Below are 288,358 nucleotides of genomic sequence, written 5' to 3'. Positions count from 1 at the left end.
GGACCATATGGGACACCGGGATTCGAACCAACCACCTTTGGTCCTGGATCGGCTGCTTGCAAGGCAAACACCGCTGTGCTATCTCTCCGGGCCCAGGATGCTTTTCTTCTATGTAACCAACTCCCTTTCAAATCTCCAGCATCACCCCTAGGATTCCCTGAGCACTGACAGGAGTCACTCTTGAGCAGTCTGAATAGCCCCTGAGTGCCACCATGTGTGTTCCTAAAGCCACTTCCACTCAGTTTGAATTTGGGTCCACTGTAGGGTGAGGACTCCACACACTGGGTGATATGAGAATGTAATTCCTTAGAGCTCTCATTATCTCCTCTAGTCCTCAGGTCTAGCTGTCCTGTGGAATGGGCTGCTATTCTGGAATGTGCTCCCAGAGAACAGTTCTTGGACAGGGGGTAGCATTGGACTGGGCTCCCTCTTTGCCATCAGAGTCACTTTCCCAGGGACCCTGGACTCTAGAAGGCTGCCTGCCAGGATCGTCCACTCCACCCGGACGGAACTGAGATGCTTAATGGGATGTGGAATTGGAGTTGTGACTGAGGGAGACCAACCAGGACTGCTTGCCTCAGACGGAACACTTGAGATGGCTCTGGAGCAACCATTGGGGCTGTCACCTCTCTTCTGAGGTGCTGTCTGACAAGGATGCAGCTTCAATCTGTGCAGGGCCTAACCCAAGTCTTCTCAGGATCACCGTCTGTTGGGATCTTTCCCTGACTCTCAGTGATGGCAGCTTTGATATCTGTCTAGGCCACCAAGGCAGGGGAGACAGTTCTTACTGGTGAGGGAAATGAGTAAAAATAGGGTTCTTCTGCAGACAGACGCCCTGTAGGTCAAGTCTCCTCAATGCTTTGGAAGTTGGCAATGTTAGCTTCTTTTTGGAAGGGCTCTGCTGGGCACCAAATGGTGCATAGCTTTGGGAGGGTTGGAAAGTTAGCAGGAGGTGCAGCTAGTGTGTGTTTTGGCTTTTTTTTTTCCTTTTAAATCGCATTGGTGATGGCAGAGTCTGCTCTAAAAACCAAATGTAGGCTCTGGCCTTGGTCCCAGAGAAGTATTGGAGATACATCTAAGCTGATACTGCACTGGGGTTCATTAGAGAGAGGAAAGGGGAGCAGCTCATAAATTATCTGCACTCCAGAGGATGACTAGAAAGCCACATGATAGTCTTCTTTCTTTCTCTCTCTCTTTCTTTCTTTCTTTCTTTCTTTCTTTCTTTCTTTCTTTCTTTCTTTCTTTCTTTCTTTCTTTCTTTCTTTCTTTCTTTCTTTCTTTCTTTCTTTCTTTCTTTCTTTCTTTCTTTCTTTCTTTCTTTCTTTCTTTCTTTCTTCTTTCTTTCTTTTTCTTTTTCTTTTCTTTCTCTTCTATTTCTTTTTCTCTTCTTTTTCTTTCTTTTTTTCTTCTTTCTTTCTTTCTTTCTCTTTTCTCTTCTCTTCTCTTCTCTTCTCTTCTCTTCTCTTCTCTTCTCTTCTCTTCTCTTCTCTTCTCTTCCCTTCCCTTCCCTTCTCTTCCCTTCTCTTCCCTTCCCTTCCCTCCTTCCTTCCTTCCTTCCTTCCTTCCTTCCTTCCTTCCTTCCTTCCTTCCTTCCTTCCTTCCTTCCTTCCTTCCTTCCTCCCTCCCTTCCTTCCTCCTTCCCTCCCTCCCGCCCTCCCTCCCTCCTTCCCTTCCTTCCTTCCTTCTTCCTTCCCTCCATCCCTCCTTCCCTCCTTTCTTTCTTTCTTCTCTATTATCCTTGGGGTTATTTCTACTGCTGCTTGGGGAACCATGTGGTGCTCAAGAGATTTGTTTGGTTTTTGGGATTACTCCTACCTTTACACTCAGGCATACACTCAGGGGACCTTATAGGTTGATAGGGGTCAAACCCAGGTTGATTGTGGCAAGGCAAGCACCCACCTCTGTTGTCATATCACTCTTTACCCAGAAATCTTTTTAAAGCAAATGCTCCTCCCCTCTTAATATCTTTGCGCTGTTTGGGAAGATTGAGCTAATAAAGCGAACCCACATCAAACATCTTTAAGCCACAACCTATAAAATAGAGAAATTAATTTAATGGCATCAACTACGGGATAGTTTGGCTGATAATCATAGAAGCACAGAAACCCCTCCCAGCACCCACACCTTACCCTGTAGGGCCAGGTACCAGGTGTGTGGTTGGGGTATATGCTTTAAGCACACAAAGGCATGACTTCATGTGACTCAAAAAAAAAAAAAAGAAAAAAGAAAATTGCATCATAGTATTTGGAATCCCTGATCTACTCAGACAAGAATACCAGGCAACTTCCAGATAAGTCCAAACCCACTTTGGGGACCAAGAGGGTGGAGTTTCTGCCAGCTGAGCATGGTCCTCAACTCCAAGTTTGCTTTCATGCTTTTCTCTGCTCCTTTCCCAGTTACTCTCCTACCCTGTACCTGAGCTGCTTCTCATGGTTGTTGGGGGCACTCGGGTTTGTGCTTCTGAAGGAGGATGTGCCTTTGACCCCTGAGAACCAATGATCAGACCCCTCTTTTGCTAATTAATGTGTGAGATATTTCATCCAGTCCCCATCCTGCTGTTTGCTTGGTGAGATTTTTGGTTGTACTTGTTTTTGTTCAGGGGCCATTTCTGGCATTGCTCATGAGTTACTCCTGGCTCTGCTCTCAGGAATCACTCCTGGTGGTGCTTGGAACACATGGAATGCCAGGGATCAAACCCAGGTTGTCTGTGTGTAAGGCAAATACCCTACTCACTGTATGATTGCTCCCTGTGCTTGGCATGTTGTCTCCTTTTGCCTGTGAGCTTTGTCTTCCAGACAGAGTGGGTGAGGCCATAAAGGCGAGGGAAGAAGACTGGAGCCTGACACCTTCCATTCTCCTTCTCCTTGCTCTGGCTGCTTCCTCTTTCTGATGGGTATTTGGGGCTCCACATGAAGCTATAACTGCAACCTGGCAGTTCTTTCAGCTCCCTCTTACCCTCCCCCTACTGCTTTCCAGAAGGGGGGTGGGTGTGGAGCCCACCACCTGCTCAGCCAGATGGGCCTGGGAAGACGCGCTCAGCTCCCACAGCCCCAGTCAAGAGCCCCGGCCTTGCTAGTGTGTCATGTGGCTGATGGGTTGGTGACAGTTTTGCCATCAGAAGAGGCTGGATCCAGGGCCACAGGGCAAGGTACTGCATCTCTCCAAAGTGCTAAGCAAGTGTGATAGAATTTTGGCTTCTGCTGAAACTTGCTGGTAAGGAAGCATCTGAATGGAGAAGGCATCTTAGCAGGGGCAGACCCTTCTCCTGTTTGCTCTGCTTGGGAAAAATTGGGACAGGGATTGGGGAACTAGTCATTTAGCCCCAGGCTTGAGGCATGCAACCCAGCTCTGATCCCTGGTACCATGTGGCTTTCTAGTCATCACAGGTGAATACTTGGGGCCCCCATCTCATAGTGATGCTAGATTTGACTCTGGATCCCCTGGTACTGTTGGGGACAGCCCTCTGAACATTGCTAGGGTGGCCCTGGGGGTCCTCACTTTATATCTTTGAGCCCTAGCATGGAACTATGAGCCTGGCTGGCCAAGTGTCACCAGGAATGGTCCCCAAACTCCCCTGATCGTGACTTGGGAGCCCCACCACCCAAAAAGCAATAAAACAAAACGTGGATTTGGACTCACTTCAGGTTCTTCATATTCCTGTTCCCTTTTGTTTTGACTTTGGCCTTGAGCCTGTTCTTCATTGCTAATAGCTCTTTCCATACATGTATATTTCATCTGTCTTGGTTTGTTTTTTAAATTTTACTGTTTGTGCCGACTGACCTTGAGGCTTACATCTTTGCTATCTTTCTCCTCAGCTGTTTATATAGAAGTTGCTCTCATGGCTTCTTTTCCAAATCTCAGTGTAGAGATGAATTATTAGGCCAAATACTATTTTTTTCTTGTGGATGGGTCACCACTGGTGGTACTTGAGGTTTACTTCTGGCTTTGCACTCAGGAATCACTCCTGGCAGTTCTCTGGAGACCATATGGGATGCTGAGGATGAAACCTGAGTTGGCCACATGCAAAGCACAAGTACCTTACCTACTGGACTATCTGAGGCCTGATGCTAATACTTAAAATAAAATGTATTGATAGGGGACTGGAGTGATAGCACGGTGACAGGGCATTTGCCTTGCATGCAGACTGGGTTCTTCCCGGGTCCTATTTTCAGCATCCCATATGGTTCCCTGAGCCTGCCAGGAGCGATTTCTGAGCAGAGAGCCAGGAGTAACCCCATGAACACTGCCGGGTGTGACCCAAAAACCAAAAAAAAAAAAAAAAAATGTATTGATGGGCTAGAGAGATACTACAGGGTTTAAGGCCTTGCACAGAACCAGCCCAGGTTTGATCTCTGATATCTCATATGGTTCCCCTTAACATCACCAAGAGTGATCCCTTACATGCAGAACCAGGAGTTATTCCTGAGCACTATTCCCAAAACAAACAAACAAACAAACTAGCATTATTTATTTTATGCTTGGGACATGGCATCTTCCCCCTTCCTTTCTCTGGTGCTTTTGGTTGCTGCAGAAATCAGGGGTCACTCTCTGCATCGTGCTTGTTTGTTGGTTAATTCCTGGGCAACAGGCACCCTCGGACAGTGCCTAGCTGTGGTGTGCCAGGTAGTGTCTTGAGTTGTCATTAGGGAGTTTGGTGTGGGTCACCCATTCCAGGGGTCCTCAAACTTTTTAAACAGGGGGCCAGTTCACTGTCCCTCAGACCACTGGAGGGTCTGACTATAGTAAAAACAAAACTTATGAACGAATTCTTAGGCACACTGCATATATCTTATTTTGCAATGAAGAAACAAAACAGATACAAATATAATATGTGGCCCACGGGCCATAGTTTGAGGACCACTGCATTAGACTCTTGCTGAGTTTTCACGTCAATTGTGTGTGAGCATCTGATTCCCAGAGCAAGGCTGTTGGCCAGAGACTCTCTACTAGCTGCATACATGTGGCAATTCTTAGTGGCAGGGCCGGCCTTCCTGTGTGGCTGCGTCACTGGCTGCCCATTGGCAGCACCACTTCTACCTGATGTACTTTCTGCTCACTTGCAGAGTCTGCACTCTTGGCTTGCTTACTCAGGTCCTTTCTGTCAGTCCTTTTCCCTCTTGGAAGCCAAGAGACAGAGATGTTTCTTTGGCAGGCCGAGCAGAGGGAATTCCAGCAGCATCTGTTCTGCAGCCCTCTTCCTTCTTCACCATTGCCTCTCCTGGCAACCTGAGTCACCAGCCCCTGCATGGAGCAGGTGGAACAGGAGGACAGTTCTAATGTGAAGGCTGGAAAGGGGGGAGATTGGTATTTCTTGGTTGGTTGGTTTGATTTTAGGAGCTCGAGGACCACACCTGATGATGTTCAGAGTTTTTTTTCTCAATGATGCACTCAGAGATTGCTCCTGGGCTTCAGAGGCCATAGGAGATGCTGAGGATCAAACCTAGGTTGGCTGTGTGCAAGAAAAGCATTTTCCTGGCTAGATTGCTGCTAGATTGTTGCTCCAGCTCTATAGGGTAGGAAATTGGACATTTGAGGGTGGGCAGGTAGGGGGTGGTGAAGCTGCTCAGGTTCAAGTTGGTCTGCCTCAGGGGGAGCAGGCAGAATCTTGGGTGGATGTTTGCAGCTGGGGGTACCACTAGGCAGGATGAGCTTGGTGATCTGTGAGGAGGGTTGTGGGTGGGTGGTTAGAATAAAGAGATCTTCCCAGCAGTGAATAGAAGGTGTAAGTGGGATACAGAGAAGGTGATCAACCTCCAGTTGGGGTGCCTTCAGCTGGGGTAGAGGCAGCCCTACCAAGAACAATACAGGATCAAATCCAGAGGCTTTGAGCTTTCACCTACTGAATGGGGGTGGTGGTGAGAGCCATACCTGGCTGGGGTCTGGGCTTACTCTTGGCTCTGTGATTAGAAATCACTCGTGGCAGGGCTCAGTGTACCAAATGGGATGACAGGAATTGAGTCTAGGTTGGCTGCTTGGAAGGGAAGTGCGTAACCCCCTGTACTGTCTCTCCAGCCCCCTGCACCTACTGATTTTTGTGTTCTCAGCAGATCATGGTACAGGTCTTTTATATTTTACAATCTACAGTTCTTGTCTGTAGTTGAATATTTATAAACATTAACATTTTAGACTGAATGATTTATTTTGCAGCATTTATGTTAAAAATTTAATTTTTATAAGGGTCATCTCTCAACCCACAAACTCCTCCTTGGGATGCTTCTTGTTAGTTTTGAAAAATATTCTAAGATGTCAGAAGTGGAATGTAGGGTTGTAAAGATGTGTTCAAAAAACTTTTTGCTTGTTTTCCTTTGTGGGGAGGAGCAGTTTGTAAAATCTACTATTTTGTTTTATTGTTTTGGTGCCCTGCCCAACAATGCTCAGGGGTTACTTTGCACTTAGGAATTACTTCTGGTAGGCTCGGAGGACTATATGAGTTGCTGTGAATCAAACCTGGGTTGACTGCATGTGAGGCAAATGCCCTATCCACTGCTCTGATCTCTGAATTCTACTTTTTCTTTATTTAGCAAAATAAAACCTCGAAAAGATGTGCAAATATTGAAAACAAAAACAGACAATGCTTGTTGAAAATCATAGGTTCATTTGTTAGAGTATAACCCATCCTTTCCAGTATGTGTTTTAGGTGGCATCATCAAAGCAATAGGTGAATAAAATATTGCCAATAAATTTATACACCAGTGAAGAATCTCATGCCATACTTGCATGAATGCATTTATAATAAATGTTTTATAATATTTATAATAAATTTATTATAAATGCATTTGATATCACAATAAACATTTTTTGTCTTTTAAAAAATATTCTGAGGACTGACTGGTTCTTAATGGGACTCACAAAACATGCTGGGCTGCACATAGATCACAATGTGTGCTTCTGTGTGTGTGTTTGTGTGTGTGTGTGCGCGTGCACGCTTGTGTGTATGTGTGTGTACTGCCTGCTTTGCCTCTTGCCACAGCTACAGGAAAAAAATTAATTAATAAAATGACAATATTTTAAGGTAGTGATCTTTTTTGTTATTTAAACTTTGTGAGTACAAGATTGTTCATAATACAGCATTTTTCACTCTCATTGTCACAGTGCTCTCTTCTCTGCCCTAACTACATTCCCCTGCAATTTATGGGAAGCTTTGTACTCATAGTCTGGTCTTCCCAGTCCTTATCTCTATTGTTTCTAATATTTTTACCACAAAAGGAATTTTAAACAGGCTGTTCTACTTGGGTGCCTGGGACCCTAGCTTGTGCTTCCTGCCACTGCAGTGGCCCCTGGGCCACCTTCATTGAAGCCCTGAGCGTAGATGTTTGAGCACTGCTAGGGGCCTCTCAAACAGAAGAAATATAGAAGTGAAAATTTAAATAAAAACAAGTGGGCAGCTGTGGAGAATAGTTCTGAGCCCCCCAGAGGCCCTCCATCCACTCAGCTCCCTCAGATAGCCTCTAATGGGGGACCAGGCCAGCAGCAAGGGGGGTGGCACTGAGATCTACTTCTAGGGAACAGACTGAGCTATCTCCAGTACAGTAAGGGTGGGAGCTTGAGGTGGGTCCTGGCCTCACCTTGGGAATCAAGTATGTCCACAGACAGAGGCCAGGGGTCCAGGGGTCCATTTGGGGATAGGAGCAAGGTCCTCCAAGAAGCTGGAATGAATGGGAGCTGCTTTTGCTGAGTGCAGATGGGGGGCAAGTTCTCGCAGCCACAGGGCCTGCAGACCCTGAAGTGGTGCCCTACCTACTTCCTGCTTTGGCCCAGCTTTGAGAGAAGGAGACATTCCAAGACCACAAGTCAGGTCGCTACCTTTCAAACACCCACAGCTCCTAACCCAGCCCTTCTCAGCTGTCTGCCTCCTCCAGCCCAGGCTGACCCCATGGCTGCCCAGCTCTGGAAGTGTGACCAGTAGCACTGAGGTGTGTGAGAGCAAGACACGTAGCAACAGGAATCAAGCAGAAAGTGTGCATGGGTCTTTTTCTTTTTCCTTCTCTCTCTCTCTCTCTCTCTTTCTTTTTCTTTCTTTCTTTCTTTCTCCCTCCCTCCCTCCTTCCTTTCTTTCTCCCTCCCTCCCTCCTTCCTTTCTTCCTCCCTCCCTCCCTCCTTCCTTCCTTCTTCCCTTCCTGCTTCCTTCCTTCCTTCTTCCCTTCCTCCTTCCTTCCTTCCTTCTTCCCTTCCTCCTTCCTTCCTTCTTCCCTTTCTCCTTCCTTCCTTCTTCCCTTCCTCCTTCCTTCCTTCTTCCCTCCCTCCTTCCTTCCTTCTTCCCTCCCTCCTTCCTTCCTTCTTCCCTCACACCTTCCTTCCTTCCTTCCTTCTTCCCTCCCTCCTTCCTTCCTTCTTCCCTTCCTCCCTTTCTCTTTTTCTTTCTTTCTTTCTTTCTCTCTTTCTTTCTTTCTTTCTTTCTCTCTCTCTCTCTCTTTCTTTCTTTCTTTCTTTCTTTCTTTCTTTCTTTCTTTCTTTCTTTCTTTCTTTCTTTCTTTCTTCTTTCTTTCTTTCTTTCTTTCTTTCTTTCTTTCTTTCTTTCTTTCTTTCTCTCTCTCTCTCTCTCTCTCTCTCTCTCTCTCTCTCTTTCTTTCTTTTTTTCTTTTTTTTTTTTTTTGGTTTTTGGGTCACACCCGGCGGTGCTCAGGGGTTACTCCTGGCTGTCTGCTCAGAAAATGGCTCCTGGCAGGCACGGGGGATCATATGGGACACCGGGATTTGAACCAACCACCTTTGGTCCTGGATCGGCTGTTTGCAAGGCAAACGCCGCTGTGCTATCTCTCCGGGCCCTCTTTCTTTCTTTTTTTTTTTTTTTTTTTTTTTGGTTTTTGGGCCACACCCGGTAACGCTCAGGGGTTACTCCTGGCTATGCGCTCAGAAGTTGCTCCTGGCTTGGGGGACCATATGGGACGCCAGGGGATCGAACCGCGGTCCGTCCAAGGCCAGTGCAGGCAAGGCAGGCACCTTACCTCTTGCTCACCGCCCGGCCCCCGGGCCCTCTTTCTTTCTTTCTTTCTTTCTTTCTTTCTTTCTTTCTTTCTTTCTTTCTTTCTTTCTTTCTTTCTTTCTTTCTTTCTTTCTTTCTTTCTTTCTTTCTTTCTTTCTCTTTCTTTCTTTCTTTCTTTCTTTCTTTCTTCTTTCTTTCTTTCTTCTTTCTTTCTTTCTTTCTTTCTTCTTTCTTTCTTTCTTTCTTTCTTTCTTTCTTTCTTTCTTTCTTTCTTTTCTTTCTCTTTCTTTCTTTCTTTCTTTCTTTCTTTCTTTCTTTCTTTCTTTCTTTCTTTCTTTCTTTCTTTCTTTCTTTCTTTCTTTCTTTCTTTCTTTCTTTCTTTCTTTCTTTCTTTCTTTCTTTCTTTCTTGTTTTTGTTTTTGGGCCACACCCGGCGGTGCTCAGGGGTTACTCCTGGCTGTCTGCTCAGAAATAGCTCCTGGCAGGCATGGGGGACCATATGGGACACCAGGATTTGAACCAACCACCTTTGGTCCTGGATCGGCTGCTTGCAAGGCAAACGCCGCTGTGCTATCTCTCCGGGCCCTCTTTCTTTCTTTCTTTCTTTCTTTCTTCTTTCTTTCTTTCTTTCTTTCTTTCTTTCTTTCTTTCTTTCTTTCTTTCTTTCTTTTCTTTCTTTCTTTCTTTCTTTCTTTCTTTCTTTCTTTCTTTCTTTCTTTCTTTCTTTCTTTCTTTCTTTTCTTTCTCTTTCTTTCTCTTTCTTTCCTTTCTTTCTTTCTTTCTTTCTTTCTTTCTGTCTTTCTTTCTTGCTGTCTTTCTTTCTTTCTTTCTTTCTCTCTTTCTTCTTCTTTCTTTTTCCTTCCTCTCCCTCTCCCTTCCTCCCTCCTTCCCTTTCTTGCCACATTCAGAGATGTTCAAGGATTTTTACTAGTTATGTGCTTAGGAATCACTCCTGGCAGGTGGCATATGGGATGCCAGGGATCAAACCCAGGTTGGCCAACTGCCAGGCAAATGTCCTACCTGCTGTGCTGTCACTCTGGTCCCCAACAGGTCATTTTCTTAATGTTATTTGCATTTTGACATGAGTATATTGGCTGGAGATATGTCAAAATGATCTCTGCCTTTGATTTTTTTCAGGTGCTGGAGACTTCCAGTTTGTCTGTGGCTATGTTTTCCTGATTTAGGAGAAGATCGTGGTCCCAAACCACAAGGAGCTTCTCTCTGCCCTCTCCTCCTGTTTCTCCCTTCTCACTGGGTCTCAGTGCCCACTGTTGTTCTTGTGTCTCATCTATCACACTTGTTGTCGAGCCTCTTATCACTTATTCTCAGCTTATGTTGCAAATGAACACAGGCTGGCTGTTATGAATGAATATTGGACATCTGTTTTTTGGCATTTCTTATCTAATAAAGGCATTGCTATTGCTAAGAAGGACCTAGTAAAAATGTATATGTGTGTGAGTATATCTGAAAGTGTGTGTGTGGGGGACAATTTTGTGTGTGTGTGTGTGTGTGTGTGTGTGTTTTGGGCCACAGTGTGCTCAGGGTTTACTCCTGATTCTGTGCTCAGGAATTACTCCTGCGGTATTCAGGGACCACAATGCAATGCTGAAAATCATCAAGTACCTTAATACCTGTACGATACCTTTGGCCTGGAACTACTTAATCTGGGCATTTTTTTGTGACTTTAGGCCCATTTCTCTATTCCCACTTTTGGTTCTAGAGAGAAGCTCAGATATTGGTTTACTTTAGAAAACAAACAGGGCTGGAGAGATTGTGTGGAGGTAAGGCATTTGCCTTTCATGCAGGAGGTTGGTGGTTCTAATCCCAGCATCCCATATGGTCCCCTGAGCCTGCTAGGAGTGATTTCTAAGCATAGACCCAGGAGTAACCCCTAAGCACTGCCGGGTGTGACCCAAAAACCAAAAGAAAGAAAGAAAGAAAGAACGAATGAAAGAAAGAAAGAAAGAAAGAAGGAAGGAAGGAAGGAAGGAAGGAAGGAAGGAAGGAAGGAAGGAAGGAAGGAAGGAAGGAAGGAAGGAAGGAAGGAAGGAAGGAAGGAAGGAAGGAAGGAAGGAAGGAAGAAAGAAAGAAAGAAAGAAAGAAAGAAAGAAAGAAAGAAAGAAAGAAAGAAAGAAAGAAAGAAAGAAAACATGTTTACACTTGCATTGGTCTTTACAAAATGCATTTTAACTCCTGAAGTTTGTTTTTTTTAGTTTTGTTTGTTTGTTTGTTTGTTTGTTTTTTGTTTTTGGGCCACACCCGTTTGACACTCAGGGGTTACTCCTGGCAATGCACTCAGAAATCGCCCCTGGCTTGGGGGACCATATGGAATGCCGGGGGATCGAACCACACTGTGCTATTGCTCCAGCCCATAACTTCTGAAGTATTAATAGAAGGCTACCTGTATGCTTTCTCCTTAGGCATCGCTGTACCACAGTGCTGGGAAATTGGCTGTCCTGACCTTGAGCTCAGAAAAATCCCTTTTTGTCCTTCTTCGACCCTGGGTAAGTTCCTTCATTCTTGACTAAACCTTGACAACGCTCAACGCTCCACTTGTAATTGAGTTCCTGATGGTTCTTCCTCGGGGCGCTGGGCTCATGGAATGTTCTCTCAATGCCAGATCTCATTACCACTGGCTCTGATTGTTCAGAGTGTTGAAACTGTGAGGGAAGGAGAGCCAAGGGTGAAACTCTCTCACTTCTGGGAAACTTTTATTTGAAATTCAGGTGACTGTTGGTGTATGTCCAGTCTAGGCTTAGTTAGGGGCAGCTTCACACCGTTTCAGCTGTGCATCACCCACCACCCCTCCACCAGTTGCGCTATCCATTCACCAAGGAGGCTTGCTGGACTTTGGCCCTGGTTCTCTTCGGTGCTTCTCTTACACCAGTTTCATGGCAGTTTGTGCTGTGTTGAGAATGTGCTAGTTTTGCTGGAAGAAGCCCAGAGGAAGCACATACAGCCAGATTAGATAGCTCAGAATGAGGATCTCCTTGCTTAACAACGAACAGGCAACTGTAAGGAAGAATGTTCCCAGAGGGAAATCTTAGAAAGAAAAATTAAGAGTTTATGAGTATGTGAAAATGTGAGTATGAGGTATGAGGTAGAGTGAGTGAGTACAAAATGTGAGTATGTGGGGCTAGAGAGATAGCATGGAGGTAAAGCATTTGCCTTGCATGCAGAAGGTCACTGGTTCAAATCCTGGCATCCCATATGGTCCTCTGAGCCTGCCAGGAGTGATTTCTGAGCATAGAGCCAGGAATAACCCCTGAGCACTGCCGGATGTGACCCAACCCCCCCACCCCCCAAATTGTGAGTATGAGGTGAACTTAATCATTTAAGCGTGCTGGGTTGGAGCAATAGTACAGCAGGGAGGACTTTTGCCTGCCATGCGGCTGACCTGTGTTCCATCCCTGGCATCCCATATGGATCCCCCGGCAATGCCAGGAATGATACCTGAGTGCAGAGCTTGGAGTAAGTCCTGAGCATGGCTGGGTGTGACTCAAAATCAACAAAAGCAAAGAACAAAAAAATCTTTTTTTTTTTTTTTTGGTTTTTGTGTCTCACCCACCCAAAGTGCTCAGGAATTACTTTTGGCTCTACTCTCAGAAATCGCTCCTGGCAGGCACAGGGGACCATATGGGATGCCGGGATTCGATCCACTGTCCTTCTGCATGCAAGGCAAATGCCTTACCTCCATGCTATCTCTTCGGTCTCAGAACAAAAATCTTAAGTACGTGAAGTCAAATTTAGTGAATGAATGGAGGCAAGTCGTTCATGAGAGAAGACGGAAAAAGGTGTGTGTGGGGCTACCTGGGAAATAAAGTGGAACGTTCTCCCCAAATACAGTTCTCGGGGTGCACTGGCAGGAACAGCAGCTGGACTGGTCACTCGATTGCTCACATCGGTTTATAAGCTTGCCGGCTGCTTATGTAAGTCTAGACCATTCCTCATCTTTCTGAGTCACCTTTCCCTTTTTCAGAGTGAGGGGGCAACCATTTGCAGCCTTCCCTAAGTTCCTTCTCCTCTTTGAGACTTTTCAAAGTGGATTGACAGGTAAAGTGTGTTTGTTCAACGCCAGAGGGCCCCTGAAGACGCCTGAGATCAACTAACCATCAGCGGATGGGTGGGTTATCAGGATTGGGTTATTAAAGAAAGAAGCTAACTCTCCAGGAAACTTTGGAAAATCTTGTAATCTCCAAATTGGAGGTGTAGAGAGATCATTTACATGCTATAAATATTATCCTTCTAAAAAATAACAGAGGAACAAAGAGATAGTACAGATGGGAGGGCTTTTGTCTTGCATGTTGCCTACCCCAAATGGTCCACTGAACATTTCCAGGAGTGAGTGATTCCTGAGCACAGAGTCAGGAAGAAACCTTGATGTTTCTGTTTTTGTTTTATTTTCTGTTCATAGAATTTCCCGAGCCTCTCTAGGTGTGGCTCCAAAGCCAAACAAACCAAATAAAAAAGTCAACTAACCAACCAACCAAACAAAAAGCCCTCAAACAAACACAAGCCAAAAGACCAAACACCAGATTCTGGTGTTGTAAGTATTATTCTGTGTGCAGCTCCAGGGTGCTTAGCACACCCACACTGCTGGGCGACCAGCCAGCTCCAGAACTCATTCCAGCTTTGCAACAGAAACTCTGCCCCATTAAACACTAGTCCCCCTCTGCTCAGCCCTCTGGCAGTCCCTTTTTCTTCCCGACTGACTTCTCAGGACTCTCCTCTAAGCCCGCTTGCTCAGTATTTGGCCCTTTGTGACTGGTTCATTTCACTGAGTAGAATGTTTTCCAGGCCCACCAGGTTTTCAAAGCAGAATAGCAGTCCCTGCCCATAGGCATGTACCTTGCACCACTCCCTTCATCTCTTCTGGAACCTGTCTGCTTCCACATTGGGTCCTGTGAATGGTTTTATGAATAGTGAGGCTATGGGTGAATGCTTCTCTTCCAAGCCCTGCTGTGGTTCTTTGTTAGATCACAGTCCAGGGGCTGGAGAGATAGCATGGAGGTAGGGCGTTTGCCTTTCATGCAGAAGGTCATTGGTTTGAATCCCGGCATCCCATATGGTCCACTGAGCATGCCAGGAGCGATTTCTGAGCATGGAGCCAGGAGTAACCCCTGAGCACTGCCAGGTGTGACCCAAAAACCAAAAAAAAAAAAAAAAAAAAAAAAAAGATCACAGTCCAATTGCCACAGGTAGATTGATCAGGAAGCTAAGGCCTGTCAGATTAAGTGACCTGAGCCTCTTTCTCACATCTAACTTGTCACAGTCAAAGATAGGAAAACAATTCAAATCTACTCTCTCATTTTTGGCATATATCATGCTTTCTGATCTTATTTTTCTTATTTTTGTGTATGTTTGAGGGTGCCCACCTGTCATGCTTATGCTTAGGGGTGATTGCAATGCTTGGAAACTACGTGGTGATAGGGACACAATCTAGGTCTCCTGAGTGCAAAATATGAGCTCAGCCAGTTGAGTGATTCTTTTTCCTTTAAAAGAAATTTTAGAGATGTCATTTACAAAGTTATTGATAAATGATTCATAGGCATGCAATTATCCAATGTCAACCACACCATCAGTGTCAGCTTCCCTCCAATAGTGTTGTAAGCCTTTCTTTTTCTTCCTTTCTCCCTTCTTCCCTCCCTCCCTCCGTCCCTCCCTTCCTTCATCCCTCTCTCCCTCCCTCCCTCTCTCCCTCCCTCCCTCCCTTCCTCCCTCCCTCCCTCCCTTCCTCCTTCCCTCCCTTCCTTCCTCCTTCCTCCTACCTTCCTTCCTTCCTTCCTTCCTTCCTTCCTTCCTTCCTTCCTTCCTTCCTTCCTCTCCTTCCTTCCTTTCCTTCCTTCCCTTCCTCCTTCCTTCCTTCCTTCCTTCCTTCCTTCCTTCCCTCCCTTCCTCCTTCCGTCTCTCCCTCCATCTCTCCCTCCTTCCTTCCTTCCTTTCTTTTTTTCTTTCTTTTGGTCAAAAGGTTTTTGGAAAATGTAAATAGAAACCTTGATGTTTATTTATTTTATATCTTCATTTCTGGGCCAGAGCTGGCAGTGCTCAGGAGTTCCTTCTGGCTCTGCATTCAGGAATCACTCCTGGTGGTGCTTGGGAAATGATATGGGATGCCAGGGATAAACTTGGGTCATTTGTGTGGACCATCTCTCAAGCTTGAAACCTTGATGTTTCTTTTTTGTTGCTATAATTTCACTTCTATTCTGGTGGAATTGGGGACAATTCAGCAGCCTCGTTTTCTTTTGGAGCTTGATAGAGGAGCTGAAGCTGTTTTTCAGGAAAATAGTGGATGTGTGTTTTCTGGTGGTGGTGATGATGGTGATGGTGGGGTGTTGTCAGGGAACTCACACTGTCATTACTCCAGAGTTTTCAGCTTGTAGTTTGATCCCACTTGAGAAGGTCCTACTGCTCATATTATTATTATTATTATTATTATTATTATTATTATTGATTTTGGGTCACACCCAGCAACATTCAGGGGTTATTCCCTCCTTGCAGGCTTGGGGGATCATATGGGATGCCAGGATTCGAACCACTGTCCTTCTGCATGCAAGGAAATGCCTTACCTCTATGCTATCTCTCCGGCCCCTGCTCATATTATTTTGAGTTCAGTCCTAAAGCTGAATTGTTTATGTTAGAGGGTGTCTCTTGTGGTGCTGGGCTGTTGTCCTTCCCACCCCCCATTTTGAGAAGGGCCCAGAGTTATCTTTATCAACCCCAATCATTAGTGTACTTCCTATTCAATTCGCCATGTACCCCTTAGAACTGTGAAGGGGCAGGAGTTGAGGACGTGGTTCCCACTTAGCACTTGCCCTGACCTCACAGTTCTTGCTAGTCCATTTCTAGTGACACCTAATGCCCTTCCAGTTCTCTCTCCAGTAAGCAGCTGCTGGATACTTCAGCCTTGCCCTTGTTGGCTCCTGCTTTCCTCTCCTATTTGTATTATTGATCAAGAGCAGCTTACGAACATGGACTCATGAGTTGGGATAGCGGTTCTGCAAATGAGATCAAAGAATGAAAAGCTTCCTTGAGTTTGAGCTTTGGGCCAGCAGTTATGGAAAGTATCTCAGGGGACTGAGGCATGCTGGGTACCACAGTGCTCAGACCAGCAATGTTCATGCAAGAGAATCCAAACCAACAGGACATCTGGGTCCTATTATCAGGGCTTAGAGGGAAGATGCCAGCAGCCCTGTATAATGCCCAAGCTCTGAGTAGCATTAGAGGTGGAGTCCTTGCATGGTTCCTCCTGGTGCTGATGCTGAATCCTGCACTTCTGTGCTTCCTGGGTCCCTGTGTAGATGTACCTTTGGCTTGGCTGCTGTGTGAAGTGGATGATCAGGCGTAGGTTTCCCCCTCTGCCTTCTGCTTAGAAGTGGTTTTTTGGATGTGGACATTGGGAAAAAAAGTAGGGTCCAGTTTCTGTCTCAGTCTCTTTTCTTCTCTGTTCCTCTTAATGTATCTCTGTCTCACTTTGCTTCTGGGAAGCAAATTCTGTGAATTCCCTCTGATTTGAAATCTGCCTTTCTCCTCTCTTTTTCAATATGTCTAAAAAGGGAGCTGGATTTCTGCCCACTCACTCCAGGAAACAATTATTGGAAGGTGATGGGAAATGGGTGGACATCTGAGCTGCAGAGGCTGCCTTACCTGGCACCCAGCCCTCATCAGGCTGGTGTCTGCCTGCAGGGTCCTTTTGCAGGATGGTGCAGGGGTCCTGAAATCACTACCCTCTACCAGGCCAGCATTTGTCTTTTCATCTCCAATCCTTCCAGCTTCTTCTGCCCAAGTCTGTGAGTCCTGTGTGCCAGGAGCTGGGTTGAGATCACTGTGTCACATATGCTCTGCTACTTGCATGTCATGGCCCAAAGCCAGCTTGACTGGTGCCAAAGTGCACCATCTCATGACCAGGTATAAGATCCTATGACCAGGCATAGTCTTGGAGGTCAGGCAAGGTTCCAAAGGTCCAGTGCATAGTCCAGTTGCCAGGTGTGTGGTTTCAGTGACAGGTGCATGATATAGTGGCCAGGTGCATGATTTGGTGTCTAGGTGCATAATCTCAGTGGCCACATGTGTGGCCTACTGACCAGGTGTGTGGTCTAATGGTCAGGTACATGGCCTAGTGGCCAGGTATTGGTCTCAGTGGCAAGTGCATGGTTTCAGTGTCCAGGTGCATGGTTTCAGTGTCCAGGTGCATGGTTTGGGGGCAAGGCAATAAATAGTCTTGTTCAGTTAATTAGGTGTGTGGTCTTAGTAGCCAAACCATATAGATATTTGATGTTGGGGAAGACACTCAGTACTCATCCACTGAGAAGAGATCAAGTTCCACTTTCTTTCTGGACCCAAGTGCTTATTTTTATTTCTGCTCAGCAAGGAGGAAATTTCACCAGCACACGAGTACCCCACCACCAGCCCCACCCGGCCCCAATCTTGGTACCACAACTGGGGTACATCTGTTAGGAAAAATGAAGTCATAAGTAGTGCTTATACGTGATTTACATGGAGAGTATTATGTTGAGTGAAATGAGTCAGAGGGAGAGGGATAGACATAGAAAGATTTGACTCATTTCGGAGTGTGACCCAAAAACCAAGGAAAAAAATAATAATACATATAGTAATAATTACCCAAAGACTAATAAAAGACAGATGAACCTGGAGGAGCAATCCTATGGTAGGAAGTTTGCCACAAAGGTGAAAATTGTGGAGAGAGAGAGAGAGAGAGAGAGAGAAGAAAAATTAAGAAAAATGTCTTCCATAGAGGCAAGCAGGGAGGGAGGCCAGAAGGGAGGGCAGGCAGAGGGAAACTGGGGACACTGGGGATGGGAAATGAGCTCTGGAGTAGGGTGTTGGACATTGATATAACTGAGATTCAATCATGAACAACTTTGTCACTAATCTTATGGTGATTCAACAAATTTTAATAATTATCTCTCACCCTCCAACAAAGAACTTTGGGAGAATGGAGTGATTGTACAATGTATAAGGTGCTTCGCCTTGCATGCAGGCAATCAAAGTTTGATCTCTGGCATCACCAAGCCCACCAGGAGTAATTCTTGAGCACAGAGCTAGGGAGTAAGTCCTGAGCATTACCCAAGTGTGGGTCAAAACCCAAACATAAACAAAACAAAAAAACTCTTTGGGGAGGGGGCTCCAGGGAAATTGGTAGTATAGTATGTGACCTCAACGCTCTATGGTTTTGACCTGGGTAAAATCCTGAGCCTCATTACAGCCTCAGGGTCCCCTACCACCTCTCAACGTGGTCATAACAAGTAGAATAAACACTCATTTCTGAGTGGCAGGACAGATGCATGGTCTTTGATTTTTAGCAGCTAGGATGTCTGAAAAAGCAGCTTCTGTGTCTAAATTGTCCGTTGAGAGGCTTCAGGGGGCGGGATTGCATGTATTTGCTGCCAATGTAGGCGAGGCCTCTCTATAGGCCACGCCAATGAAGTGTGGTGTAAATCCAGCCTTAAAAAGGGAAAGCAATTGCTATGTTTGAAAGCCCAGGCTATAAAACAAGTAAGTAAAAATCATAGGAGAGCTGAGACAGGGTTTGTCTTACTCAGCCAGCCAGGGTGCTGACTTGCTTTCCCCACTTTCATGACCTGCCGTGGCTGGGTGGCAATATTGCTATGAATCAAGATGGGTCATCAACATTGACTGGTGGGGGAACCTGAGAAATTGCTCTCAACCTGGAAAACTGCCCTGCTTGGCTTGTGGAGCAGGAAACAGAGGTGGGCAGCGAAAACTCACCTCCAACTCTCAGCGTTTGCCTTTGTCTGTGTGTTGCTGAGTTATCTAGCATCCCAGAGAACCTCTTGGTATCTTTAAAGCCACCCTTTGACCACATCTTCCTGGCTCAATGCCCTGGGCTAACTCTTGACTCTGTGTTTACTTCTTGCTCTGTGCTCATGATCACCCCTGGTGGGGCTCAAGGGACTGTACATAGTACCTACCTGCTGTACTATCTCTCTAGCTTAATTCTTGGTTACTTTTAAAGTAGGTCAGTTATTTTTAATGTGATGAATGTTCATATACATTGTCTTCTGTTGTTTTGTTTTGTCTTGAGGCCATGCTCCATCATGCTTGGATTATTTCTGGCTTTGCACCCAGAAATTACTCTTGGAAAGTTTTTGGGAAACATATGAGGTGCCAGGGATTGAATCATGGTCAACCATGTGCAAGGCAAAAGTAACCTATTTATCCAGCCCCTGTCATCTTATTTAGCGATATGTTTATTTATTAGTTTGTTTGGGGGTCACACCCAGTGATGTTCAGGGGTTACTCCTGACTCTGAACTCAGGAATCCCTCCTTATGGTGCTTGGGGGATCACATAGAAAGTTGGAGACAGAATCCGGATCAGCTGTGTACAAGGCAAATGCCCTACCTACTGTGCTATCATTCTGTCTCCATTCATCATCTTTTTAAAATTGTCTTGAAAATAGATCAGCCAGCCTTTGACCACTGGAACTATAGTAGTACTTGCCATATTTCTTTTTTTTTTCTTTTGTTGGTTTTTGGGCCACACCCAGTGACACTCAGGGATTACTCCTGGCTATGCACTCAAAAATTGCTTCTGGCTTGGGGGACCATATGCGATGCCAGGGAATCTAATCGTGGTCCATCTTAGGTCAGTGCATGCAAGGCATATGTTCTACTGCTTGCGCCACTGCTCCGGCCCCAAAGTACTTCCCATATTTCTTAAACTTCTTGTTTTGGGGCCACACTCAGTGGCACTCAGGAGTTACTACTCCTGGCTCTACACTTAGAAATCACTCATGGCAGGTTCGGGAAACTTATGGAATGCTGGGATTAAACTTGGGTTGGTGGCATGAAAGGCAAACACCCTACCTGTTGAACTATTGCTCTGGCCTCAGATTTCTTAAATTTATTTTATTTTATTTTTTGTTTTTTTTTGGGCCACACCTGGTGATGCTCAGGGGTTACTCCTGGCTATGCACTCATAAATTGCTCCTGGCTTGGGGGACCATATGGGACACCGGGTAATCGAACCATAGTTCATCCTAGGTTAGCACGGGCAAGGCAGGTGCCTACCACTTGCACCCCCCGCTCCGGCCCCAGATTTCTTTTTTTTTTTTTTTTTTTTTTGTGGTTTTTGGGTCACACCCGGCAGTGCTCAGGGGTTACTCCTGGCTCCAGGCTCAGAAATTGCTCCTGGCAAGCACGGGGGACCATATGGGACGCCGGGATTCCAACCGATGACCTTCTGCATGAAAGGCAAATGCTTTACCTCCATGCTACCTCTCTGGCCCCGGCCCCAGATTTCTTAATTAAAAAAAATTATTCAACTGAATCACTGTGAAATACCCAGTTACCAAGTTGTCATAATTGTCAGTCATACAATGTCCCACACCCATCCTCCACCAGTGCACATTTCTTGCCACTAATGTCCCCTGTTTTCTTCCTGCCCTCCCCCTGCCCACTCCCCTGCCTACCCCTATAGTAGACATTTTCTTCTTCTTCTTCTTCTTCTTCTTCTTCTTCTTCTTCTTCTTCTTCTTCTTCTTCTTCTTCTTCTTCTTCTTCTTCTTCTTCTTCTTCTTTTCTCTCTCTCTCTTTCTCTCTCTCTCTCTGTCCCCCTTTTTCCTTTTAGACATCATTTTCCAAATCTCTTAATCATATTTTATTTTCTTATTTTGGGGGTCAAGTCAGCTTTGCTTACTCCTAGCTCTTTGCTCACAGGTTATACCTGGGCAGTACTTTACCAGACTATATATCGTATTGGAAACAGAACCTCCATCAGTTGTGTGCAAGGCAAATGCCTTAACCCCTGGACTAACTCCCTGGCCCTGACAGTCATAATCTCTCCCTGGCTCTGACAATCATAATTTAAAATCTCTTTTCAGAGTCAGAGAATTAGTATGGCATGTAAGGTGCTTGCTCTGCACACAACCCAGGGTTGGCTTAATCCCCAGCACCACATATTGTCTCCCAGCATTGTTAGGAGTGAGCCTGAAGCACAGAGCCAGGAGTAAGCCCTGACCACTGCCAGGTGTAAGCCTAAAACATAAAGAAATAAGGAAATAGAGAGATAAAATCTTTTTTCAGTATACTCTGCCTGAGACTCCCCCTCCCTCCTGCCATCCACCAGTCCACCAAAAAGAAGAAAGAGAAGAAAAAGGTATTTGGAACCTACCAGAAATTCCCTGGGGTCTTTAGCAAGTTATTGGGCTCTCAGGGATGTTCTGGCACTCCGAATCTAGGGGGCCTGGACATCCACTCAGATTCTTCTTGCACATGGAGATGCCTTAACCCTTCTACCACCCTGTTGATGGCCAGTTGGATTTCCCTGTGGAGACACCAAGCACCTCACATCCAGACTGTGTGTTCTGAACATGTTAGTTACTTGGCTTGACCCAGTGCTACTGGCAACAAAGAACTTACAAAAAAAGAAATATTCAGACTCATGCTCACACACTGTCTTCCCCTGAGGGGCAGACTTGGCATTTCAGATGGTAGCACCGGTTATTTATTCCAGTGAGCCTGGCTGCCTTTCTGACCTGCACTGCCAGGTTCCTCCCAGCATGCCATTAAAGGGTTCCCTTTTATTGAGAATAGGCATTGAGAATAGAGTTTCTGACTTTAAGAGGCCAAATCTCACAGGGTGATTGATGAGGGGAGTGTAGCTTTGCAGTGTCCACTGTAGCCAGTCCTTGTGCTCTGATGGGCAGATCAGCCAGATCACTGGTGTTTGTAGCCCAGAGGCCAAGGCTGCATGTAGCAGAGGTGGCTGCAGCCCACATGCAGGGGCTTCAGGCCTGGACACTCTGATGCAGTGCTGACTCAGAGGCAGCCTGCATGTCCTGCAGCCTGGGTCCCAGGCCTGGCCCTAGACAGTCTTGTAAGCTCTCCCGGGAGTACAGGAATAGGGTAGATGGTGGGATTCCAGCGTCAACTTCCACATACCTTCCATGGTGCCCTGACATTACACAGGTTTGGCACAGAGCTTGGCAGAGGCTGGTGTGGGGCTAATTTGGTGTTCCAAGGGCTTCAGTCATTCAGTATTTATTTTGACTCACTTCCTGTAGCTCCTGGCAGAGTGAGACAAGAGGACTAGCCCCACCAGCACAAGGCTAAGGTACTTGCCTTGCATTCAGCCAGCCTGAGTTTGGTCCCTGGTCTGACAGATGATTCCCCTGAACCTGTCAGGTTTTCTGTGTGCAGAGTCAGAAGTAACCCCTAGCATCACTGGGTATGACCCACAAAGTACAAAATTGAAAACATGACATTTCTTTTTGTTGTTGTTGTTGTTCTTTTATGGGGGGCACATCCGGCAGCACTTAGGAGTTATTCCTGGTGCTGCATTCAAAAATTGTTCCTGGCTCTGGGGACCATATGGGATGCTAGGGATAGAACCCGCTCCCATCCTGGATGAGCTGCATGCAAGGCAAATGTCCTACCACTGTGCTACCACTCCGGCCCAGAAAAAAATGACATTTCATGCATTTTATGTTTAATTCTGGGATTAGCATATTTTCTATTGGTTAGCACTCTCTTAAAATGGCCATTTTTCAAAAATAGATTTTGGTATTTGAGAGGACAATGTACTCTTAGGTTACTTTCTTTTTTCTTTGCTCAAAATTTTGTGTTTTGGTTTTGGGACTATATCTGGCAGTGCTCTGGGATTACTCCTGACTCTGTGTTTAAGGGTTATTCCTGGCTGTGCTCAGGTGACCATATAGGATGCTGTGGATCGAACCTTGGTTGGCTGTGTGTATGGTTGGCTACGTGCAAGGCAAACACCCTACCCGCTGTGCTATCACTCTGGCTGCTCAAATTATTTTGGGGAGGGGATTCTTGACAAAGTTAGTTTTCAAGAAGAACTTGTGAATGGTGTTGATATATTGCCTTAAAAAAAATAAATCTATTTGGGCCTGCGCTGAATGTCTAGTTCTATTGGTGGGGAAGGTTGCTTAATTTTTTATTTTTACTTTTTGGTCACATCTGACATTGCTCAGGGGTTGCTCCTGAGTCTACATTCATCCACTGGCAGTGCTTGGGGAACCATATGCAGTGCCAGGAATTGAACCTGGGTCAATTGGGTCAGGTGTGTGCACGGCAAGGGCCCTACCTGCTGTAGTCTCCAGCTCCTTGAAATGGGTTTTTCTATTCCTTTATGATCACTTTCTAGCACTACAGAGTTGGAAAAAGCAGAGAGAGTAAGAGGATGGCAGCTGGAAAGGGGATTGAGGTCAAGATGGGGAAGGGAAGTCAGGTCCTGATTAAGGGAAGAAAAGGCTCATTTAGGAAGTGGCAGATAATCTAATGCTTCTCAGATGCCTTTGGGAGCTGGGCTGTCTGTAACCCATGGGGAAAGCAATTGGTCAGTAGAAATCAGAGTTGCATGAAACTTGGTGTCTTATTTTGGTGGTGGTAGTGGAGAAGGTCACATCTGGTGCTTTTTAGGGATCACATGCAGATGCTCTGGGCATCAGGAGGTGCTGGGTATGGAACCTGTGTCTCCCACAGGAAAAATTCGCTCTCTTTTCCCTTTGATCCTTCTCCCCGGCCCTTCCTAGGTCCTTGTTCCTAGCAGATACAGACATGAGAGCCAGAGCGATAGCACTGCAGTAAGGCACTTGCCTTGCACTCAGCCAAGACAGGACGGACAGTGGTTCGATTCCGGTATCCCACATAGTCCCAGGAGCCTACCAGGAGTGATTTCTGAGAGCAGAGCCAGGAGTAACACCTGAATATTGCTGGATGTGACCCAAAAACAGAACAACAAAAAACAAAAATGACTTAGTGTGTGCAAGTAAAAACTGCATATTGGGGCTGGAACAATAATAAAGCAAGTAGGGCACTTGCCTTGCTAACCCAGGTTTGATCCCTGGCATCCCACATGATCTTCTGAGTACAATCAGGAATGATTACTGAGTACAGAATCAGGTGCTCCCCCAAAACAAAGCAAAACCCTCCAAAGCTATACTTCCTTTACTTTCTCAGCACCTGATTTAAGCAGATAGTGGTTATGCAATTCATCTTAAAGATACACGTTAATGCTGGCATGTACCATGGTGGCTCACAGTTGACTGGGTTTTAAAGGGCATCAATGGCAGAGAGTGGACTCATCTGAGTGTGAGCCATTGGTGTATGGTCTGACACTACCTGCCCCTGCTAAGTTGTACCCTGAAGAGGTTGGGATGAGATCTGACCATGCGCAGGGAGCACTGGACTCTATTCTGAGTTGCCTTCTGCTTCACAACTCCCGGTCTCTCTGGTCCCCCATGATTGCATTGACAATCATTGGAAGCTGAGGCCAGAGTCATAGTACAATGGGGAGGGTGTTTGTCTTGCATGCAGCCCACCAGGGTTTAATCTCCAGCATCCCATAAGGTCCTCCCGAGCCAAACTTGCCAGGAATAACCCCTGAGCACAGAGCTAGGAGTAACTTCTGAGCACCACTGGCTGTGGCTAAAAAAACCAAAACCAAAACCAAAAACAAACAAACAACCTGGGAGTTAAATTTTCTCCCCAAGTGCACCTATACTTGTCCTTCTGGCAGGAGGAAGGGGAGACTTCAGATTTGGCCCCAGGTCTCCAGGATTGTAGGAGTTGAAATTAAACTTAGCCTTTGAGACTCTCAGCAAGTGCTTGGTGGGTGCTCAGGGCCTGAAGCTTGGCGCTACCTGATATCTCTTGGTGAACGTTCCATTCAGTTTCGGGGATGCATTTGAGTTTCATGAAAGGGCCCTTGTCTTTGCGTCTGTCTGCATCTCTCCTTGTCACAGGCAGGTGGGAGATTTTATGCAAAATCACAGAATTTTAGGGAGGTTTTAGCACTATGGAAGTGCTAGTCTCTGAACTTTCTAACATATGCCAGCCCTTGGGCAGCGTGCTGAGAGTGGTGCACATGCACATTTATAAATACTTCTCGTTAATGAAGTTAATGTCGGAAAGGCGATGCTTGGGGAGGGCGATGTGCGCTTTGTATGTACAGAGGGTGTGACTCCAGGCCCCAGCCTGGAAGACACAGATTCCCAGCATCTGGCTATGAGAAAGTGTGTGCGTGGCCCCTAAACAACAAAAATAAAGAAACAAAGGTGGCACATGGCTGTCCTCGTCCATTGCTCGGAGGCTAAAACACCAGATGCACAGCTGCTTCCTGCCTCTCTGTGTCAGATTCCTCAGCCAGCCCCATGTCACTCCCCGAAGGATTCAGGCCCCATTGCTGAATCTTGACGAATTTTTTCAGCCTTAGAGTGTATCTCTTTCTCTTTTAGTTTTCTTCTTTTCTGGAGGGGTGAGGTTGGGTCATACCTGCCGATGCTCAGGGGCTATTCCTGACTTTGCACTCAGGAATCACTTCTGGTGGTGCTGGGGGACCCAGATGGGCTGAGTACAAGGCAAGCACCTTCCCCCCTCAGTATTATCTCTTCTGTCTGCATGTTATTTGGAAAGAACAAAAAGTGCACAAGATTTTTCTGGTTTGTTAGGAACATGAAGAGAAGGTTCGTCTGGAAGATGCATGTTTCTGGTCTTTTTTTAAACCAAGTAAACCACAGAGCCATTATTTAGATTAAAGGAGTACACTGTGGTGTGGACTCCCCCACCTCCCCAAACACTGCCCCAGTTTGTTCTGGTAAGGTCATGTGTTTAGTTTACAATGGTTTGGGCATTTATGGTTTTGTGTATACAGTTTGTCCCCCATAACCACCACACTGCCCCCCAGGCCTCACCCAGACCCCTCTGTCACCTCCAACATCCCAACCCCCTAATCTGTACCCCTTGCTTTGTACGCCAGCATTCGCATTATTGATCCCCTCAATTCCCTCGAGTTGTGTCCCAGATGAGGGACATCATATTTTTCTCAGTAAGGATGTAGGGATGGAAACGTGATTCTGGGGTTTGAAATGTCTCACCCAGTGATCTTGGGGTGGGCTCGAGTGGAAGGAAGGGCAGTTCTCAGGAGCAGGTATTTCCATTCTCTAGTCCAGTTTGAGGGGTCTATGGAAGTCATTGTACTTCCTCTTTATTTGTTTGTTTGTTTTAGTTTTGATTTTGGGTCACTCACACGCGGCGCTCAGGACTTACTCCTCTCTGAGTGAGATCATTCTGTATCTCTCTCTTTCCTTCTGACTGACCTCACTCTGTCGTGAAAACCTCTAGTTCTAAGCCAGGTCACAGAAAATTGCATAGACTTTGTCCTTTCATTAGAGCTGCATATTCTTTCAGTATGCATAGATAACCATCACTTTTGGAGCCATTCTTCTGGAGGTGAAGCATTTGGGTTGCTTCCATCTCTTGGCTGTTTTACTAAGTGCTGCTGTGAATATAGATATACAAAGATCCCTTTCGGATTAATATTTCTGTATTTTGGTGGTGGATGCCAAGAAACTGGATCCTATGGGAGTTTGATTCTTAGCTTTATTTGTTTGTTTGTTTTTTGGGCCACACTTGGTGATGCATAAGGGTTACTCCTGGCTATGTTCTCAGAAATTACACCTGGCTTGGGGGACCATATGGGACACTGGGGATCAAACTGAGGTCCCTCGTGGGTCAGCTGCATGCAAGGAAAATGCCCTACTGCAGTGCTATCACTCCGGCCCCTAATTCCTGGCTTTTCTTGAGAGATCTCCAGAGAGACTGAACCAGGCAACATTCCCTTCAGCATTGAGGGTTTCTATGTCACCATAATAGTGCCCAAACTGGCTCGTTAGAAGAAACTCAATTTGTTTTCTTTTTGGAACACACCCAGTATAACTCAAGGGTTACTTCTGATTCCGCATTTAGAACCTGGCAGGTTCTGTGTATCATATCGAACACTGAATATCAAACCCATTTGCGTGCAAAGCAAATGCCCTACCCACTGTGCCATCACTCTGGCCCCTAGAGGAAGCTCTCTAGCAGTGACTCCCTCAGTGCATTGTGGGTTTTGTCTCTGGACATGCATCTAGAATTTTGGGAAGCTACTGGTAAAAACAAGTTTGGTGTTGCTGGTGCTGGGAACCGAACCCACAGTCTCATCACTTCATGGTTTGAGATCCGTGGTTGGCCCCTGTGAACTGGGAGTGAAGTTTGGAAAGGTTACACCAGGTTCCCAGTGGACCAGTAGGTCTGTGTGCCTTGATGAGCAGTGGATGCGGCCAGTCCCCTGAGTTCCTGTGACATCAGTCATTCATTTTCTTTCTGTTCACAAGAGAAAATTAGGTGGTGACTGAGGCAACTACTAAAATAACTCGGGCAAAAGAACCCTCTGAGCACAGTTAAGATTTGATTTCTGGGGCCGGGCGGTGGCGCTAGAGGTAAGGTGCCTGCCTTGCCTGCGCTAGCCTAGGACGGACCGCGGTTCGATCCCCCGGCGTCCCATATGGTCCCCCAAGCCAGGAGCAACTTCTGAGCGCATAGCCAGGAGTAACCCCTGAGTGTCACCGGGTGTGGCCCAAAAAAAAAAAAAAGATTTGATTTCTGAGTCTCTACTCTTTGCAGAAATGTTCCCCTCCTCCCCAAATATTTATATTATATCTAGACTTTATTTGAGACACATGAAAGACGTATATTATTTCTTTAGATTGAGAGAAGTCTTTGATTTTGGAATATCTTCTACAGAATATGTATAACCTTCTGTAATATAATATAATCTTCTATAATATATGCTATGTCCTATTGATCCATACTTAGACCTTTATCAAACAGTTGCTGGTCCATACCCTCTCTGCTTTCCTGATCAATCCCCCAATATGAGAAGGTCCCCCTGAGCACCTCCAGCTGGGTCCTGTTGGGCCCCTTCACCATCCATCTGATGGACTGGGTTTTGGACCATTTGGTCCCATTGCTTGCCCAGTACCACCAGGAAGGGGTCCCAGGCTACTTGGGAACTTTCTTTTTTTTTCTTAATAAATGTTTTAATTGAATTAGTTACAAAGTTGTTCTTGAGTTTTAGGCATACAATGTCCAACATCCATGTCTTCACCAGTGCGTATATCCTGCCACCAATGGTCCCAGTCCTCCCCTCCTGCCTTTATGGCAGACTTTTTTCCTCTCCTTTTCCTCTCTCTCTTTTTCTTTTTTCCCTTTAAACACTGTGGTTTACAATATTGTTACTGAAAGGGTATTACATATGTCACTTTCCCTTCTTTGAGCACCCAGTTCTTGTATAGAGTGATCATTTTCATCTATTATTGCACAGTAGTTCCTTCTCTGCCCTAACTACACTCCCACGCTCATTGTGACAAGCTTCCTACCATGAACTGGTCTTCCTGTCCCTTGTCTCTGTTGTCTTTGGGTATTATTACTATGCTATCATATGTATAATATATATTCTTATTACTGTACTATCATATATATCTCATAAATGAGCACAGTCATTCAATGTCTGTCCCTCTCCCTCTGACTCATTTCACTCAGCAGAATTCTTTCTATATCCATTCATGTATAAGCAAATATCATGACTTCATTTTTCCTACCAGTTACATAGTGTTTCAATGTATAGATATACCACAGTTTCTTTATCCACTCATCTGTTCCTGAGCACTTGGGTTGTTTCCAGATTCTGGCTATTGTGAATAGTGCTACAATGAACTGGGAACTTCTTGGGGACCTCATGACTTCCAATTGAGCTCCTGTGGGCTCCATGAGAGTTTCAATCACCAAAATTGCATCTTTAACTCCTCGTTAGCCTATCTAGGCCTCATAGGAAGGGCTCCTGGCTTGGTACCTGCACAGCCTCTGGGGTACAGGATCTACCCCTCTTCCCCAGAATCTGCCTCCCATGTGGAGGCTGGGAATCTTGCAGGGGAGAGAGCTGGAGACTCCAGGTTTGCAAGGGCCTCAAGCTCATTTCTCTTGGGAGTCTTTCTAAGACAGTGGATGTGAAAAGGTCATCTGGGGTTAGGTTTGGGACCCACAGAGGAGCCCAGTTACTGAATTTTGACAGTTCTTGTAGCTAGTTTCAGAGAGTAACTCAGTTTCCTGCTTTGTTTCTTCCCAGAAGTGGGATACAGTGAAACATGTTGGCCCAGACCGCACTGGGGGACAGAATAGTGGGGCCCAGGGCCAGAGAGATAGTATGGAGGTAAGGCGTTTGCCTTGCATGTAGAAGGATGGTGGTTTGAATCCCGGCATCTCATATGGTCCCCTGAGCCTGCCAGGAGCGATTTCTGAGCATAGAGCCAGGAGTAACTCCTGAGCACTGCCAGGTGTGACCCCCCCCCCAAAAAAAAATAAAGAATAGTGGGGCCCATTCAGACCCTGTCAGCATGCTGGATTGAATCGTTCCCCAGACTCCAACTGGGCAGTGCATGATTTAAGTGTTTTAAAGTCTCCTTTTTTTTTCCTTTTTTTGGGGGGTGGTGGAGGCCACACCGGGTGATGCTCAGGGGTTACTCCCTCTCCTAGGTTAGCATGTGCGAGGCAAATTCCCTACTGCTTGCACCACTGTTCTGGCCCCTTAAAATCACCTTTGACCCACACCAATTCATTCTGAATTTCGCTCCCAGATGTTTTCTTATAAGTGTCCCTAAATTGTTTTAAAATTTCCTTTTAACTGAGAAATTGTGGAATCATGAACATTGTGACCTTGAGGTTGAGGAAGGGGGTGCCCCTGCTTTGGCAAATGTCTCTCTCCCTTCACCCTCTGCCCTCACTCCTCTTCCGCTTTGTTACTCAGAGAAGCACTTCATCAATCAGAGATTAGAATAATCTCATTAGGGCTTGTAATGGAGCTTTGTCACTGCAAGCACAGTTTAAAGACCAGATGGGCTCTGGGGAGGCCACCTAAGGGCCGAAAAGTTTAGAATGTGAGTTCCATGAAGTGGAGCCTGCTGGAATTCTGCTGATCTGTTCAGCTCGGAGAGCTTTCTTTCATCAGTACATTCTTTTATTTTGGGGGTTGGGGTCAGAAAAGTTGAGGATTCAAAAGCAAAATATTAAGTGTTGACTTGGTGGCATGGAAGAGGAGAATGAATGAAAAACTAATGCTCTTTGCAGGCTTTTAAAAAATGTATTGAATGGGACCGGAAAGATAGCATGGAGGTAGGGCGTTTGCCTTTCATGCATAAGGTCATTGGTTCAAATCCTGGCATCCCATATGGTCCTCGTGCCTGCCAGGAGCGGGTGTGGAGCCAGAGTAACCCCTGATCGCTGCCAGGTGTGACCCCCCCCCCACAAGAAAAGTAAAATAAATAAAAATTAAAAAGAAGTATTGAATCACTTTGAAAATGAGCAGATACAAAATTATACATGGAAGAGTGTCAGGTACAATGCTCAGACACCCCCCACCCCCATCTCTTCAGCATTGTCCATGTTCCTTCACCTCAGGCCATGTACTATATAGGGAATTAAACTGGGATCAGTCATGTGCCAGGCAGAGCTTTGATTAATTACAGGTACTCTGAAATTCTTGAACTTTTGAAAGAAAGAGGACATAATGTCCCCAGTTTCTGTTTCACATCCCCTAACCTCCCCAGTTTGCCTCTATGGCAGACCCCCCACTTTTTTTTTCTTTTAGATACTGATTTGCAAAACAGCTACTGAAAGGGTATTCTGCAAGTCACTTCACCTCCTTTTAGTGTTCAGTTCCTGTCCGGAGTGAAACTTGCCCCCTTCATTGTCCTAGTGGTCCTCATCCCATCCCCCAAACAACAGCAACAAAATCCTGCATTCAGTCTTGTCAGGCGGGAGTGGGGTGGGGGAAACGGGGAAACACTCTGAGGAGCCTGCCAGCTGCCTCCCTCATGCCCTTTTGGGCAAAGTCCTTCTTTCTCTGACCCTGAGTTCAGTATCCAGATTGTCCCTTTTGTTCAGATGCCAATGGGGCACTGGGATCTCTATGCCAAAGTTCTTTTCACTTCTTAGCCAGACTTTGAATCCTAAATTCAAGGGGAAACACAAAGTTTCTCAACCAGATAATCTCCATTATTATTCAAGTGGCTTTTTTTTTTTTTTTTTTTTTTTTTTTTGTGGTTTTTGGGTCACACCCGGCAGTGCTCAGGGGTTATTCCTGGCTCCAGGCTCAGAAATTGCTCCTGGCAGGCACAGGGGACCATATGGGACGCTGGGATTCCAACCGATGACCTCCTGCATGAAAGGCAAACGCCTTACCTCCATGCTATCTCTCCGGCCCCTCAAGTGGCTTTTCTAAATGGTGAGGGGAAAGCCAAAACTTTTAAGGGGATCTGGGTAGAGCTTCATAAAATGTATTCATGTTGGACCAGAGCAATAGCACAGCGGTAAGGCATTTGCCTTGCACATGGCCAACACGGGATGGATCTCTGTTTGAAGCCCTGTATCCCATATGGTCGGTCCCCCAAGCCTGCCAGGAGGAGTGTCTTCTGAGTGTAAAGCCAGGAGTAACTCTGACCCCAAAACAAACAAAAAAGTGTTCATGTTGATGGAGAAAGAACCTCACCTTTTCAGATTTAAAAATTGTGTTTATATTTTAGGTAACATGGTCAAAACGGTGTTAATGTTTAGGCTTTTGGTGCACAATATTACAGTACTTAGACCACCACCACCAATAAGCCTAACAAATTCAGCTCATTTTAAACTTTGGAAAGTGGTATATCAAAATAGTTGAGGAGCTGGAATGGAGAGGGCAGTTGCCTTGCATGAGACCCATCCAGGTTCGATCCCCAGCATCCCTTGAACCCCTCATCAAGAGTAATCCCTGAGTGTAGGAGTAACCCCTGAGCATCAACAAGTGGCCCCAAAACACACAAAAAGTAGCAAAAGGAAATTAAAAGTAACTCTTTTATGTGTGGTAGATTAAGTGTAATGGGTGTAGATTTCCATAGTCTGCATTTAGCCAGATTTTGGAGGTGGGTGGGTGGGTGGGTGCGGACCTAGGTCACTCCAGCATAAAAATGGAAGGGTGTGGAGTGGAAAAAACTGATAGTGAGAATGAGTGCAGTCAGGAGGAATTTTGTACTGTTCTGCATTTCCTAGTGGAAAGGTGGCAGAATTGAAGGCCAGATAAATAGCGGTATGTGTGTGTGTGTGTGTGCGCGCGCGCGCGCGCGTGTGTGTGTGTGTGTGTGTGTGTGTGTGTGTGTGTGTGTGTGATTTCATCACTTGGATCTGATCGCATTGCTTTCCAGCAAGTGTCTGCAAATTGATCGTTTAGCAATGAGGTGGTGGTGGATCACGAACATCCGCAGACGCTCTGGACTCTAAATCTCAGTCCACTCAGCTCTACTGCTCAGTCCATGCCCTCTGTTCCGTGGGGACATCTAGACAGGCGAGGTGGAAACTTATTTTCAGCTGCAGACGGAAGTCAGGGCGCTGGCACCAAGCTGCATTGAATGAATGACCCTATGGTCTGGGTCCCGGCAGCTTCATTCTGGAATCGCTTCCCTTCCCCGGGATCCCCGGGAGGCTTGGCTGAGCACCAGGCTTTCCCTTGGATCTGGCCCCTCTAGACATTTTATCCGTGTTTGTTCCCTTGGGAGGGGAAAAGGCCTTTTCCTGCTCCTCCCCACGGGTGTGCGCTTTGTCTGCTCTAGGAAATGCACCCCTGCCCCCTGCCCCGTAGCTTTGGTGACTCCCAACTTCTCTCTCAGTGAATAACTTTCTGTGTTTATGTTGCATTCAGGATCTCCTGTGGTTTTTGGGCCATGCATTTTTCAATCCATACAGTGTTCTCCTGGCTCTGAGCTCAGAAATTACTCTTGACAGGTTCAGGGGACCATATGGGATTCCGGGGATTGAATGCTGATCAAATGTATGCAACACTTTACCCATTGTGCTATCACTCTGGCCAGGTAATATTTTATTTTTACTTGTTTTGAATCTTTTTTGTTTGTTTGGTTGTTTGGTTAGTTTTGGGCCACACCTGGTGATGCTCAGGGGTTACTATGCGCTCAGAAATCACTCCTGGCTTGGGGGACTATATGGGACACTGGAGGATCGAACTGTAATCTGTCCTAGGTCAGCTGCGTGCAAGGCAAACGCCTTACCACTGCACCACCATCCACCCCATATTCTGAATCTTTATTTATTTATTTATTTATTTATTTATTTGGTTTTTGGGTCACACCTGTTGGCATTCAAGTGTTACTCCTGGCTCCACACTCAGAAGTCACTCCTGGCAGGTTTGGGGACCATATGGGATGCTGGGAATCAAACCACCATCCTGGATCTGCTGTGTGCAAGGCAAATGCCCTACTACTGTGCTATCTCTCCAGTCCCTTGAATCATTTTCTTTCTTTCTTTCTTTCTTTCTTTCTTTCTTTCTTTCTTTCTTTCTTCTTTCTTTCTTTCTTTCTTTCTTTCTTTCTTTCTTTCTTTCTTTCTTTCTTTCTTCTTTTCTTTCTTTCTTCTTTCTTCTCTTTCTCTCTTTCTCTCTCTTTCTCTCTCTCTCTCTCTCTTTCTCTCTTTCTCCCTTCCTCCCTTCCTCCCTTCCTCCCTTCCTCCCTTCCTCCCTTCCTCCCTTCCTCCCTTCCTCCCTTCCTCCCTTCCTCCCTTCCTCCCTTCCTCCCTTCCTCCCTTCCTCCCTTCCTTCCTTCCTTCCTTCCTTCCTTCCTTCCTTCCTTCCTTCCTTCCTTCCTTCCTTCCTTCCTTCCTTCCTTTCTTTTCTTTTTTTTTGGTGTCACACCCAGCAGCACTCAGGGGTTACTCCTGGCTCTACGCTCAGAAATTGCTCCTGGCAGTCTCGGAGACCATATGGGATGCTGGGATTCGAACCACAGTCCTTCTGCATGCAAGGCAAATGCCCCCCCCCCTTGAATCTTTTTTAAATGTTGTGCTTTATGGTACTGTTGATGGTTTTGTGGATACTTGATTCCAACACAGCATCCTTCACCGGGCACCCACCTCCCGCCCCCAAGAACGTTCTCTTTCACTCCACTTTCTCCCATTTTTCTTCGGTTCTGTTGCCTTTGGTCCTGTGTTTCGCCCTTGCTGGGGTACTTGTGGGCAAGCACACTCTGTGCCTGCCCCTTTTCTTTTGACTGATGCCACTCACGAGACCCTTTAGTTTTAAGAATGCACACATTGCATGGTGTTGTCCTTTCTTACAGATGTATAGTATTCCACGGTGCATATGTACCACTACTGTTTTTGACAAAGGTCACACCTGGTGGTCTTTAGGGGTTATTCCTGCTTCTATGCTCAGGGATCACTCCTGGAGGTTCCTTGGGATACTGGGGATAGAACCCACGTCAAGCACATCCAAGACAAGCGACCTCACACACCACAGCTTCTTGATCCGTTCATGTGTTCATCTTGGCTGTTGTACTAAGTAGGTGATGAACAGAAGTCCTCACAAATCCTTTTAAATTATGTTTCTGTTTTGGGAATTAATTGCCAAGAAGTGGTACAGCTGGGTCCTATAGCACCCCATCATTTTAGCTGCTGCTCTGCTTCCCAGAATTGTAATGACTCTGTTTTGTTTTTTGTTTTGTTTTGTTTTTGTTTTTGTTTTGAGGCCACTCCCAGTGATGCTAAGGGCTTACCTCTGACTCTGGCTCTGCACTCTGGAATCATTGGGTGGGTAGGGGGCTCAGGGGACCATATGGGATGCTGCCTACAAGGCAAGTGCCCACCTGCTGTTCTATAACTCAGGCCACCCAGTGGTGCTACATTTTCTGTCATTGTCTAAGTACTGGTTGTTGTACCCAGGGTTGTTTGGTGTCATTTTTACTTCTCCCTGTAACACTGTAAAGGTGACATTGTTATTTCCATGATTCTAGTGAGATTCTGAAAGGGTAAAGGGACTTCCACTGGGGTAGGTAGGGGCAGAAAGTGGATTTCAGGATGGGCTGCGCTGACCCTCCTGCTGCATCCCAGAGAGCCAGGGAGATGGGACCTTGGAGATGACCCTGGCTCTGGTACCAGCTCCATTGCCACAGCATTCATTCTGGGTGCTCAGAACCCAGATTCTCTTGGTGTTGCTGAGCCAGTTAGAGCCTCTGGCAAGGCGACTGAGATGAGACGGGTGCTCTGGGGGTGTAGCCCAGCAGCTGCGGAAATAGCAGTTTCTCTCTAGAGAGCTCAGCTCATTCATTTCTAACTGACTCACAACCTCACACTCTCAGAGTCCCTCAGTCCCCTAATCCCTAATTCCAGTCAGGGAGATTGGGATTCCCTAGGAGTTTGGGAATCCTACTGTGTCCTTTTAACCATAATGACAGAAGATCTTGTGCTGGCATAGGATCTCCGGCATTGCTGCTTAGATTCAACTATGTCCCCACAGGGACTGGAGCAGCAGAGAGGGTGTTGGCCTTGCATGTGGCCGACCAGGGTTTGATCCTCAACATTCTATAGGGTCCCCAAGTATTGAGGGCCAACTGTGTGCAAGGCCATTCATATCTTTTGGAGGCCAGAAGGCCAAGATCACCTTGCCAGCAGGTTGGGGGTCTCATGAGCTCTGCCATGTCCTGGTTTATCTTTTGGGGGAGCAAACCTGTTGGTGTTTGGTGATTACTCCTCACTCTGCACTCAGGAGTCACTCCTAATGGTGCTTGGAGGACCATAATGGGATGCTGGGGATTGAACCTGGGTCATCTGCTGTAAAATCACCCACCATAGGCCAAGCCCAGGTGAATGAGTATAAAGCAAAGTAGCTGCACAAAATAATCCAGACCAGGCTGAGGGTGAAACATGTGTAATCTGGCAATCTTCTATCTCATATGGAGCATTAGCTGCTTGCCAGAACTATGGTTTTTATTGAGCACAGAGACCACCCCCAGATGGGGCAATAAGGACCGATAGCTCAGGCTATCCTAAGCCATTCCCACCCAGATTTACAAGTAAAATAATCTCTGTTTTGGGGTAAATCCAAGTTGTAAACAAACACACAAAGGAACCAGGATGATCTTTCTTTTAGGTAAAATAAAGTGTAATTTAACAATCTGCCTACAGGACAAATGCCCTAACTGCTGTACTATTGCTCCGGCCCTGTTTTTTGTTTTTTTTGTTTTTCTTTTCCAATCTATTTACTACAAATAAATCACCAAGTCCCTCCCACAGTCAAATGTAAAAGATTTAGCTCCACTTTCTGGAGGGAGAAATAGCAATTAATTTGAGGCCATCTCTGAAAGCAGTATTTGTTAAGCAAATGCTGGTGCTTGAACTGGACTGAACATTGAATATATGTTTCTCCTTCAAGTTTACCTCCTGACTTTTCACTGAGCATTTTTCAGGGCTGCAGTGAAGAGGACCCTGCTAAAAGTAGTTTCCATATCCTTCATTTTTTTTCCCTTTTTTTCTTTTTGGTTTTTGAGTCACACTCGGTGATGCTCAGAGGTTACTCCTGGCTCTGTGCTCAGAAATCGCTCCTGCAGGGGTCTGGGATGCCAGGATACAAACCACTGCTTGTCCTGGGCAGCCATGTGCCCGGCAAATGCTATTGCTCTGGCCCCATCCTTCATGTTTTCTACACTGACTCCTTGCAGTTCTTTCATCTGGAGGATTATTTTTCCTTCTACGTTTCATTCAGTTGTTTTAGTTCTTTGTTTCCAGTGATATGGATATACATGATGGCTTTGTCTTTGGTCTGTAACCTTTGTTGTATTTCCTGGGTTTTCATTATGTGTTGTTCCACCTTGGTGGCTGAAAGTGCGGAGGTTGGCCCCTTTCTGCCCAGGGTCCTGGCTTAGAAATACCCTGGCTCGGGGCCGGAGAGATAGCATGGAGGTAAAGCGTTTGCCTTTCATGCAGGAGGTCATCGGTTCGAATCCCGGCGACCCATATGGTCCCCCGTGCCTGCCAGGAGCAATTTCTGAGCCTGGAGCCAGGAATAACCCCTGAGCACTGCCGGGTGTGACCCAAAAACCAAAAAAAAAAAAAAAAAAAGAAATACCCTGGCTCATCCCCAGACCTTAACTGCCCAACTCTCGTCAGTGGTTCCTCCCCAGAGCCTTCAGACTTTTTTGAGCTTCTGATAGTGCTCATTGCTGCATGGATATGGCTCCTTCTTCTGGTCTTCTCTGTTGTGCACGAGGCTGGGGAATATTGTTACATTCACACATTCATGTTTGCAAACATCTGTGTTTCTGTCTGATATAGTTTAAAAAATTTTTATTTTGGGGGCTGGAGCGATAGCACAGTGGTAAGGGTTTGCCTTGCATGGATGGCAGCATCAGGACGACCTGGGTTTTAAAATCCTGCATCCCATATGGTCCCCCCGAGACTGCCAGGAGCAATTTCTGAGTGCAGAGCTTGGAGTAGCCCCTGAGTGCTGCCGTGTGTGACGCCCCCCTCCAATTTTTTTTTTTTTTGAATTTTGGATCCTGCCCTACAGTGCTCAGGACTTACTCAAGGATTACTTTAAGCACTCAAGGATTAATTCTGGCATTGCTCGGGATAGGGGGCCCCGGGTTGTCAGGTTGGCCACGCACAAGGCAAGCACCCCACCCACTATACTATCTCTCACCCTTTGAATCTTTCAAGATAGACCTGAGCTCCTGTTGATTTCTCAGAATCTATGCACACACCAATATATTTCTTCTGCTTACCTGGTTATATGTTATCTGGAATCTCAGGGGCCAGTCTAGCTGTTCTCCTTTTCATTATATTCAATTTTTTTTTGTGTGTGTGTGTGGATTGTTTTCAAGCCTGGTATAAATGCAAAGTGATAGCAGATCAATTTGGTAATCTGAGAGCAACACGTTTAACTAACCCGAGATAACGTTAGCTACATTTGTGTTTGGCAGGAGCTCATCAGATACAGGCAAAGCGCTGGGGTCCAGTGTTTTTAGGTGCCCCACATATATCTGCATGTGGTGCTGTTAGCCTTGTATATGTAGTTCCTCTATCCTTGCCTGTGTTCCATTCCCAGATGCTCCCATAGCTTCTGGGTTACCATGTGGAACCTGGTCCAACTCAGATTCATTTCGGTTAATTCTCTGTGCTGTGCAGTTCTGTGAGCTTTGGCAAATGCAGGGACAGTTCTCTGTCTGCCACCCTACTTGTTTTGCAGCCCCGTCATTCCCGAGCCCTTCCTTTGCCCCCTCAGAGGAAGCCCCGAATCCCTCCTGAGAATTTTGCCTTTTTCCCATTGTCCTGTTAGGTGTGTTATAAATAAGTAACCTTTTTCCTTTGGTTTCATTCATTTCATTTAAGCAAAATGCCTTGGGAGGTTTCATTCAGTCTGTCGAAGGGAATCAGTAGGTTCCTCCTTTTTCTTGCTTGCGGTAGAATTCTGATGGATGAAACATTGCACTGGTTGCTAGTTGATTACAGAAGGGGTATTTTAGTGGTTTCTAATTTTTTGGCAATTTGAATAAATATTCACATACAAATTTGGGGTGAGGCATACCGTTTGAGGTTTTTGTTTGTTTAGGGGCCATAGTCAGTGGTGCTCCGGATTTATTCAGGTGGGTCTTTGCTCAGGAGTTACTCCTAGAGTTGCTCAGTGGAGCATCATAGTTCTGGGGATCAAATTTGGGTCAGCTGTATGCAAGGCAAGTGCTTTACCTGTGTTCTCTCTCTCTCTCTCTCTCTCTCTCACACACACACACACACACACACACACACACAAATACACACATACAACACACACACACACACACCCTTCCCAGAACCTTAGTTTTATGTTATTTTACTAGATAACCAGAAATGTGTTTGCTTGTATGATAGATGCATATTTAAGTTTGTAGGAAACAAAACTTTTCTCAAGTGACCTTGTCATATCATTGACCCATATCCACAAAAGGTCTTGGTTTTATTAGTTTTTCTTCTCTGTTAAAAATCTAGCTATTTTGGGGCTGGAGAGATAGCATGGAGGTAGGGTGTTTGTCTTGCATGTAGAAGGATGGTGGTTCAAATCCCGGCATCCCATATGGTCCCCTGAGTCTGCCAGGAGCAATTTCTGAGCCTAGAGCCAGGAGTAAGCCCTGAGTACTGCCGGTTGTGGACGCCCCCCCCCCCCCAAATCAAGCAATTCTCAGTGCTGAGAGATAGTACAGAGGGTAAGACCTTGTATGCAGCTGGCCGTGGTTTAGTCACTTATTACCATTAGGAATGATCACAGAGCACAGAGCCAGGCTTGGCCCCAGCACCCACCCCCACCCCCACCCCCAAATGAGACCTTATAGTAAAGAGTAATATTTCGAAAATGGCAGAAGGTCTTTGCAAAAGTAGCCACTGTCAGGTTTCTTCTGGGTCTATTCAAGAAAGTGTTAAAGACAGAGTGATTGATTCAAGATTGCAATTATTTATCACCAAACCAGGATTATACACATGTATAGCTACAAATAATCATGGAGAAAAATTTACTACAGCAAAGGCAGCAGCCACCATCAGTATAGTAGATATCTGAGAGTTTGGATATAAAAACTTTTTCTCGGACGGCTTGCCTCGGCTGAGGCGTGTCTCCTGAGGCGTGTGTTTTCTGTTAGAGTTGTGGATTGTGGACATTTGGGGACTTCTCCTGGCATCCCCTGACGGCTTGCCTCGGCTGAGCATTAATCTCTTCAAGGCGTGTCTCCTGAGGCGTGTGTTTTCTGTTGGAGTTGTGGATTGTGGACATTTGGGGACTTCTCCTGGCATCCCCTGACGGCTTGCCTCGGCTGAGCATTAATCTCTTCAAGGCGTGTCTCCTGAGGCGTGTGTTTTCTGTTGGAGTTGTGGATTGTGGACATTTGGGGACTTCTCCTGGCATCCCCTGACGGCTTGCCTCGGCTGAGCATTAATCTATTCAAGGCGTGTCTCCTGAGGCGTGTGTTTTCTGTTGGAGTTGTGGATTGTGGACATTTGGGGACTTCTCCTGGCATCCCCTGACGGCTTGCCTCGGCTGAGGTGAGTGTTTGGGGGCCGGAGCGCGGCCGCGCACTCCACCTAGCCAATGAGTACCACCACAACACGTAGAAAAACCCACAGCGTAAGCGTGACAATGGGGAGACTACGCAGACCAACTTCAACCATAGAGAATGAAGATGGAAACTCTGATGACCCAACAACGACCAACTACCTAAGCAGTCTTTCAGAAATGGAGTTTAGAGACGAAATATGGAGGTTGCTAACAGATATCAAAGAAAGTATAAATCAGAACACTAATAAAAATCAAGAGAATATGAAGATAGAAATCAGAAAACTCCAAACTGAAATATCAGATCAGATAACAGGTCTGAAAACTCAGTAGACGAATTGAAGAACATAATGGATGAGCTTTCCAACAGGTTAATAGCAGCTGAGGATAGAATTAGTGCTTTAGAAGACGAGATGCATAACAACTTTACACAGCAGAAGAGATTGGAAAAAAGCCTCAAATCAAATGATCAGACAATGGAAAATTTACTCAAAGAATATGAGAAGATGAAAATAGAAGTCTTTGATAAGCTCAACAGAAACAACTTTAGAATCATTGGAGTTCCAGAGACCCAAGAAGAAAATCTTCAGGAAGAATCAATGGTTAAGAACATCATCACAGAGAAACTACCAGAGTTAAAGAAAACATGTGACCAAATCCTGCATGCCCGAAGAGTACCAGCTAAAAAAGACCCCAGTAGAAACACCCCAAGACACATCATAGTCACCATGATGAAACCCACCGATAGAGATAGAATACTGCAAGCAGCAAGATCGAAAAGGGAAATTACATTCCAGGGAGCATCCTTGAAATTTACAGCAGACCTGTCACCAGAAACACTCAAGGCCAGAAGGCAGTGGTGGGACGTAGTGGCAAAACTCAATGAAATAAATGCTTCGCCAAGAATATTGCACCCAGCAAAACTAAGTTTCAGGTTTGATGGATGTATACACGGCTTCACAGATAAACAACAGCTCAAAATCTTTGCAGACTCAAAACCAGCCTTAAAAGAAAAACTGAAAGATCTACTCTAAAAACAAGACAGAACAAAAAACACACCAAACTTCTACACAAAGATGGCAATAAATCCCATGACAATTATTTCTCTCAATGTCAATGGACTAAATGCACCAGTTAAGAGGCACAGAGTGGCGAAATGGATCAAAAAACTGAAGCCAACCTTCTGCTGTCTACAAGAAACACACCTGAATAGTCAGAATAAACATAGACTCAAAATCAAAGGCTGGAGAAAAATCATTCAAGCAAACAACACCCTTAAAAAAGCGGGGGTGGCCATACTAATATCAGATGACACAAACTTTATACTCAGAAAAGTTGTAAGGGACAAAGATGGATATTATGTACTAATCAAGGGATTTGTACAGCAAGAAGGAATCACTCTCCTAAACATATACGCACCGAATGAGGGTCCAGCAAAGTATTTAATACAATTGTTGACAAATCTGAAGAAGGATATCAATAATAACACAATAATTGTGGGAGACCTCAACACAGGCTTGTCAACACTTGATAGGTCAACCAAATGGAAACCCAACAAAAATATACTAGACCTGCAAAGAGAAATGGATGAAAGAGGCCTAGTAGATATATATAGGGCACTCTATCCTCAGAAACCTGGATACACATTCTTTTCCAAGGTACATGGATCATTCTCCAGGATAGATCACGTGCTGGCACATAAAACATACCTCCATAAAATAAAAAAGATAGACATTTTGCAGGCTGCCTTTGCTGACCACAAGGCTCTGAAGTTAGATGTGAACTGCAAAGGGACACAGAAGAAAAAATTTAACACCTGGAAGTTAAACAGCCTCATACTCAATAACCAGTGGGTCCGAGATGAAATCAAGGAGGAAATCAAAAGGTTCCTGGAAACAAATGACAATAAAGACACAAACTATCAGAACTTATGGGACACAGCAAAAGCAGTACTGAGAGGAAAATTTATAGCTTTGCAAGCACACATCAGGAAGGAAGAAGGAGCTTACCTGAGTAGCTTAATGACACAGCTAATAGAACTAGAAAGTGCTCAACAAAAGGACCCAAAAATAGGGAGACAGAAGGAAATAACAAAGCTGAGAGCAGAAATCAACGAAGTGGAAACCCAAAAAACAATCCGAAAGATCAACGAAAGCAGAAGTTGGTTCTTTGAAAAAATAAACAAGATTGATAGACCATTGGCAAAACTCACAAAGCAAAAGAAAGAGAGAAACTTGATAACGTGTATTAGAAATGAAAAGGGGGAGATCACTACAGATACTGCAGAGATTCAAAGGGTATTCAGAGAATACTTTGAGAAACTCTATGCCACTAAATATGAGAACCTGGAAGAAATGGATAAATTTCTGAACTCATATAACCTTCCACGGTTGAATAAAGAAGAGGTAGCATATCTAAACACCCCCCATCACTATTGAGGAAATTAAAACTGTAATCAAAAATTTACCCAAAAACAAAAGCCCAGGCCCTGATGGATTCACGAATGAATTCTTTCAGACCTTTCAAGAGGAACTACTACCAATTCTGGCCAGGCTCTTTTATGAAATCGAAAAAACAGGAATACTTCCAAATAGCTTTTATGAAGCCAACATCACCTTAATACCAAAACCTGATAGAGATGCTGCCAAAAAAGAAAATTACAGACCAATATCCCTATGAACACAGATGCAAAGATCCTCAACAAAATCCTGGCGAACAGGATCCAGTGCCTCATCAAGAAGATCATTCACTTTGATCAAGTAGGTTTCATCCCAGGAATGCAAGGATGGTTTAACATCCGTAAATCTATCAATATAATACACAACATAAACAACAAAAAAAATAAAAATCACATGGTCATATCAATAGATGCAGAAAAAGCATTTGATAAGGTCCAACACCCATTCTTGATGAAAACTCTCAGCAAGATAGGAATAAAAGGAACCTTTCTCAATATAGTCAAAGCCATCTACCAGAAGCCAGTGGCAAATATTATCCTCAATGGAGAAAAACTAAAATCCTTTCCTCTAAATTCTGGTACAAGACAAGGCTGTCCTCTCTCACCTATTCAACATAGCACTGGAAGTACTTGCTATAGCGATTAGGCAAGAAAAAGATATCAAGGGAATCCAGATAGGAAAGGAAGAAGTCAAGCTCTCACTGTTTGCAGATGACATGATACTCTACTTAGAAAACCCTAAAGACTCTACCAAAAAGCTTCTAGAAATAATAGATTTGTATAGCAAAGTGGCAGGATACAAAATTAACACACAAAAATCAATGGCCTTTTTATACACTAATAATGATAGGGAAGAAATGGACATTAAGAGAACAATCCCATTCACATTAGTTCCACACAAACTCAAATATCTTGGAGTCAACCTGACTAAAGATGTGAAGGATCTATACAAAGAAAACTACAAAACACTGCTCCAAGAAATAAGAGAGGACACGCGGAAATGGAAACACATACCATGCTCATGGATTGGCAGGATCAACATCATTAAAATGGCAATACTTCCAAAAGCATTGTACAGATTTAACTCGATTCCTCTAAAGATACCCATGACATTTTTCAAAGAAGTGGATCAAATACTTCTGAAATTCATCTGGAACAACAAACAACCTCGAATAGCTAAAGCACTCCTTGGGAAAAGGAATATGGGAGGCATTACTTTCCCCAATTTTAAGTTGTATTACAAAGCAACAGTTATAAAAACAGCATGGTATTGGAATAAAAACAGACCCTCAGATCAGTGGAATAGGCTTGAGTACTCAGAGAAGGTTCCTCAGACATATAACCACCTTGTTTTTGATAAAGGAGCAAGAAATCCTAAATGGAGCAGGGAAAGCCTATTCAACAAGTGGTGTTGGCACAACTGGTTAGCCACTTGCAAAAAAGCGAACTCAGACCCACAGCTAACACCATGTACAAAGGTAAAATCCAAATGGATTAAAGACCTTGATATCAGAACTGAAACTATAAGGTATATAGAACAACACGTAGGTGAAACACTCCAGGACATTGAGACTAAAGGCATCTTTAAGGAGGAGACGGCACTTTCCAAGCAAGTGGAAGCAGAGATAAACAGATGGGACTATATTAAGCTGAAAAGCTTCTGCATCTCAAAGGAAATAGTGCCCAGAATACAAAGGCCACCCACTGAGTGGGAGAAATTATTCACCCAATACACATCAGATAAAGGGCTAATATCCCAAATTTACAAGGTACTGACAGAACTATACAAGAAAAAAACAACTAACCCCATCAAAAAATGGGGAGAAGAAATGAACAGACACTTTGAAAAAGAAGAAAGGCAAATGGCCAAAAGGCACATGAAAAGATGTTCAACATCACTAATCGTCAGGGAGATGCAAATCAAAACTACTATGAGGTACCACCTCACGCCACTGAGATTGGCACACATCACAAAAAAGGAAAACAAGCAGTGCTGGCGGGGATGTGGAGAGAAAGGAACTCTTTTTCACTGCTGGTGGGAATGCCGTCTAGTACAACCTTTATGGAAAGTGATATGGAGATTCCTTCACAAACTGGAAATTGAGCTTCCATACGATCCAGCTATACCACTCCTAGGAATATACCCAAGAAACACAAAAATACAATACAAAAATCCCTTCCTTACTCCTATATTCATTGCAGCGCTATTTACAATAGCCAGACTCTGGAAACAACCAAGATGCCCTTCAACAGATGAGTGGCTGAAGAAACTGTGGTACATATACACAATGGAATACTATGCAGCCATCAGGAGAGATGAAGTCATGAAATTTTCCAATACATGGATGTACATGGAATCTATTATGCTGAGTGAAGTAAGTCAGAGGGAGAGAGAAAGACGCAGAATGGTTTCACTCATCTATGGGCTTTAAGAAAAATGAAGGACATTTTTAACAGTATCTCAGAGACAAGAGAGATGAGGGCTGGTAGGTGCAGCTCAGGACATGCAGCTCATCACATAGAGTGATGAGTGCAGTTGCAGAGATGACTACACTGAAAACTATCATAAAATGTGAATGAATGAGGGAAGTAGAAAGCCTGTCTCGAGTACAGGTGTAGGGGGGTAGGGAGGAGGGAGATCTGGGAAATTGGTGGTGGGAATGTTGCACCGGTGAAGGGGGGTGCTCTTTACATGACTGTAATCATACAACTATAATCATGTTTGTAATCACGGTGTTTAAATAAAGATAAAAAAAAAGAGTAATATTTCACTGTGATTTTAATTGACATGCCTCCAGTGACATTTTTTTTTTGAGTCACACCAGCAGAGCTCAGGGGTTACTCCTGGCTCTATGCTCAAAAATCGCTCCTGGCAGGCTCAGGGGATCATATAGGATGCCGGGATTCGAACCACCGCCCTTCTGCATGCAAGGCAAACGCCCTACTTCCATGTTATTTCTCTGGCCCTGCCTTCAGTGACTTTCTTTTCTTTCTTTCTTTCTTTCTTTCTTTCTTTCTTTCTTTCTTTCTTTCTTTCTTTCTTTCTTTCTTTCTTTCTTTCTTTCTTTCTTTCTTTCTTTCTTTCTTTCTTTCTTTCTTTCTTCCTTCTTTCTTTCTTTCTTTCTTTCTTTCTTTCTTTCTTTCTTTCTTTCTTTCTTTCTTTCTTTCTTTCTTTCTTTCTTTCTTTCTTTCTTTCTTTCTTTCTTTCTTTTTTCTTTTTCTTTTTTTTTTTTTTTGGTTTTTGGGCCACACCCGGCAGTGCTCAGGGGTTACTCCTGGCTGTCTGCTCAGAAATAGCTCCTGGCAGGCACGGGGGACCATATGGGATACCGGGATTCGAACCAACCACCTTAGGTCCTGGATCGGCTGCTTGCAAGGCAAACGCGGCTGTGCTGTGCTGTCTCTCTGGCCCCAGTGACTTTTGAATTTGCAATTCCCATATATTTTGTAGCTTCCCTGTATTTTCAAAGTATCTGTTCAATTTCTTTTGTTCATTTGAGAAAAAGTAGTTTGTTTTCTTTTTGAGCCTTGACAAGTTTAAGTACATATTTCTAACACAGACCCTTTATTGGAGGGGTGATTTGCCAATATTTTCTTCCTGTTACTTGTAACAATGTTTTTATAAAAGGAAAATAGCAGGTTCAGATTTAGTGGTAAAGCAGCATAATGAAGTGAAAGGGACAGTGGTTCAAAACAGAGGCACACAGTAACAAGAGCTCTGACTCCTGGGGAAATGATACTTTAAATGTTGTGTTTCCACCATCCACTGAAAGGAAAAGCAATGTTTGAGCAATTGATAGTATTGTGGTTGATCTCCTTTCTTTTGTTGATGCAAATCAAGTCCCTTTAACGGAGGGATGAGGGAGGAAGAGCCAGAGAAGGGGGGTGAGGGAGAACATTTTCTGCCATTTGTTTGTTTGGATCTGAGCAATACATATAGAGGTAAAATATTAAAAGAGAAAACAGAGAGAGAAAGAAAATATATATAGAGAAAGAAAATATATATAGAGAAAGAAAATGAAAGAAAGAAAGAAAGAAAGAAAGAAAGAAAGAAAGAAAGAAAGAAAGAAAGAAAGAAAGATAGATAATTAAGGAAGGAATGAAGGAAGGAAGGAAGGAAGGAAGGAAGGAAGGAAGGAAGGAAGGAAGGAAGGAAGGAAGGAAAAAAGGAAAGAAGGAAGGCAAACAAATATATTTCCTGTCATTAGTTTAAACATTTGAATCTAAGCAATACATTACAGAGGTCAAAAGTTATGCAATAGTGCCATTGCGATTTCTGCGTGTTGTAACTGAAGGAAAAGATAACAATGGCTGGTGGCCCCAAGGTGGTGAAACCTTGGATCAAAGGAATCAGTAGAAGAAAGAATGGGTGACTGTGGGCAGACTGTGGAATCGCATGGAGAGCTGCTTTGAGGCTGCCCCCTAGCGTCTGTGGCCTGGCAGTGCTTCTCACTACTCGGAGCTTGGACTTCTCTGGCCACCTCAGTGAAGAGCCTGGTGTCCTGCTTGTAGGTTCGGAGAACAGTTTTCACTCACCAGTACATATTTTTAAAACTTCTCTCGCTCCTCTGCTTTGGAAATTGTTCCCCAAAGCCTTGCCCCGTTGATGTAGGAATGTGGATGGTTGGTGAGTGGTGTATTGAGAGGACAATTCTCTTTTTCAGGGCTGCAGCATCTTCCTTTTCAGAACTAAGCTGGAAGTGTGGGAGCTTAACTTTCAGGACTCTTGGGCAGGAATGTTGTGTGACCCCTCCAAAAAAGGCAGATGGTCCCACAATATGCTGCAAGCAGAAGCAGAAAGCCCTGCTGAGGCTCTCTCTTGGGCTGGTCCAGGCCTGCCTTGCAGATTGGGACTCTACTTGGTGCTGGAATTTGGATGTTTGACCTCTTAGCAGAATTCTCTCGGAATTCTGGCCTGGAACTAAACAAATGAATTAAAAAGAGCTGGTGGTGGGGCGGGGAGGGGCAGGGAGTGTCTTGCTCCCAGTTTATTTCCGAGGAGAGTCTCCGTGGTTCATTTTCTCAATGAAGCCTTCAGAAAGGCTTGGAGTACTGCAGGCAGAAGGGTTGCCTAATGGTGTTCGCAGGCATCACCAATGAATGAGCTTTGCTGAGACAAACAGGCTCTCTTCTTGTAGGCTGCTTGCTTATTAGTCTGGGACTGCCCCAGTGAAGACAGGTCTGTTTCTTCCTCCTTCTCCCTCCTCCCTCAGCTCCTCCCCTTCTCTTCCCTCCACTTTTTCTCTTCTCCTCTCCCCTTCCCTCTGCCTTCCTCCCTTCTTTCTTTTCTACTCTCCCATCTCCTTCTCCTTTTTCCTCCCTCCTCTCTTTTCTTCTCCCCTCCTTTTCTCGCTCCTCATTTTCTCTCTCTTCTTCTCCCTCTCTTCCTCCCTCCCTTCCTCTCCTCCCCTTCCTTCCCCCCCTCCGCCTTCCTCTGCCTCCTTGGACATTCCTTTCTCCATTTCCTCCTTCTCTTCAGAGCAGAAATAAATAAAGAAACGTTCATATATACACACTATGAAACCATTTCTTTTTACTTTTGCAGGGATTCACAGAGCGGACATCCTCCATCAAAATAAGCCCGTGGGAATAATTGTGTGTTCCCTTTCTTCTTGTCCCTTGGGCCTTTTTTTTTTTTTAAATTAAAGTGACCCTGTTTTCTTGAGACATAAAAGCATTGCTTTCTTTGTGTATTCAGTGCAGCTCCTATTTGAACAGAAGGAAGTAGCAGTGTGTCGTGGAAGACCAGCTCCTTCTCGTGCTGTGATCCTGCTGTCAGTATAGACAGTCGCTTTTGTGTAAATCAGGATTCTAGCCCCACAGTTTTGGGGGGGCATTAATACTCACATTCAGTGCAATCAGAATTTTCTGTAAGGGGAGAGTTCTGCACTTGGGGATTCCCAGCTGCCCTCTGAAGCTGTCACCATGCCACCAAGGGATACCATTCTGCTTGCTGCTCTTTCTTTTGCTCCCAACTATCATTCAACACCCCCAAAGCTGCTTCTGCCTGGCCAGTTCAGTAGCTTTTCCTCTACCCAGGCATTTTTGAGTTTTGGGTTTAGAGTTTTGGCTTTCTGGATTACTGCACCACTTTTCCCCAGGAAGTGTTGGGGCTCAACTCTGCAGGTCTGGGTCTGATACATGTCCCCACCAGCCCTCAACCCTTCCTTTGACTTTCTTCCTGTCACTGCTGGTGGTCCCTGCACTGAAATGATCATCATTAGTGGCTGCCTCAACTTTCAGAGAAGAGGCAGCAAACCAAAGTTTGTTGGTTTATTTGTTTTTTATTGCTATTATAATCATTTACTTAACTTTTACACACATTTCATGATCGAGTTTTAGTCATACAGTGTCCATCACCTTTACCATTAAACATTACCCACCACCATTGTTTCAGTTTGTTTTCCACCCTCCCTCCTGCCCTTTTTCTTGCCTGTCTCTGGGGAAGACATTTTCTTCCTCTCTCAATTTCTTTCTTTTTTTTTTTTTTTGGGGGGGGGGGAGCACATCCAGTGGCTCTCAGAGATTACTTCTTACTCTGTGCTCAGAAATTATACCTGGGCAGGCTCAGGGGACCCAGTGTGATGCCAGGGGTCGAACTCTGGTTGGCTGCATGCAACGCTCTACCTGCTGTGCTATCTCTCTGGCTCGACTTTTTTTTTTTTTTGGCTCCACTTATCTTTTAGACACCATGGCTTGCAATATTGTTAAGGGGAATCATGTATATCAGAACAATCCTTTCTAATTTTCATTGTCATAGTCCCTCCTCTGCCCTAATTATCCTCCCTGTGAAACCCAGGTTTTAGTGACCACTGAAAATAGCACTTTAGTGGAATTCCTTTCTGCCTGCCTTTCAGCTCCTCCTTTGACATAAGGCATTTTAATTCACTTTTCACACATTCTTTTGCTTCTGACTGGCTTTGCAGGCTGCTAGGAAAGGCCTTGCCAAGTGTCCCAGAGGCAATCCCAGTGATGGGGCTGAAAAACCCCAGGGGCATGTTGGGACTTTGAAAGAGCCTGTATTGGATTGGTGCAGGGCATAACAGTATCTGCCCACTTTTTCTGTGCCACACAGCTGGGGCCATATCCCACCTAGAGGCTCTGGCCAGCCCTGTGGCCAGCCCTCTCCCTCTGACTCATTTACTCAGCATAATACTCTCCATGTCTGTTCATGTCTAAGCCAATTTCACGGCTTCTATTTTTCCTAACAGCCACGTAGTAATCCATTGTGTAGCTGTACCACCATGTCTTTATCCACTCCTCTGTTTTCGAGCACTTGGGTTGTTTTCAGATTCTGGCTATTGTGAACAGTGCTGCAGTGAACATAGGAGTGCACATGCCTTTTCTGTATTGTATCTTTGGGCCCCTACCTTGGGCCTATCTTGAGATGAAGCATTCTTTCCTGGCCTCTTGAATGCTTCCATGGGTAGAGAAAAGCCTTCGTGCTCACACTTAGGGACTTGTCATTGATTTTAGAGGGGGGTGGAGACACAGTACAGACATTCAGGGGGTTGCCTTGCATGTGGCCGACTCTGATGCAAGCTCTGGCACTGCACGTTTACCTGACTGATGCCATGGGTCATCCCTGAGCACTGAATCAGGAGTAAGCACTGAGCATCACTGGGCATGGCCCAGAAACAATAATACCTATTGATTTTTATATGAAATGGAAAATATGTGGGGATATTGTTGTCTATAGGGAACTGATTTCCATGTCTAACTGCAGGTTTTTTCCGTGGTCATTTCCACGCTCATTTCCCCAAGCCCTGAGTCCCTAGAGAAGTATTGTTTGAAAGCGGTTTGACTGTATTTGTTAGTAACAGACACTCACAGCAGCCTTGGTGCCAGTGACTCATCTTACTTGCCACACGCTTGTTAAAAATAATTCAAAGATTTTATTTTTTTTTAAAGCACAACTCTGAGTTGTCATTGGCGTTGCTGTGGAAGAAGCTGCATTTCTGATGTTTGGGGAGCCAGGATATGTGTGAACTGGCGAGAAGTTTGTGGTTTAAACTTTAATGTTTTGCACTGATCCCTGTGTCAGGTCCTTGAAAGTTCTTTACTCTGGAGGGATGGCACAGTGGGGAGGGTAGTTGCCTTGCACACTGCTGACAGAGGTTCGATTCCTGGCATACCATATTGTCCCAGGAGTGATTCCTCCATACTGCCAGGGGCAATGTCTGGTGTCCCCCTCCCCATCCCAATTTTCTCCAGGCTTTGAAAGTAGACTAAGGACCCCAAGTATGGGAGAGCCATGGGCAGCCAGAGGTGGGGGCTATGCTTAGCTTCTCCCCACAAGCTTTGGCTTTCTTAAGAATGACTCCACTGGGGCTGGAGCGCTAGCACAGTGGAAGGGCGTTTGCCTTGCACACAGCCAACCCAGGACGGACCTCAGTTCAATTCCTGGCATCTCATATGTCCCCCCAAGCCAGGAGCAATTTCTGAGCACATAGCTATGAGTAACCCTAGAGCGTCACTGGTTATAGCCCCCCAAAACAAAACAAAACAACGAAAAAGAATGACTCCACTTTTGTAGGCACCTTAGGAGTGCCTTGTTTTCAGCACTGCAGAGTGGGTCAGAGTTAAAAGACTTTCCTACTAACGGGTCCTGGGGAGGAGTGTGACTGTTTCCCACTGCTCTGCCATCTTCTTCAGTCATGGTCTGCTGGGGTTCACCAATAGCTTTAGCTTTTTGGAAATAAATCCTCTTCATCCTCTCTTCCCATACATGTGATATATATAGAATATATGTGTTCCCTTTCAATGTCTATATGTCTATCCCCCTATCTACCTATCTCTCTATCTCTCTACTGATCTGTCATTCTACTCATCTCTCTATCTATCATCTATCTCTTTCTATCTATCCCTTTATCTATCTGAACAATGTGTTTGATTTTTCCTCTTTGACGCTGGCATGCAAATTTTTCTAAATCCTATTTTGTTTGATGGTCTTAGTGGTGGTGGCTTCTAAAATACTCCTTGCTTTTGCTTGTTGGTGGCCTTGCCTCATATCTTTTCCCTTCCCTTCCCTTCCTTTCCCTTCCCTTCCCTTCCCTTCCCTTCCCTTCCCTTCCCTTCCCTTCCCTTCCCTTCCCTTCCCTTCCCTTCCCTTCCCTTCCCTTCCCTTCCCTTCCCTCTCCTCCCCTTTCCCTTGCCCTCTCCCCTTCTCTTCCTTCACCTCATTCCATCTCCCTTCTCCAACCCCTGTCCTCCACTCCCCTTCCTTTCTTACCTCTCTCCCTCCACCCTCCCTCTTTTCCTCTTCCCTGCCCAGCTGTGCTCCAATGCCCAACAGCTGTGCCCAGCGACCCTCTTTGCACAAAGCAAGCTTAAAGGCTTCTGTGCCTAGCCCCATCTGTAAAAGGCTGGTTGGGTTCCAGCTGCGGTTGATGAGGAATACCAGAACTATAGCCAGCCTGGACTCAGGACCTTGGCCACTCAGGTCTGCTCTGCAGCCCTCTAAGCTCTGTCTCTGCCCCTCTCTTTCTTTTTGAAATCAGGGAAAGTGATGACATTGGTCACTGCACATCTTGTTCTCACCCCACAAGACCTCCTTATCTTTCCTCTTGACACCTACTGGAAAGTCTTTTTTTCTCTGTTGATCCTGGTCCATTGGTCTGCGGCACTGGGCCTGACTTCCTCTGTCCCAGCCTTTCATGGGGCTCCACAGAGCATCTGGCTGATGGTTAATTGGGACTCCAAAGGGTTTCAGGTCACCCGCAATGACAGCTGGTCATGCAGATAGCAGGAAAAAGAGGCTGAATTTTTGTGTTCCAGCATTAGGCTGATGGAAAAAAAAACTCCTACTTGGGTTTGTCTCTTAGTCTTGGAAATGCACCTGAGGACAGTAGAATAAAACAGCAGTGGCAGCTTCAGCTCTGGGGACTCTCTGCTCTCTTCATCCTACAAAAGGGAGGAGCCAGACAGGCCCCCTGCCTCTCAGCATGCAGCATGGTCCTCATCCGGCTCCTGTGAGTTGTATCCACCCCAAGTCCCTGGGCCTTCCCTATGAGCTGCCCCCTCATGCTCTCACAGGCCACTTCCCTCTGCTGGTGGGAGACAATAGCACATTCTCGAAAGCTGTCAGAAAAAGAATTCACCGCAAAACCCATGAACTGCCCATTTCTAAAAGTAGTCACGACTTTCATGGGCAAGTGTTCCCTTTACCTCATTTGAGCAGAAGTTGAAGTGAAAAGGTTTATAGTGTCAATGATTTGTAGAGCTCACGCTGGGGCACAGTAGTAAGAACCAGCAAGGCTGCATCTTGTGTTCAGTGCAGCAGCTTGTTATTTTCAGCTCACACAAGATCAGCAGTGGCCCTTTGTTTGGGACAGTCACTCAGCGACTCTTTCTATAGCTTCTTCTGCACCTTCTCTCCACGTCTGCTGGAGTTTCCTCCTCTTCTGGGACCATTTCAGCAGCTCATGCCTTGTGCTTGTGTGTCGTCATTTATCCCTTCTCCTCTTGCCTAATATATAGATATTTGGTCTTTGGGTCACATCCGCTGATGCTCAGGGCTGAATTCAGGCTCTGCACTCAAGGGTTCCTCCTGGCTGTGCTTAGTGATGCTGAGGATCGAACCTGGGCCAGCCATATGTAAGCAAGCGCCCTGTGCTCTTATTGCTCTGGCAACAATTTTCTCAGCTCAGAACAGGACTGTGAAATCATTGCTTCCTGGAGGACGAAGAGGGAAAGTCCCACCCCTGGGAAATGTTTCTTTGTTCAACACCTGGAAAGGAAAGTATGATGGCTAGAAAAGTTCAGGGGATGAGGTCTGTAAGTTACTTGCAGACATAGCCGTGGTGACCACGTGAGCATATGCGTGTGTGTGTGTGTGTGTGTGTGTGTGTGTGTGTGTGAAGATGTGAATGTGAAGACTGGGAATAGACGTAATCATAGTGACCATTCACCCTGGAGTGAGAAACAGCATTTTTTTGCTGGACAATGCAGGTGACCTAGCCCCTCTGAGACCATCTCCCCAGCCTGTGCACTGTGACCTCTTCTGGGGCTCCTTCTTCTGCCTCCACAAATGCTGAGTGATTAGTCCTAGTTACTGTGGATGGTGTGGAACTGATGAGAAATTCTCTTGGTGTAGGAAGTGGAGCCTTACATGCTGTGCCTGGGGCGGGTATGTGGCTCTCTCCTGTGCTTCCATGGCCCATTGGCTGGTGATTCAGTGCCAGAGCCTGAGGGTGCAAAACAGCTTGGTTGTACAGTGTTAGGGACCCCCAGGGCCACCGCAGCAGTTCTTGGGAAAACTCCAGCATTGCTCTAGCAGTGCTCAGGGGATCTTGTGATGCTAAGGTGGCATCCTCACCCCTCTACTGTCCCTCTGGTCCCACTGTGAAGAAGTCCCACCCTTGCACTTTATCTCCTGAAGCCAGTCACCATTTTGTTTGTTCAGCTCTTGTTCTGGAGCCTGAGACTCGGTGCCGGCAGATGGAATTTGCTTCTCTTGCCAAAAGATGAGACAGACACATGGAGAGGTTGCTCATGCCAGGCCCATTGGGGGTTCAGGAATCAAACACAGCCCTAGACATAGATGTGAGCAATTGGGGGGAAGGAGGCAGCATCCTGCGAGTGCCAGAGGTGAGATGTGGGTGGCCTTTCCTGGCTGCTGTGCAAACTTTTAGGCTCCCACAAAGGCACTTTGACAGGCTGAAGCGGAATGGAAAGTGGGCTTGGGCCACCCATCCTCTGAGGAGCCATGTCCCCCACAAAGATGGACTCACTTGGATTTGTTCATCAGTTTATCTTATTTTGGAACGCTCAGGGGTGAATCCTGGTTCTGTGCTCAGGGACACCATGCCATACTGGGCATACAACTTGGGCATCTTTCATGCAGATCATGCACTTTGCCATTTGAGAACCGAGCAGACTTGATTTGAAACCTTTCTTAGACTCTCCCTGGAGGAGTCTGCCTCACTGCTCATGTGGCTCACAGGAGATGAGGAATTGGCTTAGGGAATGTTGCACACTCAGCCTTTGGTTGTCCTGTGTGATGTTTACATCCTGTAGCACTGTTCCTGGAAGCCTGAACTCTGTGAGAACCTTTGGGGAGACTCAGATTCCAAACAGAAGCCAAAGTAGCTGACTGGACACCGGCTCCGAGATGCATTGGCCCACCTTCTTGCTCCTGACCCATGACAGCTGTGCACTGGCCTTGTAGGCCTGTTTATTTTGTCTGATGGGGCCTTACTGCAGGAGGTGAGAATTGTGTGATAGAAAATGGCTTTGAGGGGTCGGAGAGATAGCATGGAGGTAAGGTGTTTGCCTCGCATGCAGAAGGATGGTGAGTTGCATCCCATATGGTCCCCCGAGCCTGCCAGGAGCGATTTCTGAGCATAGAGCCAGGAGTAACCCCTGAGCATTGCTGGGTGTGACCCAAAAACCAAAAACTAAGAAGAAAAATAAAAAGAAAATGGCCATGAGGGAGGAGAAATGGAACCTTCTCCCCTGTCGTGGGAACCACAGAGCTAGACTATGGAGTCAGGAACAGGCATCTTTGGCTGGGGGCAGCATCTGAGATCTTTGGTTTACTTATTTGTTTGGGGGCCTTAGCTGGCCATACTCAGCTTACTCCTGGGTTATCCTCTTCTGCGGTGCCAGATAGAAACTGGTGGGGTGCAGGGCTAACACCTGCCCAGCTATGCTCTTTTCAGTCCTCCCTGTCTTCTTTCTCCAGGAGAGCAAAGTCTCTGAGGCAACACAGGGAACCCTCAGCTGACCTTCTCCAGGCCTTGGCAGAAGAGCTGCTGCATTAGCATCTCTGAGTTGGCATATGTAGCCCAAGAGCCTGGGATGGCCATAGATTGGCTGTGCTAGGCACAGAGATGAACCTGTGGGGGGCTAACAGGCAAAGTGGGTGGGAAACTTCCCTTCACTATAGCTTTGCTCCTGACTTTGAGTCTACTCAATGATGACTGGCCCAGCTGATAGCTTAGTTGCAGAATTCCCAAAACTTTTCCTTTTTGATCTAGAGAACTGAGGGCTCCATACAGGCACACCCCCACCCCAAATACTTGGCAGTACTTACAAAGTTTTTCAGAGGAGGATTTTCCTTTGATGTGCTGTCTTGGTTGAAGGGTCTGGGCTCAGTGGTACCTTATCTTCTGGCCCAGCACTTTCTTCTCGTCCTGGACTACAGGAGAGATGGAGAAACAGGGCACTGAGTATCCAGCACAACATTTCCTCCTCTTCCTCCTCCTCCTCCTCCTCCTCCACCTTCTTGTTCTTGTTCTTCTTCTTCTTGTTCTTCTTCTTGTTCTTCTTGTTCTTGTTCTTGTTCTTCTTCTTGTTCTTCTTTTTCTTGTTCTTGTTTTTTTTTTTAATATGGAACACTTCACGAATTTGCATGTCATCCTTGCACAGGGGCCATGCTAATCTTCTCTGTATCGTTCCAATTTTAGTGTATGTGCTGCCGAAGCGAGCACTTGTTCTTGTTCTTTTTGTTCTTCTTGTTGTTGTTGTTCTTCTTCTTCTTGTTGTTGTTCTTGTTGTTGTTCTTGTTCTTCTTCTTCTTCTTCTTCTTCTTGTCCTTCTTCTTGTTCTTCTTGTTCTTGTTCTTCTTGTTCTTCTTGTTCTTGTTCTTCTTCTTCTTCTTGTTCTTCTTGTTCTTGTTCTTGTTCTTCTTCTTCTTGTTGTTCTTCTTGTTGTTGTTGTTGTTCTTCTTGTTGTTGTTCTTGTTGTTGTTCTTGTTCTTGTTCTTGTTCTTCTTCTTCTTCTTCTTCTTCTTCTTCTTGTCCTTCTTCTTGTTCTTCTTGTTCTTGTTCTTCTTCTTCTTGTTGTTCTTCTTGTTCTTGTTCTTGTTCTTGTTCTTGTTCTTGTTCTTCTTCTTCTTCTTCTTCTTCTTCTTCTTCTTCTTCTTCTTCTTGTTCTTGTTCTTCTTGTTCTTCTTGTTCTTCTTGTTCTTCTTGTTCTTGTTCTTGTTCTTGTTCTTCTTGTTCTTCTTGTTCTTGTTCTTGTTCTTCTTCTTGTTCTTCTTCTTCTTCTTCTTCTTGTTCTTCTTCTTCTTCTTCTTCTTCTTCTTCTTCTTCTTCTTCTTCTTCTTCTTCTTCTTCTTCTTCTTCTTCTTCTTCTTCTTCTTCTTCTTCTTCTTCTTCTTCTTCTTCTTCATGGTACTTGGGCCACACCCAGAAATGCTCAGGGCTTTCTCCTAGCTCTGCACTCAGGGATCACTCCTGGCAGTGCTTAGGGGACCATATGGGATGCCAGGGATTGAACCCAAGTTGGACACATGCAAGGCAAATGCCCTACTTGGTAGACTGTCATCCAACCCCTTTATTTTCTTTTCTTATTGTTTTCTTTGGGGGCAACTCCTGGCAGTGCATGAGGCGTCCATATGAAATGCTGGGAATCAAACCCTTGTTGGCCACGAGCAAAACAGACTTCTTACCAACTGTATGATAGCTCTGGCTCCTGCATTTTTTTTCTTATACACCCACAATTTGATGGCACAAATTAAAGCTGGGGCTGAAATGATAGTATGGTGGTAGGACATTTGCCTTGCATGTGGCTGATCTAGGTTCCATCCCCAACATCCCATATAGTTCCCTGATGACTGCCAGGAGTAATTCCTGAGTGCAGAGCCTTGAGCACTGACAGGTGTGGCTCCCAAACAAAAACTAAAAAAAAAGTTAAAACTTACAACAGCTTTCTTTTCTATTTTTAAAAAATATAACTAGACACTGTGTCATGTCGAGGATTCAGAAACTCCTGCCTGAAATGCATCTTTCAGGACTTAGACACAGAAGGTAGAAGGAAAGTGGACAGAATGGGACTGATCTGGGGGAAGCGAGCTGGGGTGGGGATGTAGGAAAGAGGGGTGTTTGTCAGATTGCACCTTATTTTACTTAAAACAAAGACCATCCTTGGTTCCTTTGTATGTTTGTTTACAATTTGGGTTTACCCCAAAACAGAGATTGTCTTACTTGTAGACCTGGGTGAGACTGGCTCAGAATAGCCTGAACTATCTGTCTTTACTCTGTCCTTGCTGCCCCATCTGGGGATGGTCTCTGGACTCAATAAAAACCAGACATCCGGTTGGAGATACAAGGTAGAAGACTGCCAGACTATACATGTTTCACCCTCAGCCTGGTTTGGATTATTTTATGTGTGACCCTGCTTTAGACTCATTCATCTGGGTTTGAAGGTATGGCACATGAGGTGATTCTATAGGGGAATGATCAGGGAAAAGCATAGGGTAGAGTGCATGAGGAGCCATGAAATGGGATGGTGCGTGGCTTCTCTTGAGATTTCTTTCTTACAGTGTCTTGGGAATTGGGGCCTTCAACATTCCCCAGGAGGCCAATGGGAGCTGTGTTTCTTCTTTTCCTTTTGTGTGGTTGCTCATTTTTAAAGATGCAGCAGAATTTGGGAGAGGGTGTGGATCTCCGAAGGACTGCTTAAGGTTTGGGGTTCTGCTGTCCTGTACTCAGATCCAGCATTGTCAGGCATTACCAGCATGAGCCCAGTGCTGCAGGGAGGCTGTGTGGTGCTGGATTGTATATACCCATGCCTGGCCTGTGTGTCCACCCTTCCAGCTCTCTCAAATTTCAGAACTCAGTTCCCATGAGTGTGGGTCCCAGCTATTCTGAACTTCACGAAGTAGGAGGCAGACATGATTTCCAGAGGGGGAGCACAAGTCAGGCTTCTCATGGCCCACTGGGGACAAAGTTTTGAAAAAGGAGCCCGAGGAAGTTCAGGCCAGCACTCTGGCCCTCAGCTGGTTGGGTGAAGCTTGAGGAGCTGATAATATTAAAGTTCATAGTCACTGCAGCATTTAATGGAGCAAAGCATGATGCTCCAGCCCTGCCTCTGGCCTGTGGCTTCCATCTTTCTTTCCTTCCTTCCTTCCTTCCTTCCTTCCTTCCTTCCTTCCTTCCTTCCTTCCTTCCTTCCTTCCTTCCTTCCTATCTCCCCTCCTTCCTTTTTTTCCGTCCTTCCTTCCTTCTCTTCCTCCCTTTTCTTTCTTTCTTTCTTTCTTTCTTTCTTTCTTTCTTTCTTTCTTTCTTTCTTTCTTTCTTTCTTTCTTTCTTTCTTTCTTTCTTTCTTTCTTTCTTTCTTTCTTTCTTTCTTTCTTTCTTTCTTTCTTTCTTTCTTCCTTCCTTCCTTCCTTCCTTCCTTCCTTCCTTCCTTCCTTCCTTCCTTCCTTCCTTCCTTCCTTCCTTCCTTCCTTCCTTCCTTCCTTCCTTCCTTCCTTCCTTCCTTCCTTCCTTCCTTCCTTCCTTCCTTCCTCCTTTCTTATGATGCTAATTGTGGGCCTGAGAAGAAAACTCAGTCACTTCTTGCCTTGCCTTAAGTGAGTCTCAGAATGATGCCTCAGTTCTGCAAATCTATTCTTAATGCTCTACTTGCATTGTGCACCCAATTGCATTGTTTCTAAAGTCCAGGAATGCAGAGGTCAGTAAGATGAGCCCTTTGGCTTTCAAAAGAGACAGATGGGAAGCAAAGAAATGGTTGATAGAGTAGGAGGGGGAAAGGGGGACTCACATTCCTTTCTGCTCATTTCTGCTGGGGGGAACAAGGATTAGAAAATGCCTTAAGGATAAGGTTTTATCATGGAAGCTGGCTCTTTGATTTATTTATTCTGGCTTGCTGGGTCATACTCAGCCCTGCTCAGTATCTGCATCCTGGGATCACTCTTGGAGGAGTTCAGGGAATCATATAGGGTGCCAGAAATCAAATCAGGTTGGCCACATGCAAGACAGGCTATCTCCCTGCCTTACAGTCACTCTGGTCCTGAAAGCTGGTCATTGAGGGATAACTTGGACTTTCTGAGGTAGCATTTCTCACAGGGAACAGTATTGGCAGAGGCATGGGCAGAAAACTCCCACTCATGAGCAAGATATTCTAAAGGATCATGTGGAGAATGTCTATCTTCCAGCAGGTGCTTGAGATTCAGTCAGTACCTAAAGCATGATCTTTGGAAAAAGTGAACATGTGTGGATTTTTATCCAATTTTTTGTGTTTTGTAAATAATCATACAATAGATTATTAGTAAAAACAAGTCACACTTTCAACATATTTTTTAAAAATGTAACATTGTAAAATCACGAAGTTACTTATGATTAGGTCCCAGGCATACAGTGTTCCAACACTAATCCCTTCACCAGTGCCCACTTTCCTCCACCAATGTCCCTTTCACCTCATTTGTCTCCCATCCACCAGGCTGCTTCTATAAGAGGTGCTTTAGAGGACCTGAGAGATAGCCTAGAGATAGGACGTTTGCCTTGCATGTAGAAGGATGGTGGTTCGAATCCCAGCATCCCATATGGTCCTTTGAGCCTGCCAGGAGCAATTTCTGAGCGTAGAGACAGGAATAACCCCTGAGCACTGCTGGGTGCGACCCAAAAACCAAAACAAACAAAAAAAGAGGTGCTTTAATATCTTTTTTTGGGGGGGTTGGCCACACATGGTAGTGTTCAGGGGTAACTCCTGACTCTGTGCTCAGAAATCTCTCCTGGCAGGCTCAGGGAACCATATGGGATGCTGGGAATTGAACCTGGATCTGTTCTAGGTTGGTCACTTGCAAGACAAATGCCCTACCACTGTGCTATCACTCTGGCCCTATTTCTATGTTTTTGCACTGTGGTATCAAGTATTGTTGCTGACAGGGTTTTATACGAGACATTTTCCCACCTTTCACTACCAATATCTCCTCCTCCAACACTTCCCTCTACCATAGAGGTTGGCCCCATTAAGTGGCATGGTTCCTACTGAATACCAGTTCTCACATTCTTTGTTTCCATTGTCTTTGGGTGTTTGTTATTCCACTATTATGTTTCTTCATATCCCACATATTAGAGAGAGATTCTGTGTGAGTCTTTGTCCCTCTAACCAACTTCACTCAGCGTGATACTCTTCAGGTTCCTCCATGAAACCACAAATAACCTGATTTTATCTTTCCTGTTTATTCATCCATCTGTCTATGACTCGATTTCATATTAACTTATATTAACTTGATCTTCCATTCCTCTGTCCCTCCATTTTTATAAGTGTTTAACTTCCATCTATCCATGCTTCCATACATCTGTCATCCCAGCTGTCCTTCTGTCTTCTTCCCTTTCTCCCTCCCATCCATGCATTCCCTCCCTTTCTCTTCCTAGATCTGTCTATAAAATGATTAGCCATTTAAAGTTACCAGATAATCTGGTTATCTGCATTGATAACGAGGACAATGAAAGTTCTGAGCCCTTTTCCTACATTAACCTAATATTTAGCCTGCCAACCTTTGGTTTTTTTCTATAGATCACTCATCGCATCTTGAGCTAAAGCTACCCATGCATTAGGTACAGAATTTCTGGTTTACAACACCATGTCTCATTCCGTTGGTGCTGTGTTCCCTTTCTCCACAGGTATAGGCTTGGATGACAGACAGTTGAGTCACCAGTGGCTTATTGATGAGTGAGCGAGCACTCCACAGGCTCCCGCTCTTCTCTGAGGGTGAGTAAGCAGCATCCACATATCATAGAAACTTGGGTGCATGTGAGTGTTTCTCAGATGTGTTCCAATGCCATTCTGCCCTTTGCTGCTGAGTAAATGAGTCAGCCACAGGTGCTGCTGGCTCCTATGGTTGCATAGAGGTCGGGCCCTGGCTCAAAGCAGCTTGAATCATGAGACACTTTGATTCTACGAGGAGGTGGACCCTTGCCATGCAAAAGGTTTCCCTGACATCTTCTTGGGGGGGGCAATGGGGAATGTATCACCTGGGAAGTGTCGTTTCTACATTATCAAGAACACTGAGCTCACTCGCGACTCCAGAACTGCTATGAGGAAAAAATTGAGTCTATCTTGAATATGAAAATGTGTTTGTCCTTGGGGAGGTTGGGGCTGGGCATCCTCATGTATGTGGAGCTTGTCTTGTCCATTTTTGGTGATGAGGTACACTTGGAGATTGTTAGCAGTTACTCCTGGCTCTACATTCAGGAATCACATCCCAGTGGGATGCCAATGATGGATCCTGCATATGTTGTCCACATGCAAGGCAAGTGCCCTCCCTTCTGTGCTAAAACTATGGCCCAGTGTGGAGATTTATTTTTATCTGTGAACTCTGTATTCATGGATTCATTCATGATCACCCTCCTCCCCAATCCATTCCCCATACTTGAAGTGGCTGCTTTGCTACTTGTGGCCCCATCACTATTTTAATTCTTTTCAAATTGCTTGTCCTCCTGGATCTTTCTCCTTTGTTTTTATTGCTCAACCTGAGGTCTGCTAGGGTCTGGGGTATATGGGCTGTGCTGAGAGCAAAACTAGGAGGATTCTATGGTTCCAAGATGCTCACAGTATAAGATGCAATCCAGGTCTTGCACAGTGAGAAATCTGGGTGCTCATTTTAAATGTTCATTTTGTCACTTTCACTTTTTTCAGGGACTTCTCTGATAAGTCTCAGAGGCTCAGGGTTGCTCTTTTTGGTGTTAGGAAGTAACCAGGGCTCATCTTAGTGGTGCTCAGAAGCAACCAGGGCTATGCCAGGCAATGTTTGGAGACTATTGGTGGAAGGGATAGAATCCGGAGCCACACACCTGTTGATTTGTCCCTAATCCCTTCGGACTATCTCTACAGCCCCTATTTTATAGTCACTTGAAATGTGAAATGCTCCTTCATGGAATTACCAAGTTCTGCAGAGCTGTCCATGTAGGAAAGATTTTCTGCCATTTCTGTCAGCTTGATTTGTGAGTAGAACCACTGCTATGTCATCTGCTTTCAGATATTAAGATGCTTACTATGGATCTGAACCTTTAGTAAGGTTGCAGAAAACCCATAGTCACTGCTGACATAAACAGGCAGATTTGAAAAGCTCAGAGTTCTTGGGACCCGGAGAGATAGCACAGCGGCGTTTGCCTTGCAAGCAGCCAATCCAGGACCAAAGGTGGTTGGTTCGAATCCCGGTGTCCCATATGGTCCCCCGTGCCTGCCAGGAGCTATTTCTGAGTAGACAGCCAGGAGTAACCCCTGAGCACTGCCGGGTGTGGCCCCTCCCAAAAAAAGAAAAACTCAGAGTTCTGAAGATTCTGTACTCAGCGTGAGGGTTGGGAATATTTAGCTCTGCTGTCTAAGGGACCCTGCGCAGGCTGGAAACTTGGGTACCTCTCTTAGTTCTTTTGGAAACCAGAGTAGGAAAAACATCTCATGGACAGATTGCAGTGAAAAGTGTGACCATACATGTGGTATAGGTGCCTCCATTTCCATGAGTGATGATCTTACAGACATTGGGTGGTGATGGGGTTGAATGATAATATGTCTGGCACTGTTTAGAGATGGGACTTGGGGTTGTGTTTGAGCATTATTGGGAGGAAATAACAGTCCATTCCTTGATATGGCGGGAAACAAAAAGTGGCTGGGGCCAGAGCAAGAGTACAGTGGGTAGGGCACTTGTTTGCTGTTGTGTATGTAAATATTTTAGGGGATTATTATGTTACTGACCCTACCCTGATCGGTGATTGTGCCCTATCCTAGGGTGTGACCTGGCATTCTGCCCCCATCCTAGGGTAGTACCTGATTCTGCTTCCACATTGGGTGGTATCTGCTTCCACCGTTGGGTGGTACCTGATTCTGGGGGATAAAAACAAGGGTCTGTGGAAGGCGAGAGGCTTTTGGTAGGAACTGATGCTGAGGCTTTGGACTTCAGTCTTGTCCACTGAATAAAGCTAATATTTCCACAAGCCTGACTGTCTGTGAGCTGTTTACCCGCCGTTTCACCTCAGAACTGTCGGCTAGACAGGGTGGCAGATGCGTGCTTCAAGCTGAAGGGGAAAGACCTCATCCTCCATCCCTCCATCAGTCAACCTCTTCAGGGGCTGACTTGCAATACTTGCCTTGCACATGACCTACTTGGGTTTGATATTTGGCATCTTATATGGTTCCTGAACACCACCAGAATTAATTCCTGAGTGCAGAGTCAGGAGTAACCTTTGAGCACCATCAGGTGTGGCCCATAAAGCAAAAAACAAAACATCCAAAGAATAAAACTGGCATATCTCTGGCATCCCATATGGTCCCCTGAGCACCACCAGGAGTGATTACTGAGTGCAGAGTCAGGAGTAAGTCCTGAGCATCACCCAGTGTGGCCCCCAAGCCCAAAACAAATGAATGAATAAATCAAATAAAAACAAACACCCCTCTCCAAACACACAGCCATAATGCTTGTGTAGAGACATGTCCCCCCTAGAGACCCAAGCCTTTGACCTCTGCCTTCTGGGAAGTAGGGTGGGTGGGTGGTGGTTTTTTTTCTCCTTTCACCAGTTTATTGCAGGTTCCACGATTTGCATTTGGCTCCATATTGTTTTCTCCTTGCTGAGTTTCTTCATCCTCTTCATTGCTAGGTGGGGGCAGTGACCCTCCACCGACATCCTAATAATGACCCTCCACCAACATTATCCCTTCTCATCCCTGAAGAAGTACAGCCTCTGTCAACTGTTCCCTGGCAGAATCTCATAGTTGGTTTCCACTGGGGACTGTCCCCAGGCCCTACTTTGTTTTATTTTTTTTTAAACTTTTGGTTTTTATTTACTTATTTTCTTTATTTAAACACCTTGGTTACAAGGTTGGTCATGCTACTGTTCTTTATGTTGTAGTTACAAAGTTGTTCAAAATTGATTTTCAGTCATACAGTGTCCAACACCCTTTACCAGTGCACGTTTCCTGCTGCCAATATCCCCAGTGTTCCTTCTGCCCTCCTCCCTGCCCTCCTTCCTCCTGCCTCCAGAACAGATGAGTGAAGAAAGAAATTGAGGCACATCGACACAATGGAATACTACACAGCTGTTAGGAAAAGCGAAGGCCTGAAATTTGCTTAGATGTGAAGAGTATTATGCTGAGTGGCATGAGTCAGAGGGAGAGGGATAGACAGGATGAACGTAGTCATTGGCGGGATATCAAATGAAAGATAGTATGGCATTAATAGCTGGAGACAATAGAGATGAGGGCCAGAAGGACCAGCACATGGTGAGAAGCTGGCTTTGTTTCTTTATACTCCACATAGGATCAAGGGTTCTTCAGGATGCTCTTTTCTCTGGTGTGTCTCTTTGCTTAGCTTCAGGGTTTTCTTCGGATATTCCCAGGATGCACCTTCTTCCATCTACATCTTATCACTTGCATCAGAACAAGTGATTGGGGGTTTCTGGGTAGCGGGTGTCTGGGCCAGGGTGGCACAAATAGATTTTGTTTTTGTTTTGTTTTTGTTTTTGATTTTTTTTGGGGGGGGGGGTTTTGGACCACATCCGATGACACTCAGGGGTTACTCCTAGCTCTGAGCTTAGAAATCATTCCTGGTAGGCTCAGGGGACCATATGGGATGCCAGGGATCAAACCAGAGTTCATCCAGGGTTTGCTGCATGCAAGGCAAATGCCCTACCGCTGTGCTATCTCTCTGGCCCTGGCCCTGGTGAGAATAGTTAAATCCACTGTTAAATAGTTAAATCTACTTAAAGTTGGTGAAATGTTCCATAAAATCAGCCTTTCAATTTCTCCAAAAATATAGTTCATTGGGGGAATTGAGGAGATAGTCTAGTGATCTAGGGAGCCTGCTGCACACACAGACCTTGATTTGATCCTCAGCACTTCAAGTCTCCTCCCAATTCCCATGGACAGAGGGTCACCATCTCCTCAAAACCATCTGCCAGTTTGCAGTTTTTATTTATTTATTTATTTATTTATTTATTTATTTATTTATTTATTTATTTGGTTTTAGAGTCACACCTGGCAGTGCTCAGGGGTTACTTATAGTACCGAGCTCAGATATTACTTCAGGCAAGCTCAAGGAACTATATGGAATGGCGAGGATAGAGTCCAGTAAGCCTCATGCAAGGCAACCACCCTCCCCACTGTGCTATTGCTCCTGCCCAGTTTTCATTTACTTTGAAGTGATTTTAAAAGTAGATTTAAGCATAGATTGAGAGAGAGGGGAGGGAGAGAGAGAGAGAGAGAGAGAGAGAGAGAGAGAGAGAGAGAGAGAGAGAGAGAGAGAGAGAGAGGAGAGAGAGAGAGAGGAGAGAGAACTGGAAAAGCATTATCTGCTGTATTAGTGACGGAAAAATGCTGCAGGGTTTCCTGTTCCAAGAACAAGTGGTCAGAACAGTTTTATCTGTGTGCTGACAAATACTTGCTTGGGCTGTTTGCAAACAAGGGGCTTCTATTCCCATTGGCCTGCTTTGTTAAAATTTGTCGAACAGCCCTGAAGGTATGAGAAAGATGTGCCTGATCTGGACTGGAAAGCTTGCCCTCAGCTCAGACAGAGCTCATAGGCTGCAAGGGGGAGGGGATTCTAGGGAAAGAGAGGGGATGCTGGGGGTTAGGGGAGATACTCAGGAAAGGTGAGGATGGGGGTCTGAGCGATGGCAGAGTAGTAGGACATTTGCCTTGTACACTGCTGACCAGGGACCAGACCAATCTGGGTTCCATATCCGGCATCCCACATGGTACCCGAGCCTGCCAAGAGCAATTTCTGAGTGCAGAGCCCATAGTAACCCCTGAGCGCCCACCACCAGGTGTGACCCCAAAACAAAGAAACAAAACAAAAAAGCCAGGCATGATTTCTGAGAGCAGGGAAGGTGAGGATGGCAGCTCGCCCTGGGGGATGGACAGAGCTCTTTAGTGGGATCTTGAAGTGACTAATGAAATGTCCCTGCAGGCTTCTCATGTTTCAGTCCACACCTGCTCCCCTACAGAGCTAGGTTCCCTGGGGTCCCAGGGTCAGTGCTAGGCACCAGAGGTATCTTGTAAATGAAGTAACACAGTGGAGTTGGATGGACAGCCTTGACATGCTCTTGGGAAAATTCAGATTCAATTACCCTCTGGATTAAGTGGATTAGGACCCTTTCCGTTTACAGTCACCCTGTCACTTCAAATCTTAACCAGGTAATATTCTGAGAGGCTGGTTAGGACCTGGGATGCTATTTCATCTTTGCCTTTGCTTTAGGGCTTCGATCTGGCCTCTTGAGATGAAGTTGATCAATCTACTAGCGGCTCCTTACCTGCCTGAATTTTACAAGCACACTTCCTGAATGATTTTTCCCCCACCAAAATTGCACTTGGCTAAAATTCACTTCGTTGTCTTATTTCTCGCCACCACCATGATTTTAAGTACAGACTTTATTTAAAATCAGGTTTATTGACAGATTAATTAACACAGATTTACCTTAAAGTATTTTCTGTTGCTTATTATGAAGTGATCTATTTGATTTTAAAATTTAGGGTTTTTGCATTAGCAATAGGTGTCCAAGTATAATTAGTTTAGATATAGTGACCTGTGGAAGAATTGTCCTATCTCTAGTGGGGTCATTATATCCTTGTCTGCTAAGCTGTATGTTGCTAGTTGAGCTTAAAGTTTGGGGTGGGGAGGCATTGCAGTCTATGACTTTGAAGAGCTGTGGAATTTGTTTGATGAGCTCAGATGAAGACAGAGGTGGCTCGTGGTGTGGCTGCCAAGATGTCTGGAAGTAAAGAGGCATGGTAGGAAAGGGTATTATTTTTTTTGTGGGGGGGGGGTTGCCCAGTCTGACTCCAAATCTTCCCTGGAGATGTGAGCCACAAAACAGTGTTTGGTGTCTAGGGGTTCTGCAGAGATTAGTGGAGAGGTGGTGATGCTGGGCTGTTAGCGTGGGTGCTGTGGTGGGGGCGGGGTGTCTGTGTGTGCAGCATCCAGGGTTTCAGCAGGGCTGGGGATTAGTCCTGCCTTTCAGTGCGATCAGCTGCAAGGCTGGTATGTCTATGAATTTTTCCTGCTCATTGAGTCTCTTTTTTTAGAATTACAACAGTCTATAGTGTTGCTAACTTGTGCAGACATGGCAGAAGGCTCTGGATCATGGGCATAGCTGTTGAGACTTCTGGAAGCTCATGAGAAGTGGCCTGATATGGCTTTAAACCATCCCTGGAGATGTATGTCAGCCATAGAACCAGGACCTGATCCAAACCATCCTGGAGATATATGTTAACCACAAAACCAGCATCCTGGGTGTGTTTTGTTTTGTTTTGTTTTGGCAGCTAGAGGGTCTCTCTCTCTCTCTTTTTTTTTTTTTTTTTTAAGATTTTTGGTTACTCCTAACTATGCTCTGAGCTCATTCCTGGCTTTGTACTGAGGAATCACTCCTGGCAGTGTTCAGGAGACCATCTGGGATGCGGGGATTGAACCCAGGTCAGCTGCATGCAAGACATGCAAGCGCCTTATCTGCTGTACCTTGTCCCTTCCTGCCTACCGACCCAAGACTTCTCTCCTCCACCTCCTGACCTAGTATTGCTGAACTCTTAATGCCCCGAGTCATTGGGGTATATTGGTTCACATTCTTCATTATTCCCAGGTCAGTACCACTTTCAGTGTTATGAAGGTCAGATGATGCTGATTGCAAGAGACCTAATGTGAACCTCAAGGAGCACCTCAATGCAATGTGGAAGAAGTGCCTAGGCTAGCAAGCCAAGACTGCTCACCTCTCATGTTCATTTTTTTCTTTCTTTCTCTATAAAAACAATTACATTCTCACCTTATTAGACTTCAGTTACTAGGCCAATGCATTTGGATTGTGTCCCCAAGTACCCATCATGGTTTATCCAGATCATGTTCCTCTTGCAGTGAACATTTATACCCATTGGCCAACCTCTTCCTACCCCAACCCCAGTCTCTGGCCACCACTTTCTTATTCATTGTGTCTATGACTTTGGTTGTGTGTATGTGTTCAGATGTCATTTCCTCCAACATTTTATTAAGGAAAAAGGAAAACATATTGATAACTCAAAAGAATTACATGTTGAACGTTAAACCCACCACTTGCATGTGGTGATTGTTACCATTTTCCTGTATTTGCCTTTTACGTGTGTTATTCTACATCATGTGCTGTAGGACCGGATCTGTCTTAAGTAGTAATTTACATAATTCTCAGAGATCACTGCCAAGGGATTTAATTTTAGAATGCTGCTCACACATATGTCCTGTTATTATCTCAGAATTAGTCATTGGGGAAGGAGAAGTCTAGTTTTATGATTTGAAAATATGCTGGGTTTGTAGTTTCAGAACAGACTACTCAATTTAGAGTATTTTTACTGTAGTTATACACACCGGAAGGACTTGGAAAAAAATCATACATACTTTGAAACCCCGAATGACTTTATAAATTCATAGACCTGAAGCTGTTTGGGTGATCTCAGTGATAAAAAATGGAGCCAGGCAATGCAGACCCACTGGGAATGTCTGAGGAATGTTAGCAATAAATCAATCTTACAGGCAGTTTTGGCCCTGAGAGATATATGTGGAAACATGTTTGGGGAGGTCAGAATTGTCTTTAGAAAACCTAGCAGCCAAAAAAAAAATGGGGAGAAGAAAGAAAGAGACAATTTCTCAAAGAAGAACTACAAATGGCCAAAAGGCACATGAAAAAATGCTCCACGTCACTAATCATTAGGGAGATGCAAATCAAAACAACAATGAGGTACCATCTCATGCCAGAGAGAAGGGCACACATCAACAGAACAAGAACAATCAGTGTTAGCAGGGATGTGGGGAGAAAGGAACTCTCATTTACTGCTGGTGGGAATGCCGTCTAGTTCAGCCTTTATGGAAAACAATATGAACTTTCCTCAAAAAACTGGAACTTGAGCTCTCATATGATCCATCTATACCACTCCTAGGGATATACCCTAGAAACACAAAAACACACTACAAAATATACCTTCTGCACACCTATATTCGTTGCAGTACTATTTACAATACCAGAATCTGGAAACAACCCAGATGCAAAACAACAGATGAGTGGCTAAAGAAACTGTGGTACATATACACAATGGAATACTGTGCAGCCATCAGGAAAAATGAAGTCATGAAATTTTCCTACGCATAAATGGACATAGAAACTATTATGCTGAGTGAAATAAGTCAGAGGAAGAGAGATAGGCACAGAACAATCTCACTCACCTATGTGATTTAAGAAAAATAAAAGACATCATTGTAATGATACTCAGAGATAATAGAGATGAGGGCTAGAAGATTTGGCCCATGATATGAAGCTTACCACAAAGAATGGTGAGTTCAGTTAGAGAACTAACTACACTGACACTATCATCACAATGGTAGTGAGTGAGAGAAATAATGTCTGTCTTTAATACAGGCAAGGGGTAAGGGAGGAGGGATATGGGAGCATTGGTGGTGGGAAGGTTGCACTGGTGAAGAAGGGGTGTCCTTTTTTATAACTAAAACTCAACTACAAACATGTTTGTAATCATGGTGCTTAAATAAAGATATTAATTATTAAAAAAAGAAAACAGCAACTGAAAGAGGATGGTACATGTGTATATTTCCATACAATCAGCAGGTTTAATGATTCTTCTTTTTGCTTGATTGTTTTTGGGTCACACCCAGCAGCACTCAAGAGTTACTTCTGGTGCTGGGGATTTACTTCATCCAGGTCCACCATATGCAAGGCAAACACCCTACCTACTGTACCATCTTTTCGGCCACCAGTTCTGGTATTTATCTTTGCCTTTCTCCTTCCCTTCTATTTGCAATGCTGGCATATTTCCTTGTGGAACTCATGGTAGAGCCTGCACATTTTTTTTTGACATTGAACATTTTTTAAAATTTATTTAAAAAATATATCACATAATTGACACAATTGAACATAATACATTTGTTTCAGGAAGAACAAAGGCAAAATTATTCAAAAATATAGAGAAACTAACGAGATGGAAGAGAAAGAAAAGCTTCAGTAGCAAGTATATTTTTGAAAATCATTGAATCACCAATTAACTCATTAAAGGCCTAGCAGAAGGTTTAATAAGCTTTTCTTCTTCTTCTTCTTCTTCTTCTTCTTCTTCTTCTTCTTCTTCTTCTTCTTCTTCTTCTTCTTCTTCTTCTTCTTCTTTTTAAGGATAAGAGTTAAAGAAGTACAGCAAAAACAGTGTTAGAGTGGCAACTGTTGCTTGCATAGGCACAGCAAAATATGGGGGACATGGAAAGGAAAAGCCTTGGCCTAAATAAAAGGAGACCTTACCCCTGAAGTTTTCTGACATAAGACCATTTCTAGGCTCCAGGCATTCTAGGTTGTCCAATACAAGGCATTGTCTGTAGTGCCAATAAACCCCCCCCCCCACAGTCGATGTTGTTGGTGTCAAGTTTCTGTAGTTAAAGATCCTGGAATCGAAGTCAGGATGATGTAGAGCATACTCTAGTTTCACCTCACAATTAGAGGGCAGAGCATGCACATTTTTTTATTAAATATATTTTTTATTTAAGTAACATGATCATATTTGGGTTACAGTCATAACCAGAACACCTCCCTTCACCAGTGCAACATTACCCCCTCCCCACTTCCCATCCCCTGCCTGTATTCAAGACAGGCATTCTACTACAGTAATTTGTTTGTTTTTTTTTTTGTTTGTTTTGTTTTTTGGCGCCCGAACAGGGACATGAACCAGTAATTTGTTTTTAAGTTCAGTAAGTTGTATTTTTTTTCCTTAAAGAATAAGAGTAAAAAATTTAGTAAAAAAATATAGTATGATAGTGGCAATCGCCAATGTTTGCATAGGTCCAGAAAAATGGGGAAAATGGAAAAAAAATCCTTGACCTGATTACAAAAAGGCCTCACCCCAGAAGTTTATTGGCATAAGACAGACTCTGGGTTTCAGGCATACCAGTCTATCCAACTCCAGTCATTTTCAAGGTCCCGGTGAAACTTTTTCACACTTTAGCTATAGTTGGTATCAGACTTTTATATTTAAAGACTCTGGATTCTGTGCATATCTTTCGTTGATGTCAGGGTGATGTGGAGCCTTCTCTAATTTCAGCATATCATTAAATGCAGAGCAATCTGCCCTGCATGCAGACTGTTGTTGAGTCGCCTGGGTGTTGGGAGTACTCTTTGGAGTAAGTCAATGCCAAAGCAGTGGTAGGTCTTCTCTGGTAGAGGCTTGGATCCTGGGAATGTTAAAGAAAATTGTGGTTGTTTCCATAGTTCAGGTGTGTGTGGGTGATGCCCATTCTTCTGAGGCCTGAGCCAAATCATTATGCCGATGTTCAGGGTAAAAGGCCTAATTACTTTACCAAATTTGTGTTTCCATATCTATTAGATAAGAACTTGTTTGCATATGTATTATTTTCCCATTTTAATGTGCCTATGCAAAAGAGAAGCAATGCCACAAGATAATGTTGGTGTATCTGGGGACCGATGAATAAAGTCCAACATTTCCTGTAACTTGGTATAAACTTGAAATCTATACAGAATTACTCTTCTACCAGTATTGCTTATAAAACAGATCTCACAGGGGGAAAATCAAACAATCAAATAACTAATCTAGTGGGCAAAATTGTCACTATATGAGGATATTTGAAAAGAGTTATAGATGTTAAGGGAATACATTTGAGATATACAAAAGAGATACATGTGACCCTTTTATGTTTTAAAAAGAAAAAAAAGAAAGAAAACAAGGGTATTTGAAGACAACAGGTGATAGTTGAGTTTGAGACATGTTTTGCGGCATTAGGAACCCTATATTGTCCTTGAACTAGGGTTTATGCTGAAGCTGATTCCGGTATCATGCAACAGTCCATAGTTTGATGGGGGCGTGAGGGGCCACCAAGCATGGGTCAACAGGCGTGTTGGTTGTAGTTGTTTGTAGAGGCATGAACTGGGGACCGAGAGGGTGTCATTCAATGAGGAGCTGGATGGTGGTGTTGGGGCAGAAGGTCAGTCTTGGTGTCTACCCAATTAGGAACTGAGGATAAGGAGGGTTGAATAAGGGGAAGATAATGGTTCAGGGTTTGGGTATCAGGAGGTGGGAGAGACAAAGGGGTGAGGGGAGAGGCAATACATAAAAAACTAGACAATAAAGGTCAATTTGAGTGTTTTATCAGAATCTTGGGCATCCTGATTCTATTCCTAGGAACAGTCTAGCATCAGGAACGTTTTTGGCATGTTTGCTCTGCTGGGTCCAACTGCGAGCTCCCTCTCCAGTTTGAAAATTGAAAGGGAGGGGTTTCCCTCCTCCGCCCGCCCCCCAGGGCCCGAGTTGCCAAGGCCGGCCATGAAGACCCGCCTGGCGTGGGGGGTCCCAGTCTCCTGGACCAAGTGTTCAGTCCAGGAGATCTGTGGCCTGCTGTCCGACCAGCGACCCTAACATACCAGAAAAAAAGAGGGACAGCTTTCCTGGTATGGCATGCACATTTTTTAATGGTGGTGCTTGCCCATGAGTCTATGCCAGGGGTCTCAAACTCGCAGCTCGCGGGCCGTTTGCGGCCCTCCATACAACATTTTGTGGTCCGAGGCCAGCCTTCAAATATTGCAGTATTTGCGATTATTCGCTTACCAAATAATCGCAATAAAAATCGCATTAGTAAGAAAAAAATTGCATTAAACATTCGCATACCCCGAGCAGTTTCGTTCGGGGTAGGCAAATGTTTAATGCGATTTTTTGCGATTTTTTTTCTTACTAATGCAATTTTTTATTGCGAATATTCGGTAAGCGAAATCCCTTATGCGGCCCTGCCTCACCCCGACTTTGCCTCCTGCGGCCCCCAGGTAAATTGAGTTTGAGACCCTTAGTCTATGCTGATCCTCATTTAGTTCCGGTGCAGATCACCAGAGGGAGCTATGTCACATATGTGCTGGTTATGTCTTGGGGCTTCCTGCCTACTGAGTTCACACACACACACACACACACACACACACACACACACACACACACACACACACACACACACACACGATACACGACACACACCTTTGAGTTGTGGTGCTCATACACACCTGAGTGTGCCCTGGATATTGCACACTAGGACTGTGCCCAGGTTCCCCATCAACAAGACCACTAGTCCTAGGCTCAATGGATTTGGGTGGTACTAGGGATGCAACTCAGGTCCTAGCTTGCGAGGCAGGTACTTTTAATCACTGAACTGATCCCTGGGCCTCCTCAGTGCTGTTGGGGGTCACCAGGCCTATATCCTACAGTTCTCAGAAGGTCCTGCTGTGCTCAGGATTGACTTGGGGGTCCTGAGTGTGCAGGTTTGCTCTTAGCTCTTTGAGTTCTCTTCCAGCATCTTCTGACAGAGTTTATTTTATTTTACTTTTATTTTTGTTTTTTGGGCCACACCCGGCAGCTCTCAGACATTACTCCTTGCTCTACACTCAGAAATCATTCCTGGAAGGCTTGGGGGACCATATGGGATGCTGGGGATTGAACCCAGGTCAGCCACATGCAAAGCAAATACCCTCCCTGCTGTTCTGTCACTCTGGCCTCTGACAGAGTTCTTTATTCTCAAAATGTCCTTCCTTCTCTGTCATCCTGGTCCTCAGATTAGGCCCTTCTGAGTAGAGGTTATATGGAAGAAATAAGCTTTTTCATGCTGAAATTATATTTTATTAACAAAATTATATTAACCCCACCCTCTTTTGTGGGGAGGGAGGAAAGTTGCTCCTGGTGGTACTTGGGGGGACCATGTAGTGACCCTATATTTTTTACTTTCTTTTAGAAACAGAAGTGCTAAAAAAAAAAAAAGAAACAGAAGTGCTGGTTTTAGATTTGTTTTTGTTGTTGTTGTTATCATTACTATTTATTTTGCTTTTTATTTATCTTGTTTTATTTTGAAGCACTGACCAGTCCTTAGCCCTGGCCCTGCACTCAGGGCTTAGTGCTGGCAGGCATCGGGGACCCTCTGGAACACTGAAATGAGCCTGGATTGGCTGTGTTCAAAGCAAGTACTATTCCCACTGTCTAGTTTCTCCTGCTTCTGATGGTTTTAGATTTAAACAAATGACACCATGTGACTTCTCGCACATATACCTCCCAAAAACACACCTTTTGAATCAGGTGCGTGTTGGGGGAATCCCTGTGTTTTGTTTATGTGACTCAGCTTTCATGGCAACCTTCGGACTCTGCCCTGGGACTGTGATTCCCCAGCCCAGGTGCCCACTGCTGAGCAGCTGTGTGACCCTAAGGGGTTCTGGGGTCCTGTGTCCTGGGGTCCCTGCAGTACCCTTGGCTGTTCTGCGTTCACTGATGGGAACTTAGCTAGACAGTGGGACTTGCTTCTGCAAGACTATGGGCCATGCCATGTATTTGCCAAATAAAATTAGAAAGCATACTTGAAACATGTTTTAACTACATGGGACTAGTAGGATGTGCATATATGTGTGTCTGCCTGAAAGCAGACTTTTTTTTTTTTTTTTTTTTTTTTTTGGTTTTTGGGCCACAGATTCCTGGCTGGCTCAGGAAACCATGTGGAATGCCAGGAATTGAACCCAGGTGAGCTGTGTGCAAGGCAAACACCCTAACCGTTGTACTATCACTCTGGCCCTTAAATGCAGGTATTTAGAGATTCTTTTCTTTCTTTTTTTTTAGTTTTTGGTCCACACCCAGCAGTGCTCAGGGGTTATACCAGGCTCTGTGCTCAGAAATCACTCCTAGCAGGCTCAAGGGAACATATGGGATGCTGAGAATCAAACCCGTGTTGGCCAAGTACAAGACAAATCCCCTACCTGCTTGCTGTGTTATTATCCCAGCCTCTAAGATTGATTTTTTTTAAAAAGCAGAATAAGGAGTTAGAAACATCTTTGCTTGGAGCAGTATTTCCCTGCATGGGGGATAACCTGTATACCAACCCCAGTTGACAGTGGAAGCATCAGGGGGTGATTGAAGCATTGGGTGCAATTGCGGGAAACTTTGTGTTGAGTTAAGGTAGTTGTTATAAGGGGGTAGGTATGCCCAGCAGTAACTCCAGAACTGTTGGTGGCTCAACATTCAGGGGTTGCTTCTGGTGGTTCTTGGGGGACCAAGAAGTGCTGGGAATTGAACCTGGACCTCCTGCATGCAGAGCGTCTGTTCCAGCCCAGTAAATCTTCCTCTCTCTGGCCCTTAAGCAGGTGATGTACAGGGGAATACCGAGTGAATTTTTGCCCTTTTTTCTTTTTCTTTTTGGGCCACACCCAGCAGCGCTCAGGGTTACTCCTGGCTTTGTGCTCAGAATCACTCCTGGCAGATTTGGGGAACTATATGGGATGCTGGGATCAAACCTGAGTTGGCAGAGTGACTATAGTGTAACTGGTATGGTGACTGCCTTGAATGAAGCTGACCCAAGACAGACTGGTTCGAATCTCGACCTCCCACATGGTCCCCTGGGCCTGTCAGGAGTGATTTTGGCTGCAGAACAAGGAGGAACCCCTGAGTGCTGCCCGGTGTAACACTGTTCCTTTTGAGACTGGAGAGATAGCATGAAGGTAAGGCATTTGCCTTGCATCCAGAAGGTCATGGTTTGAATCCCAGCATCCCATATAGTCCCCTGAGCCTGCTAGGAGCAATTTCTGAGCCTGGAGCCAGGAGTGATCCCTAAGTGCTGCTGAGTGTGACCCAAAAACAAACAAAACAAAACAAAGCAAAAAACCAAAAACAAAAACCTAAGTTGGCTGTGTGCAAGGCAGACATCCTACCCGCTATGCTATCACTTCAGCCCTGAATTTTTAAATATTCTGAATGAAGTTTGGAGGTCTTGATGTCTGACTGAGAATCTTGTCAGCTGGATATAAAAACTCGTTCACTTAAAAAAAATGAAAATACTGTCTTCAAAACCTATTGTCACATGTTTATCTATAATAACCCATAAAACGGCTGGAGGAACAAAGAAGGTGCTTGCCTTGCATGCTGATCACTTGGAGTTTGATTCCTGGCACTCCTTCTAGTCCCCTGAGCCCTACCAGCAGTAAACCTGGAGTACAGAGCCAGGAGTAAATCTTGAATATTTCTAGGTGTTACCAAATGCGGGGGGGGGGGGGGGGGGGGGGAGGAAAGAAAAAGAAAATATGCAAAGACATGCACTCAAGACTGATTTCTTCTATAAAATACAATTTCTGAAACTTGAGCATTATTACATAGTAAAATTCTACTCTCGCACTTAACACTCCCTGCTCAAACACAGCAATAAAATAATCTGTGGGCCTCTCTCTCTCTCTCTCTCTCTCTCTCTCTCTCTCTCTCTCTCACCTGGGAGGGTCTCTCATCAAAAAGATATCACCAAGGCCAGATAAATCATGCAGGGGATTAGGCACTTACATTGTGTGTAGCTGATCCCAAGTCAATCCCCAACACTACATAGAAGTGATCCCTGAGCATCACTGAGTTCAGGAGTGAGTCCAGAGCACAGTCAGGAGTAAGCCCTATGCACAGAGCCAATTGTGAGCCCTGAGCACTATTGGGTATGGCTGACTCCAAAACCAAAAGAAAAACCAAAGTGATTGAAAACACTGTGCATCTCTGATCTGTCTCTTTTACTGGGGGCATTCAGTGCACACATTTGCTTCAACAAATGCTGGCACTTGCAAACTAGGGCTTCCGCCAATACAGAACCATGCAGTTCATCATCCTCAAATATGTGGTCTCCCAGGAGTCAGGTATGCGGGTTCAGTGTACACCTGATATTTTCTTTGCTGATCTCAAAGTGATTTTTGAAGCACTGCTCTGGAGGCTGCTAGGCATGGCCTAAAACATTCCTACTGTGGTTCGGGGTGCTTGTCCCCCCTTCCAACACAGGCTGGAGGGCATAGATACTTCTGCTCGAAACCTTTCCAGAGAAGCCATTCATGCAAGATGTCTGTAAACAGCCAACTTTGGAGCTGTGGTCCAGTGGAACTTGGTGGTCGGTTGTCTTGGAATCTGGGCTGAGCTGTCTCGTGGCGACAGGCTCTCCTCCCAGCAACCCGTGGAAAACCACGGTCCAGTAAAGGCTGCATCAGAGCCTTCCCCCAATGGAAAAAAATGAACATGATGAGGGTGTGTAGCTTGCAGACAAAAATACACGCAGCATTGCACAGGAGCTGTTTTTAGCTCCCGGCCGCTGAGCATTGAAAGCGCTGGGCTGTTTCCCTGCTCGCCATGGGCTGGGAGAAGAGTGATGTAGATGGGCACGGGGAGCCTGGCAAAGTGGTGAGACTTTGGCCCCTCATAAAAGGACCCTGAGAAAAAGGGCTCCCTCCAAAAGGTAAAGTGATTGATCTTTGCTTCTCCCTTCCAGAGCTGAGACCAGCCCATGGGGTAGAGAAATGGATGTTTCTAGAAACATCTGGGTAGATTTTTTGTGAGGTACTTGAGCTTTGCTTGATGTTCTTCTGAGCTCAGGCAGCATGTGCTGGTGAGAGTGTGCAAGAAAAAAGTTCTCTCTCTCTCTCTCTCTCTCTCTCTCTCTCTCTCTCTCTCTCTTTATCTCTTGTCTCAGGCTGTCTGGGCTTCCAATCCCCTGGTGGGTTATTGTTTTGTTTTTGGTTTTTGGGCCCCACCTGGTGATGCTCAGGAGTTCCTCCTGGCTCTGAGCTTAGAAATCACTCCTGGCTTGGGGGACCATATGAGATGCCGGGGGATCAAACCATGGTCCATCCTAGGCAGCCACATCTAAAGCAAACGCCCTACTGCTGAGTCACTGCTCCAGCCCCTGTCCTTCTCATTTTTAATTTACGTATTCTCCAAACACTAATGGACTTTTAAGAAAAGTACTGTTTCTTCCTATCCTAAGGAAGCTGAATAACTTTTCTTTCTTCCTCCCCAGTTCATTTGTTCAAGGCACAAAAGGAAATGGAAATGTGGCAGGCAGGGCTGGGTCATTTCTGGTCCTTAAATCAGTTCCTCAGACCCTGGCTTTGCACACTGCATGTCTTGGATCAAATCTCTTTTCAGCCTTACAGTTGAATGTTCATTGCGTATAACAGTTAGAACTTGGCATTTATCTCTGACTTCCTGAGTGGAAATGGTGCCCTGTTCTCTATACCCCAGCTACCTAGTTTTGGTATAATGACTGGCATGGACCATCAACCCTTCTTTCTGCTCATGCAGACATGGGATCTCTCAGCTGCATGTGGGGGTGTCTCTGGCTGGCTATAGTTTTTCCTCGGCTTTACTGTACTGTGGCCAAACTTGTAATTCTCCAAAAATTGGTAGGTGGAGTGACGGAAATAGGAAGCTGTATTGAAGCCACTCTAAGTGGGAAGATTATTTATAGAGTTTCTGGAAAGTGATAGGACAGCTGAGCAGTGAGTAGGGGGTATTTCTGAACATGTTTGGGCTCTTCTGTGGTGCTTGGGCAAGGTGAAGTGAGGTGCTGTTTTGGGGCAGGTGGGTATTGTATCGGGGCTGTTGTTTCTGTGGGTGTTGCATTGCATCTCGCCTGTTTGTGACCTTGCATCCCCAAAATGTCATTTGGGGCCTGAAGGAGAGCTGGCAGGAGGCGGTATCAGAATGCATAGATGGTGTTTTCCCTGGCTGTTTTTCATTGGGATTTATTGAGTCCTGCTCCATCCAACACAGTGGGGGGCCCAGAGCAGGAGGGGGTCCCTGCCCACCTTCTTTTTTTTTTTGGTTTTTGGTTTTTGGGGCACATCCGGCAGTGCTCAGGGGTTACTCCTGGCTGTCTGCTCAGAAATAGCTCCTGGCAGGCACGGGGGACTATATGGGACACCGGGATTCGAACCAACCACCTTTGGTTCTGGATAGGCTACTTGCAAGGCAAATGCCATTGTGCTATCTCTCCGGGGCCCCTGCCCACCTTCTAAAGAGACTAACTCTTGCCCTTGACTTTGATTTTGGAAGGGTTGAGGCCATGGCCAGAGGTGCTCAGGGGTCATTTCTGGCGGGTGCCAGGAATTGAACCAGGGTTGACTGCATGCCAGGCAAGCACTTTCCCTGCTGTCCTGTCTCTGCAGCCCCAGATGACTTAGATTCTGACTAGGAGTCTCTTTGTGCCCCAGGGACTCCCTGCCCCATCTTCTGGCTTCCAGGTAGAGCTGAAAGTTCACAGTGAAAAATGACATCCCTGGGCCCCACTGAAGTGCCAAGGGGCAGTTTGCAGTCTCTATCATTGGAGACAGTGACAGAGGGTAGGTTGGTAGCCAGGGCAGGTCCTGCTCCTTCCCTCCCTGCTGAGCCCTTCTCTGGATGAGTGTATGAGAGACCTTCTGTGCAGTCCACTCACGTGGGCAGCTGAGTGAGTTTTTTTAAGCTTTCTCATTGTGGGGTTCCCCACTGGTACGTGGGACCTAAGGGCCACTTTTGGGGATACACAGCCTATGGGTGGTCCTTGATGTTTCAGTGCTTTAGCCCAGGGGTGCTGGGGACCCTCTGGGCCACCTTGGCAGTGGTCAAGGGTCATGGGGACCTGGGATTGGACTCCAGACCTTGAGCATGTAAAGTGGGTGCACCAGTCCTTTGAGATGTTTCCTGCAGCTCAAAATTCACTTCCCTCCTCCCCTTCCTCTCTTTCTTCCCTCCCTCTTCCTTTTTCTCCCTCCTTTTCTCCTTTTCCTTCCTTCCTTCCCTCCCTCCCACCTCCCTCCCTCCCTCCCTTTCTTCCTTCCTTCCTCCTCTCCTTCCCTCTTTCCTTCCTTTCATCTTTCCCTCCCTCCCTTCCTCCCTCCCTCCCTCCCTTCCTTCTTCCTTCCTTCCTTCCTTCCTTCCTCCCTCCCTCCCTCCCTCCCTCCCTCCCTCCCTCCCTCCCTTCCTTCCTTCCTTCCTTCCTTCCTTCCTTCCTTCCTTCCTTCCTTCCTTCCTTCCTTTTTTTCTTTCTCTTTTTTTGTTTTTGGGCCTCACCCACCATTGCTCAGAGGTAACTCCTGGTTCTGAGTCGGGGGTCATTCATTCCTGGCAATGCTCAGGGGACCACATGTGGGATTGAATCTGCCTGGCCCATGCTAGACAAGCACCCTCCCCACTATACTATCTCTCTGGCCCTCATACAGTCATTTCTTTTCCAGTATATCCAACATTATAAATGTCATTGCAACCACCGCCAATACTGTCACTCCCCCATTGCCACAACTACCTTTGTTCTCTTCAACCCTGCAGCCCCCATTTGACCCTGCGCTCTGCACAGTCACACTCTCTGTGCCTGTCTCTAGTTTGTGTTTGGGATACTCTGGTTTCTCCTCAGATCACACAAATCTTTCGCCTTTTATTAGTTTGTGTTTGGGTCCCGGGGCCTCATCTGCTACCTCCCCAACTTGTTCCCCTTGTGCCTTGCAGGCTCTGGGTCAGACTCCATCCCTGATAACCACTGCGACTTGGCCCGTTGTGCTATTCTTGGTCCTTGTCAGTGGAACTTCAGGAGCCCTTGGGACTTGCTCCCCTCATCCTCCTGAACTCTGGCTCTGTCTGTTGTCTTGAAGGGAAAGCCTCAGAGGCCCTTCACTGGACCCAAGGCTTCTCCCAGCCTTTCTCTTGTCTCCATGGCCTCTGCTGTCCCAGGAGAGCCCACGGGAAAGAGGTTCCCGTCCTCCTTCCTAGATGGATGAGTGGATGAGCAGCACGTCTGCACCCGAGGCTCTCCCCTCTGCTCTGCTCCATACCAGCGCTTGACTCAGTTTTGCTTCTAGAATTTTCTACTACAGCTCAGCTCATACTACCTAAACCAGCCCCCAGGCTTCCACCTCTGCCTGCCGGCCCTCAGTGAGACCTTTCACCACCCTCTGCACAGGGGTTTTGAGGCTCTCTTCAGCTCTGACAGACAGAGGATGCTCCCCAGTTACTCCAGAGCCCTGCAGACCCTTAGCTTCCACATAGATGCCTTCGGTTCAGCCAGCACCCTTGACTCAGGACTTGATCCCAATGTGAACCCCTGAGTTCCTGAAAAGCCAGGCCCAGCCTGAGTGATAGCACAGTAGTGTAGGGTGTTTGCCTTGCTTTCGGCCAGCCTGGGTTCCATCCCATCCTATATGTTTCCCTGAGCCCTGCCACTAGTGATCCCAGGGTGCAGAGCCAGCAGTAAGCCTGGAGCATCTCTCAAAACAAAAACAAACCACACCCCAGGGCCATGCTCTCTTTCTGCCTGCCCACCTTTCTCTATGTCATGTGCCCGCCACTGTCATCCTGCAGTGCCATCTGGCATGTTTGCACCCTCACTGCTCTGTTTGCAGTGCTCCCTCCTAGTTCATGCCTGCACCTTTCCTGAAATGTCACTGTGTGGTGACAACTATGCTGCATCCCCCTTTCTAAAGGACACCCCTAGCCCCTCTTACCCATGTTCTTTCTTTAGTATTATTATTTCATTTGTTTCTGATTTTTTGTTTTGCTTTTTGCTGTGCTCAGGGGACCCTATGGGATGCTGGGGTTCAAACCTGGGTTGGCTGCTTATGAGGCAAGTGACTTACCCACTGTACTACCGCTCTGGTCCCGTTTTATGATTATTTTATTTTTATTCAGCTTTTCTTATGTATGGCTCATATTTTTTCAGTTTTTTTTTTTTTTTTTTTGGTTTTTGGGCCACACCCGGTGACGCTCAGGGGTTACTCCTGGCTATGCGCTCAGAAGTCACTCCTGGCTTGGGGGACCATATGGGACGCCGGGGGATCGAACCGCGGTCCGTCTCCTAGGCTAGCTCAGGTAAGGCAGGCACCTTACCTCGAGCGCCACCGCCCGGCCCCATATTTTTTCAGTTTTAACATTGACCTGTGGCAGCAGGAATTGGGGACAATTGATTTACTGCACCATCCATGGAACTGGTCACACAGTTGGGCACAGGATAGTTGTTCTGTGAGTTTTGCGTTACTTGTTCAGTGTGTTCTATCTAGGGATTAGGGAGGAAGCAACCTATCATAAACATATAACACCCCTTTCTTTTTCTTTTTTAATTTTTTTGTTTTGTTTTGTTTTTGGGCCACACCAACCATGCTCAGGGGTTACTTCTGGCTCTGTCCTCAGAAATCACTCCTGGTAGGCTCAGAGGACCATATGAAATGCCAGGAATGTAACTGAGGACCGTCCTGGATCAGTTGTGTGCAAGGCAAATGCCCTACCACTGTGCTATCTCTCTGGCCCCTGCTTTCACTTTATTTTTTTTAAGATTTTTTTGGGGGGTCGCACCCGGCAGCGCTCAGGGGTTACTCCTGGCTCTGTGCTCAGAAATCGTTCCTGGCCATCTCGGAGGACCATATGGGATGCTGGGATTTGAACCACCATCTTTCTGCATGCAAGGTAAATACCCCACCTCCATGCTATCTCTCCGGCCCCTAAGATATTTTCTGATACTTCTGAGCTCAAAGCTAAGATTAGCCCCTGAACACCACTAGGTGTGGTCCAAATCCTGCCCCATACTTTGTTGTTTTGAGGTGACATGGTGACGGCAGTAGCATTGAGTTAGTGCTTTGTTCTGTGTCACTTCCTGTCTGTCACACTCATCCTTTGCCCCATCTCCCTGGCACCCCTCCCCCACTGTGTTGTCAAGAGTCCAAGGGTTGTTTTCACTGGGCACTGTCCATTCCCTTGCTTCTTCTCTTTATATACTATATCCAAGTGAGACTTTCGGAATCACTCTACTTAACAAAACATTTTCTAATTCCATCCAGGTTGTGCAGAAGGCCTGGCCTTATCCTTTCTCATAGCTTAGTCATTCTCCCACTTGTATATGTGCCACTACTTCCCTTTTTTTAAAATATACTTTTTGAATTTTATTATAAAATTGTAAAATTTTAAGTTATAAAATATAAAACCATAATTAAATTGATATTATTTAATCCATATTAAATGTATATAAATTTCATATAAATTATATAATATACAGTATGTAATAAATATAAACATATAATATGTTTGATGTTAGTATATATTTTTAATATAAATTAAATTATAAAATTGTAAAATAATTAAAAATTAATATAAATACTACAAAAAGTGACTTACTAAGTTGTTCATAATACAGTCATTTTAGGCATTCAGTGTTTCAACACCAAACCTACACCGGTGTGACCTCCCCATCACCAGTGTCCCCAGTCTCCCACCCACCACCGTAGCCTACCTCCATGCAGGCACAACCAAATTTATTTCATATTGCTTGTTACAAGACAAAGGCAAATGGAATGATTAGAACTTAGATCAATATGGGTCAATTTGGAATGATTATTCTGTTTCTCCATGTTACTGGTTAATCTTGCTGAGTTTGGGAGATTTCTCTATAACTTTCCTATCAGATTTTCTGGGATACTATTGGACTGATGCAACTATGAAATTTTGGAATTCTGTGGCAGCTTGCAGTCCAGGATTTATAGATCTGAAACAAATATGGTGGCATGGCAGTTAGATAAAGTTAAGTCTCAGAGCTCGGCCGTTTTTGTGGGAAGCTGTAGGGTGTGGTGTTGGGTTGCTCTGGTGCATGCAGAAAGGGGCATCTGGCTCCCCACCTTTTTGAGAAGGCCACAGAGGGATGAGGAGGGACTGAGCTACCTAGGAAGTATCAGTGGCAATTATTTCCTTTTGGAAGTTGGTGGAGGAGCTGGATTATTTTTCTGCTGAGAAGATGATGAGTGTGACTACTTGATTTTCTGGTGGTGGGGAGGTACCAGGGGAGCTTGGCTCAATCTGAACAAACCCCGAAGTTTTAACCCTGTAGTTCATGTCATTTTAGATCAGTTGTGGATCTGGGCCATTTCTGCCAGAGGTGTAGAGGGTGGTGCTAGGCCACTGTACTACCACTTCAGTATCCATTTTTCTATCATGGGACACTTGGGTAATTTCCAGAACTTGCTGTTGTAAAAGGTGCTGTGATGAATGTGGGTGTGCCTCTGTCCTTTCATAGTAAAGTTTTTGTGTACTTGGGTTAGATTCCAAGGAGTGGAATCACTGAGTGCTATGGAAGTGAATTTTGTCGTTGTTGTTGGGCCACACGCAGCAGTGCTCAGGACTTATTTGTGGCTCTGCACTCCTGGCAGTGCTCAAGGGACCAGATGAGGTACTGGGATTGAACCTATATCAACAACATGCAAATTTTGGGCAAGTGTCTTCCTATACTGTCTCTTGCCAAATTGTTAAGTTTTTGATAGTCTCTATACTTTTCTGTTGGGCCTGAACCACCATTCTGCACCCCACTGGCAGTGACTGAGGGATCCTCTCACCAGTCCTTGCCAGCATTGACTATTTCCAGTCCCCTGGAGAGTGCCACTTGCACTGGTGAGAGCTCATCGTGGCTTGGGTTTACCTTCCCAGGAATCAGTGATGATGGGGACTTTGTTATGTGCCTGTTAAGTGTGTCTTTGTTGAGAAGGTTCCTCTTCATTCCTCTCCCCATTTTTTAAGTGTGTGCGGGGTTACCATTTGGGTTTTGACCCTTGTGGGCTACCATCATCCCTTTATGGCTTGCAAATCTTTCCTCAGCTGTTTCAGTAGGGGATCTTTTGAGTTTAGCCATAGTTTTTCTTTTCTTTTCCTTTCTTTTTTTTTTTTTTATTTCTGTTATTTACTTTAACAGAGTAGTGGAATAGAGGAATGTGGTGGTCACCCTAAGCTTCTGCAGTTAGCTTCAAATGCCATTTTTAATTTCCATCAGCATCTACCCCTCCCCAACTGTAGAATCCTTTGCTGCCAAGAAAATGGATTTAGCAAAGGGGAAGGGATCATAAGAAATTGGGAGTTTGGGAATTAGCTTGCACTTGTTAAAAAAAAATTCATGGAGGTGGGAGGCGGAGTGGTGATGAAAACCATTAAGGTGAAAATCACAGTTTAATCCCCCAGCGTCCCATATGACCCCCCAAGCCAGGAGCGATTTCTGAGCACATAGCCAAGAGTAACCCCTGAGCATCACCGGGTGTGGCTGAAAATCAAACAAACAAACAAAATTCATGGGGGGACCAAAGCAAAAACTCATTGGTTCAATCCCCAGCACCCTATATGGTTCTCTGAACCTGCCAGGAGTAATTTCTGAATGCAGAGCCAGGAAGTAACCCCTGAGGGCTGCTGGGTGTGGCCCCCCCAAAAAAATTCATGGAATAACATCAGGTTAAAAAGTATAGACAGTGTTTTGGAGTTTAAAAATATCTTAAAATTATTCTGCTGTCTTTCATATGTAAAAAACACTTTCCAAATTCCTTGATTCCTATCTGTGCCTTATAATGATCAAAAATTGGTCCAGTTGATCTGGAGATTGAAACCCCCCAACTTGTAAATAAACATGCTTTTGTAGGGTTTGGGGAATGTTGTCCCATAATGTCTGGTCAGGACTTAAGACAATTTTTCTCCTAGTTTAGGAATGAGCATGATAATTTTTCTGTTAATGATGGCATTTGAACTACAGATCTTGTTCACCCCCGACACACACACCCCAGAAAATGTCTCTAAATTGTCATCTGAAATCTCATGTTTAGAGCATGGTTCACAGTTTGGCAGTGATTGGTGCCATGTTAGCTGTCAGTACAGCTTTTGTGGTGCCCCGAAGCCAGTATGGCCCTATGAAAATGGCCACATGGTCTGGTTATCTGTCCAGTTGAAGCACATCATTAACTATTGACAAGAATAAATAAAGTGTGTCTTCCCCTTTAAGTGGGGAAAATGTATAGTCAAGCTTTTTTTTTTTTTTTTTTTTTTTTTTTGGCCATGCTTGCAGTGCTCAGGGATCTGTACTCAGGAATTATTCCTAGCAGTGCTTGGGGAAAACGAATGGGATGCCGGGGATCAAACTCAGTTTGGCTGCATGCAAAGCAAACACTCTACGCACTATGCTATTGCTCTGGTCCCTGGTATATTCATTTTTTAATATGATGGAAGAGTATTTTGCCAAGAATAACTGGTACAGTTGCCATGGTATATTTGGCATTTTTGTTTTTGTATGGAGGTCATATCCAACAATGCTCAAGGTTTATTCTTGCCTCTGCACTTAGGGATAATTCCTGACAGTGCTCAAGGGGGTCTATGGGATGCCAGGGATCGAAGCTGGGTCAGCTGTGTGCAAGGCAAAAACCTAGCCTGTGGTACTGTTGCTCTGACCGCTTCATGGTATATTTTTGGTCCAAAAATGCTATGAGGTCAAGGGATCTGCTTTGTGCTTCTGCTTCTCTGATGTCATGGCCCTCCCTGAGGGTCTTCAAAATACATGGAAGCCATATGGTCCCAGTACATTATCTTATGTTTTCATTTAAGTGAAAAACCAGGGCAGGACCTCCCTTTGCTTCAGCTTGATTTCTGTGGAATGATCTGTGTTCATATAAGTTAAAAAAAAAAAAAAGTACTACAAGAGATATTCTGAGTAAGGCCTTGTAAGAGTCTCACCTGGGATCAATCAATAAGCTCCGAGTCAGCCCTGTGCAGAGCTGGGTGCAGCCCCAAACAAATGACAAAACAAAGCAAAAATAAACTAAATAGGAGAGGAAGGTTACTTTAAAAACCACCTTATGGGGCCAGAGAGATAGCATGGAGGTAAGGCGTTTGCCTTGCAGGCAGAAGTTCAGTGGTTCAAATCCTGACATCCCATATGGTCCCCCGAACCTACCAGGGGTGATTTCTGAGCGTAGAGCCAGCAGTAACCCCTGAGCACTGCCAGGTATGACCCAAAAACCAAAAATAAATAAATAAATTAATAAAATAATAATAAAAATATATAAAAAAAAACCTTACCATGCTGACTGTTGTGTTGAAAATTTCCAAAGGGGGCTCTGTAAAAGCCATGTCCGCCACTGTGGATCATGAAGTTATTCAGGCTACGAGGTTGGCTAAATTCTGGGGGAGATGAACAGCCACTTTTAGGGAGAGGCAGAGTGGGATTGAACATATGAGGTGTTAAAAAACCGCTATCTGGGGCCGGAGAGATGCCACAGCTGTAAGGCGTTTGCCTTAGATGCAAAAGGACGGTGGTTTGAACCCCAACATCCCATATGGTCCCCTGAGCCTGCCAGGAGCGATTTCTGAGTGTAGAGCCAGGAATAACCCCTGAGCACTGCTGGGTGTGACCCAAAAACCAAAACCAAAACAAAACAAAAAATACCCGCTATCTAAAAGACTAGATGAAAACTGGGGAAATGTATTTTGATGATTTCTAAACAAAATAAAATAAAGTTTCATTACCAGAAATGACTTCCTTTTTGGTTTTGTTTGCTTATTTGTTTGGGGGTCACATCCAGTGATGCTTAGAGGTTATTCTTGGCTCTGTACTCAGGAATTATTCCTGCTCTTGGGACTATATGGGATGCCAGAGCTCAAATTTAGGTTGGCCGTGTGCAAGGCTTTACTACTATTCTGGCTCCCAGAATGATTTCCTTTTTGATTTATATTAAATCTGTAATTTTGCTTGAAAAATATTTTTTAAATTTTTTATTATTTATTTATCTAGTTTGGTTTTGGGGTCATACCCGGCAGCAACCATGTGGGTTGCTCCTGGCTCTTCACTCAGAAATTGCCCCTGGCAGACTCTGGGGACCATTTGGGATGCTGGGATTCGAATCACTGTCTGTCCTGGGTTGGCTTCGTGTGAGGCAAATGCTCTACCACTGTGCTATCTCTGGCCCTGAAAAGTTGTTTTTAAAAACAATGTCTAAAAATCTTTTTTTTTTTTTTTGGTTTTTGGGCCACACCCGGTGACGCTCAGGGGTTACTCCTGGCTATGCACTCAGAAGTCGCTCCTGGCTTGGGGGACCATATGGGACGCCGGGGGATCGAACCGCGGTCCGTCCTAGGCTAGCGCAGGCAAGGCAGGCACCTTACCTCCAGCGCCACCGCCCGGCCCCTAAAAATCTTTTTAAAAGAGGGAGAGTGATAATAGAGTGGGCAGAGCTCTTGCTTTGCATAAGATCAGCCCAGTTTTATTCCCTGGCAGTCCTATATGGTTCCCTGAGCACTGCCAGGACTGATCCCCTAAGTCCTGAGCACTGTTGGATGTGGCTCAAAGCAGCAGCAAGTCCCTGAAGTATTTTCAATTTCTTTGAAAGCTCACATCACTTGACCTTCCAACTTCCGGCATTCCAGAAACATACCAGTCGTGTTTGTGGGCTTTCCACATTGTCATAGACTCTCCTCTCTGCAGGTTTCCGGTGGAGAAATGGGTCCCTCCTGCATTAGATAGTGGTGCTGTTTTGAGTGGGGTGGAGGGATCAGATCCTTTTCCACTGCCCCCCACCTGCCTACCTAGGACTTCATCTGTGTCCTAGATAAGCACTAGAATGTTGTTTTGCAGCCGCAATTCCTTTCATTTGGATCCCTGCACATTCTGGCAACATGAGCTCATCCCCTTGTTTTGCCAGTTCTGCGTCTCACATATTGGTGGGGCCATCATGGACTTCTCCCTCCTTTCCCTTGCAGTCCTGCAGTGTCCTGAGGAGGTGATTCATCCTTCCTTGCTCTTGGGGACAGGCATGAGGGATGACTGACAAAATATTCCCAGGTTCCCCTTCCTATGCCCTCTTCCCTTTCCTCCTCTCTTGACTTTGTTCTCCACCTTAATCACTGCTGCTGATAGCTCTGCATTTCCTGCCTCAGGGGCACAGGTATCTGTGGGTTAGCTGGGCTACCTGTGTGCTTCTTTAAACATCTGCCCTGTCCACCTTTCTTCCATGGGTCTACCCACACATCCTCAAACACTCTGCTCTTTGGTTGAATTGATTACTATTTTTAGAAATCAAGGTACAATTTCTTTGGGGGGAGGCATACCTGGCAGCACTCAGGGCTTGCCCCTCGTTTTATGCTCAGAATTACTTCTGGTAGACTTGGGGACCATGTGGGATGCTGGGGATTGAACCCAGGTTGGCTACATGCCAAGGCAAATGCCCTACCCACTGCTATCACTCCAGCCCCCAGTACTTACTTTGTTTGTTTGTTTGTTTGTTTTTGTTTATTTGGGCCACACCTGACAGTGCTCAGGGCTTACTCCTGGCTATCTGCTCAGAAATAGCTTCTGGCAGGCACGGGGACCATGTGGAAAATCAGGATTCAAACCAACCATCTTAGGTCCTGGATTGGCTGCTTGCAAGGCAAACACCACTGTGCTATCTCTCCGGGCCCACTTACTTTTTTTTTTAACCACACCTGGTAGTGCTTATGTTAGGGCTTACTCCTTACTCTGTGCTTAGGAATCACGCCTAGTGGGATTCAGGGACACATGGATTCTGGAGATTGAACCCAGGTTGGCTGGTCAGCTGCATGCAAGGCTTTGAGCCCTGTTTGTGTGCAATTGCTCTGCTCCTTTGGAAGGATTCTTTTTGGGCTTGTTAGTTTTACCGGGAAAAATATGAATGTACAGCGAGTCTCACTGAAGTTGCTGATTGGAGTAGGATGAAAGTCAGAGTCCTAACTTGGAGTGTGGGGTGCTGGGAAGAATGCAAAATGAAGGCATCTCTTCATCTTCCAAGCTCTTGGCTGAAGTAATCCAGGTGTTTGCCTGGGATGGTGTATTCCTCGTGTTTGGAGATACCTAGACTCTGATTGTCCTTCAGTTTTATGTGAACAGATGTGCTATGCTTGTAAAATCACCACTTGGGTTTGGTTTTTTTGTTTTTGTTTTTGTTTTTTCGGGCCACACCTGTTTGATGCTCAGGGGTTACTCCTGGCTAAGTGCTCAGAAATTGTCCCTGGCTTGGGGGGAACCATATGGGACGCTGGGGGATCGAACCGCGGTCCTTCCTTGGCTAGCACTTGCAAGGCAGACACCTTACCTCTAGCGCCACCTCGCCAGCCCCACCATTGAGGTTTTATAAGTGATTTTTTTCTACAGTTTTTTTTTTCTGTTGCCATTACTAATGAAGATATACTTTATCTTTCTAACCCAATAGACAGGCAGTCATGAAGTTGTGCAGAAGAAATTGATTTCATAAACTTTTTTTTTAATCTTTATAGAAATGCTCTCCTCTGTTTGCTGTTTTATTAATATTTCTACTCTGTTTTTATTTGACTATATCCTTTCTCTCTTCTTTTCTCTTGTCCTTTTTTTCCCTATCAATTTCATTAAGTGAATTCTATGATCCACCATTGTTCAAATAAACTGAGAAGTCTGCAGACATGCTAATGTCTTATCAAAACAGGCGTGAATGAGAAGAGCTTCTGGTGATAAACTGACTCACCAGGAACTGGTCTGCTGTCCCTGTGGAATGGATCCCTTCCCTTCCACCCAAGCTAGACATGTTCCTCCACTAAGATCCTGTTTCTGGGCCTTCCTCACTGAGGTCACCCCTCTAGATTGGGGGACTGACAAGGAACAGTGGGGGGTCCCAAATCACTGCTCAGATTTGAGACTCTGGATTGCAATTTGCCTTCTTGCCTACTCTCTCTCTCTCTCTCTCTCTCTCTCTCTCTCTGCCCCTCTTCTTTCTGTTTTTAGGCCACAGATGGCAGTGCTCAGGGGTTACTCCTGGCTCTGTGTTCAGAAATCATTCCTGGCAGGCTCAAGGGACCTGGGATGCTGGGGGTTGAACCTGAGTCCATCTCGGGTTGCCATTTGCAAGGCAAATGCCCTATTGTTCTGACCCCATTCCACTTTATTTCTTATTTATTTGTTTTTTTTTTTAGATGAACTAGAGAATGTTTATTTTAACAATATATTAAAAAAAATTGGGCCGGGCGGTGGCGCTAAAGGTAAGGTGCCTGCCTTGCCTGCGCTGGCCTTGGACGGACCGCGGTTCGATCCCCCGGTGTCCCATATGGTCCCCCAAGCCAGGAGCAACTCTGAGCACATAGCCAGGAGTAACCCCTGAGTGTTACCGGGTGTGGCCCAAAAACCAAAAAAAAAAAAAAAAAAATTTTATTACAACACAGTGATCTACCAAGTCATTCATTATACAGTTGCTTTAATTGTGTTCCAACACCAATCCCACCACCAGTGTGACCTTCCCTTCACCAGTGTCCCCAATCTCCCATCCACCATGGAAGGTCTCACTGGTGGTGGGATTGGTGTTGGAACACAATTAAAACAACTGTATAATGAATGACTTGGTAGATCACTGTGTTGTAATAAAATTTTTTTAATATATTGATAAAATAAACTGCCTCCATGCAGTCACAACCAAATTGACTTTATATTGCTTGTTACAAGGCAAAGGCAAATGGAATTATCAGAACCTAGATCAATATGAGTCAATATGAAATAGTTGTTATATCTGTCCATGGTGTTACTGTAAAATCAGTGTCTGTGGATTGATTGGGCTGTTAATAGTACTAGTTGAATTTTCTGTGTTACAGTTTTGGGTCACTGAGCTTGGTAGATTCCTGTGTAACCTTCAGATTTCCTGCGATACTAATGTGCTGACATTACTATGAAACTTTGAGGTCCAGGATATATAGATCTAAAACAAATTTGGTGACTTGGCTGTTTGATATGGTTAAGTCACGAAGTTGGGCCATTTCTCTTGAAGGGTGCAGGGTGCAGTAGTAGGTTGCTGTGGATCATGCAGAAAGGAGAACCTGCCCTCAACTTTCTGAGAAGGCCACCGAAGGATCAACCCAGATCAACCCAAAGAAGTGTTGATAGCATTATTTTCTTTTGGAGCTTATTAGAAGAGCTGGGCCATTTTTCTGCCATTTTTGCCCATTTTATTTGGGAAAATTTATTATTTATGATCCCTATTTCTCAAAAGACCAGATGTCTTGGCCCACTCTTTTTTTTTTTTTTTTTTTTTTTTTTTTTAATACGTTTGACTTTGTGCTATACCCAACAATGCTGAGGGGTTACTCCTGAGTCTGTACTCAGGAATCACTCCTGGTGGTGCTTGGGGACCCTATGGGATACCAGAGAGTAAACCTGGGTTGGCTGTGTATAAGGCAAGCTTCTTACTCACCACACTATTGTTCTGGCCCCACAGCAAATGTTTTTCTCTTCCAGTGGCCAATGGGACAAATGAAAGTGTCAGTAATTTGTTCTAAAACTCTCAGGCTTTTCAAGAGATGAAAGCAAGCCTCAGACTCCACTTTTGTGGCAGACGCTAACCAGAACAGAATCCTGAGGACTTTCTCCTTCTTGCCTGCTGCTCTCCCACATCCTGCCTTTAAATAAAGGGAAGCAGGACTCTAAGAGCAGTGCTTGCAGTTGGTGAAGGGGACGACTTTCCTTATCGCCTTAGCTCTTATCACCAGATGAACTGCCTGTCTGGATTGCTGCTGCTACTCTTGAATTTGTGTCAGGTTTTCCATGGAATGATATGGGGAGCCCAAGTTGGGATCCCCCATGGGACTGCCTGAACTGCTTCTCATCCAGGCCTTAATCTGCAGGGTGCAGGGTCCCAGCTCCCAGCCTGGACTCTGCTCAGTGGCTCTGCCCAGTCCGAAGGCCCCATCTGCCCCCTGGGGGCGGGCCCCACTGCCCTGCCAGGCCTCTCCTTCCCCTTCTTGCTTCATTGGGACCAACAGTTGGCACGGGACTTGAGACCAAACAGAGCTATGTTCTTTGCTCTGAACTCAGCGTTGCTTGGGAGTCGCCGTTCAGGGCTCAGGCAAGGTAAAGGCAGGGCTTGGTTTTCCTCCTGAAAGGGGCTCTGGCAGGTTGTACGCCTGTCTTTGAAATTCCTCTGCTTTCCAGATGTGCAGGGTAGAAGGTGTGGGGTGCAGGAGCTGATAAGTGGGTGCCTGTTTTAACCAAGAAATTTCCTTTCTCAGGAAATTTGAATTTCACAGGCAACATAACCCATGTGAATGGGAGGGAATGAATACCTAGCGTGGAGGAGAGAAATGATTTATTGTAGCTTTAGAAGAGGGTCCCTTTATTTAAAAAAAAAAATCTAACTATGTCATAATTATCTGGTATATAAATAATGACAAAAGTGTGTTCGGCATTTGCTGTTTGCTCAGGAGATGGTCTTTGACCCTCGTTTCAATTCTGTATTTTTGGTTATTTGCCAGGGAGACACTTTCTAGATGACCTGGGGGCAGGGACTGCTGGGCCTGGCACACTTTGGGTCCTGCACAGTATTAGAGCTGGTGGACCTGAGACTTAATTTTAAGACAATTTAAACCATGACTTGTTTTCTTTCAAGACAAAAAAAAAGTCACACAGCAGGAAATGCTGTGTTTGAAAACAAGCAGCTAAAGTTTTTGTTTTTGTTTTTGTTTTGTTTGGGCCACACCTGGTCACAATCAAGCTTTACTACTGTTTGTCTGCTCAGGGAATGACTCCTGGCGGTGCTTGGGGGATCATGTGCATCTGGGGATTAAACCTGGGTCGACCACATGCCAGGAAAATGGCTTAACTCTTGTGCTATCTCTGCTATCTAAACCCAGGAGAAGAAAAAAAAATTGGGGGAGGGGTTTAAGTCACACCTGGCGGTGCTCAGGGGTAGGTTCTGTGCCCAGAAATCGCTTCTGGCAGGCTTGGGGGACTATAGGGTTTTGTTTGTTTGTTTGTTTGTTTGGCCACACCCAGTGATGCTTAGGGATTACTCCTGGCTATGTGCTCAGAAATCGCTCCTGGCTTGGGGAACTATATGGGATGCCGGGGATCAAACCAGGGTCTGTCCTAGGCTAGTGCCGACACCTTACTGCTCTGTGCCACCACTCCGGCCCCTTGGGGGACCATTGGGAATGCTATGGAATTTCATAGGAAATTGAACTAGGGTCCATCTTGGGTTGGCCAAGTGAAGTCAAACACCCTACCACTATGCTATCGCTCCGGCCCAAGCAGAATTTTTTAACTTAAAATACCAGAGGATTCCCTGCAGAAAAGAGTATTTTTGTGGTATGTGTATGTATGTTGGAAAACAGGATCAGTTTCTCTCTCTCTTTCTCTCTGGTTTTTGGGCCACATCCAGTGGTGTTCAGGGCCAACTCCTGGCTCTATCCTTAGGGATCATTTCGGGTGGACTCAGGGGCAATAGTGGATGCCTGGAATGGAACCTGGGTTGCAATGCAAGTACACTACCCATTGTACTATTCTGTCAGGTCCCGTTTCTCTTCTTTTTTAATTTTGCTTTCCTTGGGTTCACACCTGGGGCAGCACATGTTGCAATGCAAGTGTTCTGCCATGGAACAACCACCTTCATTCGCCCTCTTCTCACCCTTTTCCCCTCCTTTTGTACTCCCTTCCTTTCTCCTCTCCTTTTTCTCCCCTTTTGTCCCCTCTTTTCCTCCCTCTCTCCCTGCTCCTTTCCCCTCCCCCTGCAGATCAGAGCTTCTCAAAAGCAGGCCCTTCAGGTCTACTGGATGCTCCACAGTCCTCAGGGACAGTTTCTTGGTCCCTGTCCAAGTCTCCCCCTTATCTGATGAGTCCCTCTCTAGACTCTCTGCTCTGTATGTCAGAGAGGGACAAACAGAGAGTCAGAGACAGAGAGAGAATGTGGTTAGAGGTAAGATGGGATGGTAAATGTGAAAACCAGCTACAGATGAAAGAGATTGGGTCATGTGGAACTTCAGCTGCAGCTCTGCCAGTCGCTGTCACCCTCTGACCCCCTTCCCACAGCCAGGCCTCACTCATCCTGTGCTGGGAGAAAAGGCCGAATCTCACTTCTGGGGGGCCCGGCCACTGTGGCCTTGGCTGGGATTTTGCATTGGGCAATTCACTGCAGACCCAGAGCATGGCCGGAGAGCGTTCTTGGGCACTTGGTGGCAGATGTGCGGAATGTGGCCCTCACCTCTCCTGTTATGCTGAAAGAGCAGAGTCAGTGGTGGTGATGACCCAGGCGGATGCTCCTGCTTCCTCTGCAGCTGTGTGGAGTGCAGGACTGAGCTCACACGCACATCTCATATGTATGTGACTCACGGGTTCCGGGCCCCAATTCTGTCTTCAGTACCTTCACATTGGGGCTGGGTGGTGATTTGGGGAGAAAGGCTCGTGATGGCTGGTTTGACAGTGCCCGGCACCCCTGTTTTTCAGGACCGGTTTCAGGGCTCCCCACCCCATTGTCTTAGCCATGCTGCCTCGCTCCCGTGACCCAGGAAGCTGATGCCCACCACCTGCCCCAGAGCCCAGCCTGAACCGGAAGACCTCAGGTAATGCTCCTCTTGTGGTGGTATGGGGGGCGGGGGTGAGGAGGTGCCAGTTGGCAGACTGTGATTAGGTCATGAGTGCAGGTTTAATCATTTTGTTCATATCTGGAGAGATAGCTAGCACAGGGGTAAAGTGCTTGCTTTGTAAGTGACTTACTTGGGTTTAGTCCCTGGCACCCCATATGGTGCCCCAAGTTCCTCCAGGAATAATTCCTGAGCACAGCCAAAAAAAAGTCCTGAGCACTACCCGGTGTAGGAAAACAAAACAAAACAAATCTCCCAAAATTAATTCAATTATTTATTATTTTAAGTTACTAATTTTAATAGTTTTAGTTTTGAGGTCACGCCTCGTGGTGCTCAGGGATCAATCACTCCTAGTGATCTAGGAACCATATGGGATGTCAAAGATTGAACCGGGTCAGTGAGGGAAGATTTCAACCTACTACTGTCTTTTCAGCCTCATTATTATTTTTGTTTTGTTTTGTTTTGTTTTGTTTTTTCGGGCCACACCCATTTGATGCTCAGGGGTTACTCCTGGCTAAGCGCTCAGAAATTGCCCCTGGCTTCAGGGGACCATATGGGACGCCGGAGGATCAAACCGTGGTCCTTCCTTGGCTAGCGCTTGCAAGGCAGACACCTTACCTCTAGTGCCACCTCGCCGGCCCCTCATTATTATTTTTTAAACTAAATAACTTATATTTATTTTGGGGGCTACACAGTGGTAGTAAGGACATCTGGGACCCCTCCTGGTAATCTTAGCCAACTGGTCTGGTGGCTCAGTGCGGTGGCCCAAGAATGCGATACTACTGGCAAATCAGTAGGGCCACACACAGAAATGTTTCTTGGGGGTGGTGGGTGCATATGGTCCTGTTAATGAAGCCAACATTGACATATACAAGACATGCATCTCCTCCCCAATTGTATTTTTATTATTTAAATTTTTTTGTTTTGTTTTTGGGCGTACTTGGTGGTACTCAGGAACTATTCCTGGCCCTCCTCTCAGAAATTACTCCTGGCAGGCTTGAGGAACCATATGGGATGCTGGGGATCAAATCTGGGTTGGCCACATGCAAGATATGCCCTGCCCACTGTCCAATTTTCTGACCCTGCATATCCTTTATTTGAGGGTATGTCTGATAATGGGGTGCTTGCAGTCACAACATTCCAAGTGTTCAGTAATTGCTTCTCTCAAGATCTGTTGTTTCTCCGATCTATATGTACTGAAATGAGCCCTTGAAACATCTGCAATCAGGATTAGTAGAAGAGATTCTTTGACATTTTTGTGTCTCAGCTTTGCAGCTGTGTGTTTCACAGTGATTCAACTAAAATTTTTTATTTAAGGGGCTGGAGAGATGGCATGGAAGTAGGGTGTTTGCCTTTCATGCAGAAGGATGGTGGTTCAAATCCTGGCATCCCATGTGGTCCCCCGAGCCTGCCAGGAGCGATTTCTGAGCACAGAGCCAGGAATAACCCCTGAGCACTGCTGGGTGTGACCCAAAAAAAAATTTTTTTTTTATTTAAAAAAAAAATGAATCATTGTGTCAGAGCTGGGATATGACCCCAAAATATACGTACATAGGTGAGATCTTATGCTCAATCTCTGGCACCAAGTGCCCACCTAGTGGGTCCTTGTACCGAGAGGCTCCATCAGGCTTTTATCACTGACCAGACATGGCCAGGAGTGGCTCGATGTATTTCAGGAGTCATTGGCTCAGATCTGTGATCAAGAACGAGAAATCAGTTGGGCCACATCATGGATTCGATGTTATAATGTTGGTTTCATCCTTAAGTCACTATTCTGCTTCTATTCTGCTTTTGAATGAACCCACAGTGATTGTATTGTTAAGAGACGAACATGCAGCATTTGCAGCTGATGCCTGAGGGTATGGTGGTGTTTATAGAGCCCAAGGTCTGTTCACACAGCTAGAGAACTGAATCTGTCGGAATCTTGCCTTTGCTTCTCTGAGCTGTGCCAAGCTTGGAAAGCTTCTCTTCCTGCCCCAGTAATGGGTGGAACTTTTTATTTTTTATTTTTAGGAAAGTTCTGTTATGGATTGGAGAGGTTGTACACAGGTAGAGCGCTAGTCTTTCTTTTTTTTTTTGGAGGGGGGTCATACCCGGCAGCGCTCAGGAGCTACTCCTGGCTCTACATTCAGAAATTGCTCCCGGCAGGCTTGGGGGACCATGTGGGATGCCAGGATTCAAACCACTGTCCTTCTGCATGCAAGGCAAACGCCCCACCTCCATGCTATCTTTCCGGCCCCAAGAGTGCAAGCTTTACATGTGGTAGACTCAAGTTTGATCCTCAGAACCCCAGATGACCTCTTGAGCTCTACCAAGTATGATCCAAGTATGGACAGAGAGCCAGGAGTAGTCCTAAGTACAGCGGGGTATGATGCCCAAAACCAAAAGGGAAAAGAAAAAAGAGAAAGTTTTGTCAGAGTGAACGAAGGTACGCAGCATGGCTCTAGTGGGCTTCTCACTCATGTAACACTCACAGGGCTCCCAGGTGGCTCCTATGTGGCTTTCACTCATGTGGCTCTCACTCCTGTGGTGCTCACATGATTTTCGCTCACTTGGTTTTCACTCCTTCGTTTAGGTGAAGATGGGGAACTCGGAGAGTCAGTATACCCTCCAGGGGTCAAAATCTCACAGCAATTCCCTCGTTGGTGCTAAGCCAAAGCCTTGCTCGCTGAAGATCCGCAGCCTTCATGCCAAAGAGGAGAAGTCCCCGCACGGATGGGGCCACGGTGCGGGCTACAAGTCCAGGGCACTGGCCCGTGGCTGCCTGTCTCACCTCAAGACCACCCAGCCCTACTCGGCCAGGCTTGACAAAAGCAGTGGCCCCGCCAAGCACAGGACCAGCGGCCTCCCTGCTGCTCTGCCCCCCAAGAACGGCTTCCTGGAGCCGGTGGCCAGCCTGAGAGATGTCACGGCTCACCTGCACCCCTACTCTGGGCACCCTGAGAGCTTGGCGTCCACGCCACCTGAGGAGGACCGAAGCAGCCCCCGGGTGCGCATCAAGACACTGGGCAAGGTGGACGGGTGCCTCCGGGTGGAGTTCCACAGTGGAGGCTCCCAGGACCCCCCCGGCCACTCAGATGGGCCGGTGCAGCTGTTGCGCTACTCACCAGCCCTGGTACCTGGTGCCCCCTCGCCACCTGGTGTCTGCGCCCAAGTCCTCACGTCCCGGCCACGCTCCAGCAAGGGCAGCAGTGACCTGAGCTCTGAGTCGTCCTGGTATGACTCGCCCTGGGGGCCTAGCGGCAGCGGTGGTGGGGAGGTGAGCGAGATCAGTGAGTTTGAAGGCTCCTTCCCGGCCCCTGGCCTGCTGGGCACCAGCCGGCACGCCAGTCTGCATAGCAACTTCCCCTCCCGGGACACCCCGAAACCTTTCAACCAAAGCTCTTCGCTCTCCTCCCTACGGGATCTGTACTCCGATGTGCCCCTGGGCCCACAGCTGTCTGAGGACTACATGGGTCCACAGCATGGGCTCAGCACCCGAGTGTCCTTTGCATTCGACATGGACATGCCCTCGCGGGTGGGACGCGGGGATTCCCTTGGCCATTATGGACCCTTCACCTCCTTCACCCTCCCGTGCCGCAAGTCTAAAGCCCTGACCGAGGACGTGTCTAAGAACTCGCTAAAGGCTCGAATGCGTCGCATCAGTGACTGGACTGGAAGCCTATCCAGGAAGAAAAGGAAACTGCAGGTAAGTGATCTGGGAGAAAAGTGGGGGACTCTGCACCCTCACACCCCCACTCTGGGCTCTGGGAGGTGAAGCGTTGGACAGACTCGTGTGGTTGTGTTTTCCCTTTGGAATATTTTCCCATTCTTTTAACTTATTTATTTTTCTCCATTTTTCCTTGGTGTGGACAATATGATGGTTTTTTTTTTTTTTTTTTTGGCGGGGGGGGGGAGTTCCTGGGCCACCCCTGGTGGTGCTCAGGAATCACTCTTAGCTCTGTGCTCAGCAATCATTCTTTTTTGTTTTGTTTTGTTTTGTTTTGGTTTGGTTTGGTTTTGGATCACACCCGGCAGAGCTCAGGAGTTACTCCTGGCTCTGCACTCAGTAATCATTCCTGGCAGGCTTGGGGGATCATATGAGGTTCCGGGATTCGAACCACCATCTGTCCTGGATTGGCTGCTTGCAAAGCAAATGCCCTTCTGCTGTGCTATATCTCTGGCCCCAGCAGTGATCATTGTTGATGGAGCTCAGGAGACCCTACTGGGGAGGAATTTGGGTTGGGCACATCTCTCAGGCCCATAGTTTGGGTTTTAGGAACCCAGAACCATATCTCAGACCCCTCTGCTCACCTCTCCCTTCATGACCCCCTTCCCCTCTGCTTCGCTGAGCCTAGGGTTAAGCATTGTTGGGGGGTTGTCTGGCTGTGTCACTTTATTTCCAGTCCATGTGAGTGAGACCATCTGGCAATCGCCTCTCACTTCCTGTTTTATTTCACTTAGCATCAGCACCTCAAGTTCCACTCATCCACATTTTGTTTTAAAGAACGTGAGCTCATCTTTTTTTTTCTTTTCATTTTTGCTGATGGGAGGGAAGCTGTTTTCAAGATGGTGCTCAGGAGGCCTAGTGGGGGTTGAAGGGGTGGGGTGGGGGTGGTCTCCTGGTGAGATTGGTCTAGTGGCCTGGCAGGCAGTTCAGTGAGAACACCTGAGGATGCTGTGAAACTTGAGGCCGATGGAACTGGGGTACAGATGGTCACTTGGGCCATCCTGGAGGTGCTTAGGGGTCCCTGTGATGTGGAAGATCAAACCAATGCCAGTCACATGTAAGGCCAGTGCCCTCCCCATTGTACCATCTCTCATCCCTGAGGTCATCTGTGCTAACAGCACATCTGGTCCCATTGGGGTTCTGGACACATCTTACATTTTAATGTCCTGGTTCTGCTCATGACTGGGATCACAGGCTCTTTCCTGTTCTTCACTCTGGTAAATACACAGACATACTTTTTTATTATTATTACTATTATTATTATTAATTTATTTAATCACCATGGTTACAAAATTATTCATTCTTGGTTTTTAGTCATAGAATATACACCATCCTTCACCAGGGTACCTTCCCTGCAACCAATGTCTCCTGTTCCTCCAAAATCCCATTCCCCCACCCTCTAGGGCAGGCAATTTGCTTCTCTCTCTCACTCTTCTCTCTCTTTCCTTTATGACACTGTGGTTTGCAGTATTGTTAATGGAGGGTTGCCTTGCATGTCACTTTCTCCATTTCAGCACCGCGTTCTTGTTCAGAGTGATAAACTATCATTGTCATAGTAAACCCTTCTCTGCTCTAACTGCACCCACTGCCCATTGTGGCAAGCTTCCTACCCTGGGCTGGACCTTATCTCCTGACCCTTATCTCTATTGTTTCTGGATATTATTATCATACTGTCTCTGTTTTATTTTTAATTTTTATATTCAACAAATGAGTAGAATTATTCTATTTATCTTTTTCCTTCTCATTTCTCTCAGCATAAAATTACCATATCCATCATGTGTAATAAAATTTCATGACTTTATCTCTCCTGATAGCTGCATTAGTATTCCATTGTGTACATATACCAGTTTCTTTAACTACTCATGCTGTTTCCAGATTCTGGTTATTGTAAATAGTGCTGCAATGAACATAGGAGGGCAGAGGGCATTTTTGTATTGTGGTTTTGTTTCTGGGTTATATCCCTAGGTGTGGTATTGCTGGATCATATGGGAACTCAATTTCTAGGCCTTTTATTTTTTCGAGGAATCTCCATATTGTTTTCCAGAAAGGTTGGACTAGATGGCATTCCCACCAGCAGTGAATGAGAGTCCCTTTCTTCCTGCATCCACACCAGTACTGGTTGTTCTTTTTCTTTTCTTTCTTTCTTTCTTTCTTTCTTTCTTTCTTTCTTTCTTTCTTTCTTTCTTTCTTTCTTTCTTTCTTTCTTTCTTTCTTTCTTTCTTTCTTTCTTTCTTTCTTTCTTTCTTTCTTTCTTTCTTTCTTTCTTTCTTTCTTTCTTTCTTTCTTTTTTTTTTTTTGTGGTTTTTGGGTCACACCCAGCAGCGTTCAGGGGTTATTCCTGGCTCCAGGCTCAGAAATTGCTCCTGGCAGGCACGGGGGACCATATGGGGCACCAGGATTCGAACCTATAACCTCCTGCATGAAAGGCAAACACCTTACCTCCATGCTATCTCTCCGGTCCCTGGTTGTTCTTTTTCTTTATGATGTGTACTAGTCTCTGTGGTGTGAAGTTATACCTCATTGTTGTTTTTATTTGATCTCCCTGATGATTAGTGACGTGGAACATACTTTCTTGTGTCTTTTGGCCATCTGTTTTTCTTCTTTGAGGAAATATCTGTTCATTTCTTCTCCCTATTTTTTGATGGGCTTCAATTTGTTCTTATTGCAAAGTTCCATCAGTGTCTTGTATATCTTAGATATTAACCCCTTCTCAGATGGATATCGGGTGAACAGTTTCTCCAATTCTGCAGTAGTCTTTGTATCCTAGTCATTATTTCCTTTGAAGTGCAGAAGCATCTCAATTTAACATAGTCCTGTTTGTTTATCTTTGCTTCCACTTGCTTGGCCAGTGGTGTTTCCTCCTTAAAGATGTCTTTAGCTTTGATGTCATGGAGTGTTCTCCTTAAGTTTTCCTCTATGTACCTTATGGTTTCAGGTCTGATATCAAGGTCTTTAATCCATTTTGATTTGACCTCACACACATTTTTACCTTGATGTTTTTCTTCCTCTTCTATCTGAAGTGTTTTGGTTGGTGGTTTGTATTGCTGGGGATTGAATGCATGCATGAACGTACTCACATATGCCAGGCTCACACCATCCCAGTCAGCCATAGCTTGGCTCTATATTTTCACTTCACCCACCAGGGTTGTCACTTCTACCTAGTGTAGTCTTCCTTTCTACACTCTTCTGAAAGCCATGGGCCTTATCCATGATCTGGTCACCCTGGAGGGAAAATTTTGCAGAGACTTAGTTATCTTATTATCTTGTTTTATCTGATTATATTGGTTCTCTGAGAATTTTGCTTTACCTTCTCTGTTATTGTTTTTGTTGTTGTTACTGTTTTATTTTCTCCTCCTATCTCTGTGCTTAGGGATCACACCAAGTGGTGTTCAACAGACCTTATTTGGTACCAGGGATAGAATTGAATCAATCTTGTGCAAGATCAGACTTTACCTACCTATTGTGCTATCTCTTCAGTCCTGGAAAGTTGATTTTATTTTGTGTATGTAGGGGGTTGCCATACCTGTGATTTACTTTAGATACTGTGCACAGGGATCACTCCTGATGGTGCTCAGGGAGTCATATAAAAGACGAAATTAATGGGGCCGGGGCAGTGGTGCAAGTGGTAGGGCATATGCCTTGCACGTGCTAACCTAGGATGGTCCAATCCCCTGGTATCCCATATGGTCCCCGAAACAAGGAGCAATTTATGAGTGCATAGCTAGCCAGAAGCAAACCCTGAGTGTCACTGGGTGTGGCCCCCAAACAAAAAAAAAAGCCTGGAATTGAATCTGGTTGATTGTGTACAAAGCAAGTGCCTTACTTGCCCCACTATCTTCTGGCCTGGCATGGGGGTCTGTTCCCCTCAGCTCCCATAGAGGGATAGGGGCTCTTCTCTCCTCTTTGCTACAGTGCTCTGGCATCCAGTCATACCTGAGTAGGAAGATTCATTTCTGCATAGAAGAATATCTATCTGCTGAAATACATTTCACAGGGCAGTAAGGTTATCTGGCATGGTTGTCATTGTCTAACTTTTGTTAGAACTACAGCTTGAGTTCTTCCTCTTAGGGAAGACCATGGCTAGATTGCTTCTTTTTTACATTTAACACTGATGCTTGGTTAACTTTTTTTCTGGCAGGATTCTGCTGGTGTGAAAATAGCTCGTTAGAGCACATGCTGGGTATCTGAGGTAGCCTCACAATTTGGGGGGTCATGAGTCAGAGAATCTGACTCATTGTTGGAATAACGTTAATAGTTGAAGTAATCCTTCAACTCCTAAGCTTTTTTTTTGAAGAGCAAGAGAGTGACAATTAAAAAATCAACTATTTCACAAGTTTCCTGTCAAAGTGAGTCATTCAGCTGGGGGTTTTGCCCTGTTCTTGCTTAAACATCAGTGTATAAATAAAGATGACTGTGGAACACCATGTAAACACGAGTGGAAAATAATATTTTCATCTGATGTAGCTCTGTGTGGGGCTGAGTTGTTTATAACTTTGGGTCTTTGGAAGTACTCTTCACTTGACGATTTTCCTACAGAGGAGAGAAAAATCACTGATTCTTGATAATTTTTTTTGGTAATGTACTTGGTTGAGATATATTTGAATTACAGAAACGATTATCATCTTTCTACAGAGTTACAATACTTAATTTTTTTTTAAATTTTTGAGCCACACCCAGTGACGCTCAGGGGTTACTCCTGGCTGTGCACTTAGAAATCGCTCCTGGCTTGAGAGACCATATGGGACGCTGGGGGATCAAATTGTGGTCCCTTCTAGGCTAGCACATGCAAGGCAGACGCCTTACATCTTGTACCACTGTTCTGGCCCGATATTTGATAATTTTTACTTGTTTTTGTTTTGGGGCCACACATGGTGATGCTTGGCACTGTATTCAGGGACCACTCCGGTGGTGTTCAGGCAACTGTATGGGATGCCTGTGATCAAACGTGCATCTGCTATGTGCAAGGCAAATGCCCACCCTGCTGTACTGTCTTTCCAACCCCTGATACTTGATTTCAAGTATTTCAACGAACAGGAAAGAACCAATGGTTTTTCACCAGTGTTCCCTGGTGTAGTTACTTTGACTCAATGAGTCAACAAATGGAACTGAAAGGGTGTGAGAACGTGGGATACTTGACTTCTCTCTGCAGTTCCCTTAAATTGAGTGGTCAGTTTGCAAAGTCAGAATTCCTGTAGCAATCCCAGAAAGCTCTCTCTGCCTCAGGAATTCAGTTCCTGAAGGTAGAAGCCTGCTCTATGGAAGCCCTTGTTTGGGAACGACTAGACTCCTAACCTAGCTCTTAGAGGAAACCTTGTTTTCAGCTCTGCACTTGGCTAGTTCAGTACCCAAGGCATGCAGTAACTAACTGTTAAGGGAAGTAGTCATCCCTTTAGTGTCAATTTTATTTAGAGCTGTCTGTGTCTAATGCTGTGTTGGAATAAATAGAGGAGATTCATGTCTTGGGTGTTCCAGTACTTAGAATAAAAAAGGCATTCAGGGCCAGGAGAGACAGCACAGTAGGGAAGGTGTTTGCCTGGTATGTGGCTGTCCAGGTTCAATCCCCAACATCCTGAATGTTTCCCAAGCCCTGCTGGGTGTGCCCCACTCCCCCCCCTCCAAAAAAAGGGCCTTCCCATAAACATAGTGTGAATAAATATAAAGTGAATTCTCCTTTGAAAGATACTTCTGATTTGTAGTGGTATCTGTGGGTTATGCAGACAAGTTACCTTTCTTGTCACCCCTTTTATGCATAAGGAACCCCCTAGTGCATGGTCCTTGCCCCAGGGGAAAGGTAAAAGCCTCTGCATTCCTGGATGGACTGGGGTAGGATGGTGCTGAGAGCTGGGGGTGGGGTTAGGAGGAGGAGTCTGTGAACTTCAGTAGTAGTGACTTTTGCTACCCTCACCCACCTGACCAAAACTTAGCTTTAAAGTGGTCCATGAAGAAAAGATAAGTAGATTAATTCATTTTTTTGCTAGGGGGACACAAGGAGGTGTTGTGACTATACCTGGGGGTTACTTAGGGGCTTCTCCCAACTCTGCTTGTGGATGGGTCCCCATGATGCTCTGGGGATCAAGTGGGGCCTGAGATTGAACTGGGTTCAGCCATGTGCAAGGCAAGTGCTGTATCCCACACAGTCTTTATCCAGTCCAAGAGAGCTAGTTCTTTTTCAGAGGATGCTGTCACTGGCTCTTAGTTAACCAGGAAGTATTTGCCTAAACTTGCCTAAATATACTTGCCTAAATTTGGTGCATTTTAAATATACTAAGTAAGGGGCCAGAGAGATAGCATGGAGGTAAAGCATTTGCCTTACATGCAGAAGGACGATGGTTTGAATCCTGGTGGTTTGAATCCTGGCATCCCATATGGTCCCCCAAGCCTGCCAGGAGCGATTTCTGAGTGTAGAGCCAGGAGGAACCCCTGAGCGCTGCCGGGCATGACCCAAAAACCAATAAATAAATAAGTAAATATACTAAGTAAATTTTCGATGGCTAAGATTAGGGTTAGATGGAGGCTAGGCAGTGTTATTTTGTTTGCACTGGGGGGGGGGTTACTTGTCTTTTTTTTTTTTTTTTTTGGTTTTTGGGCCACACCCCTTTGACGCTCAGGGGTTACTCCTGGCTATGTGCTCAGAAATCGCCCCTGGCTTGGGGGGACCATATGGGATGCCGGGGGATCGAACCGAGGTCCTTCCTTGGCTAGCGCTTGCAAGGCAGACACCTTACCTCCAGCGCCACCTACCCGGGCCCAACTTGTCTTTTTGTTTCATTTATTTATTCATCTGTTTCTTGGGGCTCTTATTTATTTTTAGGCTTTGCTTAGGGGTTACTCCTGGCTTTGCTTTCAGGAATTATTCCTGGCAGTTCTGGGGGACCATATGGGATGCCAGGGATCAGATTCTATAAGCGCTTTACCATTGTATTATCTCTCCAGTCCCATGAATTCATCTTTTGGACCATGCTTCTGTAGCTCACTTTAGTCATAACCTCAGTCTTGAGTATCACTCCTGTCGTGCTCAGGGGACCATGCAGCGCTGGAGATTATGTTTGGGCCTGCCAGCTCAGTCCATTGAGCAATCTCTCTGGCCCCTCCATGTTTTGGTTTGTTTGGGGCCACACCCTGCTGTGCTAACCAAGTGCTTACTCCTGGCTACACATTCAGGAATTCCTCCTAGTGAGGCTCTGGTGACCAGCTGGGGTGCTGGGGATCAAAAAAGGGTCTAACACATGCAAGGCAAGTGCTCCACCCACTTTTTCTCTAGCCCTTTGCTCTACTTTATTTATTATTTTTAAGTATCGGCTGCTATCGACTATCAGTAGGTTGTGCAACATGATTTCAACATTCTTCCTGCTCCAGAGGAGACAGTGATTATATGGGTATTTCTGTGTTAACAAGCCTCAGGTTCGGCAGTGAGCAGAGTTTTAGCAGGGGGGTTGGCCCGAGGAAAACTCTCATGGGTTTTGATCTGTCTTGCTCACAGGAGCCAAGATCCAAGGAGGGCAGCGAGTACTTTGACAGCCACTCCGATGGCCTAAACCTGGACCCACAGGGGCCCTCGCAGTCCTGTCTGTGGTCGGCGGACTCCATGGTTGGTCTGTCCCAGAGAAGCCAGTCAACCCAGGCCATGGGTAGTGGCCCCCTGCGGCAGAACATTTATGAGAACTTTATGCGGGAGCTGGAGATGAGCCGGACGCACACGGAGACCGCCGACTCGTCATCAGAGACGGCCGAGACGAGCAGTGAGTCCCTGAGCTCTTGGGAGCAGCTGGACCTGCTGTTTGAGAAGGAGCAGGGGGTGGTGCGCAAGGCCGGCTGGCTCTTCTTCAAGCCCCTCGTCACCTTGCAAAAGGAGCGGAAGCTGGAGCTAGTGGCACGCAGGAAGTGGAAGCAGTATTGGGTGACGCTGAAAGGTGAGTGCTCCCCTACCGACACCCCCATTTACCCCACCTTGATGGGGAACCTCTGCCTCTGCTACCCTCTTGGGCTAGCCAGTCTCTCCAGCACCAGATCAGAGTCCCTATGGCAGGATCGAACCTGAGATCTGTAGCTTGCTTTACTACATGGAACTTTCTTCAGCTTGTCTAATGAAGCTCAGTTTCATCCATTGCTGCTTTTCATTTTGGTAAGAAAGGGTTGGAGGGACTGGAGAGATAGCATAGTGGGTAGGGTGCTTGCCTTGCACATAGCTGACTCTGGTTTGATCCCCAGCATCCCATAAGGTCCCCTGCACCCCACCAGGAGTGATTCCTGTGAGCCAGGAATTACTCAGAGCCAGAAGTAAGTTCTGTGCACAGCCAGATGTGGCCCCAAAATATTCAGACCAAAGAAATGGTTGGATGTGGAGAGGATTGTGTTGATCTCAAACTTGGAATAATCTCTTACACGTGGGAGTTAAAGAAGGTGTCTGCCTTGCAAGCAATAACTTAGGATGGACTGCAGTTCGATCCCATGGCATTCCATATGGTCCCCCAAGCCAGGGGCGATTTAACCTCTGAGCGTCAAAGGGGTGTGGCCCCAAAAACCAAAACCAAGGAAAAAAAAAAGACAAAAATGATCAAATTGAATCATGGCTGCTCAGTCTCCTCGAGGGACTTCTTTTTTTGTTTTTGTTTTTGTTTTTGGGCCACACCTGGTGACTCTCAGAATTACTCCTGGCTATATGCTCAGAAATCGCTCCTGGCCTGAGGGACCATATAGGATGCTGGGGGATCTAACTGTGGTCTGTCCTAGGCTAGCTCTCGCAAGGCAGATGCTTTATGCCTTGTGCCACCTCTTCGGCACCTCTTAGAGGGGCTTCTTGACTGCAGGGGGTTTCTTCACCCAGACCCCAAAGCAGCCCAATGAGTTATTTGCAGAATGGGCAGAGCCACATTTCCTGTTGTGAACATGTGCCTGCTTGTGTGACCGAGATATGCCTCTGCTTGGTTCTTGCCATTCTACCTTTGTGACCTAAGAGAGCCGATTGCTATCAGCATCCACAGTTAATTTTTTCCCCCTGAATGTAAAGGAAATAGTAAAAACGTGTGTGTTACAAGTATAAGCGTTTCTCAGCCAGTTTGGCAGTGAAGGATGGTGCCAGTTTTTCTGCGAGTGGGTGGTGCTAACTCCAGTTTTCTGAGTCCAGTTTGCAGACCTGTTTATGGAACACCGAGATCTGCAATTGGGATTTTTACAGGATGTGCACCCGGACCTTGGGAGTGTCTGCCGTGTTGTCCTATGATGCTGTGATTAGAGGCTCTACTATGTATTTCAAGACAGGCAGGCAGAGTCATGTGGGTACAAACTTTCTGCACTCCCCGCCAGCAGTCATTCCTCCTCCCTTAAGAAGCATGAAGGAGGGCCGGGAAGGTGGTGCTAGAGGTAAGGTGTCTGCCTTGCAAGCACTAGCGTAGGACAGACCGCGGTTCGATCCCCCGGTGTCCCATATGGTCCCCCAAGCCAGGAGCGATTTCTGAGCGCATAGCCAGGAGTAACCCCTGAGCTTCAAACGGGTGTGGCCCAAAAAAAAACAAAAAAAAAAAAAAAAAAAAAAAAAGAAGCATGAAGGAGAATTGATGAGAGAGTGTGTTTACAGCACCCCAATTTCTCCAGACCCCTCTTTTGGAGATGGGCCAGAATATGGCCCCAGCCTAGCACACTGAAGGTTGTAGGGGGTCAAAATGTCCTTAGTTCACTCCTGGATCACCTTCTCCTTTCTGGTTCTGAAGTTCAACCCTGACTCATTGTAACTGAAGAAAAGAATGAGGACCCTTTGGACGTTTGTGGGGTTTGTTGGGGTGGAGTATGGGGTAGGGAATCTGGGCACTGCTATGGGGGTCATGGGTTTATATATGGGTTAATGGATGAGATTGGGGAAGGATTTTGCCAGATGAAGTCCTGGGGAGATACTACAGTGGATAAGACACTTATTTGCTTTGCACGTAGCTGACCTGGGTTTGATCTCCAGCATCCCATATGGTCTCCCAAGCACAGCCAGGAGTGATTCCTGAGTGCAGAGCCAGAAAGTAACTCCTGAACATCTCTGGGTATGGCCCCAAGCCAAAACCAAACCAAAATAAAATTCCTTCTTTAGGACTGATGTTTTGGGCACATATCTGTAGGTGAGAGCTCTGGGCTTGATTTCCTAAACAAGATGTAAGGGAAGTGGCAGAGGGCTTGTTGCAAGCAGTGACAGGCAATAAAACTGCTCACTTTGGGCCCAGAGAGATAGCACAGCAGCGTTTGCCTTGCAAGCAGCCGATCCAGGACCAAAGGTGGTTGGTTCGAATCCCGGTGTCCCATATGGTCCCCCGTGCCTGCCAGGAGCTATTTCTGAGCAGACAGCCAGGAGTAACCCCTGAGCAATGCTGGCTGTGGCCCAAAAACTAAAAACAAACAAACAAACAAAAAAAAAAAAAAACAAAAAAACCTGCTCACTTTGCTGTATGGGACACACTGGAGAGCTGTAGGCAACCCTTGGGGTGCTGAGAGTGTAATGTCTTTCACAAAGGGCTTCTGCTCTGCACCTGGCTTGTCCCTGTGACTGGCTATGGAGTGCAGTTCCCATGGGGCTCATTGGATTTAAGACTCTTAGGGTCACAGAGTGCCTAGATTTAGTAAGGAGAAGGATAGAAATTGAGTAGAAGATGAGAAATACAAATATAAAAGGATGGGGGACAGGGGCCAAGGAGTCTTAGGTGAATTGGTGGTAAGAAAGGACAGAACTAAATATTCGAACTATGGGGTCAACAACAATGAAATCATGAGACCCAAACTTAACCAAACTTGAAAATGGACTATATATGCTGTCAGGTTGGGGCAGTGGAGGTTGTGGCTTGAGATGGACTCTGGGAACATTGGTGGAGGGAGATTGACACTGGTGGTGGGATTGGTCCTAAAACATTGTCTGTCTAAAACCCAACGGTGAAGAACTTTGTAAATCCCAATGGTTTAAAACAAACAAAACAAAACAAAACAAAAAGACTCTGAGGGTTGCAGAATCCAGTGGAGACCCTGACAGCTGAGAATTCCCGAAGCACTTTGGGGGTTTTGGGGATTCTGCCAGAGGAGAATGGATTTGGAGGCATGAGTGTGGGTTGAGAACGTTTCTTCGAGAGAAATGCCAGACCCATCACTTCTCAGTGGCATGGTCCCTGCTCTGTCTCTGTCTTTCACAGCTCTGGAGCTGATGTCTCTCAGCTCCTGCCCTGCTGGCCAGCACAGCTCCAGGACTAGATGTCACAGCTCTGGGGACTCTAGGCAGCCCCTTTCCACCAGCCGCTGCACCTCAGAGTTTGGGATGTGGCCCAAGTTTCCCTGGAGGAAGAGGCTTCCAGTTCATTGCCCCACTGTTCTGTCAGTGGGAGCTGTGATCAGACACTAGTGTCTAACCTCCCAGACTGCGTGTTCACTAATGGGTCCACTGAGCAGGGCCTTGTCAGTGCAGACACGGTGTGAGGGTTTCCCAAAGTGTGGTCCTTGCCTGAGTATGCACACACATCTGCACACCAGTAGCCGGCTGCCAGGAGGATATGGTCAGGGAAACAGGGAGGTAAACACATACTCATGGAAAGAACTGGAGCTGGGTAGAGTTGGTCATCTTCGCCCAGTACCCCTGATTCACCCCAGTCCCCCGGCATCTGGCATCTGGAGCCATGGGACGAGCTATTCCCCAGCAGGGGATATTTACTAGCTGGGGAGGGAACAGCTGCACCCTGCTGAGGGGCCTTCTGATCACAGCCTCTGGTTTCCTTCTTGTGCATGGCTCTCTCCATGGGAGAAGGGACTTTCCATGGGCTTCCTGGGACCAGGGAACACCACGTGGCCAGGATGCTGTGACACTGGTGCAATCTGAGCTCTCTGGGCTTCATCACATTCACTTCTCTGTACCTCAGAGGGTTTTTGTCCAAACAACAGGAGCAGGAAGGAGTGATGTTACTTTTTTGGGGAAGTGGAGGAGGACCATACCTGGTGGTGCTCAGGGGTTAGTCCTGGCTCTGTGCTCAGAAATCACTCCTGGCAGCCTCGGGAGACCCTCTGGGATGGTGGGGATCAAACCTCTGTCCGTCCAGGTCAGCTGCATGCAAGGCAAACGCCCTATGGCTCCACCCTGATGTTGCTTTTTCACACTTGCCAATTCTAGTGGCTCTAGGGTACCTTGGCTGTGTGAGAGGCAGATGCAGAGCCCAGGAAGAGCTTTGTGCCTTGGGTGAGAAACACTATGTTAACAAAGGTATATTTGCTATTCTCCTGCCTCCTACGTAGCATGTTCGTAAGTAATGCAGAGTTGGAACTAAGGCGGGTGCTGTTCCTCCTCCGTCCTCCAGGGGTGCTACATGGGGGGTATTTTCAGGCTTCTCGTCTGTCCTCTGGATCCCTCCCCAGCCCTACCTCTGGGCTGTGTGGTGTGTGGGATTACATGGAGTTGGACGCAGCGACTGTCTCTGTCCCTCTGCATCTGACATGGGGCAGGTGGGCTACTTCAGAATCTGATGGTTCCGGGCCGGGCGGTGGCGCTAAAGGTAAGGTGCCTGCCTTGCCTGCGCTAGCCTTGGACGGACCGCGGTTCGATCCCCCGGTGTCCCATATGGTCCCCCAAGCCAGGAGCAACTTCTGAGCACATAGCCAGGAGTAACCCCTGAGCGTTACTGGGTGTGGCCCAAAAACCAAAAAAAAAAAAAAAAAAAAAAAAAAAAACAGAATCTGATGGTTCCCTTGGTGCTATGTTCTGTCCCCACAAACATGCACTTCTTCCCATGAGGGTCCTGGAGTGGTGTCTGAGACATGCACATAGAATTTAACCACTTGAGGAAGGTGGCTTGGCTCCCCTGCTAGACTCTGGACTCAACCTGACTACTTGCTCCTTCCTTCCTGTCATGCTGGTTTCTTGTTGGTTCTGTGTGTGGCCTGGGCCCCTCTGTTCTCTCAGTGTCCTTAATTCTCTGTTCTTACCCCGTAATAGGTACTAGTGTAGTAGCAGTGAGTGAGTGAGGCAGGGGGAGGGAGAGATAGAGACAGAGACAAAGACAGCCTTGTTGGGAATTTCCTGTCATTTTTATCTCTCAGCCTCAACCATTCCTTTGTTTCCATTGCATCCATGTGAACTTAATTTGATTGGTTTATTTTTGATATGGGGACACTCCCAAAAGTGCTCAGGGCTTACTCCTGACTGTGTTCAGGGATCACTCTTGGCAGGGCTCTGGGGACTCTGGGATTTTGAAAATAGAATGTCTGTGGCATGCAAGAACAATGCCTTCCTACCCACAATACTATCTCTCTGGCCCTAATTTGTATGAGCTTCTGTGATAGCAATCACAATCATATCCTTTACTTTTGGGGTATAGGGAATTCTTCCAAGCAGGGTTCCGAGGGCCGGAGGGCCCCTCCGTGCAATTCTCAGTCAATTGAGCCAGTAGCTCCCAGTGAGGCCTGAGGATGTGATGCTGGTTAGGCCTGTGCTCCCGATGAGCTTTTTACTTTATTTTAACTTAATTTATTTAATTATTTTGTGTTTTGAGACCATACAAACATCTGGCTGCCCTCAGGGTTTCCTCCTGGTTCTGTGCTCAGAAATTACTCTGGGCAGGCTCAGGGGCGACCATATGGGATGCCGGGTCAAACTAGGTTGGTCAGTGCCAGGCAAACATCTTACCCACTGTGCTATGTCTCCAGCCCCTTCATTTTACTTTTTTTGGTGTTTGGGTCCCACTCAGCAATACTCAGGGGTCACTCCTAGGTCTGCACTCAGGAATCATTCCTGTCAGTGCTCAGAGAACCCTGTGGGATGCCAGTGACTGAACTCAGGTCAGCTGTGTGCAAGGCAAGCATCCTCCCCACTGCCTGTCTCTCCAGCCCTCTGGCCATGCGTTTTAAGGTCCAGTTCAAAGAATTCACCTCTCTCCTCCCCTGTCTCTGCGACTCGCCTCCTCCCTCATCCAGGCTTTCTCCTGCTGTTCTCGGCTACCCCCCGAGTGGGGAGACCCAACGAACTCTGCTTCTTCCCTCAGGCTGCGCGCTGCTCTTCTACGAGACCTATGGAAAGAACTGCTCGGACCAGGCCAGCGCTCCGAGGTGTGCTCTTCTCGCTGAGGACAGCATCGTGCAGGCAGTGCCTGAGCACCCCAAGAAAGAGAACGTCTTCTGCCTCAGCAACGCTTTCGGCGATGTCTACCTTTTCCAGGTCTTGTGCTCTCTGGGCCTTGTGGGGCTGCCCCAGGACCCTAAGGACAAGTGCACAGCAGTAGGGGTTGTGGCCAGCTCTCTGTGGCTGCCAGATGATCTTCCTCTTGGCCCTCAACGACAACTGTGGCCCATGGGTGCTCCTGAGAACATGAAAGGAAACATAATGAATTTTACTGAGGAGGGGCTGGAGGGGTAGCACAACTGGGGAAGGCTCTTGTCTTGCACGTGGCCAATCTGGGTTCTATTCCCTGCATCCTTTAGGGTCCCCTGAGCACAGCCAAAAGTGATTCCTGAGTGCAGAGCTCATAATAACTTCTGAGCTTTGCCAGGAGTGATTCCTGAGCAAAAAGCCAGAGGTAAGCCCTGAGCATCACTGGATGTGGTCCCCCCCAAACTAAACTAAACAAACCCAACAATCAAGAAAAGGAATTCTTGTTAGAAGTAGGTCATGAGCTCATGCTGAAGTTGGAGATTCTTGGAGAGAAGTCTTTTTGTTTGAAATGTGTGTGTGTGTGTGTGTGTGTGTGTGTGTGTGTGTGTGTGTGTGTGTGTGTAGTGGGTACGGGCCAAACCCACAAGTGTTCAGTGGGTGTTCTTGACTTTGTGCTCAGGGATCACTCCTTGCAGTACTTAGGAGCCCTTCTGCAGTGCTGGGGATATGGAGTCAGCAGCAGGCAGGAAGGTTCCTTCTCTTTAGTACTATCTCAATGGCCTGGAATTTTTAAATGAAACTTGTAGAATTAGGTCAGGAGAGCTGTTCCCCCACCCCTATGGTCTATGGGCCACTCCCAGATGTGCTCAGGGATCACCCCTGATGGGGCTCAGGGAACCATATGGGATGCCAGGGATCAAACTCGTGTCAGACATATGCAAAGCTAGTGCCATCCCCACAGTGCTATTTTTGCCCATCCTGTCAGGAGAGTTTTAAGCTCTGCCTGAAAATTCCAGTTCCAGTGGTTCCTGAGCCCTTCCCAGGGGTGAATCTTTGGTGCAGAGTCAAGAGACAACCCTGAGCACTGAGCACAGATGTGACCTAAAACAAAACATCAAAATCAGATATCCCTCTTTAGGAAAATCTTCTTGCCTGGAATTTTCCAAACTTCTGCCCTCTAACTCCCCTTCCTTTCCTGGAAACCTGTCTTTTTTAAGCAGGCAGAAAGCACTCCCAATTGCACCTGAGGCTGCTGTTCACCCCAAAGTCTGGTGTTTATCTCAGCAGGCCCTCTAGGGTTGTCCATAGAAGGTGTGAAGTGCCATTTCTCTGCAGAATTAATCCTGGGGGGTAATTCTATCTGCTTTTGTGATAAGGAGCATCTTTTGAGCAGATAAAAAGGTGCAGATTGTAGCCTGAGCCCTGGAGCCAGTGTGAGGAGGAATGTCCATGGTGGCACTTTCTGAGCTTCCTGACTTCATCCCTTGGACCACAATGTAGACTTGACTGATGGTCTCCAGGATGACTTCCAGGGCTCATGGCCCAGTGCTCTAGTTTCAGTGAGCACAGCATTGCTGGCTTTAGTTACTCTGAGATGAATGAAGGCAGAGGAGGGAGAGGCAGGAATGGATTCCAGTTCCACAGTGTACACTCCAATTGCAGTGGGATTTGGCTTCAACTGTTTCAATTCTGTGTGGCTGAAGGGTTGGGGGACCCTTTAGATGTTAGAATTGATAGTGCATGGAGCTGGCCCTGCATCAGTCTGTCTCCCGTAAGCAGTGGAGCCTTTCCTGTGGTCATGTCCCCCTGTCTCATTCCAGTTGCAGTCTTAGCCTTTTCTGGTCTTTCCAGAAAGTTTGCTCAAACCTCCTCTGAAGCTTTAGAGCAGCATCTTGGTTCAACGTTCTTTGATCAGATTGGGAGGATTTGGCACAGTAGGAAATGGACTCCCTTATTTTCTGAGTCAGACAACCCTACATATTGTTCAGGACATCTCCACATGTTCCTGCTGTGTAGCCCTAGAGGTGCCTAGGGGACCCCAGACTGAGAATTTTGGAAGAATTCTAGAAATCAGGGAGCATAAGAAGTCTCAGCATCATCTCTCTGGATTTTGCTCTATTGGTTATTCCTTATTATAGTTGTTATTTTTATTAGTTTGGGGCCATACCCAGTTGTGCTCAGGGCTTACTCCTGGCTCTGCACTCAGGGATCACTCCTGGCAGGCTTGGGAAACCATGTGGGGTGCCTGGAATTGAACCCTGGTTAGTCACTTGCAAGGCAAGTACCATATCCTCTGTACTTTTTCTTCAGCTCTTCCTTATTATTTTTGTTTTATTTTGTTTTTAAGTCACACCGAGTGGTGCTCAGGGCTCAGGGGTTCCTCCTGGCTTTGTGCTCAAGAATTAGTCTTGGCAATTTGGGGGGACCATATGGGATGCCATGGGATGAACCTCGGTCAACTGCATGCAAGGCTCTCCCTGCTGTGCTATCATCACTCCAGTCCCCTTTCTTATTTTTTTTTGGGGGGGGAGCACACCTGGAGACACTCAGGGGTTACCCCTGGCTATGCACTCAGAAATCACTCCTGGTTTGGGGGGCCATATGGGACGCAGGGGGATCAAACCGTGGTCCGTCGTAGGTCAGCCACATACAAGGCAAACACCCTACCACTGCACCACCACTCCAGACCCCCACCCCTGTCTTATTTTAAAGAGAGAACACCTCTTTTTTCTTTTCTTTTCTTTTTTTTTTTTTTTTTTTTTTTTGGTTTTTGGGTCACACCCAGCAGCGCTCAGGGGCTACTCCTGGCTCTATGCTCAGAAATTGTCCCAAGCAGGCTTGGGGGACCATATGGGATGCCGGGATTTGAACCACCGTCCTTCTGCAAACGCCTTACCTACATGCTATCTCTCCGGCCCCAAGAACACCTCTTTTGGAGAAACACAGTGTTTGAATCTTTATGCCCAAGGTGCAAAAAAAAAAAAAAAAAATGGGGAGGAGACAGAGCCTCTGTTTACACTCACAATTTTTGGGCTGTTCTGTGCATCTCCAACTCTTCTGCCTACATTTCACCCTAGTTGCATTCTTACCTTTGATGGCATTTATGTTCTGGTATCAACCTTTTTATTTTTTAAAATGTATTTATTTTTGTTTGCATACTACACCTCACCTGTGATCAGTGCTTATTATCCCTAGTACTGCTGGAGTGATTCAGGAATCACTCCATTACTCCTGGTGGTGGTTGGGGAACTGTATAGGATGCTGGCGATCAAACTCGGGTTGTCTGCATGCAAGGCAAGCGCCCTACCCACTGTGCTGTCACTCCAGCCTTATCTGGTTTCAGATTTTTGGCCTGATATGTTCTCATCTTCCGAGAAGTCTGAGTGGCCTCATGTGACACAGTGGGGAGGCCTTATTTTTTAGAATTTTCCTGGAATTATTGGGGTTGCACAGTTATTTTGTCTTGCACAGTCCCTCTCCTGAGTGGAGTGTTTGGGATTGGTTTCAGCATCAAATGGACTTTACAAAACGTGGGTTCTGAGTGGGCTTGGCTCATCCAAGATGGTGGCTTGGGAGGGAACCTCCACTTCACAGAGTTTCTCTCCTTCACTTAGGCCAGCAGCCAGACGGACCTGGAGAACTGGGTCACGGCCCTGCATTCGGCCTGTGCATCTCTGTTCGCCAAGAGGCAGGGGAAGGAGGATACGGTCCGGCTGCTAAAGAGCCAGACCCGGAGCCTGGCCCAGAAGATCGACATGGACAGCAAGATGAAGAAGATGGCTGAGCTGCAGCTGGCTGTGGTGACGGACCCCAAGAACAGGAAAGCCATCGAGAACCAGGTGCAGGGACACCCCCTCCCAGCCCACACCCTCATTGTAGTAACTCTGATGGCATTCCCCATTTCATTCTTTATTAAATTTTTTTTTAATTTAGTTTTGGGGCCATACCCAGTAATGCTTAGGACTTCCTCCTGGCTCTGCTCAGGAATCACTCCCAGTGTGCTCAGGGGACCAGATGAGATGCCAGGGATTGAACCTGGGTTAGCTGTATACAAGACGAACACCCTGCCCACTGTGCTATGTATGCTCTGGCTTCTTTTTATTCCTTTTTTTTGTTTTTGTTTTTCAACCACACCTGGTGATGCTTAGGAGTTACTCCTGGCTATGCATCCAGAAATTACTCCTGGCTTGGGGGACCAAATGGGATGCCAGGGGATCAAACCACGGTTTGTTCTAGGCTAGTGCGCACAGGCCTTACACCTGTGTCACCGCTCCGGCCCCTTCTTTTTGTTCTTTTGAAGTAGTTTAAAATATTATATTTGGCTTTGGGATCAAACCTGTGATGTTCAGGGGGTTACTTCTGACTCTGCACTCAGGAATCACTCCTGATAGAGCTCGGGGAATCATATGGGGTACTGGGAATTGAAACCAGGCTGGCCTTATGTAAGGCAAGCTGCTGTGCCATCCCTCTAGCCCCCTTTCATTCTTTCTGGCTGGCTATAGGGTTGCTCTCAAGCAGTACTCAGAGGGCCCACACACCATTCCTGCTGCAACAGGGACAGGTCCTTGTTATGTTTTTTAAAACATTGTTATTGTTAATATTATTTTTAGTCGTATGTGGTGATGCTCAGGGCTTACTTCTGGCTCTATGCTCAGGGATCACTTCACTCCTGGCAGGCTCAGGGGACCATCTGGGAAGCTGGTTCAAGCCCAGCTAAACTGTTCACTAGTCAAGCACTCTCCCTACTATGCTGGCACTGTGTGCTTTGGGTCTGGATTACATTCTCGAGGTGATGTCTGAGCTCACATGTTAGGGAGCTGGAAGCCCGAGGCATGTGGAGAGCAGAGGAGAGCATAACCCTCTCCCCGAGCCTACAGGGGTTTCCTTTCCTCTCTGTGCTCCCATGTGAACTTGTTTCCAAGGACTGCACCTGCTCTGGTAACCATGGGGACAGCACCACTACCTTTGGCTTGATTTTACATCGGGAGGGTTTTCTTTCTCACTTTCCATAGCAATCCCCACCTTCACCCCTCACCCCGAGACCCCAGAAATAGGCCCAGCATTCCCTGAGATGAGGGGACTGCAACCTGGTGAACACATATGTGCAAAAGCGCCGCAGCAAAAGCAGTGAATAACTGGAGAGCGCCACCCCCTGGAAGGCCACTGTGATTGCTCAGGGGCTCCTTATGGCTGGATCAAACCTGTGGGACTTTTCAAGGGAGAAAGTAGGTTTTGTCGGGGATGATATCTCAGAGGTCTTTCCTCAGGGCATTGCTCTCCAAGTGAACATGACTGATTGACTTATGTTGCAGGACAGACCTAGGCTTGGACTTACGAGCATCATTGATCACATGACTACGTGACAGAAAATAGTTTCCTAGGCGTGTCGGGTGTGGCCACATGGGACTTGTCACTTTGTGTCCCTTATTCATTTGCTGCATTTAGCTCTGGTCTTTATCCCCATGTGCTTATGAGTCCGTGGCTTTCTGAGCTCACTCTGCAGGTTCTGTTTGCAGGGCAAAGGAAGCTTCGCACTGCAGTTATATAAGTCAGCACTTAGAGATGGCAAATCTCTCTCGTTTTTTTTTTTGTTTTTTTTTTTTTTTTTGTTCGTTTGTTTGTTTTTTGGTTTTGGGGCTACACTTGGTGGTGCTCAGGGGTTACTCCTGGTTCTGTGCTCAGAAATCGCTCCTGGCAGGCACAGGGGATCATATGGGATGCCGGGATTTGAACTACAGTTCATCCTGGGTTGGCTGCTTGCAAGACAAACACCCTACCACTGTGTTATCTCTCTAACCCCAGTGAATCTGTTTTTAACTTGGTTATTCATCATGTTTTCATCTTCTTTTTCTCTTTGGGTCACATCTGGCAGTGCTCAGGGGTTACTCCTGTCTCTGCACTCTGGAATTACTCCTGGCAGTGCTCAGGGAACCATATTGGATGCCGAGGATAGAACTCAGACTGGCTGTGTGCAAGCATCCTCCCTACCATACTAACACTCTTAGCCCTTGCTTCCTTTTATCTGAGCAATAATTAAAGACTCCTCAAACTGAGGTGGGTTCCCCCCATTCACCCCTATATCCTTTTTACATTTTATGCCTGAAGGGCATTGAGAGAAATGGAAGCATCGGGGTGGAGAGGTATATGTTTTTGGAACTGTTTGTGCAGGAAACTCCATCATCAATAGTGTGATTTTGTTGCCTCAAATTAAAATTAAAATAGTTCTGGGGCTGGTGCAAAGCACAGTGGTAGGGCATTTGCCTTTTATGTGACTGACCAGGATCAACCCAAGTTTGGTCCCCAGAATCCCATATGGTCCCCTGAGCCTGCCAGGAGTGATATATGACCAAAGAACCAGGAGTAACCCCTGAGTGCTGCCAGGTGTGACCCCCAAACCAAACCAAACAAAAATTAAAATAGTTCAGTTGCGACAAAAAATAGTGAAAGGAATGCAAGATTCAGCAACATAGGAGTTGAGTTTTAATGATTCTATACTAATTTTTATCTCAAAACTATATGATACAAGACCAATGAGTCATACATAAGGAATTCAGAAAAAATAAAGGAGGAGAAGGAAGATAGTAATGATTTAAAGAAATAGAATTGGGGTGCTTCAGTTTTAAGTTAACATAAAAATAAAGAAATTCCCCAATAAATGTGACATCAGATAATTTAGACAATTTTAATTGTTATTCCTGTTATTATATTCCAACTCAAGTGGCATTTATAATAGTTGAGTAAATGGTCTGGTGGGTTTTTTTCTCATTTAAAAAATGTGTGTTGTGGGGTTCAAAATAAGCACAGCAGGTAGCCTTGCATGTGGCTGACCTGGATTTGATCTTCACCATCCCTTTAGCCCACCTTGGTCCCCTTGGCCCACCAGGATTGATTCTTGAGCATAGGGCCAGTAGTTACTTCTGAGCATCACTGGGTGTGGCCCCAAAACAAAACAAAAGTATGTTGGATCTGAGTGACAGGACAGCAGGTTGGCCTTGCTCATGGTCAACATGACTTCAGTCTTCAGTATTCCATATAGTCCTCTGAGCTTGCCAGTAGTGATCCTTGAGCTCAGAACCAGGAACAAGCCCTGAGCATTGCTAGGTGTGGCTCCCAAACTAAAAACATAAAAAATAAAATAATAAAAGAGAGGTCTCTCTGTCTCTTCTGTCATCTTCTCTCTTAGGCATGGTTTTCAGGCTCTTCCCTTTAGGTCACCCAGTAACTTGCCCATGAAGGCTGGTAGGACACTGCAGTACAGAGTTAATTAGGTGGACAGTCATTGATGTGACTCTCACCTCTAGTTCACTGGGATGAATGGAGGAGCCAGCAGGTGTCTTGACTCTGCTCCTGCCCCCGCAGATCCAGCAGTGGGAGCAGAACCTGGAGAAGTTCCACATGGATCTCTTCCGGATGCGCTGCTATCTGGCCAGCTTGCAGGGTGGGGAGTTGCCAAACCCCAAGAGCCTCCTGGCTGCTGCCAGCCGCCCCTCCAAGCTGGCCCTCGGCCGCTTAGGCATCTTGTCTGTCTCCTCCTTCCACGCACTGGTAAGTGACTGCGCCATTGGGTTTGGGTGTATGTGTTCAACTCCCCCTTTTCTTCAGCTAACTTTCTTTAGAGTGGTTAGTGTCTTTGCCCAGGAAAGGATCACCGAGGACCTGGACTGGGGGCCAGAGAGGGGGACAGCGGCCATGGTGGGCTCCATTAGGGGAATGAAATGGCTCCTAAAGGTGTTTGGATTAGTTTGCGCTGCCAGATATCACTGGGCTTTGCTGGGGATGTGGGGGGGTTAATTGTCCTTGGTGGGAGGTGCCAGCTGAGCCCAGTGTAGCCCACTGCTAACCTTTTATAACCTGCATGTTTCTATGAAGTAAAAGTATGAGGGTGCCCAAAGTTAAGTGAGCCCCTTTTCAGGAAAAAAATAATTTGATGCTCCCTTGGAAATTGCTGTTGTCTGTGTGTACCACCAGTGATCACACTTGAACATGTGAACACACTTAACACAAAGGGTAGCACCTGTGTCAAATGTTCCACAAGCAAGCGGGAGCTTCTGGCACTGATCCGGAATGTACGGGGTGAGAAGGGCCATTGTCTTCTCAGTCACTCGATACAAGGTGCTCTGAGACTTTTAGGGACTAGAAAGACAGGATGGTGGGTCGAGTATTAATTGACTTGCACAAAGCCAAACTGAGTTTGATCTCCAGCACCCTAAGCCCTACTAGGAATGATCCTTGAGTACTAAGTCAGGAGGGAGTCCTGAGCCCCCCTGGGGGTGGCCACCCCCAAAACAAAGAATGTTGAAAACTTCATGTCCGATTAGGTGTGCTCCAGAGACGAGTCGGCGCTGCGAAAAAGGACGGTCTCCCTGACACAGCGGGCACGTGCCAAGAAGGGGATCTTCTCCTCCCTCAAAGGCCTCGACACCCTGGCCAGGAAGGGCAGGGAGAAGAGACCCTCCGTCGCCCAGGTGAGGGGTGAGGCTTAGTGGCCCCACATCCGTCCTGCCCCTCCTCGCCTCCTTCTACAGTCTTGGCACATTACAAATGCCATGACTACAGAGATTAAAGGTGCAGCTCTACCAGGAACACTGTTCTATCTCCTCTCCAGGGGAGAGGGTGTTGGCCTTGTACGTGTCTGATCCTGACCCTGGTTCGAACCCCTGCATCCCATTTGGTCCCTTGAGCCCTGCTGGGAGTGTGGAGAGGGTGTAAGCCCTGAGTGCTGAGTGTGGCCCCCAAACAGTCCCACCAAAACAATTGAGAGAGGATACTAAAAACAATCACCCTTTTATTGCTTCTTGTGGTACTAATATTTATTTGTCCATAACTTTAGACACATAACTTTAAAAAGTCACATGTGTAAAATGATCATGCCAATGCATAATCCTTGAGTACTAGTTGCTTTTTTCCTTTTTTCATAAGCCCCTAACAATATACATACATACATATACATATATATATACATATATATGTATATATACGTATATATATTTAAAGTCTTGGGACCGGAGCGACAGCACAACAGTAAGGTGTTTGCTTTGCACACGGCTGAGCTGGGACAGGCCCGGGTTCGATTCCCAGCATCCCTTATGGTCCCCCGAGCCTGCTAGGGGTGAATTCTGAGTTCAGAGCCAGGAGTAACCCCTGAGTGCAGCCAGGTATGGCCCAAAAACCAAAAAATAAATAAATAAAAAAGTCTTAAAGTACTGGTTAGACTCCAGTTTTATGCAATAAAACATTGTCATGAGATCTGTAATGATTCTGCAATGGCATCAGCTCTATAGGGACGTGGTAGGACTTTTGCCCTCACAGCTTCCAAAGAGAACCTGAAAGGGGAGGGGTTCACCCTCGGGGCAGTGTCGGCCCTTATCCCAGACATGACTTCTCTGCTTCTCTAGCCCTTGATTGAATATTTTGATTTTAAAAAGACAGGGGCCAGAGGGAAAGCACTATGGTAGTGCATTTGCCTTGATTGTGGCCAACACAGGACTGACCCTGGTTCAATCCCTGGGAGCCCATATAGTTCCCCAAGCCTGCCAGGTATGGTTTTTGAGTGCACAGCCAGGAGTAACTCCTGAGTGGCACCAGGTGTGAACCAAAAACAAAACAAAAAGAGACATGAAACTATTGTGTGGGTATTTCTATAACTGACTTGATGTAGTAGGTGTCCAGAAATGTTTGTGTACTATGGCCTGGAGCAATCGCACAGCAGGTAGGGGGTTTGCCTTGTACACAGCTGACTCAGGTTCAATTCCTAGCATCCCATATAGTCCCAGGAGCTATATCTGTGCTCAGAGCCAAGAGTAACCCTGAGTGCCACTGGGTTTGAACCCCCTCCACCCCCAAAAGGCAGTCCTTTTAAAATAAATGAAAACAAAAGTTTATGTACTATTCTTTACTGCTTATTATTCTACAATAATATCTCAAATATAAAAAAATAAAAAAGTAAATTATTGTAATTTTTTCTATCTAAAAACAGTCATATAATGTTTAATTATATGTCTTCCCAATATTTAGCCCAGCACAAGTTAAAAATAATTTTAAGTTTGAATTTGGCCATTTTGGCCAATTAACTTTGAACTCTGTTCCACGGATGACATGATTTATTTGTTTTGTTTTGTTTTGTTTTGTTTTGTTTTTGGGGGGTCACACTCAGCAGCACTCAGGGGTTTCTCCTGGCTCTATACTCAGACATCGCTCTTGGCAGGCTCGGGGGACCTTATGGGATACAGGGATTCAAACCACTGTCCTTCTGCATTCTAGGCAAACACCTTACCTCCATGCTATCTCTTCGGACCCCGGATGACATGATTTATATATGGATGATGGGGTAGAAAATTAACTATATGACCTAGCAGGAAGAAAAGGTGTAGCTTTTTTTCTTTAAAGTGAAACTTAACATGTAGTTAATAAAGTAGTTAATAAAGTTAATAAAGTAGTTAATAGCACAGGTCATGAAACAAAAATTCTAAGGAGTTATAGAACTTGGATTTTCAAATACTAGAGCAGGGTCATTGCCAGATGAATATTGTAAATCCAGCTCATTGATCTTTCTCTTCCTCCTTGCCTACCAGATATTCGATTCAAGTGGCAGCCAGGGATTTTCTGGAACTCAGCTACCTCAGAACTTCAGTCATTCCTGTGAGGTAAACCTTGCTACCATATTTGATATGAATGACACAGAAGCTGAATTAGGTTGGGAGGTACTAATCAGGCTCTGGCTAAAGCTGTTGAAGCCATGTTGAATTCAGATGGTCCCTAGGAAGTGACTAAGATAGTCTCAGAATATTGAATATCACCTGACAAACATCAGAATAGAAGCTTTCACTTTATTCTTATATGTGGGCTCCTTTGTGAGTTAAGGGGTCTGAAAGTTGCTTTTCCTCAGGTGACAGGGCTGTCCACAGAGACATATTTATAACAGGAAGCTGACAGACTGCTTCCCTGCACCCACAACACAGCTGAGAATGGGTTCTCCAGTAGTGTCCAGAATCACATTTGCCTGAGTATTTGCCTGGGCCCTTCCTGAGAAGATTTGGAGATTGAAGAGTTGTCAGACTTTATCCCTCAGACCCTCCCCTTCCCTTTGAAGCTGTTTGATGTGCTACCCTCAGTTTTCTGTCTTCTTAACCTTGTTTCTTGTATCTTATGGCTTTTAGAGGAGGTTGTAACCAGTTTTTAAGTGGATTTTATGGTCAGATGTCATAGACTTTTGCAGAAGCCATCAGTATTATTTGAGAACATGCAAGGGAGTGACTCCCAGTGAATGAGAAATTTAGCTCAAAGAATTGAGGATGGGTGGAAGGTTGGCATGGCTCTGGGCTGGGTTCCAGAGAAGTGAGAGTAAAATTTTCTAGTGATTCTAGAGTATGGGCCAGACAGCTATTTTTTCCTATCAGCCACCACGGGGGTCTGGAAAGAAGGTTCTGGAATGGGGGTGGGCATCTCATTCTGAAATTGGATAGAAAATCTGTGCTCTACTCTTGTTCCCCTTTGCCTACCAACTTCAGAGGCCATGAACTGTGAGAGGATAGGAATGGACCAGGCTCTCTTTCTCACATCTGGCCTCTATTTTGTCTACACCCCACTATCCCAGTGAGTGTCAGGAACTGGGGAGCCAAATCCTGGCCCCATGACCTTCCTTTTTTTTTTTTTTTTAATTCACTTAACTAATCAGTAGACCCAAGCACTTCCACTTCCTGCCATTTCATTTCTTGACTCGGGCATGAATGAAAATATAGCTCAGAGTCCCGTACCCCTCAGTCCTGGTGGAAAATCATCATGTCTGTCCACACAGGGATGGACCTTGGGGAGACCTTTCTGTTGCTATGCTAGAGTGAGTCCTATGCAGTGAAAGCTGACCTAACTGTTGTCTGGCTCATGTGCTGTGGGCTGGGATGGTACCAGCACAGCCCTTCAAGCTCTGGTGTGGACAGAGACAGGATGGGAGCACTTCTGCAAAAAATGGCCTGTGGGTCTGATAGTGATGACAGGATTTTTGCTGCCTGTGCCCTAGTTGGGTGGCAGTACCTAAAAACAGGGTTTGTGTGTCTGTGTTTGTATTCCTGTCATTGTGGATCTCCCCCTCTGGCTGCTGGGGAGGTCCATGTGCCTGCAGGTTATTGCCATGTGGAGCTGCTGGCTAGACTCATGCTCATGTACAACCTCACACCAACCATATCAGAGACTTTCGGTACCTTTCCTTCTTCTTTGATTATAGTACACAGAGGCCCTTTGGTTAGTGTCAGTGCAGTAAAAATCTATTATTTTCAGGTTGTCTCTCTTTCAGGAGGAAATAACTGTAAAGTTCTTAGAAATTAAAAATTGGGGTTATGGAAGAACTTTTGTGTTAAAAGAACTGCCATTGGTTGTGGGAAATAAAGGTAGCTAGAATGACTTTGCATGGTCAGAGTATAGCAAGAGCTTATTTTAATTGGCTTCATGGTATCCAATGACCCACTTTTCATTTGTTGACAAGCCCCATCTTTTTGGTTGGTATCTTTGTTATAAGGCCACTCCTGGAAGTGCTTGGGACTTACTGCTGGCTTTGTGCTCAGGGGTCAGTCCTGGTGGGATTTGGGGAACCGTATGGGGTGTTGGGGTTTCACACCCAGATTGGCTGCATCCACAACAGGTGCCCTACTCATTGTACCATCTCCTTGGCTATTGACCAGCCTATTTTGCTGTAAGAAGTGAGAGAGTGTATTGCTACATTTGTGTGTTTATGTGTGTATGTGTAATAGGGGACCACAACCAATGGGGTTCAAGACTCTACCAGTGATGCTAGAGGGGCATTAGGCTACCCCCAGTAGTACTGAGGGACCATGTGGTAGCAAGGATTGAGCCAGCACCTCACACATGCTAAGCTTGGGTATCACCACTTAAGCCATCTTCCTGACCTCCATGCAGATGTTCCCTATTCCTGGAAATTAAGCATTGCTTCTGGTAGAGGGACAATCTAAGAACCTCCCTGTCATTTGCACAGCTGTTTCAGTCGTGTTTCAGGCTGCTGTCCACTCTGCTGTATGGTGGTGTATTCTGAAAACTAGAATAAAATAGAACCACAGATTGAAGAGCTCTATGTATATTCCTGGGGCTTCAACTTCCTCCTGGAACTGTTGGATCCTGGCTGTTACATTTCATGAGCTCCCCTCTGCCAGCCTTTTCTCAGAGAATGCCAGCCACATACCAGCCTAGCTGGATGCAGTCAGTGTATTGTGTGCCTTAGTGTGACCCTACAGGTGGCCATAGGCCTTGGGGGTGTGTGGTAGAGGGGGGCCCTGTCCTTCTTTCTTGTGCATCATGTCCCAGTCCTGGGTGCATCTTCTTGATCTGAAATCTGTTTAGGTGGGAACATTTTGGTGAAGATTCTGGCTAGCCAGAATCCAAAGCTTTGTGTCTTGCGTCCAGAAGTCACTGACTTTTGGAAGTCAGTCTAGAAGAGGTTGGTCTTCTAGAGCGTTTGCAGGGAGTGGTTTGGAATGTCGAGTCACTACAGGCTCCCCACTAAGGCCCAGCCGTGTGGCTGACACAGCCCCAGATACTTAACTGCAGGAACTGGCAGCCCCTGGCTTTGGCTCTCACCCCTGGAAAATGGGACTGGGCTGGGCTGGAGGAGAGGGGGTCGTCTCAGCACTGTGTGGCACCGAATGAATGAAGTATTGTCCTGTTAGTCATTAATTCCAAACTGGGGGAAAAAAAAGATGCAAACTTATTTTTCTCCTTTGGAAACTTTGAATGAAAAGACTCACTTTGGATCAGAATGTCGCCAACTATGTAAAGAGCATGATTTGTCTGGATGGGTGTATGCTTAGCGAGATCCTGGGGGGATGATGGGCTTGTAGTAGATGGAGAGACAGGCAGGCAGGCAGACGCACGCGTGCGCACACACACACTCTCTCTCTGTCTCTCTCTGTCTCTTTGTCTCTCTGTCTCTGTGTCTGTCTGTCTGTCTGTCTCTCTCTGTCTCTCTGTCTCTGTCTCTGTCTCTGTCTCTCTCTCTCTCTCTCTCTCTCTCTCTCTCTCTCTCTCTCTCTCTCTCTCTCACACACACACACACACACACACACACACACACAGCCATAGGCCTGGCTTCCTTTCATATCAACTGACATTTGGGCGTCTGCCCAGGAAGGAAACCCGCCCTTTCTCCTCGGGCATTCTATGGTAAAGAAAAGCCACAACACGATGGGCGCTGATTTCTAGTTTGTGTCTTCTGTGCTCCAAGTGATGATCGCAGGCCCTCAGGTCCAGCAGAATCTGCCATTTGGATGCCCCACATGTCCCCTTTCTCTCCCAGAGCTGGACTGTGGCATCCCTTGCTCTGCCTTGTGCCGTTTCCTTGACCCTCGAAGCAGCAGCATCAGAAGGGTAATCTGAGAGCGCCTTCTAGAGGTGTGCTTGGCAACTGCATCCCGTTAGAGGAGGCTGCGGTGCTCGAGGTTGGTTGGTCGGGGGTGTGGACCAGTACAAGGGAGCCCATGGGTGTTGCTCTCACTCCCCCAGGCCTTGGTCCCAGCAAAGTTCTCACGCTGTGGCCGGAAGTAGACCAGCTGCTGGACAGAGTGTCTAGAATGTTCTCTTTTCTCTTGCAAGGGACTGTGCAGTATCTGTGACCCACCCGCTTCCCTTGGGCTCTCTTTGACCTTGGGGGCCGGTGGGCGTGATTTCCAACAGACTGTAGAAGACAGGAGTAAAACAAATGGTCGGACAAAGCCACTCTGTGTCCCAACAAGGGCTGTAGAGCAGAGGAAAGAGGGGCGGGTGGAGGAGGGAGGGAGGATGAGCAACCCCAGCATGAAGCAACAGCACAAACTAGAATAAAATATGACACCCCCGAGGCCTCAGAAGATTTAAGTAATGCCTCTGCATAGGTAAAAAAAAATGTTTTTGGTTTATCTTTTGTATGAGGCTTCCCCAGTGGTGCTTGGGAGGTGCATGGTGCCAGGAATTGAGACCTGGGCCCCGTGCACATAAGGCTTGAATTCTCCAACCCTTTGCATCATTTCCTCGACTCTACAACTTTCTGAGCAACATTCTTATCCCTCATCATGCTGAGGGCAAGGATGACTCTCCCTGGGAGGGATGGAAGAATGGTTGGAGTCATCCTGTCATAGCGTCTTCCAGTGGCCTCTGGAACTCAGCAGCCTCTCTGGATAGCCAGTGAAAGGGAGGGGGGTGGGAAACACAGGGCACAGTGAGTCAAATTGAGGCTGGTCTGTGCTTCTCTTGCTTTTAAAGTGCAGTTAAGGGCCAGAGAGAGAGAGCCACAGCGGTAGGGCGTTTGCTTTGCATGCATGGAAGGACCCGTTATCCCATATGGTCCCCCAGCCTGCGGGGGGGGGGTGAGTTCTGAGTGCAGAGCCAGGAGTAACCCCTGAGCGCTGCTAGGTGTGGCCCAGAAACCAATCAATCAATCAATCAATCAATCAAGTTAATTTAAAAAAATAAAGTGTAGTTAAACTTTCCTCTGCAACTTGCCCTGCTGTGAATTTTCTGACCCCACGGCGGCCTCTGCTGGTCGTTCAGCAGAATGCAGCAGGGCCAGCTGTGCCCTCGCTGGTCTCTGCTCGCTAAAGCATCACCTGAGGCTAAGGGACTGGGACCTGGGAGAGAAGGGGGCCATCCCCAAAACTTGGCCCTTGCTGGGAAAGGGCTCTCCCTGCTGCCGCCTTGCATCATTGTCCCCTGGGTGCCAGCCTCCCCTTTCCTTTCCCCTTGACACTTAGGATTCACAGCCTTGCTGTCTTTCCAAGAAAGTGGCAGATCTAGAGGCGCCACCTCAGAGAGGAGGCCCAGGTGCAGTAAAAGACAGCCCGGGAAAATGGAGACTTCTCTTCTATCCCCCAACCGGCTCATTTCTACTTTGTGCTAAGGTATCTTCTAAGTAAGCACCGCCAATGCTTTGTGGATTGTCTGGGCGTGGTGCAACACTTACACCCACACTTGGTGGTGCTCAGGGGTCATTCCTGGTGGTGCTCGGAGGACCATAAGCAGTGCCAGGCATTTGAACTGGGGTTGGCCATGCACAAGGCAAATGCCTTTGAGGCCTTGTACTAACAATGCCTTTGAGGCCTTGTACTAACTCTCCAGACTATTTTAGTTGGTTTTATTTAAGTTTGGGGGCGCCACGCCCAGCTGTGCACAGGTTCAGTCAGCCACGTGCAAGGCAAGCACTCGCCATGCAATACTTCAATCTGTTTCCTATTTTAGTCTTTTAAAAATAATAATAAATGTTGGGGGGGCGGCGGAGAGATAGCACAGCGGCGTTTGCCTTGCAAGCAGCTGTCCCAGGACGAAAGGTGGTTGATTCAAATTCTGGCATCCCATATGGTCCCCCGTGCCTGCCAGGAGCTATTCCTGAGCAGATAGCCAGGAGTAACCCCTGAGCACCACTGGGTGTGGCCCAAAAACAAACAAAAAAAAATGTTGGGGATTGCAGGTAAAATCACCAGTCAGTGGTGACCATGGTGTGATGTGGGATATAATCATGTGATTTTCTAGCATCCTCTGATCCATCCGAGTAGCTCAAGGATACTTGGACTGCTCTATGGCTTTGCAGACCAGACACAGGCCTGATCCTGGGCCTGTCACTCCTCCCTTGTCCCTCCTGCTGGTGACTTTGTGATTTGGGCAGTTTAACCACTTGATCTCTGATCCATGTTCTTAGCCTCAGGCTAGCACCAGGGGGAAAACATACTCCTTGTGTCCTTGAGCTCAATATTAGCTGTCAAGAAGGTTCATGTGTGGGCATATTTTGGGCATTGTAGGGAAGATGGCCTGCAGGGGAAACTGGCTTCCATGTTTGGGGAGAGCATGATCCTAAATGGTCCTCACTGTGAAACAGCTGCAAGATAGAGAAGATAGAGGTGGGCAGAGGCATTGGGACAGAGCTAGGTGATGGGGTAGGGCAGCATTCTGGCTGACTGAGCATTCTTGAGAGTCTATGGAACTCTATTTGTGTGGCTGTCACAGGACCCTGAATCCCAGCACTGAGCGTTGGGAACCCCTGAGCATCACTATCACCCTCTGCCATGGCCTTTGGTCTTATGGGCTCTGACACCCAAGGGCAGTCTGACTGGGTCACCGGGCTAGAGTTCTGCTGGTGCTGCTGAATTTTATTCAGTGCCACATGGGCGAAGAGATGAGAGCAGAGCCCAGCTGTGACCTCACATGGTGAGACCTCCCCCCCACATCTCCATGTGCAGGAAAAGGGGCATCTGTTGAGGCAGGACCGATAGAAGGAGCGGGATTTCCGGAGAGCCCATGCCTCTGCTTCCTATTTATTGGTTTCTATTCTCTGCATTTTAACTTAAGGTGAATGAACTCCTGCATCTCCCTGGGCCAATGGGTGATGGCGTGGCACGAGACAGCTCGTGGGAAATCCAGACTGAAGTTCGCTTTCAGGACAATCAAGAAGTGACCTTAGTGATCAAGCCAGAGCACCGAGTGGAAGATATTTTGACTCTCGCATGCAAGGTAGTGAACAGTGGAGCTGCACACACAAGCATCATGTGTCTGCATAGACATTGCCATGCCTGTTGGATTCTGGACCTCTGAATCCTCACACTCTTGCAGGAAGATCTGCCCTTCAGTCATGGGTTTATTCACAGACATCCTCATTAGCAGTTTTTCCTTTATCTTTTAGAGACTTCCATCTTTTTTGTTTTTGCTTTTTTGCCTTAGGCCACAACCAGTGATGCTTACACATCACATACCAGTGATGCTCAGGACTTACTCCTTGGCTCTGCACTCAGGGGTCACATCCCCTGTGGGGCTCAGGGGACATTATGCGGTGCCCAGATCTACTGCTCACTGTACTCTTGTTCTAGTCCTGATGCCTGTTGGAGAAACCACTACAGGGTGCTGGCCTTTGGCTCCTTGAGGAACCTGAGCACTTTTTTTTGTTTGTTTTGTTTTTGGGTCACACCCGGCAGCGCTCAGGGGTCACTCCTGGCTCCATGCTCAGAAATCACTCCTGGCAGGCTTGGGGGACCATATGGGATGCCAGGATTCAAACCACCGTCCTTCTGCATGAAAGGCAAATGCCTTACCTCTATGCTATCTCTCCGGCCCCCTGAGCACTTTGATGGAAATTATTTATATCTGCTTTTATATCAAGAATGTTTTCAGGGGGCCAGAGAAATAGCACAGTGCACATGGCTGACCTATGACAGACCCGGGTTTGATTCCCGGCATCTCAGATGATCTGCTGAGCAATTTCTGAGTGCAGAGCCAGGAGTAACCCCTGAGAGCCTCCAGGTGTGGCCCTAAAACAAAACAAACAAACAAACAAACAAACAAAAAGAATGGTTTCAAAGTCTGCTCTTATTTATTTGCATAATGAGAATGGCTAGATTATTTTTTGCTTATTATGCAAATGAGGTTTTCCTTGTGTGTGTGTGTGTGTGTGTGTGTGTGTGTGTGTGTGTGTGTAGTGTAGTGTTTTGTGGAGGAGGACGAGGTGGTTTGGGCATATGTGTCTTGCCCATGGCTCTGTGTTTGGGTTCACACCTAATGGAGTGCAGGGGACCTGTGGGTGTCAGGGATCAAAACCGGGTCTGCTGCATGCAAGGCAAGGGCCCTACCTGCTGTACTAGCTCTCCAGCTGTAGGTTTTCCTTCTAAACAAGAAATTTCTCTGGAGAGCCTAAGAGAGCCATGCAATATAGATGGAGTCACAGCGCATTTAGACCATAAGAGGGCGCCATAGAGCTTCCTTAGTCTAAGCTTTCAGAACAGGAAAATCTTTGAAATATGAAAATAACAAAGAGTTTGGTGACTCTTTGCCAGGAACTCAACAGCTGTGGATGGCTTTTTCATTTAGTTTTCCTTTGTCACACTGACATAGCCATAGGATACCAGAGATTTTTACAGATAGTTTACATTAAGAATTTGATGTCCTTGGTCTAAGGATGTATTTTATAGCAAAGTGAAGCTTGGGTAGACTTTGGCTCTGCTCTTCAGAAAAAAAAAAGAAAAATGACAAAAAACTTAAAAAAAAAAAAAAACAAAACAAAAAACAAGGGCCCGGAGAGATAGCACAGCGGCATTTGCCTTGCAAGCAGCTGATCCAGGACCAAAGGTGGTTGGTTCGAATCCCGGTGTCCCATATGGTCCCCCGTGCCTGCCAGGAGCTATTTCTGAGCAGACAGCCAGGAGTAACCCCTGAGCACTGCCGGGTGTGGCCCAAAAAAACCTAAAAAAAAAAAAAAGAAAAAAAAGAAAAATGCATTTCTTTGGATTCCTTTACATAAGGAAATATTCAGCCAGTTAGTAGGATTGTTCTATGTATTTGATCCCAGTTATTCAGCTAATAATTTTGTAAGTCATACAGAGACTTAAAATTTATAGAAGGAATAGATAAGTTATACCTCATTAGGATGGAAGTAGACATAATTTCTCATTGTTAAAAGGGGTCGGGGCAATGGCACAGCAGGTAGAGTGTTTGCCTTGGACATGTCCAACTTGGGCTTGATCCTGGGTATCCAGGATCCAGGCCTGCCAGGAGTGATATCTGAGTGCAGAACCAGGAGTAACTCCTGAGTGTTGCCATGTGTAGCCCCCCAAAAAAGTGTGTGTGTTAGTGATAAAGAGAGAAACAGGAAAGAGATACAGAGACACAGGGAGAGATGATTATGTTTTCTTTTGAAAACTGGGGAAGGAAATACCCAACTCTCCATAATCTCTGCACTATGAGATTATTCTTTTTTCTTTTGTTTTTTTGGGGGGTCACACCCGGCACTGCTGAGGGGTTACTCCTGGCTTTATGCTCAGAATTTGCTCCTGGTAGGTTTGGGGGACCATATGGGATGACAGGATTCGAACCACCGTCCTCTGCATGCAAGGCAAATGCTCTACCTCCATGCTATCTCTCCGGCCCCATGAGATTATTCTTAACTTTATACATATATTTGCTTTACATACCTAAGACTTGGATTACATCCCAAATACCCCCTACCCCTAAAGACAAATAACATTTGCTGAAATGGTAAGCTAGACTCATCAAGATAAGTAGTCAATGAAAACAGTCTTAGAAATAATTACTTGTTCCTCCTTTTGTTCCTTTGTTTTATTTTTTGGGCCATACGTGACAGGATTTAAGGTCACTCTTGACATTTCTTGGGGTACCCTGTGGTGCTGAGAATCAGACAGGGCTTATGTATGTGAAGTCTGGGTCAGCCCATAACATTTCTCTCCTGCTAAGAGACAGAAAAATTTAGTTCCATTTTATTTTGTTTGTTTTATTTTAGTTTATTATTGTGTTTACTCTGCATCCATACCCCCAGTGGTGAGAGGAATTTAACCCAGGCCTGCTGCCTGCCCACTGAGCCATCTCTCCTGCCCACCTTGTTTGTATTGACCTCTGAACATCTGTTTAGGTTCTGACAGAGTATGCATGTATGTGGGTCTGTATCTTAGTATTCTGTTTGTTTTTTACTAAGTCTGCTGAACAATGAAAGATGAACAGTTACAATCTGAGTAACTGTCTTTGTCTTATCAGATGAGACAGTTGGATCCCAACCACTACGGCCTCCAGCTTCGAAAATCAGTTGATGAGAACGTTGAGTACAGCATCCCCTCACCTGATGATTACATGCAAGAACAGGCAAGTTTGTCCCAGGTAGCCTGGTCCAGCCTGATTCCTCTGTGACATTCTTAGAAAGCTGGGTGAGGGGGACAGACTTTTTCCTTTCTGCATGAACCATTACAGCCTAGCTCCACCCCCTACACCCTTCTCCAGAAATGGTCCAGGCTCCGTGATTTAATTTTATCAAACTGCCAAGCCACTAAACTTGTTTCAGATCTATAGTCCTGGAAACATCAATATCTTACAGTCGTTTAAGTCCAGTAGTATCACAGGACATCTGATGGGAAAGTTCCATAGCAATCTGCCAATCTCAGTGAGCCTAAACCATAACACAGAAGGCTCAGCTAGCACCAACCACAACCCAGTAAATTCTTTTTTTTATTTTTATTTTTTTTGTTTTTTTGCGGGGTCTCACCCAGCAGTGCTCAGGGGTTACTCCTGGCTCTACACTCAGAAATGGGTCCTGGCAGGCTCAGGGGACCACCATATGGGATGCCGGGATTCGAACCACTGTCCTTCTGCATGCAAGGCAAACGCACTACCTTCATGCTATCTCTCTGACCCAGCCCACTAAATTCTTAGACACTGACTTTCCTAATACAATGGAGAGCTAGGAAGATCATTCCACATGGACCCTTTTAGTCTAAGTTTTAATCATTCCATTTGCCTTTGTGTGTAACAAACAATATGAAGTAAATTTGTTGGTGCTTGCGTGAAGGCAGGCTAGGGTGGTAGGTGGGAGATTGGGGATACTGATGGAGGGGAGGTCACACTGGGGGTGGGATTGGTGTTGAAACATTGAATGCCTGAAACAACTATATTATGAGCAACTTGGTAAAGCATGGCGCTATAATAAAAATTAGAGAAACAAAAGAACAGTCAGATTTGTTTAAAAAATCTGGTTGTGGATCTGGGGGTGAACACAGGCAGAATCTCATTTAAATGTGTTCACTGTGGCCTCTAGTTTAGAAAGAATCAGAATAATTTTCCAGGGTCTCAGGCCATGCAGTCATCTTATTTTGTCATGTTTGTTTGTTTGTAGGTTTTTGATGAAATCGAAGTCTTTCCTCTGAATGTGTGTGATGTGCAGCTCACCAAGACTGGTGCCATGTCTGACTTTGGTAAGCACCAGCCACCTCCTTGAGTGGGCGTGGTAGGACTTGCCTAGCCGATTTGGTCTCACTATTCTCTTGTCTGAACCTAAAATTCTTCCCCATTTAATATATTTTTAAAAATGTTGTGTAGTTTTTGAACTTTCTGTTCTTCTTTTTTTTGGTTTTTGGGTCACACATGGCAGTGCTCAGGGGTCACTCCTGGCTCCATGCTCAGAAATCACTGCTGGCAGGCTCAGGGGAACATATGGGACGCCATGATTCGAACCAATGACCTTCTGCATGAAAGGCAAATGCCTTACCTCCATGCCATCTCTCCAGCCCCCTTTTTTATTTGAGCGGCGCTCAGGGATTACTCCTGGCTCTGTGTTCAGAAATCGCTCCTGGCAGGTTTGGGGGACCATAAGGAATGCCAGGGGTTGAACCCAGATCAATCCTGGTCAACAGTGTACAAGGCAAATGCCCCACGGCTCCCCGTTCTTCATTTCTCTTTATCTTAGGTAGCAGGTGACTATGTTAGGGAAAATGCCAAAGCAATGAAAAGGAACCTTATAAAAATGGATGAGACATATGGAACAGTGGTGACAAAAATATAACACAATGAGTTGAAGTGTGTGTACTTTGCTTTTCTAACTCAGACGTCTTGACAGTTATTTTCATCTACGCCTTTGCTTCCAGCTTACTTTTAGCCCTTCGAGTGCTACCTCCCAACAGCCCACCTCTCTGTATAAACACGGTCCTCTCACTGTACTCAGTCTTCCTGAAGAAGCCTGACCACTAGGCTTTAGCTCTAGTTTAGCATAAAGAATCAGTGTTACCCAGATCACCTGGTCATATTTAATTCTTGCTTTTCTTCTGAAGTCTGCCTCAGTCTCTTCATAGAAGGTGACCCTGTCTTACAGTTTAGCTCCGTTTTTTATTGGTTCCTTTTGTCACAGAAAAACATTGGTGAAATAAGACTAATTTTAGAAATCTTATATCTCACCTTCTTTTTGTTTTTTGGTGTGGGGCACACCCAGTGTTGCTCAGGGGTTACTCCTGGCTCTGTGATCAGAAATCACTCCAGATAGGCTCGGGGGACCATGTGGGCTATCAGGGATCGAACCTGGGTCTATCCCAGGTTGGCTGTGTGCAAGGCAAACACCCTACCGCTGGGCTTTCGCTCTGGCCCATGTCTTACCTTCTTAAATGCACTAATATAAGTCTGCTCCTTAAAATGACACAAGTAAATGGTACTTGTTATTTTTGTTCAGAGTTCCTTGCCAGAGGTCAGGGAGGTGACTCAAGTGACAGATTGCCTGCCTGGCACATTCAGGACCTTGAGTCCATTCTTGGCCTATGTCTTTCCTCTGGCCCCCGAGTCTCATGAGGCATGGCCCCAGCACCACTGCGTGTGGCTCTGTTCAGAGGACAGTTGTGATATATACGGAGCAGACAGTGTTCAGTGAAAAGAGACTTTTATATTTTAACCCCCGAACTGAGGTGACCAAGGAGGAGGTATGGACAAGAAGAGACTGGGAACAGTGGAGGATGGTGTCAGAGCAAGGTGGTGACTTTTACCATGAGCGCTGATGCAACTGAGTGGCTTCAATAATGATAAGGGAGCGAGGTTCTCTATTGGGTTTGATTCTTGCTGCTTGATTCAGAGAACTTGATTAACCTATTTGCCTCTTCTATGACATTGAATTCCCCCATCTCTGCCTCTGGTGACCTTGACTCGGCTTTCTACGGCCACCAGTGGCTGTTCTCCTATTTGAGTGCAGAGACTTGAAAAGACCTGGTTGAAGGTTGGCATGTGCCTGAGCCATGCAAGGTGGATTTGGGGGCTGTTCTGAATCATATGAGCAGGTCTCATGAAGCTAGAAGGGAGAGCTAAGGGCTCTGAGTGGAGAGGATGAATTCTCTTCTGGGGTGGCTTGTGCCACTTTTAGAGGTGCGTTGTCTGAATATATCCATCCGTCACCCCTCCATCCATTCATCCATCCATCCACTTATTCATCTATTCATCCATCCATCCATTCACTCATCCATCTATTCATCCATCCATCCACCACCCATCCATCCATTCATCCATTCACTGTCTATCCAATTATTCATCTATCTTTTGATCCATTCATCTATCATTGTCCATCCATCCATTTACCATACATTTTTCTATTTTTTTTTTTTTTTTGGTTTTTGGGCCACACCCTGTGACGCTCAGGGGTTCCTCCTGGCTATGCGCTCAGAAGTTGCTCCTGGCTTCTTGGGAGACCATATGGGACGCCAGGGGATCGAACCGCGGTCCGTCCTAGGCTAGCGTAGGCAAGGCAGGCACCTTACCTCCAGCGCCACCGCCCGGCCCCACATTTTTCTATTTTTCATCCATCCATTTATCCATCAGTGTCCACCTTATCTGATCACTTTGTTTTTGTTGGTTTGTTTTTGTTTGGGGGCCACACCTGGCAGTGTTCAGGATTTGCTCCTGGCTCTGCACTCAGGAATTACTTCTAGCGGGACTTGGGAGGCCAAATGGGATGTTGTGGATCAAAACTGGGTTGGTTATGTGCAAGGTGAGAGTACTCCCTGCTGTGCTATCACTGCAGCCCTAAGGGACAGCTATTTACCAACTATCTCTCTTGCTATCACTGCAGCCCTAAGGGACAGCTATTTACCAACTATCTCTCTTGCTTCATTAGTCTCCATTTACAATTCAAAATGACATTTGAATTGGAGTAAAACGCACATTGCCATAGTTGGCCAGGACAGTTGGGTGACATTAAGTATCTTATTGGAAAACTATGATCATGTTTAGCCTCCTGATCTGGCAAAGCTGGAATTCTATGCCTGTCAGATGACAGTGACTAGTCTCTAGTCTTCTCCACTGCAGCCTGATTTTTTTTTCTTTTCTTTTCTTTTCTTTTTTCTTTTTTTTTTTGAGAACAAGGCAGTTTGACCACACCCAGTGATGTTTAGGGCTTACTCCTGACTCTGTGCTCAGCAGTCATTTCTGGTGGGGGTGGGGGTGAGGGCCATATGTGTTGCCAGGGATTAAACTGGGGCCAGCTATATGCAAGACAAGTTCCTTAACCCTGCTGTTTTTCTCTGGCCTCTCTGACCGTAATAGCCCACTTCTCAGTAGCTCATGTCAGGGAACAGCTCCTGTCTTTGCTAAAATGCCCTCTTGGTGGGCCTCTCGCCTGGACTCTGAAAGAAAATTGCACCCACGGTTTTCTTAACCTTCCTGTCCCATGCCTTCTTCTTTTTCCGGATACGTGTGCTTTCAAAATAGTTGCAATTTGCACTTCCCCAAGCTGCCGTGCTGCAGGGATTGGAGGTTCCGGATGCCTCGAGAGATGACTGGGGGCCTGTCCCCTCCCCCTGTGTTTCCCTTCCCAGGCTTTGCGGTGACAGCGCAGGTGGATGAGCAGCAGCATCTCAACCGGATATTTATAAGCGATGTTCTCCCTGATGGCTTGGCATATGGGGAAGGTCCGTGTAGCACAGGGAGTCTCTGTTCTCTCCTCATTCCCACGGAGGGCATGCAGGCTGGCTGGGCACCTTTCCTCCCTGCGTGGCTGGCAGGGAAGGGCCTCTAGGATTCTAGAACAAATGAACTACAGGTGTTGAAAAATGCCTGTGCATGAGGCTGGAGAGATAGCATGGAGGTAGGGCATTTGCCTTGCATGCAGAAGGTCAGTGGTTGGAATCCTAGCATTCTATATAGTCCCCCAAGCCTGCCAGGAGTGATTTCTGAGTGTAGAGCCAGGAGTAACCCCTGAGCACTGCTGGGCGTGACCTCCCCCCCCAAAGAAAAAAGAAAAAATGAAAAATGCCTATGCAGGAGGGAAGATGGATGGATAGATGATAGATACAGACAGACAGACAGACAGACAGACAGACAGACAGACAGACAGACAGACAGACAGACAGATAGATAGATAGATAGATAGATAGATAGATAGATAGATAGATAGATAGATAGATAGATAGATAGATAGATAGAACAAGCAGGGGGCAGGAAGAGAGAGTTTGTGCAACGGGGCTATAGAGAGAGAGTGCAGGGAGCAGTCAGGAGATACAGAGAGAGTGTATACAGAGTCAGTTGGATGGAGAAGGCAAATGGGAGAAAGGAGAGTTGGGCAGGCAGCCTCAGTGAATCTGAGTTCGGTTCCTGTTCAATACTTTATCCTTTACCTCAGAGCCCTTCATCTCAGAGCCTGAGTGATCCTCTCAGAGTTTCTCAGCGCTTTCCCTTCCATGCAGTCTCACTTCTGCATGGAGCTGAAGTTTGTGGTATCAATACTAAGTGGCCCTGAACACAATAGACTCGGGGACTTCCTTTGAACAAATGGGGCAATCCCGAGAGCAGAGTGTGGTTTGTGCAATGTATAAACACTTCTCTCTGTTCTCTCTCTCCTTTCTCTCTCCCTCTTCCCCTCTTCCTCGTTTTTCAGGGGTGAGGAAAGGTAATGAGAATATGACCTTAAATGGGGAAGCCATGGCGGACCTGGATGTGAGGCAGATGGAAGGCCTGTTGGCTGAGAGGAGTGTGGGACTGACTCTTCTCGCCCGGCCCCCCGCTGACAATGGGACCCTGAGCAGCACCTGCTCAGAGACTGATCTTATCTCAAGGGCCCAGAAAAGCCTACTGCCCCCACCAAATCAGTCCCAGCTGCTGGAGGAATTCCTGGATAACTTGAAGAAGAACACCCCACATGGTAAGGCATGGTCCTCTTCCTTCTGGTAGGAATCTGCGGTGGTTTCTTTTGAGGCTGTTCATTTTTGCTTGCAGACTTGAACTAGGTTAGTTGTGCAAAAATATTTTGATATATATATGGGAGCCATTGCAACTCCTTTGTGCAAGCAAAAATAATTGCTTTTGCATAAAATAGCATTTTTAAAACTATTGATTGAATGATTGATTGATTTCTGGGCCACACCCAGTGGAGCTCAGGGATCCTTCTGGCTCTGCACTCAGAAATCGCCCCTAGGAAAAAAATAAAAAGGGCTGGAGTGATAGCACAGTGATAGGGCTTTTACCTGGCATACAGCTGACACAGGATGGACCTCTGTTCAACCCCCTGCGCCCCATATGGTCTCCCAAGCCAGGAGCGATTTCTGAGCGCATAGACAGGAGTAATCCCTGAGTACCATTGGGTATGCCCCCCCCCAAAATAAAAAACAATAAAAGGGGGGGGTCAGAGTGATAGCACAGCGATAGGGCATTTGCCTTGCAAGGAGCCGACCCAGGACCAACAGTGGTGCAAATCCCGACATCCCATATGATCCCCCATGCCTGCCAGGAGCAATTACTGAGCACAGAGCCAGGAGTAATCCCTGAGCGCTGCCGGGTGTGCCCCCCTTCAAAAAGAAAGAAATCGCCCCTGGCAGGCTGGGGGATTATATAGGATGTCGGGAATCTAACCCCAGGTCAGCCACATGGAAGGCAAACGCTCTACCACTGTGCTGTCTCTCTAGCCCCCAAGTAGCACTTTTTTAAGTTACTCTTATCATGGCTTTATGATTGAAGGTAGATCGAAGTTAACACAAATGCAAAGTGGATTTCTAGTGCGGGGACTTTGAGGTAGAAGTGTCTTGCAGTTAATCTTCCAGAGTCTTGGAGTAGGGGAGGCATTTCAACTTCAAATGGTGCTTGTAGTTATCACTGACCTTTCTTCTCTTCACCTTTTCTATTAAGTTTAACTTCCTTCATGAACAGCAAGTCTTTTTCTTTTCCTTTCTGTTTTTGGGCCACACCCGGTGATGCTCTGGGGTTACTTCTGTGTCTGCCCTCAAGAATCACTTCTGGTGGTGCTCAGGGGATCCTCTGGGATGCCGGGGATCAAACCCATGTTGGCACACCCAAGGCAAGCACCTTCCTCCTGTACTATCTCTCCAACCCAACAGCAAACGTTTTGGGGGTGTGTGTTCAAGGTAAAATATATCTTTGTATGAGGAAAGAATTGAGTCCCTGAGCTTTATTTTCATGCTTCTTTCTTGCATTGCTGGCAAGTAAAGTGGAGGCTCCTACAGACAGTGCTCAGAGACCTAGTTGGCTCCTGCCCCCAGCTCAGGCCAGAGGCTGAGGACTCAACGTCTGTCTGTTTAGCCTGACCCCACCTATCCAGCTGCCCACAGTGTGGGTTTTTTTTCTCTCTTTTGTGGTGCTTATTCTAATAAAAACGACGTGGATTTGCTCCAGTGATGAGGGAAGAAACAACCCTCCCCTCTTCTAGCTGATACAGTGAAATTATGAGGCTGGATGAGTTGTATAGATGGCATGGAATGTCCGGCAGATTCACAGCAATGGTTCCCTCTGCTTCCAGAAGGAGGAGGCAGGTTGGGGAAGCACACCTTAAAATTAACCATCATATTAAGCAGAAAAAAAAAATAGTGAGAACCGGAGGAGTAGCACTACGGGGTGTTTGCCATGCATGAAGCCAGGTTTGATCCCCGGCATTCTGTATGGTCCTCCGAGCCTGCCTAGAGTGATCCCTGAGTGAAGAGCCAGGAGTAAGCTCTGAGCATTGCTGGGTGTACACCCCACAACACAAAGAAAACTAAGCAGTGAGGCAGGAGTGAGGCTGTCTCTGTGGGGCTGGGACTTTGTAGGGTGCGGGAGAAACTCAGCGCCAGTTCAGGGGAGATGATCCCCATGTCCCAGGGTCAGGCTCGTTCATAGCAACGGTTCCCTCTGCTTCCAGAAGGGGGAAACTGGTAAGGGAAGTGCATCCAAAGATCACAGGAAATGAGACAACCAGAGGAGAGGATGTTGCGCTGGGGTGCAGGGTTCACACCATGTTGGAGGCAGTGGGGGTTGCATTGTGGACTGAGTCTCATGCATTGGAACCACCATACCAGTTGGTTCACTGTGTCTTGTCACCTCTGTTGGGCTATTCTAAGCCCACAGTACCCTGTTCTCATGACCCACTCACACAGAGCCTGTTTCCGTAGAAATCCATTATCCTAAAGCAGTCCCAACTCAGAATTAATGCTTTTGCTGCCAATTCATAGAAAGTCCTCGATGTCTGAGTCCATGGCCACCCAAACACAGGGCTCCTTCACGCTGCCCTTCAATGCCCTTAGTATGGGAATTATTCAGAGTTGTGTTTGTTCACTAGGGGAAGCAAGAAGATATTTTGGCGTACTCAGGAAACCAGATACAGTGTGTCAGAACTGCTGTCAGCTACTAGCATTCACTCTTGTACTTTCTCTAGGGCTCTTGTTTATTCTTTGGGGGGAGGGGAGGCATCGGTAGTGCTCAGGAGACCATATGCATTGCCAGGGGTCAACTGAGAGTTGGTCACCTGCAAGGCAAGAGCCTTAACTCCAATGCTATTACTTTCCCTGTGATCAATTCCTTTTTTTTGTTTTTTTTTGGGTCATATCCAGCAAGGCTCAGGAGTTACTCTTTGCTCTGCACTAAGTAAAACCCTTGAACCCCATTTCTTGGTCATTGGTATCTTCCCTGCATCCAAAAGCTCACTTTGTAGCTTGCTGGAACTCACGGGCATAATGTTTTATGGTAGGTGGTAAAGGCTGCATTCAGCAGGATGGTTGTTCAGCCTCTACAAGGAACCTGACCAGCTGCCCCTGGAGGATGGGCATTGGGGGTCCACTTGGAATGATGCAGAAAGTTTAATGTACCCCTCCCCCAAAATGACACAACTTTGGTGATATTTGGACATCTTTTGGGAGGGGGGTTGGGCCACACCTGATGGCACTCAGGAGTTACTCCTAGCTGTGCACTCAGAAATTGATCCCAGGGGCTGAAAAGATAGCATGAAGGTAGGGTGTTTGCCTTGCATGCAAAAGGATGGTAGTTCGAATCCCAGCATCCCATATGGTCCCCTGAGCCTGCCAGGAGTAATTTCTGAGTGTAGAGCCAGGAGTAACTCTTAAGTGCGGCCAGGTATGATCCAAATTCTCCTCCAATAAGAAATCGCTCCTGGCAGGCTCATGGGATCATAAGGAATGCTTGGGATCAAACGCAGGTTCGTCTAGGTTGGCCGTATGCAGTGCAAATGCCCTACTGTTGTGCTATTGTTCCATCCCCTGGACATTATTTTTAAAAAAATTATGTATACATTTATTCTAATAATCATATTGGTATAATTTTATAAGCATTATACCAGAGCAATATCATAGTAGTGAAATTGCTAAGATATATACTGTAATGTCACTTTAAATTCTTTTAAATTAAGTTTTCCTAAATTTTATAATAACACTGTGATTTACCAAGTTGTTCATAATATAGTCATTTCAGGCATTAAATTTGTTCAAACATCAATCCTACTACCACAGTGACCTTCCCTTCACCAGTGTCTCTAATCTCCCACCCACCACTATAGCCTGCCTCCATGCAGACACAAATGAAATTACTTTATATTACTTGTTCTGACACAAAGGCAAATAGAATTATCAAAACTTAGATGAGCAGGGTCATTTTGAAATGATTGTTCGATCTCTCCATGATGTTACTAAAATCAGTGTCTAAGGATTGACAGCTATGGCTGGTGCTAGGTAAACCTTTTGTGTTTCTGTTAGGCTCATTGAGCTTGGTAGATTCCTTCTTTTTTTTTTGGTTTTTGGGTCACACCAGGCAGCGCTCAGGGGTTTCTTCTGGCTCTACGCTCAGAAATCGCTCCTGGCAGGCTCTGGGGACCATATGGGTTGCCAGAATTCGAACCACCGTCCTTCTGCATGCAAGGCAAACACTTTACTTCCATGTTGTCTCTCTGGCCCAGAGCTTGGTAGATTTCTATGGAACTTTCCCACTGGGTTTCCTGGGATACTACTAGGCTGATACTGCTAGCAAATGTTGAGATTTCCATGATCTGTCAATCTGAAACTTATTTCCTAGTATGTTGGCATTTGTCATTACTGCTTGGATAACATGATGAAGGAAGGGAGTGGGGTTCCAGATATGGCTAAGAATCCTGGGCTTCATCAGCTGCTTCTTAGGATTTTCCTGGGCCCAGCAGAGTGTGTGTGTATACATAGGAAAGAGTGAGGTACTTGTTCCACCCTCAGTGTCGCCTCAGCTCTCTTGGCTCCTTCTCAGACAGAGGCTCCACCATGCTCAAGGGACATATACTGACTTATTTTTGTTTTTGTTTTGAGGGGGGTCACACCCAGCAGTGCTCAGGGGTTACTCCTGGCTCTATGCTCAGAAATCACTCCTGGCAGGCTTGGAGGACCATGAGATGCCGGGATTTGAACTACCATCCTTCTGCATGCAAGGCAAACACCCTGCCTCCATGCTGTCTCTCCGGCCCCGACATGTACTGACTTTGTCTCAACTCGACCAATTTCTTGCCTTGCCCTGTGCCTTGTGTTTTGTCATGGAGCAATTAGATCAACAGTTCTGTGAATAGGAGGAACTTCAGAATCCAGAGAAAGAAACGACATAGCTGCCCCCACAGTTCTCATGAAGAGTGAGAAGCAGACCTGCTTTTGGGGATCTAACAAGTGAGAGGAAGGTTCTTGGGATTCTCTTCTTGTCAAGTGAAGGCTTAGTTTCTAAGAGGTCTGGACCACACCATGGAGCTTAGGGACATGGCTGTAAGGTTTTATTCTGAGACTCAGCAGGGAGGGCCCTGCTCGCCTGCTCACTGTTGAGGACTTTGGTAATGTTCACGATGGTCTGAAAGAACTGGATACCCATCTGCACTTTCCAGTCAGCAGGGAGCTGGTCTCTTGCCCACGTATTGCTTTAGAGCTGGAATGGCCGTGATGGAGCACCCTTCTGGTAGATGAACCAAAACACAACTGGAAAGGAGCAGAGTCTGCTTGATTCTAGGGTGGGCCTGTGCTTAAACCTTGAGACTACTTAAGGACACTTAAGGTCTTAGGCTTACCTGGGAGGCACTACTGATCAGGATCCGAGGGTCTTGTACTTGACCTTGGGCACATCTCTCATCCTTCCTCTGTTCTTGAAGGGTCAGAAAGAAAGTAGAAACAGGTTCTTCCTGCAAAATACATTTATTCACTGTGATTAACACAACTATGTAAAACAGGCCTAGGCATGTGCAGTCTTACCAAAGTCTGTGAAGTGAAACAAACAACCAAAAACAAAATAAAGGGCAAAGTAACAATGAACCCAGCTTTCAATTCTGGTTGTACAGCATGTTCACTGCCTCTTTAAATAGAGGCAGGTCCAGACTGCTGGAGAGAAGGTGTTTGTGAAGGCTTCCTAGTAATAGCAGGCTGTCTGCAAGATAAAGTTCACAAAAGACCTTTAAAGCACTAATTACCCCTCACATCACCCTGTGCAGCAGAGCCATGTTATTAGCATGGTAAATGTTATTAGCATGGGTAAATCAAGGCACAGGGATAGTAAGTTGTAACTTGGACAAGGTCACAATCTGTGGGGGAGCAGGACGTAGCTACATTCTCTTGTTTGTACCTTCATGCAGGGGGGACTGTCTGGATGGCCACCCCTTTCATTCTCTTTCATGGTTCCCTAGGAAGCCCAGGGCCAACTCTGAGGTCAGGGAACCATCTTTAGTATATACTAGAAACTGGGCTGCAGTGAGTAGCCTGAAGCTGGGGTGCAGTGAGGATGAAGCAAACAAGAGAGATCTAAGAAATAAAAGCAAGAATTGAGGGGACTCATAGCCTTATGGACTGAGAGCCCAGATTGTCTTCCAAGTAAAGTATTTATTGTTTAGAACCATTAAACACAGGAAGAAGGACAATTATTAACACCCAATTGCCTATTTTGCTAATCTATCTGGGCTAGGCTTTCCCAGAACACATGGGTGCATATACTAGGGACAGCCAATGCTCAGTTCTCTAGAATGACTTCTTCTGGGAGAAGTGGTGGATAAAAGAGTGAATATTGGACCTCTATGAAGAGAGCATTCCCTAACGGTGCTGGCTTTTGGTAATTAGTAATTAAGGGACTTTAATGCACCTTTTCTACTCTCCTCAGACTCATTTTTCCAGCTAAGTGTTTTTATTCCCTGAATGCCTGCAGATCTGACAAGACATATATAATGGGGCCCTTGGTGTCCTGCCTAGTCTTCTGACTCCAGTTCTTTTTTTCTTTTTCTTTTTTTTTCTTTTATTTTTTTATTGTGGCCAAAGTGAATTACAAATCTTACACAGTGATATTTAAGGTACACAATGACAATAAATGAGGGCCTGTCCATCACCAGTGCTCTCCTCCCTTCATCCCTGTTCCCAAGCATATATCCCTTATCTCCCTCCTTTATCTCCCAGAATGCCAGTGTAACTAAAAGCATATATGTTAACTCTAATGTAAACCATTTTTTTAATAGTTCCAGATATTTTTACTGGTGGTTTCTTAAAGGTTTAGAGTCAAATGAGCACTGTAAAAACAATGTTAGAGTGGCAATTAGTGTTTGCATGGGCCCACCAAAGTATGGGGTCATGGAAAGGAAAAACTTTGGCCTAAGTGCAAGGAGACCCTACCCCTGAAGTTTCCAGACATAAGACCATTTCTAGGCTCCAGGCAAACTAGTTTGTCCAATCCAGGTCATTGTCTGTAGTGCCCATACAGTTATATTTTTCACAGTCTCTGTTGTTGGTATCATGTTTCTGTATTGAAGATCTGGAATCTGTATATCCTACATTGAAGTCAGGATGGTGCGGATGACTCCAGCTCTTATCTGGGGTTTTGGGTGGGGAGGAAGGTCTTTCTCAGTCCAGGGAAAGGTCGACTTTTCCTAGCAGTAGTTTCAATGGGCCTGGAGAAATGGTTCATGAGTAGACCATCTACCTTACATATCTGAAAGCTCTGGATTTCAATCTCTGACACTGGAAACAAACCAATAGTTTTTCAATCATGATCCTTGCTCCTCTTTGGACATGGCACCATGATTCTGACCGATCCTGCAGAGTTATGACCTCTCTGTTTCCCATGACTGGGTTCTTTACAAGCCGCTTTGGGAGTTGACTTTGACTGTAAGCTGTAATTTGAGGCCCAGCACCCTCCTTTCTTCTAAACTGGAGAATTCACACACCAAGAGGCCTGTCTGGACAGTGGCTGAGGCCTTGGGTGTTTAGCTGCTTATGAAACTGTTGGTGTTCAGGCAGAGCCAGATTTGTATCCCCTAAAAATACTTTATTCTTGTTTTTTTGTTTGTTTTTGTTTTTTGGGGGGGCATACTTGGCAGTGCTCAGGTTACTTCTGGCTCTGCACTCAGAAATCGCTTCTGGTTCAGGGGACTATATGGGATGCTGGGGACAGAACGTATATCCGTCTAGGGTCAGCCATGTATAGGGCAAACGCCCTAACACTGTGCTACCACTCTGGCCCAAGACACTCTATTCTTTATTCTTCCTACCAGCAGGCAGCACTCGACTCTTAGGCAGGCATAGTGGACATAAGTCCTGTGTTGAGTGTCTGGGACCCCCACCTAGCCACCCGTGTCCTTTCTCTTGGTATCCTGTGTGTATGACTCAGCACAGCACTCCCTCTCTGACCAGTGACTATTCTACTCTCAGCAGCATCTTCAGGTAAAGGTGTCCATCTGCTACCAGAATTGGCTCCATGGCCTGGCTTATTTGTTGTTTAGGTTGCTTCTGGGGCAGTTTAGCTTACATTCTCATTGAGACGTGGATGCTACTCTGTGAAGCTATGTGAGTGTGTCATAGGTAGAGGTTACTGTGTTGAGGTGGTATGGAGGACCCAGCTGGCATGGCTGTGTTGGGTGATTAGTGCTGGAGCTAAAGTTCCCTTTCAGAGCTGGAACCCCCAAGAAGGAGCCCCAAGAAGAAGCCTTGCATCCTTGGGTTATTGCACATTTCCCCACACCCTCCCCACCAATACCTGCTCAGAGGAGATGGGTGTTTTTGCCTCCCCTTCTCCCCTCTTTTCTAAAGGCCTTTTCTTCCCTCTGTCCTAGTTGGCATGGCCATGGCCCATTCCTTGCTGTCAGTAGCTGCTGTAGTGCTGGCCTATTGGTGGTGCTTAGATCCTAGTCAACTACAAGCCACCACTGCACTGTCTCATCTTTCAGTCACTTTCCTCCATCTTCCAAACTGGCACTGGGGTAGAGCATTGGCAGCTGGGATGTGACTTCTGGCTAAATGGACCAGGACGGTGATTGATTCCATATGTGCCCAGCATGATATTTACCCTCTAAAAGAATGGCCAACAGGACCCTCCCTCAACAAGAGCATTCAGACCTTTGTCTTGATTTTCCTTGACTCAAGAATTAGAGCTCTGGTGAGGGAAAGGTCACACTGATGATGGGATTGGTGATTGAACACTGAATGCCTAAAACGACTGTGGTATGCACAACTTGATAAATCACGGTGATATAATTAAAAACTAGGAAAAAAATGAGAAAAAAATTAGAAAAGAAATGAGAGGAAAATTAGAAGAAAAAATATCTCAATGATGAAATAAAAAGGAGAAACAAGGGAACAATACATTGTCAAGGTCATCAGAATTGAAAATTTTGTCTATGACACTGAGCTTACATGGAGCATAAGATTGGAGTCATCTTGGTGGAGGGAAGGGTGTTGGGATGATGTAAAAAGTAAAAAATATAATTGATACTTGTATAAACTGGCAAATAAATAAAATTGTTTAAAATTAAGAAAAAAATAAAGAACTAGGGCTGGAGTGACAGCATAGCAGTATGGCATTTGCCTTGCATGCTGCCAACCTAGGACAGATTCAGGTTTGATCCCTGGCGTCCCATATGGTCCCCCAAGCCTGCCAGGAGCAACCCCTGAGTGTCACTGGGTGTGCCCCAAGCCCCAAAATAGAAGAATTAGCCTCATAAAGACATGTAGTGTACCAGATTCTGTCAGAAAAGGACTGATTCTTATCTGTGTGAGAAAATATGTATCAATGATAATCTCTTGGTTAATGAGAGTGCTGAGCACTTCTCTAATTCTTATTACCATCAAGTTTTTTCTTTTAGTCTCTTGTTGAATAATCCATCTATTATTTCCATTATTACACTTAAATGGCTTAATTTTCATTCTGTTCCACTCACCAGTGATGATGAGTAATAAGTTTGCCTGGGTGACAGCAGAGAGCACAGTAAATGTAATTAAGGCAAGACGTCATAATTTTTTGCATGTTAAAATAAAAGCATGAGTAAAATGTACAGAAATCAGATAAGTAAAAATAACCTCTGCTCTACAGAGTTTGCAGGTTCAGATGTAAAAGCTGAGAGATATTAAGTTTTTCTGTGCAAATGAACTCAATGTGTTCTTGGCATCATCATAAGCTGTGCCTCGTGGGCATTAATGCATTTTTATAACTGTGGGCGAAGTGTGGAGTGCTGAGGAAAGTCATAATTTTGTATGTGCATAATACTGTAGTCTTCCACTGGTGTTTCTGAGTTGTCCAAAACTTAACCTTTTCTTAAAATTGCATCCACATTTAGTCTAAACACAACTATGTGAGAAGAATGTGACGTGGACATTGTCTAAATATCTTTACAGATTTAGTATTTCATGGATTCACTCTACCTGCTCTTTGTTTCTGAAACTGTGTTGTGGAAAAATTGAGAGTGAAATTGAACAAATGGAGCAGATTAAGAACATAATGACAGAAATGATGCAACCTCAATGTGAGCAAATATAAAACTAGCAAATGTCTAGGCCAGAGAGATAACAGAGCTAGTATAGTCCTTGCCTTCCCAGTAGATGACCACAGTTCCATCCGTAGCACTGGATATGGTCCCCTGGGCATGGCTGGGCATGCTTTTCATGCATCCCCAAAGTGGAACATTAGTAAATGTAAAAGGTGATCCACAGTGTATTATCCAGGTAAAAATTTAACTAAATCATGTATGATTTCCTGAATCATACACCATTCCGTATTTTGATTTATATTTTTGATTTTGATTTTGTGTTTTGACATAGTAATTTGATTTATGATAGCTTTATGATTTCTTATAACCTTTCCCTTTTTCATAAAGCTTTTATTTCATAGCTCTCACTTAGAGGGAGCACAGGGAATAATGACTAAGCAACTAAAACGTTCTTGAGCTTGATGAGAAACCTAAGGAAGTATACTATATAATAAACCTGTTGTTTTGCTTTTTTCAATTTTTAATGCTGTCAGCAGTGCTCAGGGATTATTCCTGACTTTACTCAGGAATCATGCTGGGTTTCTCAGAACTATCTATGTTGCTGAGCATCAAACCTGGATTGGCTGCATGCAAAGCCAGAACCTTTCTGCTGTGCTCTATCTCCAAATTCCAAATTTTTTTTTAGCAGTTTATTGATTGATTGATTGTTTTCTGGGCCACACCCAGCGATGCTTAGGACTTACTCCTGATTCTGTGCTCAAAAATTGCTCCTGGCAAGCTCGGGAGATCATATGGGATGCCAGAAATGGAACCAGGTCTGTCCTGGGTCAGCCGCATGCAAGGCAAATGCCCTATGGCTGTGCTATCACTTCTGCCCCAGCCTTTCTAAGATTTATCTGAATGTATCTTTTCTGTCGCTCAACTAAACAATACTTTATTGTTGTTGTTGTGTATGTGTGGCCTCCCATGCAATGCTAATGTCAAGTCTTGTTGAACAGTGCTTTGATATAGTCCAGGATGAGACTCAGGCTCTTCACATCCCTAGCATGTATTACAGCCCTTTGCGCTGACTCCTGGCACAGACCATCATTTTCCTTTCTTGGTGAAGAGAAGAGGCTGAAAGGTCTTGCACTTACTCAAGGTCAGGTGCATTTTGGTGTCTATTGTATCTTTGAAGGCTCTAGACCTCTTATGGGCCAAGTTGAATTCCTGACCATGAGAGAGCCACAGGCAGTTCCTGGCAGAAGGGACATTGCCAAGTAGGGGCATCCTGGATGTTTATGGATCAATGGCACAAATGTTGGGGACATGGTGACTACATAACCTACATGCTCCAATGTGCTCCCCATCTCATCCCCAAGAACTCTATGGGCTTTCATGAAGAAAGAAAACGTGCAACTCTCTGAGCCAACATAGTGTTCTATTTCACATGTATTTCACTCACCATGCATCATCATTTCTATTTGCCATTTTCTCATTTCAATCCTCTGGCTTTATTTTTGTACTTTGCTAACTGTTTTTTGTTTGTTTGTCTAGTGTCACTAGAGGCATTTTCTGAGAGTTTACAGAACTGGCATTGGTTGTACCTTTAATATTATTGTTTTCACTCACTGAACCTGGAGAGTTTCTCAGCATCTTTTCTGCTGGTTTCCAGTATTCCAGCTGTGCTGAGGGTGCCTCTGCTTTTCTTTTTTTTTAATTTTTAATTAAACACCTTGATTACATACATGATTGTGTTTGGGTTTCAGTCATGTAAAGAACACCACCCATCACCAGTGCAACATTCCCATCACCAATGTCCCAAGTCTCCCTTGGCCTCTGCTTTTCACCTTGATGTCTCTCTGCCTCTACCAAAAGCCAGAACTGACTTTTCTTTATTATCCAGAACAAAATTCACCAGGGCCAGGGAGGGCAGAGTGATCCAGATCAGCTTTTACATATCAAAGTAGAGATTTATGAGGAAATAGGAAAGTGCGGGAACTCCTTTGTTTTGGGTTAATAGCTGGATGTCATCTTACACGTAGGCCCCCCTGGGGAGACTGATGTATTAGAATGAGATTTTCTCTTTTTCTTTTCTTTCTGTCTTTGCCCAATGACAGAGTATAACTGTGAGCAGTGTGAAATTTACCAAATAAATATATCATTTCAGGCACTGTGGTGGGGACCCTTTAATCTGGAGGTCTGGCATGGAGGCTGTTGAGACCCAACCAAAAGGAAGGGTCTTTGCCGTCTATGCCAAGTAGGGCTAGTGCTCTCAGCCTGGTAAGAAAGGATAGCAAGCAGAACCCTTTATAAATGAACACAAGTGTTATCTCCCCACCCCTTTAGCTATGGGGTAGCTAAATTTTTCTAAGAATTTAAGAGAAAAACAACAAAGCCAGATATATGTACTCTTTGTTTTTCTCCAAGCTTTATCAAGTCTTCTTGGGCATGGATGGGGGGGGGGGAGTATGTTTGTGGCTCCGAGTTTGATTCTCAGCAGTTCCCAGCTCCTGGAGCACTGCTGGATAAGCCTCTGATGGCCCCAGTTCTGGCCATTCTAAAACGCTCGGTGTGTACTTGAGTGTACAGAAGTGCAAGGGGCTGTGTTTTGAGTGTACAGTAGTGTAGATGTCTATGTCTAAACCAAGGTTCACATGTCTCTGCCATGCTGTCTTCTCACCCTTGGGTTCCAGAGATCTGTTCCCAGGCATTGTGCCTGTTCCCAGGCATTGTGCCTGTGTTTATTCAATCTTTTTATTTATTTTTTTTTATTTTTTTTGGTTTTTGAGCCACACTCAGCAGTGCTCAGTGGTTACTCTTGGCAGGCTCAGGGGTCCATATGGGATGCTGGGAATTGAACCTGGGTCCATCCCAGGTTGGCCGCGTGCAAGGCAAATGTCCTACCACTGTGCTATCACTCCAACCCCTATTCATTTTTTTTTTGTTTTTGTTTTTTTTTGGGCCATACCCAGCTCAGGGGTTACTCCTGGCTGTCACGGGGGACCATATGGGACACCGGGATTCGAATCAACCACCTTTGGTCCTGGATCGGCTGCTTGCAAGGCAAACACTGCTGTGCTAGCCCTATTCATCTTTATTTCAGATCAACTCCTGCTTATTATTCTATCCTTGTTTCACTAGTAGTACTAGTCATCATATTGCCTTTTGGTAAGCAGATGCACAAAGTTGGTCTATTTGAAGTATGAATTTGTTTTTATTTTGTGGAAGTTTTCAATGGCTGGACCTGGCTCTATGCTTGCCCCAGAAGCACCCAGGGGACCGTGCAGGGCTGGGACATGAACCCAAGCCTCCTGTATGCAAAGCCTGTGCTCTGCACCTTGGGCTATCTCTTTGGTACAAACTGAGGCACACATTTCATGTTAGGATCGTAAAAGAATGTGGTCTCGGGGCCAGAGAGATGGCATGGAGGTAGGGCATTTGCCTTGCATGCAGAAGGATGGTGGTTTGAATCCCGGCATCCCATATGGTCCCCTGAGCCTGCCATTAGCGATTTCTGAGGGTAGAGCCAGGAGAAACCCCTGAGCGCTGCTGGGTGTGACCCAAAAATAAAAAAAGAAAAGAATGTGGTCTCCCAAAGCAGAGCTTAGGATCTGATATCCAGAGAAGCAAGGTGCATGTGAGTTTGTGCTGCAGAGCAGAAGGCAGAAATGGCCAGTGATTTTCCTTCTCACTCTTTGTGCCTCAGGTGCAGCTGTCTGTCCCCTCACAGCCTTCCCTGCCACTCTTATCACCATCTTGAACTTCTCGAGAGACATGCTTTGCTGTACCTCATTCGGGGAAACAAATGTTCCCTTATTTTACTGGGTTCATTTTGGCCTTGGGGAGCGATAGATACCATCTTGAGGTTTTTAACTCAGTTCCTCTCAGAGTTGTTTCTGAGAACACAGATGGCTTTTTTGAGTCTCTCCATCGCACTTCTGAAACCTTTTGTGGCAGCCGGGTGTCTGGACTCGAGACCCCCCTGGTTGCCTCCTGAGTATGCCCCATGTCTCTCGACTCTTCTGGCTGCCATGATGTGAGGGTGAGCATTATTTCTGTGTTCATGTGAGTGTGTGCGCACATGTGTGTCCATATGTGCTTGTATGAGTGTATCTGTCTCTTGAGGGCCTGGGTAGGTCTCCTGCCTCCTCTGACTGGTTGAGTGAGGACAGGACCAGTGAATGGCATCATGCCCATGTGTCCTGCGTCTTAACTGTCCAGAGCTAGGTTCTGAGCAGTAAGTGGCAGGAGGAGGTACCCAGGACTGTGCTCAGCCCTTGCCCGAGTATTTCCTGATTTGCCCCAGCCACTGTCTTCCTGACACCTTGCTCTGCTGGGGTGCAGCCATTGGTTCTAGTACCAAGTAGCGGCTGCACTATCTTGTGTGGTTGGGGAGGCTGGCTTTGGAGGAGACAGAGAGGTAAACTTAGAATCCACATTTGAGCTGAGTGGGTGAAGCCACCTTCCCTGTGGCAGTTCCTGATGCTTCTATTTTTATGGCCTCCAGAATGGTGCCCTTTTTCCCTTTTGCTGGAAAGGGTGGCAGAGGGGCTGAGTAATAGCGCTGAAGGACACTTGTGACCATAGTCTGTGCCCAGACCCCCTTGTCTCCCTGTGTGTGTGTGTGGGGGGGGGGACCTGGACCAAGCTGAGTATCACTCATGTGGGGTACCTGTCATGAAATCTGTTGACTGATGGAATAAACAGGGGAAAAGGTAGATCCAAGGACAGGAAGGACAACACTTGATAACCCAGGCTGCTCTGCTCAGCAATAGGGGGGATCCCAGCCTGGGAAAAATTTCTCAGGAGCTTGTTTATTTCTGCCACATTTTGTCAATTTTCTTGTTAATTTCTGCTAGGTAGAGGCTCAGCCAGAGATAGACCAGTGCTAGTTAACCAGATCCAAGGGATGACCTGAATTTTATTTTCCCTTCATTTACCAAGAGTTGGCCAGCAAGACTTTGGAGCAATAAAGTTGAGCCTGCAAGCACCCCTGCTCTGGAGGAAGGGATTGGACCCAGTCTCATTGCCTGCCCATTGAGGTGGTAGAGTCTGACTTGGGAGGGGAAGGATATAATAACTCATGTTGGCAGCTGGGCTGGGGGCGTGGGCAGAGAAGCAAGGACTATACATAGTCGTAGGCCAGGGATAGGATGTCAGGCAGAACTGTTTAAAGCAGTGTGGAAATAAGTGCTGGGGTCTGACCTGCTTCCACCTTTGATTTGTTTAAGGCAGGCGGCTCTTTTGTTGAACCAGCTCTGTTCTCAGTTCTCCAACTGAATGAAGGCAGGAATTGGGTTGGGGGATTGGAACACCTAGTAGTGCTCAGGAACTATTTCTGGTTTGTGCTCAGGCATGATCTGTGGTGCTGCTCAAATCCTGTCAGAGATTTGAATCAGGGTAGGGCCACATGCAAGGTAAAACACCATCCCCTCTGTATTATCTTTCTGACCCTGAAAGTATTTTTGAGGATGGCTTACGTATATCATCGTAGACTGAACAATCTTGTGTTTGGCTTCTCTTTGAGAAGCTGCCCTATTATAGCACTGTTTCCCCAAATAGGTAATTGTGAGCTCTGGAATGATCTGGAAATGGTTGTAGCATTAGGTGCAATTGGAGACATTTTCTACTTGTTCATTTAACACAATGACACCCATACTGGTTCTGCAATTTTTTTCTTTTTTGATTTTTGGGTCACACGGCAGCACTTAGGGGTTACTCCTGGCTCTGCACTCAGAAATCGCTCCTGCCAGGCTCGGGGATCATATGGGATGCTGGGATTTGAACCACCGTCCTTCTACATGCAAAGCAAACGCCCTACCTCCATGCTATCTCTCCAGCTCCTGGTGCTGCAATTTTTGTCTGTTTGTTTTGGGGAACAAACCCAGTGGTGCTCAGGGTAGTTACTCCTGGTTCTGCACTCAGGAATCATTCCTGTTGGTTCTTAGGGAACCATCGGGGATATTGGGGATAGAACTCAGGTCAGCATTATGCAAGGCACATGCCTTTCCCACTGGGCTATCTCTCTGGCTCCATGAATTGCAATTTGTTAAGCCATACTCAAGTGTGAACCATTGTTGGAACATGCCAGTGTCAATGTGGCAAAGAAAGTAGGTTTCCAAGGGGGCCCTGAGTAACTAATATTTTTATGAAGTATGGTAGATCTGGTATGTTTGGTCCCTCTGTCTTCGAAGGGGGATTGGTACCAAGAGCCCCTCAAACACCACACTCTACAGTCCATCAGGTTCCTTCTATCCCTGCTATTTGCATCTAACTCTGCTCACATTTTTCTGTGTGCTTCAGTTATCTATAGATTATTTCTCCTACCTGATGCAATGTAAATATGGTATGAAAACTAGTTGCTAGGCTGTATCCCTTGGGAAATGGCAAGGAAAAGAAAATAGCCTGTTCATGTTTGGTACAAATTCAACTATTGAGTATGTGTTTTCCTTTATGATGGATGTAAATTGTGGATGTAAAACCCCACCAATACAGAGGCTAGATGGCTCTTCTTTCACCCTAGCCCTGGGAATTAACTAATGGAACTTTCCATTGAGGATGAAGTTGTGGGTGAGGCTAGAAAAAGCCTGCTTACAGATGAGCAAGATATGGGTTTTAATAAGAATCTGTGGCCCTATAGCATTGTGAATTTTGAGGGGGTGATTTTTTTTTCAAGAGATCTGAGTGATTTTGCCTTCACTCAGCCAAAAATAGGGGAGTATAGATAGTGGTCACTGTATCTGAATCTTAGTCCACAACAGCATTGGCTCTGAGTGATGGGATGCTGGAGTGATAAAATAGCGGCAGGGTGTTTGCATGTTGCTGATTCAGGATGGATCTGGGTTTAATCCTTGTCATTTCATATGGTCCCCTGAGCCTGCCAGGAGTAACCCCTGAGCGCCTCTGGGTGTGGCCCAAAAACCAAAACAAAAAATCCAAAACAGTGATGTTTTGGGTCATCACCCTCCATATCTCCGCACTGCCAGGGACCTTGATTTCTGCTGGTAATGTGTCCAGATCCTGTTCGGGAGACACTCTCTGCTCTGCCTTGCCAGCAACTGGGTTTTCTTGCTTCCTTTTGAACTTCTGTACTGCTCATTCCTGTTCCCTGCAAAGGGCCCAACCTCACATCTGTTCTTGTCACTATTCACACAGATTTCAGCAATGTCCCCGACATCTCGACTGGCCTGAAAAGGAGCCAGACCGATGGCAGGCTGGACCAGGTGTCCTGCAGGGAGCAGACAGAACAGACCTCCCGGGTAAGAGTCTCGGCGCTCACAGGACATGGCCAGCAGCCCTGGCCTCACCCTGCTGCGGGCCTCAATGCTGGCTTCTCACTGGCTGCAAGTTAGGTGAAATCACTATTCTTGGTTTTCCCAACTTTCCTGGTTTGCAACTGAAGAGCAAATGACCTTTTTGCTATGGTGAGATATGTAAGCAGAAAATTAGTTGTTTCACCCATATTTGGAGTGTCTGAAGCCTATTCACAGAATTGCACAGCCATGATTGATTTTGAAAACTTTTTAAGAGAGAGCAAATCTCTACACAATAGAGAAGCATCCTGTAGTCAAGGTCTTGATAATCTCATTGGTGTATTTTAAGCCCCTCATATAAGTGGAAGTGTACAATATTTATCCTTTTATTGGGATGTGGGAAATACCTCACCTGGTGGTTCTCAAGCTCTACTTGGGCTCTGTGCTGTGGGGGTCACTCTTGGCTGTGCTCAGGGGAACACTCTGGGCCTTCCTAAACTCCAGCCCAATGTGATGCAATTTCAAAGTTGTTCATGACTGAGTTTTAGTCACGCAGTGTCCAACACCCATCCCTTCGCCTGGGCACATTTCCCACAACCAATGTCCCTAGTTTCCCTCATGCCCTACCTTCTGCTTGCCTCTATGGCAAACATTCCCTCCACTTCTCTCTCTCTTCCTTCATTCCATTTAGATGCTGGTTTGCAATACTGTTACTGAAGGGGTACCATGCATATCCCTTTCCCTCCTTTCAACAACTAGTTCTTGTCCAAAGTAATAATTTCCATCTCTTATTGTCATAGTGGTCCCTTCTATGCTCTAACTAGTCTCCCCAGCTCTTTGTGCCAAGCTTCCTACCATGGAGCAGTCCTCCTGGCTCTTGTCTCTATTTTCTCTGGATATTATTACCATACTATCTTCTTTTTTTTTTTTTTTTTTTTTTGGTTTTTGGGCCACACCCAGTTATGCTCAGGGGTTACTCCTAGCTGTCTGCTCAGATATAGCTCCTGGCAGGGACGGGGAACCATATGGGACACCGAGATTCAAACCAACCAGTCCTGGATCGGCTGCTTGCAAGGCAAACACTGCTGTACTATCTCTCCGGGCCCACTATCTTTTTTTTTAATATCTTTATTTAAACACCTTGATTACAAACATGATTATGGTTGGGTTTCAGTCATGTAAAGAATACCCTTCTTCACCAGTGCAACATTCCCATTACCAATATCCCAAATCTCCCTCCTCCCCACCCCACCCGTCTCTACTCTAGACAGGCTTTCTACTTCCCTCATTCATTCTCATTGTTAGGACAGTTCTCAATGTAGTTATTTCTCTAACTACACTCATCACTCTTTGTGGTGAGCTTCACCATACTATCTTGACATTTGTTAAAAGCAATGCATCTCATTAAACACAAGATATACCTCTGGCCTTCTTTTTCTGAATGAAGCAAGGAGAAATAGCCATACAAGATAGCTGGGGAGGAGGTGTCACAGTGAAGCTGGCTGTATGGGCCATGTGATGTAAGCAGTAGCAAGTGGAAACTGAGTAGATGCTCACAGCATGAAGCAAGGTAGAACAGTCAGATAGAGAAGAGGAAAGAAACAAGGTAGGGAGGTCCCCAGTTGGGAAAGGCAGAAGGTAGGGGACACACAGCTTTGCAACGGAGTTTCTCTCTGCTGTAATGGGTCTTAGGTATGTACCGAAGCTTCAGGAACACAGGAATCCAGGAACCATGTGTGGAGCCCTCAGCCAACCACACCTGACACTTCTGTGTTTGGACCTGGAAATGTTAGACTCTTCAGGACTCTGTCATATAGTCTGGGGATGGGTATTGGAGATCAGACTTGGGGCCTCAGGTTCCCAAGCACATATAATAGCCCTCTGGGCTATCTCCTGTGCCCAGATAAAAATTCTTGGGGAGAAACGGTTGTGGGCTACACCCAGCAATTCTCAGGTGCTGGAATTCTTATCAAGGTCCCCTCAGCTGCATGCTAGGCCTTAACTTTTGTTCTAGCTCTTCCGTGTTAAAAGTTCTTAAGTATGTGCACTGATGAAGGGTGGTGTACATTGTTCAAAGGAAACTCGATTATGAACAATTTTGTAACCACAGTGCTTAAATTAAAAAAAAAAAGTAATTCTTGGTCCAGGGAGATAGCACAGTGGGGAGAGCACTTGTCTTGCTTGAGGCTGACGCAGGTTCGATTTCCCAGCATCCCACGGTTCCCTGGAGCAGTGCAAGGAGTGATTCCTTAGTACAGTCAGGAGTGCAGAGCCTGAGCTCCTCTGGGAGTAGCCCAAGTATAAAACAACAAAAATAAAGTAACTCTCTTCCATGTGTCTCTTTAAGATTTTGGCCTGTGCCATCCTCTGCACAGAGCCCTTCTGAACCCAGTCCTGAGCTGTGCCAGGAAGATTCAATGCATGAATAGTGGGCAGGAGGACGCCGCCCCTTCCCTTCTTTATTCAAATAATCATAGGAGAAAACAAAGGACAAAGTGGGGGGAGCCCAAAGGGAGTCTGGGGATTAGGGTTCTGCTGTAAGATTCCTTTCTCTCTCTCTCTCTCTCTCTCTCTCTTTCTTTCTCTCTCTCTCTCTCTCTCTCTCTCTCTCTCTCTCTCTCTCTCTCTCTCAACACACACACAGATTTTTTTTGAAGGATCAAGATGTCTGATCTATGGTCATGAATTCCAGATTTTTGGGGGCCCCAGAGCAGAAGTTCTTACTAAGCAGTCATGCTCTTTGTTTCCTGTTGGCGTGGCCATGAACTGTGGTAACAGTGATGGGGGGAAAACTTGGGAATTGATTGATTCAGGAATCCATCAAAGAGCAGTGGCACTCTGCTCTTTGCTGCTCTCTTTTTTGGGTTTTGAACCAAACCTAGCAGTTCTTGGGGCTTACTTCTACCTTTTTGCTCAGGAATCACTCTTGGTGGTGCTTGGAGCCTGCCCTGCACCCTTGCTCTTACTTTAGCTTTCTAGAAACATCAGCTCTCTAGATGGGACCTGGGCATTATCATGCATCTATTAGTATGTGCACCAGTCACTGAGCTTTTGGGCATCAAAGTGAGGCTGCCCTGAGCCAGTTCCCCTTCCTGTCTTTGTTCCCTGGATTTCTCTCTCTGCTCCTTTCTCCATGTACTCTTCAGAGCAGACCCTGGATGAACCCGGGCTGTTTGGGCTACATCCTGGCCTTTAGTGCAGACTGTAGCAATGAAGACTCATTTTCTGTAAAAGCAAATGCTCCAATGGAGCCCAGCTGTAGGGAGGGATTTTGACAGCCCCACAATTTCTGCAAATGGACCCTAATTGATCGCCTTCTTTCTCCTGCGGGTGCCTATTACTGTCACAGCGCTTTGTGTGCCCTGTCAGCCTCTCCTGAGGGGGGGGGGTTCTTTTTCTTCTTCTTCTTCTTTATTGTTAGCAATTAGCTCACACCACTGCAATAGTTGGGAGTTGGGAAGGCATAAACAATCTCTTCGGGCGAGTGGCTGGGTTTCTGGCATGTGCAGGGAGGGAACTTGAGGTGTGTTAAGCGCTGCTCCTCCGTGCTTTCTGTTGCTGGCTGTCAGAGGTGGCTTTGGGTGGTTCTGTTGTGGGGACCCTAAATCAGGTTCCCCCAGAGGGGGCAGGCTCATGGCATGTGGGAGGAAGTCTGGGACACAGAAGGAGGGGCCTGTTTCAGTGTCTGGGAGGAAGAGCTTGGGGGCGCTAGGATGTCCTCATGAATGTGCTTGCATGAGTCTGTTTGGGGTGTTTATTCCCCATTGCCTGAAGATGAGAGTAAGCGAGCAAGCTAGCAAGAGTGAGCGTGTCTTACTCTTTTCCATCTGCCAGTAATCTTTCCTCCCTGAGCCGTCCAGCCTCCGTGAACTTTTCCTGCTTATGGGCAGCAAGTAAGTATACGGCAGCACTTTGCTTCTTGGGCGTGTGGGTGCCAGATGTGGGCTTGCATGTGGGAGTCTTTCCTTCCTAGCCTGGGATTCTTCTCAGCTCCTGGCTTTCCTTGTAGTTGGGGTTAACTGGCTTCTCTGGATACCCTTCTCTGGATGCTCTGTGGCACCGTTAGCTCTGCTTTGTCCTAGTCCTGGGATGGATACAGGTGTCTTAATGGCTCTCTGAGCAAGTGCATCTTTTGAAGCTAGAAAAGATAGAGGCTTAGAGAAATATCAAATCCTTGCTCTGTGCAATGCGTGTGAAAAGGGAGAGGAGGACTCATGTGAAGGTGCAAATGATTTCAGGCACTGAATACTGTCTTTGGAGTGTGGCACATGAGTGTCTGGGGGCTGAGGGCTGTAGAAGAAAGTGCACCCACTTGCTACCAGGTGAAGCGAGTGTTCGCTGGCTTTGTTTCTGATTAACTGTGTTGTCAGATTTCTTTAAGAAGGGTTTTATGTAATTACCTATTGTGGCTTTGGCATCGTTCCTTTCTGTTTGTGGGCGTTCTGTTGCCAGAGCCCAGAGCGCTGAGGATCTGAGGAGACACAGCATGACAACCGTGTTGTGCGCTTTGCAACAGAATAGTGTTTAAGATGCAGCTTGGTTCCTGGACCATTTTTACAGGGTGAGAAAAGGGGACCAGGTACTGGTGGGTGGGCCGGAGCCCCAGGGGAGAAGGCTTCTACATTCATTGCCTCTCCTGCCCACTCACCCACTCACTGTAGCCTTTGGAGTTCTTTGCTCATGTGAGCTGCTTGTAAGAACTCTCTTCTCCCAGAAGCTGAGGGGAAAGACTGGGGCAGGGCAGGGCAAATTTCTTGACGGTTTGTAAGAAGATCCCTTTTTTCCCCTTCTTTCAGCCTCCTACCTCATTTCAAGATCTCTTTGGTCATAAGACCAAACTTAAGCTCAGATAGAATTTATTTAGGAATGCAAAATAAAAATTATTATTAAAAAAACTTGCTGGGAGAAATAAAAGACCTGTAAATTAAAAAAAGAAATTTATTTAAAAATAACCATTGTTTGTTTATTTGTTTTGCGGGGGGAGGTGCTCAGCAGTGCTCAGGGGTTACTCCTGACTCTGTGCTGAGGGGTCATTTCTGGCGGTCCTCAGGGAACCATATGGGATGTCAGGGATTGAACTTGGGTTGACTGTGTGCAAGGCAAATGTCCTCCCCACTGTGCTATCAATCTGGCCTTGAAATAATATTTTTCAGATATATATTTCAATGCTTTTCACCCATGACACCTATTTCTACTCCCCACACACACTCAGCATTGCTTATGGGTTACAACCAGCTCTGCACCTAGGGAATCACTCCAGGTGGGGCTCAGGATACTATATGGGGTTCTGGGAATCAAACCTGGGTCAACTGAGTACAAGGCAAGTAAATGCCTTACCTGCTGGACTGTCTCTGACTTACACAACTATTTCCAACTGTGTGTCATCTCATGGAATCCCTGTGTGCATACATGGAGAGGTGATATTCTTGGAGTTGTCCCACTGTTCTTTAGAAAGGGTTTGGGGTCCACCATGCCTCATCAGTGTGGCAGAGAGCTGGGATGATGGTAACCAGGGAAGCTGCATCACGAGTAAATTCTGGGTCCGATGCTGGGAAACCCAGACCCACTGACTTTTCTCCTGTGTTTGTGTTAGCCCAGGAACCCCACTTTTCCCCTCCCAAACCCCCTTATACACCAGGTCAGCCAACCACCTGTGTGTTCAAGAGGCTGTGGGACTGGAAGCTTGAGATGGGCCGAGCTTTGGCCCCACATGTCTACCCTTCCTTTCAGTTGAGCACTTTTCTACCTTTTCTTGCCACTGACTTCACCTCTCAGCATCCTCTGCCTGCTCGCCTGTTCCTTTGCATAGTTCACAGTGGCCTCAGCTTTTTGTTTGTTTGGTTTTGGGCCACACCTGACAGCTTTCAGGGGTTACTTCTGCACTCAGAAATCACTCCTGGAAGGCTCAGGGACCAGAGCAGATGCTGGTGATCGAACCCAGGTTGTCTCGTGCTAGACAAATACCCTACCTGTTGTGCTATTGCTCCAGACCTAGATTTTTGTTTTTTAAATATTTTTTATTTAGAGCCTTGTGATTCCCTCCACCAGTGTTCCCAGAGTCCCTCCAGTGCCTACCCCTGCCCCAGCTTGCATCCTAATGGGCCCCTCTGAAAGTCTGCTTGTTCCAGTTGGGCCTTGTGATTTCGTGTAGTTGACCCTGAGCTGCTATGGGTTGAGAGCTTGGGTGTCTCCCACACAGGACTCGGGACTTTCTGGAAAAGGCCTAGTGAGGTGCCTGTCACCCTGAGATGGGCCCTTTCCTTCCACATCTCTTCCCCTTGGTACCCTTGTCCTACTGGTTGTCCCTCCCCTGCCTCCTCCCCAGGCTTCTCTTGCTCCTTTTGGCTTGGTCTGTGTTTGTGTCCTGTCCCTGTCTCTCGAGTGCCATGTCCCGCTTACTGCTGCCTCTCTCCCTTCTGGATGGGGCGAGGTGCTGGGAAATGCCAGCTCTGCTGCCCAGGCAGGGGTCTCCACAAGGGAGCCCTGATCTCATGTGAGGCCCATTTAGGATCCCCCTACTATCAGTATGCAAAAGGAGAGAAGAGGTGGCATGGGTGTGGAGAGCAGGCAAGGTGGCTGGGGCCTTCAGAGGGTGGGAGGCTGCAGGATCTCACCCCCATTGCCCAAGAATGGACCTGCAAGGCCAGCAGCTCCCCTGGGCAGGACATTGGGGTGAAGGGGCGTGACTCAAGGTGCCAGACAGAGAATAGAGACATACCATCTCCAGCAGAGTGCTTGGGGAGCAGGCTGGTCTTAACTCTGTGAGAGGCCCGGAGCACAGGAAGCTGGAGTTGGCCTAGTGTGCCCAGGCATGTTGCTGGTTTATGGCCACATGTGTGCTCCATGAACACGTGTGTGATCCATCACCATGTGTATATTGTCTCCATGTATGTGCTGTTTGTCCATGCCCATGCATGTTCTCCTGTCCCATGACCACATGTGTTCTATGCTCACACCTGTGTTCCAAGTCCATGTGTTATGTGTTCACACATGTACTAGTCTACATGCATATTCCAGGTCCACATTTGTGCTGCTGAACTTGCTAAGGTTGCCATCTAAGTCTCAGGATGTTTTATTTGGGGGAGGTATCACCCCAGCGGTGCTCAGAGGTGGGTGACTCCTGGCTCTGTGCTCATAGATTACTCCTGGCAGTGCTCAGAAACCACATGGGGGTTCTGAGGCTCACAGCCAGGTTGGCCATGTGCAAGGCAAGTGCCTTCCCTTCCCTTCCCTTCTTGGCCCCCTAAACCTCAGAGCTTACCCCTTGCCCCCCGTCCATGCCCTATAAAAGGGACTCTCTTTGACTCTGACTCGGGAGTCATTCAGTCCCTGTCTTCCCGCTGCCTCCCTGTCCCTGCCTTCTCAGGCTCTCCAGATGCCCCTTTTGACCCCTTCTTGGGGTGCTTGTCCCTGAGCATCATCCTCAGAGTCAAGAAGAGTAGATCAGAAGGCAATGAGGCAGCCCGAGGTGAGTCAGCAGCTGTACCAGGGTTAGGAAGGGCAATTATACCCTTTCTTTGAGGATGAGTCACAGGAAGTGACTTGGAGCCTCCCAGTGTGGGGGCTTTGTCGGGGGCCTGACTCCAGTGAGGCCTAGTGGACAGGCCGGGCCTTACTCCTTACCATCACTGCCCTGAACTGGCTCCGGGTCTCCGTGGAAATAGTGGAGACTGCCCTTACATACGCCAGTACGGACTGAACCCACACCACTGTATGCAGACAGAGCCCTAGGAAGATGCCGACCTTTCCTCTGTGCACCCTGGATGTCTCCATTTGAATCCTCTTCTCTGGAGGTGCACAGCCAGCTATGCTCAGGCCTTACTCTTGTTGGTGCTCAGGGGAATCATATGTAGTGCCAAGGATCAGACCTAGGTCAGCCATGTGCCAAGGCAAGCACCTCCCCTGCCCTACATTTCAACTTCTGATCTAGGTTTCCCAGTTTGGAGACAGCTTATGGCAGACTCAGGTTAAATTTAGTCTTGGGGCAAAGAAAGTGGGGATCTGATACTGGGTGGTCCCTGGTGTGGTTTGGCCCCTGACTCTAACCCTGAATTCCCTTTGTCTTTTGGACCCACTCATCGGTTTCTGTATGTGGCTCACAAGGGGTGCCCTTCTGGTCTCTGCACCAAGCAGCTCTGGCTTCACTTAGTGGATACCACCCTTCTCCTACCCCCCCCCCCATTATGTCTATTTTGTCCTTCTACCAAATACTTGATGGTCTAGAACAATCTTTGTCTGACAACACTTTTCTCCCCATGTCCTCCCTGCTCTCTTTGTTATGTTTTGTTTTGGACTCAACACCTGGTGGTTACTCCTGGCTTTGAACTTAGGGGTCACACCTGATGAAGCTAAGGGGTCCATATGGAATGTTGGGAACCAACCCAAGTTGGCTTTGAGCAAGGCAGATGCCTAAACCCCCTCATGATCTCCCGGCCTTCCTTGTTTTTTATAGTGTTTCCTGTTTGGGACAGTTGCTTAGAATAGACTCTTGCACCGCTAAAGAAGTTACTTTTCTTCTTTGCTTTCTTTTTTTGTTTTGTTTTGTTTTTGTGCTACACCTGGTAGTGATCAGGGGTTACACCTGGCTCTGTGATCTGAAATTAATTTTGATTATGCTCAGGAGACTATAGAGAATGTTGGAGATTGATCCCAGGTGAACTGTGTGTATGGCAAATGCCCTACCCATTGTGTTTTGGTTCCCGCCCAGAAATTGCTTTTCTGTATACCTAAGAAGTTGCCTGAAATTTCAGGGAGGTCACTCTTTGGGGGCTGTTTGTTCATGGTTTTCTCCTTAGGAATCTTCATGATTTTGACTTTGAGTACACATCTGAGTGATCTAGCTCTGTGGTTTCCAACCACCAATGTGTGGACAAATACTGATCTTTATACTTCAGTTTTTTTTTTTTTTAATCAAACCTGGGTTGGTCATGTGCAAGGCAAATGCCTCCGCACTGTGCTATCACTCTAACCCTGGATCTTCAGACTTTGTGAAAGGATTGACAATTTCAGTCTGATTTGTATTCTGTGTTAATATTTACTGATGTTGCAGTCAGTGATCAGATACCTGCATGGAAAGCACTGTTGGGTCCCATGTTTTGTTTTGGATCATACCTGGCTATGCTCAGGAGTTAACTCATGCCTCTGCACTCAGCATCACTCCTGGTAGTGCTCATGGAATCATAGAGAATGCCAGGGATCAAAGCCACATTGGCCTCATGCAAGGCAAGTGCCCTTCCTGCTATCACTCCAGTCCCTTGAACTCTGTTTTTATCACATCCAGTTATGGTGGTGGGCCTGACATCTCCGTAATGAGCCATGAGACAGGTTGGCAGTTAACCCATAGCATCCCCTCGTTGGCTGGCAAATAAATGAGTGGGTTGAGACCAGCAGAGACAATATTGATCCTGGCGGTTAGACATGGCTAGATTGTTGAACACCAGCTGTATCACTGCGTGCTGGTGTGAATATTTTTGGTCTGGTTTTCCCTCACAAGTGATGGTGAGTTTACCTTTTAATCCTGAAACATCCACATTTCAAATGCCTGACTGGAGCCCAAAATGCAAACGTCCTATGGGCCAGACTTGGGGACTGAAGGCTAAAATCTGGGGCCCAAAAGGCAGGAGATACCTGGTTTCTCAGGTTGGACTTGAACTCTCATGCCATCCCCACGGTCATCACAGCTGGTCACTGCTTTGGTGGGAACCCTGACTTGTTCTGCTCATGGCTAGGGCTTCCTGAATCTTTCTTCTTCTACCACTGGTCCCTTTCTCTTGGAACTTTCTCCTTCCCAAATGCATTTGCAGGTGGTGACCATGTCCATGAGATTTGCAACTGTACTGGGAGTCTCTGTGCTTAGAGATTGGAAGCAAATGAAAATCGCATTAACTCTGTTGGTGTCTCATATCTACATAATGCCTTTATTCTTTTCCTAGCCCCTCCCTTTTTTTCTGTTTTTGGTGGGAGGTACACCTGGCAGTGCTCAAGGCTTACACTTGGTTCTGCACTCAGGGTTTATGTCTGTCAATGTTTAGGGGATGACAGGGATGGAACCTGGTTAGCCATGAACAAGGCAAGCACCTGCCCTGCTGTGCTACATTTCTGCCCTACTTGAAGCCTTTCATTCCTTATCGCAGATTCTGGGATTTGATTTGGGAGCTATACCTGACTACTCAGGACTTACTCCTGGATCTGTGCTCAGGTGTTGTTAGAGATCACTGCTGGCAGGGCTCATGGGTCCGTGTGTCATGCCAGGGATTAGCTCAGGTTAATGAGGTGCAAGGCAAGTGGCCTATCCTCTTCTCTCTCTCTCTGTCTCTCTGTCTCTGTCTCTGTCTCTGTCTCTGTCTCTCTCTCTCTCTCTCTCTCTCTCTCTCTCTCTCTCTCTCTCATCTAGGTTATTTCAGAAGGGCCCAGACTTAGACTTACCCCCCGCCCCACACACAGCCATTTTCCCTTTAAAAAGTTCTGAGACCTGGCTCTGTCTTCTCTCCTAGCCCTGTGCTGAGGGAATCTGGGTCTGGGCGTATGAAGAGGGGAAGTGACCCTGGGGCTCCCTGAGGACCACCCTGGGCCTTGAAATTGGCCTCCCATTGCTGCCTGGGATCACATAAGAACAGGGCAGCTCAGGGCAGGAGCAGGACTAAAAGGCAGGTGCTGAGACACCCTGATTCTTCCCTCTGCTCTCTGTTCTGTCACCTCCTCCTCTGTCTCCTTATTCGATGAGTCACCTCCTTCGATTCCCAGACACTTCTATCTTTGAGCTCTCCTGGGCTTACAGCAGGAGTCTCAAACTCAATTTACCTGGGGGCCGGAGGAAGCAAAGTCGGGGTGATCCTTGAGTGCAAAGTCAGTAGTAAGCCTTGAACATTGGGGGGTGTGACCCAAACAACTAAAACAAAACAAAACAAGATTTCTCTAGGGCAGGGTCACAAAATGTTGTACGGAGGGCCGTTTGAGGCCCGTGGGCCTCGAGTTTGAGACCCCTGGCTTACAGGAAGGAGCTGGAGGAAGGAACTGATGGGGTGACTGCTCCTGAGGTCTGGCCCAACCCCCTTCCCTGGGTCCCCTTTTCCACTTTGCATCAAGGGGAGGCCATTGGTACCATTACAGGACACACAGACCATGCAGAGATTACAACAGGGCATTTTTAAAAAATTAAATTAATTTATTTATTTTAGACACTCTTTATAAAATTTTCAGAATACAGTTATTTCTAGCACCCAATATTTCAGCACCAATCCCACTACCAGTGTAACATTCCCTCTACTCTGCATATCAGTTTCCAAACCTGCCTGGAGCCTGCCTCTTGGCAGGTATGAATTATTCACTTAATATTTCTGGGTACAATTAAATGGCAATGAAATTATCAGAAGAAGAAAAAAGCTTCATTAAAAAGAAAATTGAGGAAAATTGTCCTATCTCCAACAGGGTCTTTAAGTCCTTGTCTGAAGGTCTGCTGAGCTGTATATTGGCATTTGAACATCCTGTTGTTGGTTTTGTTTGTCAAGCTTATGCGGCTTCCTTGATAATTTCGCATCTGATTTGGCGTGTTCCTACTGGGAAGTCAGAGTTAAAATTATGGGGTGTCATGCAACTGCACGATTCAGGATGATTGGAAGATATTGTGGTGCTGAACTGATGGGTTCAGAGGGCAACAGCAGGGGGTTGTGGGGTCCTCCAGCTGGTCATCTGAGGCCTCTCTGCTGCTCCTTAGCAGCCACAGCGGGAGGCCAGGAGAGAGCACTGGGTTCCATCCCTAGCATTGCTGAGCACCACCTGAGCACCACCAGGAGTGATCTGTGAACTGCACAGAGCCAGAAATAAGCCCTGTGTGTGTGGCCCCCAAACTCAAAACAAAAGCAAGAAGCCACTGGCATTGTCTAGTCTGAGCCTTCCAGCGGATCTCCCTTCTCCTCGTCGTCCTATTAGCTGTGAGCCTTCTTTGGGGGTTTGCTGGAACTGTTCCCTCTCCAGTTTCCATCTGGCTGCCCTGAGCTGCCCCCACCCCCACCCCTGCTGGCAGGTCTGGGCATCTACATGGGCTGGCTGGCTGGAGGTTGCTGAGAGGCGAGTCACAAGTGCACCTGTGAGCTGAGATCTCACAGCATTTTTTTTGTGATTTTATTTGCGTACTTATTATTTTTGTGGTACCAGGAATCAAACTAGGATCTCACACACTCAAGGCAAGGGTCCGGGGCCCAAGAAATATATTTTGTAGGGTCAGAGGGTGGGGTTTGCTCTTGGTGATTCTAAGCCAGTTCCCGTCCTACCACCTCCCAGCCCAGAATTTTTTTTTTTTGGGGGGGTCACACCCGGCAGCTCTCAGGGGTCACTGTTGTGTTAAATAATTAATAATGGTGCTGGATGGCGATGGGTGGAGGCCTTTGTCCTTAGGCCCTGGCCACGTGGCTTCATCCCCCATGAACCGGCGGGTCTGAGGTCCAGGAAAGCGACGGGTATTGAACTCACTCACAGGCAGGCACCAGGAAGCATCAGCTTTATTCATGCCCTATCCAGCACATGTGTGTGGCCTATATCATAACCTTTCAAGCACAGCCATTCTTCGCTAGCCCTGCGTCTTAACTCCTTTCAGCCATCTCCCTTTGACCTCCATGCTGGTCAAAGACCAAAAGAGGCAAAGACCCTAATCCCCTGGGTCAAAGGCTTTATATAACCTTCCAAGACCACTCCCCGGAATGGGAGGGATCTTGCAGGTAAGGTTACACCTAATATCCGGTTCCCAAGACCCCTCCCAGAAAAGGGCGGATCTCAGGTAGGTACACCTAAATCCAGGGTGGAGTTACAGGTCACTACTGGTTCCATGCTCAGAAATCACTCCTGACCAGCTCAGGGACCATATGGGATGCCGGGATTCAAACTACCTTCAAACGCCTTATCTCCATGCTATCTCTCCGGCCCCCCCCAACTCCAGAATTTTAAGAGGCATTAGTCTTTTGCTCACGCATCACTCCTAGTGGTGCTGGAGACCAATAAGAGTGGCCATGAGCCCAGCCATCTCTCCAGCCCCACAAATGGTCTGTGGCTTCATTTGAACATTATTACTGGAGTTCTGTGGTTTCATCGGTGTTGGCTGTAAGTCTGTGATGGGCTGTAATAGCCAGATAAGACAGCTGAGGCAGACATGGGTTTCCAAATGCAGTGATTCTTGGGAAAGAAACCCCTGACAGTGAGGAGTATTCTCATTGGCACCTACAATCTGCTCAGACTTGGCTCTGGGGTTGACACTGGAATCAAATGGACCAATCACCACCCTTTGCCCTATCCTGGGCACCCATGAGTTGGGTGATTTGGGCTTTGATGGCTTTTCTCTTCAGTGCTCCACTTTTCTTGGGGAACTGAATCCTAAGTACCACTGTCGACGCAGGGGGAGAACTGTAAGCTTTTGTGGGTTTCAGACAGCTGCTCCATGGCCCGCCCTCTTCACCCATTCTCTGTGAGGGGGATCTCTTGGGATAGCAGCCAGCGGGGGCCTGCCCATTGAATGGCACAGAGGATACCCCCCTCCTCCCCCCCCCATGCTGCTCAGCAGGGTCCTGGGGAAGCCGGGCAGAACCCCTCGTTTGAGAAGCTCATCAGGGTGCTCTGCACCTGGACCAGCTCACTGGGTGAGCACCAGCAGGAACCTGCCTCTTGCTGTCTCCAGATGGGAACATTGACAGCCTCAGAGGGGGGGTTCCCAAAATAGGGAATGTGTGCACGGGATCCACACAGGAAACAACTCTCTTCTCTTCCAGAACAATCCAGGACACCTGCTCCCTCCTGGCTCGTCCTCTTGGATTTCTTTGGGGGAGATAATTGCAGGGCAGGGCTCTGCTGCAGGCAGGGAGCCTCCTTCTCTGGGGGGACTGACTGTACTTGTCACCTGGGATGGATTCTGATTGTCCCCAAGGCCTGGCTCTCCCCATGTGTCCCCAGGCAGCATTCATTTGCAGAATTAAAGCTAGAAGACTGGAGAATTCTCTAGAAGGATTTTGTTCCCTGTTCACCAAGCAGGGAAAAAAGTTGGTGTCTGTGGGATTGTCTTGCACTGGGCAAGCACAAGTGGAAAGAAAGGCAGTGGAACCTAGGATTGTGCTCCCTGCTTAGAGGGAGAGCACCTTGCCCCTAGTTCTTAGCCTCTTATTTTTCAGATAAATGGTACCTGGCTTCCATGGTGGTTTTAGGCCGGTGGAATGACAGCAGGGTCATGGGTTTGAGATGACCTTGGAAACAGCTTGGAGCTGTTTCCAGAGCAAGAGTTGCCAGATTCTTGAACTTAGAGAGACTTTGAGATCTAACATCTCCTATAAACCCCCATCTTCCACCACAATCCTTTTAGCATGAAAAAAAAAATGGATTTATTCCTGAGATCTGGGGCCAGAGAGATAGCATGGAGATAAGGCGTTTGCCTTGTATGCAGAAGGATGGTGGTTCGAATCCCGGCATCCCATATGGTTCCCTGAGCCTGCCAGGAGCGATTTCTGAGCATAGAGCCAGGAGTAGCCCCTGAGCACTGCCGGGTGTGATCCAAAAACAAACAAACAAAAAAACAAAAAACAACGAGAAGGTCTCTGCTCCTTCCTGTACAAGCCTCTCGGTGCTGTGCCATTGACTATGAAATCTGAGCTGCAGACAAGCTCATGAATGTGACAGGAAAAGTGGCCATGGACACGAAATTAATGCAGAGTGAGAGGATTGCCTGGAGAACTCAGCCCTGGATCTGGAAGTCTTTGTGGGCCCAGATCAGTCGAGATAGTTGTTGGCACAGAGATGATGAGACAGGAGGAACTGAAGCAAGAGCTGGTGAAGACCTGGGTGGAGCATGTGGGGCAGATCACAGAGAAGGAGCGTAGTTGTGTAGTTAAGCGTATGTCTCTACCAAAGGAATGAATTGAGGGGGGCTGGTTAGAAGGCTTCTTTAGGGGCCAAAGAGGAAAGGCTATTTTTTTAAATTAGTAATTACTTTATTAAACACCATTATTACAAGCTTGTTCACAATACTTTTGGGTTGTGCTTACTTTTTTTTTTTTTTTTATAGTTACAAAGTTGTTTGTGATTGAGTTTCAGCCTTACAATGTCCAACACCCTTCACCAGGGAGCATTTCCCACCACCAATGTCCCCAGTTTCCCTCCCACATATCCCTGTCTCAGGGGCAGCCTTTTTTTTTTTTGGTTTTTGGGTCACAACGGCAGTGCTCAGGGGTTACTCCTGGCTCTATGCTCAGAAATCGCCCCTGGCAGACTCAGGGGACCATATGGAATGCCGGATTCAAACCACCATCCTTCTGCATGCAAGGCAAACACCCTACCTCCATGCTATCTCTCCGGCCCCGAGGCAGCCATTTTTCCCCTCTCTCTCTCTTCTCTTCTCTTCTCTCTCTCTTCTCTCTCTCTCCTCTCTCTCTCTCTCTCTCTCTCTCTCTCTCTCTCTCTCTCTCTCTCTCTCTCTCCCTGCTTGTCACTGTGATTTACAATATTGTTACTGAAGGGGCATCATGCATATCATTTCATTTTCTTTCAGCACCTATTTCTTGTCCAGAGTGAAGGGGGAGGTTGTGCTTTTTCTATTTTCTTTTTCTTTTTCAGCTCAGGTGTTGAATCACTTAAAAAATTCTTTTCCCCCAAGCACAACTACTTTGGCTGCTTTTCTAGCTCCTTCTATGCCCTGCCCAGGTGCCAATCATGCCCCTTCCCTCCCTTCCTTGACTAAGACTGAACCATAGGTTTCCCCCCTCCACTGAGCCCAGAGGCTGTGCCTGCCCCCAGTCCACTTGAGAACCAGTGAGCTGTGGGTTGGTGAACTGCTGGAAGTGAGGGGTGAAGGCATCTGTATCTAACCCCTATTCCTGGGGTCCTGGGGTGAGGGACCCCCAAACATCTCTCTGCCCCATGCCCTTCTTGGGAAGTGCTTTTACCCTCTGCTGGTATCACGGAAGCTAAAATTAGATCTTTCCATCAGTTTTTCTGCAGCTTCAATGCAGTGCAGAGGGCGTTGAGAGAATGGGGGTGGGGTGGGGGGCCTTGTGGTACTTTTTGATTCTTTCTTTCTGCTGAGGTGCACCTGGGGGTGACTCAGAACATAAACTCCTGTACTGGAAGGAGGGTGACTTGGAGGGCTGGCACTGGTCTGAGAGCCAGGCCCTATCTCAGTTTCCACCGGGAGAGTTTGGGGTCCAGAGTGTCCTTGCTACTGGTGAGAAACATGGGTCCTGCATCAGGACTGTATTTCAGTTGCATGTCGGGACATGAACAGCCATGTGGTCATGGCTTTGCTGTCCCCTCATCCTATCTGGTCGAGGTGGGGGTGACTGTGACGTGACAGTGTGGTCACAGGGAGACAGTCGGGTCGTCCTTAATAAGGCAGATGTGCTGTCACCACAACAGAGTTCAATGAGGAGTCCTCACCTTATCAGGCCCTCCTTTGAGTGTGTGTGGCAGAGGAAGCTCTGGAGGGCCTGAGTGAGTGACACAAGCCATCTCTAATGAACAGAGAGAAGGCTTCGGGGAATGCACTTTCCCTTACACATCATGGTTTAATCCTGGCCACTGCTAGGAGTGAGTGAACCCTGAACATTCACTGGGCATGTCGCCTACCTCTGGCCCCCAAACAAAGCCCAAATCCCTTGCAAATAGGGTCCAGCCTGAGCTTAACCTCACATGTGTGGGGAGATACGAGGCCTCAAGGCTACGGCATTTCTGTAAAGAAATTTCAGGGGAAATAGTTTCATTTCTTTCAGTGACTCATAAAAATAAATGTTTCTGTGCCCATGTGGCCTCTTAGCACCGATGATCACTGCCCAGGAGATGCGCCCAAGGGTGCCTGGGTCAGGCGGCTGCAGTTCTGGTTCTGCCCAGCATAACCTCCATGCACACTGCGCCCTGTGCACACGTGGCCGGTTGTTAAGTATATGGAGGCTTTTCATAATATTTCTCTTTGATATTTGTTTCCCTCCCTACTTTCCCACCTATGACCTTCCAAGTGGGGGCACTGTTCAGATCCGAATAAATAGGGTATGAGCTGGGAAGTCAGGGTCCTTTTGGGCAGTTGGCTAGCAGGCTCTGGTTTTTGGAGCTGCTGGCAGGCTGACAGAGGATTCTATGTACAGCCTTTTTGCCTTTTTTACCCTCCTGTCTGTGTGGATTATTGCTGCAAATAGATACTACCAGAATTGCTTCCCATCCTGGGGGACAGGGGAATGGGAATGCTCTCCTGTTCTGGGAGCTTTTTGGGGATCAAACCTCAACTAGTCTAGGAGAGAATGTGACACGTCAGCTGATCTGTGTCTGTATCTGCTTGGCTCAGGCTACACCTGGCAGTGCTCAGAAGCTCCTCCTAGCTTGGTGTTCAGGACAAGGTGGTATTGAGATGGATTTGGGGCCTCACACCTGCAAGGCAGGAACACTCACCCTTGGTGCTCGCTGCCTGCCCTCTGGCCGTGGCCTGAAGCCCCTGTTTCTGAGGCAGCCTGCTAAGGGTCATGATCAAGGGTCTCTGTCAGTCATGCAGATGGTTCTGGCATATTAGCATCACTGATCACCTCCACCCCAGCAGATGCCCCTAGAGCTGGCTTCACCTTTGGTGCTCCTGGGTGTGTCTAGAGGCTCCTTGTTCGGACAGTCCTGAAAACTGCCAGGTTGCTCTTCTTTTTCTGTATGATTATTCTGATTCTGATTACTTACTTATGTGGCTCTTCATTTTCATTCTGTTAAAAAAGAAAGATCAAGAAGGGTGTGAGGAAGGAAAAGAAGGCAGAGCAGGAGGAAGGAGGGGAAAATGGAAGAATGGGGAAAGAGGGAGGGAAGGAAGGAGAAAGAAAAGAAGAAAAGGTAAATGGGAGAGGTAGAGAGGAAGAAAAGGAGGTAAAGAGAAGGGAGGGAGAGAGGAAGAGAAGAAGGTAGGGAATGAGGTAGGAGAAGGGAAAGAAGAGGGGGAGGGAAGGAGGAAGGGAAGGATGGCTGGCTGGAGAGAAAGAGGCAGCCCAAACCTACGTGGTGCCTAGGGGAAGGGTTGTCTCTGCTGAGATTTAAAACACGCCCTTCCTTGCCCTGTCTGTCCATGTCTCTTGTCTGCCCATCTCAGCAGCCACAGTGAGGCTTAGCTAGATCAGGCTCATGCACATCTGGTCCCTCCCTTTTTCCTTTGACCAACTAGCTTTTGGGAAAGGGGTGGTGGTGGTGGCGGCTGGGGAACCAGACAGGGCTTCTTGTTGAGGGTTAAGGCAATCTTGGCCAGGAGCCTTGTTTGTGACCCCACCCGGGTCTTGGGCAGAGCCTGGACTCCAGCATGGCCCTTCTGGTTCTTTTTTTGCTGGTCACTATCACCATCACATAGTGTGAAGAGTCCGTCTCCCAACACACACACACACACACACACACACACACACACACACACACACACACACACACACATGCCCCTTGCCCCTAGAAATCTGCATCTCATATACACCTGGAATTCCACCTGGTTAAGCCTGTGAAGCTCCATGTCTGCAGGATTACTACATACACGGAAGCACAAATGCTCACTGACTTTTCCAGTTGTCTAGAAACTTCCTCACTATATCATGGGATCCCCATGTCCTGTGTGCTTGGGTCCCCTTCTGGAGCCACAGCCGGGCCTGCAGCCTAGAGTCACAGTGTGTGAGGGAAGCCTCAGACTCCAAAACTAGGAACTGGAGAGACGAGGATCTGGAAGCAAATGTTGATGTGGGAAATAATCCACACTGTGAAAAGGTACAAGAATGGGTTCAGGAAATCCAACACTCAAGCCAGGAATCCCACCACACAAGCCTTCTACTCCTAAGAAGGAAAGCAGCTTAGTGGAGAAAGAATGAATCTATGCCTTCCTGAAACCCGTGCTTTTATCGGCAAGAACCAGACCACACCCTACAGTGGAGTATGAACACGGTATGGTAAGACCCAGTAATCCAGCAACAGTGTATTTGGCATTTTCCATGTTGTCACCACTGCCAACGCTCCATGTTCCATGAAAATCTTACCAGGACTCTCCTTTAAAATAAGTCGCATCTCCCTCAGACAGTAAGAGACTTTATTTTAAAACTCGTGTTCTTTCTTTTGGCTGCTGCCTTGTAAGGTGTGATTTTGACATCCCAGTTCTCACCAGCTGCCATTTAAGTCGGGACACATTTTTCCAGCTCTTATTTTACATGGTATTCGTGAGCTTAATAGGGAATCTGCTGCACAGGCAACCATTATTTTCTGGAATTGCAAACTTCGATGGTCTGACCTTGGTCATGCAGATGCCATTTGAGAGGTTTTGTTAATAGTGGGTTTTTTGTTTTTTCCTGTTTGCATCCCACCCTGCTGTGCTTAGGTCTGGTCTCAGAGCTGACTCCTGTTTCTGTGCTTAGGGAGCAGTCCTGGCAGGGCTCAGGGGACTGTATGGGTTACGGGGATTCAAACAAGGCCTGGTTATATGCAAGAAGAGATACCTTTTTTTTTCCCCCTGTTTTTTGGGTCATACTCGGCGGTGCTTAGGGGTATGGCTCTACTCTTAGAAATCACTTCTGGGCTGGAAAGATAGCATGGAGGTAGGGTGTTTGACTTGCGTGCAGAAGGAGGGTGGTTCGAAACCCAGTAACCCATATGGTCCCCCGAGTACTGCCCCTGAGTGCTGCCAGGTGTGATCCAAAAACAAAAAACAAAAAAAAAAAAAAAGAAAAATCATTTCTGGCAGACTTGGGTACCATATGGGATGGCGGAGATCAAACCCGGGTCTGTCCTGGTTCTGCTGTGTGCAAAGCAAATGCCATACTGCTGTGCTATTACTCTGGCCCAAAACAAGAGAATCTTAGCCCTATGATATCTCTCTGACTTAAAGAAGTGAGTTCTTAATTCTGCCTGCCATTGTCTTGGGTTGTTTTGCCATTGGAGCGATGATCCACTGCTGTGAGTCCATCCACCCTGCCCCATGGCCATCCTCCAGCACTGATCCTGGTCACAGTGAGCTTTGGGCAGAGGCAGGTGCTTTGGGAATGTTCTATTTCCTGCCTCAGAGACTATTTATCTCCACCTGGGGCTCACGTTTACATCACATGGGAGTCCTTCAAGATATGCCTCTCTGGGCCTCCAGAAAGCTCCCTCCATTTTGTCCCATCAAGAGACTTTTTTTAGAGCTCAGAGCAGAAGGGTAGCCAGATGACAACCTGAAGTGGTGGTTGATGTGTTGCCTTTGGCCACACTATTCCAGTGCTCAGGCACATGCTGGCTTCTTTTCATTCCTGGCTCTTCTAAGAGGTTGGCACTACTGGGGCTCCTTGGATGAGGAATTGGGTCCCAATTAGCACACACCTCCCATGCATCCTGTCCCGTCTGCTGTGATTTGATGGAGGGCTCAGGGGCCACTTCTGATTCCTGGGGCTTTGGGAGTTTACTCAGAAGAAGAAACATATATGAAGGTCAGAAATAAGCTTGTGGGCCCGGAGAGATAGCACAGTGGTGTTTGCCTTGCAAGCAGCCAATCCAGGACCAAAGGTGGTTGGTTCAAATCCCGGTGTCCCATATGGTCCCCCGTGCCTGCCAGGAGCTATTTCTGAGCAGACAGCCAGGAGTAACCCCTGAGCACCGCTGGGTGTGGCCCAAAAACCAAAAAAAAAAAAAAAAAAAAAACCAAAAAAAAAAAAACAAACCAAAAAAAGAAATAAGCTTGTGTGGACAGCCAAGTGCCCAAGGGGCAGCATAGGTGTGTGCAAGAGTCACTTATATGAGGCCATATGAGCAGTAGCATAGCAGGAGGGTGTTTGTCTTGCATATGACCAAACTGGATTCAATCCAGGGCACCTCCTATGTTCCCCCCAGCCTGCCAGGAGTGATTTCTGAGTGCAGAGCCAGGAGTATCTCCTGAGTGTTGCCAGGTGTGGCCCCCAAACTAATAATAATAGATTAATAATAATAGCAACCTTGGTTTTTCTGTGAGCTGAGTTGGTCGCAAGTGTACCTCTGTGGAACTGACATCCACAAGAAACAGTTAAAGAGCCACCTAGTTTGGGGTTCTCTCTGCTGACTTCTGGGGAACCTTGCTTTGGAATCTGGCTCTTTCCAATACTGAACTTGCTTCTCCCTGGACCCGTGGCTGGCTCTGGAGTTCTTTGGGTTCTCTGTTAGAATAAGCCTTCTTTATGCCCACACTAGCACCCATCTCCTCACTGCCCCTTTCCATACAGGTTTGATTTTGGGGTATCCAGTCTCCTCTGGGGGTGGGTTTTCTGACCTCTTCACACTGTGGAGGGGCCAGCTTTGGCTTCTTTAGAAACAGAGCAACGTCCCTGCTGGCTTCCACCAATGGAACTGAGGCTGAAGGTGGCTGATGGTGGAGACTGAATGTGCTTGTTTCCTGTGAAGAAGTCCACGTTCTATCAGGGGGCAGGAGGTTGGACAGAAACAAAACACAAGGGAGGTTCTGTGCTCCTAGGAAGTGCTCTGTCAGCAGAGGCTATTATAAGTCTTGTGCAGCTGCACCCCAAGGCTGTTGCCCGACTTGCTCATATGTCTCTGGTGTTCTGAAACACACACACATACATACACACACACACACAGTGGACATAAAGACATACGTGTGAAGTAATGATCCTGGTAAGCTAAGCTCTTCCCCGTGGAGGGAGAGACGGGGCTTCGAATCAGAGGGAGCTAGAGGGAACAGGAAGTTCTAAAAGGCAGGCATGGAAGGATCTCCGTCCTCAGTGCTGGATCTAAGCCTCCTGGCTAAGAAATGTCTCAGACAAAAATGGCTACTTCATGCACACCTGACACTCAGCTTAGGGAGAGAGGCCAGGACGAGGGCTCTGATCTTGACAGGCCCCAGATGGGCAGGGCAGTTACTATGTGAGCAGAAAGGAATGAAAGAGGAGGTGGCATATTTGAGGCCAGAAAGTGGAGCCTCAGGCAGGATGCATGGCAATACCCCTTGGCAGCTCTCTCGTGCTGTGCCCATGTGTACCTGGGTTCCTGGAGGCTGGTGGCCCTCTTCTGTCCCAGGCCTTTAGAACTGATATTTCGGTTGCCTGGGCCCTGCCTGCTTTGGGCTTTCCCTCCTCTTGCCACCTTCTGCCACTGCTCCTGCCCCCCTTCATCATGCTCTACTCTGTGGTGTAGACTGCAGAGGCACCTGCCATGCCCACCCCGAATTCTCTGCCCATGGTCTTTTCTGGGGCAGATGAGCTGGGACAGGCAGGCCTGGAGCAGACATCATCGGTCAATGAGTCTCGAGGTCTATATTTTCCGACTTTCATGGGCTTAGCTCACAGGCTGAGCCCGAAGCCACATGCTCTGACCTCAGGGCCAGTGTGAGAAGTGTGGGGCATTTGGGAGTGGGTGGGAAATAGGCAGATGCCAGTCCCTGCTCTGGTACATGAGGCCATGGCAGCCCTGGGACTGGTCCCTAATGTGGGTGTTCGCATTAGGCGGGGGCTCCTGTCCCTCATGTCTGGCCTCCTGTCCTCTCCTTAGAGTGCCGAGCAGATCGCAGTGCTCTACAAGAGTTTTCAGGACCCCCAGACTGACGGCATGGAAAGCCCGATGGCCGGCCGGGAGCCCCCTGCAAAGCCACTAGCCCGGCACCTGTCCGAGGCCGACCGGCTCCGCAAGGTCATTCAGGAGCTGTTGGACACAGAGAAGACCTATGTGAAGGTGAGCCCCACCCCACCCTGTACTCAGAGGGAGGAGAGGAGACTATTATCTGGGTGGGGATAGGCTACAGGGGTGACTGGCCCCCAAGAATGCCAGAGAATGAGACTCCATCTGCTCCCCTTACCAAAGCAGTGTCTGGCTGGCTGTGGGAACAGACACCTCAGCTTGGCACTCACAACATAAGGAAAGGGAGTCTCCCCGAGTAGTGAAGGGATTAGGGTTCCCTGTCAGTGACAGAACTCAGGAGATCCTGATAACTGCTGCTCTCACGTCCCTAGCTCAGTATGCTGAGCCTGATGCCATCACTGGGCAGGCAGGATCCAGGACAAAGACTGGGCCACCATTATGGAGCCTCTGATAATTGTTTCCTGAGCTCAGAAACACCTATTTTGGTGTTTGGGGAGCATTTCACAAACTTATTTTTGGAAGGGGCTGTGTGGGGCTTCCAAACAGTGCACAGGGTCTGGGGGTCCCTTGGGTGATTCTGGTCTAGTGATTCAGGACCAGGGCCTGAGGATGTGGTGCTGTTTGGGATCCTTGGTGAGGGGGTCCCATCCCAAGATGGTGCCTGCCATACCAGCCAGTCCTGATGATGGGGATTTTGTTGGTGGGGGGGGATCCAAAGCTGTACCTGGCAGAGCTCTGGGATTGGATATGCCAGGAACTCAACCCCTAGCATGCACCCCATCTCTGTGTTCTCTCCCACCCCTGGAAAACAGAAGTTTCATTACTCTAAGTGTTGTAGACTCTTTGGAGGCCCATCATTGAGCCAGCTTCATTGGCCGAGTGTAGAAAGTACGGGAAGCTGAGGAGAATGCAGGCCTGAGAGGTCTCCAGCTTGTGGCCCTCTTCCCCCTGCGGGTGTGATGGGCATCTGGTTCCTCCTAGATGGTTGCATCCAGATGGTGCTTTGGGCTAGAAAGAAAATTAGACCCTCGAGCACAGACAACCCTAGTTTCATCCCCAGCACCCCATATGTCCCCTGAGAACCTCCAGAAGTGATCCCTGAGCACAGAATCAGGAGTAAGCCCTGAGTACCACTGGGGATTGGTGACTTTGAAACCAAACCCCAAATCTTCCAATCACACAGTGGTTTAGCCACCTCTTGTGTCTGTCTTCCACATTCCCAAAAGCAAGCTCCCATCTCCTTTCTCATGAGCATCTTTGCCTTTTCATTGGGGCACCCCGTTGCCACTCACAAACCCTTCCTTTGGTCTCCAGGAAGCAGGGAACACTGTAGACACAGTGATTCCATGTCACTTGCACCTATCTTGTGCTCAGGCTGCTGACCTGGGAAGATGATGCTCCAGTGAAAAGCTGAGTCCCCAGCAGCCACCAGGGGCCTTTCTGGGCCATTGGCTGTGGCTGTGAATCTTTGTATCTTCCTTGAGGGGGCCTGAAGGTGGGGGAGAGGGAGGATTCAAAGGGGACTAGGTGATTAGCCTGTTAGGTTGAGCCTATGCTGTGGCTCTAGACTGCTCTGAGTGAAGCCAGACACAGAGGAGGGTCCGTCTTGTCGCAGAAATGGGCAGAGACACTCGGATTCCCAACTCTGTTGATTTAATTCCTTTGTGGTCATTGCACGCTCAGAAACCTTTGGGTTTCTGTGGCCAGCTGTGGGGTCATGGCACAAGGAAACTGAGGCCTTGGGGTTCTTTTAGCAGTGAGGCATGACTGCTTAGGAGAGCCACACAGACTCCTGCAAAGGGCTGTGGGACCACCTGGGCTGAGGCAGGAGCCTGGTTCACTCTCCTTCTGTCTTTCAGGATCTGAGCTGCCTCTTTGAGCTCTACTTGGAACCGCTTCAAAGCGAGGCCTTCCTGACCCAAGATGAGGTAAGTGACCCCTTTTCCTATGAGCCTGTCCTTCCAGTATCTGGAAGGATGTTGAATCCACTGTTCACAGGCCTCCAGTCTCCCCAATCTGAGACCCAGCAGAGTTTGCAGACACACTGAGACCCAGCAGAGTTTGCAGACACACAGGGTCGTCCAGCCCTTTCTGTAGAGGAAGGTGCCCCCTCAAACCTCATACTAAGTTGCACACATGATTTGCCCTTTTCTGCCCAGTTTTATGTCCCCAGTTTGAGTTTTGGAAGTTTCACGTCCCTTGTAAAAGGAATTGGGGGTGTAGGGCCGACAAAGCTGTAATCCCTTCTCTGTACCCCTCACTATCACTGTCAGGCTATCTTTGGGTTAGTCATACACATCCTTATCCTGATCACTGTGTGTGAGGGGGTGTCACAACACTCTCTTGGGTGCCATTATTCACCCAAACCCCTTTTCTAATCCTTCCTTCCTTCCTTTTTCTCTTTCTTTCTCCTTCTTTCTCTTTCTTCTTCCTTCCTTCCTTCCTTCCTTCCTCTTTCTCTTTCTTCTTCCTTTCTTCCTTTCTCTCTTTCTCCTTTCTTCTTCCTTCCTTCCTCTTCTCTTTTCTTTCTTCTTCCTTCTTCCTTCCTTCTTCCTTCCTTCCTTCCTTCCTTCCTTCCTTCCTTCCTTCCTTCCTTCCTTCCTTCCTTCCTTCCTTCCTTCCTTCCTTCCTTCCTTCCTTCCTTCCTTCCTTTCTTTCTTTCTTTCTTTCTTTCTTTCTTTCTTTCTTTCTTTCTTTCTTTCTTTCTTTCTTTCTTTCTTTCTTTCTTTCTTTCTTTCTTTCTTTCTTCTTCCTTTCCTCCCTCCCTCCCTCCCTCCTTCCTTTCCTTTCCTCCCTCCCTCCTTCCTTCCTTCCTTCCTTCCTTCCTTCCTTCCTTCCTTCCTTCCTTCCTTCCTTCCTTCCTTCCTTCCTTCCTTCCTTCCTTCCTTCCTTCCTTCCTTCCTTCCTTCCTTCCTTCCTTCCTTCCTTCCTTTCCTTGATTTACTTTCTTTCTCCTTTCTCCCTCCTTTTCTTCCCCCGGCAGTGCTTAGGGCTTACTCCTGGCTCTGTGACCAGGAATCGCTCCTGGCGAGGCTCAGGGGACCCAGTGAGATGCCAGAGAATGAACCCGAGTTGCCTGAGTGCAGGTGCTCTCCCCACTGTCATATCATTTTGGCCCTTCAATCCTGCTCTTAATTCTTAAGCTTTATTTAGACCGCACCTGGTTGTGCTCAGGGGTTACTCCTGACTTTGCACTATGGAATCACTCCTGGCAGGCTTGGTAGACCCTATAGGATGCCCGGGATCAAACCCAGGTTAGCTGCGTGCAAGACAAGCACCCTCCCACTGTCCTGTGACTCAGGCTTCATTCCCACTAATGATGTAGATGGAGTCTCTGTTCGGGAGTTTGCCGGAGATGTTGGAGTTCCAGAAGGTGTTTCTGGAAACGCTAGAGGACGGGATTGCAGCAGCGTCTGACTTCGACACGCTGGAAATACCAGCCCAATTTCGAGTGAGTATCTGGACCCTGAAGTGAAGAGGAGTGTCCCTGGGACATACAGAAGTTGGATGGACTCGGAGCTTCCATTACTTCCATTTTATTCCTCTGAGAGTCCTTGAGAGGCAGAGTTGCTTGTTCTAGAATAAATCCCCTGAATTGCACAATCTGGGTCTGGCTTTGGCTGCAGAAAGCTCTCTTTCTCTCCATGGCCAAGTGGCCTTGGGACTCCAGTAGTTCCAGGGCGCCCTCTGCCTGCTATGTGTGTTAGTGAGGAAGATATACACAAAGTGCGAGGATTTGAACCAGTGAGGCCACAGCCTAAACTCTACACAGTCTGTCAGGCCCAGGTGTTAGTTGAGTCCGCACCAAGAATTACAGCCATGCTCGCATCACTCCTGGTCTGTTAGGCCACTGTTGACAAGCCAAGAAGTTGCCCAGCTAGAGGGAAGCCAGGGCTTTCTCTGTCCACTCTGAAAATGGGGGGTCCTGTGCTTGTGTCTGAGAGATGTCTCTAAGGAGGCATTCGTGTATTGCCATGTAGAAGACACAGATCCTGGTGACACCTAAGCCATTAGGAACCATGGCAGAGCAAGCAGACACGAGGCCCATCTCTAATGTGATGTCTTCCCTCTCCTTCTAGAAACTTCTATTCTCCCTGGGAGGCTCGTTCCTTTATTATGCAGACCACTTTAAATTGTACAGTGGATTTTGTGCCAACCACAGCAAAGTACAGAAGGTTCTAGAGCGAGGTAAGTTGCTCAGACTTTTGGGCTTTTATTTTTTAGCTGCTTATAAGGGTAACTAAAGATCAATGTGATTTCACTGGGTTATGCCCAGTTAATACTTTTGAGAAAAAAGTTATGATTCATTTCAACTTCCTGGTGAAATAAAGACATGAAGGAAATGGATAGATGGATGGATGGATGTTGCTTTTCTCTGTGCCACCTCTGTACATCAGTGTTTGTTTGTTTTGTTTTTTGTTTTTGTCAAATTCTTATTTTTTCTAGTTTTGGAGCCACATTGGCAATGTGCAGGGTTTACTCCTGGTTTGGCACTCCAAAATCACTCCTGGCAGTGCTTGGAGGACCGTTGGATGTGCTATGGATCAAACCCTGGTTAGCCACATGCAAGGAAATGCCCTCCCCGTTATACTATTGCTCAGCCCCCGCCCCCTTTTTTGTCACTTCTTTAGTTTAAAAATCTTATGCCCTGGTGGTTGGAGCATATAGTATAACAAATAGGATATTGCCTTGCACAAGCCTGACCTGGGTTCCATCCTTGGCATCTCATATGGCCCCCTGAGGCCACCGGAGTGATTCCTGAGGAGTACAGAGCCTGGAGTAACCTTAGTATTATTGGGTATAACTCCCCTCTCCCCAAATCTTAAGCCCCAAAGGACCATTGGGGCTTTTGGAGGGGCATCTTGTTATTTACTGTGATAAACTCAACCCTGAATCCCAAGACAGCTCCACGTGTCCCTGAGCTGCGGAGGCAGAGGCAGTGGTGCTTACAGGCTTATTAGTGTTGTTATTATTTGGGTTTGAGGGCCTCACTGCCAGTTCTCAGGGGCTACTCCAGGCTTTGTGCTGGCAAAATGGAACCAGGTTAACTGTGCAAGGCATGACTCCTTCAGTTCTGGCTTATTTGATATTATTATTATTATTATTATTATTATTACTGGATTTGGGCCATACCTAGTGTTGTTTTGGACTGACTCCTGGCTCTAGACTCGAGAATTAATTACTCCTGCAGAGCTCTGGGAGCAATAAGGGTTGTTGTGCCACTTGCGCAGCAAATGCCCAACCTGCTGCTGTCTTATCTCTCCAGTCCCCAATTCACATTAAAAGAAGGAAAGTTTTCTTTAGAGATAGCCCCTAAGTGGACAAAGTCAGCTGACAGATTGTACTAGGGCAGTGGGAAATAAATGGGGGCGCTGTTTGCTGTATGGGTAAGAGAGCTCTGTCGCTGGAGTGCTGAGAGCTGAGTTCTCTCTCTCTCTCTCTCTCTCTCTCTCTCTCTCTCTCTCTCTCTCTCTCTCTCTCTCTCCATTCCCCTCCCTCTGCCCTCTCTCCTTCTCCCTCCATTCTCTTTCCCCTCTCCACCTCTTTCTTCTCTGTATGCATGTAAATTCACCTTCAAAGATGGACTGTTTCCATCCAGCTCACTGTTCTGTGGCCTGCAGAACCTCCACTGTGGGGTTCACAGAAGGTGGGGGCTTCTGGCTGACTGCTGGGGGGGTCTCTGCTGGTGGTGGGACCTGTGTCTGCAGACACCTTGCTCCCTCACATTCTTCTGTCCGCCTGCAGCCAGGACGGACATGGCCTTCAAGGCCTTCCTGGACGCGCGGAACCCCACCAAGCAACACTCGTCCACGCTCGAGTCCTACCTCATCAAGCCCGTGCAGCGAGTGCTCAAGTACCCGCTGCTGCTCAGGGAGCTTGTGTCACTCACGGACCACGAGAGTGAAGAGCACTACCACTTGACAGGTGAGGAGCACTCCCAACACCTGAGGGGAAGAGAAGCACTCCCAGTATCTGACAGGTTAGGAACACTTCCACCTGAGAGGGGAGAGCATCATCATCGCCTGTGAGGTGAGGTGCGCTTCCATCTGACAGGTTAGGAGCACTCCCACCTAACAGGTGAGGAACACTCCCACTTGAGAGGTGAGGTGCATACCCACCACCTGACAGGGACATCCCATCACCTGCTGCTGGTCTCGCTCTTCCCCACGTGCTGCCTTTTTCTGAGGCTCTTCTCAGCATTGTGACAGTTAATCCTAGAACTAAGGACTTATATATAGAAAGCTGCTATTCTCCTCCCTGTACAGAGGCAAAGTGCAAGGGCAAAAGTGACCTCAGAGTAGCCCTAGAAGCCTTTGGGTGGTGTGTGTGTGTGTGTGTGTGTGTGTGTGTGTGTGTGTGTGTGTGTGTGTGTGTGTGTGTATGTGTGTGTGCGTGCGTCTGTGTTTGCGTGTGAGGGGTGGTGGTGGGGTGAAGGTGAGGGTGAGCTTTGGATCATACCTGGTGGGGCACAGGGCAGACCAATTATGTTGCTGGGAATAAAACCCGGGGCCAACTGTATATAAGGCAAGTGCCTTAATTCCTGAACCACCTCTCTGGCATGACTTTTTTAATTTTTCTTTTTTTGGTTTTTGGGTCACACTCGGCAGTGCTCAGGGGTTACTCCTGGCTCGGGGGACCATATGAGATGATTCAAACCACTGTCCTTTTGCATGCAAGGCAAACGCCTTACCTCCATGCTATCTCTTCAGCCCGACTTTTTAATTTTTCAAAGGAACTGACTGATGTGATGCATCGCCGTGAGTTGAAATATATGAACTCAGATTACTTGATCAGCAGGTGCTGTGAGGAGGCAGCATCCTGGCCTTTCACTGCTGCTTTATGAGGAAATTTTTTTTTTAAATTTTGTGTGTAATATAATGGTTTAATTTTTATTATTTTCCCGGTTTCTTATTTATTTATTTATTTGGTTTTTGGATCACACCTGGCAGTGCTCAGGGGTTATTCCTGGCTCCATGCTTATCTCTTCGGCCCCTTCTTTTTTTTTTTTTTTTACTAATATCTTTATTTAAACACCTTGATTACAAATATGATTGCAATTGGGTTTCAGAAACTTTTTTTTTTTTTTTAGTTTTTGGGCCACACCAGCGTTGCTCAGGGGTTACTCCTGGCTGTCTGCTCAGAAATAGCTCCTGGCAGGCACGGGGGACCACGTGGGACACCGGGATTCGAACCAACCACCTTTGGTCCTGGATCGGCTGCTTGCAAGGCAAACGCCGCTGTGCTATCTCTCCGGGCCCGGGTTTCAGAAACTTTTATGATCCCCTCTTACCTGTGCTGCAGGACCAAGAGTCTGGGTGGGGCGCCCCCTTGTGGCAGTCTTCGGACACCAAAAACGTCTTCACCTCCACCATTGACTGTAGAGAGAACAGCTCTTCTAGAAATGCCTTGTGGGTACAGGAAAATAGTGGTTTTTTCTCGGCATGGCGTCACTTAGGCGGTCCATGAAGTAAAATCCTGGGATAGATAGATGTACTTGCTCCTGCTCATCTGGCCCCTGAGGAGTAAGGACTATTGAAAATGGATCTCAGAGACTGGCATCCGTGCTGTGTCAAGCATATTTCTGTGCCTTGAGTAGTTCATTCTTTTCTTAGGCAAAGGTGAAACTCTAAAAGCAAGTGAGACAACTTATGATTTGTCCTTGATGATTGTGTGAATGCTTCATTTGAAATTAAAATGACCTTTTCATGAGTACTGTGAAAGGAACCGCCTCCCCAAATGCCTCTTCCAGATTGAATTACAATACAGAATCAGGAGAGAATAGCTGGAAATACATTTGCAGTAACTGGAAATTTTGATTTTTTTGCTCAACACAGTCCTTGTGCCCCTCACATACCTGTGCAGAAAGCTATACACAGCACATTCTGGCAATTTGCTCAGCAGTTAAGCTTCTGCAGACTTTCTTGGGAGCTTGTGAAAAGGCCCTCATGCCTTTACTGGCCACCATGCCAGTAACTTGGTACACGAGGCAAGGCCAAGGTTAGGAGCATACACTGCTGGCCTGGTGCTGGCTTTGAACTCTGCTCTATCTCTCTCTCTTTGGGAGTCTGGCAAACATATAACCCCTTTGTATCCCAGCATAGACTCTGTAAACTGGAATGATTGGTGGTTTCAGTAGTTGCAGACTTATTGTGGGGGCTCAATCTGGTGGTTTACCTAAATCACCAGGCAAGTCAGAGTTTGCTGCTAGGTTGGTGGTAATGGTTTGTCTCAGAGAGAAGGAAGTAGCAGGTGATTCTGCTATTCTCTCATGTGACAGACTAGATTATGCAAGGCTTATAGTGACATCCCTGCTGCTGTCAGTCTTCTCCATGCTGCTTAAAATCTTTTTTTTTTTAAATTAAACTTTTGGACCATGTCTTGTTATACTCAGGAGTCACTCCTGGTGGGACTAGGGGACCATATGGATGCCAGGGATAGAACCCACATATTATCTCTCTGGCCTCAGCTGCCTCGAATCTTGAGCTTTTTCTTTGGCAGGATTTAAAGTGAGCAAACAATTCTTGTCCAGAGTGATCATTTCCAATTATCATTTTTATACTGGTCCTTTCTATGCCCTATCTGTATCCCCAACTCTCTGTGGCAAGCTTCCTATTATGGATTGGTCCTCCTGGTTCTCATCTCTTTGGGTATTATTATCATATTTTTTTTTGGTATCACACAAAGTGAGTATGATCATTCTATGTCTACCCCTCTCCCTATGACTCATTTCACTCAGTATAATTCTCTAGATCTATCCATGTATAAGAACATTTTATGACTTCACTTTTTCATAACAGCTATGCAGTATTCCATTGTGTAGCTGTACTACAGTTCCTTCATTCATCTGTTCTTGGGCACTTGGTTTGTTTACAGTGCACTGGTAAAGGGATGGGTATTGAACATTGTATGACTGAAACTCAACCATAAACACCTTTGTAACTGTCTCCCATGGTGACTCAACTAAAATTTTATTTTAAAATAAAATAGGGCCCGGAGAGATAGCACAGCGGCGTTTGCATTGCAAGCAGCCGATCCAGGACCTAAGGTGGTTGGTTCGAATCCCGGTGTCCCATATGGTCCCCCGTGCCTGCCAGGAGCTATTTCTGAGCAGACAGCCAGGAGTAACCCCTGAGCAATGCCGGGTGTGGCCCAAAAACCAAAAAAAAAAATTTAAAAAAGGCAAGCAAATATACAAAGATGATGGACTTTTTCACAGAGGCTCTAAAGGCAATGGAGAAAGTAGCGAGTCACATCAATGAAATGCAGAAGATCTACGAGGACTATGGGACTGTGTTTGATCAGTTGGTTGCTGAGCAGAGCGAGACTGAGAAGGAGGTAAGCGTGAGAGGGGTGTGTTTGTCCGGGACTCTGTGGCCCACTTCTTGTCCAGGCACTTCGGGAGGAGAAAATGCTGTCAACTGTCCGCAAGCTTTTATATTTATAATATATTTAAGCACCTCGATTACAGACATGACTGTAGTTGAGTACCAGTCCTCAAGCTCTTAATGCTTATAATAAACCATGCCATTCAGGTATGGTGAGAACAGAGGATTTATTGTAGTGGTCTGAAAGGTGGCCATAGGTCCCATCCATCCCCACTGGACAGAACCAAGTGCTCATGTCTGTTACCTCCTTCCCATTCTGGCTGCTGGAATGAAGATGGGCTAGTCTGGCACTGAACCAGAGGATTAAGGAGCTAAGTCAGTGTGACAAGGCAGAATTGAGGGCTTTTCCTCTTTCATCTGTTCATGTCAAATCTTGGTAACCAACACTGTGAGTGGAATTTGACAGTACTTGGGATGAAAAAAAATTTACTGAGCTAATTTGTTTTGGAAGGGAGATATGATGGGCCACATCCAGTGATGCCTGGGGCTCATTCCTGAGTTTGCTCTCAGGGATCATTCCTGGAGGGTCCTCAGGAGACCTCATATGGTGCTGGGAATTGAACCAGGTCTGTGTGCAAGGCCTTCATTTCTCTGTACTACCTCTCTGGCCCTGAGATCATATTTGTTTGGGTGCCACACCTGGCAGTGCTCAGAACTTACTCTGGGCTCTGTACTTAAGGATTACTTTTTCAGAGATTAGAGGAATACACTGGGTGCAGGGATTACTCCTAGGTCTACTGTGTGCAAAGAAAGCATTCTACCTACTGTACTATCTGGCCTCTTCTGAGCTCATATTTTTTAAAACCTCCAGGATTTAAGACCCTTGGGTAAACAAGGAAGGGTGTGATAGCTCAAGTTGGCTGAATCTGTATTTTGGTCCTCAGTGGTCCATCCACCTCTGTTTTTTTCACACCAGCTCCTCCTTTTTTTTTTTTTTTACAATGCAGGTAACAGAACTATCGATGGGGGAGCTTCTGATGCACTCAACTGTTTCCTGGCTCAATCCATTTCTGTCTCTAGGAAAAGCCAGAAAGGACCTGGAGCTGACCGTGTTTGGTGAGTGTCTATCCAGCTTAGTGGGCTGGGGGTGAGAAAGGACAGTGTCTCCCCACCATCTTGAGACCTGATTTCTGGAAGGGGTGAGGCTCATTATCTCAAAGTTTCTGACTTGGGCAGCCAGCCTCTGACTATTTAAAACTCCCTCTCCCCGCACCATCACTATCCTCTTTTCCCTTCTCCTTCTGGCATCACCAGCACCATCCCCCCACTCTCCGCACCCCAAGTGTTGCTGGAACAGATTTCCCAGGGTTATTTTGAAACCTGCTATCTTCTGAGCAGACCAGGCTTCTGAATTACTATTCATTCCAAGCACAAGAGTAGTTGGTGCCTTCTCACTTAGATGAGCACTTTGTCCTCAGAGTCAGAAAAAGGAACTGAGAAGTTTTTTAAAGGAAAAAAATAGCCTAGGTCTACTGATTTTACTCAGATGCTAGCTTTTTTATTTTTTAATTTTTATTGTAAAAAATAAAAATTTTTATTGTGACCAAAGTGAATTATGAATCTTTCACAGTAATATTTAAGGTACATAAATAGTACATAACATAGTGACAATGTATCAGGGCCATTTCCACCAGCAGTGTTGTCCTCCCTCAACCCCTGTTCCCAGCATGCATCCCATATCTCCCTCTTTTGCCCCCTGGACTGCTAGTATAACTGGTCCCCTCTGTGTCTAGCTTGTTGTAGATTGGGTATCGATTCTGTTGTCGTTGACTTTGGGTTTGGTGTTTAAGTCTGATCATTTATTATTTCCACTCAATGTTCATAAGATTGTTTGGTCCTGGTAACATCCATTTTTTTTCCTTCCCTCAATTTATGAGGCAGAACAAGATCATTTAAGTTATGTGGTTCTATTGGGAAAAAGAAAAAAGAAAAAATGGGAGGAGTCCATCTAAACTCAGCAGGGGTCTCAAACTCGTGGCCTGTGGGCTGCAAATGGCCCTCTGTACAACATTTTGTGGCCCTGCCCAGAGGAATCTTTTTTTGTTTTGTTTTGTTTTAGTTGTTTGGGTCACACCCCCAAAATGTTCAAGGCTTACTACTGACTTTGCACTCAAGGATCACCAGACTTTGCCTCCTGTGGCCTGCAGGTAAATTGAGTTTGAGACCCCTGGTCTAGAGGGTATAAATATCAATTTAGAAGAAGGTGCTTCGGCACCATTCTAATGTGAAAGGAAGAAGGAAACCCAAATCCTACATAAAGCTCAAATGCCGTGTGTGCTGCTACCTGGGAGGATAGAAACACTGAAACAATTATCTCTCTCTCTCCTTCTTCTTCCTCTTCTCTTCTCCTCCCCTCCCCTCCTTCTCCCATTTTACAGTTTTTAAGAGAGCTGTCATCCTGGTTTATAAAGAGAACAGCAAGCTAAAGAAGAAACTGGTGAGTTGACCCTCTTTTTCTATCACACCTGATTTATTGTGGCTGCTGTTCCTCTTCTTTTCAAGCAGAGATACATGCTGCCTCCTGTTGGCCTGGTCCCCCCTAACAGACTCACTTCTCATTCTAACTCACAGCTGTTTGGGCTATTTCTCTTTTCTCCCCATGAAAGTTCCATTTTATATTTTTTCTTCTTCTTCTTCTTCTTCTTCTTCTTCTTCTTCTTCTTCTTCTTCTTCTTCTTCTTCTTCTTCTTCTTCTTCTTCTTCTTATTACTTCATCATCATAATCATCTTCTTCCTCTTCTTCCTCTTCCTCTTCCTCTTCTTCCTCTTCCTCTTCTTCCTCCTCCTCCTCCTCCTCTTCCTCCTCCTCCTCCTCCTCCTCCTCCTCCTCCTCCTCCTCCTCCTCCTCCTCCTCCTCCTCCTCCTCCTCCTCCTCCTTCTTCTTCTTCTTCTTCTTCTTCTTCTTCTTCTTCTTCTTCTTCTTCTTCTTCTTCTTCTTCTTCTTAGTTTTTGGGTCACATCCGGCAGCGCTCAGGGGTTACTCCTGGCTCTACGCTCAGAAATCGCTCCTGGCAGGCTCGGGGGGACCACATGGGATGCCGGGATTCGAACCACCATACTTCTGCATGCAAAGCAAATGCCCTGCCTCCATGCTATCTCTCTGGCCCCTATTTTATATTATTTTTTTTTGGAGAGGAGAGGTCCATGCATTCTGTGGTACTTGGGGGAACATATGGTGCCAGGGATCAAACCTGAAGCCTCATGCATGCAAAGTCTGTGCTCTGCCCACTGAGCTGTCTTTATGGTTCCAGAAGAGTCTGGTTTAAGAAAACACAGAACTGGGCTGGAGCAATAGTACAGTGGGTAGGGCATTTGCCTTGCACGTGGCCGACCCAGGTTCAATCTCCAGCATCCCATATGGTCCTTTAAGCCTGCCAGGAGTGATTTCTGAGTGCAGAGCCAGAGTAACCACTGAGCACCACTGGGTGGCCCCAAAACAACCACAACAAAAAATAAATAAAAACATAGAACTATCCAGACACCCCCTCTGCCCACCTTAAGCATTAATATGCCCTAAAAATGCCCCAGCCTGGTCCATATACTGTTACTCTGGTACTTAAATGCCTTTCCCTCCACACACCCCCAATAAAAAACCAACACAGTGTGTGACATCTATACTGTCAAGACAGAGGATTCTCTACTCCCCCAAACCCTGACCTCACCTGCCTGAGTATTTATTCTGTGCATAGCCCAGAGCCTTGCACAGGCAAATGCTGACACCTCAGGGGCTGGGCATGCTCTGGTGAGCCGGCTCTGAACTTGTTTCGCGGCCATTTCCCTCACAGCCCTCCAATTCTCGGCCTGCGCATGGTTCCACGGATCTGGACCCGTTTAAGTTTCGCTGGCTGATCCCCATCTCCGCCCTGCAGGTCCGACTGGGGAACACAGCAGGTAACAGCCTCCCCAGTGCTGGGCAAGATGGGGCCTGGGACGGGCACATTGGACACATGAAGCCAATGTGAGAAGCCACTGGATGATTTCCAGAGCTTTCTTTTTTTGGGCCGGGAAAATGAGGACATGAGAATGTTGGATGTTGTCTTCATGGTCCTTGATGTATGCTAGAGAGAAGATGCCAAGAAATGGCATTTCTTTGCCAGATGCCTCTCCACTTGTCCTCACTTTCATTTGCAACAATTTTCAATCATCTCATTTCCCTCGTGCCACCCTCAAATTCTTCAAAGCTCAGCAGAGGCCCACCTCTAGACCTCTCAGAACAGTAGTTTTCAGCTGCCAGAGAACTGGTTCTTGGTCTAGACCAAAAAGACAGCCACCATTTGTGGCAAAGGTAAAAAGAAAAACAAAAACAACCCATCACTTTAGAACACTTAGGATGAAGTGCTATTATAAATGATTAAAAACAAAGTTCGACTCTAGAAAATGTTCAGAATAACATTTTTCTGCCACTACAGCTGGCAGTGCAGTTTTTAGTCTATGTATGGTTGGTGTGTCAGAGTGGCCGAGCCTGGCCTGGCCCACTCTGCACCCGTTCCCAGCACATTCTCCTGTGTCCTTTCTAAGGACACAGTCTGAGAATTGGGCCCGTGGGATCTCTCACAGGGGCAGGAGAAAGCCCCTGTGTGGATGAGAAAGCTCGGCAGGCACCCCAGGAAACCAGCTGTGGCACTGGGAAGGTGGGACTTGAAAGCGATGGAAGAAAATAGAGTCGGGACTGGGGTCCTTTATCCCTTCAAAGATCCCCAGCAGCTAGTTGTGTTGCCGGAAGTGATTAGATATGGGGACGCAGGCTGCCTTGCTTCTCTCCTTGTTTGTGTTGCAGGGACTGAGAACAGCGCCCTCTGGGAGCTGATCCACACTAAGTCGGAGCTGGAGGGGCGACCGGAAACCACCTTCCAGCTGTGCTGCAGGTACCAACAACCTCCCTGCAGGCCATGCTCAGGCCTGAGACAGCTGTGTTCCATAAGTGCAGAGGAGGGTTGTTCAGTGCTCCCTCTGAATTTTGGGGCCCTCTGCCCCCTGAATGGCAGCAGAGTTATGCACTAGTGATGGCACTAGTGAGCTACAGTCCTGACCCAGAGTTCTCCAGGGAGTACTAGTGCCCCCACATCCTTGTCCTGGCGGGAGGGAGTGGTGAGGAGACACCCCCCCCCCATCCCACAGAGCCTGGCTCCTTGGGGGCAGGCTGCATATTTGCTCTCTTTTCTCCAGTGACAGCGAAAGCAAGACGAACCTGGTCAGGGTGATCCGGGCAATCCTGCGGGAGAACTTCCGGCGCCACATCAAGAATGAGCTGGACAGGCCCTGCAAGGAGCGCCCCGGGCCCCTCAAGAACCGCGTGCCCGTGTCGGCCAAGTTAGGTAAGGCCTGGCCTGTTGATGTTGCTGGAAGGATACCTGTCCCTGAGCCAGTGTGATACATTTGTGATCAGGAATCTGCTCTGTGTATGTGTGTGATCTATCCATGATCAGAGGTTTGCTCTGTGTAGTCATACGTGTATAATTCGCCTGTGATCAGGAGTCTGCTCTCTCTAGTCACATGTGATACATCCATGGCTAGGGGCCTGCTCTGTGCAGTCATGCATGTGTGTGATTCACTTATGATCAGGATCTGCTCTGTGAGCTCTATAACAGACACAGGCTGGGCCAAGATGAGTATAGGTACCTTCTTTTCTTTTTTGGTGTTTGGGCCTCACCTGCCAACAGTCAAGGGTTATTCATGGCTCTGCACTCAGGAATCAGTCCTGGTGGAGTTCAGGGGATCGTATAGGATGTAGGGAATAGAACCCTGGCCAGATGCATGCAAGGCAACTAACCCCCAGGCCCCAAACCATGTTTCCTTTTAGAAAACCTAAACAGCACTCATATTCCAAGTGTCCTTTGATGCCCAAAACCTGCCCAGCCCCAAATCCCTTGTGCAGCCGACATCCCATCCTGGCTGTCCATTTTCTGGACTGCATGAATGGATGGGATGCTCAGGGGCTGGGTGTGAGGAGCATGCCAGGTACTCACTGTCTACACAGCCTGACGAGACTTTTCCTGCCTCGCCCCAAAGCTGGCAGGAGCTAGCACTGCAGAGCATATGTTATTCTCACGCTACAATGTGATGAGCAGCCATCAGTTTTCCTTTTTTGTTTTCACTCGCTCTTCTCTCTGCCAGTTTGGCCTCTGCAGATTCACTACAAAGAGTTTATAGTTTCCTATTGCCCAAATAACTCATTGCCTTAAAAATCCAAGGCTGCTGTTCGTGGCTGCAGGGATACCACAGAAGGCTTCTCCCTCTTGCCCCTTCTGCCCAGCTGAGAATCCAGCACCCACGAGTGATGAGCTTGTCATCTTAAGTGTCTGAATTTGGGCTACGGTTTCCAGCAGGGGTCTTGCTCTGCTGGGTTCCAGCACATTTTTCTGCTTTCAATTGTGAGGCAGGGGAAATAAACAAGATGAGGAGGTGTGCATAAGAATGGTGACTAATCTTGGCAATTACTTAGTCTTTTATCGAGAGGCAGGAACCTAGGTTATTAGTCAGCTAATGTTGTCAGCTTCCTACTGGCAAAATAGGAATCCTAACCTTTCTACCCCTTTCTTGCTCGATTGTTCTCTGTAAATCATTGAGTCATCAATCACCTATAAATCACAAGTACCCCAACTTCAGATACATTTCAAGTGACAAAAGTCAAAAAACTTCCACTTGTAGTTTTCCCCTTTTGGGGGGGTGGGGGTGGGGGAGGTGGTACAGCTGTGATCAGGGCTTACTCCTTCCTGGCTCTGTGCTCAGGAAGACCATAATGATGCCAGGCATAGAAGAGGGATCAGCTATGTGCAAGGCAAACAAGTCCTGTAACTCCTGTCCTGCACGGAATGTTTTAAAATACATCTTAATGTTTAGTTTTTGAGGCTCTCATGGCAGTGCTCAGGGCTTACTCCCTCCTGTTGGTCCATTGGTTTGTTTTGGGGCCACACCTGGCAATGCACAGAGGTTACTCCTGGCTATCTGCTCAGAAATAGCTTCTGGCCCGCACGGGGGACCACATGGGACGCAGGGATTTGAACCAACCACCTTAGGTCCTGGATTGGCTGCTTGCAAGGCAAACACTGCTGTGCTATCTCTCTGGCCCCCAGAGGTTACTCTTGGCTCTACACTCAGGGAATCAATATGGCGGGGCTCAGGGGACCCTATGGGATGGAACCCACATGGGTGCACCCAAGGCACGCATGCTGTGGCGTTGACCCTTTGTTTTCCAATGTAACCCCAAGGCCTAACAGAATCACTAAGGCAGCTTTGCTATGAGCCCATTCAGGAAACAGTGCTCCCCCTGAGACGTGTGCTCTTCCTCCCTGCAGCGTCCTCCCGGTCCTTGAAGGGCATCAAGAACTCCTCCAGCAGCGAGGGGGCTGGAGAGCTGGGCAAGAGCAGCTCCGTGGACTCGGACGAGGGCAGCCTGAGCGGCAGCACCCAGAGCAGCAGCCACACGGCCGGAGGCGCGCAGGACCCGCACCCCACCCTGGCCCACCTCATAGACGGGCTCATCAAGGAAAGCGACATCCTGAGCGATGAGGAGGAGGAAGTGGAGGAGGAGGAAGGCGAGGAGAAAAACGGGGAGGAGGGCTCCCCTCAGACTCCCCAGCAGGGCAGCCCCACCAAGGACATCGAGCTGCAGTTCCAGCGGCTGCGAATCTCCGAGGCTCCTGGCTCGTCGCCACCGCCACAGCCCAAGCTGGTCCGAGGGCATTTCTGTGCCATCAAGCGCAAAGCCAATAGCACCAAGCGGGACCGGGGGACACTGCTGAAGGCCCAGCTGCGCCACCAGTCCCTGGACAGTCCCTCGGAGCACGCCAGCCTGGATCTCAGCGCCGTCCTGGACCGCGACTTCAGCGTCCAAAGCTTGGCGTCGGTGGTCAACGAGGAGTGCTTCTACGAAGCCGGGACCCACGGGAAGTCCTAGGGTGGCTTCTGGCAGAGAGGAGCACAGCAAGGACCGAGCCCCGTCGGGTTCGGTTGCAGTATCCCCGCCCCCCACCAAATAGCTGTAAAGATTTAAGTTATTTTAATTTATTGTGGATCTTCAGGAAGCTAGATGCAGCTGGCGAGGATCTGTAATGGACTTCGTTTCCACCCTTTGGAGCAGGTTCCCCAAAACCAACCAGCCAACCAACTAACAGAAATACTTCAACACTATCTTTTAAATTGCATTGTAATTATTTTAATTTATGTGGAAAAGGTGGGGGAAGTCAGGACTAATAGGTGATTTAAACAGGTGATTTTTTTTTTAACCCCTCCTATTCCTCTGGGCATTTCCTTTGACCTGTTAGGGTTTTTTTTAATTTTTCTTTTTATTGTGCTTTATTTAAAGCATATTAAGTTATTTTGATGAGGACTAGAGGTACCAGATGCAGATGAACTTCATTTTTGTAAGGACGTAATAGATGCCGTTTATACGAAACCTGTATATCTATGCAGTCTGTATATTAAAAACAAAACAAGCTGCACTGCATCTCACTTGATTCTGTTTTTTCCTCTACCGAAGTGTAGAGGAAAAGCGACAAGAGTCACCAGGTCCCGGGGCGTCTTAGCTGTCCTCTGAGACCCCCAGTCTCCCGGGTCTGGTCCATCATCAGTTGTGCCAAGGGCGACCCCTATAGGTGATCCCCATCCTGCTGGCCACCCTCATCCTCCCTCGCCTGCTTTTGGCTTTTCTTCTGCTTGAGTTCCTCCCGGAAATTGTAACCGAACAGCTGTGGGTCCTGGTCGCACATGTCCCGGTACACGTCGCAGAGGCTCCTGAAGTGGGGGATGGAGAGCTGGCCTGGCCGGAGCTTGGGGTCCACCTCTGCCCGCTGCAGCAGCGCCCTTGTGCTGTCCAGCCGCTGAGCTTCTGGGAATAACATGCTGGGGGAAAAAGGGGGACAAGAGAACAACAAGCAAGGGTTTTATGAAGAGACCCAAGAGGCAGTAGGGGTGCTTGCTTTTTTTAAACTCTCTGCCCTCCTCCCGAACAGCACATAAGCTCAGAGGCTCACTGAGCTTCTCTTGGTGAGCAGGTGACAGTTTAAGAAACTTAAAAGAAACTTAAGACTTAGAGAGGACCCCAGGCACCTTGGGGAGAGAGAGAGGGGTAGAGAGAGAGAGAGAAAGAAAAAGAAAGAGAGGAAGAGGAGAAAGAGGGAGAAAAAAAGGGAAAGAGAAAGAGGATGGGGGAGGAAAAGAAGGGGGCGAGAGGGGGAAGGGAAAGGACAGAAAGAAAGGAAGAGGGGAGAGAAAAAAGGAGAGGGGGAGGAAAGGAAGAAGGGAAGAGAGGAGAGGAAAGGGAGAGAGAAAGGAGAGAGAAAAAGTGGGGAGGAAGCGGTGGGAGAGGTGCGAGGGTGATGCCATACCCCAGGCCCCGGTAGCAGTACTTCCTCCGGAACTGGAACGCTCTCTGCACCACCTTCTCCACCAGCGGGAAGGGCTGCTGGATGCGTGGCTCAGTCAAGGGGACAAAGTGCACCAGGCCCACATCCACCTGCAGGGCGAGCAAAGGCGAGTCACTGCTGTGTGTGCATGTGACTTGGCCAAGCACCGGACAGAGCTTAGTGGGTGGCCAGGGTCATCAACGCCACATTCAACACATGGATGGCCCCAGAGTGGGCTGGTTGACCCCCGTGACACATCACACCACAGGCCCGGCCCGGAACAAGTGGGTCTGGCTGATTGATACTCATTTTGGTACCCCCACCCAGGTCATTGCATGGAGAGCCCCCCCCCCCCCCCTCCGTGACGGTAGCCTCATGCTCCAAGACCAGACACTGAAGAAACATGGGGTCTGGAAGCAAATGACAATACAGGAAATAATACACACACACTGAAGAGGAAGAAACGGGTTCAGGAATCCCAACATGCAAAAGAAGCCAGGAGAGGTGGGGTAGCTCAGAGCGCAGTTTCATGCTGTTGGCTCCTGTGCCGGCCAGGCGCTGTGGGGCTGACTCAGAACTCCCAGCTGCTATACTCCTTCTCCATGGACAATACTGACCCGGTGTCTGACGATCCATCGCCAAATGCTCCTAAGCCATTTCCACAGCCTGTTTGGTCAGCACAATCCATCACCCAAGTCAGCGGGCATTTAGAGGGTGATAAGCCCCAGAGCAATCAGGGGCCTTAGGCTGGATCTCTAGACAGTGAGGAGAAGGCAGGCACCTGCTTGGGAATGGCCATGAATGCATCAGCCATACGAGGGTCCAGCAGGGCCACTGGCTCTTGGGACGCCAAAGGACCAGGTGATCCAAAGAGCAGGGAGGGGCACAAGAACCCCTCCAATGCAGTTGGAGGTAAGTCATGAATCACGTCCCTTACAGTACGGTGGGCACCAGAGGGTCTCTAATTTCCCAACCTCCTGGGAACACAGCTCAGTGCCTGCACCTTTTTTTTTTTTTGGTTTGAGTCACACCTGGCAGCACTCAGGAGTTACTTCTGGTTCTCTGGCTCTATACTCAGAAATCGCTCCTGGCTGGCTCGGAGGACCATATGGGGTGTTGGGATTTGAACCACAGTCCTACATGCAAAGCAAATGCCCTACCTCCATGCTATCTCTCGGGCCCCAACACCTTCTATTTTTTGTTGTTTGTTGTGCCACACCCAGCGGTGCTCAGGGGTTACTCATGACTCTGTACTCAGAAATCACTCCTGGCAGGATAGGGGACCAGATGGGATCCTGGATCAAACCTGGGTTGGCTGCGTACACGGCAAATGCTCTGCCCACTGTGCTATTGCTCCAGCCCCTGCATGTGCCTTCTTGAAGAGAGCAAACAAAACATCCCAACTGTCGATGAGACCACTCCGGCCTCCTCCTCACATTATCCTAGTACCTCCCCAAGGGGGCATATCCCCACCTGGGCCACAGTGAAGAATGAGTGAGCAGATGCAGAGGTCATGCTTGAGACAGGACGAAAAATGGTGACTAGAAACTTTTTACTTCAAAGTCACATCCTAGGGTCACGACGCTGGTTTTGTACCAGCTGACCCGGGTTCAATCTCCAGCATCTCTCAGTAGGGTCCCACCAGCCTGTCAGGAGTGATTTTTGAGTGCAGAGCCACGAGCAACCCCTGAGTACTGCCCAGTGTGACCCCCAAAACAAAAAACAAATCACACCCTCAGGCCCGAGGTCTGCCTTATTTCAATACGGTTCAAACTCTTGCAAAACGGGCCCGAGTGACAGCACAGTGGGGAGGGCACTTGCCTTGCACACGCAGCCAGCCTGCATTCAATCCTCGGCATCCCATAGGGTCCTCAGAACCAAGCCAAGAGTGAATCCTGAGTGCAGAACCTTGAGTAGCCCCTCCGAGAATCACCACCTGTGCAGCTGCACTTCTGGCATCTGAATCTCGAATCTGCCACTGAAAGTTCAGTTCCACTGAGCCTCAGACACAGCCCCCCACCCACTGCGGCCCCATGACATTCCTGCTTCTCAGGATATAATGGCCATCCATGGGCTTGACCTCAGCTCCCCCAAAAAAATGCATCTCAAAAGAATTCTGAGTGCCGGATCCTTTTTCTCAAGAACCACGGGAAAACTGAGTAACCATGGCAGCATAGTCCCGAAAGCTTCCCACTTATTTTGAATGTGAATTTAAAATTATGGCCTTTTTTTTCTCTTTCTCAGTTCTGAAGTTTATGAAAAGGTTTGGTCAGGACAAAGGAGTGAGCATCCAGGCAGGAGATGCTCTTAATATGGGTCTCAGTTTTGCTTTTCCAGGCTTGGTCTGGCAGTGCAAGCAGAAGGTTCTGCTGCCAATTCAGAGGCGAGGGTCTCTGATGTCTTAAATATGTCCTGCTCAGAACTGTAGGGACACTGAGTGGTTGGTGAGCAGCCATGGTTGCAGCCGGCTGCAGGCAGATGTTCCGTTTCCTGGGCTAGGATGGTCTGGACAAGCCTAGAAGGGCTGGTGGTGAGCTCAGAGCAGGGGGCTAGAAGCGCATGACCCTCAACTTGCAAAGGACACCTCTCCAGGCTTGATGCAACATAGCAGGGGACAGTCTGGCCTTGACATGGCTGTAATGTGTCTCATAGCTGCTCATGTTCCAAGAAAAGGCACAGAAACAAACAAGGTGGGCCACAGTCTAGAGTGGGACTCTTCCATGCTTCCTGCAGCCTCCAGACCACACAGAGCAGCAAAGCACCAGTTCACGGATGGCAAAACAGTGAGGAGGCTGCCATAGGAGGAATCAGGCCATAAGAGAAGGAACCGGGAGATAAAAAGAATAGCTGTTGGGAAGGGGGCAGAGAGGGTGCACTCCCAATTCAATCCACAAGCACAAACCCAGGTGTGTGGGCGGCAGAGAAAGAGAGGACAGTGGGAAGAGCGCTTGCCTTGCACACAGACAATCTGAGTATGATCCCTAGTATCTCATATGGTTCTTTGAGCACCACTATGAGTAATTCCTGTGTGCAGAATCAGGGGTAAGCCCTGAGCATCACCAGGTGTGACCCAAAAACAAACACAAAAGAACAATAATGAAAACACAAAATAAAATCCCCCCTCAAAAGACAAAAAATGAAAATAAAGCCAAGTGTGCTTTGGCTAAAATGACTCTGGACAATAATCATGGAACCTTCAAGAGCAACATAGAAACATTCAGAGTTCTAGATGCATCTGCTGAGAAAGGCTGGTTCTGGGCAATTCTTTCAGGGTCAGGTGAAATGGCCGGCACTGGTCACCACCTGGGGCAGGCTCCTTACACCCACAAGTGCTCCATCCTCTGCCCTCCCTGGGCTATGCAGCACCCACACCACCGACAGCCCTGCTCACAGGTCAGCAGAGGGATGAGCTGCTACTACCACTGCCACTGCCATCGTGGCAGGAGAATTTGGTAAAAGAAAGATTTATTTACAGATGAGGCAATGTTGATCAGATTTCCTACAAACAGGCTAATTTGGCCCATGGAAGTCCTGGTCCCCGTTGCTGTCTGGAGGCAGGATTTCAGCTGTAAAACAGTGGAACACAATCATTTGAACAGCATTTCAGCTGTTCCTAAAGGGTATTGTCCACAAAGTTCAAAGTGCTCACTTTGGGGCCACACCTGATGCTGCTGGGCAGTGGCTCCTTCTGACTCTGGGACTGGAGGCTGATCTTGGGGCTGCTGCAAACAAAGCGGCACTCTTGCTGCTGAGTTCTTCCTGGTCCCCCACTCTGTCTTAAATGCTGATACCCCCTGTGTACTATTAATAGGGTTAAGATGTGTACAAAGACAGAAACAACTCCTGCTTCCCCCAGGTTGATCTATTACTGACTTCCTTTTCTTTTGAGAAAGGGCTGAATGATTTTGGATTATTCCCCAGATGTTTAATATTCTCAATCTGGACTCAATTTTATTCCTCTGAAAAAAATTACTTTCTCGTTTATTTTTGGATGTTTAATTGCACTTGGACTTACTGCCAAGTCTCCTTTCATAGCTGGAATTTGTTTTCTTTATCTTCTGTTTCTCTCTTTCCTTTTATCTCTCTTTCCCTCCTTCCACCTCCTCTGTTTTCCTAGATCACTCATCAGTCAGGTACTACCTGGGACTCTCTTCTGACTTTCCAAGGCCAGGAAATGGCAAGTCTCCCATGAGGTTTCAGCCCCGGGTCCTGGCCAGAAAAATCTCAGATTCAAGTTTCTCCCAGCTCTGCTTCCTGCTTGTGAGTCTTGGAATGGAATCCTTTCCCATCTGCCTGTGTTTTTGCATCCAACCACGGCAGCAGAGTCTGCTTTTTCTGTCCTATTCCGTTTATAGTTGTTCTGCAAGAATCCTAACAAAACACAGATTTGTTTCCTAATGGAGGTGGCACTTTGAACAAAGAATCAGGCCTCTCTATTTCTTCCATCTCTCTACCTCTTGGAGCACATCTTCCCTCCCACCCTCCCTCCCTCCCTTTTCTGATGCCCGCAGGACCTACCAGCCTCCTGGAAACATTCCAAATTTGCTCTCTTTCATAACCTTTCTGCTTGAGTTTCTCCCCTGCCTGGTATTTCTGATCCTAACTCTTCATTACTATGATCTATTCTCATATCACTATTTTGTATGTCAAAAAAAAAAAAAAACAAAAAGAAAAACACTTGGCCTTGGCATACTGTCTTCCAGCATCAGCACGCCAGAGCCCCAAGCCTGCTGAACAAATTTCCCGGGAGACTGCCCAGAAGGAGGAACTTCCAGAAGGGGCCTGTCTTCCATCCACAATTGGCTACCTTTCCTGTGGGGACATTCACAGAACATCCTTCTACATGTGGCTGCCTGAAACTATACACAGTGCTGGCTGACCCTTATAAAAACTGTTATTTCCTGCCACACACACCTATGACAGGTTAACTTATAACTAGGGACAGTCAGAGATGAGGAACAGCCTAACAGGATGATCATAACAAGATACTGTATGAAAGCCAAGGAAGAAGGCCTTGAGCTCTTGAAATCTCTTACTGGGACGTCCCACACAGTGAGGCCGACCATCCTGGGGCCAGAGTGACAGGTAGCAGAGGGGAGGGTGCTTGCCTTGCATGCTGCTGACCCAGGTTCAATCTTTGGCATTCCCCACCCCAGTACAGCCAAAAGTGATTCCTAGCTCTGAGTGCAGAGCTAGGACCTGAGCACCACCATTGTGGCCCACTTGCACACCACCCCTGTAAACGAAGCTGGTGAGGTCAGACCCCAAGGTACAGAAGTCACTGGTGAGGTCAGATCTCAGGCGAGTAGAACACTCACAAAGAAGCCTCCACCAGCCACTTTGGGAGAGTAACTCTTTCTTCTAAGTGGGGAATGGATATTTATATTAGGGGAGAGTAAGATATGGACTCTCTGACAGCCAATCAGGTAGGACGTGAGAGGGGATTAAAACAGGGTGATTAGGGATAGCAGGGTGTGTGCTCTGGGGTTTAAGAAAAATAAAAGACATTATTGTAATAATACCCAGAAACAAGAGACATGAGGGCTGGAAGGACCAGCCCACGATATGAAGCTCACCACAAAGAGTGGTGAGTGCAGTTAGAGAATTAACTACACTAACATCTATCATGACAATGATAGTGAGTGAGAGAAATAGAATGCCTATCTTGAAGACAGGTTAGGAGTGGGGAAGAAGAAGATGGGGGCATTGGTGGCAGGAAGATTGCCAGGGGGGTGTTCTTTTTATGACTGAAACCCAACAACAAACATGTCTGTAATCATGGTGTTTAAAATATTATTTAAACAAACAAATAAAATACCAGGGAGTGATTAGTTACACATCCCCTCAAAAAAGTGGTGGGGGCAGACACTTGCACAGATGGTAACTGGCTGTGCTGAGCAGCAAAAACTAAATGGGTCTCTTGGTCCCAAGGAAGCAAATGAGTCCAGATATATAAAAGCTTAATTTTAAGACAAAGCAAAAGATGAGGAAACAATTAAAAAGAACATGGAATTAGGGGTCCAGAGAAATAAGTATAGAGGTTAAGGCACTTGCACTGCACACAGCTGACCCGGTTTCAATCCCTGGAACCCCATGTGGTCCTCTGATCCCTGCCAGGAGTGATCCCAAGTCTAGAGCCCTGAGTAAGCCCTGAGCATATCATCCTCCTCAAAAAATAATGCTGGAAAAGAATTTTTTTTGTTATATTTCACCTTAAGTTACCATAGTTTAATGAGAAAGACACTCACTTAGCCAGCAGGAATGAGAACAGGTGAGCATCTGGGAAAACTGTATGAAAATTCCTTCAAAACAAAACAACACAATATGCCTCAGCAATACTACTCCTAAGTATTTAGCTGGTACTACGAAAACACTCATTTGGATCAACACACTGTCTTTACAGCTGCATCGTTCCCGGCAGCCAAGTAACTGAAACAATTGATGTAAAAAATCACCTGGATGAAAAAGTAGAGGTATAGATACCTGACTGCCAACTACTCAACTGTAAAAATGGACGAATTCTTAGAAATTTTGAGAGGACTCAGAGCCTGATTAAGCTAACTAAAGTCAGTTAAAAAAGTGAGCAACAGACACTTCCAGAAGGATGCTCCAGATGTAGAACATAAATGGCCAAAACAAAGGGAGAAACAAATCCCAGTGACTGTGTTTCTTAGACTTTTTGTGGACTATGATAGTTGGAGATTAATGAGGCTACAAGTAGGCTGGGACTGAGCACAGGTTAACTCCAGAAATGAACAAAATCCAGAACATTCCAAATCAAAATCAATGGTGTCATTAAACACATGAAACTGTGGCCTCCCAGGCTCTGGTGTCAGTGAAGGAGCAGTCCTGGCTCTGGGATGGTCTTTGGTTATTATAGCCTGTTGGGGCACCACACCCTTTGGGTTCCCCAAAGGCTGAGACAGTAGGACCCTGGTTTTGATTGAAACAGACTCACAAGGATATCAACAGTGTTGCTAAAATAGTAATGGGATGTCAGGCCAGACAGATAGCATGGAGGTAAAGCGTTTGCCTTGCATGAGGCCATTGGTTCGAATCCCAGCATCCCATATGGTCCCCCAAGCCAGCAAAGGGGTGATTTCTGAGTGTAGAGCCTGGAGTAACCCCTGAGCGCTGCCGGGTGTGACCCAAAAACCAAAAACAAAAAAAAATAGTAATGGGATGTCAATGTTCTCAGATGCTGACAGACGAGCAGGGACACAAATGGATCACTTCAAGGTGAGCCATGGCTGTCCAAGAGAACGGATGCTACATTTACAATCAAGGGGTCCTTCTGGTGCATGCCCAATGTAAGGGGCAAGGTGCTATGGAGTGGGGTGCAAGTGCTGTTGATTAGAGGTTGTGTATGCAATGGGATGGTTGAGGTGCTTGTGCTATACTGACTAGAGATCGTGCTTGGGATGGAGTGCGAGTTGACACAGGACACAGAGGCCGATGTCATCAGTCACTCATGACCAGCTGGGAAGGAGGGGAATCCACTTCTGGAGAGAAAAGGCCCCAGGATGTGAGCTAAGGGAGGTTCAGGACCTGTGGAGGTGACCAGCTGATAAGATGGCAGAGGGAGGGGCCAATATTCCTGCTTCTAAAACCCAGAACCCCAGGCCAGAGCGATAGTGCAGTGGGGAGGGCTCTTGCCTTCCATGTGGCTGATTCGGGTTTGATCCTGGCATCCTATATGGTCCCCAGAACCCTGCCAGGAGTTACCCGAGTGCAGAGCCAGAGCCTGACTGCACAACCAACCCTGAGCACTGCCAGGTCTAACCCCTAATCCAAAACAAAACAAAGCACATCAATAAAGACATCATTAAACACATTTGAATAGAAGGTGTGTGAGGTCCTGGCCTCTGTATGAGTGGGAAGGAAACATGGCTACGTTTGAGCTTTGGGGTTCTTGGGGCAAATGTGGGTGAACCAGGCTGCCCTAGAAAGAAAAGCCTCACTGGAATGAGAGTTATATACCCGTTTTTTTTCCTAAGCAGAGCTCTGAGTGCTTGGAACATACAAGGACTTCAGAAAATCACAATATTTTTTGGGAGGAGGGGCCTTTCTTTGCATGCAGTTGACCTGGGTTTGATCTCCGGCATCTCATCTGGTCTCTTTAGCACTGCCAGGAATGATTCCTGAGTGCAGAGCCAGGAGTTACCCCTGAGTATTGCTGGATATGGACCCCAAAAAAATAAATAACAAAAAAACAAAGCCAATATAAAACCCAACACACAAATTCACAATATTATGGATCTAAATCCTATTCCAGCTATTGACTCTTTATTTGTCCTTTGTCATAAGATTTCACTTCTCTGGGCTTTAGTTTTGGCATCTGTTAAATGAGGCTCCCTGTTACTGAAGGGTTCCCCAGTGATAGCCGACAGTTTCTCAAGCATATCAAAACCTGCTTTATAAATGGTGGGAATCAGAGCCAGATGTTAATAGCTAGAATTTGTAAAAGTTACTTGAAGAGACGGTCTCCTTTCAAAAGAAGAAAATTATCCAGCAGTCATATAGAGGTCAGAGTTGTTTTTTATTATTATTGACTCTGAAACAGTTTTTGTTCATTTGCTCAAACTTTATAGTAACCCCAGAATGTAACATCCGGGCAGTGAGCTGGGCAGAGAGAATCTGGGCCCTCTTAGGCTGACTTGACAGAGAAGACAGAAACCAGAAGTAAAGACACTTTGAGGTGAGGTGGGAGATTCCAGATCTACTTTAAGGTTTTTGAAACAAAATGCTTTGTTGATGGAATGGAAATCAAGGTGCTTTTGTATTTGGCTTTTGAGCCACACATGGCTGTACAAAGGGCTTCCTCCTAGGGGTCATTCCTAGTGGGGTTCGGGGGACCCTAATGGGTGCTTGAGATTGAACCCAGATTTGTGTGCAAGGCAAACACCTTACCCACTGTCCTCTCACTATGAATCAGGATGCTATATAGACACATGAAATGGAAGATGCCAGACTCCATGGGTGTGGGGGAGCTGAGAAGTGTGTGTGTGTGTGTGTGTGTGTGTGACTCAGAAGTAAACCCTGAGCATCGTGAGGTGTGTCCTACCTGCCATTCTATTGCTTCAAGCCAAGATTTGAAGTCTTAGGGATCAAATTCTATCAGATTCATTTTTATTTTTTTAAGTTTTGGTTTTTGGGACACCTGGCAATGCTTAAGGACTACTCCTGACTCTACATTCAGAAATTATTCCTGGCAGGCTCAGGGAACTATATGGAATGGCAGGAATTGAACCCAGGTCAGCCATGTGCCAGGCAAATGCCCTGCCCACTGTGGAATCACTCCAGCCCAAATTCTACCAGATTCTAACCCAACAACTGCTTCTGGGACATCTTATTTCTTTTCTTAAAAAAAATTTTTTTTTAAAGAATGGTCCTTTTGTGTGTGTGTGAGTGTATGCTTAACTAAGTGTGTGTGAGTGTATGCTTAATTAATTTTTCATAAGTCATGATTTCAGACACAAGCACCAGAATAAAAAGAGAAACTCCACTCTCATATAGCCAGAGACACAATTGAGTTAAAATATTTTCACCATGCTCTTTAAGTGGGGACAGAAAATAATGAACTCTCCTCCAACACAGATAAAAATTCAAATCATAAATTATAGCTGTGGACTAAAAGCATCAGATGCAAGAAAAGCAGGCCCTCTTGTGAGCACCCAAATAATTCCTCCTCCTCCTCCTACTCCTCCTCTTCCTTTATGGGGCACAAAAGCATTTTCAGCTTTTCTGGTCCTGCCAAATCCTGGTGTGGCGACAATTCCCTCTGCTTTCGTCCCCGCCTCTGCTTTCTTGGTTCTCCCCCAGCTCAAAACACAGGGGATGGAGAACCTGGTGTTTATCTGCTCTCATAGTCAGCACTTTGTACTCGCAGACTCTCTGGGATTCTTGGCCGGTTCACTTGTTGGGGCTTCATCCCCATTGTCCAGAAGCCGGGAGAGGAATCTTGGGAGTGCAGGTGATCTGTCCCCCATCATGTAAGGGGGTGCAGTGGAAGACACCCACTAAAGGGAGCCGAGTCATTAAAGGCTACCACTGACACGAGGTACAGAAAATGAAAAGCTTTTATCATTCTGGGCTCAGACACCTCAGGATCTTTTGAGTCTTACTTAGTTCTTTGAACGGTAAGTCGTAAGCCTGTTTGTATGTTTGAGTCCTCCCATGAATGAAGCTTGAGCCTGACTTTCCTATGTTGAAGCATTTCAAGAATTCATACATGTTCTATCCACAGGCTCCATTCTGGATGCAGAGCTCTGGATACGCGAGATTTGCTCAGAGACGAGAGCCAAGTTTGTGTGTGTCTGGGGGTGCGTGGGGGAACACTCTGTGTTTTGTTGGACTTTCACAGCATCTCTCTCCCACCACAGCCTGACTGTAGAGACAAAGTATGCCTTGATTCTCTACATGACAGAAATCTGAGAGAGCTGGCCCCACAAAACGGTGACATGTTGTGGTGGGGGGATAAAAGAAAAAGAAAAAGACCATGGAGCAATTCATCAGAGACACCAACAATGAGTTTCTACAAAAGGAAGCAAGAGAAGTGTGAGCTGTGTGAGCTGTGTGTTTGGAGGCCAAACCCTTTCTGAGTTAGTTCCCTAGGCCCAATGGGAGGTGTTAAGTCCAGGTCAATAGGGATAGAGCTTGGGACTAACTTTGCCATGTGGCGCTGTTGACACTGATCCTGCTTCTGAGTGATTCTCATCATTGTCAGGGCCTGTCCATTGAGATGAACAAGCTGCCTGCCAGTCTGAAAGGAAGAGACTTAGGAAGTATCCTGGCTCAATGAGAAGGGAAGAGTTGTAACTGGGAAGCTGAGCACTATCTGTCTTACACAGATAGCACAGTTACTGGAAGAAATTAAAAACTGTCGAGCTCAAAGGCAATGAGCTTCTCCCATGAAGAAACCCTCTGCGGAAAATGTCTGGGAGGGTGGTAATTTAGGGAGGGGGGGCTGCTGTCTGCATGCTAAAACCCAAAACTTGAAAACAGTTATTATCAAATTATAAACAGGTGCTTCCATTTTTTTCCCCTTCTTCGAAAATTGTAGAACTTACTTTCCTTGGGGCGTGGGAGTTGGGGATGGGGAGAATTGGATTATATCTGGCAGCACTCAGGGGCTACTCCTGGCTCTGTGCTCAGAAATCGCTCCTGGCAGGCTCAGGGGACCATATGTAACTCTAGGGATTGAACCTAGTCCATCCTGGGTTGGCAGCATGCAAGGCAAATGCCCTACTGCTGTGCTATCACTCTGGTCCTAAAACTTGCATTTTTAAGGAGAGGCACACAAAACTAAAACAATGACAGTCAGACAACCTTGGGTTTTAATTTCTGGGGCTGGGGTGCGAGTGCAGCGGGGAATGGTAGATTCAGGTTTGATCTCCAGCATCCCATACGGTCCCCTGAGCAGCACCAGGAGTGATTTCTGAGTGTATCACCTGAAGAAACACCAGAGCATCACTAGTGTGCAAAGACAAACTAAAAAATCAATTTTCACATGATATCAAAGAAATAAAAATACTCTTAGTGATTTTATTTTTGGTTTTGGCTTTTGGGCCACACCCAGTGATGCTCAGAGATTACTCCTGGCTATGTGCTCAGAAATCGCTCCTGGCTTGGGGGACCATACGGGATGCTGAGGGATCAAATCGCAGTCCGTCTTAGGTTAGTGTGTGCAAAGCAGATGCCCTACTGCTTGTGCCACTGCTCCGGCTCCATGGGTGAACATTTTATCCAAACCAGATACTATCCTGTCCTTAAGCTGCAGGAAATGTTGTGAACCCACAGAAGAGTTAGAATCACCCTCCCCATCTCCAGAAAGTAACACTGCAGCGGACTGATCTTGCAAGTCCAGTCTGAGGCAGGTGTTTGAGACTCAGAAACTGAGGCTTGCTGGAAGTTCAGATGATCTCTAGGGCTCTCATTTAGAGGAAAATAAAAATAAAATGATTCAAAACAAAAGGCAGAACAGCTCTGTCCCTGCACCATGATGGGTGTCCAGTCGGGTCTCCTCTCATAGACACCTCAGGATTGCTTGTTCCTTGCTGCTTTCCATCTTGTCACTGTTTTTCCCACACAGAGCTACTTCTAAATTGTTCCCAGTAACCGGTTTGGTGTCTGATGCCTCCATTGGGGTCAGATACTGGACTTCTGGGCACTCAAAAGGATGTCAGCCACCTGAGAGCAAAAGACAGCGGCTGCATTGTTCCAAGTCCTGGGACCTGGGTCCCGAAGTGAGCGAGTGCTGCCCCAGGTAAGCCTTCTGCAAGAGGTAGTTACAGGGCAAACTGAGTTGTCTTGAGGAGAGAGCAGAGAGGAGAGAGGAGAGAGGAGAGAGGAGAGAGGGGGAGAGAGGAGAGAGGAGGAGAGAGGGGGAGAGAGAGAGAGAGGGGAGAAAGAGAGAGAGAGAGAGAGAGAGAGAGAGAGAGAAAGAGAGAGAGAGAGTGTGTTTGGGGGGATGTTAAAAAAACCCAAAATAATGATTTGCAATGCAAATTCGGGGGTTACTCCTGGCTCTGTACTCAGAAATTACTCCTAGCAGGCTTGGGATAATAGGGCTAGAACCCAGGTCGCTGTAGGCAAAAATCCTCCCGCTGTGCTACTGCTCTGGCCTCTGTTACTAACATTATTTTTTTCACTCCCCCAGCCCAGAAATTGCTTGTCTCAGACCCCTGGTGGGCAGAAGTCTAGCTTTGAAGCTTGGAATTGGCCTTGATCTTCCTTTCCTGCACATCCACACCGCACAACCTGGGGCTCTTCTTGGGTGGACAGAGGCACTTGCAACATGGCCTTGGCGCACCTCCAGCTCAGTATGTTTATGCTGGCTGTATCAAGTACCTGTGGGCTGCTGGTGGCCACGCTGCTGCCCAGCTGGCAGGTGAGCATGGTGACGGGCGCCAGCATCATCACAGCCGTGGCGCAGCTTCAGGGGCTGTGGCTGGACTGCACGGTCCTCAGCACCGGCCTGTTCAGCTGCTCCGTCCACTCCTCGCTGCTTGCGCTCCCACTGCACGTGCAGGTGGCGCGGGCGTCCATGGTTCTGGCCTGTGTGCTGGCTGCGCTGGGCATCTGTGTGGCCCCTGTGGGCATGGAGTGCACCCGCCTCGCAGAGGGCCGGTGCACCAAGCGTCGGGCGGCCCTGGCTGCAGGCATCTGCTTCCTAGCGGCCGGGCTTTTGGGCCTGGTACCCACTGTCTGGTACACGTGGGAGATGGTGGCCAACTTCCTGGACCAGACAGTGCCGGAGAGCAACAAACAGGAGCCAGGCCGGGCGGTCTATGTGGGCTTCGTTTCGGGGGTGGTGCTCTTCGTCTCTGGCTTGGTTTTCTGCGCGGCAAGGGTGAGGAATCCAGAAGCGGCATGGCTCCATCCACCCAAGTGCAGCTCGGGAATGCAGGGAAATGCCGCCGCCTACCACCTCAAGGATTACGTGTGAGCGCTGTGTCTGTGAGCACTGCGGCCCCAGCTATATTGTCCAGCTGCAGTTTGAGAAAAAGCCAAACCACCACGGAACTGAGTACAGTGGAGAGGATGCTTGCCTAGCAAGCAGCAGCCCCAGGCTCGATCCAGGACATCCCATATGGCACCCAGAGCCCCACCAGGAGTGATTCCTTTGTGCAGGGTCAGGAGTATCCCATGAACACTGCTGGGTATGGTCCAAAACAAGCAGACATACACCAAAAAAGGAGTGTGAAAATAGCAGGCAGAGCATTTGCCTTGCATGTGACTGACCCAGATTCAATCTCCTGCATCCCATATGGTTCCCCAAGCTCACCAGGAGTGATCCTTAAGCACAGAGCCAGGAGTAAGCCAGGAACACTGCTAGCAGTGGCTGCTTCATGAAAACAAACAAACAAAAAACTCAAGCTTCACTTTCTCTACAAAGGACAAAAAGGACAAAAGCCCCTTCCACAATGGTGATGAGGTGGTTTCAAAGGCCAAAGGACTATCTTGTACCATCTTTATCAGTCTAAAGAGTATTCTGCATTTCTTGCTTTCACTTTTCACTTTTTCACTGAAAAAGGTTCTGTTGCTACATAGTGCAGCTACGATGAGTCTTCCTTTCTGAGATAACCTGCTGATAAACTCCCGAGCAGGCACTTACGTAACTCAGATCCAGTGGACCACTGGAACTGGCTGTAGCCAGGCATTCTAGGGCCTCTTCCACCTGCTTCCGTCTTCAAGCCCCATTTTTCAGCAGTGACAGACAGAGAGTCCGGGTCAGAGGAGCTGCTCGCTTACCCTATTCAGCTATGGCTAAACCAGCCCAAGGGCCACCTCCTGCTCCGCTTCACACAGATGAGAGCTGACAGTGTGATGACCTTCGGCTATACACAGGAAGATGAGTCACTGGCCAGTGCTAACTCACCCAAACTTCTCGGATGACTGATGCATGAAGGCAGCTCAGTGGTAAAAGGTTTGTTTCAAAACACTCCAACTAGGGCAGCAGCCATATAGCAGTGTGGAGGGCACTTGCCTTAAATGCGTCAACCTGAGTTCGATCCTGGGTATCCCTTAGGTAGGGACCCTGGAACCGGCCAGGAGTGGTCCCTGAACCAGGAGAAACTCCTGAGCTCCACTGGATGTGGCCCCCAAACAGCAACAAAATATGCTCCAAATGCTCTCATCAGCAACTAAATTCTCCAGATGGAACTCATTTTTTATCCAAAAGTTAAGATTGAAACTTAGATCGCATCGATTAGTACTTGCGCGATAAAGTTATTTTTAAGTTGTTATTTTCACTCTAGTCCAACTCACATTAGCAAAAACATTGCTGGCTTTATAAATAAGCTGCTTCATTTAACTAATGAAAGTAAAAGCAATTTTAAAGTATGAACAATATATTTAAAAAATATGAATTTAGTCATCTTGTGTGATTAAAATGCCTTTATAAAAACCCAAAATCATATTTCTAATGTGCAATGGAAATACTTCACAGTTATTCTAGTTTTATTTGATGATTTAAGCTCACTCTTCACAATATGATGATAATGAAGAGAAAAGCAATTTCTCAGTTAATAACTCAGGATGTGGGGAAGAAAAATTTTGATTTGAGTCAATAACTTTCAGTTGTGCATAAGGCAATAGGGATTAAAATATTTCATACCTATTTCACCGGTATAGCATCATTATTTTCTACAGAGGTGTCATTAACTAGTTGCAAAGTAACCTTCAATAAAAGGGCACTACACATCATAAGGAAATTAGAAAAGGAATATTCTAAACAGTCATTTAAATGATTCAAGACCATGGAGCGAGGTCAAGTGGGAGAGCACATGCTTAGCATGTGCTAGGCTTGAGTTTTGATCTGTAGCGCCATAAGTCCACTTCTCCCTGATGACCCCTACACGTACATGCACACATGCTTGCACATACAAACACATATACAAATACAATAGATACTCATGTATATAAATACAGTTTTAAACATACAAGTGCATACATATATAAAACACATAAATACATATACAAAAATACATATATGAGGGGCCGGGAAGGTGGCGCTAGAGGTAAGGTGTCTGCCTTGCAAGCGCTAGCATAGGACGGACCGCGGTTCGATCCCCCGGTGTCCCATATGGTCCCCCCAAGCCAGGGGCGATTTCTGAGCACATAGCCAGGAGTAACCCCTGAGCATCAAACGGGTGTGGCCCAAAAACAAAACAAAAAAAAATACATATATGTGTAAACATACAGATACACAGAAAAGAAATACACCTACTTCTTTACATACCGTATTTTCCAACATATAAGACGACTGGGCTTATAAGATAAACCCCTAATTTTACAGTTAAAACATAAGATTAGGCCTATATTCGCTGTATAAGACAGAACGTTCCTGTGCTGCAACTGTATGTACCACAGTGAGCCAATCACAAGCAAAGGTTCAAAGGTTCTACTTTGACTCTGGCCAATCTTAACAGGCTTTTTACAATGTAGATTTGGGTACAGAACATTGTCTAATTTGCATGCATAAAAAGCCTGTTTGGATTGGCTGAGTTAGAGAGGCGGTCCAAGAAGCCTTGCAGTGATTGCTGCAGGATCGAGTTGGAAAATTCGTTTCGTGGCAATATCCAGACATTTTCGTTTAGCTGCATATTGAAACATTTTTCAGGATATACTCAGCATATAAGACGACCCTGATTTTTGGTTGACTTTTTTTTTCATTTCAAAAGTCGTCTTATATGCCAGAAAATATGGTACATATATCCAAAACCATTGAAATCACTGCTTAAACAGCTCCTGTGAGTGGTCAAAATGTCACAAATCCTGCAAGATGCCAATGAAAGAAAGAACTGCCTTGACAGCTACAGGCTCCTCTCATTTTACTCAAGCACCTCACGGGTCTTCTATGCTACTGCCCTGCACTGAAGGCTCACTTTATAGATTTCATTTGTCTAGAGCATTTCAAAAGTTAATGTCTATTTTATTAGGCTTTGGAGCCTTTTTCTCCTAAGTAGATATAGGAATATTTCAAGTGCTCAGAAAAATAGTCAGTCCATACAAAACAATGGTCTGATTCCACCCGGCAAGGAAATGGAAAGGCAAAATTAACATTTTCTAAATTAAAATGTACATATGGGGCTGGAGATAGTGGGCAGGGCGTTTGTTTGCCTTGCATGAGGTTGACTTGGGTTCAATTCCCAGCATCCCATATGCCCCCCAGGAGTGATTCCTGAATTCAGAGCTAGGAGTAATTCCATAGCACCACCAGGTGTGGCTCCCAAACAAAACAAAACAAAGCAAAACAGCAAACAAAAAGAATATAGGAGATTGTTTTTCTGCAGAGGATTTTGAACTCGGATTTTAGAGACTGAACCAGAGAGGCTGAAGAATCTGTTGTGGAGGAATGTGAACACATTTATCTGGTTAAGGTCGAGTAGAAGCAGAAGGGACAGAGGATTCTAGCATAGTAAATGGGAATCTGCCCTTCCAGTCACAACCAAGTGAAATCCTCCATTTCTGAATCAGTTTGCTCTGCACCGAAGCACTAAGTCTGATTAGTCTTCTTCTGAGACAGACTAGCACTGAGAAACTAGAAGCCTCCCCCTTTTCTCGCCTCAGGAATCCGCTTCTGCTTCTAATGCAGGGATTAGCCCATTTCACTGTGTGTTGTGGTTATTTGTGTTATTTATGACTCTGTTCTATGTTTGGAGCAGTTTAGCCAGAGAGACAGTCTCAGGGTTATTTTGCCATCTCTGCAAAAACTTTCCCCTCCCTTCCTAAAGTTAGCTTTTCAAAAAAATTCACTCACATAACCGCCAGTCAGATCTTTCTTGGCTCTCCTTGGGGTATTTCTGATCTACCTTAATAGGGCAAAAACTGCTTTAAGCAGCAGAGATATTCTTTCAGGAATAAAATTTAAGCATTTGATTTACTTTTTCCTCTAGCAGATCTATCATGTCTCCTCTTCCATCTTGAAAATGACTTTCCTAAATTATACATTCAATTCCCTGTGTGCTGCATTTGCAATGTGATGAAAAACATGTAGAGAATAAAATATTTGCTACCAGTAGGCTTAATTTGGCAGAAAGTGACCATATCTAAATACAAAGAGAATCAGAGCAACAGCTAGCTTTTATTAAAATAATAGAGGCCTCAGACCCCGAGGAGACTAGCACTTTCAATGCCACATAAATGCAGTGCAAAGATGGTTCCTTGGCTTTCTTCATGACAACACAGAGTTCTAGAACAGAGAATCCCTGGAAGTACAAATGTATTTGATTTCAAGATGGTTTGTTAACCCTCTCTACTTATCAAATTCTTGCTAGGACATAATGAGGATTTATTTTCTTGGAATAAGTTATTTGCCTTGTCTTGGAGATTCTGAAGAGAAATAGTATTGGGATCCAATTACCTGAGCTTGATTCCTGTCATGTGGCTGGAATCACGGACGTGACAGGAAAGAAGCTGCAAGATGCTACACACAGCCAGAGCAGCAGCAAGCCATGAGCAATCTGCTAGTCCCTGGCAGGGAAATGCCACACCTAGTGGGGGCCTTATTCCTGTCGTGCCCCCAATTCTGCCAGCCTGCTGGCTTCCCACACACTGGGAGCCTATCAGATATAAAGGGAGCAAGAGGAGAGTTTTCCTAGCACAAGTTTCGCAGCAGCGCAGTCAGCACAGGCTGTGTTCACAGAGAACACCAAGTACCGGCTTTTCAATTCAGGAAAGGAGTTGCTGCTTCTGCAACGAACACACAGCAATTGAAACTTAGCTTTACACGGGGCTATTTTTCTCACAGTTCCTGTATCACTAATAGCATTGTCAAAGTAAGTGGAGGGGAAAAATATTCACAATAAACAATGTAATGAAACTATTAGGTACCTATGAGAGATGGTAGCACTTATTGGTTTCTGCCACAGAACTTATATTCTGTGATGGGAAATTGTTCAGTGTAAAAGGGGGTGAGAGGCTGGATCAATAGCACAGCAGGTAGGGTGCTTGCCTCACACAAGACCAACTCAGATTCAATCCCCAGCACTGAGGAGAGATTACAACTAACAGGCCGGATCTAAGATATAAAGCAGGCAGGCACTCACCTCTGGTTTGGGTATAAAAGCCCGGCCTGGTATTGTCAAGATGTGCTCAACATGACAGAGGTACTGGGCCATGATGGAGAGGCGACTCCGCTGTTTGCTCCCGGTGCTGGCTGTGAGTCTCTGGAGAAGGACAGGAAGGAGGAGGATTATCAGCAAAGAATGACTCCAGTCTGCTCAGGTGGAGAAGGGCCAGCATTCTGTCCTCTATGAGGCCCACCAGAAAAGCAAGGATTATCTGCTGCCTATGTAACTGCACTCAGGACCACTTACTTCCATTAAGGGAAACACATCTAAGAATCGTGGACTGCACCATATATAAAATACAACCAAAAAACCCTGAGAAGGATGGATATCTCCCCTGGCACTGGCTGTTGGAAATTTTCAACCCTCTATTATGTTCTGTACGAGGATATCCTATATAAAACAATCAACAAATAATTGACAAATACGTTAATCTGCATAATGATTAAAGCACATTGAAATATTAAAAAAACTTTAAATTCCAGATAAACTGCATATGGAAAAACAAAGGGTCAAGAAGAGTCAGGGCAGGGGACAGAGAGATGCTATGATGGATAAGGCATTTGCCTAGCATGTGACTAAACTCTAGTTTGATCTCTGGCATCTCATATGGTTCCCTGAAACCCACCAGGAGGGATCCCTGAGTGTAATGCCAAGAATAATACCTGCTGGGTATGACCTCCAAACAAAACAAAAAGGTACATCTCTCTCTCTCTCTCTCTCTCTCTCTCTCTCTCTCTCTCTCTCTCTCCTCTCTCTCTCTCTCTCTCTCTCTCTCTCTCTCTCTCTCTCTCTCTCTCTCTCTCTCTCTCACACACACACACACACACACACACACCAGTATCAGTGCTTCCCACTGGCCCTGCCAACACCCCTCTATTCTGGATTTCCAAAGTTTTCCTTCTGCAATGTGCTTTCCATCTGGAATCATCTATATTTTGATTAGAGGTGAATCATTTCTTGAACTTTGTTGGGTTTTCCTCATTCTTTCCTCTCCTATTTCCTAAACAGATATTTGACTCTCCCCTGGCCCACTCCCCAGAGAAACAAATAAAAGAATTGGAATGTTTTAGGACATTACTGAAGAAAGGCTGGATTCTTTGTGTTAGCAGAAGGAAGGCAGGATGGGACATTCTGGTTTAGGAAAACTGGGCTACAGTAAACAAACCTAAGCCCATATAATTATTTGGTGCATCAGAGATGTGACAGAGCAACTGTTAATTGGGAAAGGAGGAATCAACCAATATGTGAGACTGATATACAAGCAAGAAAAGTAGATTCTGATCTTGTACCACAACTAAAATCAAATCCCAAGTGAACTGAATGATAAAATGTGAGACTTGGGATTTTAACATGTAAATATCTAAGAACTTCACAGTAGGGAAGGCTTCTGAGAGAAAGCAAAGGCAAACAAACATATTATGGTCACATACTGCTCGATTTAAATGTAATATTTTTTTGGGAGAGAGAGCACAGAGGTTAAGGTGCAGCTTGCATGCACCAAATGCAGGCATAGACCCAGAATAGACATGGTCCTTTGAACATTCTCAATGCAGCCTGGAGGTCCCCAAGCTATGACAGGTATGGTCTGAGGTGTGAGTACCTCCAAGATGACCCAGCTGGTTCCCAATGCTGAGTATGTAAATAAAAATACCATCACATCCCTGGGTCCTAGTACCAAGCTAAAGTTGTCCAAAAGTTGGAGGAGGAGCCTTGAATCCTTCCCCCATTCAAAAATTTTAAATTTGTATTAAAAAAATGAACTATAAAGATAGCCTGGAGCAATAGTACAGCAAGTAGAGACCTTGCCTAGCACTCAACCAACTAGGGTTTGATCCCAGCATCACATACTATCCCCCCGAGCACCCCCAAGAATGATCCCTAAGCTCAGACCCAGCAGTAAGCCCTGAGCACTGCCACGTATGGTCAAAAACAAAACAAAAGCAAAACAAACAAAATACACCTATAAAGATAAGCTATATATGAAAAGTTAAGAATCAAATCTAAGTGATTTATATATAGAATTTATAAGAAACTCCTACATATTAGTAATCAAAAGAGAAGCAACTCGTTAAAAAATTGGGTGCTTTCTATGGCCATACCACCTAAACGTGCCTGATTTCATCTAATCTTGGAAGCTAAGCAGGGTCAGGCCTGGTTAGTATTTGGATGGGAGACTGCCTGGGAATACCGGGTGCCGTAGGCTTAAAAAAAAATGGGTACAATGGCACAACTAATCTGGAAAAGAATGCCGTGCCTCTGAATAGTCCCAGGTAGATCCTCTGGGCTGAAAACTCTGGACCATTCTCAGAATGGGGGTGGGCAGATCCCCCTTTTCTGTCTCAAGGCACAGCAGCTATACTACACTGGAAATCTCCCTGGCATAGAAACCACCCAACTCCACAAATGAACCTCATTAAGACTCTAAGACACCAAATCATTCCAACTCCACAGTTCCTAGAATGCACAGTATAGCACATCCAAATTTTAAAGTACTGACAGTACAAGAAGCACAGTAAATCTGATGGGAAAGTTGCTTAGCAGACCATTGAGCTCAGTAACAATAACACAGAAGGCTCAACTAATACCAACCGGCTCAGTAAATTCTCATACCAAAACCTTAGCTATACAATTGTGTGGCTTACTGATCTAAGTTTTGATGATTTCATATGCCATTTTATTTTTTATTTTTATTTTTTAAAGCGATATAACCATACTTTTATTTATTTATTTATTTATTTATTTATTTATTTATTTATTTATTTATTTATGTTTTTGGGTCACACCCGGCAGCACTCAGGGGTTATTCCTGGTTCTATGCTCAGAAATCGCCCCTGGCAGGCTCGGGAGATAATATGGAATGCTGGGATTCAAACCACTATCCTTCTGCATGCAAGGCAAACGCCTTACCTCCATGGAATCTCTCCAGCCCCATATGCCATTTTATTTTAACAAACAAAATGAAGTACATGTATTTTATTTATGCCTGGTTAGTGGTGGTGGGGCTTATAGGGTAAACTGGGGACAATGGTGGAGGGAAGGGCACTGGTGGTGGCACTGGTGTTGGAACACTGCCCAGAACAACTGTATTATGAACACTTTTATATACGTTATGATATTATAAAAGTAACAATAACAATAGCAATAATAATATGGTAAGACCAGCCCAAAAGATTCATAAACTGGACTCCATCACAACACAGATCAGGGGTATATAAACATTAACCATATGAAGAGTTAATTTCTCATAATGAAGTGAATTGAATTTCAGCAACAAAGTGACCTGCCAGAGCGCAGCACTGGTGGATGTGATGAAAAGAAATGCATATACCCAGAGAAAAAGAGAGTGAGAGAGAGAAAAATCTCTTAGCATACTGGGACATAATCTGGCAGTTTCCAGAAGGCTGAGCTAAGATCCCTCTCCAGGGTGCTCAGGTTTGCCTAAGAACAGCTCACAGACTTTAACAGAAGGCAGCTGGCTGGGAGAGCCACTCCCTGGACCAGTGAAGCAGCAAAAAAAGCAGAGAAACAAAGACTCATAGGCCTGTAAACCGACATGTTCTCTGTGGCAATTCCAACAATAGAGCATTAATAGAGGTGATAAAGTGGGAAGGTAGACAGGGTCCAGGGCTCAGCTCCGAAAACCCCACGATAGTATTAGCACTACTGGGGACCCATCCCTCTCTGGTTTCAAAAACAAACCTCCAAGGGCTGGAGAGATAGCATGGAGGTAGAGGCGTTTGCCTTGCATGCAGAAGGTCGGTGGTTCAAATCCTGGCATCCCATATGGTCCCCTGAGCCTGCCAGGAGCGATTTCTGAGTGCAGAGTCAGGAATAACCCCTGAGCACCGCCGGGTATGACCCAAAAGTCAAAAAATAAAAATAAAAACAACAACAACAAAAAAAAAACCTCCAAGAAGAGCTACCAGTCTGAACTTAGAGACAGAGTAGAAAATTATTAAGGGGTATACAGACAGAATGCCTGTCTTTTATACAAAGACTTCAATAGAAGAGCTACTGTGAATTATGAGTGGATCTATACTGGAGCCGATGAGAATCAATTTTTAGAAAAATATAACTAATAGGGAAAGAGAGAGGACAAAAGGCTTTAAACATGTTTAAACATTATTCTTTCAAAACAGATTCATGAGCTGGGAAAGCAGTGTATGGTGGTGAGGATGAAGGCCCAGCTCTGTAGGCCTTTGTGGCCTGTGGGCCATCATGGGGGCAGCCTTGGTAATTCCCAGCACATTCTTTGGCCTGAAAGGTCACTGAGAGGTCCAACTGGCCAGGAATTTCCAGGGATGCCTGAGCATTGAGGTATGGTGCCATGTTAAGGCAGGTAAAAAACAAGTAAGGCAGATTTACTCCCAAATGTATCTTGCTTTGTTGAGTCAAGAATTCACTGGGCATCTAAAATCTTCCCTGACAAGACAAATGAGACATCCAACACCACCAGCTCTGGGATCCCTCAGGCAGACCTTTGGTTCTAAGGTCCCGGGTGCCTTGTGAGTCATGTCTGTAGCTGTGGGGTTTCCCAACCTACAGAAGTAGAAGGACATTTGATGAGACCACTTGTTAACCTCTCTCAGAGGCAGAGCTATCACAATACGAGTCTCCCCAAATCTCTGCCCAAGATTTAAAACTGGGGACAGAGAAAGCAAACTGAACCACATTCTGCACTCCAGAGGCCCAGTACCACAAGGACCCCTGTGTACTTCTAGGAGTAACCCTCCCCCAGAGCCTCAGCACAGAGCAGCCCCGAGCACCTTGGGGTTAGCCTCATGACTCCCACCTCTCCCCAAAAAGTTTATTTTATTGTTTTTTTTTTAATTATGTTTGTGATTTTTCTTTTAGAGGGAGGGAGGGGGAAGCACACCTTGGTGCTCATGGGCTTTTTCTGACTCTGTGCTCTGGAATGACACCTGACAGTGCTCAGAGGATTATATGGGATACCGAGGATTAAACTTTGACTGGCATTTTATGACCATCATTACCTGTTCTCATCTGCAATGGGACAAATGACATTACTTGGAAGCTGAATTCAAAGCAAGTAATGAATTCCAACTGAGAACATGTAACAAGAATGATACACTTCCTCACAAACAAAATGGACAAGTATATATATTTGTGAGCAACTATTAAAACACAAAGACAAAAAAAGTGGGAGTTGTACAAATTCCAATTAAAAAATAAGTTTATGGCACAAATGGCCAAAAGTGTTTTCTTCTACAGCTTCAAGAAAATAAAATGGGGGAGAGGGACTAAGTTTTATTACTGCATAAAATTCAAAAATTCAAAATGCATAATTGCACAATTCCATGTGGATCTGTAAGATTTAACTCTACCATGAGCAGAGTCTCCAAATTAGAAAACAAACCAAAAAAAAAATCCACATTTAAAATATTTCTTTTTCCAATTTTCCAGCAAGATTTGAATTTTGACTTGAAAAAGTCCATTTGCAATGGCAAATTAAAAGAGGGTTTAAAAAATCATTTTAGCTCCAAAGCTAACTGGTGGGGTGTGGAAGGTCAGCTAACCTGATAACACATTTTAGCAGACACCCATTGGGCCAGGAGAATGTTCCGACATCTCCAGCTTTTTTGTAGGAAATACCCAGAATGTAGAGATGAAAACATGGAATCACATGTTTTCAATTTCAATCAATCACATGATTTCAATTTAGAAGACAGAAGTATAGACACAAACATGTGTCCTTAAACATTAAGAAAACAAATAAATAAAACCAAGCCACAGGGCCTGGAGAAATAGTACAACTAGAACAGTGCTTGCCTTACATGGCTGAGTTGGGTTTGTTCCCCAGGCTTTGTTCCAAGCCCGCCAAGAGTGATTCCCTGAGTACAGAGCCGAGAGTAAACCCTGAGCACTGCTAGGTGTGACAGAATCAAAATTAAATATATAACCTCAAGTCCAAATCAGGAAGTTCTCTGAACATGATAATTTTCACTGCTAGCACAAGAATTAGGTACAGAGATTAAGGTGCTTGCTTTGTGTGCAGCCACCCTGGTTCTAACCCTGGTACTGTGTATGATCCCTGAGTACAGCCAGGAGTGAAGCCCAAGCATCAGAGTCAGGAGTAAGTCCTGAGCCACTGCTGAATGCAGTTCCCAAAACAAAAGCAAGAGGAGAGAAATAGTATCAGCCACAAAAATGGCACCAATATTTCTGTGATAGATATGTATTATTTAAAAATGAATGCAATAAAAACTGATCACAAGATGATCTTAAATAGTAGAAGGTCAAAAAACAGTTAATTTCTTTGTAAAAGGCAAACTCATTTTGGTTCTTAAGTAGTGGTATGAATCTAAGAGAAACAAGAAGCCAAATAATTCACCAGACAGTTATTTCTTCCTTGCTTTCATCTAAGTCTTAGATTCTAAGTCTAAGAGAACTTGAAGTGGAAACATTGGGCTAAGACTTGAAAACCCATTAGTGAGGTGCCAGGTCCAGGATAGGAGCATGGTTAATGGCGTCACTGTCCCTCCTCCCCCTGCTCAGGATTGGGGGGGGGTCCCTGAGCAGCCCCTGAAGATGTGGGGTGAAAGGGTTATTGAAGGATAAAAAGAAGACCTTTGTCTCTCCACATGACAGACTTGCACATTAGGATGTTAGCAGAAAAGCAACCATCCATATTTAAGTCCAGCTCTCCCTGTAATTAGCTCTATGGCCGAGGAGAAGGCAGTAAACCATGTGGCCTCAGTTCCATCAGCTCTAAAATGAGGTCAGAGGAGATTAGTTAAGGTCTTGTTCATTGCCACAGTTCAGTGCTGTTTCATGAGCTGCAATGTTATTCCATTTATACATCCCATAATGTCTTATCTGAATGCTTACAATGAGACCCTGTAGTTCTAACAATGATGACACAAGACCAAGATATTGCTATCTGACTACTAACAAAACCAAGCAAAGTGGTAAAAATGTGCTTTATTGTGGGCTCAAGTTCAAAATCACCAATGCAACGGTGTGAAGAGCAAACAAGGTAAAGAAGGAAATGCTGCTCCATATTCTCCCATTCATTTTCACTTGTAAAATGTGAACATCAGCCAGGGGACCAATGTTACTCTGACTTCTAAAGAAGTCCATAAATTATAGACTCAATAGAAACTCTTTTCAAAGTCCATGCTAAAATTTGAAAGCAATTTTTTTTGGTTGTTAAAAGAAAATAATTGCATGGGGTGAAGCTGAAGCAACACTATTATTAATAGCCATAAGCAACATTCCATGCTTTGGAAAATATGACTCCACTCTTAAATCCCTATGCTTTGTTCTTTCCCCCAAAGAATTAAGAGTACATAGTATTTTGCATCACTATTGTGTTATTCAAAAACAGAAATACCATAATAATCATGTTAGCTGAAGGAAAAAAATTCCAGTAACAAAGGTTGAGAAACTAATAAAGAAAATTATTAGCACCAGCTCAACTCAAACCAACAAGAAAATGAATGGGCCCAGGAAGTGACAAGGACTCTGGGAAAGTGGTAACTTTGTCTTACAGAGCTTCTAATCAACACCAAAGGAACCACAATTTTGTGATGGTAAATTCCAGAACCACTAAGAGAAAGTCTGCATGTCTAGATGCTCTAAAGTAGAGTTTCTTGGCTTTGTTATTGCCACTTTAGGCACATAAATGCTGGATTATTCATTCGAGGACTGAGAGCTAGGGGGAATCATTAAAATTTTAGAATGCGTTCGTTATAGTTTAGATACCACATGTACAACAGTGCTACCATCTTCAATGTTTCGTACGAAGTGGCCAGCCCCACATCTGAAAGGCATCTACCACCTCCCTCACCTCTGCCCATGAGGCACCAGAGGAAATGCCGGTGTGGTAACTAAAAAGTGTTTCTGGACACTGTCAGATGTCCCTGGGTGGAAAACATCACATTTATAGAGATTTTGTGACTTCCAGAAAACACAGGCAAAAAGAAGGGATAGAAAGAACATTCTTTTTGTTTGTTTGTGACACTCAGGGGTTAGTCCTGGTTATGCGCTCAGAAATTACTCCTGGCTTGGGGGACCATATGGGACACCAGGGGATTGAACTGCTGTCAATCCTAGGTTAGTGCATGCAAGGCAAATGCCCTACTTGTGCCACCGCTCTGGCTTTCTTCTTTTATAAATTACTTTATTTGTTTGTTTATTTATTTATTTAGTTTTGGTTTTTTGGCCGCACCAGGTGACGCTCAGGAATTACCCCTGGCTATGCACTCAGAAATCGCACGGGGGACCACATGTCGTAGGCTAGCATGGGCAAGGCAGACAGCTTACCCCTTGTCCACTGCTCCGGCCCCAACTACTTTATTTAAATACCACGATTTACATAGATGCTCAACAAACACGTGTTTCTGCCATTCCATGTTTCATCATCAGTCCCATCAGTGTAAAATTCCCTCCATCTCTGTCCCCTGATTCCCACTCAATTCCAAGCCTGTTCCTCTGGCAGGCACGAAATAATATACTTGATATTGCTTGTATAGAGTTGAGCAATAATGAATTTTTTTTTAAAAACACAGCAAAAAGAAAAATTCATTATATCATGTATAACATTGTCAGAGTTTTACTGTTATGTTGCCAGTCATCTTTCTGTTTTTTTTTTTTTTTTGGGGGGGGGGTCACACCTGGCTCTATGCTCAGAAATAGCTCCTGGCCAGCTCGGGGGACCATTTGGGATGCCAGGATTTGAACCACCATCCTTCTGCATCCAAGGCAAATGCCCTACCTCTATGCTATCTCTCTGGCTCCTGTTTTGTTTCTTAATACTAGGTAGCTACTATGCCACATTGACATCTAATTTGATGTGTTTGATGACAGAATCGAAAAGTTTAGAGGTGTCATGTGGCTGAATATGTGGCAGCATATCCAGGAATTCCAAGTTCCGTATCTGATATGGTGGCAGCAATGGTGTGGCATGGTTTTTACTGCTAAGAAAGAAAATTCTTAAGATACACTCCAAGTATGAGTGAGTAAAGCAGTCAAAGGATCAAGCCAAGGGGTCAGGAAAAGAACAAGGGATTTGCCTTGCACAAGGTCAACGCAGGTTTGAGCCCTGTCACCAACTAAAGTGCCCTGAGCATCATTTGGATGTGCCCTCACCCCAAATGACTTAAGGAAAAGTTTGATCATTTCTTCTCAAAGGAATTTTGATAGTAAAATTATTTCCATGTGCTGTGTATTCAGCAGTCAGGAGCACTCCTAGCATGTGCCTGACCTGAATTTCATTCTCAGCACCACACAGTTCCCTAGCACTGCAAGGCAAGGATCTCAAAGACCCTGAATACCACTGGGGTGATACATCAAGCCCTGGCATTGAACTGCCCAAACTCTCCAGTTGGAGGCTCTAAAAATAAAACCATCACAAGATCTTGAAAAATGGCTAAGAACCCGAGCCAAAGGCTGGCTATGAGATTGAGGGAAGGAGAGGGGGTATATATGCAAGGAGTTTAGGAGCACCTCAGTTACAGCCTGGAGGCCTTTCTCAGACTAGCACAGGGATGCAGCAAGCCTGGGATGCTCTGCACACCTAGAGGGAAGAGGGAAAGAGAGAGAGAACAGAGGAGAGGGAGAAAGAAAGGGAGGGAAGAAGAGAGGAGCAATGGGGAGGGAAGAAGTGCCTGAGTTCTCAAGAGAGGCAAAGGATCCATTTGAAGCAGTGGCTGAATGGTCCCTGAGGCCCGCTCCCTGGTGTGTGAGGCTGGGGTAAATGCCATCCACAAGGAGTAGGAAGAAATGGCAATGCACCCACTGAGAATGAAAGGGTAGGAAAAAGGATTCCTGAAAAAGGCCATGACTGTGGAGTGGGACTGAATTGGCCCCAGATTAAAGGCAACTCTTGACATACCATAACAAAGCTGAAATGCAAACTCAACACAATCCACAAGAAATGCATCTGTATGCAAGATAAAAAACCACCACTCAATCTGTCCCTCAACACTGGAAAAAAACAATGGAAATAGAATACAGCCCTCGCATTAGTGGATGCATTGTAAGTCACCAGGTTTGCAAGGAAGCATAAAGCTGGAGAGGAGCAAAAGAAGAGCAATTAGATGTGTGCAGAAATGAAGAGGTGATAAAATGAGCGCTCAACAGCTCCTATAAAAACTGCACATGTACACACAGATCCCAATGGGAACCACAACACGAGTGAAAGAAAACAGAAGAAGGCTCAGTGGGATTGCCAGCCATAAATTACAATCTCTGGAATAAAGATGTCAAATAAAATGAAGAGATCAGACATTATGGAATAGTGTGATGAATTTAAGATAGAGTAATTGGAATTTTTCTGCACTGCTTATTTTCAATTTTTTTCCACAAAAGAATTAAGTAAATATCCATACATTTGCAACACAAATTTTTTTTCCCTCTGCTTACACTCTCCTTTACAAATCTGTCCCTATTCTGGGCCTTCTGCTCTGGCCATCTATTAGCCTCAGGCCACACTCTCTGAAGTCTAAAGCTTCACAATATTAACATCTGTAAGACGAATCTCCTTTCTTTTCGTTCTCAAAACTTCATATGCTGAGCCCAAAGACAGCTCAGTGGTGAGCTGCTCCCCACAAGGCCTTCAGTGATCTCTGAGGCAAGACAAGTGAGTCCCAGACACAGCAAACACAAGGGGCAGAGAAGGGTGGGGGGATAACTGAAAAAAAAAAAATCCTATCCATTGTCATAAGCCACTCAGATGGTCCTTGGATTACCTTCTTTTCAAGTTACTAAAAAAAAACACACTATCGGGGGAAAATGAGCATCTTCATTTTTCTGTTAGGGGCTTATGGTATTTCTCATGTTTTAAACTCCATGATCTTTGCAGACTCTCAGTAAAGGTCTGTGATTATTTGCACAGAGGTCCCAGTTTTCTCCTCTGGTTCCCCCAAAAAAAAAACCATCATATTTTTCCACAGCATGTTTCCATGTTTTTCTAAAAATAGTAACTTTCCTCTGCTCCCATTTCTGCTTTTCATTTATCACTGATTCAGAGTTATCTCTTCTCAATTTGTAGAACTAGTCCTTCAATATATGTAGATAGGAAAGCTATTTTGACAAATTTTCATCTTTATCTGTTCCCATCTTTTCAAATGTTCTCTCTAGAAATTTCCTTCTGCATCATTTGTGCTCAGCTGTTCCCAAGATTTCACACCACCTTTCTTCTCTGTAACTCAAACCACACCAAGGATTTTGTTATTATGTAAGAGAATTGACAGAGATTGGTAGGGTGTCAGAGACTGAGTCCTGCAGGACAGGACAGTAGGGGAAGTTATTATTTTTTTTTTTTTTTTTTTTTTTTTTTTTTTTTTTTTTTGGTTTTTGGGCCACACCCGGTAACGCTCAGGGGTTACTCCTGGCTATGCGCTCAGAAGTCGCTCCTGGCTTGGGGGACCATATGGGACGCCGGGGGATCGAACCGCGGTCCGTCTCCTAGGCTAGCGCAGGTAAGGCAGGCACCTTACCTCCAGCGCCACCGCCCGGCCCCAAGTTATTATTTTTTTCAGTAAATGGGGTGAGGTGATTTAGGGTCCATATGCAAGAAACATTAAAAGTGCCTTCTATTTCAACCACACACAAAATCAATCTCAAGTGGATTACAGATATGAATGTGTAGGGTAAAACAATAAAGCTTTCTGAACATCTTCATGACCTCGGGATATAAAAAGGGTTTCTTTAACAAGCACAAAAAGAACCATAAATTTAAAATTAAGAATGTCGGCTCTTTAAAAGATGCCATAAAAAGATAATAATGTGATAAAATGAAGAAATATGCAACACACTTAGCCAATAAAAGACTAGTCTGAGGAGCAAACAAAAGCTCCTTCAAATCAATGCAGACAATCCACAGAATGGGCAAAAGGCATGCACTTCTTAAAAAACAAAAAACAAAAAAACAAACAAAAAAGAGATCATCCAAAAGCTAAAATGTCTAAGATGATGCTTAATTTTATTCAAAACTAACAAAAGACAAAACAAAACAAACCATTCTTCCCAGGAAGTCCAGTTAGGGCTGATATCTCTGGGACCTCCTCAGAATAGATGGGGGCAGATTCCTTTTTATTCTTGAACTACAGCAGCACAGCACCACACCTGATACTTTCAACAGAAATGGCCCAGCTCCTCAATTTACCCTTATTGAACTGCCAAGCCACCAAATTTGTTCTAAATCGAAAGATCGAAATGACAAGCAGCCATGCAATGCCTAAAAATTTCATAATAGCATCAGCCATGTAGGATCAAAGTAAAGGAGACCACCAAGCTCAGTGGGCCTAATTGGTAACACAGAAGGCTAAATTAGCACCAACCATAGCCCAATAAATTTTCAATGATTTTAGTTAACACCATAGAGTGATTGAATAGTTATTACAAATTAACCCTTATTGGTCTAAGTCTTTTTTTTTTTTTTTTTTTTTTTTTTTTTGGTTTTTGGGCCACACCCAGCGGTGCTCAGGGGTTACTCCTGGCTGTTTGCCCAGAAATAGCTCCTGGCAGGCACAGGGGACCATATGGGACACCGGGATTCGAACCAACCACCTTAGGTCCTGGATCGGCTGCTTGCAAGGCAAACACCGATATGCTATCTCGCCGGGCCCATTGGTCTAAGTCTTGATCATTCAATTTGCCTTTGTGTTGTAACAAACAATATGAAGTAAATTTGTTTGTGCCTGTAAGAGGGTAGTCTGGGAGGATGGGTGAGAAACTGGGACACTGGTGAAGGGAAGATCACACTGGTAGTGGAATTGGTGTTTGAATATTGAATATTAATGCCTGGAAGGGTTGTATTATGAAAAACTTGGTAAGTCCCAGTGTTATAATAAAAATTGGAGTAAACAAAACAAAAAACCACCACACACACATCAATACCATTCTCCTCAGATGAACAAAAATGCATCTGGCAATGGCAGGGGTTGGGTGGGCTATGGAGCAGAAGGAGGCCTCTTTTATGTAGGAGGCACTTTTCACTCACTTCCCCACCAGAGAGCACGTTGGTATTCTATATAGTGAGGGCAGGTTTGAAGACCTCAGGATTTAGAATATACACATCCTAGAAAAATCCTGTCTAGATGTTCTGGCTGACTTAAACACGAGAACTTTCATGACAATTCTGGCTGCAACAGCAAACTGCTCAAACTAACTCAATGTCCGCAACGTGGTTTGAGGGATGGAGAGAAGGGACAGAGAGATTATGATCCACCCAGAGCAGGGAGTATAAACGGCAACGAGAATAGATGTGAACTAGAGCACCAAGTAACACTAACAAACCCTACAAATAATGATGCAGGGCAAAGAGTACACACATGTTGTGTGAATCCATCTGTGCCAGGTTCACACAGGTTTGGAACCTGAGTGTATGCACCTCACAGAGAAGATCCATGTGATTCGAAGCAGGGAACAAGCTGTACCAAATTCCTGTTCCCCAGCTCCAGACTACCTAGGAGTTCTGTAGGTGGGAGCTGGAAGAGACAGAATGTGGCTGCTCTTGCTGGATCTTTCTGTGTGAGGTAATGACTCAGAGAACACCCCCTGAAGCTTGTGTTTCGGAATTCAATGACTTGTGATGTTCAGCCCTGGAGAGTGAAGCCTTACCTCTGCCACTTCCTTCTGGAAGGTCAGTGTCATCGGGGTTCTGCCATACGTGAAAGGCCCATTCCTCTGAGACACGTTTTCCAGCCACTGGACGATAAGGGGGGTTGATACACTGAAAGGCAGATTTCCAATGATACGGACATCTGGCGGATCTGGATGGCAGGAGGACAATAGGAACTAATTGTTAAAAGTAAAATCAAACTGATAGTGAGGGAGGGCATCAGCCAGGGCTGTGGCCTACTGGCAGAGTGGGGTCCTGGGTCTGATCTCTGCACTTCTTACCCTCAAGCACTCACACACACACACACACGCACAAACACACAGCCCTTCCATCTATGAAAATAGTATTTTTGAGTTCCTTTGTTCTTCAAAAGCAGTCATTTCTTTTAAGTGGCTTGAAATCATGAAGGAAAAAAATTCCTCTTTAGTATTGTGTGAAAGTAATCAGGTTTCTGGCTTTGAGGAAGAGGTGAGGAGAGGAGAGGGGATGGGAGGAGAGGGAAGGAAAGAAAAGAGGAAGAAGAAAGAAAGGGAAGGGAGGATGAAAGAGGGAAGTAAAACTAAGAGAGGAAGAGGGTAAAGGGAAGGAGAGAAAAAGGAAGGGAGGAAGGGAGAGAGGAAGAGAGGGAGGGAGGAAGGAGGGAAGAACAAAGGAAGGAAGGAGGGAGGGAAGAAAAGAACAAAGGAAGGAAGGAAGGAGGGAAGGAAAGAACAAAGGAAGGAAGGAAGGAAGGAGGGAGGGAGGGAGGGAGGGAAGGAAAGAACAAAGGAAGGAAGGAAGGAGGGAAGGAAAGGACAAAGGAAGGAAGGAAAGAACAAAGGAAGGAAGGAAGGAGGGAAGGAAAGGACAAAGGAAGGAAGGAAGGAAGGAAGGAAAGGAGGAAGAGGAAGGGAGGGAGGGAGGGCGGGAGAGAGGAAGGAAGCTGTGTCTAACCAGTCCCCAGCACTAAACAAAACTGACTTGGCTAGGCACTTGAACATGAAAAACAAAGTTAAAATAAAGACCCGGATATGGGTGCCTCCTTACATCACTTCTCTTTTCACTGCCTCCAAAAGCAACAGGTGGGAGTTAACCAAGTGTTATAAAAAATTTCAGGGGCTGAATAGAGTACAATGGGTAGGGTGCTGGCCTTGCAAATGGTCAACCCGGGTTCAATCCCTGGATCCCCTTATGGTCCCTGAGCACCTCTAGGAGTGATCTCAGAGCACAGAGCCAGGAGTAAGCAATTAGCAAGCACTGCTAGGTGTGCTCCCATGAACCACTTCCTCAAAAGTTCAGCTCATTTGCAGTGAACACAAACATTTGAACACTTGAAATCACATCTAAGTTTGAGTGTATAAAATGTAATTAAGAACTTTGTATTTGCAAGAGAAGCAGAAAAACTGACAAAGCACATTAACACATTTTGCTGACACAAATTTTAATACAATTATATCATAAACAAATTGATATGTAACAAATGAAGCATGTGTAATACAATTATGGGGAAACACAAATATCAATCCAACGGCACTTACCATCCTCCCATTGTCTTCTAAGTGATACTGGAAAAGCCTTTTCTATCTTAAATGTCAACACATCTCCATGGACGATTCTGAGTTTTCCAGGTGCTGCATCAGAAAGCATCTATTTTACGAAAAGGTCAACAAAATGAGCTGGTACCCTTTGGAGACTCACAATTAAGTTCTGTACTTCAAATACCATGTGTCACTGTAGCCTTCTGAAATAGCTGAGAGTTATCATTCATGAACTAACACAGTCCATTATGTCCACTTATCCAGCTGTAATGCTTCTATGAATAACTGCAAACAGTAACTGATGTTGGCCTAAGGATAAACTCTGAAAGAATTTGGTCCCTCAGAATTAACTACATTTTTGTTTGTTTGGTTTTTGGCCACACCCCATGGTGCTCAGAAATTACTCTTGGTTCCAGGAATCAAGAGGGCTTATGGGACTATATGGAATGTTGGGGATCGAATCTGGGTTGGTTACACCATCCCTGCTGTATTCTCACTTCTGCTCTTACACTATATTTCTATGCAGAGATAGAAAACTCTGCTATTACCTATGAAATTTTAGGTTAGAGATAAAAACGGTTATAATAAAATACTTATATTTAAGGAAGACATCCTATGAAAGATAATGTGAATGAACTAAATCTCCTTTTCCTGGAATCTAAGCCCAGGGACTTGGGGCCACCCTAACAGCTCTGGGTGCCTTCAGCGCTACACCTACTGGTACTCCAGGGTTCATGTAGTCCTGGAATCGAAATCTGGGCCTTACCCATGGGAGGCCCACATGCCTGACATGAGTTCTTTCCCTGACCAACAATAACATCCAACAATTACATTTTAATTTTGGTGGTAGGGGCATCCATGACAGTGCTCAGGACTTAACTCCTTGTAGGTTCATCAGACAATATGGGATGCAGGGGATTGAGGCTGAGAATTAAACCTGCATGCAAGGCAAGCACCCTCCCCATTGTGCTATTGCTCTGTCCCCATAATTACATGATTAAGGCCTAAACACATACTCAAGCTCCTATGGTTGCCAGCAAACTCTCCCTCAGTCTGTGGACAGAGTCCAGTTGACCCACTGGTACTTTCCATCAGGTAAGTTTGGCTGCACATGGTGACAAGACACTTCCCAGCCTCCCTCAACCTTTCAATAACTGCTTTGGTCCCTCTTTCTTCAGTCTTGAGGTAAAGAGATTAAAGAGGGGAGGAGAGAGCTTGCCTGTGAAGTAGTCCACTCAGATCCCTCTACACAGGAGAACTCCTTAGTCTTGTGTGTCTGTTCAGCTAAAATTGAATCTCTTCTCCCCTGCACTAACTTGGGCAACTGTCAGGGACAATAAAATAGGCCAGAGAGAAGATGCTGTGTCAGGAAACTCAGATGGTTGGGCTCAGTGCCTAGGATTTCCAGTGTCTGACAGAGCAGGTGGCTAACCTACTGAGATATATCTGTGGTACCCCAAAGCTATTTTTCTTAATTTATAGTAGAGTGAAGCTATTATGATTTGTAAACTTTATTGTCTGGTGCTTATCAGATTCCACTTTTTTTTTTTTTTTTTTTGGTTTTTGGGCCACACCCAGCGGTGCTCAGGGGTTACTCCTGGCTGTCTGCTCAGAAATAGCTCCTGGCAGGCACGGGGGACCATATGGGACACCGGGATTCGAACCAACACCTTAGGTCCTGGATCGGCTGCTTGCAAGGCAAACACTGCTGTGCTATATCTCCGGGCCCATCAGATTCCATTTTAACAAGTCACAGTAATTTAAAATAATCCAGACCTCTCCCCTCTAAAACAGAGCTCCCCCAGACAGCAGGACATTTGGTCTACCTTAACATCCCCTCCAGCACCCAAAGGTCCAGAGGAGGAACTTGATTCCCATTTAGTAAGTGAATTAAGAAGGGAAAGACCAAAGGCCTTTTCTATGATCCTGAAAGACTGAGCACCCCACAGTCAGAAGGGCAAGTAACCTGCAAAGATTTATTTCATTAGAAATCATGCAGAAGTGAACGAGCCATGTTTCAGAAATACACAACTGAAATGACCACACTGGCAAGAGGTTAACATTTTAAGTCTGGAAATCCTCTAATTGGCATTGTTTGGCCATATTAGTTTAGCATGGTTATATGCATACTTCTGATATTAATGCTCTCAAAGATTATTTTATTTATCTTGGTTTTGGGACATACTTTATGCTGCTCATAGAACCGTATGTGGTCAGGAATGGAACCAGGGTACTCCTCTCTCTCTCTCTCTTCTCTCTCTCTTCTCTCTCTCTCTCTCTCTCTCTCTCTCTCTCTCTCTCTCTCTCTCTCTCTCTCTCTCTCTCTCTCTCTCTTTCTCATGGACCAGAGAGGTAACTCAATAGATCGAGCACCTGCTTTGCATGCTGAAATCCCTGGTTCTATCCCCAGCACCTCAGGATCCCTGAGCACTGCCAGGAGCCAACCTCTGAGCACAGAGTCAGGAGAAGACCCTGAGCACCCAGATTAAGGCTCAAAACCAAAAACAAAGAAACAGGAAAAAAAGAGATTTCAAAGGGATACTTGGGGCTGGAACAATAGCATAGTTGTAGGGCATTTGCCTTGCAAGCAGCAGACCTGGGTTTGATCCCCTGTATTATATGTGGTCCCCCTAGCCCACTAGGAGTAATTTCTGAGTGCTGAGCCAGAAGTAACTGCTGAGTGCTGCTGGGTATGGCCCAAAAACCAAAATAATAAATAAAAAATAAAAAATAAACTGTTTAAAATAAAACATTTACTGTCAATGAAGAACCATAGAGCTTTTCCCTCTAATTATGTTTCATATAATTAAGAAAACAAGTCAACACACCCCAAACAGAAGCAAAGTGATATCAATATATAGCAAGTCATTAAGCAATTAGTAATTAAAACGAAATAAAACAAAACCATGTAAACTTGGCTCTTTGACATTCATTTACATGCCTTGACAATTCAACTGCTATTGAAATGTTAATTTTCCCCCAAATTGACACACACAGCTGCATACCAGAAAAAAATGAACATAATCCAAATTTACCTTTTCTCTGGTAGGCTTAAAAGTTCTAGGATATAGTTTTGGATTTTCTCATCAGGCTTACATCCCAATCAATAACAAAGCTTCTGGGTTTCTTTATTTATTTTCATTTTTGGAGGGGTGAGGGTCATGAGGAGGCAGGGAGAGTGCAAGAGGATAACAGAGATGGGACAAGGAACTGGCTTCCTTCACATGCACAGCAGAGCCTCTAATACTCCCATTCATTCAAAGGTCTAACCCTTCCATCAATGCTCTGTAGCTTTTATCTTCACTTCTCTGACTCCCAGCTGCAAAAGAAATGAGTGTGGCTGCTCACAACTTTATATAGGGTCCTTGAGGCAATTTCAGTTGAGGAAAAAAGTGCCCCACAAAAGGAAATGATGGCCTGATTACATTTAAATAGCCATTTAAATGCCTAATGACATTCCACAATGACATACACTGTGCCATACACTAAGCCACTGATGATGGTAAAAAAATGTTTTCATTACTGTAATGCTCTCCGGGGTGGGAGAGAGCACTGGGCCAGTCCTCTGAGAATGACATGGCACATCAGAGGCCCAGAGGTGCTGCTCTTTCGGAATGTGCTCAGGAGGCACTGCTGACTGCAAGTGCAGAAACTCCATTACAGCCAAATGAGTACTTTTTACACTCTAAAATTGCTCTCTCATTTTTTAAATTTTGGTTTTCAAGCCTATATTTTTCCAAAATGAGGCCCAAGTCAGTGCAGAGTAAAAAGCATTTATTAGACAAGACTGTGTGAGAAGAAAGAGAGCAAACCAGAAAACTTGGAGGCAATGGAGACCATTGAGTGCTGGCACTCCAACAGATGTCAGGTGGCTGCAGTTTAGCCAATGCAAGATATCATTTTTAGTGGCCATCAGGAGTAATTCTTTTTTTTGGGGGTTTTTGGGCCACACCCGACAGTGCTCAGGGGTTACTCCTGGCTGTCTGCTCAGAAATAGCTCCTGGCAGGCATGGGGGACCATATGGGACACCGGGATTCGAACCAACCACCTTTGGTCCTGGATTGGCTGCTTGCAAGGCAAACGCCGCTGTGCTATTTCTCCGAGGAGTAATTCTATCTAGTCTCCTGGAGAGAAAAATGTGACTTTCCCTAGCATTAAGCATTGTAAAGGGTGTAGGAATCTAGAAAATAAAAAAACTGCCCTTAGTGAAAAAACACCAACAACATACAAAGGCAAAAATACTCTTCACTTCTAGTCAGCTCTCCTTTAAAAGTCAAGCAAGGCCTTAGTGAAAGCTTTGGGGGGCCTGAAGGGGTAGGAGTGGGGAGTCAACCAAATTCTCTGCTACCTCATTGATTGGTGCTCTTATCTTGTGAATAATCCGTGTTATTTGCTGGAACTCACACATGGCCTAAATTCCTTGAGCCAAAAAACCCCACAGAACTGCTATTGGTTCTGTTTTCACCTTCTCCATAGTGGGCCCAGCATGGAGCAGTTTTCTAAACACATAGCCAGGAGTAACCCCTGCGCGTCACTGGGTGTGGCCCAAAACCAAAAAATAAATAAATAAATAAAAAGACATTATTGTAATAATATCTGAAGACAATAGAGATGAGCGCTGGAAGGACCAGCTCACGATATGAAGCTCACCACAAAGAGTGGTGAGTGCAGTTAGAGAAATAACTACACTAACAACTATCATGACAATGATAATGAATGAGAGAAATAAAATGCCTGTCTCGAATACAGGCAGGGGATGGGGAGTAGGGAGAAATGGGGGGCATTGGTGATAGGCATGTTGCACTGGTGAAGGGGGTGTTCTTTTTATGACTGAAACCCAACTATAAACATGTTTATAGTTATGGTGCTTAAATATATTATTAAAAAATTAAAGTAATAAAATTTTCCAAGACTATTTTAAAAAGAAATTAGATAGTCTTATGAGTGAAATGAAAGTAAAAACATTGAGGGGCTGAAACAGTGGTGCAAACGGTAGGGCATTTGCCTTGCATGCGCTAACCTAGGACGGACCACGGTTCGATCCCCTGGCGTTCCATATGGTTCCCCAAGCCAGGAGCAATTTCTCAACAAATAGCCAGGAGTAACCCATGAGCATCACAGGGTGTGCCCCCCCCACAAATAAAGAAAAGAAAAACATTGAAATTTGTGGAACTCGTGGGATTCTGCCAAAGCTGTGCTAAAAGGTAAATTGATACCACTAAAATCTATAATAAAAAAAGGCCTCATAGCAATGACCTCAGTTTCCACTTGAAAAAAAATATGAAAAAGGGGCTAAGGGATTTGTCTTGCATACAGCCAACCCTAGTTTGAAAGGCAAATGGTCCCCTACAAGTGGTCACATTTGTTTTTAGGAATTTATATGTGCTACCATGTGGTCCCTGAGTACTACAGCACAGAAGAAAGAGTAATTCCTGAGTACCACCTGTCCCAAAAACAAAATAAAAATAATACAAAAAAAGAAAAATGAATGTATTTAATTCATCGCAAGTAAATGGGACAGACATAATTTTAAAAAGGAGATAATTCAGTGAAATCAAAATCATTTTGAGGAGTGTATGTATTTTTTCCCCCAAAAAATCAAGGGCTGCTGTGCTATCTCTCCATCCCCCTGTATTAGTTGTATTAGTTTACATAATGTAAAATTGCTTAGATTTTTCAGGTGTTTTACTTTGTTCTACTAATTAATAAAAGTAGGCTATTGAAATCACCAATTTTTATAGTTTAATATAGTTTATAGTTTAATTACCTACTGATTATTTCAATTCTGAAAGTTTTTTGAATTGTGTATTTTAGAGATCTGCTATTAGATACTTAAATCTGTTCAAATTTTTATTCAAAGAAAAACATGGCTTAAAATAAATTGTTTTGTTGTAAAAAAAAAAAAATCAAGGACCAGAGAAATAGGAAGTACTTGGTCTGATATGTGGACACTTTAACAAGCCCAGTATGATTGATACTTGCATTGTCCCTGGTCCAGTAGTATCAGACACACAGATTACCAATAGCAGACGTGAGGAGCATCTGTAGATTTCACAAATGCTGAGATTACTGTGAAGAAAATCAAAACTATTCACTCTAGTAATAACTTAAAGAATAGGGCAATTACCTCAACAAAGTCAAAGACAGCTGTTTTGCCAATCCAACATGTATTCAGAATTGTCCTTTCTTTTTTTTGTTGAGGAAACACACACACACACACACACACACACACACACACAGAGCAATGTTTAGCTGTTACTTACACATGCTCAAGATTGGTAGAAGGTAGAACTACAAACCCAGGCAATTCAAGGTTGAAGTTCATGTTCCTCACTATTTGCAATGTTTCTCTATCATGTGTGTTTTCACATGTCACACATTTCCTTACTTTAAAACATACAAATAGCCAGCATGGGGTCTGGTGGGCCTCCGCCATGCCAAAGGCGTCTTTAAACAGGCCTAGGAGGGGTGCGGGCCTTGGAACACCCCAGCACCCTTCTACCTCCTTCCTCCAGAACTCCAGGGCTAACCCTGGGCCACATGCCTGGGCAAGCCAGCGAGGTGGGTCCTGATGAGGAGCTCAGAGGTTACCCTAGGCCTTCCCCCATTTCCCACATGGCTCCCGAGGGTGGGTCTGGGTGGGGGCTTTGAACCTCCGGGCTTCCGGCTCTTGAAGGATCTCTTTCATTCCTGGGAGCGGGGCGTTTCTGCCAGCATGGAGAATGGCAGCATAAGAGGTTCTGGTTTCAGGTAGTCCCAGGCAATTTTTCTTTCTAACCCTGTCCATAGTGAACATATGCACGAATATTTGGATATCATTGTGTTTAATCCGTTTGTTATATTCAGAACACCGCCCAGCAGTTAATTATATTCCTTTACTCCCTCACTCCCACCTCCTATGACTCCACATATTTTTAAATTTTTTTTTTTGATTTTTATTTTGACCATATTGGCTTGCATATCTTTCACAGGTCAGGGGAATACCCATCGCTGAGTTTGTCGTACCCCCACCCCCGTTCCCTTCTTGCAACCCATGCCCCCCACATCACCCCCCTTGTGCTGCTAGAGTGGGTGGTCCTCTTTGTGTCTAGCTTACTAATTTACTCCACATGTAACCTTTTTTTTTGTACTAATGATTTGATTTGGCCAGGGTGGATTGCATATCTTTCACAGTAATGTTTTGGGGGGAGTCTGATGCTTCAGCAGGCAAAACGACAACATGGCTCCACGCAGTAGGCTTTTTAGACAAGCTTAGGGGAAGATGCAGCCTCGGCTGCCCCCCACAGCATTCTCTGTCCTTTCTTCTGGTCCCCAGGGTTACCCCTGGCCGCCTGCTCAGGGTCCTAGCAAGTGGGTTCAGGCGAGCAGTTTAAAGGAGACCCCAGGCTTCCCGTTTTTGCAGGGTGGGGAGGGGACTGGTGAACTTCCAGCTCCCAGCAATTAGGAAGCAAATGCCTCTCGAGGAGTAGGAAGCTTCAGCAGGCAAAACGGGGATGACATGACTCCATGCGCACTTCGCTTGGCCAGATCACAGACCAAAGTGGTGTCTCAGAAACAACACCCTCCCTCTTGACTATTTCTAAAACATAAAAGGGACACTTGTATCTCCTTTGTATATCTCAAATGTATCCCCTTAACATCTGTAACTCTTTTCAAATATCCTCTTATATAGTGAGAATTTTGCCCACTGGTTTTTTTATTTGATTGTTTGCTTTGCCCCTTTTGAGATCTATTTTATAAGCAATACTGGTAGAAGAGTATCTCTGTATAGAATTTATGTTTGAAACAAGTTACGGGGAATGTTGGACTTTATTCGTTGGTCCTAGATGCACCAACAATATCTTGTGGCATTGTTTTTCATTTGCATAGGTACGTTAAAATGGGAAAATAATACATATGCAAACAAGTTCTTATCTAATAGAGATGGGAACACAAATTTGGTAATGCAGTTAGGCCTTATACCCTTGTACATTGGCATAATGATTTGGCTTAGGTCTCAGAAGAATGGGCATTGCCCATACACCCCTGAACAATGGATACCATCTGTGGAAACAACCACAATTGTCTATAACATTACCAGGATCCAGACCTCTACCAAGGAAGACCTACCACTGCTCTGGCATTGACTTACTCCAGAGTGCTCTCAACACCCAGATGACTTGGCAACAGCCTGCTTGCAGGACAGATCACTCCACATCCAATAGTGTGCTGAAACTAGAGGATGCTCCACATCAGCCTGACTTCGATGAAAGAAATGCATGGAATCCAGAATCCTTAAATTTAGGAACCTGATACCAACAATAGCTAAAGTGTGAAAAAGTTTCACCGGGACCACGGAGAATGACTCAGGATGGACAGACTGGTATGCCTGGAGCCCAGAGTGGGTCTTATGCCAATAAACTTTGGGGGTGAGGCCTTCTTGTAATCAGGCCAAGGATTTTTTTTTCCGTTTTCCCCATATTTTTCTGGGCCTATGCAAACAACAGCGAATGCCACTGTCAAACCTTTACTATTATTTTTTTTAACCCTTATCCTTTAGGAAAAGAAAAAAACAATTTACTGAATTTAAAAATAAATAACTGTAGTAGAATGACTGTCTCGAATACAGGCAGGGGTTGGGAAGGGGGGAGGGGGGTAATGGAAGGGGGGAATGTTATACTGGTAAAGGGGGGTGTTCTGTTTGTGACTGTAACCCATCTATGATCATGTTACTTCAATAAAAAATATATTTAAAAAAAAAGAAGTGGGACATTGGTGATGGGAATGTTGTACTGGTGAAGGGGGGTGTTCTTTACATGACTGAAACCCAACCACAATCATGTTTGTAATCAAGATGTTTAAATAAAGATATTAATTAAAAACTTGACACACACAAAAAAACATACAGATAATAAAACCTGTGCATTCTCATTGTTCTTTCCATTTACACTGCCTCATGTTAATAATGCAAGAATTGAATTAAGCTATAAATAACATACTTTCCACTAGAAGACATTTTATAAATTATTACTTTTTGTTAAAAAGTAATTCTATTAGTGGGGGGGGGGAGTAATTCTATTAGCTTAGAAATCAGTAAAATGGAATCTATAAAATAGATCACACTTGGGCCCGGAGAGATAGCACAGTGGCGTTTGCCTTGCAAGCAGCCGATCCAGGACAAAAGGTGGTTGGTTCGAATCCCGGTGTCCCATATGGTCCCCTGTGCCTGCCAGGAGCTATTTCTGAGCAGACAGCCAGGAGAAACCCCTGAGCACCGCTGGGTGTGGCCCAAAAACCAAAAAGAAAAAAAAAACAGATCACACTTCTTTCTGACTTTACTAGGTTTTATGATTAATGTAGTACTTCCTCACAGAAAATGGCTTTACATATTGAAATTTTTGCCGAAAAAGAAACCTATTTGATATTTTAGTCTGCAACATTTCTTTTTTTTTTGTTTTTCCGGCCACACCCGTTTGATGCTCAGGGGTTACTCCTGGCTAAGCGCTCAGAAATTGCTCCTGGCTTGGGGGGACCATATGGGACACTGGGGGATCGAACCGAGGTCCTTCCTTGGCTAGCGCTTGCAAGGCAGACACCTTACCTCTAGCGCCACCTCACCAGCCCTACAACATTTCTTTTTTAGACAAATGCCCTACCTACAATAAAAACACTAAGAATCCATCTTTGCTTCTTCCTCTGAACAGTCAAATACACATTTTCCACTGAGGAATGTACCTTATAATGGGCCTTCATATTAAGGAAAAAAAAATGTTGAAGGTCGAAGCAGTAGTACAGAGAGGAGGGCCTTGCATGAAGCTGATCTGAGTTTGATCTCCAACATCCCATATGATCCTCCAAACCTGCCAGGAATAATTTCTGAATGCAGAGCCAGGAGTGACTCCTGAGCACTGCTGGGTATGACCCAAAAACCAAAAAAAAAAAAAAGTGAAGTTTTCCTGGCAGTGCTCAGGGCTTTACCCCTGACTCTGCACTCAGAAATTACTCCTGGTGCTGCTCAGGGGAACAAATGGAATATCAGGGAGCGAACCCAGGACGGTGCATGCAAGTCAAGTGCCTTCCTGCTATACTATTGCTCCAGCCTTCACTTTTATTAATAAGTGATACAGTTAGTCAATGGATCACTCAGGTTAAGTTAACCATTTTGCTTTACAAGCTAGACCAGTGATGTGCTGGGTATCCTTAGGTGGGAGATATACAGTAGGGAGCAGCAGAAGAATTCTACCTTTGGGGCATTATATTCTGGGGTGAGACAACAAATACATGTGATTAAGCTGAGTATGGCAGGTAAGGGCTGGCCCAGAAAGACATAAAACACAAGCATGGGTTGGGTTATGAGCCTTGGAAAAGGAGCACTTGACAAGGCTGCTTTGGAAATAATCTGTCTCCCAAGATTTATTGTTGACATCAAAGAGGACATTCCAGAAAAAAAGATGGAAGTGAAAAGAAATAAGATTCCTTGCCTCATGGGAAAGAATGAACATAGAAGATAAGACTGAGGGTGAATTAAAAAGAATTCTCAGGAGGAGCCATCAGACAGCAGCTAACTGTGGCTGAACTGGGTTCGAGAATTGGCATTCATATTCCATGCAGATTCCCTTCTCGTTGACTCATTTGTGGACCAAGTAATCACTCTCAAAGAGATTGGTTGTTAGGGCCCTTATGTAGCAGGCTTACCTGTACTCAGGACTTAATCCTGGCAGTGCTTGGAGGGACCAATGTGATGTCGAGTTGGCCGCATGCAAGGCAAATGCCCTGCCTACTGTTATTGATCTGACCCAACCCCCACTCAATTTTTTTTATAAAAGAAAAATACCCTTTTTTGGTTTTTGTTTTTGGGCCATACCCGGTGATGCTCAGGGGTTAATCCTAACTCTGCACTAAAAAACTGAACCTGGCTTGGGAAACCATATGGGACACTGGGGGATTGAACTGCAGTCCATCCTAGATCAGCTTCATGCAAGGCAAATGCCTTACCCCTGTGCCACTGATCCAGAATTATACCTTTCTTCATACAATCTGTACCACATACCCATTCCAAAATAATGTTATAATCTAAAACCAAGTCTACTAACAGACTAGAGCTGGGACTGTAGCTCAATGGTAAAGTACATGCTTTGGAAACATTCGTTCAACCTTTGCAACACACACACACACACACACACACACACACACACACACACACACACACACACACACACCCTCCAAAATGCAGATAAATCTAAACATAAAACATGAAAACTGTGTATAATGTCTTGGATTGGACGATAACTTGCCTGAAGCCTAAAGTTGGTCTTATGCCAGGAAACTTCAGGGGTAGGATCTCTTTGTATTTAGGCCAAGGTTATTCTTTTCCATGCCTCTCATATTTTGGTGGGCCTATGCAAACAACAATTGCCACTCTAACACCGTTTTTACTGTGCTCCTTTGACTCTAATCCTTAAAAAAAAAACCCACTTAAAAATTTGAGGTTAACTTAAGCTAATATGCATGTACATGGAAATGTAAAAAATACTATGCCTCTAATGTTTAAGGAGTTACGTAAGTTTTATGGCTTTAGATTACCTTGTGTGCTGTTAAGAAATATTATGTGTTACAATCTGGGGACTTGAGGGATGAAGTAATTGTACATGGATTCTGTTTTATTTATCTTAATGTTCTTTGGCTGAAAGTTCAAAGTTAAGATATCAGCAAGGGGACTTCTTCTGAGAATTATGTTATGGGTGATTGTCCTTCCACTGTAACTTTACCTTGTCCTCTTTCTTTGCATCTTTTGTTCTCATAATTCAAAATAAAAAAATTAAAAATAAATAAAAAATAAAGTAATATAACCTCTAAAAAAAAAAAAAAGAAAACTGTGTATAGCTGAAAAACAAGAAAATGACAGTTTCAAAAAAAATTAGTTGCAGACCTGAATCTCGAATTTTTTCAAACTGTTCTAGTAGAAATTAATCTTTTTCTGTTAACTCACATAGAGGTATTTGAACATACCAATTTTAAATCAGTATGCCCTCTTGTACGAAAGCAATAATGCATTAAAGTGTATTATTCTATTGGACTTACTTAATTGTCCTTCATCTGAGCCACAAACTAAAGGCTCTTAGAAAGGTTTAGAATTACAGAGGAATCAAAGAAAAGTTGTAAGTCATTAGGTGGCCTCCTAGGAAGATTCCAGAGAGCAGGGACATATTATATTGTTCGATAAAGTTTTAAAAATGTAAGTTCTTCCTTCCTTTAAATCCACATATTCCTCCCTCAATTCCTACTTATTCTTTTCATAAAAATTCCTACTTACTCTTTCTTTGAAGAGAGCAAAACATACTTTTCTCTCTCTTTTTTCTTTGGGAGGGGTGGGGCACATCCACTGATACTTAAGACTTACTGTTGGCTCTGTGGTCAGGAATCGATCCTGGCAGGGTTCAGGCCACCAAATTGGATACCTCTCATGAAGAGAAGCCTCTGCTTTCAGGAATATGACCTTCGACTATTTCTGATAGCACAATATTCTTATTTTTAAATGACAGATTCAAAACTCCTCTTCATTCTCCATTGAGTACAAACTCATTCCTTCATCTAGAACATCTATCTCCTACAAATGTCTGAGCTTAACAATGAGTCTAAAGCAGGGGTCTCAAACTCACGGCCCTCGGGCCTTTTGCGGCCCTCCGTACAACATTTTGTGGCCTGCAGCCGGCCTTCAAATATCACAGTATTCGCGATTATTTACTTACCAAATAATCGCAATAAAAATTGCATTAGTAAGAAAAAAATCACATTAAACATTCGCATACCCCGAGCAGTTCCGTTCAGGGTATGCAAATGTTTAATGCGATGTTTTTCTTACTAATGCAATTTTTTATTGCGGATATTTGGTAAGCGAAATCCCTTATGTGGCCCTGCCTCACCCTGACTTTGCCTCCTGCTGCCCCCAGGTAAATTGAGTTTGAGACCCCTGGCCTAAAGGAAGTTTGTCTCCCCCTGACCTCTGTTAGGATTTTCTTAGACTTTAATAAAGTTCTCAGAGTCATGCCAATAAGTGAACTGTTACTGTTTATATATATATATGTATGTATATATATATATATATTTTTTTTTTTTCATCTTGAACTTATTTTTTTTGTTTTGTTTTGTTTTGTTTTTGGGTCACACCTGGCAGCACTCAGGGTTACTCCTGGCTCTGCACTCGGAAATCAATCCTGGCAGGCACGGGGGACCATATGGGACACCGAACCACCTTTGGTCCTGGATCGAAAGCTCGCAAGGCAAACGCCGTTGTGCTATCTCTCCGGGCTCTTGGACTTATTTTTAATGCAACAGGCTATGGCACCGAGAACAAACACAAGGTTATAATCAAAAATCACTATCACCACCCACAACTGAGCTTGTTATACATAAATACCTGCACCAGGCTTGTTCACTCTGGTCACCGGAAGGTGCTGCAAAGTTTCTTAGATCTCTTTAGACTGTGAGCAAAACCCTGTAACCTGGGGCTAGCAGCTGAAGGAACAGCCCAGAAGAACCCCTGGATGAACAGATTAGGATGTGGCTTCAACAATTAAACTGGGGTCCATGTGCTCTAACCAAGGAACTGAAGTTACCAGTGGGTTAAAGTGGAGAAGCACTCAACAGACTATGGTGACAGGCTATTGGTGCTTTGGTAATGAGTACAACCCAGCAACATTTTCAGAAGAGAGGTGAAACTGTACCCCTAAAATAGAGTCATTCAAATCCGTGCTACCTTGGTTAAAAAAAAAATTAATTACTTAAATTGGGCCAGAGAAATAGCTGAGAAAGGGAATGTTTTTGTAGCAAGTTATGAGCTGTGCGTTAGATCCCTGCATCTCATGGTCCCTTAACACTGCATTAGACCTCAGGCAGCTTGTGGCTAAATATCAACAGGAAGGACTCCTGAGTAGAACTGAGGGGCATCAGCAACCCCCTTACAAAAGAAACATTAACTGAGATTTCACTTTCAGAGAGATCCTGTTGATTTGCCACTCACCTGTAGTCCAGGGATAAAGCGACTGTCTTTTTCAACCACCAGCAGCTCAGCAACACCAGCGTTGAGAATGGATCTTGTGATGCCCCCGGGGCCTGGGCCCACTTCATAGACGTAAGCATTTGTCAGGTTGCCGGCTTTCTTCACTATTTTATCTACAGCACAGAAAGTTTTAGTCACCCAAATGACCTTGGCAAATTCAAATGTATGCTATTCAAATAGACTGGATACCAATTCTCATTGGTCCTTGAGCATTATCTTCTAATACAGTTATTTCATAATTGAAGCCAACACTAAGTTTCAACATTCAATATTTGGCCACATCCCTGATGAACTGTACAAGTCCTTTAGCAAAATCAGCAAAGTGTGGAATAATCAGGGCAAATTTCCTAAATGTAGTTAATACTGTCTTTCACCAAATCAATTTCTAAGAATTCATTAGCTAAGCAACACTTGCTACAATTGTTGAACATTAGCCAAGACTAATTGGATATTCAGAAGTTTCAATGATGCTAGTTAAAAATCCAGCAAATAATATGTTCTGTCTACAGGCTAGCTAGGGGCAGTAAATATTGCAGTGGCAGAGATGTCCTAGTCACTGGAGAGGAAGAGACAGCAGTAAAGGGGGAAGGGATCTGTCTTGAAAACCTGACCCTAGTTCAATCCCCAGCACTGTATGTGGTTGCCTAAGCGAGAAATAAATCCTCAACAATTCCTCACCAAAACCTATACCAAACACACTAAAAAACAAAGAAATTTGAATATTTGGTTATTTTCAGGGAAAAGTTAATAATGGAGGTGTAAGCTTTGCAAGCAAGCAAATTGATACAGAAAAACTATTTTTTTTTTAATTAAATAGCTTTTTTAACCTTCAGACTTTAAGAAATCATGGAGGGCCTGGAGAGATAGCACAGCGGTGTTTGCCTTGCAAGCAGCCGATCCAGGACCTAAGGTGGTTGGTTCAAATCCCAGTGTCCCATATGGTCCCCCATGCCTGCCAGGAGCTATTTCTAAGCAGACAGCCAAGACTAACCCCAGAGCACTGCCGGGTGTGACCCAAAAACAAAACAAAAACAAAACAAAACAAAAAAATCATGAAAAAGCAATTTCTGTGGCTTCAATGAAACCATCACTTGTCATGGAAAAACACACAATGAACAGGTCTCACTGTAAACGATTAACACCTGAGTAAGTGAACATCCAGGGATGTGGAAATTCAGCAATGAAAATGTTTAGCACGTCTGCTGTCCCTTTTGTGGCTTTTTTACCTTTGCATGATTAAAAGCAAAAAAAAAAAAAAAAAAAAAACCAATAAACTAAGACAAAGTCAACCATCTAAGCTTTGCTCTGTCCTAATGAGCATAGGGAAGAGTAGAATGAACATCCACAGACAGTTTCTCCAAGGCCTTCCCATCAATTAATTGGGAGCTTTACATCCTAATATAACATCCCTGAAAGGTGCCTTGGAGAAGGCCAAGTGAAGGGAAGGGATTCCAGCTAAGGTCTAAATTTGAGTTGTGTGTCTGTTTGGGGACACACCTATGTGTGTGTGTTTTTTGTTTGTTTGTTTGGGGGGCCCCACACCTGGCAGTGCTCAGGGGTTACTCCTGGCTTTGAGCTCAGAGATCACTGGTGTGTTTGTGTGTGTGTGTGTGTGTGTGTGTGTGTGTGTGTGTGTGACTGTGGGATGCCAATGAAATCAAGGTGGATCTCATGCAAGACTGTAGCATTACAGTGTGCAGCTGTAGTATCTCCCACTCCTGAGGTCTGAGATCCAAATCTGAAAGCCAGTACTTCCTCTGCTTCAGACCAAAGCCTCTCCCAGGCAAACACAGGCACATACACATTTAGCACTGTCATTAAGAATCAAGAAACTAGTTTCACAGTTAAAGCTACAAGCGAGGACAGCAGGCATATTTGCTCCACATACATTTTTAACCACAATGAGTGAGGATGAAGGGCCAGGGAATTTTATTTGGGCTTTTAGCTCCAGCTCCTGCTGGAGCTTTGCCCAGCAGAGACCCTGAAGTCTCTCTTCACCTGGACTGGTACTGGTACCACCTTCACTGGTACTGAAATACCAGTACCAAGACTCAAATTTACTTCTGCAAGCACAAAAGCACCCCCAAGGTGCATGAAAAGCTATACAGAAAGACCCACATTTGGTCCTATATACCGAAATATAGCTAGTGGCAGCCAGAAATGTTCTGATTCTGGTTGCTACTAGAAGCAGGTGGTAACCTTTCCAGGTGGGTAACCTTTGAGACTTCTTCTAAGATGTTCCTGCAGTGCACAGAGAAGAAAACGGAGCAGAGATGAGCTTTCACCCAAAGCCCATTATCTATAGGACAGAAGAACGGCTCCGGGTCCAATAAAACAGTGCATCCCTCCCTTCCTCTAAATGTGCTTTGTGAACTGGCAAGAAAAGTGGGCCAGCCATGCATGTGGGTGCAACCCACCTTCCCCTGGGCCACCCAGAAACGAGGTGGAGCAAAAACTGAAGCACACTACCCTCTTCTGACGGGATTTATTTTTTAACTGTGCAAGCACTTGAAGCCACAGGACATGGGTTAAATGGCTCGTGGACTGGTTAGCAAGCACCAGGCCCACGTGTGTGTCCAACTGCAGCACCCGAGAAGGATGAGCCTCCAGCAACGGTGCTCCTATGTCCTAAGCAGGCCCAGGGGTGCGCCCTCCACATGAGGCATCGGCTCTGATCTCGAAAGTGGCTGCGTTACGAGCACTAGAGACCCCAAGAATTCGTGCGGCCCCTCCACCCCGAGGTCTCCACCCCTGAGACTGGCAGGTCCAACGAGCTGCGAGGGCAGCCTGGAGATGGTGGGCCCAGGGCCTGGGGGTGCAAAGGGCCAAGCCCCACGCGTCCCCACGAGCAGAGCCACGCTAGACACCTGTCAGCCTCAAGTCCAGGAGGAAATTCTGGGAGAGCTGCTTCAGGGCTTGCAGGCGAAACAGTTTAATGATTTCTCGAATGGAGGGCAAAGGCGGCAGGCGGAAAGTGCTCAGCTTCCCGGAGGCTGCCATCCTGATGGATCCTGATGGACGCGGGGCCCAAAGGGTCCCCGGAGGGCCTTTCCGCGCCGCGCGGGTTGTACCGGAAATGCTGGAGTTTGGGAGCAATAAGGCCCGCCTCCAGACACTCCTCAATGGTGTTCGGCCGGCTGTTGCCAGGGAGCACCAAGACCCGCCTCCAAGCATTCTTCATTGGGATTCGGCGGGACAGCAGCCGGGAGCATTAAATCCCGCCTCCAGACACTCCTCATTGGTAATCAGAGGGTTGTTGCCGGGGAACACTAAGGCCCGCCCCCAAGATTCTTTATTGGTATTGGGCGGGGCAGCTTCTGGAAGCAGTAAAGCCCGCCTCCAGGCACTCCTCATTGGTACTCAGCGGGCTGTTGCTAGGGAGCACTAAGGCCCGCCTCTTTGCACTCCTTATTAGGATTCGGCGGGGCAGCTTCCGGAAGCATTAAGACCCGCCTCTAAGTACTCTTCATTGGTACTCGATAGAATGTTGCCAGGGAGACCAAGGCCCGCCTCCAAGCATTCTTCATTGTGATTCGGCGGGGCAGTTGCCAGAAGGCATTAAGGCCCGCCTTCACACACTGTCATTGGTACCGGGCGGGGCAGTTACCAAGGAGCACCAACTTTTCATTGGTACTCGGCAAAGGTGAGCAACAAGGCCCGCCGTCTCCACGCCTATGTCATTGGTAGCCCTGCCGTATCGGAAGCGAGAACTGGGACCGGAAATCCAGTGGCACCAGACCGCATGCGTAATATCCGGTTAAGCGCGGAGCGGGGTGGGGGCGTGTAGGCTTCCGCTCTTGAGAACTGGGTGGAGCCTGCTCTGGGTGGGCGGGGACGGAGGCGACCAGAAAGGCGTGATGGGGCGTGGCCTGGGCGTGGCGGGGGCGGATCCCAGGATCCAGAAAACCTAGCAGCCGGGATGGATTTCTTGTGATTGACAGACCCTCCTAGGGTCGCTCTGGGGATGGTTGTGGGCAGGTGATTGGGGGCAAATGTTTCTAAAGAGTTCTGTGCTTTTAAAATCTCAGCACTAAAATAATAAAATAAAATAAAATAAAATAAAAAATAATAAAATAAAGTAATATAATAAAATAAAATGAATAGAATAGAATAAGATAAAAATTAAATTAAATTAAAATTAAATAAAAATAAAATAACATAAAATAAAAAATAAATAGAATAGAATAGAATAAAATAAAAAATAAATAAAATAATAATATAAAATAAATAAATAAATAAATAAATAAATAAATAAATAAATAAAATAAGTAAAATCTCAGCACAGCACAGTTGGCTAAGCTTGATCAGCCAGTACTGAGTTCTCTTCAAGAGATCCTGGGAGCGACCAAACCAGGAGTAGGCTGAAAACCCACGACAAAACAAACACTTTCAAAATAAAAACACAAAGAACCCAGGCAGCGTGTGTGTGTGTGTGTGTGTGTGTGAGAGAGAGAGAGAGAGAGAGAGAAAGAGAGAGAGAGAGAGAGAGAGAGAGAGAGAGAGAGAGAGAGAGAGAGAGAGAGTACATGTGTGTGTGCTGAGTTAAATTCTCAGAAGTTTTAACTTCTCAGTTTTATCTGTAAAACAGGGGTGTAACATCAATCACAAAATTTTTGAACTCTCATATGAAGTTGTTCAAATACAGACTGCTTAAGCATGGCCTATGCTTAAGTCCAAAATCAGTGATGCCTGTTATATGTGTATCTGCAAAATGCATGCAACCCACAGGGGTAAAAAGATTCCAGTGTGGCAATTTTTAGTGAGCAGGTCTGAAGCAGAATCCCAACTTCCTTGCCTCTTGCAAATGACTCTTGTTAAGGACAGAGAGGAAACCAATGAAAAAGCCTCAAGAGTACTTCAGACTTAATGAAATGTTTTGTATATATCAAATACTTGGCTTTTGAACTTTTAACCAATAACTGGAGAAATCCTCGTGACCGGTATAGTCTCAATCTCAGTTTAAAGCAGAAGAGCAAAACCAGGTAAATAAATTTTGCCAACTAGAAACTGAAGGCACTGAGTGCTTTTACCTTTCCAAGGTTTTCATAGTGCCCCCTCCTGTTCAATATTAATTACTACCTCTCTTTGAAGTAACTGGAGAAGTAAAGGATAAAAGGAAAAGGAAATGATATTTAGAATAGCTAGCTTTCATGGAGTTTTTCCTCTAAAGACCAGTTTTCACAGCAAGTGCTCTACGACTTCTTTTAAATGTTCAGCTTAAAAGAAACCAAACAGCTTCTTTTGGTTTTTAGCCACACTCTGCTGTGCTCAGGGCTTATTTCTGGCAGTGCTCCGGGAACAATATACTGTGCCAAGATAGAAATGGGGTCTGCCACAAGCCAAGTACCTTAAAACATCTTTGGCACCAACAACTTTGATCAGATCTTACAAAATACCAGTCAAGGCTTAGTGAGATTCAACAATTTGCAAACTGGTAAGTAGGTGGAGTCAGTCTTTGATCTACACATCCCTGAAACTGCTTTTTAAGGTTTGTCAAATTTGGGGCCAGAGTGATGATAACACAGCATGTAGGGTGCTTGCCTCACACATGGAAAACCCCAGATTTAATTCCTAATACCCATTCATGGTCCTCTAAACACTGCCAGATGTGATTCCTGAACACCCTGAGTACTGACAAGTGTATTCCCTAACCCCCCAAAAGGACTTGTCTTTTGGAGAACAAATCAGACTTTAATCCTCCAATCATGGCAAAAAAGAACAACATATATTAACATATCTCTGAGAGATGAGAGAATTAAAGTATAGCCCTATTTTGTTTGAAAATTGTTTCATTAACCATAAGTAGATTGTGAAATATATTATTTCTCAGTAGTAAATATTTTAAAAACTAATGAAAAATTAAATAACTCTTATGATATTTAAATAAGTAAATTAGGGCCCAGAGAGATAGCACAGCGGTGTTTGCCTTGCAAGCAGCCGATCCAGGACCAAAGGTGGTTGGTTCAAATCCCGGTGTCCCATATGGTCCCCCATGCCTGCCAGGAGCTATTTCTGAGCAGACAGCCAGGAGTGACCCCTGAGCACCGCCAGGTGTGGCCCAAAAACCGAAAAAAAAATAAGTAAATTAAAATTTCAATAAAGAAAGCAAATCTTGTATTAAGCTATATAGGAAGAAACTGTGACATAATTTGGCATACCTCCCAGTTTTAGAAAATTAGAATGTGAAACTTCCACAGAAATTTACCCAAATGGCATCATGATGGGGGTTGAAAGCCCTAAGTCTTGATTTTCATAAATTTTAATCACTTATCACATACTATGCTCAGGAAAGCATTTGAACATATTCCTACACTTACTTCCCTCTATGGTCCAATGTAGTTAAGACTATTGTGAAGAAATGGAGGAAACAAGGAAATTTGACCAAGAGTCATATAGCAAAGTTGACATAGAAAGAAAACCTAACAGAATATTTTACTTTTTATTTATTTGTTTATTGGGCCACACCCAGAGATGCTCAAGAGTTACTCCTGGCTCTGCATTTAGAAAATACTCTTGACAGTGCTCAGGGACTGCATAGGATACTGGGATTTGAACCTAATTCAGCCATGTACAAGGCAACCCTACTTACTGTACTATCTCTGACCTCAAATATTTTACTTTCTGACCTCTGTGCTTATGGGCCACAATTACCAAATATTAAAATAAGGTTAAGTATATAAAGTCATTTAAAGATATAGACAATAGATCTAGGAATGAAGTTAAATTTACAGTTTTTATACAACTTAAACTTAATCACAGTATACAGATAATACTACTAAATCAAGGGGAACTGAGAAACTTAAAGGGCTGGAGCACATATTGTATATGTGAGAGCCCTGGGTTCTATCCCGAATACCATCAGGTCTCTTGAATCCTGTCAAGAGTGACCCTGAACATCACTGTGTATACTCCTCCAAAGAACAAGTTACAAAACAAATAGGAATTTTTTGGGAGGGGGCACACCCAGTGGTGCTCGGGAGTTACTTCCTGCTCTGCAGTGAAAAATTACTCCTGGCAGGATTGGGGGACCATTTGGGGTGCCAGGGATTGAACCCATGTCAGTTCAATTGCAAGGCAAACATCTATCCACCGTCCTATCACTCTGACCCCCAAGTAATCTTTTTATTTAAAGTGCAACTTATCACATGTGTCACATAGTGACTGAATTTTCACTCCACTTTTCTGGATGCAAACTACCTTCAAATCTCTTTTTCAGAATTTTTTCTACTGTCTCTCATCTTTCTATTGGAAAGACATGGATGCTGTGTGTTAAATTGGATTATGACTGTTTCATTAGCTTGGAAATAATCACATTTGAATCACTTGGCACTAAAGCTTTCATCACGATACACACTACTTGGCGGTTGTAAGGCAAATATTCAGATATTCTGAATGTATTCTCATGAATCTTTTAACATATTAACACCGAGGGGGTGGGGAAATCTGACTTAAAGGGTCTGAAAGTATGTATGCCTTGCACAGTGAAGCCCTGGGATCAGCCACCCAGCGCTGCTGGAAATGGGCTCCCAAATTAATAAATACTTAAAATCAACGTGAAAATGAACCAAAATGAAAATTTAAAAGAAAGAGCAAAACCCAATTTGTGGAGAATTAGTAGATGCCCGAGTCATATGCTCAAATTTAAATATGAGTATGATTCTTATACCATGCTCTCAGTAATCAGCATTTATGGAACGGAGATAGTACAGTAGTTAGGGAACATGCCTGCTCTAACATGGCTCTCTCTCCAGTACCACATGGTTCTTGAACATCTCAGAGTTCAGCCATGGAGGCTTCCAAACACCACAGAAACTGGGTACTCACTGGCACAATAGGTCCATAGCAGCACCCCAGCCTTGACTCTTGGCATCAAACCATCATCCAGGTTGACTGAGAGTGGCTAGTGGGATTCTGCAATCTACCAAGTACCACTTGGCAGGCCTCTACTCCCCCCAAATCAACATTTATGAGGTTATCACCTACTACTTCCAACACTATTGCCTGCTCTTCCCTAAATGCTCATCTCAACTCTGCTGTACCTTTAAATAGCTTGTTATAAGCACCTATAACTGTGCCCACGTGTGCATGCAGCAGCAGGCCCCCAATTCTCTTTTCCCACCCCACCTCCTCCAGTAATTATTAAATAATTCTTGGACTGCCTAAAAAAATTCCACCTCAGGAGAATCTTCCAAGTTTTTAATAGTCCTGAGATATAATTTTGATCATCATACATATCTTATTCTGTGTCTTTTAATTTTCCGAAGATTATGCACAACTCCCCGCAAAGCCTATGAAAGCAGCAGGGGGTATTTTAGTAGGGTATCTCACATATTCATGCAAAGTTTTATCCTTTTAAAGAGAAGTATGCCGTTTCATCAGGGCTGAGGCTTTGAAGTATCTGCTTCATCTAGATACAGATTTTAATATGCTAAAATATTATAATGAATACAGGAGCGACTAGCCCCACCTATCCGAGAAGATGAAGAACTACACATGATTAATACTAAACTCTCTGCGGAGCTCTCATTTGCATAAATCCCAGAATGGTTTTATAGGAAAATGACTTATTAGCTTAGTATTTATTTTAATGAAAATGCATATGTGACTTTATTTAGTGCGAGGAAGTTAGTGTCTATTTATAGAAAAAAAGTGCAATTCTAAAAGGTTGTCACTTTCTAGTTCCCTGCAAGAGATTTGAAAGCCACAAAGAGCAATCTCTTTCTGCCATGTGGGAATTTTCTGCGAAAATTAAATGTGGTTTGGAATTGCCAAATTGAACTTTATAAAATGACTATTATGGTATGAAAAGTACCCTTTTCTGATGATGTTTTATAATTTTGTGTAACTCAGGGCTCTAGAGAAATATTAGGAGCTGCATTTTGCATAATGCAAAAAATGAGTTAAGGCTTGAGTTAAAAAAATTTTTTTATGGCTGTTTGATGCCCACTATTTGCAAAAGAATCTAGTGACCTACCTAGAGGGAAGAAGGAAATACAGGCTAATTCTGTGTAGACAGAGCAAATGCTTATTCTCTAGAGATAGAAACAAGGCAACTTGGGGCAAGAAAGAGGCTAATTGCCTATGGGAACCATGGAACAGTTAGCCTATTTTTGAAAAATACAGTACTGATCATGATTCCAGGCAGTATTTGAAAATATGCTGATTAGTCCCTATAAATTATTTTTCCCCTGATGAGGTGAGGGGATATGTGACCCTTCTAACTCAGGATGATCAGACTTAAGTTGTGTTTGTTTTTCCTCCCAGCCTGGGCTAAAGGCATTGTGAAAATCACTCACCTTTATTTTATTCATAGATGTTTAAGTCTCAAGTCACCCTGGTGGGGTGAACGATAAATAAAACTGAATATGAATATATTTTCATTTAAGGTTTGTTTTCTTTTTTGTTTTTTGGGCCACACCTGGTGACACTCAGGGGTTATTCCTGGCAATGCGCTAAGAAATCGCTCTTGGCTTGGGGGACCATATGCAACGCTGGGGGATCAAACCTCTGTCCGTCTTAGGTTAGGGCCGGCAAGGCAGGTGCCTTACCACTCTGTGCCATTGCTCTGGCCCCAATTTAAGGTTTTTCTATGCATTTCAAAATCAAGGTGGGAAAAAGCTGATGATAAAGAAAAGACCTCTGGGTCCAGCATAGAAGAGTCACAGTCTCCCTTGGTATCTTCCTGATAGTCCTGTTCCTCCTCAGCCAAATGTCCACTAGGTAGTGTCATCTCTGCTCTTTTGGAGGGGACTCCCAAACAATGTTCAGAAGGTGTAGGATAGTCTCCTGGAAATTGAACCAAGCTAGAGTTTCAACACCAGACCCCCAAGGTACAGTGCTGGGGTTACCCAGGTCAGGAGAGTAGTGCTAGGGGGACCTCCAGGGCCATTCCCAGCCTGCTCAGTGGAACTTGTGGTACTGGGACTGAATTGGTGTTGGTGAGAGGCAAGGCCTTCACTGTGGCCTCTGTCTTGTCCTGTACAGCCTTTCCATGCTCCCTGTCATTTCCTATTTCTTCCTTTATTCTAGGTATCCTTCCTTACTCTTCTCTCTCTAAGCCCCAAAGTCCAAATAATGTAGGGCTCAGTGACTAAAACAATCTGTTTTGCAAGCAAGAAGCCAAGGGTCGAATCCTCACTACTGCCCATATGTGCAAAGATTAGCTCCTGCTGCGCTGCCATTTGGGACCCTTATGACAACATGACAGGTATGTGGCTCAGTTCAGACAAGGGAATAAACATTCTTTTTTCCCCCCCTGCCCCCTCCCGGGAATAAACATTCTTAAATCAGGGCTAGAGCCATAGCACAGCAGCGGGGGGCATTCCCCTTGCATGTGGCAAAACTGAGTTCGATCCCTGGTATCCCATACAGTCTTCTAAGCACTGCCAGCAGTGATATCCTGAATGCAGAGTCAGGAGTAGTACCTGAGTATTATCAGATGTGACCCCTAAAACAAAACCAAATAAAAAAATGCTCAAACTCACTATGAGCAGCACAACTGATAATGACACGAAAGCAGTGCTGGGGAGCAGGGATATAAGCACTATAACCACCCAGTAGGATATCTGTTTCTCAACCCAGTCAGATGTAGGTGGGTGCTCAGCCTGGAGGAGAGCGGATTTTAGGGACTGAAGCAGAAGCCTCAAGCCTCAATCCAGCAGGACTGAGGATTTTAGCTCTGGAAGCAAATGCCAACACGGAAAATAATCCACACAAGATTAAACAGAATAAAACAGGTTCAGGAAACCTCCACCACAAGCTTTCCACCACTAGCAAAAGATACCAGCAGGGAGATAGTCTAGCTGTGGAAACCAAAACCTTAAGCAGCTTCTCCCTGAGACCCAGGTCTTTATTGGGAAGATAAAGACCACCCCCTGGGGTGGAGAACAGGTAGGGTTAAGGGACCAGTCAAAAGGTACTTCCAGTCCATGTGTGACAGCACAAGCAAAGAAGAATTATCCTGAATAGAGTGAAATCTAATTATTCGAACAGGGGATGAATTCTGTGTCTGGCCATCTGAGTATCTTCAGATGCCACTAGACATTCCTGTGCCCGAGGCCTCTCTTCATTCCTCATCCATTCGTCCAAGCCACTATCCACAAACCACAATGATGTTCAGCCCTGGTGTTAAGTGACCAGGAATGAGCCTGTTGAGCTATTGTTGTATCTCTCCTGTTTGGAAACTTTGCAACAGGCAGACTTCCTGGCCAAAATCTTGGGTAAAAAAAAAATTAGTTCATTAGGCAATAAGTATTGAAAATGTGTTCATCTCTAGTTTGGTTTAGACAATGTGGGCTTCAATACTCAAGCCAGAGATTACCCTGACATCAGAGCTCTACATTAAAGGTGCTTCTGTTGGTTTAGCACCTTCTGGCCACAGAGATGCCAATAGATTAGCCTTTGCTCTAATGTACCTGCTCACGTCCCATATTCCAAACAAGAGGACAGTAGCAGTCTCTATTGTAGTCTCTCTATTGTGGTAGCTCCCTAGATCCCAGCACCAACTGGCAATGATTCTAAGGACCTAGTCCCAGATCCTCTCTCTCTCCCCCTTGCCTCTTCCTAGGTGACCTCATAATGTGCTTGGCTCTGCTTGGCTGTGCTTGACTTTAGGGCCCCCTTCATGTTGAAACTTCTCAGACTTCTGCTTTTCAATTCAAACTTGCAAATACAACAGACTGTTCTTTGTGCCCAGATGAAAGTTTGAACTTGGATTCGCCACATGCCCTCCTCACTGTGCTATTGCTCCTGCCCAAGTTTTCCCTCCTCCCTTCCTCCCATCCTTCTTTCCTCCCTCCCTCCCTTCCTTCCTTCTTCCCTTCCCCCTCCTGTCTTTACTTCCTTCTCTCCCTCCCCTCCTCCCACCCTTCTTTCTTTCCTCCCTCCCTCCCTCCCTCCTTCCTTCCTTCCTTCCTTCCTTCCTTCCTTCCTTCCTTCCTTCCTTCCTTCCTTCCTTCCTTCCTTCCTTCCTTCCTTCCTTCCTTCCTTCCTTCCTTCCTTCCTTCCTTCCTTCCTTCCTTCTATCCATCCTTTCCTCCCTTTTTCATCCATTCTTGCAATAGGCCCTGTCTTCTATCTCTGACTCTAAACTCAGCAACAAAGTGATCTTAAAAATACAAATGGCGTCACTTGACTCATGTGCATACAATCCTTCAGGGCTGTCCTATTGCCTTTAATAGAAAAAAATAAAAATGCAATTCCTCCTCTTGCTCCAGCCCCCTCCAACCTCGTTTCTATCCACCTTTCCCAGGAAGGACAGTTGTACTGCTCTTGTTTGCTCCTCCCACATGCCTAGTTCTCAGCTTCCTCTCTCTGCTCTGCAACATTCTCCCACTCTCAGCTGCCTGCCGCCTTCTCCTTTCCTACGCCAACCATCAAGAGCATCTCCTCAGCTAAAACTTTACTTGACACTTGTAGGAGAGGAAACTAATTTGACCTTGGACAACTGTTCCTTCAGGGTTTGCTTCCTCTAGCACCCTCTGCCAACCCCATCCCAGCACTGTCTTAGAATCTTTCCTCTGACTCTAATTCCTCCCAAGTACCATTTTGGCAGACTAGACTCAAAGTCTTTCACTGCTCCCTTTCCTCTGCTGTCTCTTCTAATCTCCCTACAAAGAAGTGTAAGATCAGAAAGGTCTCGAGGCTGGAGCAATAAAAGGGGTCCCTCATTAGGCCAAGCATGAATCTTTGCCTGCAGGTCTTTAGGGGATTTCTGGGGTCCTGTGGGAGGAATTCTGTGGGGCTCAGGTAACAGTGGGGAGATTTGGAAAGTCTGGGAACTTGTGCGACAGCAGGTGTGACTCGACCCTGATCCAGTTTGAACAAGAGTTTTAATTGTCCCAATGCTCTTAGTCAAGCTAACCATCCATCTGTTGCTATCCCACCCTGGGGACTCCCCTCTCTGTCTCTGTCCTTGTTCAGTGGCTCCAGCATGCTAAGCCCTGATTTTCACGACTGTTTTGATGTGTCCTTGTCTTCCTTCTTGTTGGTACATGTTAACTTGGTTCACATGCAACCCAGATAGGCAGCATGTGTGCTGTAAATATTTGCTAAATATGTTAATTTAAAAAGACTACCTCTGATTAAAGGTCTCTTTTATTTTTGATACACTTGAAAACCAGAAATCCCACAGAGATCCACCATTTTGTCAGCCTGCCTGGTGGATTTTCCCCAGAGTATCTCTCTGGACACTCACACCTGTTTCTCCTACCACCTCCCGTTCTTCAGCTCCCTTTTCTCAACCAAATCAGCCTGGCAACTCTTGTTTATGGAATCTTTATATCTATTTGTTTTTTTGAAAAAGAAAGGAAGAAAAATCTCCTGCATGCTTCATGCTTGCTCCTGGCTGTGCTCAAAGATCACTCTTGATGCTTAGGGATCTATATGAGATACTGAGGATGGAACCAGGGTCAGGCAGCTGCTCTATCTCTCTGACTTCCTTGTTTCATCTTTCCTCCCTCTTCCTGTTTACTTGGAGCAAATAAGCTCTTTCTAGAGCAGGGGTCTCAAACTCATAGCCCGTGGGCCTTTTGCGGCCCTCTGTACAACATTGCCGGCCTTCAAATATCGTATTCGCTATTATTCGCTTACCGAATAATCGCAATAAAAATCGCATTAGTAAGAAAAAAATCGCATTAAACATTCGCATACCCCGAGCAGTTCCGTTTGGGGTATGCAAATGTTTAATGAGATTTTTTGCGATTTTTTTCTTACTAATGCGATTTTTTTATTGTGAATATTCGGTAAGTGAAATCCCTTATGCGGCCCTGCCTCACCCCGACTTTGCCTCCTGCGGCCCCCAGGTAAATTGAGTTTGAGACCCCTGTTCTTGAGCCTTCCTCCATGCTAAGACAGTTTGAGTTCAAATTCCTCCCATTGGATTTCTAACTACTCTATACACCAAAAACAACCTATGACTCACTACTCCACAAAAAAAAAAAAAAAAAAAATGTCTCTGTGTGGTATTCTTTATTTGGTCTTTAGGGTGAAATTGTGTCGTTTATCTGGACCCAAACAAGTAGGACTATTTTTTTCTTTGTTTTGTTTTGGGGCTACACCTAGTGTTTCTCAGGGGTTATTCTTATCTCTGCTCTCAGGAATTACTCCTGGAAGTACTTGGGGGACCATATGGGATGCTAGGGATAGAACCTGGGTTGGCCATTTGCAAGGCAGCAGCCGTTGTGCTATTGTATAAGCTCCAGACTATTTCTAAAAAGTCTCTGAAAGATGATATCCTCCACGTACTTCCTGCTCCAGCCTTTTTGACCCCCTCCACCTGGTTATTTTTTATTTTTTTATTTTTTCGGTCCACACCCTTTTGATGCTCAGGGGTTACTCCTGGCTACGCGCTCAGAAATTGCCCCTGGCTTGGGGGACCATATGGGACGCCGGGGGATCGAACCGTGGTCCTTTCCTTAACTAGCGCTTGCAAGGCAGACACCTTACCTCTAGTGCCACCTCACCGGCCCCCCTCCACCTGTTCTTAAGGTATAATATTTCTCATGAAGCTAATAGAGCCGAACCAAGGGAACTTTAATGTAATGCCATAACAAGAGGAACTTTGTCAGAATCTCAGCCCATCAAAGGAAATGATGGATGCCTTCATCTCTGAGCTGCTAATGCAAGCCTGGGGCCTGGCCCACCGCAGACCCATTTCTTGCTCAGACCCTCATCATAGAAATGGTTGCTGACTTAGCTTCTAGGATACTTAGTACAATGTCTGCAAAAAGCATCCAGGACAGGCAAATGTGAGTCAGAGCCCAGACTCCACTCTATGTCTTTGTCTATAAATTTCTTTATTTAAAGACCACATATTACACATATGTAATACCTTACTCATAATACATTAGTTCCAAGACCAAATGCACCACTAACATAAAATTTCTTCCACCATTGACCCCAAATTCCCACCCATTCCCATCCCCCTTGGCAGGCACAAAATAATACATTTCTTTATTGCTTGTGTACAGGTAAGTGGTAATGAAATTATTTTTAAATGTATAGTAATTAGAAAATTTGTAAAAATTAATGTAACTTGCAATGAGGTACTTAAGTTATTGTCAGGAGGCTTGCTAAGTTATTTATTGCTAGTTGATTTTCTGTTTTTTGGTTTGTTTCTGAATATTAGGTGGTTTTGTATCCACATTGATGTGGATATGTGTTTCTATTGAAATGACAATTTTGAAAAACATTTAGAATTGTTGTGTAGCCATGTATGTGATCACACACTCCAAGAATCCAAGCTCTGCAGCTGATATTTTGATTTTTGTGGGACATGTTTTCAGCTGCCTAGGCTTCTGGATGTATGAGAAAGTGGGTGGAGGATGGTTTCCATACTCACTCCAAAAATGTCCTTATGATGTTGGCCAAAATATTAGCATCCCGGGGATCTTGGTAGGGCTTGATAACTTTGCAGAGATAAGTTGTTAGTTAAGTAGTGAAGCTGGGCCATTGGCAACACACTGTCTTTATTTATTATCTGACTCTTGGATGAGAAAGTCATCTTCTGGAATATGCTTTGGTTGGCTAAATAATGTCCTAACCCTGTCTTCCCAGCCTTTTCTAATATCTAGAACTTGTGACAAAAGAAGGGTTCTTGACAAAGGGAATTAAGGTAGAAGGTGGAATGTAGGTTGTTAGTGGGCTGATTCTGAGATAGGGAGATGGTCCTGGACAAGCTGGGAGAGCATTGGGAACTTTGAAGTGGAAGATGGAAGGGAGAGAGAACCAATGAGAGTCTGGTATTGTTAGATTCGTACTATCAGCCCAGTGATAAGAAAAAGAGACCACCTGGGATTGTGAGTCACAAAGCGGGTTTTATATGCTTAGCTAGCTAAGGATACAAGACTTCCACCTCGAAACAGGCTTCCAGTCTGCTTTTTAGCAAAAGCAGAAACTTTCATGGGGAAAGAAGGAACCTGAGAATTCTACAGTATGGATATGAGGAACACACTGCTTGATCTTGTACAGGAGAAAGAAGACCCAGAGGCCCTATCTTTAAGGTTCAGGGAGCTTCTTGGAAAGACAAAGGGAACCATTGCCCCCATAGAGCATTTGGGAAGGAGCACAGCACTTTTGGCATTTGCTTTTGGTCCACTGAGGCCCATTTACCTCTAAGGTAAATATATATTGTTTTGAGACCATGGTCTTGGGGTAATTTGTGACTCTGGCTCCAGAAAGTAAGTCAACTCTACCATGAACAAAGTCTACATAGTACACAGTATTATTACCAAAGATTTTTGGTGATGCATTGTAATACTCCTTATGAATACAATGGACCCCATACAGGGCCCAACACAGAAAAGGCATTTCATAAATGCTAATTTTCTTTCCCCTTCTTCCTCAACATGCTTGTCTACCAGGCATATATCTGAATACACTTGAAATCTGAACACACTTGTCTAGCAGGCATATATTTAGCTATATATAGTCAATATAGGAATTGCTAATACTCTTCTCATTTGAAATCAAATAACTGTTAGTTGTAACTCCCTTATAGTTGTCGAAACAAATGACAAAGTAAGTTCTGAAGATTATATCCTGTTTATGATTCTGTGGTTCTCATGAAAGATGACTTTCCTTTCTGCAGACTGTTATTGAGCTTGGCTAGTGCATATTAGCTCCTTATTTCTTTGCCTTATTATGGGGAGGCACTGACAATTTTAGCATCAGGGATAGATAGCATTAAGGATATAGTCACTAACAAATGAGCCATTTGAGTTTACTGCTACCGGGTTTTAAAGACTGTATTCATTTTACTCTATTCAATACTTCTCTTATTTGTCTTTTGGGAGGGGAGGGCGAGAAAGGTGTGTGATTTTAATTGGGCAAGAAGGTTTCTACTAAATTCAGTAGCAGAATAAAACATAAATATTGTGTTACCATTATAAAATGTTTAGTTGTATTGCAAAATGTTTGCATAAGAGGTTATGAATGATACCCTATTCTTTTGGTTTTTAAATTAATTTATTTAGGAGATTAGTTTACTTAAGGGAAGGAGACAGAAGTACTGGCTGGGGGGGATAATAATTACAGTCACTTATATTATATATATGTTCTATTAATTTTATCAAGTCATGTCAGATTGCACCACTAAGTATCACTCATCCTTTGAGCAAAACATGCATTTGGAGTTTTACCTGGCAATCCAACATGACCTAACTATTATTTATTTATATAAGAGAAAGTCTTCCAAATTTTAATGAATTAACAAATGATCTGTTACAAATCACCACACGAAGCACTGGTAACCATCTCTAACATTCTTGCATCTTTCTCTTTTAGCTACAGACAAGTACCTCCTTCAAACATTTTAGAACTCAAACTACAGTGTTTTGGGACCCTGCATACACACCTTTCTGTGCACAAACCTGTAAGAACTCTTACTCTATGTGTGATGTGCTTTATTCCTAAATAACTATATTCTAATTTTTTTTGGCCACACCCAGTGCTGTGGGGTTACTCCTGGCTCTGTTCTCAGAAATCACTCCTGGCAAGCTCAGGAGACCATCTAGGATGCTGGATATTGAACCCAGGTCAGCAACGTGCAAGGCAAACACCCTATCTGCTGTGCTATCGTTCCAGCCCCAATATCTATCTGTTTTGGGGCCATATATGGTGGTGCTCAAGGCTTACTCTTGGCTCTACGCTCAGGGATCACTGCTGTTAGTGCTTGGGGGGACCATATGGGAAGCTGAGGATCCACCTCTGGTTGGCCATGTGCAAGGCAAGTAAGTGCCCAACCCTCTGTGCTATCACTCTTGCACCAGGATGTGCTATATTTTAATAATTCTTTTAAAAAATGATTGTGATGATATATTAAATTTCACTGCTTGGCAATGGATTATAACTGAAAATGTGTGAATCTGTCTCCCACTTTATTTTTGCCCATACCTCCTCTACCTAAGACATGACACCCTGCTCCTGGATCTCTCTTCAAGAGGTTCCTTCATGCTTTGCAGCAATAAACTCGATAACCTCTTTTACAGATTTGGCTTTTTTTTTTTTATTAACTCACAACTTGATATAATGAGCCACATCATATTCCATGTGTAAGTATCATTATCATAGCTTGATTTTTCATTCTCTTACATGCATAGATTTGGGGGTTATTTTTCAGTTCTCATCTGTGGCTGGAATGGCCAACAGAACACAGAACATGAAATTTTCTTTTGTTGCAGGGCTAAAACTAGAGGACTTATCTTCATCTATGGAGGAAACTTGGAAGGAGATGGACTTAAACGCTTATAAGCTAGGGCATTCTTTTAAGAAAAACATGATAAATGATTATTGACAAATTTTATATATATATAAATATATATATATATATATGTTAACTGCATTCAAACTTCTTTCCTGGTTATCTGCAGGATTTGGGAAACCAAACTTTGGGGCACTCTGTTGAATGAGACTGCTTTGAGACTAGTTTTCAAAAAGAGAGCAGAAAGATAGTTCAATTTTTCTCTACCACGATTAATTAAATTTTTGTTTTTATTTTTGACAATTTGGAAGCATTTCTTACAGCTTCACAGCTCATTATTGGCAATGTCACAAAAATCGCTAAGATTGTTATCAAATTTGAAAGCCTTATTTTTTTGCATTTAAGATTTGTATGATTTTTAAGATCTTTCAAGTGTTTTGTAGTGTCTGATTTGAAATACTTGGAATTGATGACATTCATTAACCGATGTATCCTAGATGTCCTTGTAGCTATGCATTGTGCATTAATATTATATTCACTGATGTCAGTATTTAGTGTCAAATAATAAAGATATTCAATTTTTGCCAGTGTTTTCATGATTCACACTTCTTCATTAATCAAGTTATCTAAGAACTCGTGAGACTACTTGTGACGTACAGGACTTCCTTCCCCCATATTCACACAAATCTAAGTTTGCATTTGCTTTGCAGAAACATTCTATTCTAAGATATCTTTCCAAAGATTAGATAACATGCATGTTTTAATTCCTTTTCCTCTCAAAATTCCCTCCACCATCAGATAACCAAGTGAAAAGCTTAAGTTATAGTTTCATTTTTACAATTGTGTGTGTGACAGTGTGTGAACCAAGGTTTTTTTTTTTTTTTTATAAATTAAAACTTATTGAGAAGATATCAGAGGAAGAAAAAGGGGAGATATTGTGTTCAAGAGAAAACACAGGCAGCAAAAAAACTTGGAGAAAACACAAGCAAGATACATGTTCCATAAAGAACAAGGGCAGGCGGGGGTCGGGCGGGGAGGAGGGAGACTTGGGACATTGGTGATGGGAATGTTGCACTGGTGATGGGTGGTGTTCTTTACATGACTGAAACCCAAACACAATCATGTATGTAATCAAGGTGTTTAAATAAAATAAAAAAAAGGAAAAAAAATAAAATGTAAGGCTTCCTTTAGCAAATTCTGTAAAACACTTTAAGCACTCTGCATGCAGCCCCAAGTTCTCCCCGTCCTTGAAAGAGCCGTGTTCAAATGAAATGCCCCACTCTTCATATTCAGGTGCCTGGAACTTCATGACAAAGAAGTCTCAATCCCTAAGACCCTACACACCTAGTGGTGCTCAGAGCTTACTCTGGCTCTGTACTTAGGAATCACTTTTGGAAGGGCTCAGGGGACCAAATGGAAACCAGGATTGAACCCTCATTGGACTGGTGCAAGGCAGGCATACTGTTGCCTTGGATCCAGTGGAGCAATTCTTGAGGAGACTTTTTCCCTCTGTGCCTCAATTTTCTCTTCTGTATGCTAAAATGTCTTGTATTGGTGACCCTGGTAACACTTTTCCTCTGCAAGGAGGTATCCACATGTTTTGAGCCCTGTGTCTCCCCGTGGTAATGGTGGGTTGGGTCAGAATTCAAGGTTACCCACTGTTCTCTGTAGTCTCATGAAATTAGAAAAGTTAAAAAGAAACAACAACAAAAACCAACCAACCAACTAACCAACCGAAAAACAAAAACAAAAACAAAAACAAAAAAACCCTGGGAAATTCTGGAAAGCCGTGCAGCAGGAAACTCAGTCTTGCCACTCGGTGGCACTATTGTTCCATGCTCCAAGCTCCTTTTAGCGCATCAAAGTTTGCATTAACTATGCCTAGAGAGGAAAGACTTTTTTCCAAAGGACCCTGAAATAAAAGCAGATCAGCAAAACCCCAGAATTATTGGGGAATCACAATAAACAGCAGTGCCAAATAGGAGACATAAAACCTCTGGGAGCATAGGAGAGTTGTGATTTGGACATTAAAGGAACACAGGGACAATCACTGGACGTAGATTTGTAAAACATGGCTTGAACATGAGAGTTGACATTTCAAGAGTCACCCGTATTGGAACTCAAATCTGTAAATCTCAACCTGTAAAAATCTCAACCAGACCTGGGATCATGTTCTCTCTTGGTCTTAGTTGACAGAATGAACCCCTGAAGGAATTGTCACCCAAACCCAGTACTTCTTCTCAGGTGACACAGAATAAGGCCCTGCACAGGTCTGAGCTTGATTGTCACGCCTGCCCTTGGTCCCTGCCAGGCTCTGCGATTCAGCTAGAGAGTCTGTGAGTGAACATTCAAGGGGGACAGCGAAGGGTCCACAAGCGCCGGAGGCTGAGCTAGGTTGCTCTCTCTGCACATGAGCAAAGCTCCTTGGGAAGGCCAGGAGAAAGAAAAGGCAAGCTGGCTGCAGGGCACAATCCAGCTTTAGATGGAAAGGAAGCTGCCACCCCTTCAGCAAAGTATGCCAGTATTTAGTGTCAAATAGGCACTTTTCATGGTCTTGCCATGGAAAAGCCCAAGATTTGGGGAAGCAGCAGGGTCTGGGGGAAGCATTTGGCATTTGCAGCTGAGCCTCCTGCCCACACCTTGACCAGCGACTTGGCCTAGCAAAGATGGATGGAACTTACTAGGCCTCAGTCTGCCCTGCCCTTCACTTACTCTCTTGCTCTTCCCAGCTCCCTGTTACATTTCCTCTGTGAACCCCCTGGATCTGCAAAATGCCAGAAGGTGGGCTGGTAGGTCTACTGGGGCTTCTTTTCTTCTCCTTCCTTTGATATCTTAGTTGGGTAATTGCATAATCTTTGCACAGGAGAATGTCCTCATTCCAAAGGAGTCATAATAATAAAAGAAGCAATATTGCTAAGGAAACTTTGCCCCTGAATAGCATTCATTGTGTGTTTGCTTAATGATACCAAGGCTTTGTTTGCTCTTTCAGGTGCTAACAGCAGATCAAAGGCACCGAGGCCAGAGTGGACTTGCCAAGAGCCAGCGAGGATGGTAGGAAAATAAAGCCAAGCGTTGAGGTTGCACTTTAGATTCTCAAAGGATCCTGCAATTATTAATTAATTATCCTGCGCAGTCTCTAGGAGGAAGGTCACCGTCATTAGCTCTATTTTACATTAGCTCTATTTTACAGTTGAAGAATCAGATAGCTGTTAAGTGATTTCCCTCACCCTGTGCGAGGGTGGGGGGCACAGGCCGAGGGAGGTTGCGGGGACACTGTGGGGTGGCTGAAGGGTAAACAGATTAGAGCTGCCTGATGCAGGGACCACCGCATTCCTTTGATCAGCCTTTTGAAAACCTTCTGAACCCTTTAGGTTCCCTCCCTGCCTATCCTGGAATCTGCTTTCTTTGCAGTTCTGGTCTTTCAACCTATTCTTGTGTATGTTGTTTCAGCTCCCTCCTTCATTCATTCACTTACACATTCATTCATTTATTTATTTACTTTTTTTTTTTGGTTTTTGGGCCACACCCAGAGACGCTCAGGGATTACTCCTGGCTATGCACTCAGAAGTCACTCCTGGCTTGGGGGACCATATGGGCCGCAGGGGGATCGAACCGCGTCCGTCCTAGGCTAGCGCTGGCAAGGCAGACACCTTAAAAATGAAAAGGGAAAGAATGGATTCTGCCATCATAATGCCAGAAACTTGGCATCTTGATTAAATTCTCTGTCAGTCTGTCTGTCTGTCTGTCTGTCTGTCTGTCTGTCTGTCTCTCTCTCTCTCTCTCTCTCTCTCTCTCACACACACACACACACACACACACACACACACACACACACACACACACACACACACGAATGGTTTCTCCCTCATGGAGGAAGACTGGCTTTCCTGAGATGAGGAAGATGTAGCTAGCTATCTGGACCATGTCACCCCTTGACACAGAGTATGTAATGTGGGAGCTTCTATTTTCCACCTCAGATCCAAAGAGTGTGGGGGGGACAGGAAATGGGCTGTGCCCAAAGCATGGTTCCTTCATATATTTGCCCTTGGCCAGGCTTCTGGAGGCTAATGTGGTACTCATATATTCTGCAGCTCTAACCAGATGAACTCTTTTAATTATTTGTATGAACTTCTTCTGCTTTATAGGACAGTAATACATTTGAAAAGAACTAATTCTCATAGCCCGAGGCCACTGTAGGGACCAGCAAGAAGAGTCCCCAAGTATCTAGTTAGTGCCTGCCATACCCCTAGGATCCATGGCAGCTCCTTCCTTCCTTCCTTCCTTCCTTCCTTCCTTCCTTCCTTCCTTCCTTCCTTCCTTCCTTCCTTCCTTCCTTCCTTCCTTCCTTCCTTTTCCTTCCTTCCTTCCTTTTCCTTCCTTCCTTTTCCTTCCTTCCTTCCTTTTCCTTCCTTCCTTTTCCTTCCTTCCTTCCTTCCTTCCTTTTCCTTCCTTCCTTCCTTTTCCTTCCTTCCTTCCTTCCTTCTCCTTCCTTCCTTCTCCTTCCTTCCTTCCTTCTCCTTCCTTCCTTCCTTTTCCTTCCTTCCTTCCTTCCTTTTCCTTCCTTCCTTCTCCTTCCTTCCTTCCTTCCTTCCTTCCTTCCTTCCTTCCTTCCTTCCTTCCTTCCTTCCTTCCTTCCTTCCTTCCTTCCTCCCTCCCTTCCCCCCCTCCCTCCCTCCCTCCTTTCCCCCCCCTCCCTCCCTCCCTCCCTCCCTCCCTCCCTCCCTCCCTCCCTCCCTCCCTCCCTCCTTCCTTCCTTCCTTCCTTCCTTCCTTCCTTCCTTCCTTCCTTCCTTCCTTCCTTCCTTCCTTCCTTCCTTCCTTCCTTCCACTTTTGGACCACTTCTGGCTGTTCTCAGAAACCACTCCTGGTACTGTGTTCAAGGATCACTTCCAGCAATGCATGGGGACTATAGGTGGTGCTAAGACTGAAACCTAGGTCAGCTGCATGCATGCCAAGCTCCTTGCCCACTGCACTGTCTCTTTGGTCCCTCTTTATGCTTTCCACTCAGGGTATTTGTATTCTACCACTGAATTACATCCAGAGTTGATACGAGACCAAGGAAACTTTCATTTGTTCAGAGCCACATAGTTTCTTTCAACCATCTAAAAGGAATTTGGTGACCTATGCTTTGTGCTCAGCACAAAGAATGAAATGGAGCAAAACCAGAATGGGCAATCTATTTTTAGCTTATAGGCCACTGGGGAAAACAGACATTAATAAAATAATAACTATGTCTCAACATATAATTACAATCTGTGATAAAGTCTATGAAGGAAAATTGAAAAAGGCCAATATAGGAAAATCAAGCACAAGGGAACCTGCTCTATTTACAGGCCAGAAGAAGTGAGATAGAGCAGGGTCAAAGGTCGAGGTCAGAGAGAGCACTTTTGGTGGTGGGAGCAGTGTGTTCACCAAAGAAGGTCTCCTGGGTGGCTCTACAAATTTTGCAGATCAGCTCACTCCTGGGCATCTCCTGAAATGTTGCAGATGACTTAAGTAAAGCTGGGGGAAAGGGAAATAATAATTTCAAACACGCTTTTGTCTTCCTGCTCACTAGCCCCAAGGCAGCCATCAAGATGAACTATTGTGTGGGAACTAGTCTCTCTGCCTCCAGGTTTCTGGGCATTTGTGACCTCAGGCTGCAGAGAGAAACTGCTGTTCTCTTCAGAAAAACACTGTCCCTGGCTTGGAACCATGTTTCTAGGCTCCCAGGGTCTCTGTCTTTCTGCACTGAGAAGAACTTTAGGAAGTAGCTGCGTAGTGAAGGAAAATACTGCGATGAGGAGAGAATATGTATGAGGAGGGGCTGATGCCATAGTACAGTGGGAGGGAGCTTACCTTACCTGCTGTTGATCCAGGTTGAATTCAATGTAATCTATGTGGTACCCCAAGAATTTTCAGGAGTAACTACCAAGCACAGAATCAGGAATAGCTCCTGAGCACTGCTAAATGTGCCTTTCTCCACCTCTTAAAAAAAAAAAAGAGCTCTGAGAAGCCTATATTTTAAGGAGAATGAAGGAAGACACATGTCAAGATGAGATGCAGAGAGATTGGGGCGTGTCCCTACAGTGGAGATTGTGGCCCTTCCAAGTTGATATATGGGTAAATCCTTGAGATGAGGAATGAGCCCACCTTGCCTCTGGAGAGTTAGTTAGGGGGAGCTCCCGAAACTGTCCTTCCTTTGGGAATTTTCAACACATACAGTATAGAAAGTCTGTTGCTAGGGTGTTGTCAAGGGGAAAAACTGCAATTGTTGATGGTCTTTTTTTCATGTTCTTATAAGGGTCTTTCTAGATCCTCTTATCTCAAGGGTCCTAGCCTTACCTACTCTGGGCTTTACTTCTGCCTCTCAGAGGCTGCCCTGTGTTTAGACTGACTGGATAAGAGAAACATTGACTCTGTCTCTTCTGCTTTACCATGACCTTCCTTATCTGCCCACCCACCATGTAACAGCTCTAAAATTGCAGCTGTGTTTTGGAAGTCCAGTGGATGTTAGAAGATCTTCAAAGAGGAGAAACTGAAAGCAACTGAACATGCAAGTACCTTTGACTCCTGTCAGATCTCTCTGGTGAATCCACTCATTAATGTGTTAGGGCCATATTGGTGATATCTAGTCTCACTCCATCACTCCTGATGGTACTTGGGGAACCCTAGGTACTGCCAGGGATCAAATCAGGGTCAGCTGTATGTCAGGCAAGTACCTTAACCCCTATGTTATCTCTCTAGACCTTTGCCATTGAATTGGTGAGTATGATCATGAATAGAAAGGTTCAACCAGCTTGAAATGTGAAGGAGGTAATGAAGGGATTCCTGTTGCACAAACATGGTGCAGTTAGTTGGACAAAACAGGACTCCAGTCCAGAGACTTTGGGTTGGGCTCTTGTCCCCTTCCTTGCCTTGCTGATTAGGACACTGGGCTAATGATTATACATTTCACTCTTCCCTTTTCTCATTTGCAAAGAACAAATTATAATGCATCTCCCCATGGTGGGCTGCCACTAACCAATCAGACACCTCTGTAGGAAACAGAAATCTGACATTCTCAAGCAGAAAAATTTGGGGGTATAACTTAGCGCCTATTTGTCATTAATTAATGCCATACAAGCAGATGTTCATCAGGAAGAAATAATATAAATCACATTATTATTAAGCACTATTCCATACCATTTGAATTTTTTAATCCCCGTAAGTACAAAACGGAATTTAAAAATAAAAGATCCATAACTAGCCCCAAATTTTAAGAGCAGTTAATTATGAAATTTCCATAGCAACAAATAAACAAGTGCTCTAATGTAATTAGTAGATTGGTACTTAGTAATCTCTAATTTATGTCAATTTAATACTTTGTATATTATTCATGCTAAATTAATATGAGTTATTACCTAATTATTTGCATCATAATGAAAGTGCCTGTCTATTTAAAATAGGAATTTTGCTGCAATTCCTCTTGGCATGGAGAATATGTAGCAAAGTATGTGAATCACAGAGAGTTAGTTTTAAAGAAATTTTTTTAAAAGAAGAAAAATAGGGCCCGGAGAGATAGCACAGCGGCGTTTGCCTTGCAAGCAGCCGATCCAGGACCAAAGGTGGTTGGTTCGAATCCCGGTGTCCCATATGGTCCCCCGTGCCTGCCAGGAGCTATTTCTGAGCAGACAGCCAGGAGTGACCCCTGAGCACTGCCAGGTGTGGCCCAAAAACCAAAAAAAAAAAAAAAAAAAAAAAAAAGAAGAAGAAAAATAAATCAGTCCTTTCAAGGGAAAAGCAGCTGCTTATTTATTTTTGTTTTGGGGCCACAGCTAGCAGTGCTTCCTAGCTCTGTTCCCAGGATCACTTCTGGTGGGGCGTAAGGAATCATATGTGGTGATGGAGATCAAATCCAGGTCCACAGTGTGCAAGACAACTGCAAATTTGGAAAATCACACCATTTTAGATGTTGATCATCATTCAAAATGTGTGCAGTGCACTGGACAGGACTCAGACAACCATCTGTGAGGCTCTGAGCACGCTCAAATTGTCATACACTGATGGCTGTGTCCTTAAACCCATACAAGAACCAGGTGCTTTAGAATTCCACTGCTCTTGCCCAAGCCCTAGTCCCCTTCTTGGCTTAGTGTGGATTGTACATCATTGGCCAGGATAAGAGTGTTGAGTGATTTTCAACTAAATATCCCAGAGACAGTTTTAGCGAATGCTGTCCCTTCTCATTGGCAGCAGTCCAGTGGATGGAAGAGACTGGACAGGATGTGTTGGGGGAGGTCAAACCCCTTGTTGATGGTCTCCAAGTCAAAGAATGATTCCCAAAAAGATAAATTGAATCCCATTCTTCTGTCCCCCCTTTTGGGGGAGACTTTGATAATAATATCCGACGTGAATAATCAACGAATGCAAAAGATCAGGGGACCAAAGGTTCAGCAAGGAAAGTCTTTTGTCAGTTGCAGCCAGCTCCAAAAAGCAAACCGAACCAGCAGTCAGTTCTGGCAAAAGAGCTCCCTATGCCTCCCCAACAAGCTTTTTATTTCATTCCTTAATCACCCCCACCTGGAAAATCCAGGTGGGATGACAGGCAAAAACAATATTACAACAATTATTCAACAATTCCCCCTTTTTTGTAAGCAAACAATAATAGTATACAATACAATACAATAATAATATACAATACAATACAACACTACATAATTACAAATACAAAACTTTAATGAAATATTAAATACTATAAAATTAAAAACATTAATTTCAATTAATTAAAAACATTTAGTTACACTAATCATAAATTAAATATACTTTAAAAGATTTTAGTCATAAAAAAATACAAATATATAAGTTAAATTTTTTTTACTAGGTTCAAAGTTACTCTCAAAAAATAAGGAGTATAGAACTCCTAAAAGTCCAATCAAAGACATTTGATGAATCAGGAAAGACGAGTTGTAACTTGATATAGAACACAGCACTGGAACAGTTAATGATGTATTCCTCAGTTCGATATCAGGAGGCTTGCAATTGTGATGAGATTCCTACAAATAAAACGTTAAGAACTAGGAAGAAAAGGGGAATTATGAGAAATAATAAATTAAGGCATAAAGTGTCAGGAAAAGAAAACTATAAACAAAAATTAGAAAACTGATAAACATGCAAATACATACTATACAAAATTATGGGAATAACACTCATTTATAATCGCCAAAAATATCTATTAGACAGGAATCAAAATAAAGCCAAAGAAAAATTTGAATTGAATCAAAAAAAGAAAAAAAGAAAAAACACTTTGAAAATATAATAATGAAAAAACTGTTTAAATGAATATTTCAAAATAACAAAAAATTATAGTAACAAAAAAAATTTTAAATCAAAGTCAAGTGAATCTAGATGATCAAGAATTTCATATACACCATAACCATAACATTCTATAATACAAATATGAAACAATAAATATATTATAATCAGTCATCAATAATGAGCACTGTGAACAGAGTCTACTCAAAATTATGATTATATCAAAACTATAATTATACCTTCCTCTCAAAATCTATGTTGAGAGCAATAAAACACTGATGTTACAATGAAAAGTCAAAAGTTGCCAAATGAACATATATCAATACACAATCATAAAGCAACATTAACATAATTAAGTATCTTTCTTTCATATAGGTCTTAAGTAACATCAATATATTGCAAAATCTTCTAATTAATAGTGACCTAAAACAATACTGAAATTAAGGCATAAATACATCATACAAACAACCACAATGGGGATTCATCGTATTCATTCCTATTAAGCAATCATACCTAAAAAATGACCAGTAAAACATCAATGATAATCAACAAATAAAGGAAATGATCATTAAGTATTCATAGTAGATCTCTGAGAAATATAAAACAAGATATATGCTGCTGTAGATTTCACCGATGCAATAGGGATTTTCTTGATCTTCTTATCATCAAAATTGATCCAATACTGTTCTGTGGCAATTTTACAATATGAAGTACAATGTCCATAATGAACTTGACCAAAATGATTTGATACTGATGATAAATTATATTTTTCAATCTTGTTATTATCTTCTTGAGTGAATTCTGCTAAATTGAGGTCTTCCAAAGGAAAATCCACATAAGTGTATAATTTTTTAATCTGTTTTCCATCAAAAGCAAAACGTTTCAAATGAATTATCAATACGGGAGGTATTTTCCATAAATAGGTTTTCTTTGAAAAATCTCTTTTAGTATTGCAATTATTACAGTGAATTCTATTGTTATCTCTCAAATCTTCTTCTTTAAAAAATTCAACAAGGCATTCCTGTAAAGTACATTTATCTGCAGACTTGACAGCCAGGGACAACTGAACAAATGTTTCATAAACCTCAGACTTTTGGTAACATGTAAGACACTGTAGTATAGATTTAAACTGTCCTTGAAAGGTATCATAGATAATAGATTTGCAAACTCTAAATTGTTCATATTTATCATTGTCTATAAAGTGTACAGTTTTATCTGTTATTGAATTTTTAAGCAAATCTTGATGTAGTCCTTCTATAAGAAACATTAATAATTCGTGAGGATCCTGTTGGTTGTGTCCAGCAAATTGGTCATTGAGTAAACTTACTGTTGCTTTGAAACTTTCAGGATTGAAATACTTATGGCATCCATTTCCCATGATTTTGATAAGATGACCAAATTCATCTGCTAATTTACCTTTATGTCCCTTTGGATTTTCTCTGTTAATATCTTTTTTATAATAATCTTGATAAAAATACTGAGTCAAGTCTGTAATATTATACAAGCATTGCAATATTGAATTCATGTAACATGAGTTACCCAAATTTTGTAATCCAGTGAAAACAGGTTTCCGTTTTTCTGTTTGTAGTCCAGACTGTAAGGATTTTTCACTTTTGTCAGATTCACTGAGAATATGAGGTGTGAAAGTTGATCCTTCACTTACTTTCCCAGTCACCTCAGCAGCACCACAACTGTCAATATCTTGAGCACTCTGTACTTGATGTGGGGAGGAGTCTATAGTCCCAGCAACCTGACCTTGATCATCAGTGCCAGTCCGATTTCTAACGAGACGCAAGGGGACCCAAAATTTCTTAGGAGGGTTGTCATTTGTAGAAACATAAGCATAACCCCTCCCTCTCAAGAGGAGATAACCAGCAATCCATTTTTTATCCTCTTTTATCCAAATTGGAATATTTGTTGTTTCTTGTCTCTGATTATCTTCTTTAAAATGTTTTTCCCCTGCTGTATAGCTCTCTCCCTGAGGTAAATTTAGATAATTTAGTGTAATGAGAGTCAAAGATAACAGCTCCATTGGCATCAAACCTCTTTTTCTATTCTTTTGCAATTGAGTTTTCAGAGTTCTATGGGCTCTTTCCACAATTGCCTGTCCTTGACAATTGTGGGGAATTCCTTTAATATGCTTTATCTGCCATTCATTACAAAAAAATTCAAAAGTTTTACTTATATAAGAGGGTCCATTATCAGTCTTAATAGAATACGGAATACCCATAACAGAAAAACATTGTAAAAGAAAACTGCAAACTGCCTTAGATTTTTGAGAAGACATAGGAATTGCCCAAATAAATCGAGAATATGTATCCACTACCACATGAAGGTATGGTTTTTTGGGAAATAAGTCTGTTTGAGTTACATCCATTTGCCACAATTCGTTAGACTGCAAGCCTCTTGGATTTGCTCCTGCTATATGGGTCTTTTGTGCTAGCGGGGCACATATGTTACATCTTTTTATAATTTCTCTCGCTTGCCTCCATGGAATTTGATAATTTACATGTAAACGACGAGCATTTGTGTGTAAGGCTGAATGTTCCTCTACAGGTGATTTAAATATAGGCATTGCCAACAAATCAGCAGTTTTATTTCCTTGAGCCATTGGCCCTGGAAGGCCTGAATGAGCTCTAATATGTGTGATGAAAATAGGTTCAGTTCTTTTTTGAATAATGTGTTGTAACTTTTTTAATAAATTCTGTATAATAGGACTATGAGAATTGAGGGAGGCAGTGGCTATCACCGGGCATAAATTTACAACATATAAAGAATCAGAAACGACATTCATGGCTTCAGATACATTTTCTAATAGATAAATTAACGTTGCTAATTCAACTTTCTGTGCAGACTTATATTTGGTTTCTATTGTTATGTTTATATTTTCTCCGGTTATTCCACCCCGTCCCCCACTTGATCCATCTACATAAAAAACTTTTGCATTGGGAATAGGAGAATCCCTCACAATTGAAGATATAACAAACTGAGTCTTTTTCAAAAAGTCCCAGGTCTTTCCTTTTGGATAATGAGAAGAAATCTCTCCTGTAAAATCTGAGAGAGCCCTTTGTAGAGATTCATTAAGAGGCAATATTGACTCAATTTCCTTTTTTGGTATTGGCAATACTATTATATCTGGATCAAAACCTAACAAAGATATTGATCTGAGTCTTGCTTTGATAATCAATTCTGAGATTAGTTGCAGGTAAGATATCACAGACTGAGGCTGTTTGTTATGTAAATACACCCATTCCAAAGGACCAGCCTGTTGCATTAAAGCCGCAGTAGGTGTTTCTTTTGTAGGGAAAATTAATAAAAATACCTTCTCTCCAGGGATAAATCTTAAGAGAAATGATTTTTGCAGTCTGTTCAAAAAAATGTCCAATTCATTTTTAGCAGCTTGTGTTAAATTTCTGGGACTATCTAATGCAGGATTACCTTCCAAAGTTTTAAACAGATTAAACAGCTCTGCATTTGAGATTCCTAGTGCTGGGCGGAGCCAATTTACATCACCCAAAAGTTTCTGAAAGTCATTAAGCGTTTTAAGGTTCTCTTTTTTTATGGAAATTTTTTGTGGACGTATTGATGTTCTGTCCAAAATAAAGCCCAAGTATTGATATGGTGGCATGGTCTGTATTTTTTCTAAAGCTATTTTCAGTCCTGCCATTTGCAAACAATTGATCACATAAGCATATAATTTCTGTAAATCTGTTTCCTTATTCATTGTAATTAAAATATCATCGGTGTAATGATAAATTATAGCTTGGGGAAATCTTTCACGAGCAGGGCTCAAAATTTTGTCCACAAAATATTGACACATAGTTGGTGAATTTAGCATGCCCTGAGGGAGAACAGTCCACTGAAAACGCCTGCAAGGGTGAGTATTATTAATAGAAGGAACTGAGAATGCAAAACGGTGTTTATCATCTGGGTGAATAGGAATATGATAGAAACAGTCTTTTAGGTCAATTATAATTAGTGGCCATTCCTTAGGGATTACTACAGGTGATGGTAAACCTGTCTGTAATTTTCCCATAGGTACCATAGATAAATTCACAGCTCTCAGATCCATTAACAATCTCCATTTACCAGATTTCTTTTTTATGGTAAATACAGGTGAATTCCATTGAGAAAACGAAGGCTCAATATGTCCTAATTTTAGCTGTTCTTCCACTAATTCTGTCAGCACCTTTAATTTATCAGTTTTAAGGGGCCACTGGCCTATCCAAATTGGTTCATCAGATTTCCATTTTATTTTTATTGGTGCTGGGGTTTTACTGGCAGTGGCCCCTACCAAAAATTTTGGGTTTTTAATTCAGGAGAAGGTTCAGGCTCACCTTGAGCTAATGGAATATGGAATTCTGCCTTCCATTGTTTATGCAAATCACGGCCCCACAAGGATGGTGAAAATGGGCCCACATGAGGTCTGATTATAGCCTTTTGATTTTCTGGGCCATAAAATACCATGGTTCTTGTGCTTAACAAGCAAGAACTCAGGCCTCCTATTCCTTTTAATGAATATGGAATTTCTTGCAGAGACCAATTTTTTGGCCATTCTTTATCAGAAATTACAGTGATCTGAGCACCTGTGTCTATCATGCCATTGAAGACTTGTCCTTCTATATTAAGTTTAATCATTGGATTTTCATCTTTACATTTAGTAATCAGAGCCACTAATGGGTTTTTGGCAGCCCCTGGATCTGTGCTTCCAAAACCTCCAGTTCTTATCTTATCTGAAGTCCCAAATTTAACATAAGGTATTATTACTATTTGGGCAATTGTCTCCCCTTTTTTGAAAGTCCAAGTAACAGGCACATTGATAACTACAATAATTTCTCCCTTTGAGTCTGAATCAATAACACCTGTGATTACTGATATACCTTTTACATTAAGGGAACTTCTGCCCAGAATCAAACCCATTGTATCTGGGGGTGGTGGTCCCACTATGCCTGTGTGTAGCATGTAAGGGCATTCTCCTGGATAAATTGTAATGTCCACTGGGCAAGTTATATCAAGCCCAGCACTGCCCACAGTGGCATGTGTTAATTCACTGATTGAAATTAATCTTCTTGGGCTGGGCTGGGGAGAATTATGGTTTGATGACTTTGCCCCTGATTTGTAAGGGCCTGGGGATGGGCCCTGTAGGAGTTTCCCTGTTTTTTAATTGTAGATCCTGGAGGAACTGAATTTAACAAAAGATGGCAATTCCTTTTAATATGTCCTTGTTTTCCACAATGGTAACAGGCAAATTGTCTCCTAGGGTTTGTATTAAAAGTTCTTCCTATGTTATTACTATGGGGATTTCCAGATCTACAGTCTTTTGCCCAGTGGTAACCCTTATTACATTTTGGGCAGAGACCTGGTTTTCGGGCAAGTTTTTGTCCCCTTTGGTAAAGAGGTATATTTCCTTTAGTAATTGCAAAGGTTTGCACCTGATCTGAATTTGCTAATGAATGGGGTATATCATAAACATTCCTACAGGCATATAAAAATTCATTTAAATCAGCTTTTTCCTGCAACGGAGCCAATACCAATTTGCAAGCTGAATTAGCATTATGATAAGCCAAACATTTTTCTAGAAATTTCCTCACCTCATCATTTTTAACTTGTATTTTTAAAGCATCTTTGAGTTTAGCCACAAATTCTACATAAGGCTCTTGGGGACCTTGGATGATTCTTAAAAAGGTTCCCTCACCAGTACTGTTAGTATCAATTCTTTCCCATGCAGATAATGCAATGTCTTTAATTATTTTTGAGATTTCCTTTGGTAAAGCTGCTTGTGTTTGTATATCTGAATATTGATTTTCTCCCATTAATAATTCATATGAGAGATTAACCCCTGCCACTCGTTTTTTGGTTCCATCTGGACTATATAGTTTGGATTTCACACCCTCTGCATATAACATTTCCCATTCAGTTCGCTGTTTAGATGGCAGGCATATTTCAGCAAGTTTTTTAAAGTCATGCAGAGTCCAAATTGATTTTCGACACCACATGCTTAGCACCTCCTGACAATATGGAGAGGTAGCCCCATATTCTTTACATGCTTTCTTAAACCGTTCTACATCCTCCATTTCAAGAGGTTCATAATTTGAAACATATACTGTTTGAAATGGAGTTGAGGCTGGATTAGCAGAAGTACCTTGCACAGGACTCTGATGTCTGAGGTGTGGAATACTAGAATGTGGTTCATTGTCTGAGTTGGCATTAACATGTGAGTCCATACTGTGAACAGAATCAGGACTCTCTTGTGGACTTAGCACTGGAGGCTGATCATCAGTGTCAAGATCTTGATTTGGATTATGAGTATCTAAATTACGTGTCCGAGTTGATTTTTTACCGGCAAAAATACCTATACTTTTGCTGCCAGTGTTAGATTTATCAGCCTGTATCTTAGTCTGAATTTTCGTAGGAAAAATTTTTTTTATTGTCCATACTGGTCATCACTTTACAATTTCCACATTGTCTATTTCCTAACCACCAGCCAATGACTATGCATATGGTAGTCATATTAGCCAACACAGAAATTCCACAAACTATGACTAATGGAGACCACTCAAGCAATGCAAATATTGGAGTAGAAATTTTTGATTGAATTGTAAGCAGCAACCATCCAACGACAATGATATTTACTAGTATCAAACCAAATGGTTTATATCCAAGCAGAGTAATGCACTTGAGTAATGCCAAACCGATGTATTTAATAACAGATGGCATAGTGAGCGTGAGTATCCATAATAACCAGCCAAGGATCTCCAGAGGTGATTTCCAATAAAACATGTCACTTACAGTTCCAGAGGGTCCAGATTCACCTGTTCCGGGCGCCAAATGTGGGGGGAGGTCAAACCCCTTGTTGATGGTCTCCAAGTCAAAGAATGATTCCCAAAAAGATAAATTGAATCCCATTCTTCTGTCCCCCCTTTTGGGGGAGACTTTGATAATAATATCCGACGTGAATAATCAACGAATGCAAAAGATCAGGGGACCAAAGGTTCAGCAAGGAAAGTCTTTTGTCAGTTGCAGCCAGCTCCAAAAAGCAAACCGAACCAGCAGTCAGTTCTGGCAAAAGAGCTCCCTATGCCTCCCCAACAAGCTTTTTATTTCATTCCTTAATCACCCCCACCTGGAAAATCCAGGTGGGATGACAGGCAAAAACAATATTACAACAATTATTCAACAATCAATTAGGGCTCTTGCCCAAGCCCTAGTCCCCTTCTTGGCTTAGTGTGGATTGTACATCATTGGCCAGGATAAGAGTGTTGAGTGATTTTCAACTAAATATCCCAGAGACAGTTTTAGCGAATGCTGTCCCTTCTCATTGGCAGCAGTCCAGTGGATGGAAGAGACTGGACAGGATGGACCTGGCATTGTTAACTGCTGACTGCTCCTTCTCAGAATCACTGTAGGAACTCCCTTAGAGTATCCTTACCTGTTTTGCCTTAATTTTCTTCCCCCAAATGGCAGCAGGCTGTGGCGTGGATGGGAATCCTAGAGGGTTAAACAGCCTGGTACAATGCGCTTCTTCCAGGAGTCTTGAGTTTGATCACCACTGGAATTGATGCTGAGAACTGAGTCTGGAGTAGCCCTGAGCACCATGGGAGTGGCCTCAAAATAACACAGCAAAAAGAAAAAAGCTGGTTGCTTTAATATACATGACTAGAAACCTTTAGTGGGGAGAGTGTCCTCCTTATGGAACACTTGGGAAAGTGGGGGGGGGAGATCATTTAATGCTCAAAGTTAAGTAGAGTGACAATAAAGGTAACAACAGAACCTGGGTCATATGTGTAAAATTAGGATCAAACTGCCATAGCGAAGGGAGAGATCTAAGAAGTGGAAGGTGGGTAATGGAGCCATAATCTTCCCAGAGGAGCAGAAGAATATGAGGTTGTGGACAGGAAGGAGCAGTAGGATAATATATGGTGAAGTTCAGGGACACAGTAGTGGTCAACAGTGGGGTAGGGGGTTGATAAGCTTTTTCAAAGGCCTTCATAAAACAAAGTCATCTTAGTTTGCAGTAGGATGTGTCTGTTGGGGTTGATTAACAACAAACAGTTCTACAAAGATAAAGCCAGAAAGGAAAATCCTTTCCAGTAAGAGCAGCTGGAGCACCAAGAGAGAAGTTAAAGTAGCAGATATGGAGCAGGGGAAGGAAGGGACCAACCAAGCTCAGAGCTCATTCATCACAGGAGTATTTCCTGTTCTATCTATAAATTTCCATAAGTACATATCCACCATGACTTAGAGAATCGAATTTGGTATAGGCAAACTTTTCCTGAAAAGTTGTACATATTCTACCTAGTAAAATATTTTTATTAAAATCTTTTTATTATAAAACTGTGATTTATCAGGTTGTTCGTAATACAGTTGTTTCAGACATTAATTGTGTCAACATTGATCCCACCACTAGTGTGACCTTCCTTCCATCAGTGTTCTCAGTTTCCATCCACCGGCACACCAGCCCGCCCCCTTGCAGGCACAAACAAATTTCCTTCATGTTGTCTGTTATAATACAAAGGTAACCAGAATCCTCAAAACTTAGGTCAATAAGAGTCAATTTGTGATCTTTGTTATATCATACTACGGCATAACTAGAGTCAGTGTCTAAGGATTTACTGGGCATTGGTTGGTGCAAGCTGAGCTTTCTGTGTTTAGCCTTCTGTGTTATTGTTTAGGCTCCTTGAGCTTGGTGGTTTTATGTGCAATGTTTCCACCATATTTTCTGTGATCTTACTGGGCTGACAATAGTATGAAGTTTGGAGGTGTTGTCCATCCTAGGATCTATAGCTCTAGAAAAATTTGTTAGCTTGGCAGATTGATAAAGTTCAGTAGTGGAGCTGGGCTATTTATATGTTGGAGAGTGTCAAGGGTGGCTGTGGGCTGCTGTGGCAGGAAGGGGAATCTGCTCCAGCCCCATTTCAAGAAGGCCAAGAGTTGTTAGCACAGACTAGTCAACTTGGGAAGATTCAGCATCCATCATGAATAATATATATGTTTTGGACCTGGGAGAAGTTTTCAGGGTCTGGACAACCTTGACTGGCATACCGAAAGTCTACGGTTTATCACTATATGGTCCTTGAGTACCACAGAGAAGTGACCCCAGTGTGCAGAGCTTCTAGTAGCTCAGTCTCTCCTGCCAGCTGCTGTGCACCTCAGCTCCTTGGATAAAATGTACATTGGGGCTTCTTAACCATTTCCCACTTCTAATTCCCTTTCCACTTGATAAAGTTTCATATAATCCAAGTATAGATTATATAAAGTATATAAAGTGATTATACACTAATATTTTCTAATATGTAAAGAAATTAAACGCCAATGTCACCATGTGTGTAATCCCCAGTAATCACATTATCATCATCATCATCTTCTTCTTTATTATCATCATCACTATAATCATCCTAATCAACCATGACTAAGACCAAGAGTAGGTGGATGGAAAGGGAATGAAAAATGTAAGAGCCCAAAGAGGCCAATGGGATATTAGTGGGGGTTTGTTAAAGTGCTTGCTGTATGGGTGGCTGAGTCTGGTTTGATCCCCAGCATCACATGGTCCCTAGACTATTGCTAAGATGCAGCCCTGATGACTCCTGAGGTGACCTGGGGAACCTCTGGCTGCACAAGTTCTGAGTAGTACCACATCCTTGGGCTCTTACATTGAAGCACCAGGCAAAGTATTGCCAGGTGGGAGTCCTAGGGGCCTAACTAGAGAGACCCAGTGGGGAGAAGGGTCAGGATTCAGGTTTACTCACTGCAATCTTTCTTTTTTTAATATTTTTTACTGCCATACCTGGTTATGATCAGGGTTACTCCTGGCTCTATGCTTAGGAATTACTCCTGTCTAGCTCTGGTGACCATATGGGATGCTAGAGATCAAACCTGGGCCATCTGTATGGAAGGCAAGCCCCCTACATGCTGTATAATCACTCCACTCCTACTTACTTTAATTATAAGTGAAGAAATATCAATGAAAGTCAGGGAAGAAGAGCTGATGAAAACAGCCTCTTCTGTTCTCTGCTTTCTTGCTCTAGGATGTCAAAAGATCAGCAGAGTCCAGGTCATAGGGTGTGCCTGAATCCTGCAGCATCTTCTTCCTTATCCACATCAAAAGTCTAGGAAGCTGGAGGTCCTCATCGTAATTCTAAATCTCTTTTCTGGGAGTTTTAGGGAGTCTTAAATCTAGCATTGGGTGCTTAGCACTCTGAGACCAGGTCCAGGTTCCTAATTGTTTGCTGTAGCTTGGGTTCAACTTTGGCTCCTCTCTTTCGGGGTTGGTGGTGAATTTTATCTGCCTTGTTCCTGACTTTACTAGTTGGCTCTTTGACTCTTGGTCTTTCAATCTTTCTTATCCCTTTTGGTCAGCCTCTGTAGCTCCACCAACTTTAGGAAAAGGTGACCAATAAAGCCTTGAGTACTGATCTCTTTTGTGACTTTCATAGGGGCTGGATGCTGCCTGTGGCTTAGGAACTTATTTAGTATGTCTATAAGGCATTCATCATCTGCTCCTCAAAGTCTCTGCAAAATATGATGAAGGCTATTGATTCAATTCATGTTTGAAACTCCTTTGTCCAATCCTTCCCTTCTTGGCTGATCTTGGCTCATGGTAGAGATATATCAGCTTTACTGTTGGAGCAAATAAACTCAGAAGTAGAGAGGGAGCTCCAGAAATAATACAATGGATAAGGTGTTTGCCATTTATGTGAATGACTCTGATTTGATCCCTAGCACCATGTATAGTAAGCATCTTCAGGAGTGATCCCTGAATACAGAGCCAGAAGTAAGCCCTTGCACCATTGGGTGTGGACCTCCCTCCCAGCAACTACAACAACAACAACAAAAACCAAAACCAAATCCCAAATCCAGAGAGGGTCTTTCATAGGTAATAGTACAGCTTTGACTTAGAGTGTTTCTAGAATGACTATATGTTCTCATTTGCTTGCAATCATGTTTGTGATTTAGGTCTCATTATTAATATGCTCCAATATGGTCCTGATTTGGATAGTGATCTTACATTTCTCAAGAGGATCATATAGTTGACCCTTTCTTACAGTGTTAAGAAGACCAAATGAGATTATATTTATATAAGTGCTATAAAAAGATGAAAAAATTAAAACAAAACCACCATATGAATTAGTAACATTATCTTTTGTTGCTATCAATTTTGGCACCCCTAGACTTATTAGTTCAGTTCTATTTTTATATATGTATGTTGCAAATTTTGGAGATCATAAAAAGAACTATCTCTAGATTAGAGAAGTATTGCTATACATACACTTCCATTAACAGTACAAACTCTTTTCAAGTTAGCACTTTACTTGAAACTGCATACAATTGGTTTTTAACAAATTGGAAGGCATGCTACCACCTTCATTTCCCCCATGCTATTCATGATTGCTATTCATAATTGCTATTCATAATTGCTAAAGAAGGGAAAATATATGTAAATAAAGTTTTAAGCCAAGAAAATGCAATAAACCACCATTTTTGCAAGAGTTCAAAGAAAAAAATTACACTCTACAAACCCTGTGTATATAAGGTATTTGTGTTTCTGTATGTCCATGTATGTATCATTTTGATTAAATTTCAGAAATATAAACTTGATAAATGTACATTTTCTTGTACCTAATAGGATTTAAATGGACAATTATTCGAAGCAAGAATGAAGAAATAGTTCAGACTGGGTTGCTAATATGATAAATCAGATTCTAAATAAGCAAGAATTGACTGTTGTTTAAGCAGTAACAGTTCTTTTTTACCCAAATAGACAAACAATCTCATCTGTAATTAAACTCTGGTCAGATTGGGTTGCTCTGTTGAAGCATTTGCCTCTGGTGTAATAACGTACTTTCTCAAATAGGATTGCTTTTCTATTGCTCTTTATTCCTGAATGACCTGATCTTTCCTGAATCAAGTAGAAAATGTGCTTATCAAAATGAAATAAATATGTCTTGGGAGGTCTGGCAGAATTCTTGGGGATGTGATCCATTGCCTTGATGATGGGCAATGAAGGAGTTGATTTTCCTCCAGTGCACATGGTATTTTCCCTCCTTGGAGGACAATATTCCTGGACTTCACAGAATTCTTGATGTCACAAAAAATGTGTCTCAAATGTTCACTCAAACTCTGTTTTAATGTAGTAAAGGCAATTAGTATTATAATGTTCTTCATGTGGACTTCTACTAGATTGGACTGCAGCATTAATTTAAAAAAAACAAATAATTATTACATTTTATGTAGAGATACCATTTTCTGTCTTCTCTCTAGTATTGGGTGTAGTTTAAGATCACGAGTTGACTTGTGCCAAATGTGCTTGGCATTTCCAGAATGCTCCATTAATGAATGATGAGTATTGGCCAAACTTTTGCTCCTACCTCTTGTTTAAGCCACTTGGTATTAAAATTTGCAGTTCTTTATCTAGTTATTGCCTTCTTCATTGTTTAACCAAGGGAGAGAAAAGAAGCTTGAAAGGCTCCACTGAATAGTGGTTGAAGGATATGGGCAATTGGGTGGCATGTGGGTTAGGGTGTGTGATAACGTGAACCCTTAAAACATATAGATACATACATAGAGTCGAGTCATAAGAGTGTAAAAAATTATGCTTAATGGACATAGTGCTACCTCCCCTTTGGTAACCTTCCTAGGGTCAGTATCTAAAATCACTGGTACAGTTTATTTTCTTGCTTGGTTTCTTAATATCCCCTATACAAATAAAATCATGTGCTTTTTGACTTTTTAATCTTGACTTATTTTTCTTACCATGAGCCTCTTCACTTCAATCCTTGCTGTAACAAAAGGCAAAATCATCTTTTCTTTTAAAATAAAATGAGTAATATTTCATTGGCTTTCTAGATCACAGTTTTTTTTTTACCTATTCACCTTCATTGGGCTCTTTTTTTTTTACCCCTAGGGTTGTTTTTTCTTGTCCTTATTAATTAAAAAGATCCCTGTGTGCAAAACTCTGTTTAAAGGGCTAAGTCAATGTGTATAAGGTCCTTCTACCTAAGGGATCTTTTAAGGAATAACAATCTTCTGAGATTATCAGTGGATTCTGAGCCCTGGCACAAACATTGTGTCAAGTCAAAGATTCCTCCCTTGGAAATCTACAACGTATATTAGCATATTAAAGACTTTGAGAAGGCTCCCATCACCGACATTTATTTAAATATTGCTTAAACATTGTTTCTTTACCCCCAAAGATAATTTTAAATGATGTCTATTGCATGCCCAAGGGGTGGTTCTGGAAAACACACTTCAAGAAATGGTGATCTATAGCCTGATTCTAAGTAGAAGGTTATTAACATTTCCATATTAATAAACTTTGGGAATAAATCAGAAACCTCAAAGGTACTTTTTAAAAAATGTTTTAAAACAGGCAAAGTATTACTGAATGAAAGACCGTTTATTTAGCACTTAAGGTAAGACCTGTAAGATGTCAGTCATCTGCATTCTTGTTTTGTTTTGGCCATACCCTGATGTTCTCAGGGCTAATTTGTGGCTCTGCACACCCAGAGGTCACTCCTGGCAGGTTTGGAGACCTCTGGAGTTCCAGGAATTGAACCTGTGTCAGCTTCATGCAAGGCAAGCGCCCTACTTGCTGTACTTGTACTACTATCTTTCAGGCCCTTTCATGTGCTGTTTATGATTTTTTTGTGTAGAACACTAATATTTAATAGAACTTTATGCTTTCTCTCTTTTTTTTTGGGGGGGGGGTCACATCCAGCAATGCTCAGGGCTTACTATTGGTTTGGCACTCAGTAATTATTTTTGTTGGTGCTAAGGGGATCTCATGATGTTGGGGATTGATCTCTGGTGGGACACATGCAAGGCAAGTGCCTTACCCACTGTATTACCACACTAGTCCTGCTTTCTCTTTTTAAAATTTACCATTTGATGACCAAAAGGCACATGAAAAGATGCTCCACATCACTAATCGTCAAAGAATTGTAAATCAAAACAACTATGAGGTACCATCTCACGCCACGAAGATTGGCACACATCACAAAGAAGGAAAACAAGTAGTGCTGGCTGGGAATGTGGAGAAAAAGGAACTTTTTCACTGCTGGTGGGAATGCTGACTAGTCCAACCTTTATGAAAAGCGATATGGAGATTACTCCAAAAACTGGAAATTGAGCTCTCATATGATCCAGCTATACCACTCCTAGAGATATACCCTAAAAACACAAAAATACAATACAAAAATCCCTCCTCACACCTATATTCATTGCAGCATTATTTACCATAGCAAGACTCTGAAAACAACCAAGATGCCCTTCAACAGATAAATGGCTAAAGAAACTGTGGTACATATACACAATGGAATATTATGCAGCAGTCAGGAGAGATGAAGTCATGAAATTTTCGTATGCATGCATGTACATGGAATCTATTATGCTGAATGAAATAAGTTAGAGGGAGAAAGATAGATGCAGAATAGTCTCACTCATCTATGGGTTTTAAGATAATTGAAAGACATTTTTGCAATAATTCTCAGAAACAAAAGAGATGAGGACTGGAAGGTGCAGCTCACGACATGAAGCTCACCACAAAGAGTGATGAGGGTTGTTAGAGAAATAACTACATTGAGAACTATCTTAACAATGTGAATGAATGAGAGAAATAGTACGCCTGTCTTGAGTACAGGCATGGGTGGGGTGGGGAGGAGGGAGATTTGGGACATTGGCAGTGGAAATGTTCCACTGGTGAAGGGGGTGTTCTTTTTTTTTTATTATCTTTATTTAAACAATTATTTAAATTATTTAAATAATTATTCAATTATGGAGCCAGAGCAATAGTAAAATGAGTGGCATGTTTGCATTGTATGCGCCTGGTCCAAGTTTGATCCCTGGCATCCTATATGGTCTCCTAAGCCCCTCAAGGAGTGATCCTTTAGCACAGAGTCAGTAGTAAATCCTGAATGCCACCGGGAGTGACCCCAAAACAGAAACAAACAGAAAAGAAAAACTTACTTTGTTAAGTTAGAAGAGTAAGAACATCTAAACTGTTTTGAAAAGCAATACACTATTCATATGTTCATTTAGAAAAGCTATGTTCCACAAAGACTTTCTTCCTAAATGCTCCTAGAATGGAGATGCTCTTTCCTTTCTAGTTCATTAACCTCCTTACTGTAGTGAGCAAGCACTACAGATAGCTCACTTAGGTCTACTGATTTGGTCTTCTAATTGGAACATGTTTTCTTCACTGAATCCAGGATGAATTTACTGGGTCCTACCTTACTCAATATTCATTCTCCACACTAGGGTGTAATCTGGTGATTGGCTACTGAATCCCTCCCTACTTAGTATTCCTTCTCTACCTTAGGGTATGGTCTGGTTCTTGTTAATGAAAGCGAGGGTTTCAGGAAGGCGGTGGGTTCATTCTTCATCTTCTTCCACTAAACTGCTTTACTTCTTAGGAGCAGAAGGCTTGTGTAGTGGGATTTCAGGCTTGAGTGTTAGATTTCCTGAATCCCTTGTTCTTTATTTCCATGTCTATATCTTTCCAGGTCCTAGGTTTGGAACCTGAGGTTTCCATCACAGATCACATTTCTTGAAACTTTTGAACAACTTGCAGTTGCTCTTGAAGATTAAACTCTTTATGTGTCGATTAAGTCTCACCTCTTCTGAACCCAGCTCCCTCTCTAGCCTTACCTCATTTCACTCTCCCACTCTTTTCCTATGCTAAATTCTTAGCCTTCTTCTTAGTTCTTTAATAAACAGATTTCTGCTTCTCCCAGGACCATTGTGCATGCTTGCGTTGCTTGCCTATAACTTTCACCACCCTCTCTTCAACTTCTGTTAGGTTGATATTAGAATTCAAATGAGCTGAAATATTTCTTTGCATTTTCTTGGTTAACCATCCATTGGACCTATAACTAAATCAAGAGCTCCTCTTTCATGCAGCACCTACTATAGTTATCATGATTTGTAATGACATATTTCTTAATCA

General features: G+C 45.2%; 3 protein-coding genes, 1 non-coding gene and 1 pseudogene across 4 annotated transcripts; 3 read left to right on the top strand and 2 right to left on the bottom strand.

Annotated features, from left to right (window-relative positions):
• Window positions 1-55,411: 55,411 nt before the first annotated feature.
• Window positions 55,412-55,518, bottom strand: LOC125996683 (U6 spliceosomal RNA). Its single transcript, XR_007491365.1, has one exon. It is a non-coding gene; the product is annotated as a U6 spliceosomal RNA (small nuclear RNA).
• A 39,067-nt stretch (window positions 55,519-94,585) lies between these two features.
• Window positions 94,586-195,786, top strand: TIAM2 (TIAM Rac1 associated GEF 2). The gene is made up of 26 exons (XM_049765459.1): window positions 94,586-94,690; window positions 97,287-98,399; window positions 105,901-106,330; window positions 112,406-112,578; window positions 116,127-116,351; window positions 119,872-120,057; window positions 120,831-120,977; window positions 123,084-123,155; window positions 129,826-129,987; window positions 133,012-133,116; window positions 134,141-134,219; window positions 137,589-137,681; window positions 138,647-138,910; window positions 155,855-155,958; window positions 178,414-178,593; window positions 180,360-180,428; window positions 181,826-181,951; window positions 182,580-182,688; window positions 184,246-184,425; window positions 187,718-187,836; window positions 188,834-188,942; window positions 190,265-190,323; window positions 191,672-191,777; window positions 192,664-192,751; window positions 193,053-193,201; window positions 195,182-195,786. The coding sequence occupies exons 2-26, from the start codon at window positions 97,293-97,295 to the stop codon at window positions 195,781-195,783; spliced, it is 5,043 nt and encodes a 1,680-aa protein (XP_049621416.1). The 5' UTR covers window positions 94,586-94,690; window positions 97,287-97,292; the 3' UTR covers window positions 195,784-195,786.
• Window positions 195,787-195,951: 165 nt separating this feature from the next.
• On the bottom strand, window positions 195,952-248,003 carry TFB1M (transcription factor B1, mitochondrial). Its single transcript, XM_049765401.1, has 8 exons — window positions 247,817-248,003; window positions 244,911-245,062; window positions 230,911-231,019; window positions 229,393-229,544; window positions 215,782-215,901; window positions 197,213-197,340; window positions 196,395-196,727; window positions 195,952-196,364 (listed from the first exon to the last, which is right to left on the bottom strand). Exons 1-7 carry the CDS (start codon window positions 247,947-247,949, stop codon window positions 196,475-196,477), a joined length of 1,047 nt encoding a protein of 348 aa, XP_049621358.1. The 5' UTR covers window positions 247,950-248,003; the 3' UTR covers window positions 195,952-196,364; window positions 196,395-196,474.
• Window positions 210,027-210,677, top strand: CLDN20 (claudin 20). The gene has a single exon (XM_049765432.1). It carries the CDS (start codon window positions 210,027-210,029, stop codon window positions 210,675-210,677), a length of 651 nt encoding a protein of 216 aa, XP_049621389.1.
• LOC125996623 (uncharacterized) lies at window positions 217,891-218,008 on the top strand (annotated as a pseudogene).
• Window positions 248,004-288,358: the final 40,355 nt, after the last annotated feature.

Source organism: Suncus etruscus, chromosome 18 (assembly GCF_024139225.1).
Source record: "Suncus etruscus isolate mSunEtr1 chromosome 18, mSunEtr1.pri.cur, whole genome shotgun sequence".
Taxonomy (NCBI): domain Eukaryota; kingdom Metazoa; phylum Chordata; class Mammalia; order Eulipotyphla; family Soricidae; genus Suncus; species Suncus etruscus.
Note: the sequence above shows the minus strand (reverse complement) of the source record. Positions and strands in the feature narration are given on the sequence as shown.

What these genes read in the sequence shown, in the direction of transcription:
- TIAM2 (XM_049765459.1), top strand. Translation starts at nt 97,293, where the DNA reads ATGGGGAACTCGGAGAGTCAGTATACCCTCCAGGGGTCAAAATCTCAC. An exon ending in GGAAGAAAAGGAAACTGCAG is followed by an intron (nt 98,400 to 105,900) that starts GTAAGTGATCTG and finishes TCTTGCTCACAG; the next exon opens with GAGCCAAGATCCAAGGAGGG. An exon ending in GCAAGCTAAAGAAGAAACTG is followed by an intron (nt 190,324 to 191,671) that starts GTGAGTTGACCC and finishes TTTCCCTCACAG; the next exon opens with CCCTCCAATTCTCGGCCTGC.
- CLDN20 (XM_049765432.1), top strand. Translation starts at nt 210,027, where the DNA reads ATGGCCTTGGCGCACCTCCAGCTCAGTATGTTTATGCTGGCTGTATCA.
- TFB1M (XM_049765401.1), bottom strand. Translation starts at nt 247,949, where the DNA reads ATGGCAGCCTCCGGGAAGCTGAGCACTTTCCGCCTGCCGCCTTTGCCC. An exon ending in CTTTTATACCCAAACCAGAG is followed by an intron (nt 197,341 to 215,781) that starts GTGAGTGCCTGC and finishes CTCGCCCTGCAG; the next exon opens with GTGGATGTGGGCCTGGTGCA. An exon ending in TACTGCTACCGGGGCCTGGG is followed by an intron (nt 196,728 to 197,212) that starts GTATGGCATCAC and finishes TTTTTCCCCCAG; the next exon opens with CATGTTATTCCCAGAAGCTC.